At 42.3% G+C, this 282,948-nt stretch overlaps 2 protein-coding genes, 1 long non-coding RNA gene and 79 other non-coding genes across 84 annotated transcripts; all 82 read right to left on the bottom strand.

The window, feature by feature from the left end:
- Positions 1–355: 355 nt before the first annotated feature.
- Positions 356–449, bottom strand: LOC127676414 (small nucleolar RNA SNORD116). The gene has a single exon (XR_007975892.1). It is a non-coding gene; the product is annotated as a small nucleolar RNA SNORD116 (small nucleolar RNA).
- Positions 450–3,001: 2,552 nt separating this feature from the next.
- LOC127676405 (small nucleolar RNA SNORD116) lies at positions 3,002–3,095 on the bottom strand. Its single transcript, XR_007975883.1, has one exon. It is a non-coding gene; the product is annotated as a small nucleolar RNA SNORD116 (small nucleolar RNA).
- Positions 3,096–5,646: 2,551 nt separating this feature from the next.
- LOC127676404 (small nucleolar RNA SNORD116) lies at positions 5,647–5,740 on the bottom strand. The gene has a single exon (XR_007975882.1). It is a non-coding gene; the product is annotated as a small nucleolar RNA SNORD116 (small nucleolar RNA).
- A 2,552-nt stretch (positions 5,741–8,292) lies between these two features.
- On the bottom strand, positions 8,293–8,386 carry LOC127677074 (small nucleolar RNA SNORD116). Its single transcript, XR_007976477.1, has one exon. It is a non-coding gene; the product is annotated as a small nucleolar RNA SNORD116 (small nucleolar RNA).
- A 2,550-nt stretch (positions 8,387–10,936) lies between these two features.
- On the bottom strand, positions 10,937–11,030 carry LOC127676403 (small nucleolar RNA SNORD116). The gene has a single exon (XR_007975881.1). It is a non-coding gene; the product is annotated as a small nucleolar RNA SNORD116 (small nucleolar RNA).
- A 2,552-nt stretch (positions 11,031–13,582) lies between these two features.
- LOC127677073 (small nucleolar RNA SNORD116) lies at positions 13,583–13,676 on the bottom strand. The gene has a single exon (XR_007976476.1). It is a non-coding gene; the product is annotated as a small nucleolar RNA SNORD116 (small nucleolar RNA).
- Positions 13,677–16,226: 2,550 nt separating this feature from the next.
- LOC127677072 (small nucleolar RNA SNORD116) lies at positions 16,227–16,320 on the bottom strand. The gene has a single exon (XR_007976475.1). It is a non-coding gene; the product is annotated as a small nucleolar RNA SNORD116 (small nucleolar RNA).
- A 2,554-nt stretch (positions 16,321–18,874) lies between these two features.
- Positions 18,875–18,968, bottom strand: LOC127677070 (small nucleolar RNA SNORD116). Its single transcript, XR_007976473.1, has one exon. It is a non-coding gene; the product is annotated as a small nucleolar RNA SNORD116 (small nucleolar RNA).
- Positions 18,969–21,518: 2,550 nt separating this feature from the next.
- LOC127677069 (small nucleolar RNA SNORD116) lies at positions 21,519–21,612 on the bottom strand. Its single transcript, XR_007976472.1, has one exon. It is a non-coding gene; the product is annotated as a small nucleolar RNA SNORD116 (small nucleolar RNA).
- Positions 21,613–24,161: 2,549 nt separating this feature from the next.
- On the bottom strand, positions 24,162–24,255 carry LOC127676433 (small nucleolar RNA SNORD116). The gene has a single exon (XR_007975911.1). It is a non-coding gene; the product is annotated as a small nucleolar RNA SNORD116 (small nucleolar RNA).
- A 2,547-nt stretch (positions 24,256–26,802) lies between these two features.
- On the bottom strand, positions 26,803–26,895 carry LOC127676456 (small nucleolar RNA SNORD116). The gene has a single exon (XR_007975934.1). It is a non-coding gene; the product is annotated as a small nucleolar RNA SNORD116 (small nucleolar RNA).
- A 2,552-nt stretch (positions 26,896–29,447) lies between these two features.
- LOC127676464 (small nucleolar RNA SNORD116) lies at positions 29,448–29,541 on the bottom strand. Its single transcript, XR_007975941.1, has one exon. It is a non-coding gene; the product is annotated as a small nucleolar RNA SNORD116 (small nucleolar RNA).
- A 2,550-nt stretch (positions 29,542–32,091) lies between these two features.
- On the bottom strand, positions 32,092–32,185 carry LOC127676411 (small nucleolar RNA SNORD116). The gene has a single exon (XR_007975889.1). It is a non-coding gene; the product is annotated as a small nucleolar RNA SNORD116 (small nucleolar RNA).
- A 2,551-nt stretch (positions 32,186–34,736) lies between these two features.
- LOC127676447 (small nucleolar RNA SNORD116) lies at positions 34,737–34,830 on the bottom strand. The gene has a single exon (XR_007975925.1). It is a non-coding gene; the product is annotated as a small nucleolar RNA SNORD116 (small nucleolar RNA).
- Positions 34,831–37,379: 2,549 nt separating this feature from the next.
- On the bottom strand, positions 37,380–37,473 carry LOC127676426 (small nucleolar RNA SNORD116). Its single transcript, XR_007975904.1, has one exon. It is a non-coding gene; the product is annotated as a small nucleolar RNA SNORD116 (small nucleolar RNA).
- A 2,554-nt stretch (positions 37,474–40,027) lies between these two features.
- Positions 40,028–40,121, bottom strand: LOC127676384 (small nucleolar RNA SNORD116). Its single transcript, XR_007975863.1, has one exon. It is a non-coding gene; the product is annotated as a small nucleolar RNA SNORD116 (small nucleolar RNA).
- Positions 40,122–42,672: 2,551 nt separating this feature from the next.
- Positions 42,673–42,766, bottom strand: LOC127677068 (small nucleolar RNA SNORD116). The gene has a single exon (XR_007976471.1). It is a non-coding gene; the product is annotated as a small nucleolar RNA SNORD116 (small nucleolar RNA).
- A 2,553-nt stretch (positions 42,767–45,319) lies between these two features.
- On the bottom strand, positions 45,320–45,413 carry LOC127676444 (small nucleolar RNA SNORD116). Its single transcript, XR_007975922.1, has one exon. It is a non-coding gene; the product is annotated as a small nucleolar RNA SNORD116 (small nucleolar RNA).
- A 2,552-nt stretch (positions 45,414–47,965) lies between these two features.
- On the bottom strand, positions 47,966–48,059 carry LOC127677067 (small nucleolar RNA SNORD116). Its single transcript, XR_007976470.1, has one exon. It is a non-coding gene; the product is annotated as a small nucleolar RNA SNORD116 (small nucleolar RNA).
- A 2,551-nt stretch (positions 48,060–50,610) lies between these two features.
- Positions 50,611–50,704, bottom strand: LOC127677066 (small nucleolar RNA SNORD116). Its single transcript, XR_007976469.1, has one exon. It is a non-coding gene; the product is annotated as a small nucleolar RNA SNORD116 (small nucleolar RNA).
- A 2,551-nt stretch (positions 50,705–53,255) lies between these two features.
- LOC127676454 (small nucleolar RNA SNORD116) lies at positions 53,256–53,349 on the bottom strand. The gene has a single exon (XR_007975932.1). It is a non-coding gene; the product is annotated as a small nucleolar RNA SNORD116 (small nucleolar RNA).
- Positions 53,350–56,702: 3,353 nt separating this feature from the next.
- Positions 56,703–56,796, bottom strand: LOC127677065 (small nucleolar RNA SNORD116). Its single transcript, XR_007976468.1, has one exon. It is a non-coding gene; the product is annotated as a small nucleolar RNA SNORD116 (small nucleolar RNA).
- Positions 56,797–59,346: 2,550 nt separating this feature from the next.
- LOC127677064 (small nucleolar RNA SNORD116) lies at positions 59,347–59,440 on the bottom strand. Its single transcript, XR_007976467.1, has one exon. It is a non-coding gene; the product is annotated as a small nucleolar RNA SNORD116 (small nucleolar RNA).
- A 2,549-nt stretch (positions 59,441–61,989) lies between these two features.
- Positions 61,990–62,083, bottom strand: LOC127676420 (small nucleolar RNA SNORD116). The gene has a single exon (XR_007975898.1). It is a non-coding gene; the product is annotated as a small nucleolar RNA SNORD116 (small nucleolar RNA).
- Positions 62,084–64,637: 2,554 nt separating this feature from the next.
- On the bottom strand, positions 64,638–64,731 carry LOC127676452 (small nucleolar RNA SNORD116). Its single transcript, XR_007975930.1, has one exon. It is a non-coding gene; the product is annotated as a small nucleolar RNA SNORD116 (small nucleolar RNA).
- Positions 64,732–67,283: 2,552 nt separating this feature from the next.
- On the bottom strand, positions 67,284–67,377 carry LOC127677063 (small nucleolar RNA SNORD116). Its single transcript, XR_007976466.1, has one exon. It is a non-coding gene; the product is annotated as a small nucleolar RNA SNORD116 (small nucleolar RNA).
- A 2,552-nt stretch (positions 67,378–69,929) lies between these two features.
- LOC127676446 (small nucleolar RNA SNORD116) lies at positions 69,930–70,023 on the bottom strand. Its single transcript, XR_007975924.1, has one exon. It is a non-coding gene; the product is annotated as a small nucleolar RNA SNORD116 (small nucleolar RNA).
- A 2,550-nt stretch (positions 70,024–72,573) lies between these two features.
- On the bottom strand, positions 72,574–72,667 carry LOC127677062 (small nucleolar RNA SNORD116). The gene has a single exon (XR_007976465.1). It is a non-coding gene; the product is annotated as a small nucleolar RNA SNORD116 (small nucleolar RNA).
- A 2,550-nt stretch (positions 72,668–75,217) lies between these two features.
- Positions 75,218–75,311, bottom strand: LOC127677061 (small nucleolar RNA SNORD116). Its single transcript, XR_007976464.1, has one exon. It is a non-coding gene; the product is annotated as a small nucleolar RNA SNORD116 (small nucleolar RNA).
- Positions 75,312–77,864: 2,553 nt separating this feature from the next.
- On the bottom strand, positions 77,865–77,958 carry LOC127677059 (small nucleolar RNA SNORD116). Its single transcript, XR_007976462.1, has one exon. It is a non-coding gene; the product is annotated as a small nucleolar RNA SNORD116 (small nucleolar RNA).
- Positions 77,959–80,509: 2,551 nt separating this feature from the next.
- Positions 80,510–80,603, bottom strand: LOC127676402 (small nucleolar RNA SNORD116). Its single transcript, XR_007975880.1, has one exon. It is a non-coding gene; the product is annotated as a small nucleolar RNA SNORD116 (small nucleolar RNA).
- A 2,551-nt stretch (positions 80,604–83,154) lies between these two features.
- Positions 83,155–83,248, bottom strand: LOC127676401 (small nucleolar RNA SNORD116). The gene has a single exon (XR_007975879.1). It is a non-coding gene; the product is annotated as a small nucleolar RNA SNORD116 (small nucleolar RNA).
- A 2,552-nt stretch (positions 83,249–85,800) lies between these two features.
- Positions 85,801–85,894, bottom strand: LOC127677058 (small nucleolar RNA SNORD116). Its single transcript, XR_007976461.1, has one exon. It is a non-coding gene; the product is annotated as a small nucleolar RNA SNORD116 (small nucleolar RNA).
- Positions 85,895–88,446: 2,552 nt separating this feature from the next.
- Positions 88,447–88,540, bottom strand: LOC127677057 (small nucleolar RNA SNORD116). The gene has a single exon (XR_007976460.1). It is a non-coding gene; the product is annotated as a small nucleolar RNA SNORD116 (small nucleolar RNA).
- Positions 88,541–91,092: 2,552 nt separating this feature from the next.
- On the bottom strand, positions 91,093–91,186 carry LOC127677056 (small nucleolar RNA SNORD116). Its single transcript, XR_007976459.1, has one exon. It is a non-coding gene; the product is annotated as a small nucleolar RNA SNORD116 (small nucleolar RNA).
- A 2,551-nt stretch (positions 91,187–93,737) lies between these two features.
- On the bottom strand, positions 93,738–93,831 carry LOC127677055 (small nucleolar RNA SNORD116). The gene has a single exon (XR_007976458.1). It is a non-coding gene; the product is annotated as a small nucleolar RNA SNORD116 (small nucleolar RNA).
- A 2,557-nt stretch (positions 93,832–96,388) lies between these two features.
- On the bottom strand, positions 96,389–96,482 carry LOC127677054 (small nucleolar RNA SNORD116). The gene has a single exon (XR_007976457.1). It is a non-coding gene; the product is annotated as a small nucleolar RNA SNORD116 (small nucleolar RNA).
- A 2,550-nt stretch (positions 96,483–99,032) lies between these two features.
- LOC127677053 (small nucleolar RNA SNORD116) lies at positions 99,033–99,126 on the bottom strand. Its single transcript, XR_007976456.1, has one exon. It is a non-coding gene; the product is annotated as a small nucleolar RNA SNORD116 (small nucleolar RNA).
- Positions 99,127–101,676: 2,550 nt separating this feature from the next.
- Positions 101,677–101,770, bottom strand: LOC127676400 (small nucleolar RNA SNORD116). The gene has a single exon (XR_007975878.1). It is a non-coding gene; the product is annotated as a small nucleolar RNA SNORD116 (small nucleolar RNA).
- Positions 101,771–104,321: 2,551 nt separating this feature from the next.
- On the bottom strand, positions 104,322–104,415 carry LOC127676399 (small nucleolar RNA SNORD116). The gene has a single exon (XR_007975877.1). It is a non-coding gene; the product is annotated as a small nucleolar RNA SNORD116 (small nucleolar RNA).
- A 2,553-nt stretch (positions 104,416–106,968) lies between these two features.
- On the bottom strand, positions 106,969–107,062 carry LOC127676398 (small nucleolar RNA SNORD116). The gene has a single exon (XR_007975876.1). It is a non-coding gene; the product is annotated as a small nucleolar RNA SNORD116 (small nucleolar RNA).
- A 2,553-nt stretch (positions 107,063–109,615) lies between these two features.
- LOC127676397 (small nucleolar RNA SNORD116) lies at positions 109,616–109,709 on the bottom strand. The gene has a single exon (XR_007975875.1). It is a non-coding gene; the product is annotated as a small nucleolar RNA SNORD116 (small nucleolar RNA).
- A 2,552-nt stretch (positions 109,710–112,261) lies between these two features.
- LOC127676416 (small nucleolar RNA SNORD116) lies at positions 112,262–112,355 on the bottom strand. Its single transcript, XR_007975894.1, has one exon. It is a non-coding gene; the product is annotated as a small nucleolar RNA SNORD116 (small nucleolar RNA).
- A 2,552-nt stretch (positions 112,356–114,907) lies between these two features.
- On the bottom strand, positions 114,908–115,001 carry LOC127676380 (small nucleolar RNA SNORD116). The gene has a single exon (XR_007975859.1). It is a non-coding gene; the product is annotated as a small nucleolar RNA SNORD116 (small nucleolar RNA).
- A 2,554-nt stretch (positions 115,002–117,555) lies between these two features.
- On the bottom strand, positions 117,556–117,649 carry LOC127677052 (small nucleolar RNA SNORD116). The gene has a single exon (XR_007976455.1). It is a non-coding gene; the product is annotated as a small nucleolar RNA SNORD116 (small nucleolar RNA).
- A 2,549-nt stretch (positions 117,650–120,198) lies between these two features.
- Positions 120,199–120,292, bottom strand: LOC127677051 (small nucleolar RNA SNORD116). The gene has a single exon (XR_007976454.1). It is a non-coding gene; the product is annotated as a small nucleolar RNA SNORD116 (small nucleolar RNA).
- Positions 120,293–122,844: 2,552 nt separating this feature from the next.
- LOC127676421 (small nucleolar RNA SNORD116) lies at positions 122,845–122,938 on the bottom strand. The gene has a single exon (XR_007975899.1). It is a non-coding gene; the product is annotated as a small nucleolar RNA SNORD116 (small nucleolar RNA).
- A 2,553-nt stretch (positions 122,939–125,491) lies between these two features.
- Positions 125,492–125,585, bottom strand: LOC127677050 (small nucleolar RNA SNORD116). The gene has a single exon (XR_007976453.1). It is a non-coding gene; the product is annotated as a small nucleolar RNA SNORD116 (small nucleolar RNA).
- A 2,553-nt stretch (positions 125,586–128,138) lies between these two features.
- LOC127677048 (small nucleolar RNA SNORD116) lies at positions 128,139–128,232 on the bottom strand. The gene has a single exon (XR_007976451.1). It is a non-coding gene; the product is annotated as a small nucleolar RNA SNORD116 (small nucleolar RNA).
- A 2,552-nt stretch (positions 128,233–130,784) lies between these two features.
- On the bottom strand, positions 130,785–130,878 carry LOC127676396 (small nucleolar RNA SNORD116). Its single transcript, XR_007975874.1, has one exon. It is a non-coding gene; the product is annotated as a small nucleolar RNA SNORD116 (small nucleolar RNA).
- Positions 130,879–133,429: 2,551 nt separating this feature from the next.
- LOC127676393 (small nucleolar RNA SNORD116) lies at positions 133,430–133,523 on the bottom strand. Its single transcript, XR_007975872.1, has one exon. It is a non-coding gene; the product is annotated as a small nucleolar RNA SNORD116 (small nucleolar RNA).
- Positions 133,524–136,075: 2,552 nt separating this feature from the next.
- LOC127676392 (small nucleolar RNA SNORD116) lies at positions 136,076–136,169 on the bottom strand. The gene has a single exon (XR_007975871.1). It is a non-coding gene; the product is annotated as a small nucleolar RNA SNORD116 (small nucleolar RNA).
- A 2,551-nt stretch (positions 136,170–138,720) lies between these two features.
- Positions 138,721–138,814, bottom strand: LOC127676440 (small nucleolar RNA SNORD116). The gene has a single exon (XR_007975918.1). It is a non-coding gene; the product is annotated as a small nucleolar RNA SNORD116 (small nucleolar RNA).
- A 2,552-nt stretch (positions 138,815–141,366) lies between these two features.
- On the bottom strand, positions 141,367–141,460 carry LOC127676377 (small nucleolar RNA SNORD116). The gene has a single exon (XR_007975858.1). It is a non-coding gene; the product is annotated as a small nucleolar RNA SNORD116 (small nucleolar RNA).
- A 2,549-nt stretch (positions 141,461–144,009) lies between these two features.
- Positions 144,010–144,103, bottom strand: LOC127676391 (small nucleolar RNA SNORD116). Its single transcript, XR_007975870.1, has one exon. It is a non-coding gene; the product is annotated as a small nucleolar RNA SNORD116 (small nucleolar RNA).
- Positions 144,104–146,654: 2,551 nt separating this feature from the next.
- LOC127676425 (small nucleolar RNA SNORD116) lies at positions 146,655–146,748 on the bottom strand. Its single transcript, XR_007975903.1, has one exon. It is a non-coding gene; the product is annotated as a small nucleolar RNA SNORD116 (small nucleolar RNA).
- A 2,553-nt stretch (positions 146,749–149,301) lies between these two features.
- On the bottom strand, positions 149,302–149,395 carry LOC127676424 (small nucleolar RNA SNORD116). Its single transcript, XR_007975902.1, has one exon. It is a non-coding gene; the product is annotated as a small nucleolar RNA SNORD116 (small nucleolar RNA).
- Positions 149,396–151,948: 2,553 nt separating this feature from the next.
- Positions 151,949–152,042, bottom strand: LOC127677047 (small nucleolar RNA SNORD116). The gene has a single exon (XR_007976450.1). It is a non-coding gene; the product is annotated as a small nucleolar RNA SNORD116 (small nucleolar RNA).
- A 2,551-nt stretch (positions 152,043–154,593) lies between these two features.
- On the bottom strand, positions 154,594–154,687 carry LOC127677046 (small nucleolar RNA SNORD116). Its single transcript, XR_007976449.1, has one exon. It is a non-coding gene; the product is annotated as a small nucleolar RNA SNORD116 (small nucleolar RNA).
- A 2,556-nt stretch (positions 154,688–157,243) lies between these two features.
- LOC127677045 (small nucleolar RNA SNORD116) lies at positions 157,244–157,337 on the bottom strand. Its single transcript, XR_007976448.1, has one exon. It is a non-coding gene; the product is annotated as a small nucleolar RNA SNORD116 (small nucleolar RNA).
- Positions 157,338–159,886: 2,549 nt separating this feature from the next.
- Positions 159,887–159,980, bottom strand: LOC127677044 (small nucleolar RNA SNORD116). The gene has a single exon (XR_007976447.1). It is a non-coding gene; the product is annotated as a small nucleolar RNA SNORD116 (small nucleolar RNA).
- A 2,550-nt stretch (positions 159,981–162,530) lies between these two features.
- Positions 162,531–162,624, bottom strand: LOC127677043 (small nucleolar RNA SNORD116). Its single transcript, XR_007976446.1, has one exon. It is a non-coding gene; the product is annotated as a small nucleolar RNA SNORD116 (small nucleolar RNA).
- Positions 162,625–165,174: 2,550 nt separating this feature from the next.
- Positions 165,175–165,268, bottom strand: LOC127676376 (small nucleolar RNA SNORD116). The gene has a single exon (XR_007975857.1). It is a non-coding gene; the product is annotated as a small nucleolar RNA SNORD116 (small nucleolar RNA).
- A 2,552-nt stretch (positions 165,269–167,820) lies between these two features.
- Positions 167,821–167,914, bottom strand: LOC127677042 (small nucleolar RNA SNORD116). Its single transcript, XR_007976445.1, has one exon. It is a non-coding gene; the product is annotated as a small nucleolar RNA SNORD116 (small nucleolar RNA).
- A 2,552-nt stretch (positions 167,915–170,466) lies between these two features.
- Positions 170,467–170,560, bottom strand: LOC127676390 (small nucleolar RNA SNORD116). Its single transcript, XR_007975869.1, has one exon. It is a non-coding gene; the product is annotated as a small nucleolar RNA SNORD116 (small nucleolar RNA).
- A 2,553-nt stretch (positions 170,561–173,113) lies between these two features.
- LOC127676413 (small nucleolar RNA SNORD116) lies at positions 173,114–173,207 on the bottom strand. Its single transcript, XR_007975891.1, has one exon. It is a non-coding gene; the product is annotated as a small nucleolar RNA SNORD116 (small nucleolar RNA).
- Positions 173,208–175,760: 2,553 nt separating this feature from the next.
- LOC127677041 (small nucleolar RNA SNORD116) lies at positions 175,761–175,854 on the bottom strand. Its single transcript, XR_007976444.1, has one exon. It is a non-coding gene; the product is annotated as a small nucleolar RNA SNORD116 (small nucleolar RNA).
- Positions 175,855–178,405: 2,551 nt separating this feature from the next.
- On the bottom strand, positions 178,406–178,499 carry LOC127676412 (small nucleolar RNA SNORD116). The gene has a single exon (XR_007975890.1). It is a non-coding gene; the product is annotated as a small nucleolar RNA SNORD116 (small nucleolar RNA).
- A 2,553-nt stretch (positions 178,500–181,052) lies between these two features.
- On the bottom strand, positions 181,053–181,146 carry LOC127676453 (small nucleolar RNA SNORD116). Its single transcript, XR_007975931.1, has one exon. It is a non-coding gene; the product is annotated as a small nucleolar RNA SNORD116 (small nucleolar RNA).
- A 2,553-nt stretch (positions 181,147–183,699) lies between these two features.
- On the bottom strand, positions 183,700–183,793 carry LOC127676407 (small nucleolar RNA SNORD116). Its single transcript, XR_007975885.1, has one exon. It is a non-coding gene; the product is annotated as a small nucleolar RNA SNORD116 (small nucleolar RNA).
- A 2,551-nt stretch (positions 183,794–186,344) lies between these two features.
- On the bottom strand, positions 186,345–186,438 carry LOC127677040 (small nucleolar RNA SNORD116). The gene has a single exon (XR_007976443.1). It is a non-coding gene; the product is annotated as a small nucleolar RNA SNORD116 (small nucleolar RNA).
- Positions 186,439–188,986: 2,548 nt separating this feature from the next.
- LOC127676423 (small nucleolar RNA SNORD116) lies at positions 188,987–189,080 on the bottom strand. The gene has a single exon (XR_007975901.1). It is a non-coding gene; the product is annotated as a small nucleolar RNA SNORD116 (small nucleolar RNA).
- A 2,552-nt stretch (positions 189,081–191,632) lies between these two features.
- Positions 191,633–191,726, bottom strand: LOC127676455 (small nucleolar RNA SNORD116). The gene has a single exon (XR_007975933.1). It is a non-coding gene; the product is annotated as a small nucleolar RNA SNORD116 (small nucleolar RNA).
- A 2,554-nt stretch (positions 191,727–194,280) lies between these two features.
- LOC127677039 (small nucleolar RNA SNORD116) lies at positions 194,281–194,374 on the bottom strand. Its single transcript, XR_007976442.1, has one exon. It is a non-coding gene; the product is annotated as a small nucleolar RNA SNORD116 (small nucleolar RNA).
- A 4,167-nt stretch (positions 194,375–198,541) lies between these two features.
- LOC127676503 (small nucleolar RNA SNORD116) lies at positions 198,542–198,635 on the bottom strand. Its single transcript, XR_007975979.1, has one exon. It is a non-coding gene; the product is annotated as a small nucleolar RNA SNORD116 (small nucleolar RNA).
- Positions 198,636–201,103: 2,468 nt separating this feature from the next.
- Positions 201,104–201,197, bottom strand: LOC127676460 (small nucleolar RNA SNORD116). Its single transcript, XR_007975938.1, has one exon. It is a non-coding gene; the product is annotated as a small nucleolar RNA SNORD116 (small nucleolar RNA).
- A 2,866-nt stretch (positions 201,198–204,063) lies between these two features.
- LOC127676495 (small nucleolar RNA SNORD116) lies at positions 204,064–204,157 on the bottom strand. The gene has a single exon (XR_007975972.1). It is a non-coding gene; the product is annotated as a small nucleolar RNA SNORD116 (small nucleolar RNA).
- A 32,497-nt stretch (positions 204,158–236,654) lies between these two features.
- On the bottom strand, positions 236,655–240,764 carry LOC127682090 (uncharacterized). 2 transcript variants are annotated; one of them, XR_007977345.1, is made up of 5 exons: positions 240,145–240,764; positions 238,904–238,966; positions 238,743–238,811; positions 238,108–238,221; positions 236,655–237,561 (listed from the first exon to the last, which is right to left on the bottom strand). It is a non-coding gene; the product is annotated as an uncharacterized LOC127682090 (long non-coding RNA). The 2 variants fall into 2 exon arrangements; XR_007977347.1 differs by lacking the exon at positions 238,904–238,966.
- Positions 240,765–245,891: 5,127 nt separating this feature from the next.
- LOC127676595 (small nucleolar RNA SNORD64) lies at positions 245,892–245,958 on the bottom strand. Its single transcript, XR_007976051.1, has one exon. It is a non-coding gene; the product is annotated as a small nucleolar RNA SNORD64 (small nucleolar RNA).
- Positions 245,959–247,779: 1,821 nt separating this feature from the next.
- On the bottom strand, positions 247,780–247,851 carry LOC127676604 (small nucleolar RNA SNORD107). Its single transcript, XR_007976060.1, has one exon. It is a non-coding gene; the product is annotated as a small nucleolar RNA SNORD107 (small nucleolar RNA).
- A 2,029-nt stretch (positions 247,852–249,880) lies between these two features.
- On the bottom strand, positions 249,881–254,642 carry Snrpn (small nuclear ribonucleoprotein polypeptide N). The gene is made up of 7 exons (XM_052178485.1): positions 254,554–254,642; positions 253,377–253,528; positions 252,757–252,868; positions 251,778–251,930; positions 250,792–250,930; positions 250,148–250,273; positions 249,881–250,045 (listed from the first exon to the last, which is right to left on the bottom strand). Exons 1-7 carry the CDS (start codon positions 254,554–254,556, stop codon positions 250,008–250,010), a joined length of 723 nt encoding a protein of 240 aa, XP_052034445.1. The 5' UTR covers positions 254,557–254,642; the 3' UTR covers positions 249,881–250,007.
- Positions 254,569–268,272, bottom strand: Snurf (SNRPN upstream open reading frame). Of its 2 annotated transcripts, none has more exons than XM_052178495.1 (4): positions 268,159–268,272; positions 263,394–263,489; positions 261,353–261,501; positions 254,569–254,699 (listed from the first exon to the last, which is right to left on the bottom strand). In XM_052178495.1, the coding sequence occupies exons 1-3, from the start codon at positions 268,170–268,172 to the stop codon at positions 261,396–261,398; spliced, it is 216 nt and encodes a 71-aa protein (XP_052034455.1). In that variant the 5' UTR covers positions 268,173–268,272; the 3' UTR covers positions 254,569–254,699; positions 261,353–261,395. The 2 variants fall into 2 exon arrangements, with proteins under 2 accessions (XP_052034455.1, XP_052034451.1); XM_052178491.1 differs by lacking the exon at positions 268,159–268,272 and adding an exon at positions 267,299–267,356 and having other exon boundaries at positions 254,603–254,699.
- Between the last annotated feature and the right edge of the window lie 14,676 nt (positions 268,273–282,948).

The raw sequence follows: 282,948 nt of genomic DNA, 5'->3' as shown, positions 1-282,948 counted from the left end.
GTGTTATCATTCATGTCAGCATTTCAGAAAAGCCTCAAACCCATATGAAGAGCCAAACTTTGGTGCCAAACCTATTCCTTCTGCTTCAAATTCCAGTGTCCTTTAGGGCTGCACAACACTCCTTGAGCAAGCGGCTCTACCTTCTAAGTCCCTGCCAAGAATGTCATCAAAAGCTACGGGAGGAAGCCACAAGAACAAAAGGGCCTGCCATGGCCTCGGCCATGGTTTCCTGAGGAGTAGGAGAAGCACATACCCATTTTTAGTGTGTCTGGCTAAAGCCCGAGGAAGCAAGGGCAAAGGGGTGCTTGGCCTGCCTGTTTCTGATGCCCATAGGACCTGGAGGACCCCAGGTGCCGGACCTCAGTTTCGATGAGAGTTGCGGTACTGAGTTTTCACTCATTTTGTTCAGCTTTTCCAAGGAATGTTTGACTGGGAATCATCATCAATCCAAGCACTCTGCAGTGCCTTTCACAAAGACCTTGTGGGTACTCTGGAGTGCTTGGGTGTTGGGAGAGCAAGGAACTGCCGGCCATTGCCCATTCATTTTTAGGGATCAAACAATCGGCCTAAGCTCCAAACAAGGGAGAACCAGAGGCCCTAATCCTGCTTCGTGTCCCTAAAGCACAGGGCACAAACCGTACCGTTCCTCACAGCTCAACCAAGACCTGAGCACATTGAGTTCCTGGAGCAAATTCATGTGTTCCTTACCTTTTCTCTAAGGTACCCTTGAGCAAGGCAGCAACAGTTAGCCAGTTCATCGGATGATCAGTGCGGTGCCATGACCAGTCAACCAATGTTGGTGTGTTCTTTTCTTCTGAGTGTCACCACGGGCCCTTGCTGGAAAGGAATGCCACCCTGTGAAGACAGCAAGAGCACATGCCGCCATTTTAGTGGGACCCATGCAAAGCAAGAATTAAGATGAGATTACTGAGTCCTTTGGGCTTGTCAGATTTTACAGACACCCATAACACTCCTGCTCTTGTCAACCTGTAGGCTTCCTCAATACACATATGGGCTATGTGTCCACTCTGACCTCGGCTGGGGACATAGCACGCCCTTTGTTATCAAGTGCTTGCTGTGCCTTCACCTCCATCCAAGGCCTTAAGGATGAAATGTGAGCTGCTCCACTGATGAACCGCAAATTCCAAGATGACCTGAACACCAACCTACTCGACAACAGTTCTCTACTATATTAACAAGAAATTAAGGGCACATGATACAGCATGTAGCAAGAAAATTGCACTAACATGGGCAATCACGCTTCTGCTTCAGTATAAAAGGTGAGAATGTGGAGTCGGCTCTGGGGAAATTCACCACAAATATGTCCTTTCAGGGAAGTCGATCTGGTCCACATAAGTATCTTCCATCATGGCTCTTATCCTACTCTGACTTCTTCAACTGGCTACTGGAATGAGGCAGAAATCAAACAAGTAAACTGATTCTGCTTTCAAGCTCATAAGTAGCAGGCTTTACTGGCCATGGAACAACATATATCTCTGACTCTCTGTATCTCTCTCTCAATATTTTTCTCTAGCTCTCTCTCCATCTTTGTATCTGTCTCTTGGTGTGTGTATGTTATGAGAGTGTGTGTATAGAGGTGCATATGTGGGGGTTTGTGGGGGGGGTGTTTGTCTGTGTTTCTTTGTGTGTGTTTCTGTGTGGCGCTCTCACTTTCCTTGATAAGCTCTCAGTGGTGGTTTCATGCCTCTTTGGTCCATCTTTTGTCTTCTCTTTTGTCTCTTGTGAATAGTTCGTCTTTCATGGGACCACCATAGTTTATCTGCTATGCAATGATTTTTCCTTGCTGAAAAGAATTATCACGACAAACCCCTCAGTAGCACCAACAGAGGCATGCCACATTGGGACTTAGATCCTCTAATCCATGGTGCAAATTGACTCATGGCCATAAATTTAATCAACTATGCCACCTCCATTTAAAAATTCCAGTTTTTCTTTGAAAGTGCCAATGAACATTGGTCTCAAGCTAGGTTTCAAGGATATCCTGAGACCCATTGAGCATTTCCTCCTATGAACAGCTATCAATTGGCTTTAAGGTAGATTTAAATCACTATCTCAGAAAATATAATAGTACCATGATCCATGAGTTTGTAGTTTTGAAGGAAGATCGTTCCGGTATTTTCTCATAAGCCTACCATTGTGAGCAGATCTCAAGGATCTGTAACTTTGACATTGTGAAGGAGGCCTGGAACAATGTGGAAAGATATCAAAGGATATCGCAAACACCCGATTTAACGGATATCTCCACCACACTATTTAAGACAAATGCATTCATTAAATGTGGAGGTTCCTGCCCAATCTCCCTCCACACATCAATTTCAGTCACAGATCTGCAAATCTCATGCTTTGACTTGAGTCTACCAACGGCTCATGAATCTAGGGACATAAGGAATTGTGTCAATCAGGTGGAACCTTACAGGAGACATGTCTAGCATCATCTCTAATTGATCAACCTTGCTCTATTTCTAAGCTATTTGCGTGGGAATCTTGCAGACTTCAGGCCACAAAGTCCCCTCTTGTCCACTTTAATCTTCCACAGTCTATAAAAGTGCCCAAGCTATGCTACTCAATCAGGCTACACTTCTCCTGCAGCCTGCACTCATTGTCTCTCTGCCTGGCAACACAAGTGTGTTATCATTCATGTCAGCATTTCAGAAAAGCCTCAAACCCATATGAAGAGCCAAACTTTGGTGCCAAACCTATTCCTTTTGCTTCAAATTCCAGTGTCCTTTAGGGCTGCACAACACTCCTTGAGCAAGCGGCTCTACCTTCTAAGTCCCTGCCAAGAATGTCATCAAAAGCTACGGGAGGAAGCCACAAGAACAAAAGGGCCTGCCATGGCCTCGGCCATGGTTTCCTGAGGAGTAGGACAAGCACATACCCATTTTTAGTGTGTCTGGCTAAAGCCCGAGGAAGCAAGGGCAAAGGGGTGCTTGGCCTGCCTGTTTCTGATGCCCATAGGACCTGGAGGACCCCAGGTGCCGGACCTCAGTTTCGATGAGAGTTGCGGTACTGAGTTTTCACTCATTTTGTTCAGCTTTTCCAAGGAATGTTTGACTGAGAATCATCATCGATCCAAGCACTCTGCAGTGCCTTTCACAAAGACCTTGTGGGTACTCTGGAGTGCTTGGGTGTTGGGAGAGCAAGGAACTGCCGGCCATTGCCCATTCATTTCTAGGGATCAATCAATCGGCCTAAGCTCCAAACAAGGGAGAACCAGAGGCCCTAATCCTGCTTCGTGTCCCTAAAGCACAGGGCACAAACCGTACCGTTCCTCACAGCTCTACCAAGACCTGAGCACATTGAGTTCCTGGAGCAAATTCATGTGTTCCTTACCTTTTCTCTAAGGTACCCTTGAGCAAGGCAGCAACAGTTAGCCAGTTCATCGGATGATCAGTGCGGTGCCATGACCAGTCAACCAATGTTGGTGTGTTCATTTCTTCTGAGTGTCACCACGGGCCCTTGCTGGAAAGGAATGCCACCCTGTGAAGACAGCAAGAGCACATGCCGCCATTTTAGTGGGACCCATGCAAAGCAAGAATGAAGATGAGCTTACTGAGTCCTTTGGGCTTGTCAGATTTTATAGACACCCATAACACTCCTGCTCTTGTCAACCTGTAGGCTTCCTCCATACACATAGGGGCTATGTGTCCACTCTGACCTCGGCTGGGGACATAGCACGCCCTTTGTTATCAAGTGCTTGCTGGGCCTTCACCTCCATCCAAGGCCTTAAGGATGAAATGTGAGCTGCTCCACTGATGAACCGCAAATTCCAAGATGACCTGAACACCAACCTACTCGACAACAGTTCTCTACTATATTAACAAGAAATTAAGGGCACATGACACAGCATGTAGCAAGAAAATTGCACTAACATGGGCAATCACGCTTCTGCTTCAGTATAAAAGGTGAGAATGTGGAGTCGGCTCTAGGGAAATTCAGCACAAATATGTCCTTTCAGGGATGTCGATCTGGTCCACATAAGTATCTTCCATCATGGCTCTTATCCTACTCTGACTTCTTCAACTGGCTACTGGAATGAGGCAGAAATCACACAAGTAAACTGATTCTGCTTTCAAGCTCATAAGTAGCAGGCTTTACTGGCCCTGGAACAACATATATCTCTGATTCTCTGTATCTCTCTCTCAATATTTTTCTCTAGATCTCTCTCCATCTTTGTATCTGTCTGTTGGTGTGTGTATGTTATGAGTGTATTTGTATAGAGGTGCGTATGTGGGGGTTTGTGGGGGGGTGTTTGTCTGTGTTTCTTTGTGCGTGTTTCTGTGTGGCTCTCTCACTTTCCTTGATAAGCTCTCAGTGGTGGTTTCATGCCTCTTTGGTCCATCTTTTGTCTTCTCTTTTGTCTCTTGTGAATAGTTCGTCTTTCATGGGACCACCATAGTTTATCTGCTATGCAATGATTTTTCCTTGCTGAAAAGAATTATCACGACAAACCCCTCAGTAGCACCAACAGAGGCATGCCACATTGGGACTTAAATCCTCTAATCCATGGTGCAAATTGACTCATGGCCATAAAATTAATCAACTATGCCACCTCCATTTAAAAATTCCAGTTTTTCTTTGAAAGTGCCAATGAACATTGGTCTCAAGCTAGGTTTCAAGGATATCCTGAGACCCATTGAGCATTTCCTCCTATGAACAGCTAGCAATTGGCTTTAAGGTAGATTAAAATCACTATCTCAGAAAATATAATAGTACCATGATCCATGAGTGTGTAGTTTTGAAGGAAGATCGTTCCGGTATTTTCTCATAAGCCTACCATTGTGAGCAGATCTCAAGGATCTGTAACTTTGACATTGTGAAGGAGGCCTGGAACAATGTGGAAAGATATCAAGGGATATCTCAAACACCCGATTTAACGGATATCTCCACCACACTATTTAAGACAAATGCATTCATTAAATGTGGAGGTTCCTGCCCAATCTCCCTCCACACATCAATTTCAGTCACAGATCTGCAAATCTCATGCTTTGACTTGAGTCCACCAACGGCTCATGAATCTAGGGACATAAGGAATTGTGTCAATCAGGTGGAACCTTACAGGAGACATGTCTAGCATCATCTCTAATTGATCAACCTTGCTCTATTTCTAAGCTATTTGCGTGGGAATCTTGCAGACTTCAGGCCACAAAGTCCCCTCTTGTCCACTTTAATCTTCCACAGTCTATAAAAGTGCCCAAGCTATGCTACTCAATCAGGCTACACTTCTCCTGCAGCCTGCACTCATTGTCTCTCTGCCTGGCAACACAAGTGTGTTATCATTCATGTCAGCATTTCAGAAAAGCCTCAAACCCATATGAAGAGCCAAACTTTGGTGCCAAACCTATTCCTTCTGCTTCAAATTCCAGTGTCCTTTAGGGCTGCACAACACTCCTTGAGCAAGCGGCTCTACCTTCTAAGTCCCTGCCAAGAATGTCATCAAAAGCTACGGGAGGAAGCCACAAGAACAAAAGGGCCTGCCATGGCCTCGGCCATGGTTTCCTGAGGAGTAGGACAAGCACATACCCATTTTTAGTGTGTCTGGCTAAAGCCCGAGGAAGCAAGGGCAAAGGGGTGCTTGGCCTGCCTGTTTCTGATGCCCATAGGACCTGGAGGACCCCAGGTGCCGGACCTCAGTTTCGATGAGAGTTGCGGTACTGAGTTTTCACTCATTTTGTTCAGCTTTTCCAAGGAATGTTTGACTGAGAATCATCATCGATCCAAGCACTCTGCAGTGCCTTTCACAAAGACCTTGTGGGTACTCTGGAGTGCTTGGGTGTTGGGAGAGCAAGGAACTGCCGGCCATTGCCCATTCATTTCTAGGGATCAATCAATCGGCCTAAGCTCCAAACAAGGGAGAACCAGAGGCCCTAATCCTGCTTCGTGTCCCTAAAGCACAGGGCACAAACCGTACCGTTCCTCACAGCTCTACCAAGACCTGAGCACATTGAGTTCCTGGAGCAAATTCATGTGTTCTTTACCTTTTCTCTAAGGTACCCTTGAGCAAGGCAGCAACAGTTAGCCAGTTCATCGGATGATCAGTGCGGTGCCATGACCAGTCAACCAATGTTGGTGTGTTCATTTCTTCTGAGTGTCACCACGGGCCCTTGCTGGAAAGGAATGCCACCCTGTGAAGACAGCAAGAGCACATGCCGCCATTTTAGTGGGACCCATGCAAAGCAAGAATGAAGATGAGCTTACTGAGTCCTTTGGGCTTGTCAGATTTTACAGACACCCATAACACTCCTGCTCTTGTCAACCTGTAGGCTTCCTCCATACACATAGGGGCTATGTGTCCACTCTGACCTCGGCTGGGGACATAGCACGCCCTTTGTTATCAAGTGCTTGCTGGGCCTTCACCTCCATCCAAGGCCTTAAGGATGAAATGTGAGCTGCTCCACTGATGAACCACAAATTCCAAGATGACCTGAACACCAACCTACTCGACAACAGTTCTCTACTATATTAACAAGAAATTAAGGGCACATGATACAGCATGTAGCAAGAAAATTGCACTAACATGGGCAATCACACTTCTGCTTCAGGATAAAAGGTGAGAATGTGGAGTCGGCTCTGGGGAAGTTCACCACAAATATGTCCTTTCAGGGATGTCGATCTGGCCCACATAAGTATCTTCCATCATGGCTCTTATCCTACTCTGACTTCTTCAACTGGCTACTGGAATGAGGCAGAAAATAAACAAGTAAACTGATTCTGCTTTCAAGCTCATAAGTAGCAGGCTTTACTGGCCCTGGAACAACATATCTCTCTGACTCTCTGTATCTCTCTCTCAATATTTTTTTCTAGCTCTCTCTCCGTCTTTGTCTCTGTCTCTTGGTGTGTGTATGTTATGAGTGTGTGTGTATAGAGGTGCGTATGTGGGGTTTTGTGGGGGGGTGTTTGTCTGTGTTTCTTTGTGTGTGTTTCTGTGTGGCTCTCTCACTTTCCTTGATAAGCTCTCAGTGGTGGTTTCATGCCTCTTTGGTCCATCTTTTGTCTTCTCTTTTGTCTCTTGTGAATAGTTCGTCTTTCATGTGACCACCATAGTTTATCTGCTATGCAATGATTTTTCCTTGCTGAAAAGAATTATCACGACAAACCCCTCAGTAGCACCAACAGAGGCATGCCACATTGGGACTTAGATCCTCTAATCCATGGTGCAAATTGACTCATGGCCATAAATTTAATCAACTATGCAACCTCCATTTAAAAATTCCAGTTTTTCTTTGAAAGTGCCAATGAACATTGGTCTCAAGCTAGGTTTCAAGGATATCCTCAGACCCATTGAGCATTTCCTCCTATGAACAGCTAGCAATTGGCTTTAAGGTAGATTTAAATCACTATCTCAGAAAATATAATAGTACCATGATCCATGAGTTTGTAGTTTTGAAGGAATATCATTCCGGTATTTTCATATAAGCCTACCATTGTGAGCAGATCTCAAGGATCTGTAACTTTGACATTGTGAAGGAGGCCTGGAACAATGTGGAAAGATATCAAGGGATATCTCAAACACCCAATTTAATGGATATCTCCACCACACAATTTAAGACAAATGCATTCATTAAATGTGGAGGTTCCTGCCCAATCTCCCTCCACACATCAATTTCAGTCACAGGTCTGCAAATCTCATGCTTTGACTTGAGTCCACCAACGGCTCATGAATCCAGGGACATAAGGAATTGTGTCAATCAGGTGGAACCTTCCAGGAGACATGTCTAGCATCATCTCTAATTGATCAATCTTGCCCTATTTCTAAGCTATTTGCGTGGGAATTTTGCAGACTTCAGGCCAAAAAGTCCACTCTTGTCCACTTTAATCTTCCACAGTCTATAAAAGTGCCCAAGCTATGCTACTCCATCAGGCTACACTTCTCCTGCAGCCTGCACTCCATTGTCTCTCTGCCTGGCAACACAAGTGTGTTATCATTCATGTCAGCATTTCAGAAAAGCCTCAAACCCATATGAAGAGCCAAACTTTGGTGCCAAACCTATTCCTTCTGCTTCAAATTCCAGTGTCCTTTAGGGCTGCACAACACTCCTTGAGCAAGCGGATCTACCTTCTAAGTCCCTGCCAAGAATGTCATCAAAAGCTACGGGCGCAAGCCACAAGAACAAAAGGGCCTGCCATGGCCTCGGCCATGGTTTCCTGAGGAGTAGGACAAGCACATACCCATTTTTAGTGTGTCTGGCTAAAGCTCGAGGAAGCAAGGGCAAAGGGGTGCTTGGCCTGCCTGTTTCTGATGCCCATAGGACCTGGAGGACCCCAGGTGCCGGACCTCAGTTTCGATGAGAGTTGCGGTACTGAGTTTTCACTCATTTTGTTCAGCTTTTCCAAGGAATGTTTGACTGGGAATCATCATCGATCCAAGCACTCTGCAGTGCCTTTCACAAAGACCTTGTGGGTACTCTAGAGTGCTTGGGTGTTGGGAGAGCAAGGAACTGCCGGCCATTGCCCATTCATTTCTAGGGATCAATCAATCGGCCTAAGCTCCAAACGAGGGAGAACCAGAGGCCCTAATCCTGCTTCGTGTCCCTAAAGCACAGGGCACAAACCGGACATTTCCTCCCAGCTCTACCAAGACCTGAGCACATTGAGTTCCTGGAGCAAATTCATGTGTTCCTTACCTTTTCTCTAAGGTACCCTTGAGCAAGGCAGCAACAGTTAGCCAGTTCATCGGATGATCAGTGCAGTGCCATGACCAGTCAACCAATGTTGGTGTGTTCATTTCTTCTGAGTGTCACCACGGGCCCTTGCTGGAAAGGAATGCCACCCTGTGAAGACAGCAAGAGCACATGCCGCCATTTTAGTGGGACCAATGCAAAGCAAGAATGAAGATGAGCTTACTGAGTCCTTTGGGCTTGTCAGATTTTACAGACACCCATAACACTCCTGCTCTTGTCAACCTGTAGGCTTCCTCCATACACATAGGGGCTATGTGTCCACTCTGACCTCGGCTGGGGACATAGCACGCCCTTTGTTATCAAGTGGTTGCTGGGCCTTCACCTCCATCCAAGGCCTTAAGGATGAAATGTGAGCTGCTCCACTGATGAACCGCAAATTCCAAGATGACCTGAACACCAACCTACTCGACGACAGTTCTCTACTATATTAACAAGAAATTAAGGGCACATGATACAGCATGTAGCAAGAAAATTGCACTAACATGGGCAATCACACTTCTGCTTCAGTATAAAAGGTGAGAATGTGGAATCGGCTCTGGGGAAGTTCACCACAAATATGTCCATTCAGGGTTGTCGATCTGGTCCACATAAGTATCTTCCATCATGGCTCTTATCCTACTCTGACTTCTTCAACTGGCTACTGGAATGAGGCAGAAATCAAACAAGAAAACTGATTCTGTTTTCAAGCTCATAAGTAGCAGGCTTTACTGGCCCTGGAACACCATATATCTCTGACTCTCTGTATCTCTCTCTCAATATTTTTCTCTAGCTCTCTCTCCGTCTTTGTCTCTGTCTCTTGGTGTGTGTATGTTATGAGTGTGTGTGTAGAGGTGCGTATGTGGAGGTTTGTGGGGGGCAGGGTTGTCTGTGTTTCTTTGTGTGTGTTTCTGTGTGGCTCTCTCACTTTCCTTGATAAGCTCTCAGTGGTGGTTTCATGCCTCTTTGGTCCATCTTTTGTCTTCTCTTTTGTCTCTTGTGAATAGTTCGTCTTTCATGGGACCACCATAGTTTATCTGCTATGCAATGATTTTTCCTTGCTGAAAAGAATTATCACGACCTACCCCTCAGTAGCACCAACAGAGGCATGCCACATTGGGACTTAGATCCTCTAATCCATGGTGCAAATTGACTCATGGCCATAAATTTAATCACCTATGCAACCTCCATTTAAAAATTCCAGTTTTTCTTTGAGAGTGCCAATGAACATTGGTCTCAAGCTAGGTTTCAAGGATATCCTGAGACCCATTGAGCATTTCCTCCTATGAACAGCTAGCAATTGGCTTTAAGGTAGATTTAAATCACTATCTCAGAAAATATAATAGTACCATGATCCATGAGTTTGTAGTTTTGAAGGAAGATCGTTCCGGTATTTTCTCATATGCCTACCATTGTGAGCAGATATCAAGGATCTGTAACTTTGACATTGTGAAGGAGGCCTGGAACAATGTGGGAAGATATCAAGGGATATCTCAAACACACGATTTAACGGATATCTCCACCACACTATTTAAGACAAATGCATTCATTAAATGTGGAGGTTCTTGCCCAATCTCCCTCCACACATCAATTTCAGTCACAGGTCTGCAAATCTCATGCTTTGACTTGAGTCCACCAACGGCTCATGAATCTAGGGACATAAGGAATTGTGTCAATCAGGTGGAACCTTACAGGAGACATGTCTAGCATCATCTCTAATTGATCAACCTTGCTCTATTTCTAAGCTATTTGCGTGGGAATCTTGCAGACTTCAGGCCACAAAGTCCCCTCTTGTCCACTTTAATCTTCCACAGTCTATAAAAGTGCCCAAGCTATGCTACTCAATCAGGCTACACTTCTCCTGCAGCCTGCACTCATTGTCTCTCTGCCTGGCAACACAAGTGTGTTATCATTCATGTCAGCATTTCAGAAAAGCCTCAAACCCATATGAAGAGCCAAACTTTGGTGCCAAACCTATTCCTTCTGCTTCAAATTCCAGTGTCCTTTAGGGCTGCACAACACTCCTTGAGCAAGCGGCTCTACCTTCTAAGTCCCTGCCAAGAATGTCATCAAAAGCTACGGGAGGAAGCCACAAGAACAAAAGGGCCTGCCATGGCCTCGGCCATGGTTTCCTGAGGAGTAGGACAAGCACATACCCATTTTTAGTGTGTCTGGCTAAAGCCCGAGGAAGCAAGGGCAAAGGGGTGCTTGGCCTGCCTGTTTCTGATGCCCATAGGACCTGGAGGACCCCAGGTGCCGGACCTCAGTTTCGATGAGAGTTGCGGTACTGAGTTTTCACTCATTTTGTTCAGCTTTTCCAAGGAATGTTTGACTGAGAATCATCATCGATCCAAGCACTCTGCAGTGCCTTTCACAAAGACCTTGTGGGTACTCTGGAGTGCTTGGGTGTTGGGAGAGCAAGGAACTGCCGGCCATTGCCCATTCATTTCTAGGGATCAATCAATCGGCCTAAGCTCCAAACAAGGGAGAACCAGAGGCCCTAATCCTGCTTCGTGTCCCTAAAGCACAGGGCACAAACCGTACCGTTCCTCACAGCTCTACCAAAACCTGAGCACATTGAGTTCCTGGAGCAAATTCATGTGTTCCTTACCTTTTCTCTAAGGTACCCTTGAGCAAGGCAGCAACAGTTAGCCAGTTCATCGGATGATCAGTGCGGTGCCATGACCAGTCAACCAATGTTGGTGTGTTCATTTCTTCTGAGTGTCACCACGGGCCCTTGCTGGAAAGGAATGCCACCCTGTGAAGACAGCAAGAGCACATGCCGCCATTTTAGTGGGACCCATGCAAAGCAAGAATGAAGATGAGCTTACTGAGTCCTTTGGGCTTGTCAGATTTTATAGACACCCATAACACTCCTGCTCTTGTCAACCTGTAGGCTTCCTCCATACACATAGGGGCTAAGTGTCCACTCTGACCTCGGCTGGGGACATAGCACACCCTTTGTTATCAAGTGCTTGCTGGGCCTTCACCTCCATCCAAGGCCTTAAGGATGAAATGTGAGCTGCTCCACTGCTGAACCGCAAATTCCAAGATGACCTGAACACCAACCTACTCGACAACAGTTCTCTACTATATTAACAAGAAATTAAGGGCATATGATACAGCATGTAGCAAGAAAATTGCACTAACATGGGCAATCACGCTTCTGCTTCAGTATAAAAGGTGAGAATGTGGAGTCGGCTCTAGGGAAATTCAGCACAAATATGTCCTTTCAGGGATGTCGATCTGGTCCACATAAGTATCTTCCATCATGGCTCTTATCCTACTCTGACTTCTTCAACTGGCTACTGGAATGAGGCAGAAATCAAACAAGTAAACTGATTCTGCTTTCAAGCTCATAAGTAGCAGGCTTTACTGGCCCTGGAACAACATATATCTCTGATTCTCTGTATCTCTCTCTCAATATTTTTCTCTAGATCTCTCTCCATCTTTGTATCTGTCTGTTGGTGTGTGTATGTTATGAGTGTGTGTGTATAGAGGTGCGTATGTGGGGGTTTGTGGGGGGGTGTTTGTCTGTGTTTCTTTGTGCGTGTTTCTGTGTGGCTCTCTCACTTTCCTTGATAAGCTCTCAGTGGTGGTTTCATGCCTCTTTGGTCCATCTTTTGTCTTCTCTTTTGTCTCTTGTGAATAGTTCGTCTTTCATGGGACCACCATAGTTTATCTGCTATGCAATGATTTTTCCTTGCTGAAAAGAATTATCACGACAAACCCCTCAGTAGCACCAACAGAGGCATGCCACATTGGGACTTAGATCCTCTAATCCATGGTGCAAATTGACTCATGGCCATAAATTTAATCAACTATGCAACCTCCATTTAAAAATTCCAGTTTTTCTTTGAAAGTGCCAATGAACATTGGTCTCAAGCTAGGTTTCAAGGATATCCTCAGACCCATTGAGCATTTCCTCCTATGAACAGCTAGCAATTGGCTTTAAGGGAGATTTAAATCACTATCTCAGAAAATATAATAGTACCATGATCCATGAGTTTGTAGTTTTGAAGGAATATCATTCCGGTATTTTCTCATAAGCCTACCATTGTGAGCAGATCTCAAGGATCTGTAACTTTGACATTGTGAAGGAGGCCTGGAACAATGTGGAAAGATATCAAGGGATATCTCAAACACCCAATTTAATGGATATCTCCACCACACAATTTAAGACAAATGCATTCATTAAATGTGGAGGTTCCTGCCCAATCTCCCTCCACACATCAATTTCAGTCACAGGTCTGCAAATCTCATGCTTTGACTTGAGTCCACCAACGGCTCATGAATCCAGGGACATAAGGAATTGTGTCAATCAGGTGGAACCTTCCAGGAGACATGTCTAGCATCATCTCTAATTGATCAATCTTGCCCTATTTCTAAGCTATTTGCGTGGGAATTTTGCAGACTTCAGGCCAAAAAGTCCACTCTTGTCCACTTTAATCTTCCACAGTCTATAAAAGTGCCCAAGCTATGCTACTCCATCAGGCTACACTTCTCCTGCAGCCTGCACTCCATTGTCTCTCTGCCTGGCAACACAAGTGTGTTATCATTCATGTCAGCATTTCAGAAAAGCCTCAAACCCATATGAAGAGCCAAACTTTGGTGCCAAACCTATTCCTTCTGCTTCAAATTCCAGTGTCCTTTAGGGCTGCACAACACTCCTTGAGCAAGCGGCTCTACCTTCTAAGTCCCTGCCAAGAATGTCATCAAAAGCTACGGGCGCAAGCCACAAGAACAAAAGGGCCTGCCATGGCCTCGGCCATGGTTTCCTGAGGAGTAGGACAAGCACATACCCATTTTTAGTGTGTCTGGCTAAAGCTCGAGGAAGCAAGGGCAAAGGGGTGCTTGGCCTGCCTGTTTCTGATGCCCATAGGACCTGGAGGACCCAAGGTGCCGGACCTCAGTTTCGATGAGAGTTGCGGTACTGAGTTTTCACTCATTTTGTTCAGCTTTTCCAAGGAATGTTTGACTGGGAATCATCATCGATCCAAGCACTCTGCAGTGCCTTTCACAAAGACCTTGTGGGTACTCTAGAGTGCTTGGGTGTTGGGAGAGCAAGGAACTGCCGGCCATTGCCCATTCATTTCTAGGGATCAATCAGTCGGCCTAAGCTCCAAACGAGGGAGAACCAGAGGCCCTAATCCTGCTTCGTGTCCCTAAAGCACAGGGCACAAACCGGACATTTCCTCCCAGCTCTACCAAGACCTGAGCACATTGAGTTCCTGGAGCAAATTCATGTGTTCCTTCCCTTTTCTCTAAGGTACCCTTGAGCAAGGCAGCAACAGTTAGCCAGTTCATCGGATGATCAGTGCAGTGCCATGACCAGTCAACCAATGTTGGTGTGTTCATTTCTTCTGAGTGTCACCACGGGCCCTTGCTGGAAAGGAATGCCACCCTGTGAAGACAGCAAGAGCACATGCCGCCATTTTAGTGGGACCAATGCAAAGCAAGAATGAAGATGAGCTTACTGAGTCCTTTGGGCTTGTCAGATTTTACAGACACCCATAACACTCCTGCTCTTGTCAACCTGTAAGCTTCCTCCATACACATAGGGGCTATGTGTCCACTCTGACCTCGGCTGGGGACATAGCACGCCCTTTGTTATCAAGTGGTTGCTGGGCCTTCACCTCCATCCAAGGCCTTAAGGATGAAATGTGAGCTGCTCCACTGATGAACCGCAAATTCCAAGATGACCTGAACACCAACCTACTCGACGACAGTTCTCTACTATGTTAACAAGAAATTAAGGGCACATGATACAGCATGTAGCAAGAAAATTGCACTAACATGTGCAATCACACTTCTGCTTCAGTATAAAAGGTGAGAATGTGGAATCGGCTCTGGGGAAGTTCACCACAAATATGTCCATTCAGGGTTGTCGATCTGGTCCACATAAGTATCTTCCATCATGGCTCTTATCCTACTCTGACTTCTTCAACTGGCTACTGGAATGAGGCAGAAATCAAACAAGAAAACTGATTCTGTTTTCAAGCTCATAAGTAGCAGGCTTTACTGGCCCTGGAACACCATATATCTCTGACTCTCTGTATCTCTCTCTCAATATTTTTCTCTAGCTCTCTCTCCGTCTTTGTCTCTGTCTCTTGGTGTGTGTATGTTATGAGTGTGTGTGTAGAGGTGCGTATGTGGAGGTTTGTGGGGGGCAGGGTTGTCTGTGTTTCTTTGTGTGTGTTTCTGTGTGGCTCTCTCACTTTCCTTGATAAGCTCTCAGTGGTGGTTTCATGCCTCTTTGGTCCATCTTTTGTCTTCTCTTTTGTCTCTTGTGAATAGTTCGTCTTTCATGGGACCACCATAGTTTATCTGCTATGCAATGATTTTTCCTTGCTGAAAAGAATTATCACGACAAACCCCTCAGTAGCACCAACAGAGGCATGCCACATTGGGACTTAGATCCTCTAATCCATGGTGCAAATTGACTCATGGCCATATTTTAATCACCTATGCAACCTCCATTTAAAAATTCCAGTTTTTCTTTGAGAGTGCCAATGAACATTGGTCTCAAGCTAGGTTTCAAGGATATCCTGAGACACATTGAGCATTTCCTCCTATGAACAGCTAGCAATTGGCTTTAAGGTAGATTAAAATCACTATCTCAGAAAATATAATAGTACCATGATCCATGAGTTTGTAGTTTTGAAGGAAGATCGTTCCGGTATTTTCTCATATGCCTACCATTGTGAGCAGATCTCAAGGATCTGTAACTTTGACATTGTGAAGGAGGCCTGGAACAATGTGGGAAGATATCAAGGGATATCTCAAACACACGATTTAACGGATATCTCCACCACACTATTTAAGACAAATGCATTCATTAAATGTGGAGGTTCTTGCCCAATCTCCCTCCACACATCAATTTCAGTCACAGGTCTGCAAATCTCATGCTTTGACTTGAGTCCACCAATGGCTCATGAATCCAGGGACATAAGGAATTGTGTCAATCAGGTGGAACCTTACAGGAGACATGTCTAGCATCATCTCTAATTGATCAACCTTGCCCTATTTCTAAGCTATTTGCGTGGGAATCTTGCAGACTTCAGGCCACAAAGTCCCCTCTTGTCCACTTTAATCTTCCACAGTCTATAAAAGTGCCCAAGCTATGCTACTCAATCAGGCTACACTTCTCCTGCAGCCTGCACTCCATTGTCTCTCTACCTGGCAACACAAGTGTGTTATCATTCCTGTCAGCATTTCAGAAAAGCCTCAAACCCATATGAAGAGCCAAACTTTGGTGCCAAACCTATTCCTTCTGCTTCAAATTCCAGTGTCCTTTAGGGCTGCACAACACTCCTTGAGCAAGAGGATCTACCTTCTAAGTCCCTGCCAAGAATGTCATCAAAAGCTATGGGAGGAAGCCACAAGAACAAAAGGGCCTGCCATGGCCTCGGCCACGGTTTCCTGAGGAGTAGGACAAGCACATACCCATTTTTAGTGTGTCTGGCTAAAGCCCGAGGAAGCAAGGGCAAAGGGGTGCTTGGCCTGCCTGTTTCTGATGCCCATAGGACCTGGAGGACCCCAGGTGCCGGACCTCAGTTTCGATGAGAGTTGCGGTACTGAGTTTTCACTCATTTTGTTCAGCTTTTCCAAGGAATGTTTGACTGGGAATCATCATCGATCCAAGCACTCTGCAGTGCCTTTCACAAAGACCTTGTGGGTACTCTGGAGTGCTTGTGTGTTGGGAGAGCAAGGAACTGCCGGCCATTGCCCATTCATTTCTAGGGATCAATCAATCGGCCTAAGTTCCAAACAAGGGAGAACCAGAGGCCCTAATCCTGATTCGTGTCCCTAAAGCACACGGCACAAACCGTACAGTTCCTCACAGCTTACCAAGACCTGAGCACATTGAGTTCCTGGAGCAAATTCATGTGTTCCTTACCTTTTCTCTAAGGTACCCTTGAGCAAGGCAGCAACAGTTAGCCAGTTCATCGGATGATCAGTGCGGTGCCATGACGAGTCAACCAATGTTGGTGTGTTCATTTCTTCTGAGTGTCACCACGGGCCCTTGATGGAAAGGAATGCCACCCTGTGAAGACAGCAAGAGCACATGCCGCCATTTTAGTGGGACCCATGCAAAGCAAGAATGAAGATGAGCTTACTCAGTCCTTTGGGCTTGTCAGATTTTACAGACACCCATAACACTCCTGCTCTTGTCAACCTGTAGGCTTCCTCCATACACATAGGGGCTATGTGTCCACTCTGACCTCGGCTGGGGACATAGCACGCCCTTTGTTATCAAGTGCTTGCTGGGCCTTCACCTCCATCCAAGGCCTTAAGGATGAAATGTGAGCTGCTCCACTGATGAATCGCAAATTCCAAGATGACCTGAACACCAACCTACTCGACAACAGTTCTCTACTATATTAACAAGAAATTAAGGGCACATGATACAGCATGTAGCAAGAAAATTGCACTAACATGGGCAATCACGCTTCTGCTTCAGTATAAAAGGTGAGAATGTGGAGTCGGCTCTGGGGAAATTCACCACAAATATGTCCATTCAGGGATTTCGATCTGGTCCACATAAGTATCTTCCATCATGGCTCTTATCCTACTCTGACTTCTTCAACTGGCTACTGGAATGAGGCAGAAATCAAACAAGTAAACCGATTCTGCTTTCAAGCTCATAAGTAGCAGGCTTTACTGGCCCTGGAACAACATATATCTCTGACTCTCTGTATCTCTCTCTCTCAATATTTTTCTCTAGCTCTCTCTCCATCTTTGTATCTGTCTCTTGGTGTGTGTATGTTATGAGTGTGTGTGTATAGAGGTGCGTATGTGGGGGTTTGTAGGGGGGGTGTTTGTCTGTGTTTCTTTGTGTGTGTTTCTGTGTGGCTCTCTCACTTTCCTTGATAAGCTCTCAGTGGTGTTTTCATGCCTCTTTGGTCAATCTTTTGTCTTCTCTTTTGTCTCTTGTGAATAGTTCGTCTTTCATGGGACCACCATAGTTTATCTGCTATGCAATGATTTTTCCTTGCTGAAAAGAATTATCACGACAAACCCCTCAGTAGCACCAACAGAGGAATGCCACATTGGGACTTAGATCCTCTAATCCATGGTGCCAATTGACTCATGGCCATAAATTTAATCAACTATGCCACCTCCATTTAAAAATTCCAGTTTTTCTTTGAAAGTGCCAATGAACATTGGTCTCAAGCTAGGTTTCAAGGATATCCTGAGACCCATTGAGTATTTCCTCCTATGAACAGCTAGCAATTGGCTTTAAGGTAGATTTAAATCACTATCTCAGAAAATATAATAGTACCATGATCCATGAGTTTGTAGTTTTGGAGGAAGATCGTTCAGGTATTTTCTCATAAGCCTACCATTGTGAGCAGATCTCAAGGATCTGTAACTTTGACATTGTGAAGGAGGCCTGGAAGAATGTGGAAAGATATCAAGGGATATCTCAAACACCCGATTTAACGGATATGTCCACCACACTATTTAAGAAAAATGCATTCATTAAATGTGGAGGTTCCTGCCCAATCTCCCTCCACACATCAATTTCCGTCACAGGACTGCAAATCTCATGCTTTGACTTGAGTCCACCAACGGCTCATGAATCTAGGGACATAAGGAATTGTGTCAATCAGGTGGAACCTTACAGGAGACATGTCTAGCATCATCTCTAATTGATCAACCTTGCTCTATTTCTAAGCTATTTGCGTGGGAATCTTGCAGACTTCAGGCCACAAAGTCCACTCTTGTCCACTTTAATCTTCCACAGTCTATAAAAGTGCCCAAGCTATGCTACTCAATCAGGCTACACTTCTCCTGATGCCTGCACTCCATTGTCTCTCTGCCTGGCAACACAAGTGTGTTATCATTCATGTCAGCATTTCAGAAAAGCCTCAAACCCATATGAAGAGCCAAACTTTGGTGCCAAACCTATTCCTTCTGCTTCAAATTCCAGTGTCCTTTATGGCTGCACAACACTCCTTGAGCAAGCGGCTCTACCTTCTAAGTCCCTGCCAAGAATGTCATCAAAAGCTACCGGAGCAAGCCACAAGAACAAAAGGGCCTGCCATGGCCTCGGCCATGGTTTCCTGAGGAGTAGGACAAGCACATACCCATTTTTAGTGTGTCTGGCTAAAGCCCGAGGAAGCAAGGGCAAAGGGGTGCTTGGCCTGCCTGTTTCTGATGCCCATTGGACCTGGAGGACCCCAGGTGCCGGACCTCAGTTTCGATGAGAGTTGCGGTACTGAGTTTTCACTCATTTTGTTCAGCTTTTCCAAGGAATGTTTGACTGGGAATCATCATCGATCCAAGCACTCTGCAGTGCCTTTCACAAAGACCTTGTGGGTGCTCTGGAGTGCATGGGTGTTGGGAGAGCAAGGAACTGCCGGCCATTGCCCATTCATTTCTAGGGATCAATCAATCGGCCTAAGCTCCAAACAAGGGAGAACCAGAGGCCCTAATCCTGCTTCGTGTCCCTAAAGCACAGGGCACAAACCGTACCGTTCCTCACAGCTCTACCAAGACCTGAGCACATTGAGTTCCTGGAGCAAATTCATGTGTTCTTTACCTTTTCTCTAAGGTACCCTTGAGCAAGGCAGCAACAGTTAGCCAGTTCATCGGATGATCAGTGCGGTGCCATGACCAGTCAACCAATGTTGGTGTGTTCATTTCTTCTGAGTGTCACCACGGGCCCTTGCTGGAAAGGAATGCCACCCTGTGAAGACAGCAAGAGCACATGCCGCCATTTTAGTGGGACCCATGCAAAGCAAGAATGAAGATGAGCTTACTGAGTCCTTTGGGCTTGTCAGATTTTACAGACACCCATAACACTCCTGCTCTTGTCAACCTGTAGGCTTCCTCCATACACATAGGGGCTATGTGTCCACTCTGACCTCGGCTGGGGACATAGCACGCCCTTTGTTATCAAGTGCTTGCTGGGCCTTCACCTCCATCCAAGGCCTTAAGGATGAAATGTGAGCTGCTCCACTGATGAACCGCAAATTCCAAGATGACCTGAACACCAACCTACTCGACAACAGTTCTCTACTATATTAAGAAGAAATTAAAGGCACATGATACAGCATGTAGCAAGAAAATTGCACTAACATGGGCAATCACACCTCTGCTTCAGTATAAAAGGTGAGAATGTGGAATCGGCTCTGGGGAAGTTCACAACAAATATGTCCTTTCAGGGTTGTCGATCTGGTCCACATAAGTATCTTCCATCATGGCTCTTATCCTACTCTGACTTCTTCAACTGGCTACTGGAATGAGGCAGAAATCAAACAAGTAAACTGATTCTGCTTTCAAGCTCATAAGTAGCAGGCTTTACTGGCCCTGGAACAACATATCTCTCTGACCCTCTGTATATCTCTCTCAATATTTTTCTCTAGCTCTCTCTCCGTCTTTGTCTCTGTCTCGTGATGTGTGTATGTTATGAGTGTGTGTCTAGAGGTGCGTATGTGGGGGTTTGTGGGGGGGTGTTTGTCTGTGTTTCTTTGTGTGTGTTTCTGTGTGGCTCTCTCACTTTCCTTGATAAGCTCTCAGTGGTGGTTTCATGCCTCTTTGGTCCATCTTTTGTCTTCTCTTTTGTCTCTTGTGAATAGTTCGTCTTTCATGGGACCACCATAGTTTATCTGCTATGCAATGATTTTTCCTTGCTGAAAAGAAGTATCATGACAAACCCCTCAGTAGCACCAACAGAGGCATGCCACATTGGGACTTAGATCCTCTAATCCATGGTGCAAATTGACTCATGGCCCTAAATTTAATCAACTATGCAACCTCCATTTAAAAATTCCAGTTTTTCTTTGAAAGTGCCAATGAACATTGGTCTCAAGCTAGGTTTCAAGGATATCCTGAGACCCATTGAGCATTTCCTCCTATGAACAGCTAGCAATTGGCTTTAAGGTAGATTTAAATCACTATCTCAGAAAATATAATAGTACCATGATCCATGAGTTTGTAGTTTTGAAGGAAGATCGTTCCGGTATTTTCTCATAAGCCTACCATTGTGAGCAGATCTCAAGGATCTGTAACTTTGACATTGTGAAGGAGGCCTGGAACAATGTGGGAAGATATAAAGGGATATCTCAAACACACGATTTAACGGATATCTCCACCACACTATTTAAGACAAATGCATTCATTAAATGTTGAGGTTCCTGCCCAATCTCCCTCCACACATCAACTTCAGTCACAGGTCTGCAAATCTCATGCTTTGACTTGAGTCCACCAATGGCTCATGAATCTAGGGACATAAGGAATTGTGTCAATCAGGTGGAACCTTACAGGAGACATGTCTAGCATCATCTCTAATTGATCAACCTTGCTCTATTTCTAAGCTATTTGCATGGGAATCTTGCAGACTTCAGGACACAAAGTCCACTCTTGTCCACTTTAATCTTCCACAGTCTATAAAAGTGCCCAAGCTATGCTACTCAATCAGGCTTCACTTCTCCTGCAGCCTGCACTCCATTGTCTCTCTGCCTGGCAACACAAGTGTGTTATCATTCATGTCAGCATTTCAGAAAAGCCTCAAACCCATATGAAGAGCCAAACTTTGGTGCCAAACCTATTCCTTCTGCTTCAAATTCCAGTGTCCTTTAGGGCTGCACAACACTCCTTGAGCAAGCGGCTCTACCTTCTAAGTCCCTGCCAAGAATGTCATGAAAAGCTACGGGAGGAAGCCACAAGAACAAAAGGGCCTGCCATGGCCTCGGCCATGGTTTCCTGAGGAGTAGGACAAGCACATACCCATTTTTAGTGTGTCTGGCTAAAGCCCGAGGAAGCAAGGGCAAAGGGGTGCTTGGCCTGCCTGTTTCTGATGCCCATCGGACCTGGAGGACCCCAGGTGCCGGACCTCAGTTTCGATGAGAGTTGCGGTACTGAGTTTTCACTCATTTTGTTCAGCTTTTCCAAGGAATGTTTGACTGGGAATCATCATCGATCCAAGCACTCTGCAGTGCCTTTCACAAAGACCTTGTGGGTACTCTGGAGTGCTTGGGTGTTGGGAGAGCAAGGAACTGCCGGCCATTGCCCATTCATTTCTAGGCATCAATCAATCGGCATAAGCTCCAAACAAGGGAGAACCAGAGGCCCTAATCCTGCTTCGTGTCCCTAAAGCACAGGGCACAATCCGTACAGTTCCTCACAGCTCTACCAAGACCTGAGCACATTGAGTTCCTGGAGCAAATTCATGTGTTCCTTACCTTTTCTCTAAGGTACCCTTGAGCAAGGCAGCAACAGTTAGCCAGTTCATCGGATGATCAGTGCGGTGCCATGACCAGTCACCCAATGTTGGTGTGTTCATTTCTTCTGAGTGTCACCACGGGCCCTTGCTGGAAAGGAATGCCACCCTGTGAAGACAGCAAGAGCACATGCCGCCATTTTAGTGGGACCCATGCAAAGCAAGAATGGAGATGAGCTTACTGAGTCTTTTGGGCTTGTCAGATTTTACAGACAACCATAACACAACTGCTCTTGTCAACCTGTAGGCTTCCTCCATACACATAGGGGCTATGTGTCCACTCTGACCTCGGCTGGGGACATAGCACGCCCTTTGTTATCAAGTGCTTGCTGGGCCTTCACCTCCATCCAAGGCCTTAAGGATGAAATGTGAGCTGCTCCACTGATGAACCGCAAATTCCAAGATGACCTGAACACCAACCTACTCGACAACAGTTCTCTACTATAGTAACAAGAAATTAAGGGCACATGATACAGCATGTAGCAAGAAAATTGCACTAACATGGGCAATCACACTTCTGCTTCAGTATAAAAGGTGAGAATGTGGAATCGGCTCTGGGGAAGTTCACCACAAATATGTCCTTTCAGGGTTGTCGATCTGGTAAACATAAGTATCTTCCATCATGGCTCATATCCTACTCTGACTTCTTCAACTGGCTACTGGAATGAGGCAGAAATCAAACAAGTAAACTGATTCTGCTTTCAAGCTCATAAGTAGCAGGCTTTACTGGCCCTGGAACAACATATCTCTCTGACTCTCTGAATCTCTCTCTCAATATTTTTCTCTAGCTCTCTCTCCGTCTTTGTCTCTGTCTAGTGGTGTGTGTATGTTATGAGTGTGTGTGTAGAGGTGCGTATGTGGGGGTATGTGGGGGGGTGTTTGTCTGTGTTTCTTTGTGTGTGTTTCTGTGTGGCTCTCTCAATTTCCTAGATAAGCTCTCAGTGGTGGGTTCATGCCTCTTTGGTCCATCTTTTGTCTTCTCTTTTGTCTCTTGTGATTAGTTCGTCTTTCATGGGACCACCATAGTTTATCTGCTATGCAATGTTTTTCCTTGCTGAAAATAATTATCACGACAAACCCCTCAGTAGCACCAACAGAGGCATGCCACATTGGGACTTAGATCCTCTAATCCATGGTGCAAATTGACTCATGGCCATAAATTTAATCAACTATGCAACCTCCATTTAAAAATTCCAGTTTTTCTTTGAAAGTGCCAATGAACATTGGTCTCAAGCTAGGTTTCAAGGATATCCTGAGACCCACTGAGCATTTCCTCCTATGAACAGCTAGCAATTGGCTTTAAGGTAGATTTAAATCACTATCTCAGAAAATATAATAGTACCATGATCCATGAGTTTGTAGTTTTGAAGGTAGATCGTTCCGGTATTTTCTCATATGCCTACCATTGTGAGCAGATCTCAAGGATCTGTAGCTTTGACATTGTGAAGGAGGCCTGGAACAATGTGGGAAGATATCAAGGGATATCTCAAACACACGATTTAACGGATATCTCCACCAAACTATTTAAGACAAATGCATTCATTAAATGTTGAGGTTCCTGCCCAATCTCCCTCCACACATCAATTTCAGTCACAGGTCTGCAAATCTCATGCTTTGACTTGAGTCCACCAACGGCTCATGAATCCAGGGACATAAGGAATTGTGTCAATCAGGTGGAACCTTACAGGAGACATGTCTAGCATCATCTCTAATTGATCAACCTTGCTCTATTTCTAAGCTATTTGCGTGGGAATCTTGCAGACTTCAGGCCACACAGTCCCCTCTTGTCCACTTTAATCTACCACAGTTTATAAAAGTGTCCAAGCTATGCTACTCAATCAGGCTACACTTCTCCTGCAGCCTGCACTCCATTGTTTCTCTGCCTGGCATCACAAGTGTGTTATCATTCATGTCAGCATTTCAGAAAAGCCTCAAACCCATATGAAGAGCCAAACTTTGGTGCCAAACCTATTCCTTCTGCTTCAAATTCCAGTGTCCTTTAGGGCTGCACAACACTCCTTGAGCAAGCGGCTCTACCTTCTAAGTCCCTGCCAAGAATGTCATGAAAAGCTACGGGAGGAAGCCACAAGAACAAAAGGGCCTGCCATGGCCTCGGCCATGGTTTCCTGAGGAGTAGGACAAGCACATACCCATTTTTAGTGTGTCTGGCTAAAGCCCGAGGAAGCAAGGGCAAAGGGGTGCTTGGCCTGCCTGTTTCTGATGCCCATAGGACCTGGAGGACCCCAGGTGCCGGACCTCAGTTTCGATGAGAGTTGCGGTACTGAGTTTGCACTCATTTTGTTCAGCTTTTCCAAGGAATGTTTGACTGGGAATCATCATCGATCCAAGCACTCTGCAGTGCCTTTCACAAAGACCTTGTGGGTACTCTGGAGTGCTTGGGTGTTGGGAGAGCAAGGAACTGCCGGCCATTGCCCATTCATTTCTAGGCATCAATCAATCGGCATAAGCTCCAAACAAGGGAGAACCAGAGGCCCTAATCCTGCTTCATGTCCCTAAAGCACAGGGCACAATCCGTACAGTTCCTCACAGCTCTACCAAGACCTGAGCACATTGAGTTCCTGGAGCAAATTCATGTGTTCCTTACCTTTTCTCTAAGGTACCCTTGAGCAAGGCAGCAACAGTTAGCCAGTTCATCGGATGATCAGTGCGGTGCCATGACCAGTCAACCAATGTTGGTGTGTTCATTTCTTCTGAGTGTCACCACGGGCCCTTGCTGGAAAGGAATGCCACCCTGTGAAGACAGCAAGAGCACATGCCGCCATTTTAGTGGGACCCATGCAAAGCAAGAATGGAGATGAGCTTACTGAGTCTTTTGGGCTTGTCAGATTTTACAGACACCCATAACACTCCTGCTCTTGTCAACCTGTAGGCTTCCTCCATACACATAGGGGCTATGTGTCCACTCTGACCTCGGCTGGGGACATAGCACGCCCTTTGTTATCAAGTGCTTGCTGGGCCTTCACCTCCATCCAAGGCCTTAAGGATGAAATGTGAGCTGCTCCACTGATGAACCGAAAATTCCAAGATGACCTGAACACCAACCTACTCGACAACAGTTCTCTACTATATTAAAAACAAATTAAGGGCACATGATACAGCATGTAGCAAGAAAATTGCACTAACATGGGCAATCACACTACTGCTTCAGTGTAAAAGGTGAGAATGTGGAATCGACTCTGGGGAAGTTCACCACAAATATGTCCTTTCAGGGATGTCGATCTGGTCCACATAAATATCTTCCATCATGGCTCTTATCCTACTCTGACTTCTTCAACTGGCTACTGGAATGACGCAGAAATCAAACAAGTAAACTGATTCTGCTTTCAAGCTCAAAAGTAGCAGGCTTTACTGGCCCTGGAACAACGTATCTCTCTGACTCTCTGTATCTCTCTCTCAATATTTTCTCTAGCTCTCTCTCCGTCTTTGTCTCTGTCTCTTGGTGTGTGTATGTTATGAGTATGTGTGTATAGAGGTACGTATGTGGGGGTATGTGGGGGGGTTGTCTGTGTTTCTTTGTGTGTGTTTCTGTGTGACTCTCTCACTTTCCTTGATAAGCTCACAGTGGTGGTTTCATGACTCTTTGGTCCATCTTTTGTCTTCTCTTTTGTCTCTTGTGAATAGTTCGTCTTTCATGGGACCACCATAGTTTATCTGCTATGCAATGATTTTTCCTTGCTGAAAAGAATTATCACGACAAACCCCTCAGTAGGACCAACAGAGGCATGCCACATTGGGACTTAGATCCTCTAATCCATGGTGCAAATTGACTCATGGCCATAAATTTAATCAACTATGCAACCTCCATTTAAAAATTCCAGTTTTTCTTTGAAAGTGCCAATGAACATTGGTCTCAAGCTAGGTTTCAAGGATATCCTGAGACCCATTGAGCATTTCCTCCTATGAACAGCTAGCAATTGGCTTAAAGGTAGATTTAAATCACTATCTCAGAAAATATAATAGTACCATGATCCATGAGTTTGTAGTTTTGAAGGAAGATCGTTCCGGTATTTTCCCATAAGCCTACCATTGTGAGCAGATCTCAAGGATCTGTAACTTTGACATTGTGAAGGAGGCCTGGAACAATGTGGGAAGATATCAAGGGATATCTCAAACACCCGATTTAACGGATATCTCCACCACACTATTTAAGACAAATGCATTCATTAAATGTGGAGGTTCCTGCCCAATCTCCCTCCACACATCAATTTCAGTCACAGGTCTGCAAATCTCATGCTTTGACTTGAGTCCCCAACGGCTCATGAATCCAGGGACATAAGGAATTGTGTCAATCAGATGGAATCTTACAAGAGACATGTCTAGTATCATCTCTAATTGATCAACCTTGCTCTCTTTCTAAGATATTTGCGTGGGAATCTTGCAGACTTCAGGCCACAAAGTCCCCTCTTGTCCACTTTAATCTTCCACAGTCTATAAAAGTGCCCAAGCTATGCTACTCAATCAGGTTACACTTCTCCTGCAGCCTGCACCCCATTGTCTCTCTGCCTGGCAACACAAGTGTGTTATCATTCATGTCAACATTTCAGAAAAGCCTCAACCCCATATGAAGAGCCAAACTTTGGTGCCAAACCTATACCTTCTGCTTCAAATTCCAGTGTCCTTTAGGGCTGCACAACACTCCTTGAGCAAGCGGCTCTACCTTCTAAGTCCCTGCCAAGAATGTCATCAAAAGCTACGGGAGGAAGCCACAAGAACAAAAGGGCCTGCCATGGCCTCGGCCATGGTTTCCTGAGGAGTAGGACAAGCGCATACCCATTTTTAGTGTGTCTGGATAAAGCCCGAGGAAGCAAGGGCAAAGGGGTGCTTGGCCTGCCTGTTTCTGATGCCCATAGGACCTGGAGGACCCCAGGTGCCGGACCTCAGTTTCGATGAGAGTTGCTGTACTGAGTTTTCACTCATTTTGTTCACCTTTCCAAGGAATATTTGACTGGGAATCATCATCGATCCAAGCACTCTGCAGTGCCTTTCACAAAGACCTTGTGGGTACTCTGGAGTGCTTGGGTGTTGGGAGAGCAAGGAACTGCCGGCCATTGCCCATTCATTTCTAGGGATCAATCAATCGGCCTAAGCTCCAAACAATGGAGAACCAGAGGCCCTAATCCTGCTTCCTGTCCCTAAAGCACAGGGCACAAACCGTAATGTTCCTCACAGCTCTACCAAGACCTGAGTACATTGAGTTCCTGGAGCAAATTCATGTGTTCCTTACCATTTCTCTAAGGTACCCTTGAGCAAGGCAGCAACAGTTAGCCAGTTCATCGGATGATCAGTGCGGTGCCATGACCAGTCAACCAATGTTGGTGTGTTCATTTCTTCTGAGTGTCACCACGGGCCCTTGCTGGAAAGGAATGCCACCCTGTGAAGACAGCAAGAGCACATGCCGCCATTTTAGTGGGACCCATGCAAAGCAAGAATGAAGATGAGCTTACTGAGTCCTTTGGGCTTGTCAGATTTTACAGACACCCATAACACTCCTGCTCTTGTCAACCTGTAGGCTTCCTCCATACACATAGGGGCTATGTGTCCACTCTGACCTCGGCTGGGGACATAGCACGCCCTTTGTTATCAAGTGCTTGCTGGGCCTTCACCTCCATCCAAGGCCTTAAGGATGAAATGTGAGCTGCTCCACTGATGAACCGCAAATTCCAAGATGACCTGAACACCAACCTACTCGACAACAGTTCTCTACTATATTAACAAGAAATTCAGGGCACATGATACAGAATGTAGCAAGAAAATGGCACTAACATGGGCAATCACACTTCTGCTTCAGTATAAAAGGTGAGAATGTGGAATCGGCTCTGGGGAAGTTCACCACAAATATGTCCTTTCAGGGATGTCGATCTGGTCCACATAAGGATCTTCCATCATGGCTCTTATCCTACTCTGACTTCTTCACCTGGCTACTGGAATGAGGCAGAAATCAAACAAGTAAACTGATTCTGCTTTCAAGCTCATAAGTAGCAGGCTTAATGGCCCTGGAACAACATATCTATCTGACTCTCTGTATCTCTCTCTCAATATTGTTCTCTAGCTCTCTCTACGTCTTTGTCTCTGTCTCTTGGTGTGTGTATGTTATGAGTGTGTGTTTATAGAGGTTGGTATGTGGGGGTTTGTTGGGGGGGTGTTTGTCTGTGTTTCTTTGTGTGTGTTTCTGTGTGGCTCTCTCACTTTCATTGATAAGCTCTCAGTGGTGGTTTCATGCCTCTTTGGTCCATCTTTTGTCTTCTCTTTTGTCTCTTGTGAATAGTTTGTCTTTCATGGGACCACCATAGTTTATCTGCTATGCAATGATTTTTCCTGGCTGAAAAGAATTATCACGACAAATCCCTCAGTAGCACCAACTGAGGCATGCCACATTGAGACTTAGATCCTCTAATCCATGGTGCAAATTGACTCATGGCCATAAATTTAATCAACTATGCAACCTCCATTTAAAAATTCCTGTTTTTCTTTGAAAGTGCCAATGAACATTGGTCTCAAGCTAGGTTTCAAGGATAACCTGAGACCCATTGAACATTTCCTCCTATGAACAGCTAGCAATTTGCTTTAAGGTAGATTTAAATCACTATCTCAGAAAATATAATAGTACCATGATCCATGAGTTTGTAGTTTTGAAGAATGATCGTTGCGGTATTTTCTCATAAGCCTACCATTGTGAGCAGATCTCAAGGATCTGTAACTTTGACATTGTGAAGGAGGCCTGGAACAATGTGGAAAGATATCAAGGGATATCTCAAACACACGATTTAACGGATATCTCCACCACACTATTTAAGACACATGCATTCATTAAATGTGGAGGTTCCTGCCCAATCTCCCTCCACACATCAAGTTCAGTCACAGGTCTGCAAATCTCATGCTTTGACTTGAGTCCACCAACGGCTCATGAATCCAGGGACATAAGGAATTGTGTCAATCAGGTGGAACCTTACAGGAGACATGTCTAGCATCATCTCTAATTGATCAACCTTGCTCTATTTCTAAGCTATTTGCGTGGGAATCTTGCAGACTTCAGGCCAAAAAGTCCCCTCTTGTCCACTTTAATCTTACACAGTCTATAAAAGTGCCCAAGCTATGCTACTCAATCAGGCTACACTTCTCCTGCAGCCTGCACTCCATTGTCTCTCTGCCTGGCAACACAAGTGTGTTATCATTCATGTCAGCATTTCAGAAAAGCCTCAAACCCATATGAAGAGCCAAACTTTGGTGCCAAACCTATTCCTTCTGCTTCAAATTCCAGTGTCCTTTAGGGCTGCACAACACTCCTTGAGCAAGCGGCTCTACCTTCTAAGTCCCTGCCAAGAATGTCATCAAAAGCTACGGGCGCAAGCCACAAGAACAAAAGGGCCTGCCATGGCCTCGGCCATGGTTTCCTGAGGAGTAGGACAAGCACATACCCATTTTTAGTGTGTCTGGCTAAAGCCCGAGGAAGCAAGGGCAAAGGGGTGCTTGGCCTGCCTGTTTCTGATGCCCGTAGGACCTGGAGGACCCCAGGTGCCGGAACTCAGTTTCGATGAGAGTTGCGGTACTGAGTTTTCACTCATTTTGTTCAGCTTTTCCAAGAAATGTTTGACTGGTTATCATCATCGATCCAAGCACTCTGCAGTGCCTTTCACAAAGACCTTGTGGGTACTCTGGAGTGCTTGGGTGTTGGGAGAGCAAGGAACTGCCCTCCATTGCCCATTCATTTCTAGGGATCAATCAATCGGCCTAAGCTCCAAACAAGGGAGAACCAGAGGCCCTAATCCTGCTTCGTGTCCCTAAAGCACAGTGCACAAACCGTACAGTTCCTCACAGCTCTACCAAGACCTGACCACATTGAGTTCCTGGAGCAAATTCATGTGTTCCTTACCTTTTCTCTAAGGTACCCTTGAGCAAGGCAGCAACAGTTAGCCAGTTCATCGGATGATCAGTGCGGTGCCATGACCAGTCAACCAATGTTGGTGTGTTCATTTCTTCTGAGTGTCACCACGGGCCCTTGCTGGAAAGGAAGGCCACCCTGTGAAGACAGCAAGAGCACATGCCGCCATTTTAGTGGGACCCATGCAAAGCAAGAATGAAGATGAGCTTACTGAGTCATTTGGGCATGTCAGATTTTACAGACACCCATAACACTCCTGCTCTTGTCAACCTGTAGGCTTCCTCCATACACATAGGGGCTATGTGTCCACTCTGACCTCGGCTGGGGACATAGCACGCCCTTTGTTATCAAGTGCTTGCTGGGCCTTCACCTCCATCCAAGGCCTTAAGGATGAAATGTGAGCTGCTCCACTGATGAACCGCAAATTCCAAGATGACCTGAACACCAACCTACTCGACAACAGTTCTCTACTATATTAACAAGAAATTCAGGGCACATGATACAGCATGTAGCAAGAAAATTGCACTAACATGGGCAATCACACTTCTGCTTCAGTATAAAAGGTGAGAATGAGGAGTCGGCTCTGCGGCAGTTCACCACAAATATGTCCTTTCAGGGATGTCGATCTGGTCCACATAAGTATCCTCCATCATGGCTCTTATCCTACTCTGACTTCTTCAACTGGCTACTGGAATGAGGCAGAAATCAAACAAGTAAACTGATTCTGCTTTCAAGATCATAAGTAGCAGGCTTTACTGGCCCTGGAACAACATATCTCTCTGACTCTATGTATCTCTCTCTCAATATTTTTCTCTAGCTCTCTCTCTGTCTTTGTCTCTGTCTCTTGGTGTGTGTATGTTATGAGTGTGTGTGTATAGAGGTGCGTATGTGGGGGTTTGTGGGGGGGGTGTTTGTCTGTGTTTCTTTGTGTGTGTTTCTGTGTAGCTCTCTCACTTTCCTTGATAAGCTCTCAGTGGTGGTTTCATGCCTCTTTGGTCCATCTTTTGTCTTCTCTTTTGTCTCTTGTGAATAGTTCGTCTTTCATGGGACCACCATAGTTTATCTGCTATGCAATGATTTTTCCTTGCTGAAAAGAATTATCACAACAAATCCCTCAGTAGCACCAACAGAGGCATGCCACATTGGGATTAGATCCTCTAATCCATGGTGCAAATTGACTCATGGCCATAAATTTAATCAACTATGCAACCTCCATTTAAAAATTCCCATTTTTCTTTGAAAGTGCCAATGAACATTGGTCTCAAGGTAGGTTTCAAGGATAACCTGAGACCCATTGAGCATTTCCTCCTATGAACAGCTAACAATTGGCTTTAAGGTAGATTTAAAAAACTAACTCAGAAAATATTATAGTACCATGATCCATGAGTTTGTAATTTTGAAGGAAGATCGTTCCGGTATTTTCTCATAAGCCTACCATTGTGAGCAGATCTCAAGTATCTGTAACTTTGACATTGTGAAGGAGGCCTGGAACAATGTGGAAAGATATCAAGGGATATCTCAAACACACGATTTAACGGATATCTCCACCACACTATTTAAGACAAATGCATTCATTAAATGTGGAGTCCTGCCCAATCTCCTTCCACACATCAATTTCAGTCACAGGTCTGCAAATCTCATGCTTTGACTTGAGTCCACCAACGGCTCATGAATCCAGGGACATAAGGAATTGTGTCAATCAGGTGGAACCTTACAGGAGACATGTCTAGCATCATCTCTAATTGATCAACCTTGCTCTATTTCTAAGCTATTTGCATGGGAATCTTGCAGACTTCAGGCCACAAAGTACCCTCTTGTCCACTTTAATCTTACACAGTCTATAAAAGTGCCCAAGCTATGCTACTCAATCAGGCTACACTTCTCCTGCAGCCTGCACTCCATTGTCTCTCTGCCTGGCAACACAAGTGTGTTATCATTCATGTCAGCATTTCAGAAAAGCCTCAAACCCATATGAAGACCCAAACTTTGGTGCCAAACCTATTCCTTCTGCTTCAAATTCCAGTGTACTTTAGGGCTGCACAACACTCCTTGAGCAAGCGGCTCTACCATCTAAGTCCCTGCCAAGAATGTCATCAAAAGCTACGGGGGGAAGCCACAAGAACAAAAGGGCCTGCCATGGCCTCGGCCATGGTTTCCTGAGGAATAGGACAAGCACATACCCATTTTTAGTGTGTCTGGCTAAAGCCCGAGGAAGCAAGGGCAAAGGGGTGCTTGGCCTGCCTGTTTCTGATGCCCATAGGTCCTGGAGGACCCCAGGTGCCGGACCTCAGTTTCGATGAGAGTTGCGGTACTGAGTTTTCACTCATTTTGTTCAGCTTTTCCAAGGAATGTATGAATGGGAATCACCATCGATCCAAGCACTTTGCAGTGCCTTTCACAAAGACCTTGTGGGTACTCTGGAGTGTTTGGGTGTTGGGAGAGCAAGGAACTGCCGGCCATTGCCCATTCATTTCTAGGGATCAATCAATCGGCCTAAGCTCCAAACAAGGGAGAACCAGAGGCCCTAATCCTGCTTCGTGTCCCTAAAGCTCAGGGCATAAACCGTACAGTTCCTTACAGTTCTACCAAGACCTGAGCACATTGAGTTCCTGGAGCAAATTCATGTGTTCCTTACCTTTTCTCTAAGGTACCCTTGAGCAATGCAGCAACAGTTACCAGTTAATCGGATGATCAGTGCAGTGCCATGACCAGTCAACCAATGTTGGTGTGTTCATTTCTTCTGAGTGTCACCACGGGCCCTTGCTGGAAAGGAATCCCACCCTGTGAAGACAGCAAGAGCACATGCCGCCATTTTAGTGGAACCCATGCAAAGCAAGAATGAAGATGAGCTTACTGAGTCCTTTGGGCTTGTCAGATTTTACAGACACCCATAACACTCCTGCTCTTGTCAACCTGTAGGCTTCCTCGATACACATAGGTGCTATGTGTCCACTCTGACCTCGGCTGGGGACATAGCACGCCCTTTGTTATCAAGTGCTTGCTGGGCCTTCACCTCCATCCAAGGCCTTAAGGATGAAATGTGAGCTGCTCCACTGATGAACCGCAAATTCCAAGATGACCTGAACACCAACCTACTCGACAACAGTTCTCTACTATATTAACAAGAAATTCAGGGCACATGATACAGCATGTAGCAAGAAAATTGCACTAACATGGGCAATCACACTTCTGCTTCAGTATAAAAGGTGAGAATGTGGAGTCGGCTCTGGGGCAGTTCACCACAAATATGTCCTTTCAGGGATGTAAATCTGGTCCACATAAGTATCCTCCATCATGGCTCTTATCCTACTCTGACTTCTTCAACTGGATACTGGAATGAGGCAGAAATCAAACAAGTAAACTGATTCTGCTTTCAAGCTCATAAGTAGCAGGCTTTACTGGCCCTGGAACAACATATCTCTCTGACTCTATGTATCTCTCTCTCAATATTTTTCTCTAGCTCTCTCTCTGTCTTTGTCTCTGTCTCTTGGTGTGTGTATGTTATGAGTGTGTGTGTATAGAGGTGCGTATGTGGGGGTTTGTGGGGGGGGTGTTTGTCTGTGTTTCTTTGTGTGTGTTTCTGTGTAGCTCTCTCACTTTCCTTGATAAGCTCTCAGTGGTGGTTTCATGCCTCTTTGGTCCATCTTTTGTCTTCTCTTTTGTCTCTTGTGAATAGTTCGTCTTTCATGGGACCACCATAGTTTATCTGCTATGCAATGATTTTTCCTTGCTGAAAAGAATTATCACAACAAATCCCTCAGTAGCACCAACAGAGGCATGCCACATTGGGATTAGATCCTCTAATCCATGGTGCAAATTGACTCATGGCCATAAATTTAATCAACTATGCAACCTCCATTTAAAAATTCCCATTTTTCTTTGAAAGTGCCAATGAACATTGGTCTCAAGCTAGGTTTCAAGGATAACCTGAGACCCATTGAGCATTTCCTCCTATGAACAGCTAACAATTGGCTTTAAGGTAGATTTAAAAAACTAACTCAGAAAATATTATAGTACCATGATCCATGAGTTTGTAATTTTGAAGGAAGATCGTTCCGGTATTTTCTCATAAGCCTACCATTGTGAGCAGATCTCAAGTATCTGTAACTTTGACATTGTGAAGGAGGCCTGGAACAATGTGGAAAGATATCAAGGGATATCTCAAACACACGATTTAACGGATATCTCCACCACACTATTTAAGACAAATGCATTCATTAAATGTGGAGGTTCCTGCCCAATCTCCCTCCACACATCAATTTCAGTCACAGGTCTGCAAATCTCATGCTTTGACTTGAGTCCACCAACGGCTCATGAATCCAGGGACATAAGGAATTGTGTCAATCAGGTGGAACCTTACAGGAGACATGTCTAGCATCATCTCTAATTGATCAACCTTGCTCTATTTCTAAGCTATTTGCATGGGAATCTTGCAGACTTCAGGCCACAAAGTACCCTCTTGTCCACTTTAATCTTACACAGTCTATAAAAGTGCCCAAGCTATGCTACTCAATCAGGCTACACTTCTCCTGCAGCCTGCACTCCATTGTCTCTCTGCCTGGCAACACAAGTGTGTTATCATTCATGTCAGCATTTCAGAAAAGCCTCAAACCCATATGAAGACCCAAACTTTGGTGCCAAACCTATTCCTTCTGCTTCAAATTCCAGTGTACTTTAGGGCTGCACAACACTCCTTGAGCAAGCGGCTCTACCATCTAAGTCCCTGCCAAGAATGTCATCAAAAGCTACGGGGGGAAGCCACAAGAACAAAAGGGCCTGCCATGGCCTCGGCCATGGTTTCCTGAGGAATAGGACAAGCACATACCCATTTTTAGTGTGTCTGGCTAAAGCCCGAGGAAGCAAGGGCAAAGGGGTGCTTGGCCTGCCTGTTTCTGATGCCCATAGGTCCTGGAGGACCCCAGGTGCCGGAACTCAGTTTCGATGAGAGTTGCGGTACTGAGTTTTCACTCATTTTGTTCAGCTTTTCCAAGGAATGTATGACTGGGAATCACCATCGATCCAAGCACTTTGCAGTGCCTTTCACAAAGACCTTGTGGGTACTCTGGAGTGCTTGGGTGTTGGGAGAGCAAGGAACTGCCGGCCATTTCCCATTCATTTCTAGGGATCAATCAATCGGCCTAAGCTCCAAACAAGGGAGAACCAGAGGCCCTAATCCTGCTTCGTGTCCCTAAAGCTCAGGGCATAAACCGTACAGTTCCTTACAGTTCTACCAAGACCTGAGCACATTGAGTTCCTGGAGCAAATTCATGTGTTCCTTACCTTTTCTCTAAGGTACCCTTGAGCAATGCAGCAACAGTTACCAGTTAATCGGATGATCAGTGCAGTGCCATGACCAGTCAACCAATGTTGGTGTGTTCATTTCTTCTGAGTGTCACCACGGGCCCTTGCTGGAAAGGAATCCCACCCTGTGAAGACAGCAAGAGCACATGCCGCCATTTTAGTGGAACCCATGCAAAGCAAGAATGAAGATGAGCTTACTGAGTCCTTTGGGCTTGTCAGATTTTACAGACACCCATAACACTCCTGCTCTTGTCAACCTGTAGGCTTCCTCGATACACATAGGTGCTATGTGTCCACTCTGACCTCGGCTGGGGACATAGCACGCCCTTTGTTATCAAGTGCTTGCTGGGCCTTCACCTCCATCCAAGGCCTTAAGGATGAAATGTGAGCTGCTCCACTGATGAAACGCAAATTCCAAGATTACCTGAACACCAACCTACTCGACAACAGTTCTCTACTATATTAACAAGAAATTCAGGGCACATGATACAGCATGTAGCAAGAAAATTGCACTAACATGGGCAATCACACTTCTGCTTCAGTATAAAAGGTGAGAATGTGGAGTCGGCTCTGGGGCAGTTCACCACAAATATGTCCTTTCAGGGATGTAAATCTGGTCCACATAAGTATCCTCCATCATGGCTCTTATCCTACTCTGACTTCTTCAACTGGCTACTGGAATGAGGCAGAAATCAAACAAGTAAACTGATTCTGCTTTCAAGCTCATAAGTAGCAGGCTTTACTGGCCCTGGAACAACATATCTCTCTGAATCTATGTATCTCTCTCTCAATATTTTTCTCTAGCTCTCTCTCTGTCTTTGTCTCTGTCTCTTGGTGTGTATGTTACGAGTGTGTGTGTAGAGAGGTGCGTATGTGGGGGTTTGTGGGGGGGGTGTTTGTCTGTGTTTCTTTGTGTGTGTTTCTGTGTGGCTCATTCACTTTCCTTGATAAGCTCTCAGTGGTGGTTTCATGCCTCTTTGGTCCATCTTTTGTCTTCTCTTTTGTCTCTTGTGAATAGTTCGTCTTTAATGGGACCACCATAGTTTATCTGCTATGCAATGATTTTTCCTTGCTGAAAAGAATTATCACGACAAATCCTTCAGTAGCACCAACAGAGGCATGCCACATTGGGACTTAGATCCTCTAATCCATGGTGCAAATTGACTCATGGCCATAAATTTAATCAACTATGCAACCTCCATTAAAAAATTCCAGTTTTTCTTTGTAAGTGCCAATGAACATTGGTCTCAAGCTTGGTTTCAAGGATAACCTGAGACCCATTGAGCATTTCCTCCTATGAACAGCTAGCAATTGGATTTAAGGTAGATTTAAAAAACTAACTCAGAAAATATAATAGTACCATGATCCATGAGTTTGTAGTTTTGAAGGAAGATCGTTGCGGTATTTTCTCATAAGCCTACCATTGTGAGCAGATCTCAAGGATCTGTAACTTTGACATTGTGAAGGAGGCCTGGAACAATGTGGAAAGATATCAAGGGATATCTCAAACACACGATTTAACGGATATCTCCACCACACTATTTAAGACAAATGCATTCATTAAATGTGGATGTTCCTGCCCAATCTCCCTCCACACATCAATTTCAGTCACAGGTCTGCAAATCTCATGCTTTGACTTGAGTCCACCAATGGCTCATGAATCCAGGGACATAAGGAATTGTGTCAATCAGGTGGAACCTTACAGGAGACATTTCTAGCATCATCTCTAATTGATCAACCTTGCTATATTTCTAAGCTACTTGCGTGGGAATTTGCAGACTTCAGGCCACAAAGTCCCCTCTTGTCCACTTTAATCTTCCACAGTCTATAAAAGTGCCCAAGCTATGCTACACAATCAGGCTACACTTCTCCTGCAGCCTGCACTCCATTGTCTCTCTGCCTGGCAACACAAGTGTGTTATCATTCATGTCAGCATTTCAGAAATGCCTCAAAACCATATGAAGAGCCAAACTTTGGTGCCAAACCTATTCCTTCTGCTTCAAATTCCAGTGTCCTTTAGGGCTGCACAACACTCCTTGAGCAAGCGGCTCTACCTTCTAAGTCCCTGCCAAGAATGTCATCAAAAGCTACGGGAAGAAGCCACAAGAACAAAAGGGCCTGCCATGGCCTCGGACGCGGTTTCCTGAGGAGTAGGACAAGCACATACCCATTTTTAGTGTGTCTGGCTAAAGCCCGAGGAAGCAAGGGCAAAGGGGTGCTTGGCCTGCCTGTTTCTGATGCCCATAGGACCTGGAGGACCCCAGGTGCCGGACCTCAGTTTCGATGAGAGTTGCGGTACTGACTTTTCACTCATTTTGTTCAGCTTTTCCAAGGAATGTTTGACTGAGAATCATCATCGATCCAAGCACTCTGCAGTGCCTTTCACAAAGACCTTGTGGGTACTCTGGAGTGCTTGGGTGTTGGGAGAGCAAGGAACTGCCGGCCATTGCCCATTCATTTCTAGGGATCAATCAATCGGCCTAAGCTCCAAACAAGGGAGAACCAGAGGCCCTAATCCTGCTTCGTGTCCCTAAAGCACAGGGCACAAACCGTACCGTTCCTCACAGCTCTACCAAGACCTGAGCACATTGAGTTCCTGGAGCAAATTCATGTGTTTCTTACCTTTTCTCTAAGGTACCCTTGAGCAAGGCAGCAACAGTTAGCCAGTTCATCGGAAGATCAGTGCGGTACCATGACCAATCAACCAATGTTGGTGTGTTCATTTCCTCTGAGTCTCACCACGGGCCCTTGCTGGAAAGAATGCCACCCTGTGAAGACAGCAAGAGCACATGCCGTCATTTTAGTGGGACCCATGCAAAGCAAAAATGAAGATGAGCTTACTGAGTCCTTTGGGCTTGTCAGATTTTACAGACACCCATAACACTCCTGCTCTTGTCAACCTGTAGGCTTCCTCCATACACATAGGGGCTATGTGTCCACTCTGACCTCGGCTGGGGACATAGCACGCCCTTTGTTATCAAGTGCTTGCTGGGCCTTCACCTCCATCCAAGGCCTTAAGGATGAAATGTGAGCTGCTCCACTGATGAACCGCAAATTCCAAGATGACCTGAACACCAATCTACTCGACAACAGTTCTCTACTATATTAACAAGAAATTCAGGGCACATGATACAGCATGTAGCAAGAAAATTGCACTAACATGGGCAATCACACTTCTGCTTCAGTATAAAAGGTGAGAATGTGGAGTCGGCTCTGGGGAAATTCACCACAAATATGTCCTTTCAGGGATGTCGATCTGGTCCACATAAGTATCTTCCATCATGGCTCTTATCCTACTCTGACTTCTTCAACTGGCTACTGGAATGAGGCAGAAATCAAACAAGTAAACTGATTCTGCTTTCAAGCGCATAAGTAGCAGGCTTTACTGTCCCTGGAACAACATATATCTCTGACTCTCTGTATCTCTCTCTCAATATTTTTCTCTAGCTCTCTCTCCATCATTGTCTCTGTCTCTTGGAGTGTGTATGTTATGAGTGTGTGTGTATAGAGGTGCGTATGTGGGGGTTTGTGGGGGTGGGGTGTTTGTCTCTGTTTCTATGTGTGTGTTTCTGTGTGGCTCTCTCACTTTCCTTGATAAGCTCTCAGTGGTAGATTCATGCCTCTTTGGTCCATCTTTTGTCTTCTCTTTTGTCTCTTGTGAATAGTTCGTCTTTCATGGGAACACCATAGTTTATCTGCTATGCAATGATTTTTCCTTGCTGAAAAGAATTATCACGACAAACACCTCAGTAGGACCAACAGAGGCATGCCAAATTGGGACTTAGATCCTCTAATCCATGGTGCAAATTGACTCATGGCCATAAATTTAATCAACTATGCTACCTCGATTTAAAAATTCCAGTTTTTCTTTGAAAGTGCCAATGAACATTGGTCTCAAGCTAGGTTTCAAGGATATCCTGAGACCCATTGAGCATTTCCTCCTATGAACAGCTAGCAATTGGCTTTAAGGTAGATATAAATCACTATCTCAGAAAATATAATAGTACCATGATCCATGAGTTTGTAGTTTTGAAGGAAGATCGTTCCGGTATTTTCTCATAAGCCTACCATTGTGAGCAGATCTCAAGGATCTGTAACTTTGACATTGTGAAGGAGGCCTGGAACAATGTGGAAAGATATCAAGGGATGTCGCAAACACACGATTTAACGGATATCTCCACCACACAATTTAAGACAAATGCATTCATTAAATGTTGAGGTTCCTGCCCAATCTCCCTCCACACATCAATTTCAGTCACAGGTCTGCAAATCTCATGCTTTGACTTGAGTCCACCAACGGCTCATGAATCTAGTGACATAAGGAATTGTGTCAATCAGGTGGAACCTTACAGGAGACATGTCTAGCATCATCTCTAATTGATCAACCTTGCTCTATTTCTAAGCTATTTGCTTGGGAATCTTGCAGACTTCAGGCCACAAAGTCCACTCTTGTCCACTTTAATCTTCCACAGTCTATAAAAGGGCCCAAGCTATGCTACTCAATCAGGCTACACTTCTCCTGCAGCCTTCACTCCATTGTCTCTCTGCCTGGCAACACAAGTGTGTTATCATTCATGTCAGCATTTCAGAAAAGCCTCAAACCCATATGAAGAGCCAAACTTTGGTGCCAAACCTATTCCTTCTGCTTCAAATTCCAGTGTCCTTTAGGGCTGCACAACACTCCTTGAGCAAGCGGCTCTACCTTCTAAGTCCCTGCCAAGAATGTCATCAAAAGCTACGGGAGGAAGCCACGAGAACAAAAGGGCCTGCCATGGCCTCGGCCATGGTTTCCTGAGGAGTAGGACAAGCACATACCCATTTTTAGTGTGTCTGGCTAAAGCCCGAGGAAGAAAGGGCAAAGGGGTGCTTGGCCTGCCTGTTTCTGATGCCCATAGGACCTGGAGGACCCCAGGTGCCGGATCTCAGTTTCGATGAGAGTTGCGGTACTGAGTTTTCACTCATTTTGTTCAGCTTTTCCAAGGAATGTTTGACTGGGAATCATCATCGATCCAAGCACTCTGCAGTGCCTTTCACAAAGACCTTGTGGGTACTCTGGAGTGCTTGGGTGTTGGGAGAGCAAGGAACTGCCGGCCATTGCCCATTCATTTCTAGGGATCAATCAATCGGCCTAAGCTCCAAACAAGGGAGAACCAGAGGCCCTAATCCTGCTTCGTGTCCTAAAGTACAGGGCACAAACTCTACAGTTCCTCACAGCTCTACCAAGACCTGAGCACATTGAGTTCCTGGAGCAAATTCATGTGTTCCTTACCTTTTCTCTAAGGTACCCTTGAGCAAGGCAGCAACAGTTAGCCAGTTCATCGGATGATCAGTGTGGTGCCATGACCAGTCAACCAATGTTGGTGTGTTCATTTCTTCTGAGTGTCACCACGGGCCCTTGCTGGAAAGGAATGCCACCCTGTGAAGACAGCAAGAGCACATGCCGCCATTTTAGTGGGACCCATGCAAAGCAAGAATGAAGATGAGCTTACTGAGTCCTTTGGGCTTGTCAGATTTTACAGACACCCATAACACTCCTGATCTTGTCAACCTGTAGGCTTCCTCCATACACATAGGGGCTATGTGTCCACTCTGACCTCGGCTGGGAACATAGCACGCTCTTTGTTATCAAGTGCTTGCTGGGCCTTCACCTCCATCCAAGGCCTTAAGGATGAAATGTGAGCTGCTCCACTGGTGAAGTGCAAATTCCAAGATGACCTGAACACCAACCTACTCGACAACAGTTCTCTACTATATTAACAAGAAATTAAGGGCACATGATACAGCATGTAGCAAGAAAATTGCACTAACATGGGCAATCACACTTCTGCTTCAGTATAAAAGGTGAGAATGTGGAGTCGGCTCTGGGGAAGTTCACCACAAATATGTCCCTTGAGGGATATCGATCTGGTCCACGTAAGTATCTTCCATCATGGCTCTTATCCTACTCTGACTTCTTCAACTGGCTACTGGAATGAGGCAGAAATCAAACAAGTAAACTGATTCTGCTTTCAAGCTCATAAGTAGCAGGCTTTACTGGCCCTGGAACAACATATCTCTCTGACTCTCTGTATCTCTCTCTCAATATTTTTCTCTAGCTCTCTCTCCGTCTTTGTCTCTGTCTCTTGGTGTGTGTATGTTATGAGTGTGTGTGTATAGAGGTGCGTATGTGGGGATTTTTGGGGGGGTGTTTGTCTGGGTTTCTTTGTGTGTGTTTCTGTGTGGCTCTCTCACTTTCCTTGATAAGCTCTCAGTGGTGGTTTCATGCCTCTTTGGTCCATCTTTTGTCTTCTCTTTTGTCTCTTGTGAATAGTTCTTCTTTCATGGGACCACCATAGTTTATCTGCTATGCAATGATTTTTCCTTGCTGTAAAGAATTATCACGACAAACCCCTCAGTAGCACCAACAGAGGCATGCCACATTGGGACTTAGATCCTCTAATCCATGGTGCAAATTGACTCATGGCCATAAATTTAATCAACTATGCAACCTCCATTTAAAAATTCCAGTTTTTCTTTGAAAGTGCCAATGAACATTGGTCTCAAGCTAGGTTTCAAGGATATCCTGAGACCCATTGAGCATTTCCTCCTATGAACAGCTAGCAATTGGCTTTAAGGTAGATTTAAATCACTATCTCAGAAAATATAATAGTACCATGATCCATGAGTTTGTAGTTTTGAAGGAAGATCGTTCCGGTATTTTCTCATAAGCCTACCATTGTGAGCAGATCTCAAGGATCTGTAACTTTGACATTTTGAAGGAGGCCTGGAACAATGTGGGAAGATATCAAGGGATATCTCAAACACACGATTTAACGGATATCTCCACCACACTATTTAAGACAAATGCATTCATTAAATGTGGATGTTCCTGCCCAATCTCCCTCCACACATCAATTTCAGTCACAGGTCTGCAAATCTCATGCTTTGACTTGAGTCCACCAATGGCTCATGAATCCAGGGACATAAGGAATTGTGTCAATCAGGTGGAACCTTACAGGAGACATGTCTAGCATCATCTCTAATTGATCAACCTTGCTCTATTTCTAAGCTATTTGCGTGGGAATCTTGCAGACTTCAGGCCACAAAGTCCCCTCTTGTCCACTTTAATCTTCCACAGTCTATAAAAGTGCCCAAGCTATGCTACTCAATCAGGCTACACTTCTCCTGCAGCCTGCACTCCATTGTCTCTCTGCCTGGCAACACAAGTGTGTTATCATTCATGTCAGCATTTCAGAAAAGCCTCAAACCCGTATGAAGAGCCAAACTTTGGTGCCAAACCTATTCCTTCTGCTTCAAATTCCAGTGTCCTTTAGGGCTGCACAACACTCCTTGAGCAAGCGGCTCTACCTTCTATGTCCCTGCCAAGAATGTCATCAGAAGCTACGGGAGGAATCCACAAGAACAAAAGGGCCTGCCATGGCCTCGGCCACAGTTTCCGGAGGAGTAGGACAAGCACATACCCATTTTTAGTGTGTCTGGCTAAAGCCCGAGGAAGCAAGGGCAAAGGGGTGCTTGGCCTGCCTCTTTCTGATGCCCATAGGACCTGGAGGACCCCAGGTGCCGGACCTCAGTTTCGATGAGAGTTGCGGTACTGAGTTTTCACTCATTTTGTTCAGCTTTTCCAAGGAATGTTTGACTGGGAATCATCATCGATCCAAGCACTCTGCAGTGCCTTTCACAAAGACCTTGTGGGTACTCTGGAGTGCTTGGGTGTTGGGAGAGCAAGGAACTGCCGGCCATTGCCCATTCATTTCTAGGGATCAATCAATCGGCCTAAGCTCCAAACAAGGGAGAACCAGAGGCCCTAATCCTGCTTCGTGTCCCTAAAGCACAGGGCACAAACCGTACAGTTCCTCACAGCTCTACCAAGACCTGAGCACATTGAGTTCCTGGAGCAAATTCATGTGTTCCTTACCTTTTCTCTAAGGTACCCTTGAGCAAGGCAGCAACAGTTAGCCAGTTCATCGGATGATCAGTGCGGTACCATGACCAGTCAACCAATGTTGGTGTGTTCATTTCCTCTGAGTGTCACCACGGGCCCTTGCTGGAAAGGAATGCCAACCTGTGAACACAGCAAGAGCATATGCCGCCATTTTAGTGGGACCCATGCAAAGCAAGAATGAAGATGAGCTTACTGAGTCTTTTGGGCTTGTCAGATTTTACACACACCCATAACACTCCTGCTCTTGTCAACCTGTAGGCTTCCTCCATACACATAGGGGCTATGTGTCCACTCTGACCTCGGCTGGGGACATAGCATGCCCTTTGTTATCAAGTGCTTGCTGGGCCTTCCCCTCCATCCAAGGCCTTAAGGATGAAATGTGAGCTGCTCCACTGATGAACCGCAAATTCCAAGATGACCTGAACACCAACCTACTCGACAACAGTTCTCTACTATATTAACAAGAATTTAAGGTCACATGATACAGCATGTAGCAAGAAAATTGCACTAACATGGGCAATCACACTTCTGCTTCAGTATAAAAGGTGAGAATGTGGAGTCGGCTCTGGGGAAATTCACCACAAATATGTCCTTTCAGGGATGTCGATCTGGTCCACATAAGTATCTTCCATCATGGCTCTTATCCTACTCTGACTTCTTCAACTGGCTACTGGAATGAGGCAGAAATCAAACAAGTAAACTGATTCTGCTTTCAAGCTCATAAGTAGCAGGCTTTTCTGGCCCTGGAACAACATATATCTCTGACTCTCTGTATCTCTCTCTCAATATTTTTCTCTAGCTCTCTCTCCATCTTTGTCTCTGTCTCTTGGTGTGTGTATGTTATGAGTGTGTGTGTATAGAGGTGCGTATGTGGGGGTTTGTGGGGGGGGTGTTTGTCTGTGTTTCTCTGTGTGTGTTTCTGTGTGGCTCTCTCACTTTGCTTGATAAGCCCTCAGTGGTAGTTTCATGCCTCTTTGGTCCATCTTTTGTCTTCTCTTTTGTCTCTTGGGAATAGTTCGTCTTTCATGGGACCACCATAGTTTATCTGCTATGCAATGATTTTTCCTTGCTGAAAAGAATTATCATGACAAACACCTCAGTAGGACCAACAGAGGCATGCCACATTGGGTCTTAGATCCTCTAATCCATGGTGCAAATTGACTCATGGCCATAAATTTAATCAACTATGCTACCTCCATTTAAAAATTCCAGTTTTTCTTTGAAAGTGCCAATGAACATTGGTCTCAAGCTAGGTTTCAAGGATATCCTGAGACCCATTGAGCATTTCCTCCTATGAACAGCTAGCAATTGGCTTTAAGGTAGATTTAAATCACTATCTCAGAAAATATAATAGTACCATGATCCATGAGTTTGTAGTTTTGAAGGAAGATCGTTCCGGTATTTTCTCATAAGCCTACCATTGTGAGCAGATCTCAAGGATCTGTAACTTTGACATTGTGAAGGAGGCCTGGAACAATGTGGAAAGATATCAAGGGATGTCGCAAACACACGATTTAACGGATATCTCCACCACACTATTTAAGACAAATGCATTCATTAAATGTGGAGGTTCCTGCCCAATCTCCCTCCACACATCAATTTCAGTCACAGGTCTGCAAATCTCATGCTTTGACTTGAGTCCACCAACGGCTCATGAATCTAGGGACATAAGGAATTGTGTCAATCAGGTGGAACCTTACAGGAGACATGTCTAGCATCATCTCTAATTGATCAACCTTGCTCTATTTCTAAGCTATTTGCTTGGGAATCTTGCAGACTTCAGGCCACAAAGTCCACTCTTGTCCACTTTAATCTTCCACAGTCTATAAAAGTGCCCAAGCTATGCTACTCAATCAGGCTACACTTCTCCTGCAGCCTGCACTCCATTGTCTCTCTGCCTGGCAACACAAGTGTGTTATCATTCATGTCAGCATTTCAGAAAAGCCTCAAACCCATATGAAGAGCCAAACTTTGGTGCCAAACCTATTCCTTCTGCTTCAAATTCCAGTGTCCTTTAGGGCTGCACAACACTCCTTGAGCAAGCGGCTCTACCTTCTAAGTCCCTGCCAAGAATGTCAACAAAAGCTACGGGAGGAAGCCACAAGAACAAAAGGGCCTGCCATGGCCTCCGCCATGGTTTCCTGAGGAGTAGGAAAAGCACATAACCATTTTTAGTGTGTCTGGCTAAAGCCCGAGGAAGCAAGGGCAAAGGGGTGCTTGGCCTGCCTGTTTCTGATGCCCATAGGACCTGGAGGACCCCAGGTGCTGGACCACAGTTTCGATGAGAGTTGCGGTACTGAGATTTCACTCATTTTGTTCAGCATTTCCAAGGAATGTTTGACTGGGAATCATCATCGATCCAAGCACTCTGCAGTGCCTTTCACAAAGACCTTGTGGGTACTCTGGAGTGCTTGGGTGTTGGGAGAGCAAGGAACTGCCGGCCATTGCCCATTCATTTCTAGGGATCAATCAATCGGCCTAAGCTCCAAACAAGGGAGAACCAGAGGCCCTAATCCTGCTTCTTGTCCCTAAAGCACAGGGCACAAACCGTACAGTTCCTCACAGCTCTACCAAGACCTGAGCACATTGAGTTCCTGGAGCAAATTCATGTGTTCCTTACCTTTTCTCTAAGGTACCCTTGAGCAAGGCAGCAACAGTTAGCCAGTTCATCGGATGATCAGTGCGGTGCCATGACCAGTCAACCAATGTTGGTGTGTTCATTTCTTCTGAGTGTCACCACGGGCCCTTGCTGGAAAGAAATGCCACCCTGTGTAGACAGCAAGAGCACATGCCGCCATTTTAGTGGGACCCATGCAAAGCAAGAATGAAGATGAGCTTACTGAGTCCTTTGGGCTTGTCAGATTTTACAGACACCCATAACACTCCTGATCTTGTCAACCTGTAGGCTTCCTCCATACACATAGGGGCTATGTGTCCACTCTGACCTCGGCTGGGGACATAGCACGCTCTTTGTTATCAAGTGCTTGCTGGGCCTTCACCTCCATCCAAGGCCTTAAGGATGAAATGTGAGCTGCTCCACTGATGAACTGCAAATTCCAAGATGACCTGAACACCAACCTACTCGACAACAGTTCTCTACTATATTAACAAGAAATTAAGGGCACATGATACAGCATGTAGCAAGAAAATTGCACTAACATGGGCAATCACACTTCTGCTTCAGTATAAAAGGTGAGAATGTGGAGTCGGCTCTGGGGAAGTTCACCACAAATATGTCCCTTCAGGGATGTCGATCTGGTCCACATAAGTATCTTCCATCATGGCTCTTATCCTACTCTGACTTCTTCAACTGGCTACTGGAATGAGGCAGAAATCAAACAAGTAAACTGATTCTGCTTTCAAGCTCATAAGTAGCAGGCTTTACTGGCCCTGGAACAACATATCTCTCTGACTCTCTGTATCTCTCTCTCAATATTTTTCTCTAGCTCTCTCTCCGTCTTTGTCTCTGTCTCTTGGTGTGTGTATGTTATGAGTGTGTGTGTATAGAGGTGCGTATGTGGGGGTTTGTGGGGGGGTGTTTGTCTGGGTTTCTTTGTGTGTGTTTCTGTGTGGCTCTCTCACTTTCCTTGATAAGCTCTCAGTGGTGGTTTCATGTCTCTTTGGTCCATCTTTTGTCTTCTCTTTTGTCTCTTGTGAATAGTTCGTCTTTCATGGGACCACCATAGTTTATCTGCTATGCAATGATTTTTCCTTGCTGAAAAGAATTATCACGACAAACCCCTCAGTAGCACCAACAGAGGCATGCCACTTTGGGACTTAGATCCTCTAATCCATGGTGCAAATTGACTCATGGCCATAAATTTAATCAACTATGCAACCTCCATTTAAAAATTCCAGTTTTTCTTTGAAAGTGCCAATGAACATTAATCTCCAGCTAGGTTTCAAGGATATCCTCAGACCCATTGAGCATTTCCTCCTATGAACAGCTAGCAATTGGCTTTAAGGTAGATTTAAATCACTATCTCAGAAAATATAATAGTACCATGATCCATGAGTTTGTAGTTTTGAAGGAAGATCGTTCCGGTATTTTCTCATAAGCCTACCATTGTGAGCAGATCTCAAGGATCTGTAACTTTGACATTGTGAAGGAGGCCTGGAACAATGTGGAAAGATATCAAGGGATATCTCAAACACCGGATTTAACGGATATCTCCACCACACTATTTAAGACAAATGCATTCATTAAATGTGGAGGTTCCTGCCCAATCACCCTCCACACATCAATTTCAGTCACAGGTCTGCAAATCTGATGCTTTGACTTGAGTCCACCAACGGCTCATGAATCCAGGGACATAAGGAATGGTGTCAATCAGATGGAACCTTTCAGGAGACATGTCTAGCATCATCTCTAATTGATCAACCTTGCTCTCTTTCTAAGTTATTTGCGTGGGAATCTTGCAGACTTCAGGCCACAAAGTCCCCTCTTGTCCACTTTAATCTTCCACAGTCTATAAAAGTGCCCAAGCTATGCTACTCAATCAGGCTACATTTCTCCTGCAGCCTGCACTCCATTGTCTCTCTGCCTGGCAACACAAGTGTGTTATCATTCATGTCAGCATTTCAGAAAAGCCTCAAACCCATATGAAGAGCCAAACTTTGGTGACAAACCTATTCCTTCTGCTTCAAATTCCAGTGTCCTTTAGGGCTGCACAACACTCCTTGAGCAAGCGGCTCTACCTTCTAAGTCCCTGCCAAGAATGTCATCAAAAGCTACGGGAGGAAGCCAGAAGAACAAAAGGGCCTGCCATGGCCTCGGCCATGGTTTCCTGAGGAGTAGGACAAGCACATACCCATTTTTAGTGTGTCTGGCTAAAGCCCGAGGAAGCAAGGGCAAAGGGGTGCTTGGCCTGCTTGTTTCTGATGCCCATAGGACCTGGAAGACCCCAGGTGCCGGACCTCAGTTTCGATGAGAGTTGCGGTACTGAGTTTTCACTCATTTTGTTCAGCTTTTCCAAGGAATGTTTGACTGGGAATCATCATCGATCCAAGCACTCTGCAGTGCCTTTCACAAAGACCTTGTGGGTACTCTGGAGTGCTTGGGTGTTGGGAGAGCAAAGAACTGCCGGCCATTGCCCATTCATTTCTAGCGTTCAATCAATCGGCCTAAGCTCCAAACAATGGAGAACCAGAGGCCCTAATCCTGCTTCGTGTCCCTAAAGAACAGGGCACAAACCGTAAAGTTCCTCACAGCTCTACAAAGACCTGAGTACATTGAGTTCCTGGAGCAAATTCATGTGTTCCTTACCATTTCTCTAAGGTACCCTTGAGCAAGGCAGCAACAGTTAGCCAGTTCATCGGATGAACAGTGCGGTGCCATGACTAGTCAACCAATGTTGGTGTGTTCATTTCTTCTGAGTGTCACCACGGGCCCTTGCTGGAAAGGAATGCCACCCTGTGAAGACAGCAAGAGCACATGCCGCCATTTTAGTGGGACCCATGCAAAGCAAGAATGAAGATGAGCTTACTGAGTCCTTTGGGCTTGTCAGATTTTACAGACACCCATAACACTCCTGCTCTTGTCAACCTGAAGGCTTCCTCCATACACATAGGGGCTATGTGTCCACTCTGACCTCGGCTGGGGACATAGCACGCCCTTTGTTATCAAGTGCTTGCTGGGCCTTCACCTCCATCCAAGGCCTTAAGGATGAAATGTGAGCTGCTCCACTGATGAACCGCAAATTCCAAGATGACCTGAACACCAACCTACTCGACAACAGTTCTCTACTATATTAACAAGAAATTAAGGGCACATGATACAGCATGTAGCAAGAAAATGGCACTAACATGGGCAATCACACTTCTGCTTCAGTATAAAAGGTGAGAATGTGGAATCGGCTCTGGGGAAGTTCACCACAAATATGTCCTTTCAGGGATGTTGATCTGGTCCACATAAGTATCTTCCATCATGGCTCTTATCCTACTCTGACTTCTTCAACTGGCTACTGGAATGAGGCAGAAATCAAACAAGTAAACTGATTCTGCTTTCAAGCTCATAAGTAGCAGGCTTAATGGCCCTGGAACAACATATCTCTCTGACTCTCTGTATCTCTCCCTCAATATTGTTCTCTAGCTCTCTCTCCGTCTTTGTCTCTGTCTCTTGTTGTGTGTATGTTATGAGTGTGTGTGTATAGAGGTGGGTATGTGGGGGTTTGTTGGGGGGGTGTTCGTCTGTTTTTCTTTGTGTGTGTTTCTGTGTGGCTCTCTCACTTTCCTTGATAAGCTCTCAGTGGTGGTTTCATGACTCTTTGGTCCATCTTTTGTCTTCTCTTTTGTCTCTTGTGAATAGTTTTTCTTTCATGGGACCACCATAGTTTATCTGCTATGCAATGATTTTTCCTTGCTGAAAAGAATTATCACGACAAATCCCTCAGTAGCACCAGCTGAGGCATGCCACATTGAGACTTAGATCCTCTAATCCATGGTGCAAATTGACTCATGGCCATAAATTTAATCAACTATGCAACCTCCATTTAAAAATTCCTGTTTTTCTTTGAAAGTGCCAATGAACATTGGTCTCAAGCTAGGTTTCAAGGATAACCTGAGACCCATTGAACATTTCGTCCTATGAACAGCTAGCAATTGGCTTTAAGGTAGATTTAAATCACTATCTCAGAAAATATAATAGTACCATGATCCATGAGTTTGTAGTTTTGAAGAATGATCGTTGCGGTATTTTCTCATAAGCCTACCATTGTGAGCAGATCTCAAGGATCTGTAACTTTGACATTGTGAAGGAGGCCTGGAACAATAGGAAAGATATCAAGGGATATCTCAAACACACGATTTAACGGATATCTCCACCACACTATTTAAGACAAATGCATTCATTTAATGTGGAGGTTCCTGCCCAATCTCCCTCCACACATCAATTTCAGTCACAGGTCTGCAAATCTCATGCTTTGACTTGAGTCCACCAACGGCTCATGAATCCAGGGACATAAGGAATTGTGTCAATCAGGTGGAACCTTACAGGAGACATGTCTAGCATCATCTCTAATTGATCAACCTTGCTCTATTTCTAAGCTATTTGCGTGGGAATCTTGCAGACTTCAGGCCACAAAGTCCCCTCTTGTCCACTTTAATCTTCCACAGTCTATAAAAGTGCCCAAGCTATGCTACTCAATCAGGCTACACTTCTCCTGCAGCCTGCACTCCATTGTCTCTCTGCCTGGCAACACAAGTGTGTTATCATTCATGTCAGCATTTCAGAAAAGCCTCAAACCCATATGAAGAGCCAAACTTTGGTGCCAAACCTATTCCTTCTGCTTCAAATTCCAGTGTCCTTTAGGGCTGCACAACACTCCTTGAGCAAGCGGCTCTACCTTCTAAGTCCCTGCCAAGAATGTCATCAGAAGCTACGGGAGGAATCCACAAGAACAAAAGGGCCTGCCATGGCCTCGGCCACGGTTTCCTGAGGAGTAGGACAAGCACATACCCATTTTTAGTGTGTCTGGCTAAAGCCCGAGGAAGCAAGGGCAAAGGGGTGCTTGGCCTGCCTCTTTCTGATGCCCATAGGACCTGGAGGACCCCAGGTGCCGGACCTCAGTTTCGATGAGAGTTGCGGTACTGAGTTTTCACTCATTTTGTTCAGCTTTTCCAAGGAATGTTTGACTGGGAATCATCATCGATCCAAGCACTCTGCAGTGCCTTTCACAAAGACCTTGTGGGTACTCTGGAGTGCTTGGGTGTTGGGAGAGCAAGGAACTGTCGACCATTGCCCATTCATTCTAGGGATCAATCAATCGGCCTAAGCTCCAAACAATGGAGAACCAGAGGCCCTTATCCTGCTTCGTGTCCCTAAAGCGCAGTGCACAAACCGTACAGTTCCTCACAGCTCTACCAAGACCTGAGCACATTAAGTTCCTGGAGCAAATTCATGTGTTCCTTACCTTTTCTCAAAGGTACCCTTGAGCAAGGCAGCAACAGTTAGCCAGTTCATCGGATGATCAGTGCGGTGCCATGACCAGTCAACCAATGTTGGTGTGTTCATTTCTTCTGAGTGTCACCACGGGCCCTTGCTGGAAAGGAATGCCACCCTGTGAAGAAAGCAAGAGCACATGCCGCCATTTTAGTGGGACCCATGCAAAGCAAGAATGAAGATGAGCTTACTGAGTCCTTTGGGCTTGTCAGATTTCACAGACACCCATAACACTCCTGCTCTTGTCAACCTGTAGGCTTCCTCCATACACATAGGGGCTATGTGTCCACTCTGACCTCGGCTGAGGACATAGCACGCCCTTTGTTATCAAGTGCTTGCTGGGCCTTCACCTCCATCCAAGGCCTTGAGGATGAAATGGGAGCTGCTCCACTGATGAACCGCAAATTCCAAGATGACCTGAACACCAACCTACTGGACAACAGTTCTCTACTATATTAACAAGAAATTCAGGGCACATGATACAGCATGTAGCAAGAAAATTGCACTAACATGGGCAATCACACTTCTGCTTCAGTATAAAAGGTGAGAATGTGGACTCGGCTCTGGGGAAATTCACCACAAATATGTCCTTTCAGGGATGTCGATCTGGCCCACATAAGTATCTTCCATCATGGCTCTTATCCTACTCTGACTTCTTCAACTGGCTACTGGAATGAGGCAGAAATCAAACAAGCAAACTGATTCTGCTTTCAAGCTCATAAGTAGCAGGCTTTACTGGCCCTGGAACAACATATCTCTCTGACTCTCTGTATCTCTCTCTCAATATTTTTCTCTAGCTCTCTCTCCGTCTTTGTCTCTGACTCTTGGTGTGTGTATGTTATGAGTGTGTGTGTATAGAGGTGCATATTTGGGGGCATGTGGGGGTGTGTTTTTCTGTGTTTCTTTGTGTGTGTTTCTGTGTGGCTCTCTCACTTTCCTTGATAAGCTCTCAGTGGTGGTTTCATGCCTCTTTGGTCCATCTTTTGTCTTCTCTTTTGTCTCTTGTGAATAGTTCGTCTTTCATGGGACCACCATAGTTTATCTGCTATGCAATGATTTTTCCTTGCTGAAAAGAATTATCACGACAAACCCCTCAGTAGCACCAACAGAGGCATGCCACATTGGTACTTAGATCCTCTAATCCATGGTGCAAATTGACTCATGGCCATAAATTTAATCATCTATGCAACCTCCATTTAAAAATTCCAGTTTTTCTTTGAAAGTGCCAATGAACATTGGTCTCAAGCTAGGTTTCAAGGATATCCTGAGACCCATTGAGCATTTCCTCCTATGAACAGCTAGCAATTGGCTTTAAGGTAGATTTAAATCACTATCTCAGAAAATATAATAGTACCATGATCCATGAGTTTGTAGTTTTGAAGGAAGATCGTTCCTGTATTTTCTCATAAGCCTACCATTTTGAGCAGATCTCAAGGATCTGTAACTTTGACATTTTGAAGGAGGCCTGGAACAATGTGGGAAGATATCAAGGGATATCTCAAACACACGATTTAACGGATATCTCCACCACACTATTTAAGACAAATGCATTCATTAAATGTGGAGGTTCCTGCCCAATCTCCCTCCACACATCAATTTCAGTCACAGGTCTGCAAATCTCATGCTTTGACTTGAGTCCACCAACGGCTCATGAATCCAGGGACATAAGGAATTGTGTCAATCAGGTGGAACCTTACAGGAGACATGTCTAGCATCATCTCTAATTGATCAACCTTGCTCTATTTCTAAGCTATTTGCGTGGGAATCTTGCAGACTTCAGGCCACAAAGTCCCCTCTAGTCCACTTTAATCTTCCACAGTCTATAAAAGTGCCCAAGCTATGCTACTCAATCAGGCTACACTTCTCCTGCAGCCTGCACTCCATTGTCTCTCTGCCTGGCAACACAAGTGTGTTATCATTCATGTCAGCATTTCAGAAAAGCCTCAAACCCATATGAAGAGCCAAACTTTGGTGCCAAACCTATTCCTTCTGCTTCAAATTCCAGTGTCCTTTAGGGCTGCACAACACTCCTTGAGCAAGCGGCTCTACCTTCTAAGTCCCTGCCAAGAATGTCATCAAAAGCTTCGGGAGGAAGCCACAAGAACAAAAGGGCCTGCCATGGCCTCGGCCATGGTTTCCTGAGGAGTAGGACAAGCACATACACATTTTTAGTGTGTCTGGCTAAAGCCCGAGGAAGCAAGGGCAAAGGGGTGCTTGGCCTGCCTGTTTCTGATGCCCATAGGGCCTGGAGGACCCCAGGTGCCGGACCTCAGTTTCGATGAGAGTTGCGGTACTGAGTTTTCACTCATTTTAGTCAGCTTTTCCAAGGAATGTTTGACTGGGAATCATCATCGATCCAAGCACTCTGCAGTGCCTTTCACAAAGACCTTGTGGGTACGCTGGAGTGCTTGGGTGTTGGGAGAGCAAGGAACTGCCGGCCATTGCCCATTCATTTCTAGGGATCAATCAATCGGCCTAAGCTCCAAACAAGGGAGAACCAGAGGCCCTAATCCTGCATCGTGTCCCTAAAGCACAGGGCACAAACCATACAGTTCCTCACAGCTCTACCAAGACCTGAGCACATTGAGTTCCTGGAGCAAATTCATGTGTTCCTTACCTTTACTCTAGTGGACCCTTGAGCAAGGCAGCAACGGTTAGCCAGTACATCGGATGATCAGTGCGGTGCCATGACCAGTCAACCAATGTTGGTGTGTTCATTTCCTCTGAGTGTCACCACGGGCCCTTGCTGGAAAGGAATGTCACCCTGTGAAGACAGAAAGAGCACATGCCGCCATTTTAGTGGGACCCATGCAAAGCAAGAATGAAGATGAGCTTACTGAGTCCTTTCGGCTTGTCAGATTTTACCGACACCCATAACACTCCTTCTCTTGTCAACCTGTAGGATTCCTCCATACACATAGCGGCTATGTGTCCACTCTGACCTCGGCTGGGGACATAGCACGCCCTTTGTTATCAAGTGCTTGCTGGGCCTTCACCTCCATCCAAGGCCTTAAGGATGAAATGTGAGCTGCTCCACTGATGAATCGCAAATTCCAAGATGACCTGAACACCAACCTACTCGACAACAGTTCTCTACTATATTAACAAGAAATTCAGGGCACATGATACAGCATGTAGCAAGAAAATTGCACTAACATGGGCAATCACACTTCTGCTTCAGTATAAAAGGTGAGAATGTGGAGTCGGCTCTGGGGAAGTTCACCACAAATATGTCCTTTCAGGGATGTCGATCTGGTCCACATAAGGATCTTCGATCATGGTTCTTATCCTACTCTGACTTCTTCAACTCGCTACTGGAATGAGGCAGAAATCAAACAAGTAAACTGATTCTGCTTTCAAGCTCATAAGTAGCAGGCTTTACTGGCCCTGGAACAACATATCTCTCTGACTCTCTGTATCTCTCTCTCAATATTTTTCTCTAGTTCTCTCTCCGTCTTTGTCTCTGTATCTTGGTGTGTGTATGTTATGAGTGTGTGTGTATAGAGGTGCGTATGTAGGGGTTTGTTGGGGGGTGTTTGTCTGTGTTTCTTTGTGTGTGTTTCTGTGTGGCTCTCTCACTTTCCTTGATTAGCTCTCAGTGGTGGTTTCATGCCTCTTTGGTCCATCTTTTGTCTTCTCTTTTGTCTCTTGTGAATAGTTCGTCTTTCATGGGACCACCATATTTTATCTGCTATGCAATGATTTTTCCTTGCTGAAAAGAATTATCAAGACAAACCCCTCAGTAGCACCAACAGAGGCATGCCACATTGGGACTTATATCCTCTAATCCATGGTGCAAATTGACTCATGGCCATAAATTTAATCAACCATGCAACCTCCATTTAAAAATTCCAGTTTTTCTTTGAAAGTGCCAAAGAACATTGGTCTCAAGCTAGGTTTCAAGGATATCCTGAGACCCATTGAGCATTTACTCCTATGAACACCTAGCAATTGGCTTTAAGGTAGATTTAAATTACTATCTCAGAAAATATAATAGTACCATGATCCATGAGTTTGTAGTTTTGAAGGAAGATCGTTCCGGTATTTTCTCATAAGCCTACCATTGTGAGCAGATATCAAGGATCTGTAACTTTGACATTGTGAAGGAGGCCTGGAACAATGTGGAAAGATATCAAGGGATATCTCAAACACCCGAATTAACGGATATCTCCACCACACTATTTAAGACAAATGCATTCATTAAATGTGGAGGTTCCTGCCCAATCTCCCTCCACACATCAATTTCAGTCACAGGTCTGCAAATCTCATGCATTGACTTGAGTCCACCAACGGCTCATGAATTCAGGGACATAAGGAATTGTGTCAATCAGGTGGAACCTTACAGGAGACATGTCTAGCATCATCTCTAATTGATCAACCTTGCTCTATTTCTAAGCTATTTGCGTGGGAATCTTGCAGACTTCAGGCCACAAAGTCCCCTCTTGTCCACTTTAATCTTCCACAGTCTATAAAAGTGCCCAAGCTATGGTACTCAATCAGGCTACACTTCTCCTGCATCCTGCACTCCATTGTCTCTCTGCCTGTCAACACAAGTGTGTTATCATTCATGTCAGCATTTCAGAAAAGCCTCAAACCCATATGAAGAGCCAAACTTTGGTGCCAAACCTATTCCTTCTGCTTCAAATTCCAGTATCCTTTAGGGCTGCACAACACTCCTTGAGGAAGCGGCTCTACCCTCTAAGTCCCTGCCAAGAATGTCATCAAAAGCTACGGGAGAAAGCCACAAGAACAAAAGGGCCTGCCATGATTTTAATCACTATCTCAGAAAATATAATAGTACCATGATCCATGAGTTTGTAGTTTTGAAGGAAGATCGTTCCGGTATTTTCTCATAAGCCTACCATTGTGAGCAGATCTCAAGGATCTGTAACTTTGATATTGTGAAGGAGGCCTGGAACAATGTGGAAAGATATCAAGGGATATCTCAAACACACGATTTAACGGATATCTCCACCACACGATTTAAGACAAATGCATACATTTAATGTGGAGGTTCCTGCCCAATCTCCCTCCACACATCAATTTCAGTCACAGGTCTGCAAATCTCATGCTTTGACTTGAGTCCACCAACGGCTCATGAATCCAGGGACATAAGGAATTGTGTCAGTCAGGTGGAATCTTACAGGAGACATGTCTAGCATCATCTCTAATTGATCAACCTTGCTCTATTTCTAACCTATTTGCGTGGGAATCTTGCAGACTTCAGGCCACAAAGTCCCCTCTTGTCCACTTTAATCTTCCACAGTCTATAAAAGGGCCCAAGCTATGCTACTCAATCAGGCTACACTTCTCCTGCAGCCTGCACTCCATTGTCTCTCTGCTTGGCAACACAAGTGTGTTATCATTCATGTCAGCATTTCAGAAAAGCCTCAAACCCATATGAAGAGCCAAACTTTGGTGCCAAACCTTTTCCTTCTGCTTCAAATTCCAGTGTCCTTTAGGGCTGCACAACACTCCTTGAGCAAGCGGCTCTACCTTCTAAGTCCCTGCCAAGAATGTCATCAAAAGCTACGGGAGCAAGCCACAAGAACAAAAGGGCCTGCCATGGCCTCGGCCATGGTTTCCTGAGGAGTAGGACAAGCACATACCCATTTTTAGTGTGTCTGGCTAAAGCACGAGGAAGCAAGGGCAAAGGGGTGCATGGCCTGCCTGTTTCTGATGCCCAAAGGACCTGGAGGACCCCAGGTGCCGGACCTCAGTTTCGATGAGAGTTGCGGTACTGAGTTTTCACTCATTTTGTTCAGCTTTTCCAAGGAATGTTTGACTGGGAATCATCATCGATCCAAGCACTCTGCAGTGCCTTTCACAAAGACCTTGTGGGTACTCTGGAGTGCTTGGGTGTTGGGAGAGCAAGGAACTGCCGGCTATTGCCCATTCATTTCTAGGGATCAATCAATCGGCATAAGCTCCAAACAAGGACGAACCAGAGGCCCTAATCCTGCTTCGAGTCCCTAAAGCACAGTGCACAAACCCTACAGTTCCTCACAGCTCTACCAAGACCTGAGCAGATTGAGTTCCTGGAGCAAATTCATGTGTTCCTTACCTTTCTCTAAGGTACCCTTGAGCAAGGCAGCAACAGTTAGCCAGTTCATCGGATGATCAGTGTGGTTCCATGACCAGTCATCCAATGTTGGTGTGTTTATTTCTTCTGAGTGTCACCACGGGCCCTTGCTGGAAAGGAATGCCACCCTGTGAAGACAGCAAGAGCACATGCCGCCATTTTAGTGGGACCCATGCAAAGCAAGAATGAAGATGAGCTTACTGAGTCCTTTGGGCTTGTCAGATTTTACAGACACCCATAACACTCCTGCTCTTGTCAACCTGTAGGCTTCCTCCATACACATAGGGGCTATGTGTCCACTCTGACCTCGGCTGGGGACATAGCACGCCCTTTGTTATCAAGTGCTTGCTGGGCCTTCACCTCCATCCAAGGCCTTAAGGATGAAATGTGAGCTGCTCCACTGATGAACCGCAAATTCCAAGATGACCTGAACACCAACCTACTCGACAACAGTTCTCTACTATATTAACAAGAAATTAAGGGCACATGATACAGCATGTAGCAAGAAAATTGCACTAACATGGGCAATCACACTTCTGCTTCAGTATAAAAGGTGAGAATGTGGAATCGGCTCTGGGGAAGTTCACCACAAATATGTCCTTTCAGGGATGTCGATCTGGTCCACATAAGGATCTTCCATCATGGCTCTTATCCTACTCTGACTTCTTCAACTGGCTACTGGAATGAGGCAGAAATCAAACAAGTAAACTGATTCTGCTTTCAAGCTCATAAGTAGCAGGCTTTACTGGCCCTGGAACAACATATCTCTCTGACTCTCTGTATCTCTCTCTCAATATTTTTCTCTAGCTCTCTCTCCGTCTTTGTCTCTGTCTCTTGGTGTGTGTATGTTATGAGTGTGTGTGTATAGAGGTGCGTATGTGTGGGTTTGTGGGTGGTGTTTGTCTGTGTTTCTTTGTGTGTGTTTCTGTGTGGCTCTCTCACTTTCCTTGATAAGCTCTCAGTGGTGGTTTCATGCCTCTTTGGTCCATCTTTTGTCTTCTCTTTTGTCTCTTGTGAATAGTTCGTCTTTCATGGGACCACCATAGTTTATCTGCTATGCAATGATTTTTCCTTGCTGAAAAGAAGTATCATGACAAACCCCTCAGTAGCACCAACAGAGGCATGCCACATTGGGACTTAGATCCTCTAATCCATGGTGCAAATTGACTCATGGCAATAAATTTAATCACCTATGCAACCTCCATTTAAAAATTCCAGTTTTTCTTTGAAAGTGCCAATGAACATTGGTCTCAAGCTAGGTTTCAAGGATATCCAGAGACACATTGAGCATTTCCTCCTATGAACAGCTAGCAATTGGCTTTAAGGTAGATTTAAATCACTATCTCAGAAAATATAATAGTACCATGATTTATGAGTTTGTAGTTTTGAAGGAAGATCGTTCCGGTATTTTCTCATAAGCCTACCATTGTGAGCAGATCTCAAGGATCTGTAACTTTGACATTGTGAAGGAGGAATGGAACAATGTGGAACGATATCGAGGGATATCTCAAACACACGATTTAACAGATATCTCCACCACACTATTTAAGACAAATGCATTCATTAAATGTGGAGGTTCCTGCCCAATCTCCCTCCACACATCAATTTCAGTCACAGGTCTGCAAATCTCATGCTTTGACTTGAGTCCACCAACGGCTCATGAATCCAGGGACATAAGGAATTGTGTCAGTCAGGTGGAATCTTACAGGAGACATGTCTAGCATCATCTCTAATTGATCAACCTTGCTCTATTTCTAACCTATTTGCGTGGGAATCTTGCAGACTTCAGGCCACAAAGTCCCCTCTTGTCCACTTTAATCTTCCACAGTCTATAAAAGGGCCCAAGCTATGCTACTCAATCAGGCTACACTTCTCCTGCAGCCTGCACTCCATTGTCTCTCTGCTTGGCAACACAAGTGTGTTATCATTCATGTCAGCATTTCAGAAAAGCCTCAAACCCATATGAAGAGCCAAACTTTGGTGCCAAACCTTTTCCTTCTGCTTCAAATTCCAGTGTCCTTTAGGGCTGCACAACACTCCTTGAGCAAGCGGCTCTACCTTCTAAGTCCCTGCCAAGAATGTCATCAAAAGCTACGGGAGCAAGCCACAAGAACAAAAGGGCCTGCCATGGCCTCGGCCATGGTTTCCTGAGGAGTAGGACAAGCACATACCCATTTTTAGTGTGTCTGGCTAAAGCACGAGGAAGCAAGGGCAAAGGGGTGCATGGCCTGCCTGTTTCTGATGCCCAAAGGACCTGGAGGACCCCAGGTGCCGGACCTCAGTTTCGATGAGAGTTGCGGTACTGAGTTTTCACTCATTTTGTTCAGCTTTTCCAAGGAATGTTTGACTGGGAATCATCATCGATCCAAGCACTCTGCAGTGCCTTTCACAAAGACCTTGTGGGTACTCTGGAGTGCTTGGGTGTTGGGAGAGCAAGGAACTGCCGGCTATTGCCCATTCATTTCTAGGGATCAATCAATCGGCATAAGCTCCAAACAAGGGAGAACCAGAGGCCCTAATCCTGCTTCGAGTCCCTAAAGCACAGTGCACAAACCCTACAGTTCCTCACAGCTCTACCAAGACCTGAGCAGATTGAGTTCCTGGAGCAAATTCATGTGTTCCTTACCTTTCTCTAAGGTACCCTTGAGCAAGGCAGCAACAGTTAGCCAGTTCATCGGATGATCAGTGTGGTTCCATGACCAGTCATCCAATGTTGGTGTGTTTATTTCTTCTGAGTGTCACCACGGGCCCTTGCTGGAAAGGAATGCCACCCTGTGAAGACAGCAAGAGCACATGCCGCCATTTTAGTGGGACCCATGCAAAGCAAGAATGAAGATGAGCTTACTGAGTCCTTTGGGCTTGTCAGATTTTACAGACACCCATAACACTCCTGCTCTTGTCAACCTGTAGGCTTCCTCCATACACATAGGGGCTATGTGTCCACTCTGACCTCGGCTGGGGACATAGCACGCCCTTTGTTATCAAGTGCTTGCTGGGCCTTCACCTCCATCCAAGGCCTTAAGGATGAAATGTGAGCTGCTCCACTGATGAACCGCAAATTCCAAGATGACCTGAACACCAACCTACTCGACAACAGTTCTCTACTATATTAACAAGAAATTAAGGGCACATGATACAGCATGTAGCAAGAAAATTGCACTAACATGGGCAATCACACTTCTGCTTCAGTATAAAAGGTGAGAATGTGGAATCGGCTCTGGGGAAGTTCACCACAAATATGTCCTTTCAGGGATGTCGATCTGGTCCACATAAGGATCTTCCATCATGGCTCTTATCCTACTCTGACTTCTTCAACTGGCTACTGGAATGAGGCAGAAATCAAACAAGTAAACTGATTCTGCTTTCAAGCTCATAAGTAGCAGGCTTTACTGGCCCTGGAACAACATATCTCTCTGACTCTCTGTATCTCTCTCTCAATATTTTTCTCTAGCTCTCTCTCCGTCTTTGTCTCTGTCTCTTGGTGTGTGTATGTTATGAGTGTGTGTGTATAGAGGTGCGTATGTGTGGGTTTGTGGGTGGTGTTTGTCTGTGTTTCTTTGTGTGTGTTTCTGTGTGGCTCTCTCACTTTCCTTGATAAGCTCTCAGTGGTGGTTTCATGCCTCTTTGGTCCATCTTTTGTCTTCTCTTTTGTCTCTTGTGAATAGTTCGTCTTTCATGGGACCACCATAGTTTATCTGCTATGCAATGATTTTTCCTTGCTGAAAAGAAGTATCATGACAAACCCCTCAGTAGCACCAACAGAGGCATGCCACATTGGGACTTAGATCCTCTAATCCATGGTGCAAATTGACTCATGGCAATAAATTTAATCACCTATGCAACCTCCATTTAAAAATTCCAGTTTTTCTTTGAAAGTGCCAATGAACATTGGTCTCAAGCTAGGTTTCAAGGATATCCAGAGACACATTGAGCATTTCCTCCTATGAACAGCTAGCAATTGGCTTTAAGGTAGATTTAAATCACTATCTCAGAAAATATAATAGTACCATGATTTATGAGTTTGTAGTTTTGAAGGAAGATCGTTCCGGTATTTTCTCATAAGCCTACCATTGTGAGCAGATCTCAAGGATCTGTAACTTTGACATTGTGAAGGAGGAATGGAACAATGTGGAACGATATCGAGGGATATCTCAAACACACGATTTAACAGATATCTCCACCACACTATTTAAGACAAATGCATTCATTAAATGTGGAGGTTCCTGCCCAATCTCCCTCCACACATCAATTTCAGTCACAGGTCTGCAAATCTCATGCTTTGACTTGAGTCCACCAACGGCTCATGAATCCAGGGACATAAGGAATTGTGTCAATCAGGTGGAACCTTACAGGAGACATGTCTAGCATCATCTCTAATTGATCAACCTTGCTCTATTTCTAAGTTATTTGCGTGGGAATCTTGCAGACTTCAGGCCACAAAGTCCCCTCTTGTCCACTTTAATCTTCGACAGTCTATAAAAGTGCCCAAGCTATGCTACTCAATCAGGCTACACTTCTCCTGCAGCCTGCACTCCATTGTCTCTCTGCCTGGCAACACAAGTGTGTTATCATTCATGTCAGCATTTCAGAAAAGCCTCAAACCCATATGAAGAGCCAAAATTTGGTGCCAAACCTATTCCTTCTGCTTCAAATTCCAGTGTCCTTTAGGGCTGCACAACACTCCTTGAGCAAGCGGCTCTACCTTCTAAGTCCCTGCCAAGAATGTCATCAAAAGCTACGGGAGGACCCACAAGAACAAAAGGGCCTGCCATGGCCTCGGCCATGGTTTCCTGAGGAGTAGGACAAGCACATACCCATTTTTAGTGTGTCTGGCTAAAGCCCGAGGAAGCAAGTGCAAAGGGGTGCTTGGCCTGCCTGTTTCTGATGCCCATAGGACCTGGAGGACCCCAGGTGCCGGACCTCAGTTTCGATGAGAGTTCCGGGACTGAGTTTTCACTCATTTTGTTCAGCTTTTCCAAGGAATGTTTGACTGGGAATCATCATCGATCCAAGCACTCTGCAGTGTTTTTCACAAAGACCTTGTGGGTACTCTGGAGTGCTTGGGTGTTGGGAGAGCAAGGAACTGCCGGCCATTGCCCATTCATTTCTAGGGATCAATCAATCGGCCTAAGCTCCAAACAAGGGAGAACCAGAGGCCCTAATCCTGCTTCGTGTCCCTAAAGCACAGGGCACAAACCGTACAGTTCCTCACAGCTCTACCAAGACCTGAGCACATTGAGTTCCTGGAGCAAATTTATGTGTTCCTTACCTTTTCTCTAAGGTACCCTTGAGCAAGGCAGCAACAGTTAGCCAGTTCATTGGATGATCAGTGCGGTGCCATGACAAGTCAACCAATGTTGGCGTATTCATTTCTTCTGAGTGTCACCACGGGCCTTTGCTGGAAAGGAATGCCACCCTGTGAAGACAGCAAGAGCACATGCCGCCATTTTAGTGGGACCCATGCAAAGCAAGAATGAAGATGAGCTTACTGAGTCCTTTGGGCTTGTCAGATTTTACAGACACCCATAACACTCCTGCTCTTGTCAACCTGTAGGCTTCCTCCATACACATATGGGCTATGTGTCCACTCTGACCTCGGCTGGGGACATAGCACGCCCTTTGTTATCAAGTGCTTGCTGGGCCTTCACCTCCATCCAAGGCCTTAAGGATGAAATGTGAGCTGCTCCACTGATGAACCGCAAATTCCAAGATGACCTGAACACCAACCTACTCGACAACAGTTCTCTACTATATTAACAAGAAATTAAGGGCACATGATACAGCATGTAGCAAGAAAATTGCACTAACATGGGCAATCACACTTCTGCTTCAGTATAAAAGGTGAAAATGTGGAGTCAACGCTGGGGCAGTTCACCACAAATATGTCCTTTCAGGGATGTCGATCTGGTCCACATAAGTATCTTCCATCATGGCTCTTATCCTACTCTGACTTCTTCAACTGGCTACTGGAATGAGGCAGAAATCAAACAAGTAAACTGAATCTGCTTTCAAGCTCATAAGTAGCAGGCTTTACTGGCCCTGGAACAACATATATCTCTGACTCTCTGTATCTCTCTCTCAATATTTTTCTCTAGCTCTCTCTCCGTCTTTGTCTCTGTCTCTTGGTGTGTGTATGTTATGAGTGTGTGTGTATAGAGGTGCGTATGTGTGGGCTTGTGGGGGGGGGTGTTTTTCTGTGTTTCTTTGTGTGTGTTTCTGTGTGGCTCTCTTACTTTCCTTGATAAGCTCTCAGTTGTGGTTTCATGCCTCTTTGGTCCATCTTTTGTCTTCTCTTTTGTCTCTTGTGAATAGTTCGTCTTTCATGGGACCACCATAGTTTATCTGCTATGCAATGATTTTTCCTTGCTGAAAAGAATTATCATGACATACCCCTCAGTAGCACCAACAGAGGCATGCCACATTGGGACTTAGATCCTCTAATCCATGGTGCAAATTGACTCATGGCCATAAATTTAATCAACTATGCAACCTCCATTTAAAAATTCCAGTTTTTCTTTGAAAGTGCCAATGAACATTGGTCTCAAGATAGGTTTCAAGGATATCCTGAGACCCATTGAGCATTTCCTCCTATGAACAGCTAGCAATTGGCTTTAAGGTAGATTTCAATCACTATCTCCGAAAATATAATAGTACCATGATCCATGAGTTTGTAGTTTTGAAGGAAGATCGTTCCGGTATTTTCTCATAAGCCTACCATTGTGAGAAGATCTCAAGGATCTGTAACTTTGACATCGTGAAGGAGGCTTGTAACAATGTGGAAAGATATCAAGGGATATCTCAAACACCCGATTTAACGGATATCTCCACCACACTATTTAAGACAAATGCATTCATTAAATGTGTAGGTTCCTGCCCAATCTCCCTCCACACATCAATTTCAGTCACAGGTCTGCAAATCTCATGCTTTGACTTGAGTCCACCAACGGCTCATGAATCCAGGGACATTAGGAATTGTGTAAATAAGGTGGAACCTTCCAGGAGACATGTCTAGCATCATCTCTAATTGATCAACCTTGCTCTATTTCTAAGGTATTTGCGTGGGAATCTTGCAGACATCAGGCCACAAAGTCCTCTCTTGTCCACTTTAATCTTCCACAGTCTATAAAAGTGCCCAAGCTATGCTACTCAATCAGGCTACACTTCTCCTGCAGCCTGCACTCCATTGTCTCTCTGCCAGGCAACACAAATGTGTTATCATTCATGTCAGCATTTCAGAAAAGCCTCAAACCCATATGAAGAGCCAAACTTTGGTGCCAAACCTATTCCTTCTGCTTCAAATTCCAGTGTCCTTTAGGGCTGCACAACACTCATTGAGCAAGCGGCTCTACCTTCTAAGTCCCTGCCAAGAATGTCATCAAAAGCTACCGGAGCAAGCCACAAGAACAAAAGGGCCTGCCATGGCCTCGGCCATGGTTTCCTGAGGAGTAGGACAAGCACATACCCATTTTTAGTGTGTCTGGCTAAAGCCCGAGGAAGCAAGGGCAAAGGGGTGCTTGGCCTGCCTGATTCTGATGCCCATAGGACCTGGAGGACCCCAGGTGCCGGACCTCAGTTTCGATGAGAGTTGCGGTACTGAGTTTTCACTCATTTTCTTCAGCTTTTCCAAGGAATGTTTGACTGGGAATCATCATCGATCCAAGCACTCTGCAGTGCCTTTCACAAAGACCTTGTGGGTACTCTGGAGTGCTTGGGTGTTGGGAGAGCAAGGAACTGCCGGCCATTGCCCATTCATTTCTAGGGATCAATCAATCGGCCTAAGCTCCAAACAAGGGAGAACCAGAGGCCCTAATCCTGCTTCGTGTCCCTAAAGCACAGTGCACAAACCGTACAGTTCCTCACAGCTCTACCAAGACCTGAGCACATTGAGTTCTGGAGCAAATTCATGTGTTCCTTACCTTTTCTCTAAGGTACCCTTGAGCAAGGCAGCAACAGTTAGCCAGTTCATCGGATGATCAATGCGGTGCCATGACCAGTCAACCAATGTTGGTGTGTTCATTTCTTCTGAGTGTCACCACGGGCCCTTGCTGGAAAGAAATGCCACCCTGTGAAGACAGCAAGAGCACATGCCGCCATTATAGTGGGACCCATGCAAAGTAAGAATGAAGATGAGCTTACTGAGTCCTTTGGGATTGTCAGATTTTACAGACACCCATAACACTCCTGCTCTTGTCAAACTTTAAGCTTCCTCCATACACATAGGGGCTATGTGTCCACTCTGACCTCGGCTGGGGACATAGCACGCCCTTTGTTATCAAGTGCTTGCTGGGCCTTCACCTCCATCCAAGGCCTTAAGGATGAAATGTGAGCTGCTCCACTGATGAACCGCAAATTCCAAGATGACCTGAACACCAACCTACTCGACAACAGTTCTCTACTATATTAACAAGAAATTCAGGGCACATGATACAGCATGTAGCAAGAAAATTGCACTAACATGGGCAATCACACTTCTGGTTCAGTATAAAAGGTGAGAATGTGGAATCGGCTCTGGGGAAGTTCACCACAAATATGTCCTTTCAGGGATGTCGATCTGGTCCACATAAGTATCTTCCATCATGGCTCTTATCCTACTCTGACTTCTTCAACTGGCTACTGGAATGAGGCAGAAATCAAACAAGTAAACTGATTCTGCTTTCATGCTCATAAGTAGCAGGCTTTACTGGCCCTGGAACAACATATCTCTCTGACTCTCTGTATCTCTCTCTCAATATTTTTCTCTAGCTCTCTCTCCGTCTTTGTCTCTGTCTCTTGGTGTGTGTATGTTATGAGTGTGTGTGTATAGAGGTGCGTATGTGGGGGTTTGTGGGGGGGGGTGTTTGTCTGTGTTTCTTTGTGTGTGTTTCTGTTTGGCTCTCTCACTTTCCTTGATAAGCTCTCAGTGGTGGTTTCATGCCTCTTTGGTCCATCTTTTGTCTTCTATTTGTCTCTTGTGAATAGTTCGTCTTTCATGGGACCACGATAGTTTATCTGCTATGCAATGATTTTTCCTTGCTGAAAAGAATTATCATGACAAACCCCTCAGTAGCACCAACAGAGGCATGCCACATTGGGACTTAGATCCTCTAATCCATGGTGCAAATTGACTCATGGCCATAAATTTAATCAACTATGCAACCTCCATTTAAAAATTCCAGTATTTCTTTGAAAGTGCCAATGAACATTGGTTTCAAGCTAGGTTTCAAGGATATCCTGAGACCCATTGAGCATTTCCTCCTATGAACAGCTAGCAATTGGCTTTAAGGTAGATTTAAATCACTATCTCAGAAAATATAATAGTACCATGATCCATGAATTTGTGGTTTTGAAGGAAGATCGTTCCGGTATTTTCTCATAAGCCTACCATTGTGAGCAGATCTCAAGGATCTGTAACTTTGACATTGTGAAGGAGGCCTGGAACAATGTGGAAAGATATCAAGGGATATCTCAAACACACGATTTAAAGGATATCTCCACCACACTATTTAAGACAAATGCATTCATTAAATGTGGAGGTTCCTGCCCAATCTCCCTCCACACATCAAGTTCAGTCACAGGTCTGCAAATCTCATGCTTTGACTTGAGTCCACCAACGGCTCATGAATCCAGGGACATAAGGAATTGTGTCAATCAGGTGGAACCTTCCAGGAGACATGTCTAGCATCATCTCTAATTGATCAACCTTGCTATATTTCTAAGCTATTTGCGTGGGAATCTTGCAGACTTCAGGCCACACAGTCCCCTCTTGTCCACTTTAATCTTCCACAGTCTATAAAAGTGCCCAAGCTATGCTACTCAATCAGGCTACACTTCTCCTGCAGCCTGCACTCCATTGTCTCTCTGCCTGGCAACACAAGTGTGTTATCATTCATGTCAGCATTTCAGAAAAGCCTCAAACCCATATGAAGAGCCAAACTTTGGTGCCAAACCTATTCCTTCTGCTTCAAATTCCAGTGTCCTTTAGGGCTGCACAACACTCCTAGAGCAAGCGGCTCTACCTTCTAAGTCCCTGCCAAGAATGTCATCAAAATCTACGGGAGGAAACCACAAGAACAAAAGGGCCTGCCATGGCCTCGGCCATGGTTTCCTGAGGGGTAGGACAAACACATACCCATTTTTAGTGTGTCTGGCTAAAGCCCGAGGAAGCAAGTGCAAAGGGGTGCTTGGCCTGCCTGTTTCTGATGCCCATAGGACCTGGAGGACCACAGGTGCCGGACCTCAGTTTCGATGAGAGTTGCGGTACTGAGTTTTCACTCATTTTGTTCAGCTTTTCCAAGGAATGTTTGACTGGGAATCATCATCGATCCAAGTACTCTGCAGTGCCTTTCACAAAGACCTTGTGGGTACTCTGGAGTGCTTGGGTGTTGGGAGAGCAAGGAACTGCCGGACATTGCCCATTCATTTCTAGGAATCAATCAATCGGCCTAAGCTCCAAACAAGGGAGAACCAGAGGCCCTAATCCTGCTTCGTGTCCCTAAAGCACAGGGCACAAACCGTACCGTTCCTCACAGCTCTACCAAGACCTGAGCACATTGAGTTCCTGGAGCAAATTCATGTGTTCCTTACCTTTTCTCTAAGGTACCCTTGAGCAAGGCAGCAACAGTTAGCCAGTTCATCGGATGATCAGTGCGGTGCCATGACCAGTCAACCAATGTTGGTGTGTTCATTTCTTCTGAGTGTCACCACAGGCCCTGGCTGGAAAGGAATTCCACCCTGTGAAGACAGCAAGAGCACATGCCGCCATTTTAGTGGGTCCCATGCAAAGCAAGAATGAAGATAAGCTTACTGAGTCCTTTGGGCTTGTCAGATTTTACAGACACCCATAACACTCCTGCTCTTGTCAAACTGTAGGCTTCCTCCATACACATAGGGGCTATGTGTCCACTCTGACCTCGGCTGGGGACATAGCACGCCCTTTGTTATCAAGTGCTTGCTAGGCCTTCACCTCCATCCAAGGCCTTAAGGATGAAATGTGAGCTGCTCCACTGATGAACCGCAAATTCCAAGATGACCTGAACACCAACCTACTGGACAACAGTTCTCTACTATATTAACAAGAAATTCAGGGCACATGATACAGCATGTAGCAAGAAAATTGCACTAACATGGGCAATCACACTTCTGCTTCAGTATAAAAGGTGAGAATGTGGAGTCAGCTCTGGGGCAGTTCACCACAAATATGTCCTTTCAGGGATGTTGATCTGGTCCACATAAGTATCTTCCATCATGGCTCTTATCCTTCTCTGACTTCTTCAACTGGCTACTGGAATGAGGCAGAAATCAAACAAGTAAACTGAATCTGCTTTCAAGCTCATAAGTAGCAGGCTTTACTGGCCCTGGAACAACATATATCTCTGACTCTCTGTATCTCTCTCTCAATATTTTTCTCTAGCTCTCTCTCCGTCTTTGTCTCTGTCTCTTGGTGTGTGTATGTTATGAGTGTGTGTGTATAGAGGTGCGTATGTGGGGGCTTGTGGGGGGGTGTTTTTCTGTGTTTCTTTGTGTGTGTTTCTGTGTGGCTCTCTCACTTTCCTTGATAAGCTCTCAGTGGTGGTTTCATGCCTCTTTGGTCCATCTTTTGTCTTCTCTTTTGTCTCTTGTGAATAGTTCGTCTTTCATGGGACCACCATAGTTTATCTGCTATGCAATGATTTTTCCTTGCTGAAAAGAATTATCATGACAAACCCCTCAGTAGCACCTACAGAGGCATGCCACATTGGGACTTAGATCCTCTAATCCATGGTGCAAATTGACTCATGGCCATAAATTTAATCAACTATGCAACCTCCATTTAAAAATTCCAGTTTTTCTTTGAAAGTGCCAATGAACATTGGTCTCAAGATAGGTTTCAAGGATATCCTGAGACCCATTGAGCATTTCCTCCTATGAACAGCTAGCAATTGGCTTTAAGGTAGATTTAAATCACTATCTCAGAAAATATAATAGTCCCATGATCCATGAGTTTGTAGTTTTGAAGGAAGATGGTTCCGGTATTTTCTCATAAGCCTACCATTGTGAGCAGATCTCAAGGATCTGTAACTTTGCCATTGTGAAGGAGGCCTGGAACAATGTGGAAAGATATCAAGGGATATCTCAAACACCCGATTTAACGGATATCTCCACCACACTATTTAAGACAAATGCATTCATTAAATGTGGAGGTTCCTGCCCAATCTCCCTCCACACATCAATTTCAGTCACAGGTCTGCAAATCTCATGCTTTGACTTGAGTCCACCAACGGCTCATGAATCCAGGGACATAAGGAATTGTGTCAATCAGGTGGAACCTTCCAGGAGACATGTCTAGCATCATCTCTAATTGATCAACCTTGCTATATTTCTAAGCTATTTGCGTGGGAATCTTGCAGACTTCAGGCCACAAAGTCCCCTCTTGTCCACTTTAATCTTCCACAGTCTATAAAAGTGCCCAAGCTATGCTACTCAATCAGGCTACACTTCTCCTGCAGCCTGCACTCCATTGTCTCTCTGCCTGGCAACACAAGTGTGTTATCATTCATGTCAGCATTTCAGAAAAGCCTCAAACCCAAATGAAGAGCCAAACTTTGGTGCCAAACCTATTCCTTCTGCTTCAAATTCCAGTGTCCTTTAGGGCTGCACAACACTCCTTGAGCAAGCGGCTCTACCTTCTAAGTCCCTGCCAAGAATGTCATCAAAATTTACCGGAGCAAGCCACAAGAACAAAAGGGCCTGCCATGGCCTCGGCCATGGTTTCCTGAGGAGTAGGACAAGCACATACCCAATTTTAGTGTGTCTGGCTAAAGCCCGAGGAAGCAAGGGCAAAGGGGTGCTTGGCCTGCCTGTTTCTGGTGCCCATAGGGCCTGGAGGACCCCAGGTGCCAGACCTCAGTTTCGATGAGAGTTGCGGTACTGAGTTTTCACTCATTTTGTTCATCTTTTCCAAGGAATGTTTGACTGGGAATCATCATCGATCCAAACACTCTGCAATGCCTTTCACAAAGACCTTGTGGGTACTCTGGAGTGCTTGGGTGTTGGGAGAGCAAGGAACTGCCGGCCATTGCTCATTCATTTCTAGGGATCAATCAATCGGCCTAAGCTCCAAACAAGGGAGAACCAGAGGCCCTGATCCTGCTTCTTGTCCCTAAAGCACAGGGCACAAACCATACAGTTCCTCACAGCTCTACCAAGACCTGAGCACATTGAGTTCCTGGAGCAAATTCATGTGTTCCATACCTTTTCTCTAAGGTACCCTTGAGCAAGACAGCAACAGTTAGCCAGTTCATCGGATGATCAGTGCGGTGCCATGACCAGTCAACCAATGTTGGTGTGTTCATTTCTTCTGAGTGTCACCACGGGCCCTTGCTGGAAAGGAATGCCACCCTGTGAAGACAGCAAGAGCACATGCCGCCATTTTAGTGGGACCCATGCAAAGCAAGAATGAAGATGAGCTTACTGAGTCCTTTGGGCTTGTCAGATTTTACAGACACCCATAACACTCCTGCTCTTGTCAACCTGTAAGCTTCCTCCATACACATAGGGGCTATGTGTCCACTCTGACCTCGGCTGGGGACATAGCACGCCCTTTGTTGTCAAGTGCTTGCTGGGCCTTCACCTCCATCCAAGGCCTTAAGGATGAAATGTAAGCTGCTCCACTGATGAACCGCAAATTCCAAGATGACCTGAACACCAACCTACTCGACAACAGTTCTCTACTATATTAACAAGAAATTAAGGGCATATGATACAGCATGTAGCAAGAAAATTGCACTAACATGGGCAATCACACTTCTGCTTCAGTATAAAAGGTGAGAATGTGGAGTCGGCTCTGGGGAAATTCACCACAAATATGTCCTTTCAGGGATGTCGATCTGGCCCACATAAGTATCTTCCATCATGGCTCTTATCCTACTCTGACTTCTTCAACTGGCTACTGGAATGAGGCAGAAATCAAACAAGTAAACTGATTCTGCTTTCAAGCTCATAAGTAGCAGGCTTTACTGGCCCTGGAACAACATATATCTCTGACTTTCTGTATCTCTCTCTCAATATTTTTCTCTAGCTCTCTCTCCATCTTTGTCTCTGTCTCTTGGTGTGTGTATGTTATGAGTGTGTGTGTATAGAGGTGCGTATGTGGGGGTTTGTGGGGGGGTGTTTGTCTGTGTTTCTTTGTGTGTGTTTCTGTGTGGCTCTCTCACTTTCCTTGATAAGCTCTCAGTGGTGGTTTCATGCCTCTTTGGTCCATCTTTTGTCTTCTCTTTTGTCTCTTGTGAATAGTTCGTCTTTCATGGGACCACCATAGTTTATCTGCTATGCAATGATTTTTCCTTGCTGAATAGAATTATCACGACAAACCCCTCAGTAGCACCAACAGAGGCATGCCACATTGGGACTTAGATCCTCTAATCCATGGTGCAAATTGACTCATGGCCATAAATTTAATCAACTATGCCACCTCCATTTAAAAATTCCAGTTTTTTTTGAAAGTGCCAATGAACATTGTTCTGAAGCTAGGTTTCAAGGATATCCTGAGACCCATTGAGCATCTCCTCCTATGAACAGCTAGCAATTGGCTTTAAGGTAGATTTAAATCACTATCTCAGAAAATATAATAGTACCATGATCCATGAGTTGTAGTTTTGAAGGAAGATCGTTCCGGTATTTTCTCATAAGCCTATCATTGTGAGCAGATCTCAAGGATCTGTAACTTTGACATTGTGAAGGAGGCCTGGAACAATGTGGAAAGATATCAAGAGATATCGCAAACACACGATTTAACGGATATCTCCACCACACTATTTAAGACAAATGCATTCATTAAATGTGGAGGTTCCTGCCCAATCTCCCTCCACACATCAATTTCAGTCACAGGTCTGCAAATCTCATGCTTTGACTTGAGTCCACCAACGGCTCATGAATCTAGGCACATAAGGAATTGTGTCAATCAGGTGGAACCTTACAGGAGACATGTCTAGCATCATCTCTAATTGATCAACCTTGCTCTATTTCTAAGCTATTTGCGTGGGAATCTTGCAGACTTCAGGCCACAAAGTCCCCTATTGTCCACTTTAATCTTCCACAGTCTATAAAAGTGCCCAAGCTATGCTACTCAATCAGGCTACACTTCTCCTGCAGCCTGCACTCCATTGTCTCTCTGCCTGGCAACACAAGTGTGTTATCATTCATGTCAGCATTTCAGAAAAAACTCAAACCCATATGAAGAGCCAAACTTTGGTGCCAAACCTATTCCTTCTGCTTCAAATTCCAGTGTCCTTTAGGGCTGCAGAACACTCCTTGAGCAAGCAGCTCTACCTTCTAAGTCCCTGCCAAGAATGTCATCAAAAGCTACGGGCGCAAGCCACAAGAACAAAAGGGCCTGCCATGGCCTCGGCCATGGTTTCCTGAGGAGTGGGACAAGCACATACCCATTTTTAGTGTGTCTGGCTAAAGCCTGAGGAAGCAAGGGCAAAGGGGTGCTTGGCCTGCCTGTTTCTGATGCCCATAGGACCTGGAGGACCCCAGGTGCCGGACCTCAGTTTCGATGAGAGTTGCGGTACTGAGTTTTCACTCATTTTGTTCAGCTTTTCCAAGGAATGTTTGACTGGGAATCATCATCGATCCAAGCACTCTGCAGTGCCTTTCACAAAGACCTTGTGGGTACTCTGGAGTGCTTGGGTGTTGGGAGAGCAAGGAACTGCCGGCCATTGCCCATTCATTTCTAGGGATCAATCAATCGGCCTAAGCTCCAAACAAGGGAGAACCAGAGGCCCTGATCCTGCTTCTTGTCCCTAAAGCACAGGGCACAAACCATACAGTTCCTCACAGCTCTACCAAGACCTGAGCACATTGAGTTCCTGGAGCAAATTCATGTGTTCCATACCTTTTCTCTAAGGTACCCTTGAGCAAGGCAGCAACAGTTAGCCAGTTCATCGGATGATCAGTGCGGTGCCATGACCAGTCAACCAATGTTGGTGTGTTCATTTCTTCTGAGTGTCACCACGGGCCCTTGCTGGAAAGGAATGCCACCCTGTGAAGACAGCAAGAGCACATGCCGCCATTTTAGTGGGACCCATGCAAAGCAAGAATGAAGATGAGCTTACTGAGTCCTTTGGGCTTGTCAGATTTTACAGACACCCATAACACTCCTGCTCTTGTCAACCTGTAGGCTTCCTCCATACACATAGGGGCTATGTGTCCACTCTGACCTCGGCTGGGGACATAGCACGCCCTTTGTTATCAAGTGCTTGCTGGGCCTTCACCTCCATCCAAGGCCTTAAGGATGAAATGTGAGCTGCTCCACTGATGAACCACAAATTCCAAGATGACCTGAACACCAACCTACTCGACAACAGTTCTCTACTATATTAACAAGAAATTAAGGGCACATGATACAGCATGTAGCAAGAAAATTGCACTAACATGGGCAATCACACTTCTGCTTCAGTATAAAAGGTGAGAATGTGGAGTCAGCTCTGGGGAAATTCACCACAAATATGTCCTTTCAGGGATGTCGATCTGGTCCACATAAGTATCTTCCATCATGGCTCTTATCCTACTCTGACTTCTTCAACTGGCTACGGGAATGAGGCAGAAATCAAACAAGTAAACTGATTCTGCTTTCAAGCTCATAAGTAGCAGGCTTTACTGGCCCTGGAACAACATATATCTCTGACTTTCTGTATCTCTCTCTCAATATTTTTCTCTAGCTCTCTCTCCATCTTTGTCTCTGTCTCTTGGTGTGTGTATGTTATGAGTGTGTGTGTATAGAGGTGCGTATGTGGGGGTTTGTGGGGGGGTGTTTGTCTGTGTTTCTTTGTGTGTGTTTCTGTGTGGCTCTCTCACTTTCCTTGATAAGCTCTCAGTGGTGGTTTCATGCCTCTTTGGTCCATCTTTTGTCTTCTCTTTTGTCTCTTGTGAATAGTTCGTCTTTCATGGGACCACCATAGTTTATCTTCTATGCAATGATTTTTCCTTGCTGAAAAGAATTATCACGACAAACCCCTCAGTAGCACCAACAGAGGCATGCCACATTGGGACTTAGATCCTCTAATCCATGGTGCAAATTGACTCATGGCCATAAATTTAATCAACTATGCCACCTCCATTTAAAAATTCCAGTTTTTTTTGAAAGTGCCAATGAACATTGGTCTGAAGCTAGGTTTCAAGGATATCCTGAGACCCATTGAGCATCTCCTCCTATGAACAGCTAGCAATTGGCTTTAAGGTAGATTTAAATCACTATCTCAGAAAATATAATAGTACCATGATCCATGAGTTGTAGTTTTGAAGGAAGATCGTTCCGGTATTTTCTCATAAGCCTACCATTGTGAGCAGATCTCAAGGATCTGTAACTTTGACATTGTGAAGGAGGCCTGGAACAATGTGGAAAGATATCAAGGGATATCGCAAACACCCGATTTAACGGATATCTCCACCACACTATTTAAGGCAAATGCATTCATTAAATGTGGAGGTTCCTGCCCAATCTCCCTCCACACATCAATTTCAGTCACAGGTCTGCAAATCTCATGCTTTGACTTGAGTCCACCAACGGCTCATGAATCTAGGGACATAAGGAATTGTGTCAATCAGGTGGAACCTTACAGGAGACATGTCTAGCATCATCTCTAATTGATCAACCTTGCTCTATTTCTAAGCTATTTGCATGGGAATCTTGCAGACTTCAGGCCACAAAGTCCCCTCTTGTCCACTTTAATCTTCCACAGTCTATAAAAGTGCCCAAGCTATGCTACTCAATCAGGCTACACTTCTCCTGCAGCCTGCACTCCATTGTCTCTCTGCCTGGCAACACAAGTGTGTTATCATTCATGTCAGCATTTCAGAAAAGCCTCAAACCCATATGAAGAGCCAAACTTTGGTGCCAAACCTATTCCTTCTGCTTCAAATTCCAGTGTCCTTTAGGGCTGCACAACACTCCTTGAGCAAGCGGCTCTACCTTCTAAGTCCCTGCCAAGAATGTCATCAAAAGCTACGGGAGGAAGCCACAAGAACAAAAGGGCCTGCCATGGCCTCGGCCATGGTTTCCTGAGGAGTAGGAGAAGCACATACCCATTTTTAGTGTGTCTGGCTAAAGCCTGAGGAAGCAAGGGCAAAGGGGTGCTTGGCCTGCCTGTTTCTGATGCCCATAGGACCTGGAGGACCCCAGGTGCCGGACCTCAGTTTCGATGAGAGTTGCGGTACTGAGTTTTCACTCATTTTGTTCAGCTTTTCCAAGGAATGTTTGACTGGGAATCATCATCGATCCAAGCACTCTGCAGTGCCTTTCACAAAGACCTTGTGGGTACTCTGGAGTGCTTGGGTGTTGGGAGAGCAAGGAACTGCCGGCCATTGCCCATTCATTTCTAGGGATCAATCAATCGGCCTAAGCTCCAAACAAGGGAGAACCAGAGGCCCTAATCCTGCTTCGTGTCCCTAAAGCACAGGGCACAAACCGTACCGTTCCTCACAGCTCTACCAAGACCTGAGCACATTGAGTTCCTGGAGCAAATTCATGTGTTCCTTACCTTTTCTCTAAGGTACCCTTGAGCAAGGCAGCAACAGTTAGCCAGTTCATCGGATGATCAGTGCGGTGCCATGACCACTCAACCAATGTTGGTGTGTTCATTTCTTCTGAGTGTCACCACGGGCCCTTGCTGGAAAGGAATGCCACCCTGTGAAGACAGCAAGAGCACATGCCGCCATTTTAGTGGGACCCATGCAAAGCAAGAATGAAGATGAGCTTACTGAGTCCTTTGGGCTTGTCAGATTTTACAGACACCCATAACACTCCTGCTCTTGTCAATCTGTAGGCTTCCTCCATACACATAGGGGCTATGTGTCCACTCTGACCTCGGCTGGGGACATAGCACGCCCTTTGTTATCAAGTGCTTGCTGGGCCTTCACCTCCATCCAAGGCCTTTAGGATGAAATGTGAGCTGCTCCACTGATGAACCGCAAATTCCAAGATGACCTGAACACCAACCTACTCGACAACAGTTCTCTACTATATTAACAAGAAATTAAGGGCACATGACACAGCATGTAGCAAGAAAATTGCACTAACATGGGCAATCACGCTTCTGCTTCAGTATAAAAGGTGAGAATGTGGAGTCGGCTCTGGGGAAATTCACCACAAATATGTCCTTTCAGGGATGTCGATCTGGTCCACATAAGTATCTTTCATCATGGCTCTTATCCTACTCTGACTTCTTCAACTGGCTACTGGAATGAGGCAGAAATCAAACAAGTAAACTGATTCTGATTTCAAGCTCATAAGTAGCAGGCTTTACTGGCCCTGGAACAACATATATCTCTGACTCTCTGTATCTCTTTCTCAATATTTTTCTCTAGCTCTCTCTCCATCTTTGTATCTGTCTCTTGGTGTGTGTATGTTATGAGTGTGTGTGTATAGTGGTGCGTATGTGGGGGTTTGTGGGGGGGGTGTTTGTCTGTGTTTCTTTGTGTGTGTTTCTGTGTGGCTCTCTCACTTTCCTTGATAAGCTCTCAGTGGTGGTTTCATGCCTCTTTGGTCCATCTTTTGTCTTCTCTTTTGTCTCTTGTGAATAGTTCGTCTTTCATTGGACCACCATAGTTTATCTGCTATGCAATGATTTTTCCTTGCTGAAAAGAATTATCACGACAAACCCCTCATTAGCACCAACAGAGGCATGCCACATTGGGACTTAGATCCTCTAATCCATGGTGCAAATTGACTCATGGCCATAAATTTAATCAACTATGCCACCTCCATTTAAAAATTCCAGTTTTTCTTTGAAAGTGCCAATGAACATTGGTCTCAAGCTAGGTTTCAAGGATATCCTGAGACCCATTGAGCATTTCCTCCTATGAACACCTAGCAATTGGCTTTAAGGTAGATTAAAATCACTATCTCAGAAAATATAATAGTACCATGATCCATGAGTTTGTAGTTTTGAAGGAAGATCGTTCCGGTATTTTCTCATAAGCCTACCATTGTGAGCAGATCTCAATGATCTGTAACTTTGACATTGTGAAGGAGGCCTGGAAAAATGTGGAAAGATATCAAGGGATATCTCAAACACCCGATTTAACGGATATCTCCACCACACTATTTAAGACAAATGCATTCACTAAATGTGGAGGTTCCTGCCCAATCTCCCTCCACACATCAATTTCAGTCACAGGTCTGCAAATCTCATGCTTTGACTTGAGTCCACCAAAGGCTCATGAATCCAGGGACATAAGGAATGGTGTCAATCAGATGGAACCTTACAGGAGACATGTCTAGCATCATCTCTAATTGATCAACCTTGCTCTCTTTCTAAGATATTTGCGTGGGAATCTTGCAGACTTCAGGCCACAAAGTCCCCTCTTGTCCACTTTAAACTTCCACAGTCTATAAAAGTGCCCAAGCTATGCTACTCAATCAGGCTACACTTCTCCTGCAGCCTGCACTCCATTGTCTCTCTGCCTGGCAACACAAGTGTGTTATCATTCATGTCAGCATTTCAGAAAAGCCTCAAACCCATATGAAGAGCCAAACTTTGGTGCCAAACCTATTCCTTCTGCTTCAAATTCCAGTGTCCTTTAGGGCTGCACAACACTCCTTGAGCAAGCGGCTCTACCTTCTAAGTCCCTGCCAAGAATGTCATCAAAAGCTACCGGAGCAAGCCACAAGAACAAAAGGGCCTGCCATGGCCTCGGCCATGGTTTCCTGAGGAGTAGGACAAGCACATACCCATTTTTATTGTGTCTGGCTAAAGCCCGAGGAAGCAAGGGCAAAGGGGTGCTTGGCCTGCCTGTTTCTGATGCCAATAGGACCTGGAGGACCCCAGGTGCCGGACCTCAGTTTCGATGAGAGTTGCGGTACTGAGTTTTCACTCATTTTGTTCAGCTTTTCCAAGGAATGTTTGACTGGGAATCATCATCGATCCAAGCACTCTGCAGTGCCTTTCACAAAGACCTTGTGGGTACTCTGGAGTGCTTGGGTGTTGGGAGAGCAAGGAACTGCCGGCCATTGCCCATTCATTTCTAGGGATCAATCAATCGGCCTAAGCTCCAAACAAGGGAGAACCAGAGGCCCTAATCCTGCTTCGTGTCCCTAAAGTACAGGGCACAAACCGTACAGTTCCTCACAGCTCTACCAAGACCTGAGCACATTGAGTTCCTGGAGCAAATTCATGTGTTCCTTACCTTTTCTCTAAGGTACCCTTGAGCAAGGCAGCAACAGTTAGCCAGTTCATCGGATGATCAGTGCGGTGCCATGACCACTCAACCAATGTTGGTGTGTTCATTTCTTCTGAGTGTCACCACGGGCCCTTGCTGGAAAGGAATGCCACCCTGTGAAGACAGCAAGAGAACATGCCGCCATTTTAGTGGGACCCATGCAAAGCAAGAATGAAGATGAGCTTACTGAGTCCTTTGGGCTTGTCAGATTTTACAGACACCCATAACACTCCTGCTCTTGTCAACCTGTAGGCTTCCTCCATACACATAGGGGCTATGTATCCACTCTGACCTCGGCTGGGGACATAGCACGCCCTTTGTTATTAAGTGCTTGCTGGGCCTTCACCTCCATCCAAGGCCTTAAGGATGAAATGTGAGCTGCTCCACTGATGAACCGCAAATTCCAAGATGACCTGAACACCAACCTACTCGACAACAGTTCTCTACTGTATTAACAAGAAATTAAGGGCACATGACACAGCATGTAGCAAGAAAATTGCACTAACATGGGCAATCACGCTTCTGCTTCAGTATAAAAGGTGAGAATGTGGAGTCGGCTCTGCGGAAATTCACCACAAATATGTCCTTTCAGGGATGTCAATCTGGTCCACATAAGTATCTTCCATCATGGCTCTTATCCTACTCTGACTTCTTCAACTGGCTACTGGAATGAGGCAGAAATCAAACAAGTAAACTGACTCTTCTTTTAAGCTCATAAGTAGCAGGCTTTACTGGCCCTGGAACAACATATATCTCTGACTCTCTGTATCTATCTCTCAATATTTTTCTCTAGCTCTCTCTCCATCTTTGTATCTGTCTCTTGGTGTGTGTATGTTATGAGTGTGTGTGTATAGAGGTGCATATGTGGGCGATTGTGGGGGGGGTGTTTGTCTGTGTTTCTTTGTGTGTGTTTCTGTGTGGCTCTCTCACTTTCCTTGATAAGCTCTCAGTGGTGGTTTCATGCCTCTTTGGTTCATCTTTTGTCTTCTCTTTTGTCTCTTGTGAATAGTTCGTCTTTCATGGGACCACCATAGTTTATCTGCTATGCAATGATTTTTCCTTGCTGAAAGAATTATCACGACAAACCCCTCAGTAGCACCAACAGAGGCATGCCACATTGGGACTTAGATCCTCTAATCCATGGTGCAAATTGTCTCATGGCCATAAATTTAATCAACTATGCCACCTCCATTTAAAAATTCCAGTTTTTCTTTGAAAGTACCAATGAACATTGGTCTGAAGCTAGGTTTCAAGGATATCCTGAGACCCATTGAGCATTTCCTCCTATGAACAGCTAGCAATTGGCTTTAAGGTAGATTAAAATCACTATCTCAGAAAATATAATAGTACCATGATCCATGAGTTTGTAGTTTTGAAGGATGATCGTTCCGGTATTTTCTCATAAGCCTACCATTGTGAGCAGATCTCAAGGATCTGTAACTTTGACATTGTGAAGGAGGCCTGGAAAAATGTGGAAAGATATCAAGGGATATCTCAAACACCCGATTTAACGGATATCTCCACCACACTATTTAAGACAAATGCATTCATTAAATGTGGAGGTTCCTGCCCAATCTCCCTCCACACATCAATTTCAGTCACAGGTCTGCAAATCTCATGCTTTGACTTGAGTCCACCAATGGCTCATGAATCTAGGGACATAAGGAATTGTGTCAATCAGGTGGAACCTTACAGGAGACATGTCTAGCATCATCTCTAATTGTTCAACCTTGCTCTATTTCTAAGCTATTTGCGTGGGAATCTTGCAGACTTCAGGCCACAAAGTCCCCTCTTGTCCACTTTAATCTTCCACAGTCTATAAAAGTGCCCAAGCTATGCTACTCAATCAGGCTACACTTCTCCTGCAGCCTGCACTCATTGTCTCTCTGCCTGGCAACACAAGTGTGTTATCATTCATGTCAGCATTTCAGAAAAGCCTCAAACCCATATGAAGAGCCAAACTTTGGTGCCAAACCTATTCCTTCTGCTTCAAATTCCAGTGTCCTTTAGGGCTGCACAACACTCCTTGAGCAAGCAGCTCTACCTTCTAAGTCCCTGCCAAGAATGTCATCAAAAGCTACGGGAGGAAGCCACAAGAACAAAAGGGCCTGCCATGGCCTCGGCCATGGTTTCCTGAGGAGTAGGACAAGCACATACCCATTTTTAGTGTGTCTGGCTAAAGCCCGAGGAAGCAAGGGCAAAGGGGTGCTTGGCCTGCCTGTTTCTGATGCCCATAGGACCTGGAGGACCCCAGGTGCCGGACCTCAGTTTCGATGAGAGTTGCGGTACTGAGTTTTCACTCATTTTGTTCAGCTTTTCCAAGGAATGTTTGACTGAGAATCATCATCGATCCAAGCACTCTGCAGTGCCTTTCACAAAGACCTTGTGGGTACTCTGGAGTGCTTGGGTGTTGGGAGAGCAAGGAACTGCCGGCCATTGCCCATTCATTTCTAGGGATCAATCAATTGGCCTAAGCTCCAAACAAGGGAGAACCAGAGGCCCTAATCCTGCTTCGTGTCCCTAAAGCACAGGGCACAAACCGTACCGTTCCTCACAGCTCTACCAAGACCTGAGCACATTGAGTTCCTGGAGCAAATTCATGTGTTCCTTACCTTTTCTCTAAGGTACCCTTGAGCAAGGCAGCAACAGTTAGCCAGTTCATCGGATGATCAGTGCGGTGCCATGACCAGTCAACCAATGTTGGTGTGTTCATTTCTTCTGAGTGTCACCACGGGCCCTTGCTGGAAAGGAATGCCACCCTGTGAAGACAGCAAGAGCACATGCCGCCATTTTAGTGGGACCCATGCAAAGCAAGAATGAAGATGAGCTTACTGAGTCCTTTGGGCTTGTCAGATTTTACAGACACCCATAACACTCCTGCTCTTGTCAACCTGTAGGCTTCCTCCATACACATAGGGGCTATGTGTCCACTCTGACCTCGGCTGGGGACATAGCACGCCCTTTGTTATCAAGTGCTTGCTGGGCCTTCACCTCCATCCAAGGCCTTAAGGATGAAATGTGAGCTGCTCCACTGCTGAACCGCAAATTCCAAGATGACCTGAACACCAACCTACTCGACAACAGTTCTCTACTATTTTAACAAGAAATTAAGGGCACATGATACAGCATGTAGCAAGAAAATTGCACTAACATGGGCAATCACGCTTATGCTTCAGTATAAAAGGTGAGAATGTGGAGTCGGCTCTAGGGAAATTCAGCACAAATATGTCCTTTCAGGGATGTCGATCTGGTCCACATAAGTATCTTCCATCATGGCTCTTATCCTACTCTGACTTCTTCAACTGGCTACTGGAATGAGGCAGAAATCAAACAAGTAAACTGATTCTGCTTTCAAGCTCATAAGTAGCAGGCTTTACTGGCCCTGGAACAACATATATCTCTGATTCTCTGTATCTCTCTCTCAATATTTTTCTCTAGATCTCTCTCCATCTTTGTATCTGTCTCTTGGTGTGTGTATGTTATGAGTGTGTGTGTATAGAGGTGCGTATGTGGGGGTTTGTGGGGGGGTGTTTGTCTGTGTTTCTTTGTGCGTGTTTCTGTGTGGCTCTCTCACTTTCCTTGATAAGCTCTCAGTGGTGGTTTCATGCCTCTTTGGTCCATCTTTTGTCTTCTCTTTTGTCTCTTGTGAATAGTTCGTCTTTCATGGGACCACCATAGTTTATCTGCTATGCAATGATTTTTCCTTGCTGAAAAGAATTATCACGACAAACCCCTCAGTAGCACCAACAGAGGCATGCCACATTGGGACTTAGATCCTCTAATCCATGGTGCAAATTGACTCATGGCCATAAAATTAATCAACTATGCCACCTCCATTTAAAAATTCCAGTTTTTCTTTGAAAGTGCCAATGAACATTGGTCTCAAGCTAGGTTTCAAGGATATCCTGAGACCCATTGAGCATTTCCTCCTATGAACACCTAGCAATTGGCTTTAAGGTAGATTAAAATCACTATCTCAGAAAATATAATAGTACCATGATCCATGAGTTTGTAGTTTTGAAGGAAGATCGTTCCGGTATTTTCTCATAAGCCTACCATTGTGAGCAGATCTCAAGGATCTGTAACTTTGACATTGTGAAGGAGGCCTGGAACAATGTGGAAAGATATCAAGGGATATCTCAAACACCCGATTTAACGGATATCTCCACCACACTATTTAAGACAAATGCATTCATTAAATGTGGAGGTTCCTGCCCAATCTCCCTCCACACATCAATTTCAGTCACAGATCTGCAAATCTCATGCTTTGACTTGAGTCCACCAACGTCTCATGAATCTAGGGACATAAGGAATTGTGTCAATCAGGTGGAACCTTACAGGAGACATGTCTAGCATCATCTCTAATTGATCAACCTTGCTCTATTTCTAAGCTATTTGCGTGGGAATCTTGCAGACTTCAGGCCACAAAGTCCCCTCTTGTCCACTTTAATCTTCCACAGTCTATAAAAGTGCCCAAGCTATGCTACTCAATCAGGCTACACTTCTCCTGCAGCCTGCACTCATTGTCTCTCTGCCTGGCAACACAAGTGTGTTATCATTCATGTCAGCATTTCAGAAAAGCCTCAAACCCATATGAAGAGCCAAACTTTGGTGCCAAACCTATTCCTTCTGCTTCAAATTCCAGTGTCCTTTAGGGCTGCACAACACTCCTGGAGCAAGCGGCTCTGCCTTCTAATTCCCTGCCAAGAATGTCATCAAAAGCTACGGGAGGAAGCCACAAGAACAAAAGGGCCTGCCATGGCCTCGGCCATGGTTTCCTGAGGAGTAGGACAAGCACATACCCATTTTTAGTGTGTCTGGCTAAAGCCCGAGGAAGCAAGGGCAAAGGGGTGCTTGGCCTGCCTGTTTCTGATGCCCATAGGACCTGGAGGACCCCAGGTGCCGGACCTCAGTTTCGATGAGAGTTGCGGTACTGAGTTTTCACTCATTTTGTTCAGCTTTTCCAAGGAATGTTTGACTGAGAATCATCATCGATCCAAGCACTCTGCAGTGCCTTTCACAAAGACCTTGTGGGTACTCTGGAGTGCTTGGGTGTTGGGAGAGCAAGGAACTGCCGGCCATTGCCCATTCATTTCTAGGGATCAATCAATCGGCCTAAGCTCCAAACAAGGGAGAACCAGAGGCCCTAATCCTGCTTCGTGTCCCTAAAGCACAGGGCACAAACCGTACCGTTCCTCACAGCTCTACCAAGACCTGAGCACATTGAGTTCCTGGAGCAAATTCATGTGTTCCTTACCTTTTCTCTAAGGTACCCTTGAGCAAGGCAGCAACAGTTAGCCAGTTCATCGGATGATCAGTGCGGTGCCATGACCAGTCAACCAATGTTGGTGTGTTCATTTCTTCTGAGTGTCACCACGGGCCCTTGCTGGAAAGGAATGCCACCCTGTGAAGACAGCAAGAGCACATGCCGCCATTTTAGTGGGACCCATGCAAAGCAAGAATGAAGATGAGCTTACTGAGTCCTTTGGGCTTGTCAGATTTTATAGACACCCATAACACTCCTGCTCCTGTCAACCTGTAGGCTTCCTCCATACACATAGGGGCTATGTGTCCACTCTGACCTCGGCTGGGGACATAGCACGCCCTTTGTTATCAAGTGCTTGCTGGGCCTTCACCTCCATCCAAGGCCTTAAGGATGAAATGTGAGCTGCTCCACTGCTGAACCGCAAATTCCAAGATGACCTGAACACCAACCTACTCGACAACAGTTCTCTACTATATTAACAAGAAATTAAGGGCACATGATACAGCATGTAGCAAGAAAATTGCACTAACATGGGCAATCACGCTTCTGCTTCAGTATAAAAGGTGAGAATGTGGAGTCGGCTCTAGGGAAATTCAGCACAAATATGTCCTTTCAGGGATGTCGATCTGGCCCACATAAGTATCTTCCATCATGGCTCTTATCCTACTCTGACTTCTTCAACTGGCTACTGGAATGAGGCAGAAAATAAACAAGTAAACTGATTCTGCTTTCAAGCTCATAAGTAGCAGGCTTTACTGGCCCTGGAACAACATATCTCTCTGACTCTCTGTATCTCTCTCTCAATATTTTTTTCTAGCTCTCTCTCCGTCTTTGTCTCTGTCTCTTGGTGTGTGTATGTTATGAGTGTGTGTGTATAGAGGTGCGTATGTGGGGTTTTGTGGGGGGGTGTTTGTCTGTGTTTCTTTGTGTGTGTTTCTGTGTGGCTCTCTCACTTTCCTTGATAAGCTCTCAGTGGTGGTTTCATGCCTCTTTGGTCCATCTTTTGTCTTCTCTTTTGTTTCTTGTGAATAGTTCGTCTTTCATGGGACCACCATAGTTTATCTGCTATGCAATGATTTTTCCTTGCTGAAAAGAATTATCACGACAAACCCCTCAGTAACACCAACAGAGGCATGCCACATTGGGACTTAGATCCTCTAATCCATGGTGCAAATTGACTCATGGCCATAAATTTAATCAACTATGCAACCTCCATTTAAAAATTCCAGTTTTTCTTTGAAAGTGCCAATGAACATTGGTCTCAAGCTAGGTTTCAAGGATATCCTCAGACCCATTGAGCATTTCCTCCTATGAACAGCTAGCAATTGGCTTTAAGGTAGATTTAAATCACTATCTCAGAAAATATAATAGTACCATGATCCATGAGTTTGTAGTTTTGAAGGAATATCATTCCGGTATTTTCTCATAAGCCTACCATTGTGAGCAGATCTCAAGGATCTGTAACTTTGACATTGTGAAGGAGGCCTGGAACAATGTGGAAAGATATCAAGGGATATCTCAAACACCCAATTTAACGGATATCTCCACCACACAATTTAAGACAAATGCATTCATTAAATGTGGAGGTTCCTGCCCAATCTCCCTCCACACATCAATTTCAGTCACAGGTCTGCAAATCTCATGCTTTGACTTGAGTCCACCAACGGCTCATGAATCCAGGGACATAAGGAATTGTGTCAATCAGGTGGAACCTTCCAGCAGACATGTCTAGCATCATCTCTAATTGATCAATCTTGCCCTATTTCTAAGCTATTTGCGTGGGAATTTTGCAGACTTCAGGCCAAAAAGTCCACTCTTGTCCACTTTAATCTTCCACAGTCTATAAAAGTGCCCAAGCTATGCTACTCCATCAGGCTACACTTCTCCTGCAGCCTGCACTCCATTGTCTCTCTGCCTGGCAACACAAGTGTGTTATCATTCATGTCAGCATTTCAGAAAAGCCTCAAACCCATATGAAGAGCCAAACTTTGGTGCCAAACCTATTCCTTCTGCTTCAAATTCCAGTGTCCTTTAGGGCTGCACAACACTCCTTGAGCAAGCGGCTCTACCTTCTAAGTCCCTGCCAAGAATGTCATCAAAAGCTACGGGCGCAAGCCACAAGAAAAAAAGGGCCTGCCATGGCCTCGGCCATGGTTTCCTGAGGAGTAGGACAAGCACATACCCATTTTTAGTGTGTCTGGCTAAAGCTCGAGGAAGCAAGGGCAAAGGGGTGCTTGGCCTGCCTGTTTCTGATGCCCATAGGACCTGGAGGACCCCAGGTGCCGGACCTCAGTTTCGATGAGAGTTGCGGTACTGAGTTTTCACTCATTTTGTTCAGCTTTTCCAAGGAATGTTTGACTGGGAATCATCATCGATCCAAGCACTCTGCAGTGCCTTTCACAAAGACCTTGTGGGTACTCTAGAGTGCTTGGGTGTTGGGAGAGCAAGGAACTGCCGGCCATTGCCCATTCATTTCTAGGGATCAATCAATCGGCCTAAGCTCCAAACAAGGGAGAACCAGAGGCCCTAATCCTGCTTCGTGTCCCTAAAGCACAGGGCACAAACCGTACCGTTCCTCACCAGTCTACCAAGACCTGAGCACATTGAGTTCCTGGAGCAAATTCATGTGTTCCTTACCTTTTCTCTAAGGTACCCTTGAGCAAGGCAGCAACAGTTAGCCAGTTCATCGGATGATCAGTGCGGTGCCATGACCAGTCAACCAATGTTGGTGTGTTCATTTCTTCTGAGTGTCACCACGGGCCCTTGCTGGAAAGGAATGCCACCCTGTGAAGACAGCAAGAGCACATGCCGCCATTTTAGTGGGACCCATGCAAAGCAAGAATGAAGATGAGCTTACTGAGTCCTTTGGGCTTGTCAGATTTTACAGACACCCATAACACTCCTGCTCTTGTCAACCTGTAGGCTTCCTCCATACACATAGGGGCTATGTGTCCACTCTGACCTCGGCTGGGGACATAGCACGCCCTTTGTTATCAAGTGCTTGCTGGGCCTTCACCTCCATCCAAGGCCTTAAGGATGAAATGTGAGCTGCTCCACTGATGAACCACAAATTCCAAGATGACCTGAACACCAACCTACTCGACAACAGTTCTCTACTATATTAACAAGAAATTAAGGGCACATGATACAGCATGTAGCAAGAAAATTGCACTAACATGGGCAATCACACTTCTGCTTCAGTATAAAAGGTGAGAATGTGGAGTCGGCTCTGGGGAAGTTCACCACAAATATGTCCTTTCAGGGATGTCGATCTGGCCCACATAAGTATCTTCCATCATGGCTCTTATCCTACTCTGACTTCTTCAACTGGCTACTGGAATGAGGCAGAAAATAAACAAGTAAACTGATTCTGCTTTCAAGCTCATAAGTAGCAGGCTTTACTGGCCCTGGAACAACATATCTCTCTGACTCTCTGTATCTCTCTCTCAATATTTTTTTCTAGCTCTCTCTCCGTCTTTGTCTCTGTCTCTTGGTGTGTGTATGTTATGAGTGTGTGTGTATAGAGGTGCGTATGTGGGGTTTTGTGGGGGGGTGTTTGTCTGTGTTTCTTTGTGTGTGTTTCTGTGTGGCTCTCTCACTTTCCTTGATAAGCTCTCAGTGGTGGTTTCATGCCTCTTTGGTCCATCTTTTGTCTTCTCTTTTGTTTCTTGTGAATAGTTCGTCTTTCATGGGACCACCATAGTTTATCTGCTATGCAATGATTTTTCCTTGCTGAAAAGAATTATCACGACAAACCCCTCAGTAACACCAACAGAGGCATGCCACATTGGGACTTAGATCCTCTAATCCATGGTGCAAATTGACTCATGGCCATAAATTTAATCAACTATGCAACCTCCATTTAAAAATTCCAGTTTTTCTTTGCAAGTGCCAATGAACATTGGTCTCAAGCTAGGTTTCAAGGATATCCTCAGACCCATTGAGCATTTCCTCCTATGAACAGCTAGCAATTGGCTTTAAGGTAGATTTAAATCACTATCTCAGAAAATATAATAGTACCATGATCCATGAGTTTGTAGTTTTGAAGGAATATCATTCCGGTATTTTCTCATAAGCCTACCATTGTGAGCAGATCTCAAGGATCTGTAACTTTGACATTGTGAAGGAGGCCTGGAACAATGTGGAAAGATATCAAGGGATATCTCAAACACCCAATTTAACGGATATCTCCACCACACAATTTAAGACAAATGCATTCATTAAATGTGGAGGTTCCTGCCCAATCTCCCTCCACACATCAATTTCAGTCACAGGTCTGCAAATCTCATGCTTTGACTTGAGTCCACCAACGGCTCATGAATCCAGGGACATAAGGAATTGTGTCAATCAGGTGGAACCTTCCAGCAGACATGTCTAGCATCATCTCTAATTGATCAATCTTGCCCTATTTCTAAGCTATTTGCGTGGGAATTTTGCAGACTTCAGGCCAAAAAGTCCACTCTTGTCCACTTTAATCTTCCACAGTCTATAAAAGTGCCCAAGCTATGCTACTCCATCAGGCTACACTTCTCCTGCAGCCTGCACTCCATTGTCTCTCTGCCTGGCAACACAAGTGTGTTATCATTCATGTCAGCATTTCAGAAAAGCCTCAAACCCATATGAAGAGCCAAACTTTGGTGCCAAACCTATTCCTTCTGCTTCAAATTCCAGTGTCCTTTAGGGCTGCACAACACTCCTTGAGCAAGCGGCTCTACCTTCTAAGTCCCTGCCAAGAATGTCATCAAAAGCTACGGGCGCAAGCCACAAGAAAAAAAGGGCCTGCCATGGCCTCGGCCATGGTTTCCTGAGGAGTAGGACAAGCACATACCCATTTTTAGTGTGTCTGGCTAAAGCTCGAGGAAGCAAGGGCAAAGGGGTGCTTGGCCTGCCTGTTTCTGATGCCCATAGGACCTGGAGGACCCCAGGTGCCGGACCTCAGTTTCGATGAGAGTTGCGGTACTGAGTTTTCACTCATTTTGTTCAGCTTTTCCAAGGAATGTTTGACTGGGAATCATCATCGATCCAAGCACTCTGCAGTGCCTTTCACAAAGACCTTGTGGGTACTCTAGAGTGCTTGGGTGTTGGGAGAGCAAGGAACTGCCGGCCATTGCCCATTCATTTCTAGGGATCAATCAATCGGCCTAAGCTCCAAACAAGGGAGAACCAGAGGCCCTAATCCTGCTTCGTGTCCCTAAAGCACAGGGCACAAACCGTACCGTTCCTCACCGCTCTACCAAGACCTGAGCACATTGAGTTCCTGGAGCAAATTCATGTGTTCCTTACCTTTTCTCTAAGGTACCCTTGAGCAAGGCAGCAACAGTTAGCCAGTTCATCGGATGATCAGTGCGGTGCCATGACCAGTCAACCAATGTTGGTGTGTTCATTTCTTCTGAGTGTCACCACGGGCCCTTGCTGGAAAGGAATGCCACCCTGTGAAGACAGCAAGAGCACATGCCGCCATTTTAGTGGGACCCATGCAAAGCAAGAATGAAGATGAGCTTACTGAGTCCTTTGGGCTTGTCAGATTTTACAGACACCCATAACACTCCTGCTCTTGTCAACCTGTAGGCTTCCTCCATACACATAGGGGCTATGTGTCCACTCTGACCTCGGCTGGGGACATAGCACGCCCTTTGTTATCAAGTGCTTGCTGGGCCTTCACCTCCATCCAAGGCCTTAAGGATGAAATGTGAGCTGCTCCACTGATGAACCACAAATTCCAAGATGACCTGAACACCAACCTACTCGACAACAGTTCTCTACTATATTAACAAGAAATTAAGGGCACATGATACAGCATGTAGCAAGAAAATTGCACTAACATGGGCAATCACACTTCTGCTTCAGTATAAAAGGTGAGAATGTGGAGTCGGCTCTGGGGAAGTTCACCACAAATATGTCCTTTCAGGGATGTCGATCTGGCCCACATAAGTATCTTCCATCATGGCTCTTATCCTACTCTGACTTCTTCAACTGGCTACTGGAATGAGGCAGAAAATAAACAAGTAAACTGATTCTGCTTTCAAGCTCATAAGTAGCAGGCTTTACTGGCCCTGGAACAACATATCTCTCTGACTCTCTGTATCTCTCTCTCAATATTTTTTTCTAGCTCTCTCTCCGTCTTTGTCTCTGTCTCTTGGTGTGTGTATGTTATGAGTGTGTGTGTATAGAGGTGCGTATGTGGGGTTTTGTGGGGGGGTGTTTGTCTGTGTTTCTTTGTGTGTGTTTCTGTGTGGCTCTCTCACTTTCCTTGATAAGCTCTCAGTGGTGGTTTCATGCCTCTTTGGTCCATCTTTTGTCTTCTCTTTTGTTTCTTGTGAATAGTTCGTCTTTCATGGGACCACCATAGTTTATCTGCTATGCAATGATTTTTCCTTGCTGAAAAGAATTATCACGACAAACCCCTCAGTAACACCAACAGAGGCATGCCACATTGGGACTTAGATCCTCTAATCCATGGTGCAAATTGACTCATGGCCATAAATTTAATCAACTATGCAACCTCCATTTAAAAATTCCAGTTTTTCTTTGAAAGTGCCAATGAACATTGGTCTCAAGCTAGGTTTCAAGGATATCCTCAGACCCATTGAGCATTTCCTCCTATGAACAGCTAGCAATTGGCTTTAAGGTAGATTTAAATCACTATCTCAGAAAATATAATAGTACCATGATCCATGAGTTTGTAGTTTTGAAGGAATATCATTCCGGTATTTTCTCATAAGCCTACCATTGTGAGCAGATCTCAAGGATCTGTAACTTTGACATTGTGAAGGAGGCCTGGAACAATGTGGAAAGATATCAAGGGATATCTCAAACACCCAATTTAACGGATATCTCCACCACACAATTTAAGACAAATGCATTCATTAAATGTGGAGGTTCCTGCCCAATCTCCCTCCACACATCAATTTCAGTCACAGGTCTGCAAATCTCATGCTTTGACTTGAGTCCACCAACGGCTCATGAATCCAGGGACATAAGGAATTGTGTCAATCAGGTGGAACCTTCCAGCAGACATGTCTAGCATCATCTCTAATTGATCAATCTTGCCCTATTTCTAAGCTATTTGCGTGGGAATTTTGCAGACTTCAGGCCAAAAAGTCCACTCTTGTCCACTTTAATCTTCCACAGTCTATAAAAGTGCCCAAGCTATGCTACTCCATCAGGCTACACTTCTCCTGCAGCCTGCACTCCATTGTCTCTCTGCCTGGCAACACAAGTGTGTTATCATTCATGTCAGCATTTCAGAAAAGCCTCAAACCCATATGAAGAGCCAAACTTTGGTGCCAAACCTATTCCTTCTGCTTCAAATTCCAGTGTCCTTTAGGGCTGCACAACACTCCTTGAGCAAGCGGCTCTACCTTCTAAGTCCCTGCCAAGAATGTCATCAAAAGCTACGGGCGCAAGCCACAAGAAAAAAAGGGCCTGCCATGGCCTCGGCCATGGTTTCCTGAGGAGTAGGACAAGCACATACCCATTTTTAGTGTGTCTGGCTAAAGCTCGAGGAAGCAAGGGCAAAGGGGTGCTTGGCCTGCCTGTTTCTGATGCCCATAGGACCTGGAGGACCCCAGGTGCCGGACCTCAGTTTCGATGAGAGTTGCGGTACTGAGTTTTCACTCATTTTGTTCAGCTTTTCCAAGGAATGTTTGACTGGGAATCATCATCGATCCAAGCACTCTGCAGTGCCTTTCACAAAGACCTTGTGGGTACTCTAGAGTGCTTGGGTGTTGGGAGAGCAAGGAACTGCCGGCCATTGCCCATTCATTTCTAGGGATCAATCAATCGGCCTAAGCTCCAAACGAGGGAGAACCAGAGGCCCTAATCCTGCTTCGTGTCCCTAAAGCACAGGGCACAAACCGGACATTTCCTCCCAGCTTTACCAAGACCTGAGCACATTGAGTTCCTGGAGCAAATTCATGTGTTCCTTACCTTTTCTCTAAGGTACCCTTGAGCAAGGCAGCAACAGTTATCCAGTTCATCGGATGATCAGTGCAGTGCCATGACCAGTCAACCAATGTTGGTGTGTTCATTTCTTCTGAGTATCACCACGGGCCCTTGCTGGAAAGGAATGCCACCCTGTGAAGACAGCAAGAGCACATGCTGCCATTTTAGTGGGACCAATGCAAAGCAAGAATGAAGATGAGCTTACTGAGTCCTTTGGGCTTGTCAGATTTTACAGACACCCATAACACTCCTGCTCTTGTCAACCTGTAGGCTTCCTCCATACACATAGGGTCTATGTGTCCACTCTGACCTCGGCTGGGGACATAGCACGCCCTTTGTTATCAAGTGGTTTCTGGGCCTTCACCTCCATCCAAGGCCTTAAGGATGAAATGTGAGCTGCTCCACTGATGAACCGCAAATTCCAAGATGACCTGAACACCAACCTACTCGACGACAGTTCTCTACTATATTAACAAGAAATTAAGGGCACATGATACAGCATGTAGCAAGAAAATTGCACTAACATGGGCAATCACACTTCTGCTTCAGTATAAAAGGTGAGAATGTGGAATCGGCTCTGGGGAAGTTCACCACAAATATGTCCATTCAGGGTTGTCAATCTGGTCCACATAAGTATCTTCCATCATGGCTCTTATCCTACTCTGACTTCTTCAACTGGCTACTGGAATGAGGCAGAAATCAAACAAGAAAACTGATTCTGTTTTCAAGCTCATAAGTAGCAGGCTTTACTGGCCCTGGAACACCATATATCTCTGACTCTCTGTATCTCTCTCTCAATATTTTTCTCTAGATCTCTCTCCGTCTTTGTCTCTGTCTCTTGGTGTGTGTATGTTATGAGTGTGTGTGTAGAGGTGCGTATGTGGAGGTTTGTGGGGGGCGGGGTTGGCTGTGTTTCTTTGTGTGTGTTTCTGTGTGGCTCTCTCACTTTCCTTGATAAGCTCTCAGTGGTGGTTTCATGCCTCTTTGGTCCATCTTTTGTCTTCTCTTTTGTCTCTTGTGAATAGTTCGTCTTTCATGGGACCACCATAGTTTATCTGCTATGCAATGATTTTTCCTTGCTGAAAAGAATTATCACGACCAACCCCTCAGTAGCACCAACAGAGGCATGCCACATTGGGACTTAGATCCTCTAATCCATGGTGCAAATTGACTCATGGCCATAAATTTAATCACCTATGCAACCTCCATTTAAAAATTCCAGTTTTTCTTTGAGAGTGCCAATGAACATTGGTCTCAAGCTAGGTTTCAAGGATATCCTGAGACCCATTGAGCATTTCCTCCTATGAACAGCTAGCAATTGGCTTTAAGGTAGATTTAAATCACTATCTCAGAAAATATAATAGTACCATGATCCATGAGTTTGTAGTTTTGAAGGAAGATCGTTCCGGTATTTTCTCATATGCCTACCATTGTGAGCAGATCTCAAGGATCTGTAACTTTGACATTGTGAAGGAGGCCTGGAACAATGTGGGAAGATATCAAGGGATATCTCAAACACACGATTTAACGGATATCTCCACCACACTATTTAAGACAAATGCATTCATTAAATGTAGAGGTTCTTGCCCAATCTCCCTCCACACATCAATTTCAGTCACAGGTCTGCAAATCTCATGCTTTGACTTGAGTCCACCAATGGCTCATGAATCCAGGGACATAAGGGATTGTGTCAATCAGGTGGAACCTTACAGGAGACATGTCTAGCATCATCTCTAATTGATCAACCTTGCTCTATTTCTAAGCTATTTGCGTGGGAATCTTGCAGACTTCAGGCCACAAAGTCCCCTCTTGTCCACTTTAATCTTCCACAGTCTATAAAAGTGCCCAAGCTATGCTACTCAATCAGGCTACACTTCTCCTGCAGCCTGCACTCCATTGTCTCTCTACCTGGCAACACAAGTGTGTTATCATTCATGTCAGCATTTCAGAAAAGCCTCAAACCCATATGAAGAGCCAAACTTTGGTGCCAAACCTATTCCTTCTGCTTCAAATTCCAGTGTCCTTTAGGGCTGCACAACACTCCTTGAGCAAGCGGATCTACCTTCTAAGTCCCTGCCAAGAATGTCATCAAAAGCTATGGGAGGAAGCCACAAGAACAAAAGGGCCTGCCATGGCCTCGGCCACGGTTTCCTGAGGAGTAGGACAAGCACATACCCATTTTTAGTGTGCCTGGCTAAAGCCCGAGGAAGCAAGGGCAAAGGGGTGCTTGGCCTGCCTGTTTCTGATGCCCATAGGACCTGGAGGACCCCAGGTGCCGGACCTCAGTTTCGATGAGAGTTGCGGTACTGAGTTTTCACTCATTTTGTTCAGCTTTTCCAAGGAATGTTTGACTGGGAATCATCATCGATCCAAGCACTCTGCAGTGCCTTTCACAAAGACCTTGTGGGTACTCTGGAGTGCTTGTGTGTTGGGAGAGCAAGGAACTGCCGGCCATTGCCCATTCATTTCTAGGGATCAATCAATCGGCCTAAGTTCCAAACAAGGGAGAACCAGAGGCCCTAATCCTGCTTCGTGTCCCTAAAGCACACGGCACAAACCGTACCGTTCCTCACAGCTCTACCAAGACCTGAGCACATTGAGTTCCTGGAGCAAATTCATGTGTTCCTTACCTTTTCTCTAAGGTACCCTTGAGCAAGGCAGCAACAGTTAGCCAGTTCATCGGATGATCAGTGCGGTGCCATGACGAGTCAACCAATGTTGGTGTGTTCATTTCTTCTGAGTGTCACCACGGGCCCTTGCTGGAAAGGAATGCCACCCTGTGAAGACAGCAAGAGCACATGCCGCCATTTTAGTGGGACCCATGCAAAGTAAGAATGAAGATGAGCTTACTGAGTCCTTTGGGCTTGTCAGATTTTACAGACACCCATAACACTCCTGCTCTTGTCAACCTGTAGGCTTCCTCCATACACATAGGGGCTATGTGTCCACTCTGACCTCTGCTGGGGACATAGCACGCCCTTTGTTATCAAGTGCTTGCTGGGCCTTCACCTCCATCCAAGGCCTTAAGGATGAAATGTGAGCTGCTCCACTGATGAAACGCAAATTCCAAGATGACCTGAACACCAACCTACTCGACAACAGTTCTCTACTATACTAACAAGAAATTAAGGGCACATGATACAGCATGTAGCAAGAAAATTGCACTAACATGGGCAATCACGCTTCTGCTTCAGTATAAAAGGTGAGAATGTGGAGTCGACTCTGGGGAAATTCACCACAAATATGTCCATTCAGGGATTTCGATCTGGTCCACATAAGTATCTTCCATCATGGCTCTTATCCTACTCTGACTTCTTCAACTGGCTACTGGAATGAGGCAGAAATCAAACAAGTAAACCGATTCTGCTTTCAAGCTCATAAGTAGCAGGCTTTACTGGCCCTGGAACAACATATATCTCTGACTCTCTGTATCTCTCTCTCTCAATATTTTTCTCTAGCTCTCTCTCCATCTTTGTATCTGTCTCTTGGTGTGTGTATGTTATGAGTGTGTGTGTATAGAAGTGCGTATGTGGGAGTTTGTGGGGGGGGGGTGTTTGTCTGTGTTTCTTTGTGTGTGTTTCTGTGTGGCTCTCTCACTTTCCTTGATAAGCTCTCAGTGGTGTTTTCATGCCTCTTTGGTCCATCTTTTGTCTTCTCTTTTGTCTCTTGTGAATAGTTCGTCTTTCATGGGACCACCATAGTTTATCTGCTATGCAATGATTTTTCCTTGCTGAAAATAATTATCACGACAAACCCCTCAGTAGCACCAACAGAGGCATGCCACATTGGGACTTAGATCCTCTAATCCATGGTGCAAATTGACTCATGGCCATAAATTTAATCAACTATGCCACCTCCATTTAAAAATTCCAGTTTTTCTTTGAAAGTGCCAATGAACATTGGTCTCAAGCTAGGTTTCAAGGATATCCTGAGACCCATTGAGTATTTCCTCCTATGAAAAGCTAGCAATTGGCTTTAAGGTAGATTTAAATCACTATCTCAGAAAATATAATAGTACCATGATCTATGAGTTTGTAGTTTTGGAGGAAGATCGTTCAGGTATTTTCTCATAAGCCTACCATTGTGAGCAGATCTCAAGGATCTGTAACTTTGACATTGTGAAGGAGGCCTGGAAGAATGTGGAAAGATATCAAGGGATATCTCAAACACCCGATTTAACGGATATGTCCACCACACTATTTAAGAAAAATGCATTCATTAAATGAGGAGGTTCCTGCCCAATCTCCCTCCACACATCAATTTCAGTCACAGGACTGCAAATCTCATGCTTTGACTTGAGTCCACCAACGGCTCATGAATCTAGGGACATAAGGAATTGTGTCAATCAGGTGGAACCTTACAGGAGACATGTCTAGCATCATCTCTAATTGATCAACCTTGCTCTATTTCTAAGCTATTTGCGTGGGAATCTTGCAGACTTCAGGCCACAAAGTCCACTCTTGTCCACTTTAATCTTCCACAGTCTATAAAAGTGCCCAACCTATGCTACTCAATCAGGCTACACTTCTCCTGATGCCTGCACTCCATTGTCTCTCTGCCTGGCAACACAAGTGTGTTATCATTCATGTCAGCATTTCAGAAAAGCCTCAAACCCATATGAAGAGCCAAACTTTGGTGCCAAACCTATTCCTTCTGCTTCAAATTCCAGTGTCCTTTATGGCTGCACAACACTCCTTGAGGAAGCGGCTCTACCTTCTAAGTCCCTGCCAAGAATGTCATCAAAATCTACGGGAGGAAGCCACAAGAACAAAAGGGCCTGCCATGGCCTCGGCCATGGTTTCCTGAGGAGTAGGACAAGCACATACCCATTTTTAGTGTGTCTGGCTAAAGCCCGAGGAAGCAAGGGCAAAGGGGTGCTTGGCCTGCCTGTTTCTGATGCCCATAGGACCTGGAGGACCCCAGGTGCCGGACCTCAGTTTCGATGAGAGTTGCGGTACTGAGTTTTCACTCATTTTGTTCAGCTTTTCCAAGGAATGTTTGACTGGGAATCATCATCGATCCAAGCACTCTGCAGTGCCTTTCACAAAGACCTTGTGGGTACTCTGGAGTGCTTGGGTGTTGGGAGAGCAAGGAACTGCCGGCCATTGCCCATTCATTTCTAGGGATCAATCAATCGGCCTAAGCTCCAAACAAGGGAGAACCAGAGGCCCTAATCCTGCTTCGTGTCCCTAAAGCACAGGGCACAAACCGTACCGTTCCTCACAGCTCTACCAAGACCTGAGCACATTGAGTTCCTGGAGCAAATTCATGTGTTCCTTACCTTTTCTCTAAGGTACCCTTGAGCAAGGCAGCAACAGTTAGCCAGTTCATCGGATGATCAGTGCGGTGCCATGACCAGTCAACCAATGTTGGTGTGTTCATTTCTTCTGAGTGTCACCACGGGCCCTTGCTGGAAAGGAATGCCACCCTGTGAAGACAGCAAGAGCACATGCCGCCATTTTAGTGGGACCCATGCAAAGCAAGAATGAAGATGAGCTTACTGAGTCCTTTGGGCTTGTAAGATTTTACAGACACCCATAACACTCCTGCTCTTGTCAACCTGTAGGCTTCCTCCATACACATAGGGGCTATGTGTCCACTCTGACCTCGGCTGGGGACATAGCACGCCCTTTGTTATCAAGTGCTTGCTGGGCCTTCACCTCCATCCAAGGCCTTAAGGATGAAATGTGAGCTGCTCCACTGATGAACCGCAAATTCCAAGATGACCTGAACACCAACCTACTCGACAACAGTTCTCTACTATATTAACAAGAAATTAAAGGCACATGATACAGCATGTAGCAAGAAAATTGCACTAACATGGGCAATCACACTTCTGCTTCAGTATAAAAGGTGAGAATGTGGAATCGGCTCTGGGGAAGTTCACAACAAATATGTCCTTTCAGGGTTGTCGATCTGGTCCACATAAGTATCTTCCATCATGGCTCTTATCCTACTCTGACTTCTTCAACTGGCTACTGGAATGAGGCAGAAATCAAACAAGTAAACTGATTCTGCTTTCAAGCTCATAAGTAGCAGGCTTTACTGGCCCTGGAACAACATATCTCTCTGACTCTCTGTATATCTCTCTCAATATTTTTCTCTAGCTCTCTCTCCGTCTTTGTCTCTGTCTCGTGATGTGTGTATGTTATGAGTGTGTGTGTAGAGGTGCGTATGTGGGGGTTTGTGGGGGGGTGTTTGTCTGTGTTTCTTTGTGTGTGTTTCTGTGTGGCTCTCTCACTTTCCTTGATAAGCTCTCAGTGGTGGTTTCATGCCTCTTTGGTCCATCTTTTGTCTTCTCTTTTGTCCCTTGTGATTAGTTCTTCTTTCATGGGACCACCATAGTTTATCTGCTATGCAATGATTTTTCCTTGCTGAAAAGAATTATCACGACAAACCCCTCAGTAGCACCAACAGAGGCATGCCACATTGGGACTTAGATCCTCTAATCCATGGTGCAAATTGACTCATGGCCCTAAATTTAATCAACTATGCAACCTCCATTTAAAAATTCCAGTTTTTCTTTGAAAGTGCCAATGAACATTGGTCTCAAGCTAGGTTTCAAGGATATCCTGAGACCCATTGAGCATTTCCTCCTATGAACAGCTAGCAATTGGCTTTAAGGTAGATTTAAATCACTATCTCAGAAAATATAATAGTACCATGATCCATGAGTTTGTAGTTTTGAAGGAAGATCGTTCCGGTATTTTCTCATATGCCTACCATTGTGAGCAGATCTCAAGGATCTGTAACTTTGACATTGTGAAGGAGGCCTGGAACAATGTGGGAAGATATAAAGGGATATCTCAAACACACGATTTAACGGATATCTCCACCACACTATTTAAGACAAATGCATTCATTAAATGTTGAGGTTCCTGCCCAATCTCCCTCCACACATCATCTTCAGTCACAGGTCTGCAAATCTCATGCTTTGACTTGAGTCCACCAACGGCTCATGAATCCAGGGACATAAGGAATTGTGTCAATCAGGTGGAACCTTCCAGGAGACATGTCTAGCATCATCTCTAATTGATCAACCTTGCTATATTTCTAAGCTATTTGCGTGGGAATCTTGCAGACTTCAGGCCACACAGTCCCCTCTTGTCCACTTTAATCTTCCACAGTCTATAAAAGTGCCCAAGCTATGCTACTCAATCAGGCTACACTTCTCCTGCAGCCTGCACTCCATTGTCTCTCTGCCTGGCAACACAAGTGTGTTATCATTCATGTCAGCATTTCAGAAAAGCCTCAAACCCATATGAAGAGCCAAACTTTGGTGCCAAACCTATTCCTTCTGCTTCAAATTCCAGTGTCCTTTAGGGCTGCACAACACTCCTTGAGCAAGCGGCTCTACCTTCTAAGTCCCTGCCAAGAATGTCATGAAAAGCTACGGGAGGAAGCCACAAGAACAAAAGGGCCTGCCATGGCCTCGGCCATGGTTTCCTGAGGAGTAGGACAAGCACATACCCATTTTTAGTGTGTCTGGCTAAAGCCCGAGGAAGCAAGGGCAAAGGGGTGCTTGGCCTGCCTGTTTCTGATGCCCATCGGACCTGGAGGACCCCAGGTGCCGGACCTCAGTTTCGATGAGAGTTGCGGTACTGAGTTTTCACTCATTTTGTTCAGCTTTTCCAAGGAATGTTTGACTGGGAATCATCATCGATCCAAGCACTCTGCAGTGCCTTTCACAAAGACCTTGTGGGTACTCTGGAGTGCTTGGGTGTTGGGAGAGCAAGGAACTGCCGGCCATTGCCCATTCATTTCTAGGCATCAATCAATCGGCATAAGCTCCAAACAAGGGAGAACCAGAGGCCCTAATCCTGCTTCGTGTCCCTAAAGCACAGGGCACAATCCGTACCGTTCCTCACAGCTCTACCAAGACCTGAGCACATTGAGTTCCTGGAGCAAATTCATGTGTTCCTTACCTTTTCTCTAAGGTACCCTTGAGCAAGGCAGCAACAGTTAGCCAGTTCATCGGATGATCAGTGCGGTGCCATGACCAGTCACCCAATGTTGGTGTGTTCATTTCTTCTGAGTGTCACCACGGGCCCTTGCTGGAAAGGAATGCCACCCTGTGAAGACAGCAAGAGCACATGCCGCCATTTTAGTGGGACCCATGCAAAGCAAGAATGGAGATGAACTTACTGAGTCTTTTGGGCTTGTCAGATTTTACAGACACCCATAACACTCCTGCTCTTGTCAACCTGTAGGCTTCCTCCATACACATAGGGGCTATGTGTCCACTCTGACCTCGGCTGGGGACATAGCACGCCCTTTGTTATCAAGTGCTTGCTGGGCCTTCACCTCCATCCAAGGCCTTAAGGATGAAATGTGAGCTGCTCCACTGATGAACCGCAAATTCCAAGATGACCTGAACACCAACCTACTCGACAACAGTTCTCTACTATAGTAACAAGAAATTAAGGGCACATGATACAGCATGTAGCAAGAAAATTGCACTAACATGGGCAATCACACTTCTGCTTCAGTATAAAAGGTGAGAATGTGGAATCGGCTCTGGGGAAGTTCACCACAAATATGTCCTTTCAGGGTTGTCGATCTGGTCCACATAAGTATCTTCCATCATGGCTCTTATCCTACTCTGACTTCTTCAACTGGCTACTGGAATGAGGCAGAAATCAAACAAGTAAACTGATTCTGCTTTCAAGCTCATAAGTAGCAGGCTTTACTGGCCCTGGAACAACATATCTTTCTGTCTCTCTGAATCTCTCTCTCAATATTTTTCTCTAGCTCTCTCTCCGTCTTTGTCTCTGTCTAGTGGTGTGTGTATGTTATGAGTGTGTGTGTAGAGGTGCGTATGTGGGGGTATGTGGGGGGGTGTTTGTCTGTGTTTCTTTGTGTGTGTTTCTGTGTGGCTCTCTCAATTTCCTTGATAAGCTCTCAGTGGTGGGTTCATGCCTCTTTGGTCCATCTTTTGTCTTCTCTTTTGTCTCTTGTGATTAGTTCGTCTTTCATGGGACCACCATAGTTTATCTGCTATGCAATGATTTTTCCTTGCTGAAAATAATTATCACGACAAACCCCTCAGTAGCACCAACAGAGGCATGCCACATTGGGACTTAGATCCTCTAATCCATGGTGCAAATTGACTCATGGCCATAAATTTAATCAACTATGCAACCTCCATTTAAAAATTCCAGTTTTTCTTTGAAAGTGCCAATGAACATTGGTCTCAAGCTAGGTTTCAAGGATATCCTGAGACCCACTGAGCATTTCCTCCTATGAACAGCTAGCAATTGGCTTTAAGGTAGATTTAAATCACTATCTCAGAAAATATAATAGTACCATGATCCATGAGTTTGTAGTTTTGAAGGAAGATCGTTCCGGTATTTTCTCATATGCCTACCATTGTGAGCAGATCTCAAGGATCTGTAGCTTTGACATTGTGAAGGAGGCCTGGAACAATGTGGGAAGATATCAAGGGATATCTCAAACACACGATTTAATGGATATCTCCACCAAACTATTTAAGACAAATGCATTCATTAAATGTTGAGGTTCCTGCCCAATCTCCCTCCACACATCAATTTCAGTCACAGGTCTGCAAATCTCATGCTTTGACTTGAGTCCACCAACGGCTCATGAATCCAGGGACATAAGGAATTGTGTCAATCAGGTGGAACCTTACAGGAGACATGTCTAGCATCATCTCTAATTGATCAACCTTGCTCTATTTCTAAGCTATTTGCGTGGGAATCTTGCAGACTTCAGGCCACAAAGTCCCCTCTTGTCCACTTTAATCTTCCACAGTTTATAAAAGTGCCCAAGCTATGCTACTCAATCAGGCTACACTTCTCCTGCAGCCTGCACTCCATTGTCTCTCTGCCTGGCAACACAAGTGTGTTATCATTCATGTCAGCATTTCAGAAAAGCCTCAAACCCATATGAAGAGCCAAACTTTGGTGCCAAACCTATTCCTTCTGCTTCAAATTCCAGTGTCCTTTAGGGCTGCACAACACTCCTTGAGCAAGCAGCTCTACCTTCTAAGTCCCTGCCAAGAATGTCATCAAAAGCTACGGGAGGAAGCCACAAGAACAAAAGGGCCTGCCATGGCCTCGGCCATGGTTTCCTGAGGAGTAGGACAAGCACATACCCATTTTTAGTGTGTCTGGCTAAAGCCCGAGGAAGCAAGGGCAAAGGGGTGCTTGGCCTGCCTGTTTCTGATGCCCATAGGACGTGGAGGACCCCAGGTGCCGGACCTCAGTTTCGATGAGAGTTGCGGTACTGAGTTTTCACTCATTTTGTTCAGCTTTTCCAAGGAATGTTTGACTGAGAATCATCATCGATCCAAGCACTCTGCAGTGCCTTTCACAAAGACCTTGTGGGTACTCTGGAGTGCTTGGGTGTTGGGAGAGCAAGGAACTGCCGGCCATTGCCCATTCATTTCTAGGGATCAATCAATTGGCCTAAGCTCCAAACAAGGGAGAACCAGAGGCCCTAATCCTGCTTCGTGTCCCTAAAGCACAGGGCACAAACCGTACCGTTCCTCACAGCTCTACCAAGACCTGAGCACATTGAGTTCCTGGAGCAAATTCATGTGTTCCTTACCTTTTCTCTAAGGTACCCTTGAGCAAGGCAGCAACAGTTAGCCAGTTCATCGGATGATCAGTGCGGTGCCATGACCAGTCAACCAATGTTGGTGTGTTCATTTCTACTGAGTGTCACCACGGGCCCTTGCTGGAAAGGAATGCCACCCTGTGAAGACAGCAATAGCACATGCCGCCATTTTAGTGGGACCCATGCAAAGCAAGAATGAAGATGAGCTTACTGAGTCCTTTGGGCTTGTCAGATTTTATAGACACCCATAACACTCCTGCTCTTGTCAACCTGTAGGCTTCCTCCATACACATAGGGGCTATGTGTCCACTCTGACCTCGGCTGGGGACATAGCACGCCCTTTGTTATCAAGTGGTTGCTGGGCCTTCACCTCCATCCAAGGCCTTAAGGATGAAATGTGAGCTGCTCCACTGCTGAACCGCAAATTCCAAGATGACCTGAACACCAACCTACTCGACAACAGTTCTCTACTATATTAACAAGAAATTAAGGGCACATGATACAGCATGTAGCAAGAAAATTGCACTAACATGGGCAATCACGCTTCTGCTTCAGTATAAAAGGTGAGAATGTGGAGTCGGCTCTAGGGAAATTCAGCACAAATATGTCCTTTCAGGGATGTCGATCTGGTCCACATAAGTATCTTCCATCATGGCTCTTATCCTACTCTGACTTCTTCAACTGGCTACTGGAATGAGGCAGAAATCAAACAAGTAAACTGATTCTGCTTTCAAGCTCATAAGTAGCAGGCTTTACTGGCCCTGGAACAACATATATCTCTGATTCTCTGTATCTCTCTCTCAATATTTTTCTCTAGATCTCTCTCCATCTTTGTATCTGTCTCTTGGTGTGTGTATGTTATGAGTGTGTGTGTATAGAGGTGCGTATGTGGGGGTTTGTGGGGGGGTGTTTGTCTGTGTTTCTTTGTGCGTGTTTCTGTGTGGCTCTCTCACTTTCCTTGATAAGCTCTCAGTGGTGGTTTCATGCCTCTTTGGTCCATCTTTTGTCTTCTCTTTTGTCTCTTGTGAATAGTTCGTCTTTCATGGGACCACCATAGTTTATCTGCTATGCAATGATTTTTCCTTGCTGAAAAGAATTATCACGACAAACCCCTCAGTAGCACCAACAGAGGCATGCCACATTGGGACTTAGATCCTCTAATCCATGGTGCAAATTGACTCATGGCCATAAAATTAATCAACTATGCCACCTCCATTTAAAAATTCCAGTTTTTCTTTGAAAGTGCCAATGAACATTGGTCTCAAGCTAGGTTTCAAGGATATCCTGAGACCCATTGAGCATTTCCTCCTATGAACACCTAGCAATTGGCTTTAAGGTAGATTAAAATCACTATCTCAGAAAATATAATAGTACCATGATCCATGAGTGTGTAGTTTTGAAGGAAGATCGTTCCGGTATTTTCTCATAAGCCTACCATTGTGAGCAGATCTCAAGGATCTGTAACTTTGACATTGTGAAGGAGGCCTGGAACAATGTGGAAAGATATCAAGGGATATCTCAAACACCCGATTTAACGGATATCTCCACCACAATATTTAAGACAAATGCATTCATTAAATGTGGAGGTTCCTGCCCAATCTCCCTCCACACATCAATTTCAGTCACAGATCTGCAAATCTCATGCTTTGACTTGAGTCCACCAACGGCTCATGAATCTAGGGACATAAGGAATTGTGTCAATCAGGTGGAACCTTACAGGAGACATGTCTAGCATCATCTCTAATTGATCAACCTTGCTCTATTTCTAAGCTATTTGCGTGGGAATCTTGCAGACTTCAGGCCACAAAGTCCCCTCTTGTCCACTTTAATCTTCCACAGTCTATAAAAGTGCCCAAGCTATGCTACTCAATCAGGCTACACTCCTCCTGCAGCCTGCACTCATTGTCTCTCTGCCTGGCAACACAAGTGTGTTATCATTCATGTCAGCATTTCAGAAAAGCCTCAAACCCATATGAAGAGCCAAACTTTGGTGCCAAACCTATTCCTTCTGCTTCAAATTCCAGTGTCCTTTAGGGCTGCACAACACTCCTTGAGCAAGCGGCTCTACCTTCTAAGTCCCTGCCAAGAATGTCATCAAAAGCTACGGGAGGAAGCCACAAGAACAAAAGGGCCTGCCATGGCCTCGGCCATGGTTTCCTGAGGAGTAGGACAAGCACATACCCATTTTTAGTGTGTCTGGCTAAAGCCCGAGGAAGCAAGGGCAAAGGGGTGCTTGGCCTGCCTGTTTCTGATGCCCATAGGACCTGGAGGACCCCAGGTGCCGGACCTCAGTTTCGATGAGAGTTGCGGTACTGAGTTTTCACTCATTTTGTTCAGCTTTTCCAAGGAATGTTTGACTGAGAATCATCATCGATCCAAGCACTCTGCAGTGCCTTTCACAAAGACCTTGTGGGTACTCTGGAGTGCTTGGGTGTTGGGAGAGCAAGGAACTGCCGGCCATTGCCCATTCATTTCTAGGGATCAATCAATCGGCCTAAGCTCCAAACAAGGGAGAACCAGAGGCCCTAATCCTGCTTCGTGTCCCTAAAGCACAGGGCACAAACCGTACCGTTCCTCACAGCTCTACCAAGACCTGAGCACATTGAGTTCCTGGAGCAAATTCATGTGTTCCTTACCTTTTCTCTAAGGTACCCTTGAGCAAGGCAGCAACAGTTAGCCAGTTCATCGGATGATCAGTGCGGTGCCATGACCAGTCAACCAATGTTGGTGTGTTCATTTCTTCTGAGTGTCACCACGGGCCCTTGCTGGAAAGGAATGCCACCCTGTGAAGACAGCAAGAGCACATGCTGCCATTTTAGTGGGACCCATGCAAAGCAAGAATGAAGATGAGCTTACTGAGTCCTTTGGGCTTGTCAGATTTTATAGACACCCATAACACTCCTGCTCTTGTCAACCTGTAGGCTTCCTCCATACACATAGGGGCTATGTGTCCACTCTGACCTCGGCTGGGGACATAGCACGCCCTTTGTTATCAAGTGCTTGCTGGGCCTTCACCTCCATCCAAGGCCTTAAGGATGAAATGTGAGCTGCTCCACTGCTGAACCGCAAATTCCAAGATGACCTGAACACCAACCTACTCGACAACAGTTCTCTACTATATTAACAAGAAATTAAGGGCACATGATACAGCATGTAGCAAGAAAATTGCACTAACATGGGCAATCACGCTTCTGCTTCAGTATAAAAGGTGAGAATGTGGAGTCGGCTCTAGGGAAATTCAGCACAAATATGTCCTTTCAGGGATGTCGATCTGGTCCACATAAGTATCTTCCATCATGGCTCTTATCCTACTCTGACTTCTTCAACTGGCTACTGGAATGAGGCAGAAATCAAACAAGTAAACTGATTCTGCTTTCAAGCTCATAAGTAGCAGGCTTTACTGGCCCTGGAACAACATATATCTCTGATTCTCTGTATCTCTCTCTCTCAATATTTTTCTCTAGATCTCTCTCCATCTTTGTATCTGTCTGTTGGTGTGTGTATGATATGAGTGTGTGTGTATAGAGGTGCGTATGTGGGGGTTTGTGGGGGGGTGTTTGTCTGTGTTTCTTTGTGCGTGTTTCTGTGTGGCTCTCTCACTTTCCTTGATAAGCTCTCAGTGGTGGTTTCATGCCTCTTTGGTCCATCTTTTGTCTTCTCTTTTGTCTCTTGTGAATAGTTCGTCTTTCATGGGACCACCATAGTTTATCTGCTATGCAATGATTTTTCCTTGCTGAAAAGAATTATCACGACAAACCCCTCAGTAGCACCAACAGAGGCATGCCACATTGAGACTTAGATCCTCTAATCCATGGTGCAAATTGACTCATGGCCATAAAATTAATCAACTATGCCACCTCCATTTAAAAATTCCAGTTTTTCTTTGAAAGTGCCAATGAACATTGGTCTCAAGCTAGGTTTCAAGGATATCCTGAGACCCATTGAGCATTTCCTCCTATGAACAGCTAGCAATTGGCTTTAAGGTAGATTAAAATCACTATCTCAGAAAATATAATAGTACCATGATCCATGAGTGTGTAGTTATGAAGGAAGATCGTTCCGGTATTTTCTCATAAGCCTACCATTGTGAGCAGATCTCAAGGATCTGTAACTTTGACATTGTGAAGGAGGCCTGGAACAATGTGGAAAGATATCAAGGGATATCTCAAACACCCGATTTAACGGATATCTCCACCACACTATTTAAGACAAATGCATTCATTAAATGTGGAGGTTCCTGCCCAATCTCCCTCCACACATCAATTTCAGTCACAGATCTGCAAATCTCATGCTTTGACTTGAGTCCACCAACGGCTCATGAATCTAGGGACATAAGGAATTGTGTCAATCAGGTGGAACCTTACAGGAGACATGTCTAGCATCATCTCTAATTGATCAACCTTGCTCTATTTCTAAGCTATTTGCGTGGGAATCTTGCAGACTTCAGGCCACAAAGTCCCCTCTTGTCCACTTTAATCTTCCACAGTCTATAAAAGTGCCCAAGCTATGCTACTCAATCAGGCTACACTTCTCCTGCAGCCTGCACTCATTGTCTCTCTGCCTGGCAACACAAGTGTGTTATCATTCATGTCAGCATTTCAGAAAAGCCTCAAACCCATATGAAGAGCCAAACTTTGGTGCCAAACCTATTCCTTCTGCTTCAAATTCCAGTGTCCTTTAGGGCTGCACAACACTCCTTGAGCAAGCGGCTCTGCCTTCTAAGTCCCTGCCAAGAATGTCATCAAAAGCTACGGGAGGAAGCCACAAGAACAAAAGGGCCTGCCATGGCCTCGGCCATGGTTTCCTGAGGAGTAGGACAAGCACATACCCATTTTTAGTGTGTCTGGCTAAAGCCCGAGGAAGCAAGGGCAAAGGGGTGCTTGGCCTGCCTGTTTCTGATGCCCATAGGACCTGGAGGACCCCAGGTGCCGGACCTCAGTTTCGATGAGAGTTGCGGTACTGAGTTTTCACTCATTTTGTTCAGCTTTTCCAAGGAATGTTTGACTGAGAATCATCATCGATCCAAGCACTCTGCAGTGCCTTTCACAAAGACCTTGTGGGTACTCTGGAGTGCTTGGGTGTTGGGAGAGCAAGGAACTGCCGGCCATTGCCCATTCATTTCTAGGGATCAATCAATCGGCCTAAGCTCCAAACAAGGGAGAACCAGAGGCCCTAATCCTGCTTCGTGTCCCTAAAGCACAGGGCACAAACTGTACCGTTCCTCACAGCTCTACCAAGACCTGAGCACATTGAGTTCCTGGAGCAAATTCATGTGTTCCTTACCTTTTCTCTAAGGTACCCTTGAGCAAGGCAGCAACAGTTAGCCAGTTCATCGGATGATCAGTGCGGTGCCATGACCAGTCAACCAATGTTGGTGTGTTCATTTCTTCTGAGTGTCACCACGGGCCCTTGCTGGAAAGGAATGCCACCCTGTGAAGACAGCAAGAGCACATGCTGCCATTTTAGTGGGACCCATGCAAAGCAAGAATGAAGATGAGCTTACTGAGTCCTTTGGGCTTGTCAGATTTTATAGACACCCATAACACTCCTGCTCTTGTCAACCTGTAGGCTTCCTCCATACACATAGGGGCTATGTGTCCACTCTGACCTCGGCTGGGGACATAGCACGCCCTTTGTTATCAAGTGCTTGCTGGGCCTTCACCTCCATCCAAGGCCTTAAGGATGTAATGTGAGCTGCTCCACTGCTGAACCGCAAATTCCAAGATGACCTGAACACCAACCTACTCGACAACAGTTCTCTACTATATTAACAAGAAATTAAGGGCACATGATACAGCATGTAGCAAGAAAATTGCACTAACATGGGCAATCACGCTTCTGCTTCAGTATAAAAGGTGAGAATGTGGAGTCGGCTCTAGGGAAATTCAGCACAAATATGTCCTTTCAGGGATGTCGATCTGGTCCACATAAGTATCTTCCATCATGGCTCTTATCCTACTCTGACTTCTTCAACTGGCTACTGGAATGAGGCAGAAATCAAACAAGTAAACTGATTCTGCTTTCAAGCTCATAAGTAGCAGGCTTTACTGGCCCTGGAACAACATATATCTCTGATTCTCTGTATCTCTCTCTCTCAATATTTTTCTCTAGATCTCTCTCCATCTTTGTATCTGTCTGTTGGTGTGTGTATGATATGAGTGTGTGTGTATAGAGGTGCGTATGTGGGGGTTTGTGGGGGGGTGTTTGTCTGTGTTTCTTTGTGCGTGTTTCTGTGTGGCTCTCTCACTTTCCTTGATAAGCTCTCAGTGGTGGTTTCATGCCTCTTTGGTCCATCTTTTGTCTTCTCTTTTGTCTCTTGTGAATAGTTCGTCTTTCATGGGACCACCATAGTTTATCTGCTATGCAATGATTTTTCCTTGCTGAAAAGAATTATCACGACAAACCCCTCAGTAGCACCAACAGAGGCATGCCACATTGAGACTTAGATCCTCTAATCCATGGTGCAAATTGACTCATGGCCATAAAATTAATCAACTATGCCACCTCCATTTAAAAATTCCAGTTTTTCTTTGAAAGTGCCAATGAACATTGGTCTCAAGCTAGGTTTCAAGGATATCCTGAGACCCATTGAGCATTTCCTCCTATGAACAGCTAGCAATTGGCTTTAAGGTAGATTAAAATCACTATCTCAGAAAATATAATAGTACCATGATCCATGAGTGTGTAGTTATGAAGGAAGATCGTTCCGGTATTTTCTCATAAGCCTACCATTGTGAGCAGATCTCAAGGATCTGTAACTTTGACATTGTGAAGGAGGCCTGGAACAATGTGGAAAGATATCAAGGGATATCTCAAACACCCGATTTAACGGATATCTCCACCACACTATTTAAGACAAATGCATTCATTAAATGTGGAGGTTCCTGCCCAATCTCCCTCCACACATCAATTTCAGTCACAGATCTGCAAATCTCATGCTTTGACTTGAGTCCACCAACGGCTCATGAATCTAGGGACATAAGGAATTGTGTCAATCAGGTGGAACCTTACAGGAGACATGTCTAGCATCATCTCTAATTGATCAACCTTGCTCTATTTCTAAGCTATTTGCGTGGGAATCTTGCAGACTTCAGGCCACAAAGTCCCCTCTTGTCCACTTTAATCTTCCACAGTCTATAAAAGTGCCCAAGCTATGCTACTCAATCAGGCTACACTTCTCCTGCAGCCTGCACTCATTGTCTCTCTGCCTGGCAACACAAGTGTGTTATCATTCATGTCAGCATTTCAGAAAAGCCTCAAACCCATATGAAGAGCCAAACTTTGGTGCCAAACCTATTCCTTCTGCTTCAAATTCCAGTGTCCTTTAGGGCTGCACAACACTCCTTGAGCAAGCGGCTCTGCCTTCTAAGTCCCTGCCAAGAATGTCATCAAAAGCTACGGGAGGAAGCCACAAGAACAAAAGGGCCTGCCATGGCCTCGACCATGGTTTCCTGAGGAGTAGGACAAGCACATACCCATTTTTAGTGTGTCTGGCTAAAGCCCGAGGAAGCAAGGGCAAAGGGGTGCTTGGCCTGCCTGTTTCTGATGCCCATAGGACCTGGAGGACCCCAGGTGCCGGACCTCAGTTTCGATGAGAGTTGCGGTACTGAGTTTTCACTCATTTTGTTCAGCTTTTCCAAGGAATGTTTGACTGAGAATCATCATCGATCCAAGCACTCTGCAGTGCCTTTCACAAAGACCTTGTGGGTACTCTGGAGTGCTTGGGTGTTGGGAGAGCAAGGAACTGCCGGCCATTGCCCATTCATTTCTAGGGATCAATCAATCGGCCTAAGCTCCAAACAAGGGAGAACCAGAGGCCCTAATCCTGCTTCGTGTCCCTAAAGCACAGGGCACAAACCGTACCGTTCCTCACAGCTCTACCAAGACCTGAGCACATTGAGTTCCTGGAGCAAATTCATGTGTTCCTTACCTTTTCTCTAAGGTACCCTTGAGCAAGGCAGCAACAGTTAGCCAGTTCATCGGATGATCAGTGCGGTGCCATGACCAGTCAACCAATGTTGGTGTGTTCATTTCTTCTGAGTGTCACCACGGGCCCTTGCTGGAAAGGAATGCCACCCTGTGAAGACAGCAAGAGCACATGCCGCCATTTTAGTGGGACCCATGCAAAGCAAGAATGAAGATGAGCTTACTGAGTCCTTTGGGCTTGTCAGATTTTATAGACACCCATAACACTCCTGCTCTTGTCAACCTGTAGGCTTCCTCCATACACATAGGGGCTATGTGTCCACTCTGACCTCGGCTGGGGACATAGCATGCCCTTTGTTATCAAGTGCTTGCTGGGCCTTCACCTCCATCCAAGGCCTTAAGGATGAAATGTGAGCTGCTCCACTGCTGAACCGCAAATTCCAAGATGACCTGAACACCAACCTACTCGACAACAGTTCTCTACTATATTAACAAGAAATTAAGGGCACATGATACAGCATGTAGCAAGAAAATTGCACTAACATGGGCAATCACGCTTCTGCTTCAGTATAAAAGGTGAGAATGTGGAGTCGGCTCTAGGGAAATTCAGCACAAATATGGCCTTTCAGGGATGTCGATCTGGTCCACATAAGTATCTTCCATCATGGCTCTTATCCTACTCTGACTTCTTCAACTGGCTACTGGAATGAGGCAGAAATCAAACAAGTAAACTGATTCTGCTTTCAAGCTCATAAGTAGCAGGCTTTACTGGCCCTGGAACAACATATATCTCTGATTCTCTGTATCTCTCTCTCAATATTTTTCTCTAGATCTCTCTCCATCTTTGTATCTGTCTCTTGGTGTGTGTATGTTATGAGTGTGTGTGTATAGAGGTGCGTATGTGGGGGTTTGTGGGGGGGTGTTTGTCTGTGTTTCTTTGTGCGTGTTTCTGTGTGGCTCTCTCACTTTCCTTGATAAGCTCTCAGTGGTGGTTTCATGCCTCTTTGGTCCATCTTTTGTCTTCTCTTTTGTCTCTTGTGAATAGTTCGTCTTTCATGGGACCACCATAGTTTATCTGCTATGCAATGATTTTTCCTTGCTGAAAAGAATTATCACGACAAACCCCTCAGTAGCACCAACAGAGGCATGCCACATTGGGACTTAGATCCTCTAATCCATGGTGCAAATTGACTCATGGCCATAAAATTAATCAACTATGCCACCTCCATTTAAAAATTCCAGTTTTTCTTTGAAAGTGCCAATGAACATTGGTCTCAAGCTAGGTTTCAAGGATATCCTGAGACCCATTGAGCATTTCCTCCTATGAACACCTAGCAATTGGCTTTAAGGTAGATTAAAATCACTATCTCAGAAAATATAATAGTACCATGATCCATGAGTGTGTAGTTTTGAAGGAAGATCGTTCCGGTATTTTCTCATAAGCCTACCATTGTGAGCAGATCTCAAGGATCTGTAACTTTGACATTGTGAAGGAGGCCTGGAACAATGTGGAAAGATATCAAGGGATATATCAAACACCCGATTTAACGAATATCTCCACCACACTATTTAAGACAAATGCATTCATTAAATGTGGAGGTTCCTGCCCAATCTCCCTCCACACATCAATTTCAGTCACAGATCTGCAAATCTCATGCTTTGACTTGAGTCCACCAACGGCTCATGAATCTAGGGACATAAGGAATTGTGTCAATCAGGTGGAACCTTACAGGAGACATGTCTAGCATCATCTCTAATTGATCAACCTTGCTCTATTTCTAAGCTATTTGCGTGGGAATCTTGCAGACTTCAGGCCACAAAGTCCCCTCTTGTCCACTTTAATCTTCCACAGTCTATAAAAGTGCCCAAGCTATGCTACTCAATCAGGCTACACTTCTCCTGCAGCCTGCACTCCATTGTCTCTCTGCCTGGCAACACAAGTGTGTTATCATTCATGTCAGCATTTCAGAAAAGCCTCAAACCCATATGAAGAGCCAAACTTTGGTGCCAAACCTTTTCCTTCTGCTTCAAATTCCAGTGTCCTTTAGGGCTGCACAACACTCCTTGAGCAAGCGGCTCTACCTTCTAAGTCCCTGCCAAGAATGTCATCAAAAGCTACGGGAGCAAGCCACAAGAACAAAAGGGCCTGCCATGGCCTCGGCCATGGTTTCCTGAGGAGTAGGACAAGCACATACCCATTTTTAGTGTGTCTGGCTAAAGCCCGAGGAAGCAAGGGCAAAGGGGTGCTTGGCCTGCCTGTTTCTGATGCCCATAGGACCTGGAGGACCCCAGGTGCCGGACCTCAGTTTCGATGAGAGTTGCGGTACTGAGTTTTCACTCATTTTGTTCAGCTTTTCCAAGGAATGTTTGACTGGGAATCATCATAGATCCAAGCACTCTGCAGTGCCTTTCACAAAGACCTTGTGGGTACTCTGGAGTGCTTGGGTGTTGGGAGAGCAAGGAACTGCCGGCCATTGCCCATTCATTTCTAGGGATCAATCAATCGGCCTAAGCTCCAAACAAGGGAGAACCAGAGGCCCTAATCCTGCTTCGTGTCCCTAAAGCACAGGGCACAAACCGTACCGTTCCTCACAGCTCTACCAAGACCTGAGCACATTGAGTTCCTGGAGCAAATTCATGTGTTCCTTACCTTTTCTCTAAGGTACCCTTGAGCAAGGCAGCAACAGTTAGCCAGTTCATCGGATGATCAGTGCGGTGCCATGACCAGTCAACCAATGTTGGTGTGTTCATTTCTTCTGAGTGTCACCACGGGCCCTTGCTGGAAAGGAATGCCACCCTGTGAAGACAGCAAGAGCACATGCCGCCATTTTAGTGGGACCCATGCAAAGCAAGAATGAAGATGAGCTTACTGAGTCCTTTGGGCTTGTCAGATTTTACAGACACCCATAACACTCCTGCTCTTGTCAACCTGTAGGCTTCCTCCATACACATAGGGGCTATGTGTCCACTCTGACCTCGGCTGGGGACATAGCACGCCCTTTGTTATCAAGTGCTTGCTGGGCCTTCACCTCCATCCAAGGCCTTAAGGATGAAATGTGAGCTGCTCCACTGATGAACCACAAATTCCAAGATGACCTGAACACCAACCTACTCGACAACAGTTCTCTACTATATTAACAAGAAATTAAGGGCACATGATACAGCATGTAGCAAGAAAATTGCACTAACATGGGCAATCACACTTCTACTTCAGTATAAAAGGTGAGAATGTGGAGTCGGCTCTGGGGAAGTTCACCACAAATATGTCCTTTCAGGGATGTCGATCTGGCCCACATAAGTATCTTCCATCATGGCTCTTATCCTACTCTGACTTCTTCAACTGGCTACTGGAATGAGGCAGAAAATAAACAAGTAAACTGATTCTGCTTTCAAGCTCATAAGTAGCAGGCTTTACTGGCCCTGGAACAACATATCTCTCTGACTCTCTGTATCTCTCTCTCAATATTTTTTTCTAGCTCTCTCTCCGTCTTTGTCTCTGTCTCTTGGTGTGTGTATGTTATGAGTGTGTGTGTATAGAGGTGCGTATGTGGGGTTTTGTGGGGGGGTGTTTGTCTGTGTTTCTTTGTGTGTGTTTCTGTGTGGCTCTCTCACTTTCCTTGATAAGCTCTCAGTGGTGGTTTCATGCCTCTTTGGTCCATCTTTTGTCTTCTCTTTTGTCTCTTGTGAATAGTTCGTCTTTCATGGGACCACCATAGTTTTTCTGCTATGCAATGATTTTTCCTTGCTGAAAAGAATTATCACGACAAACCCCTCAGTAGCACCAACAGAGGCATGCCACATTGGGACTTAGATCCTCTAATCCATGGTGCAAATTGACTCATGGCCATAAATTTAATCAACTATGCAACCTCCATTTAAAAATTCCAGTTTTTCTTTGAAAGTGCCAATGAACATTGGTCTCAAGCTAGGTTTCAAGGATATCCTCAGACCCATTGAGCATTTCCTCCTATGAACAGCTAGCAATTGGCTTTAAGGTAGATTTAAATCACTATCTCAGAAAATATAATAGTACCATGATCCATGAGTTTGTAGTTTTGAAGGAATATCATTCCGGTATTTTCTCATAAGCCTACCATTGTGAGCAGATCTCAAGGATCTGTAACTTTGACATTGTGAAGGAGGCCTGGAACAATGTGGAAAGATATCAAGGGATATCTCAAACACCCAATTTAACGGATATCTCCACCACACAATTTAAGACAAATGCATTCATTAAATGTGGAGGTTCCTGCCCAATCTCCCTCCACACATCAATTTCAGTAACAGGTCTGCAAATCTCATGCTTTGACTTGAGTCCACCAACGGCTCATGAATCCAGGGACATAAGGAATTGTGTCAATCAGGTGGAACCTTCCAGGAGACATGTCTAGCATCATCTCTAATTGATCAATCTTGCCCTATTTCTAAGCTATTTGCGTGGGAATCTTGCAGACTTCAGGCCAAAAAGTCCACTCTTGTCCACTTTAATCTTCCACAGTCTATAAAAGTGCCCAAGCTATGCTACTCCATCAGGCTACACTTCTCCTGCAGCCTGCACTCCATTGTCTCTCTGCCTGGCAACACAAGTGTGTTATCATTCATGTCAGCATTTCAGAAAAGCCTCAAACCCATATGAAGAGCCAAACTTTGGTGCCAAACCTATTCCTTCTGCTTCAAATTCCAGTGTCCTTTAGGGCTGCACAACACTCCTTGAGCAAGCGGCTCTACCTTCTAAGTCCCTGCCAAGAATGTCATCAAAAGCTACGGGCGCAAGCCACAAGAAAAAAAGGGCCTGCCATGGCCTCGGCCATGGTTTCCTGAGGAGTAGGACAAGCACATACCCATTTTTAGTGTGTCTGGCTAAAGCTCGAGGAAGCAAGGGCAAAGGGGTGCTTGGCCTGCCTGTTTCTGATGCCCATAGGACCTGGAGGACCCCAGGTGCCGGACCTCAGTTTCGATGAGAGTTGCAGTACTGAGTTTTCACTCATTTTGTTCAGCTTTTCCAAGGAATGTTTGACTGGGAATCATCATCGATCCAAGCACTCTGCAGTGCCTTTCACAAAGACCTTGTGGGTACTCTAGAGTGCTTGGGTGTTGGGAGAGCAAGGAACTGCCGGCCATTGCCCATTCATTTCTAGGGATCAATCAATTGGCCTAAGCTCCAAACGAGGGAGAACCAGAGGCCCTAATGCTGCTTCGTGTCCCTAAAGCACAGGGCACAAACCGGACATTTCCTCCCAGCTTTACCAAGACCTGAGCACATTGAGTTCCTGGAGCAAATTCATGTGTTCCTTACCTTTTCTCTAAGGTACCCTTGAGCAAGGCAGCAACAGTTAGCCAGTTCATCGGATGATCAGTGCAGTGCCATGACCAGTCAACCAATGTTGGTGTGTTCATTTCTTCTGAGTGTCACCACGGGCCCTTGCTGGAAAGGAATGCCACCCTGTGAAGACAGCAAGAGCACATGCCGCCATTTTAGTGGGACCAATGCAAAGCAAGAATGAAGATGAGCTTACTGAGTCCTTTGGGCTTGTCAGATTTTACAGACACCCATAACACTCCTGCTCTTGTCAACCTGTAGGCTTCCTCCATACACATAGGGGCTATGTGTCCACTCTGACCTCGGCTGGGGACATAGCACGCCCTTTGTTATCAAGTGCTTGCTGGGCCTTCACCTCCATCCAAGGCCTTTAGGATGAAATGTGAGCTGCTCCACTGATGAACCGCAAATTCCAAGATGACCTGAACACCAACCTACTCGACAACAGTTCTCTACTATATTAACAAGAAATTAAGGGCACATGATACAGCATGTAGCAAGAAAATTGCACTAACATGGGCAATCACGCTTCTGCTTCAGTATAAAAGGTGAGAATGTGGAGTCGGCTCTGGGGAAATTCACCACAAATATGTCCTTTCAGGGATGTCGATCTGGTCCACATAAGTATCTTTCATCATGGCTCTTATCCTACTCTGACTTCTTCAACTGGCTACTGGAATGAGGCAGAAATCAAACAAGTAAACTGATTCTGCTTTCAAGCTCATAAGTAGCAGGCTTTACTGGCCCTGGAACAACATATATCTCTGACTCTCTGTATCTCTCTCTCAATATTTTTCTCTAGCTCTCTCTCCATCTTTGTATCTGTCTCTTGGTGTGTGTATGTTATGAGTGTGTGTGTATAGTGGTGCGTATGTGGGGGTTTGTGGGGGGGGGTGTTTGTCTGTGTTTCTTTGTGTGTGTTTCTGTGTGGCTCTCTCACTTTCCTTGATAAGCTCTCAGTGGTGGTTTCATGCCTCTTTGGTCCATCTTTTGTCTTCTCTTTTGTCTCTTGTGAATAGTACATCTTTCATTGGACCACCATAGTTTATCTGCTATGCAATGATTTTTCCTTGCTGAAAAGAATTATCACGACAAACCCCTCAGTAGCACCAACAGAGGCATGCCACATTGGGACTTAGAGCCTCTAATCCATGGTGCAAATTGACTCATGGCCATAAATTTAATCAACTATGCCACCTCCATTTAAAAATTCCAGTTTTTCTTTGAAAGTGCCAATGAACATTGGTCTCAAGCTAGGTTTCAAGGATATCCTGAGACCCATTGTGCATTTCCTCCTATGAACACCTAGCAATTGGCTTTAAGGTAGATTAAAATCACTATCTCAGAAAATATAATAGTACCATGATCCATGAGTTTGTAGTTTTGAAGGAAGATCGTTCCGGTATTTTCTCATAAGCCTACCATTGTGAGCAGATCTCAATGATCTGTAACTTTGACATTGTGAAGGAGGCCTGGAACAATGTGGAAAGATATCAAGGGATATATCAAACACCCGATTTAACGGATATCTCCACCACACTATTTAAGACAAATGCATTCACTAAATGTGGAGGTTCCTGCCCAATCTCCCTCCACACATCAATTTCAGTCACTGGTCTGCAAATCTCATGCTTTGACTTGAGTCCACCAACGGCTCATGAATCTAGGGACATAAGGAATTGTGTCAATCAGGTGGAACCTTACAGGAGACATGTCTAGCATCATCTCTAATTGATCAACCTTGCTCTATTTCTAAGCTATTTGCGTGGGAATCTTACAGACTTCAGGCCACAAAGTCCCCTCTTGTCCACTTTAAACTTCCACAGTCTATAAAAGTGCCCAAGCTATGCTACTCAATCAGGCTACACTTCTCCTGCAGCCTCCACTCCATTGTCTCTCTGCCTGGCAACACAAGTGTGTTATCATTCATGTCAGCATTTCAGAAAAGCCTCAAACCCATATGAAGAGCCAAACTTTGGTGCCAAACCTATTCCTTCTGCTTCAAATTCCAGTGTCCTTTAGGGCTGCACAACACTCCTTGAGCAAGCGGCTCTACCTTCTAAGTCCCTGCCAAGAATGTCATCAAAAGCTACCGGAGCAAGCCACAAGAACAAAAGGGCCTGCCATGGCCTCGGCCATGGTTTCCTGAGGAGTAGGACAAGCACATACCCATTTTTATTGTGTCTGGCTAAAGCCCGAGGAAGCAAGGGCAAAGGGGTGCTTGGCCTGCCTGTTTCTGATGCCCATAGGACCTGGAGGACCCCAGGTGCCGGACCTCAGTTTCGATGAGAGTTGCGGTACTGAGTTTTCACTCATTTTGTTCAGCTTTTCCAAGGAATGTTTGACTGGGAATCATCATCGATCCAAGCACTCTGCAGTGCCTTTCACAAAGACCTTGTGGGTACTCTGGAGTGCTTGGGTGTTGGGAGAGCAAGGAACTGCCGGCCATTGCCCATTCATTTCTAGGTATCAATCAATCGGCCTAAGCTCCAAACAAGGGAGAACCAGAGGCCCTAATCCTGCTTCGTGTCCCTAAAGTACAGGGCACAAACCGTACAGTTCCTCACAGCTCTACCAAGACCTGAGCACATTGAGTTCCTGGAGCAAATTCATGTGTTCCTTACCTTTTCTCTAAGGTACCCTTGAGCAAGGCCGCAACAGTTAGCCAGTTCATCGGATGATCAGTGGTGCCATGACCACTCAACCAATGTTGGTGTGTTCATTTCTTCTGAGTGTCACCACGGGCCCTTGCTGGAAAGGAATGCCACCCTGTGAAGACAGCAAGAGCACATGCCGCCATTTTAGTGGGACCCATGCAAAGCAAGAATGAAGATGAGCTTACTGAGTCCTTTGGGCTTGTCAGATTTTACAGACACCCATAACACTCCTGCTCTTGTCAACCTGTAGGCTTCCTCCATACACATAGGGGCTATGTATCCACTCTGACCTCGGCTGGGGACATAGCACGCCCTTTGTTATCAAGTGCTTGCTGGGCCTTCACCTCCATCCAAGGCCTTAAGGATGAAATGTGAGCTGCTCCACTGATGAACCGCAAATTCCAAGATGACCTGAACACCAACCTACTCGACAACAGTTCTCTACTATATTAACAAGAAATTAAGGGCACATGACACAGCATGTAGCAAGAAAATTGCACTAACATGGGCAATCACGCTTCTGCTTCAGTATAAAAGGTGAGAATGTGGAGTCGGCTCTGGGGAAATTCACCACAAATATGTCCTTTCAGGGATGTCGATCTGGTCCACATAAGTATCTTCCATCATGGCTCTTATCCTACTCTGACTTCTTCAACTGGCTACTGGAATGAGGCAGAAATCAAACAAGTAAACTGATTCTTCTTTTAAGCTCATAAGTAGCAGGCTTTACTGGCCCTGGAACAACATATATCTCTGACTCTCTGTATCTATCTCTCAATATTTTTCTCTAGCTCTCTCTCCATCTTTGTCTCTGTCTCTTGGTGTGTGTATGTTATGAGTGTGTGTGTATAGAGGTGCATATGTGGGGGTTTGTGGGGGGGTGTTTGTCTGTGTTTCTTTGTGTGTGTTTCTGTGTGGCTCTCTCACTTTCCTTGATAAGCTCTCAGTGGTGGTTTCATGCCTCTTTGGTTCATCTTTTGTCTTCTCTTTTGTCTCTTGTGAATAGTTCGTCTTTCATGGGACCACCATAGTTTATCTGCTATGCAATGATTTTTCCTTGCTGAAAGAATTATCACGACAAACCCCTCAGTAGCACCAACAGAGGCATGCCACATTGGGACTTAGATCCTCTAATCCATGGTGCAAATTGACTCATGGCCATAAATTTAATCAACTATGCCACCTCCATTTAAAAATTCCAGTTTTTCTTTGAAAGTACCAATGAACATTGGTCTGAAGCTAGGTTTCAAGGATATCCTGAGACCCATTGAGCATTTCCTCCTATGAACAGCTAGCAATTGGCTTTAAGGTAGATTAAAATCACTATCTCAAAAAATATAATAGTACCATGATCCATGAGTTTGTAGTTTTGAAGGAAGATCGTTCCGGTATTTTCTCATAAGCCTACCATTGTGAGCAGATCTCAAGGATCTGTAACTTTGACATTGTGAAGGAGGCCTGGAAAAATGTGGAAAGATATCAAGGGATATCTCAAACACCCGATTTAACGGATATCTCCACCACACTATTTAAGACAAATGCATTCATTAAATGTGGAGGTTCCTGCCCAATCTCCCTCCACACATCAATTTCAGTCACAGGTCTGCAAATCTCATGCTTTGACTTGAGTCCACCAATGGCTCATGAATCTAGGGACATAAGGAATTGTGTCAATCAGGTGGAACCTTACAGGAGACATGTCTAGCATCATCTCTAATTGATCAACCTTGCTCTATTTCTAAGCTATTTGCGTGGGAATCTTGCAGACTTCAGGCCACAAAGTCCCCTCTTGTCCACTTTAATCTTCCACAGTCTATAAAAGTGCCCAAGCTATGCTACTCAATCAGGCTACACTTCTCCTGCAGCCTGCACTCCATTGTCTCTCTGCCTGGCAACACAAGTGTGTTATCATTCATGTCAGCATTTCAGAAAAGCCTCAAACCCATATGAAGAGCCAAACTTTGGTGCCAAACCTATTCCTTCTGCTTCAAATTCCAGTGTCCTTTAGGGCTGCACAACACTCCTTGAGCAAGCGGCTCTACCTTCTAAGTCCCTGCCAAGAATGTCATCAAAAGCTACGGGAGGAAGCCACAAGAACAAAAGGGCCTGCCATGGCCTCGGCCATGGTTTCCTGAGGAGTGGGACAAGCACATACCCATTTTTAGTGTGTCTGGCTAAAGCCTGAGGAAGCAAGGGCAAAGGGGTGCTTGGCCTGCCTGTTTCTGATGCCCATAGGACCTGGAGGACCCCAGGTGCCGGACCTCAGTTTCGATGAGAGTTGCGGTACTGAGTTTTCACTCATTTTGTTCAGCTTTTCCAAGGAATGTTTGACTGGGAATCATCATCGATCCAAGCACTCTGCAGTGCCTTTCACAAAGACCTTGTGGGTACTCTGGAGTGCTTGGGTGTTGGGAGAGCAAGGAACTGCCGGCCATTGCCCATTCATTTCTAGGTATCAATCAATCGGCCTAAGCTCCAAACAAGGGAGAACCAGAGGCCCTAATCCTGCTTCGTGTCCCTAAAGTACAGGGCACAAACCGTACCGTTCCTCACAGCTCTACCAAGACCTGAGCACATTGAGTTCCTGGAGCAAATTCATGTGTTCCTTACCTTTTCTGTAAGGTACCCTTGAGCAAGGCAGCAACAGTTAGCCAGTTCATCGGATGATCAGTGCGGTGCCATGACCAGTCAACCAATGTTGGTGTGTTCATTTCTTCTGAGTGTCACCACGGGCCCTTGCTGGAAAGGAATGCCACCCTGTGAAGACAGCAAGAGCACATGCCGCCATTTTAGTGGGACCCATGCAAAGCAAGAATGAAGATGAGCTTACTGAGTCCTTTGGGCTTGTCAGATTTTACAGACACCCATAACACTCCTGCTCTTGTCAACCTGTAGGCTTCCTCCATACACATAGGGGCTATGTGTCCACTCTGACCTCGGCTGGGGACATAGCACGCCCTTTGTTATCAAGTGCTTGCTGGGCCTTCACCTCCATCCAAGGCCTTAAGGATGAAATGTGAGCTGCTCCACTGATGAACCACAAATTCCAAGATGACCTGAACACCAACCTACTCGACAACAGTTCTCTACTATATTAACAAGAAATTAAGGGCACATGATACAGCATGTAGCAAGAAAATTGCACTAACATGGGCAATCACACTTCTGCTTCAGTATAAAAGGTGAGAATGTGGAGTCGGCTCTGGGGAAGTTCACCACAAATATGTCCTTTCAGGGATGTCGATCTGGCCCACATAAGTATCTTCCATCATGGCTCTTATCCTACTCTGACTTCTTCAACTGGCTACTGGAATGAGGCAGAAAATAAACAAGTAAACTGATTCTGCTTTCAAGCTCATAAGTAGCAGGCTTTACTGGCCCTGGAACAACATATCTCTCTGACTCTCTGTATCTCTCTCTCAATATTTTTTTCTAGCTCTCTCTCCGTCTTTGTCTCTGTCTCTTGGTGTGTGTATGTTATGAGTGTGTGTGTATAGAGGTGCGTATGTGGGGTTTTGTGGGGGGGTGTTTGTCTGTGTTTCTTTGTGTGTGTTTCTGTGTGGCTCTCTCACTTTCCTTGATAAGCTCTCAGTGGTGGTTTCATGCCTCTTTGGTCCATCTTTTGTCTTCTCTTTTGTCTCTTGTGAATAGTTCGTCTTTCATGGGACCACCATAGTTTTTCTGCTATGCAATGATTTTTCCTTGCTGAAAAGAATTATCACGACAAACCCCTCAGTAGCACCAACAGAGGCATGCCACATTGGGACTTAGATCCTCTAATCCATGGTGCAAATTGACTCATGGCCATAAATTTAATCAACTATGCAACCTCCATTTAAAAATTCCAGTTTTTCTTTGAAAGTGCCAATGAACATTGGTCTCAAGCTAGGTTTCAAGGATATCCTCAGACCCATTGAGCATTTCCTCCTATGAACAGCTAGCAATTGGCTTTAAGGTAGATTTAAATCACTATCTCAGAAAATATAATAGTACCATGATCCATGAGTTTGTAGTTTTGAAGGAATATCATTCCGGTATTTTCTCATAAGCCTACCATTGTGAGCAGATCTCAAGGATCTGTAACTTTGACATTGTGAAGGAGGCCTGGAACAATGTGGAAAGATATCAAGGGATATCTCAAACACCCAATTTAACGGATATCTCCACCACACAATTTAAGACAAATGCATTCATTAAATGTGGAGGTTCCTGCCCAATCTCCCTCCACACATGAATTTCAGTAACAGGTCTGCAAATCTCATGCTTTGACTTGAGTCCACCAACGGCTCATGAATCCAGGGACATAAGGAATTGTGTCAATCAGGTGGAACCTTCCAGGAGACATGTCTAGCATCATCTCTAATTGATCAATCTTGCCCTATTTCTAAGCTATTTGCGTGGGAATCTTGCAGACTTTAGGCCAAAAAGTCCACTCTTGTCCACTTTAATCTTCCACAGTCTATAAAAGTGCCCAAGCTATGCTACTCCATCAGGCTACACTTCTCCTGCAGCCTGCACTCCATTGTCTCTCTGCCTGGCAACACAAGTGTGTTATCATTCATGTCAGCATTTCAGAAAAGCCTCAAACCCATATGAAGAGCCAAACTTTGGTGCCAAACCTATTCCTTCTGCTTCAAATTCCAGTGTCCTTTAGGGCTGCACAACACTCCTTGAGCAAGCGGCTCTACCTTCTAAGTCCCTGCCAAGAATGTCATCAAAAGCTACGGGCGCAAGCCACAAGAAAAAAAGGGCCTGCCATGGCCTCGGCCATGGTTTCCTGAGGAGTAGGACAAGCACATACCCATTTTTAGTGTGTCTGGCTAAAGCTCGAGGAAGCAAGGGCAAAGGGGTGCTTGGCCTGCCTGTTTCTGATGCCCATAGGACCTGGAGGACCCCAGGTGCCAGACCTCAGTTTCGATGAGAGTTGCGGTACTGAGTTTTCACTCATTTTGTTCAGCTTTTCCAAGGAATGTTTGACTGGGAATCATCATCGATCCAAGCACTCTGCAGTGCCTTTCACAAAGACCTTGTGGGTACTCTAGAGTGCTTGGGTGTTGGGAGAGCAAGGAACTGCCGGCCATTGCCCATTCATTTCTAGGGATCAATCAATCGGCCTAAGCTCCAAACGAGGGAGAACCAGAGGCCCTAATCCTGCTTCGTGTCCCTAAAGCACAGGGCACAAACCGGACATTTCCTCCCAGCTTTACCAAGACCTGAGCACATTGAGTTCCTGGAGCAAATTCATGTGTTCCTTACCTTTTCTCTAAGGTACCCTTGAGCAAGGCAGCAACAGTTAGCCAGTTCATCGGATGATCAGTGCAGTGCCATGACCAGTCAACCAATGTTGGTGTGTTCATTTCTTCTGAGTGTCACCACGGGCCCTTGCTGGAAAGGAATGCCACCCTGTGAAGACAGCAAGAGCACATGCCGCCATTTTAGTGGGACCAATGCAAAGCAAGAATGAAGATGAGCTTACTGAGTCCTTTGGGCTTGTCAGATTTTACAGACACCCATAACACTCCTGCTCTTGTCAACCTGTAGGCTTCCTCCATACACATAGGGGCTATGTGTCCACTCTGACCTCGGCTGGGGACATAGCACGCCCTTTGTTATCAAGTGCTTGCTGGGCCTTCACCTCCATCCAAGGCCTTTAGGATGAAATGTGAGCTGCTCCACTGATGAACCGCAAATTCCAAGATGACCTGAACACCAACCTACTCGACAACAGTTCTCTACTATATTAACAAGAAATTAAGGGCACATGATACAGCATGTAGCAAGAAAATTGCACTAACATGGGCAATCACGCTTCTGCTTCAGTATAAAAGGTGAGAATGTGGAGTCGGCTCTGGGGAAATTCACCACAAATATGTCCTTTCAGGGATGTCGATCTGGTCCACATAAGTATCTTTCATCATGGCTCTTATCCTACTCTGACTTCTTCAACTGGCTACTGGAATGAGGCAGAAATCAAACAAGTAAACTGATTCTGCTTTCAAGCTCATAAGTAGCAGGCTTTACTGGCCCTGGAACAACATATATCTCTGACTCTCTGTATCTCTCTCTCAATATTTTTCTCTAGCTCTCTCTCCATCTTTGTATCTGTCTCTTGGTGTGTGTATGTTATGAGTGTGTGTGTATAGTGGTGCGTACGTGGGGGTTTGTGGGGGGGGTGTTTGTCTGTGTTTCTTTGTGTGTGTTTCTGTGTGGCTCTCTCACTTTCCTTGATAAGCTCTCAGTGGTGGTTTCATGCCTCTTTGGTCCATCTTTTGTCTTCTCTTTTGTCTCTTGTGAATAGTTCATCTTTCATTGGACCACCATAGTTTATCTGCTATGCAATGATTTTTCCTTGCTGAAAAGAATTATCACGACAAACCCCTCAGTAGCACCAACAGAGGCATGCCACATTGGGACTTAGAGCCTCTAATCCATGGTGCAAATTGACTCATGGCCATAAATTTAATCAACTATGCCACCTCCATTTAAAAATTCCAGTTTTTCTTTGAAAGTGCCAATGAACATTGGTCTCAAGCTAGGTTTCAAGGATATCCTGAGACCCATTGAGCATTTCCTCCTATGAACACCTAGCAATTGGCTTTAAGGTAGATTAAAATCACTATCTCAGAAAATATAATAGTACCATGATCCATGAGTTTGTAGTTTTGAAGGAAGATCGTTCCGGTATTTTCTCATAAGCCTACCATTGTGAGCAGATCTCAATGATCTGTAACTTTGACATTGTGAAGGAGGCCTGGAACAATGTGGAAAGATATCAAGGGATATATCAAACACCCGATTTAACGGATATCTCCACCACACTATTTAAGACAAATGCATTCACTAAATGTGGAGGTTCCTGCCCAATCTCCCTCCACACATCAATTTCAGTCACTGGTCTGCAAATCTCATGCTTTGACTTGAGTCCACCAACGGCTCATGAATCTAGGGACATAAGGAATTGTGTCAATCATGTGGAACCTTACAGGAGACATGTCTAGCATCATCTCTAATTGATCAACCTTGCTCTATTTCTAAGCTATTTGCGTGGGAATCTTGCAGACTTCAGGCCACAAAGTCCCCTCTTGTCCACTTTAAACTTCCACAGTCTATAAAAGTGCCCAAGCTATGCTACTCAATCAGGCTACACTTCTCCTGCAGCCTGCACTCCATTGTCTCTCTGCCTGGCAACACAAGTGTGTTATCATTCATGTCAGCATTTCAGAAAAGCCTCAAACCCATATGAAGAGCCAAACTTTGGTGCCAAACCTATTCCTTCTGCTTCAAATTCCAGTGTCCTTTAGGGCTGCACAACACTCCTTGAGCAAGCGGCTCTACCTTCTAAGTCCCTGCCAAGAATGTCATCAAAAGCTACCGGAGCAAGCCACAAGAACAAAAGGGCCTGCCATGGCCTCGGCCATGGTTTCCTGAGGAGTAGGACAAGCACATACCCATTTTTATTGTGTCTGGCTAAAGCCCGAGGAAGCAAGGGCAAAGGGGTGCTTGGCCTGCCTGTTTCTGATGCCCATAGGACCTGGAGGACCCCAGGTGCCGGACCTCAGTTTCGATGAGAGTTGCGGTACTGAGTTTTCACTCATTTTGTTCAGCTTTTCCAAGGAATGTTTGACTGGGAATCATCATCGATCCAAGCACTCTGCAGTGCCTTTCACAAAGACCTTGTGGGTACTCTGGAGTGCTTGGGTGTTGGGAGAGCAAGGAACTGCCGGCCATTGCCCATTCATTTCTAGGTATCAATCAATCGGCCTAAGCTCCAAACAAGGGAGAACCAGAGGCCCTAATCCTGCTTCGTGTCCCTAAAGTACAGGGCACAAACCGTACAGTTCCTCACAGCTCTACCAAGACCTGAGCACATTGAGTTCCTGGAGCAAATTCATGTGTTCCTTACCTTTTCTCTAAGGTACCCTTGAGCAAGGCAGCAACAGTTAGCCAGTTCATCGGATGATCAGTGCGGTGCCATGACCAGTCAACCAATGTTGGTGTGTTCATTTCTTCTGAGTGTCACCACGGGCCCTTGCTGGAAAGGAATGCCACCCTGTGAAGACAGCAAGAGCACATGCCGCCATTTTAGTGGGACCCATGCAAAGCAAGAATGAAGATGAGCTTACTGAGTCCTTTGGGCTTGTCAGATTTTACAGACACCCATAACACTCCTGCTCTTGTCAATCTGTAGGCTTCCTCCATACACATAGGGGCTATGTGTCCACTCTGACCTCGGCTGGGGACATAGCACGCCCTTTGTTATCAAGTGCTTGCTGGGCCTTCACCTCCATCCAAGGCCTTTAGGATGAAATGTGAGCTGCTCCACTGATGAACCGCAAATTCCAAGATGACCTGAACACCAACCTACTCGACAACAGTTCTCTACTATATTAACAAGAAATTAAGGGCACATGACACAGCATGTAGCAAGAAAATTGCACTAACATGGGCAATCACGCTTCTGCTTCAGTATAAAAGGTGAGAATGTGGAGTCGGCTCTGGGGAAATTCACCACAAATATGTCCTTTCAGGGATGTCGATCTGGTCCACATAAGTATCTTTCATCATGGCTCTTATCCTACTCTGACTTCTTCAACTGGCTACTGGAATGAGGCAGAAATCAAACAAGTAAACTGATTCTGCTTTCAAGCTCATAAGTAGCAGGCTTTACTGGCCCTGGAACAACATATATCTCTGACTCTCTGTATCTCTTTCTCAATATTTTTCTCTAGCTCTCTCTCCATCTTTGTATCTGTCTCTTGGTGTGTGTATGTTATGAGTGTGTGTGTATAGTGGTGCGTATGTGGGGGTTTGTGGGGGGGGTGTTTGTCTGTGTTTCTTTGTGTGTGTTTCTGTGTGGCTCTCTCACTTTCCTTGATAAGCTCTCAGTGGTGGTTTCATGCCTCTTTGGTCCATCTTTTGTCTTCTCTTTTGTCTCTTGTGAATAGTTCATCTTTCATTGGACCACCATAGTTTATCTGCTATGCAATGATTTTTCCTTGCTGAAAAGAATTATCACGACAAACCCCTCAGTAGCACCAACAGAGGCATGCCACATTGGGACTTAGATCCTCTAATCCATGGTGCAAATTGACTCATGGCCATAAATTTAATCAACTATGCCACCTCCATTTAAAAATTCCAGTTTTTCTTTGAAAGTGCCAATGAACATTGGTCTCAAGCTAGGTTTCAAGGATATCCTGAGACCCATTGAGCATTTCCTCCTATGAACACCTAGCAATTGGCTTTAAGGTAGATTAAAATCACTATCTCAGAAAATATAATAGTACCATGATCCATGAGTTTGTAGTTTTGAAGGAAGATCGTTCCGGTATTTTCTCATAAGCCTACCATTGTGAGCAGATCTCAATGATCTGTAACTTTGACATTGTGAAGGAGGCCTGGAACAATGTGGAAAGATATCAAGGGATATCTCAAACACCCGATTTAACGGATATCTCCACCACACTATTTAAGACAAATGCATTCACTAAATGTGGAGGTTCCTGCCCAATCTCCCTCCACACATCAATTTCAGTCACAGGTCTGCAAATCTCATGCTTTGACTTGAGTCCACCAACGGCTCATGAATCCAGGGACATAAGGAATGGTGTCAATCAGATGGAACCTTACAGGAGACATGTCTAGCATCATCTCTAATTGATCAACCTTGCTCTCTTTCTAAGATATTTGCGTGGGAATCTTGCAGACTTCAGGCCACAAAGTCCCCTCTTGTCCACTTTAAACTTCCACAGTCTATAAAAGTGCCCAAGCTATGCTACTCAATCAGGCTACACTTCTCCTGCAGCCTGCACTCCATTGTCTCTCTGCCGGGCAACACAAGTGTGTTATCATTCATGTCAGCATTTCAGAAAAGCCTCAAACCCATATGAAGAGCCAAACTTTGGTGCCAAACCTATTCCTTCTGCTTCAAATTCCAGTGTCCTTTAGGGCTGCACAACACTCCTTGAGCAAGCGGCTCTACCTTCTAAGTCCCTGCCAAGAATGTCATCAAAAGCTACCGGAGCAAGCCACAAGAACAAAAGGGCCTGCCATGGCCTCGGCCATGGTTTCCTGAGGAGTAGGACAAGCACATACCCATTTTTATTGTGTCTGGCTAAAGCCCGAGGAAGCAAGGGCAAAGGGGTGCTTGGCCTGCCTGTTTCTGATGCCAATAGGACCTGGAGGACCCCAGGTGCCGGACCTCAGTTTCGATGAGAGTTGCGGTACTGAGTTTTCACTCATTTTGTTCAGCTTTTCCAAGGAATGTTTGACTGGGAATCATCATCGATCCAAGCACTCTGCAGTGCCTTTCACAAAGACCTTGTGGGTACTCTGGAGTGCTTGGGTGTTGGGAGAGCAAGGAACTGCCGGCCATTGCCCATTCATTTCTAGGGATCAATCAATCGGCCTAAGCTCCAAACAAGGGAGAACCAGAGGCCCTAATCCTGCTTCGTGTCCCTAAAGTACAGGGCACAAACCGTACAGTTCCTCACAGCTCTACCAAGACCTGAGCACATTGAGTTCCTGGAGCAAATTCATGTGTTCCTTACCTTTTCTCTAAGGTACCCTTGAGCAAGGCAGCAACAGTTAGCCAGTTCATCGGATGATCAGTGCGGTGCCATGACCACTCAACCAATGTTGGTGTGTTCATTTCTTCTGAGTGTCACCACGGGCCCTTGCTGGAAAGGAATGCCACCCTGTGAAGACAGCAAGAGAACATGCCGCCATTTTAGTGGGACCCATGCAAAGCAAGAATGAAGATGAGCTTACTGAGTCCTTTGGGCTTGTCAGATTTTACAGACACCCATAACACTCCTGCTCTTGTCAACCTGTAGGCTTCCTCCATACACATAGGGGCTATGTATCCACTCTGACCTCGGCTGGGGACATAGCACGCCCTTTGTTATTAAGTGCTTGCTGGGCCTTCACCTCCATCCAAGGCCTTAAGGATGAAATGTGAGCTGCTCCACTGATGAACCGCAAATTCCAAGATGACCTGAACACCAACCTACTCGACAACAGTTCTCTACTATATTAACAAGAAATTAAGGGCACATGACACAGCATGTAGCAAGAAAATTGCACTAACATGGGCAATCACGCTTCTGCTTCAGTATAAAAGGTGAGAATGTGGAGTCGGCTCTGCGGAAATTCACCACAAATATGTCCTTTCAGGGATGTCGATCTGGTCCACATAAGTATCTTCCATCATGGCTCTTATCCTACTCTGACTTCTTCAACTGGCTACTGGAATGAGGCAGAAATCAAACAAGTAAACTGATTCTTCTTTTAAGCTCATAAGTAGCAGGCTTTACTGGCCCTGGAACAACATATATCTCTGACTCTCTGTATCTTTCTCTCAATATTATTCTCTAGCTCTCTCTCCATCTTTGTATCTGTCTCTTGGTGTGTGTATGTTATGAGTGTGTGTGTATAGAGGTGCATATGTGGGCGATTGTGGGGGGGGTGTTTGTCTGTGTTTCTTTGTGTGTGTTTCTGTGTGGCTCTCTCACTTTCCTTGATAAGCTCTCAGTGGTGGTTTCATGCCTCTTTGGTTCATCTTTTGTCTTCTCTTTTGTCTCTTGTGAATAGTTCGTCTTTCATGGGACCACCATAGTTTATCTGCTATGCAATGATTTTTCCTTGCTGAAAAGAATTATCACGACAAACCCCTCAGTAGCACCAACAGAGGCATGCCACATTGGGACTTAGATCCTCTAATCCATGGTGCAAATTGACTCATGGCCATAAATTTAATCAACTATGCCACCTCCATTTAAAAATTCCAGTTTTTCTTTGAAAGTGCCAATGAACATTGGTCTCAAGCTAGGTTTCAAGGATATCCTGAGACCCATTGAGCATTTCCTCCTATGAACAGCTAGCAATTGGCTTTAAGGTAGATTTAAATCACTATCTCAGAAAATATAATAGTACCATGATCCATGAGTTTGTAGTTTTGAAGAAAGATCGTTCCGGTATTTTCTCATAAGCCTACCATTGTGAGCAGATCTCAAGGATCTGTAACTTTGACATTGTGAAGGAGGCCTGGAACAATGTGGAAAGATATCAAGGGATATCTCAAACACCCGATTTAACGGATATCTCCACCACACTATTTAAGACAAATGCATTCATTAAATGTGGAGGTTCCTGCCCAATCTCCCTCCACACATCAATTTCAGTCACAGATCTGCAAATCTCATGCTTTGACTTGAGTCTACCAACGGCTCATGAATCTAGGGACATAAGGAATTGTGTCAATCAGGTGGAACCTTACAGGAGACATGTCTAGCATCATCTCTAATTGATCAACCTTGCTCTATTTCTAAGCTATTTGCGTGGGAATCTTGCAGACTTCAGGCCACAAAGTCCCCTCTTGTCCACTTTAATCTTCCACAGTCTATAAAAGTGCCCAAGCTATGCTACTCAATCAGGCTACACTTCTCCTGCAGCCTGCACTCATTGTCTCTCTGCCTGGCAACACAAGTGTGTTATCATTCATGTCAGCATTTCAGAAAAGCCTCAAACCCATATGAAGAGCCAAACTTTGGTGCCAAACCTATTCCTTCTGCTTCAAATTCCAGTGTCCTTTAGGGCTGCACAACACTCCTTGAGCAAGCGGCTCTACCTTCTAAGTCCCTGCCAAGAATGTCATCAAAAGCTACGGGAGGAAGCCACAAGAACAAAAGGGCCTGCCATGGCCTCGGCCATGGTTTCCTGAGGAGTAGGACAAGCACATACCCATTTTTAGTGTGTCTGGCTAAAGCCCGAGGAAGCAAGGGCAAAGGGGTGCTTGGCCTGCCTGTTTCTGATGCCCATAGGACCTGGAGGACCCCAGGTGCCGGACCTCAGTTTCGATGAGAGTTGCGGTACTGAGTTTTCACTCATTTTGTTCAGCTTTTCCAAGGAATGTTTGACTGAGAATCATCATCGATCCAAGCACTCTGCAGTGCCTTTCACAAAGACCTTGTGGGTACTCTGGAGTGCTTGGGTGTTGGGAGAGCAAGGAACTGCCGGCCATTGCCCATTCATTTCTAGGGATCAATCAATCGGCCTAAGCTCCAAACAAGGGAGAACCAGAGGCCCTAATCCTGCTTCGTGTCCCTAAAGCACAGGGCACAAACCGTACCGTTCCTCACAGCTCTACCAAGACCTGAGCACATTGAGTTCCTGGAGCAAATTCATGTGTTCCTTACCTTTTCTCTAAGGTACCCTTGAGCAAGGCAGCAACAGTTAGCCAGTTCATCGGATGATCAGTGCGGTGCCATGACCAGTCAACCAATGTTGGTGTGTTCATTTCTTCTGAGTGTCACCACGGGCCCTTGCTGGAAAGGAATGCCACCCTGTGAAGACAGCAAGAGCACATGCCGCCATTTTAGTGGGACCCATGCAAAGCAAGAATGAAGATGAGCTTACTGAGTCCTTTGGGCTTGTCAGATTTTATAGACACCCATAACACTCCTGCTCTTGTCAACCTGTAGGCTTCCTTTATACACATAGGGGCTATGTGTCCACTCTGACCTCGGCTGGGGACATAGCACGCCCTTTGTTATCAAGTGCTTGCTGGGCCTTCACCTCCATCCAAGGCCTTAAGGATAAAATGTGAGCTGCTCCACTGCTGAACCGCAAATTCCAAGATGACCTGAACACCAACCTACTCGACAACAGTTCTCTACTATATTAACAAGAAATTAAGGGCACATGATACAGCATGTAGCAAGAAAATTGCACTAACATGGGCAATCACGCTTCTGCTTCAGTATAAAAGGTGAGAATGTGGAGTCGGCTCTAGGGAAATTCAACACAAATATGTCCTTTCAGGGATGTCGATCTGGTCCACATAAGTATCTTCCATCATGGCTCTTATCCTACTCTGACTTCTTCAACTGGCTACTGGAATGAGGCAGAAATCAAACAAGTAAACTGATTCTGCTTTCAAGCTCATAAGTAGCAGGCTTTACTGGCCCTGGAACAACATATATCTCTGATTCTCTGTATCTCTCTCTCAATATTTTTCTCTAGATCTCTCTCCATCTTTGTATCTGTCTCTTGGTGTGTGTATGTTATGAGTGTGTGTGTATAGAGGTGCGTATGTGGGGGTTTGTGGGGGGGTGTTTGTCTGTGTTTCTTTGTGCGTGTTTCTGTGTGGCTCTCTCACTTTCCTTGATAAGCTCTCAGTGGTGGTTTCATGCCTCTTTGGTCCATCTTTTGTCTTCTCTTTTGTCTCTTGTGAATAGTTCGTCTTTCATGGGACCACCATAGTTTATCTGCTATGCAATGATTTTTCCTTGCTGAAAAGAATTATCACAACAAACCCCTCAGTAGCACCAACAGAGGCATGCCACATTGGGACTTAGATCCTCTAATCCATGGTGCAAATTGACTCATGGCCATAAAATTAATCAACTATGCCACCTCCATTTAAAAATTCCAGTTTTTCTTTGAAAGTGCCAATGAACATTGGTCTCAAGCTAGGTTTCAAGGATATCCTGAGACCCATTGAGCATTTCCTCCTATGAACACCTAGCAATTGGCTTTAAGGTAGATTAAAATCACTATCTCAGAAAATATAATAGTACCATGATCCATGAGTTTGTAGTTTTGAAGGAAGATCGTTCCGGTATTTTCTCATAAGCCTACCATTGTGAGCAGATCTCAAGGATCTGTAACTTTGACATTGTGAAGGAGGCCTGGAACAATGTGGAAAGATATCAAGGGATATCTCAAACACCCGATTTAACGGATATCTCCACCACACTATTTAAGACAAATGCATTCATTAAATGTGGAGGTTCCTGCCCAATCTCCCTCCACACATCAATTTCAGTCACAGATCTGCAAATCTCATGCTTTGACTTGAGTCCACCAACGGCTCATGAATCTAGGGACATAAGGAATTGTGTCAATCAGGTGGAACCTTACAGGAGACATGTCTAGCATCATCTCTAATTGATCAACCTTGCTCTATTTCTAAGCTATTTGCGTGGGAATCTTGCAGACTTCAGGCCACAAAGTCCCCTCTTGTCCACTTTAATCTTCCACAGTCTATAAAAGTGCCCAAGCTATGCTACTCAATCAGGCTACACTTCTCCTGCAGCCTGCACTCATTGTCTCTCTGCCTGGCAACACAAGTGTGTTATCATTCATGTCAGCATTTCAGAAAAGCCTCAAACCCATATGAAGAGCCAAACTTTGGTGCCAAACCTATTCCTTCTGCTTCAAATTCCAGTGTCCTTTAGGGCTGCACAACACTCCTTGAGCAAGCGGCTCTACCTTCTAAGTCCCTGCCAAGAATGTCATCAAAAGCTACGGGAGGAAGCCACAAGAACAAAAGGGCCTGCCATGGCCTCGGCCATGGTTTCCTGAGGAGTAGGACAAGCACATACCCATTTTTAGTGTGTCTGGCTAAAGCCCGAGGAAGCAAGGGCAAAGGGGTGCTTGGCCTGCCTGTTTCTGATGCCCATAGGACCTGGAGGACCCCAGGTGCCGGACCTCAGTTTCGATGAGAGTTGCGGTACTGAGTTTTCACTCATTTTGTTCAGCTTTTCCAAGGAATGTTTGACTGAGAATCATCATCGATCCAAGCACTCTGCAGTGCCTTTCACAAAGACCTTGTGGGTACTCTGGAGTGCTTGGGTGTTGGGAGAGCAAGGAACTGCCGGCCATTGCCCATTCATTTCTAGGGATCAATCAATCGGCCTAAGCTCCAAACAAGGGAGAACCAGAGGCCCTAATCCTGCTTCGTGTCCCTAAAGCACAGGGCACAAACCGTACCGTTCCTCACAGCTCTACCAAGACCTGAGCACATTGAGTTCCTGGAGCAAATTCATGTGTTCCTTACCTTTTCTCTAAGGTACCCTTGAGCAAGGCAGCAACAGTTAGCCAGTTCATCGGATGATCAGTGCGGTGCCATGACCAGTCAACCAATGTTGGTGTGTTCATTTCTTCTGAGTGTCACCACGGGCCCTTGCTGGAAAGGAATGCCACCCTGTGAAGACAGCAAGAGCACATGCCGCCATTTTAGTGGGACCCATGCAAAGCAAGAATGAAGATGAGCTTACTGAGTCCTTTGGGCTTGTCAGATTTTACAGAAACCCATAACACTCCTGCTCTTGTCAACCTGTAGGCTTCCTCCATACACATAGGGGCTATGTGTCCACTCTGACCTCGGCTGGGGACATAGCACGCCCTTTGTTATCAAGTGCTTGCTGGGCCTTCACCTCCATCCAAGGCCTTAAGGATGAAATGTGAGCTGCTCCACTGATGAACCACAAATTCCAAGATGACCTGAACACCAACCTACTCGACAACAGTTCTCTACTATATTAACAAGAAATTAAGGGCACATGATACAGCATGTAGCAAGAAAATTGCACTAACATGGGCAATCACACTTCTGCTTCAGTATAAAAGGTGAGAATGTGGAGTCGGCTCTGGGGAAGTTCACCACAAATATGTCCTTTCAGGGATGTCGATCTGGCCCACATAAGTATCTTCCATCATGGCTCTTATCCTACTCTGACTTCTTCAACTGGCTACTGGAATGAGGCAGAAAATAAACAAGTAAACTGATTCTGCTTTCAAGCTCATAAGTAGCAGGCTTTACTGGCCCTGGAACAACATATCTCTCTGACTCTCTGTATCTCTCTCTCAATATTTTTTTCTAGCTCTCTCTCCGTCTTTGTCTCTGTCTCTTGGTGTGTGTATGTTATGAGTGTGTGTGTATAGAGGTGCGTATGTGGGGTTTTGTGGGGGGGTGTTTGTCTTTGTTTCTTTGTGTGTGTTTCTGTGTGGCTCTCTCACTTTCCTTGATAAGCTCTCAGTGGTGGTTTCATGCCTCTTTGGTCCATCTTTTGTCTTCTCTTTTGTCTCTTGTGAATAGTTCGTCTTTCATGGGACCACCATAGTTTATCTGCTATGCAATGATTTTTCCTTGCTGAAAAGAATTATCACGACAAACCCCTCAGTAGCACCAACAGAGGCATGCCACATTGGGACTTAGATCCTCTAATCCATGGTGCAAATTGACTCATGGCCATAAATTTAATCAACTATGCAACCTCCATTTAAAAATTCCAGTTTTTCTTTGAAAGTGCCAATGAACATTGGTCTCAAGCTAGGTTTCAAGGATATCCTCAGACCCATTGAGCATTTCCTCCTATGAACAGCTAGCAATTGGCTTTAAGGTAGATTTAAATCACTATCTCAGAAAATATAATAGTACCATGATCCATGAGTTTGTAGTTTTGAAGGAATATCATTCCGGTATTTTCTCATAAGCCTACCATTGTGAGCAGATCTCAAGGATCTGTAACTTTGACATTGTGAAGGAGGCCTGGAACAATGTGGAAAGATATCAAGGGATATCTCAAACACCCAATTTAATGGATATCTCCACCACACAATTTAAGACAAATGCATTCATTAAATGTGGAGGTTCCTGCCCAATCTCCCTCCACACATCAATTTCAGTCACAGGTCTGCAAATCTCATGCTTTGACTTGAGTCCACCAACGGCTCATGAATCCAGGGACATAAGGAATTGTGTCAATCAGGTGGAACCTTCCAGGAGACATGTCTAGCATCATCTCTAATTGATCAATCTTGCCCTATTTCTAAGCTATTTGCGTGGGAATTTTGCAGACTTCAGGCCAAAAAGTCCACTCTTGTCCACTTTAATCTTCCACAGTCTATAAAAGTGCCCAAGCTATGCTACTCCATCAGGCTACACTTCTCCTGCAGCCTGCACTCCATTGTCTCTCTGCCTGGCAACACAAGTGTGTTATCATTCATGTCAGCATTTCAGAAAAGCCTCAAACCCATATGAAGAGCCAAACTTTGGTGCCAAACCTATTCCTTCTGCTTCAAATTCCAGTGTCCTTTAGGGCTGCACAACACTCCTTGAGCAAGCGGCTCTACCTTCTAAGTCCCTGCCAAGAATGTCATCAAAAGCAACGGGAGGAAGCCACAAGAACAAAAGGGCCTGCCATGTCCTCGGCCATGGTTTCCTGAGGAGTAGGACAAGCACATACCCATTTTTAGTGTGTCTGGCTAAAGCCCGAGGAAGCAAGGGCAAAGGGGTGCTTGGCCTGCCTGTTTCTGATGCCCATAGGACCTGGAGGACCCCAGGTGCCGGACCTCAGTTTCGATGAGAGTTGCGGTACTGAGTTTTCACTCATTTTGTTCAGCTTTTCCAAGGAATGTTTGACTGAGAATCATCATCGATCCAAGCACTCTGCAGTGCCTTTCACAAAGACCTTGTGGGTACTCTGGAGTGCTTGGGTGTTGGGAGAGCAAGGAACTGCCGGCCATTGCCCATTCATTTCTAGGGATCAATCAATCGGCCTAAGCTCCAAACAAGGGAGAACCAGAGGCCCTAATCCTGCTTCGTGTCCCTAAAGCACAGGGCACAAACCGTACCGTTCCTCACAGCTCTACCAAGACCTGAGCACATTGAGTTCCTGGAGCAAATTCATGTGTTCCTTACCTTTTCTCTAAGGTACCCTTGAGCAAGGCAGCAACAGTTAGCCAGTTCATCGGATGATCAGTGCGGTGCCATGACCAGTCAACCAATGTTGGTGTGTTCATTTCTTCTGAGTGTCACCACGGGCCCTTGCTGGAAAGGAATGCCACCCTGTGAAGACAGCAAGAGCACATGCCGCCATTTTAGTGGGACCCATGCAAAGCAAGAATGAAGATGAGCTTACTGAGTCCTTTGGGCTTGTCAGATTTTATAGACACCCATAACACTCCTGCTCTTGTCAACCTGTAGGCTTCCTCCATACACATAGGGGCTAAGTGTCCACTCTGACCTCGGCTGGGGACATAGCACACCCTTTTTTATCAAGTGCTTGCTGGGCCTTCACCTCCATCCAAGGCCTTAAGGATGAAATGTGAGCTGCTCCACTGCTGAACCGCAAATTCCAAGATGACCTGAACACCAACCTACTCGACAACAGTTCTCTACTATATTAACAAGAAATTAAGGGCACATGATACAGCATGTAGCAAGAAAATTGCACTAACATGGGCAATCACGCTTCTGCTTCAGTATAAAAGGTGAGAATGTGGAGTCGGCTCTAGGGAAATTCAGCACAAATATGTCCTTTCAGGGATGTCGATCTGGTCCACATAAGTATCTTCCATCATGGCTCTTATCCTACTCTGACTTCTTCAACTGGCTACTGGAATGAGGCAGAAATCAAACAAGTAAACTGATTCTGCTTTCAAGCTCATAAGTAGCAGGCTTTACTGGCCCTGGAACAACATATATCTCTGATTCTCTGTATCTCTCTCTCAATATTTTTCTCTAGATCTCTCTCCATCTTTGTATCTGTCTGTTGGTGTGTGTATGTTATGAGTGTGTGTGTATAGAGGTGCGTATGTGGGGGTTTGTGGGGAGGTGTTTGTCTGTGTTTCTTTGTGCGTGTTTCTGTGTGGCTCTCTCACTTTCCTTGATAAGCTCTCAGTGGTGGTTTCATGCCTCTTTGGTCCATCTTTTGTCTTCTCTTTTGTCTCTTGGGAATAGTTCGTCTTTCATGGGACCACCATAGTTTATCTGCTATGCAATGATTTTTCCTTGCTGAAAAGAATTATCACGACAAACCCCTCAGTAGCACCAACAGAGGCATGCCACATTGGGACTTAGATCCTCTAATCCATGGTGCAAATTGACTCATGGCCATAAAATTAATCAACTATGCCACCTCCATTTAAAAATTCCAGTTTTTCTTTGAAAGTGCCAATGAACATTGGTCTCAAGCTAGGTTTCAAGGATATCCTGAGACCCATTTAGCATTTCCTCCTATGAACAGCTAGCAATTGGCTTTAAGGTAGATTAAAATCACTATCTCAGAAAATATAATAGTACCATGATCCATGAGTGTGTAGTTTTGAAGGAAGATCGTTCCGGTATTTTCTCATAAGCCTACCATTGTGAGCAGATCTCAAGGATCTGTAACTTTGACATTGTGAGGAGGCCTGGAACAATGTGGAAAGATATCAAGGGATATCTCAAACACCCGATTTAACGGATATCTCCACCACACTATATAAGACAAATGCATTCATTAAATGTGGAGGTTCCTGCCCAATCTCCCTCCACACATCAATTTCAGTCACAGATCTGCAAATCTCATGCTTTGACTTGAGTCCACCAACGGCTCATGAATCTAGGGACATAAGGAATTGTGTCAATCAGGTGGAACCTTACAGGAGACATGTCTAGCATCATCTCTAATTGATCAACCTTGCTCTATTTCTAAGCTATTTGCATGGGAATCTTGCAGACTTCAGGCCACAAAGTCCCCTCTTGTCCACTTTAATCTTCCACAGTCTATAAAAGTGCCCAAGCTATGCTACTCAATCAGGCTACACTTCTCCTGCAGTCTGCACTCCATTGTCTCTCTGCCTGGCAACACAAGTGTGTTATCATTCATGTCAGCATTTCAGAAAAGCCTCAAACCCATATGAAGAGCCAAACTTTGGTGCCAAACCTTTTCCTTATGCTTCAAATTCCAGTGTCCTTTAGGGTTGCACAACACTCCTTGAGCAAGCGGCTCTACCTTCTAAGTCCCTGCCAAGAATGTCATCAAAAGATACGGGAGCAAGCCACAAGAACAAAAGGGCCTGCCATGGCCTCGGCCATGGTTTCCTGAGGAGTAGGACAAGCACATACCCATTTTTAGTGTGTCTGGCTAAAGCCCGAGGAAGCAAGGGCAAAGGGGTGCTTGGCCTGCCTGTTTCTGATGCCCATAGGACCTGGAGGACCCCAGGTGCCGTACCTCAGTTTCGATGAGAGTTGCGGTACTGAGTTTTCACTCATTTTGTTCAGCTTTTCCAAGGAATGTTTGACTGGGAATCATCATCGATCCAAGCACTCTGCAGTGCCTTTCACAAAGACCTTGTGGGTACTCTGGAGTGCTTGGGTGTTGGGAGAGCAAGGAACTGCCGGCCATTGCCCATTCATTTCTAGGGATCAATCAATCGGCCTAAGCTCCAAACAAGGGAGAACCAGAGGCCCTAATCCTGCTTCGTGTCCCTAAAGCACAGGGCACAAACCGTACCGTTCCTCACAGCTCTACCAAGACCTGAGCACATTGAGTTCCTGGAGCAAATTCATGTGTTCCTTACCTTTTCTCTAAGGTACCCTTGAGCAAGGCAGCAACAGTTAGCCAGTTCATCGGATGATCAGTGCGGTGCCATGACCAGTCAACCAATGTTGGTGTGTTCATTTCTTCTGAGTGTCACCACGGGCCCTTGCTGGAAAGGAATGCCACCCTGTGAAGACAGCAAGAGCACATGCCGCCATTTTAGTGGGACCCATGCAAAGCAAGAATGAAGATGAGCTTACTGAGTCCTTTGGGCTTGTCAGATTTTACAGACACCCATAACACTCCTGCTCTTGTCAACCTGTAGGCTTCCTCCATACACATAGGGGCTATGTGTCCACTCTGACCTCGGCTGGGGACATAGCACGCCCTTTGTTATCAAGTGCTTGCTGGGCCTTCACCTCCCTCCAAGGCCTTAAGGATGAAATGTGAGCTGCTCCACTGATGAACCACAAATTCCAAGATGACCTGAACACCAACCTACTCGACAACAGTTCTCTACTATATTAACAAGAAATTAAGGGCACATGATACAGCATATAGCAAGAAAATTGCACTAACATGGGCAATCACACTTCTGCTTCAGTATAAAAGGTGAGAATGTGGAGTCGGCTCTGGGGAAGTTCACTACAAATATGTCCTTTCAGGGATGTCGATCTGGCCCACATAAGTATCTTCCATCATGGCTCTTATCCTACTCTGACTTCTTCAACTGGCTACTGGAATGAGGCAGAAAATAAACAAGTAAACTGATTCTGCTTTCAAGCTCATAAGTAGCAGGCTTTACTGGCCCTGGAACAACATATCTCTCTGACTCTCTGTATCTCTCTCTCAATATTTTTTTCTAGCTCTCTCTCCGTCTTTGTCTCTGTCTCTTGGTGTGTGTATGTTATCAGTGTGTGTGTATAGAGGTGCGTATGTGGGGTTTTGTGGGGGGGTGTTTGTCTGTGTTTTTTTGTGTGTGTTTCTGTGTGGCTCTCTCACTTTCCTTGATAAGCTCTCAGTGGTGGTTTCATGCCTCTTTGGTCCATCTTTTGTCTTCTCTTTTGTCTCTTGTGAATAGTTCGTCTTTCATGGGACCACCATAGTTTATCTGCTATGCAATGATTTTTCCTTGCTGAAAAGAATTATCACGACAAACCCCTCAGTAGCACCAACAGAGGCATGCCACATTGGGACTTAGATCCTCTAATCCATGGTGCAAATTGACTCATGGCCATAAATTTAATCAACTATGCCACCTCCATTTAAAAATTCCAGTTTTTCTTTGAGAGTGCCAATGAACATTGGTCTCAAGCTAGGTTTCAAGGATATCCTCAGACCCATTGAGCATTTCCTCCTATGAACAGCTAGCAATTGGCTTTAAGGGAGATTTAAATCACTATCTCAGAAAATATAATAGTACCATGATCCATGAGTTTGTAGTTTTGAAGGAATATCATTCCGGTATTTTGTCATAAGCCTACCATTGTGAGCAGATCTCAAGGATCTGTAACTTTGACATTGTGAAGGAGGCCTGGAACAATGTGGAAAGATATCAAGGGATATCTCAAACACCCAATTTAATGGATATCTCCACCACACAATTTAAGACAAATGCATTCATTAAATGTGGAGGTTCCTGCCCAATCTCCCTCCACACATCAATTTCAGTCACAGGTCTGCAAATCTCATGCTTTGACTTGAGTCCACCAACGGCTCATGAATCCAGGGACATAAGGAATTGTGTCAATCAGGTGGAACCTTCCAGGAGACATGTCTAGCATCATCTCTAATTGATCAATCTTGCCCTATTTCTAAGCTATTTGCGTGGGAATTTTGCAGACTTCAGGCCAAAAAGTCCACTCTTGTCCACTTTAATCTTCCACAGTCTATAAAAGTGCCCAAGCTATGCTACTCCATCAGGCTACACTTCTCCTGCAGCCTGCACTCCATTGTCTCTCTGCCTGGCAACACAAGTGTGTTATCATTCATGTCAGCATTTCAGAAAAGCCTCAAACCCATATGAAGAGCCAAACTTTGGTGCCAAACCTATTCCTTCTGCTTCAAATTCCAGTGTCCTTTAGGGCTGCACAACACTCCTTGAGCAAGCGGCTCTACCTTCTAAGTCCCTGCCAAGAATGTCATCAAAAGCTACGGGCGCAAGCCACAAGAACAAAAGGGCCTCCCATGGCCTCGGCCATGGTTTCCTGAGGAGTAGGACAAGCACATACCCATTTTTAGTGTGTCTGGCTAAAGCTCGAGGAAGCAAGGGCAAAGGGGTGCTTGGCCTGCCTGTTTCTGATGCCCATAGGACCTGGAGGACCCAAGGTGCCGGACCTCAGTTTCGATGAGTGTTGCGGTACTGAGTTTTCACTCATTTTGTTCAGCTTTTCCAAGGAATGTTTGACTGGGAATCATCATCGATCCAAGCACTCTGCAGTGCCTTTCACAAAGACCTTGTGGGTACTCTAGAGTGCTTGGGTGTTGGGAGAGCAAGGAACTGCCGGCCATTGCCCATTCATTTCTAGGGATCAATCAGTCGGCCTAAGCTCCAAACGAGGGAGAACCAGAGGCCCTAATCCTGCTTCGTGTCCCTAAAGCACAGGGCACAAACCGGACATTTCCTCCCAGCTCTACCAAGACCTGAGCACATTGAGTTCCTGGAGCAAATTCATGTGTTCCTTACCTTTTCTCTAAGGTACCCTTGAGCAAGGCAGCAACAGTTAGCCAGTTCATCGGATGATCAGTGCAGTGCCATGACCAATCAACCAATGTTGGTGTGTTCATTTCTTCTGAGTGTCACCACGGGCCCTTGCTGGAAAGGAATGCCACCCTGTGAAGACAGCAAGAGCACATGCCGCCATTTTAGTGGGACCAATGCAAAGCAAGAATGAAGATGAGCTTACTGAGTCCTTTGGGCTTGTCAGATTTTACAGACACCCATAACACTCCTGCTCTTGTCAACCTGTAAGCTTCCTCCATACACATAGGGGCTATGTGTCCACTCTGACCTCGGCTGGGGACATAGCACGCCCTTTGTTATCAAGTGGTTGCTGGGCCTTCACCTCCATCCAAGGCCTTAAGGATGAAATGTGAGCTGCTCCACTGATGAACCGCAAATTCCAAGATGACCTGAACACCAACCTACTCGACGACAGTTCTCTACTATGTTAACAAGAAATTAAGGGCACATGATACAGCATGTAGCAAGAAAATTGCACTAACATGTGCAATCACACTTCTGCTTCAGTATAAAAGGTGAGAATGTGGAATCGGCTCTGGGGAAGTTCACCACAAATATGTCCATTCAGGGTTGTCGATCTGGTCCACATAAGTATCTTCCATCATGGCTCTTATCCTACTCTGACTTCTTCAACTGGCTACTGGAATGAGGCAGAAATCAAACAAGAAAACTGATTCTGTTTTCAAGCTCATAAGTAGCAGGCTTTACTGGCCCTGGAACACCATATATCTCTGACTCTCTGTATCTCTCTCTCAATATTTTTCTCTAGCTCTCTCTCCGTCTTTGTCTCTGTCTCTTGGTGTGTGTATGTTATGAGTGTGTGTGTAGAGGTGCGTATGTGGAGGTTTGTGGGGGGCGGGGTTGTCTGTGTTTCTTTGTGTGTGTTTCTGTGTGGCTCTCTCACTTTCCTTGATAAGCTCTCAGTGGTGGTTTCATGCCTCTTTGGTCCATCTTTTGTCTTCTCTTTTGTCTCTTGTGAATAGTTCGTCTTTCATGGGACCACCATAGTTTATCTGCTATGCAATGATTTTTCCTTGCTGAAAAGAATTATCACGACCAACCCCTCAGTAGCACCAACAGAGGCATGCCACATTGGGACTTAGATCCTCTAATCCATGGTGCAAATTGACTCATGGCCATAAATTTAATCACCTATGCAACCTCCATTTAAAAATTCCAGTTTTTCTTTGAGAGTGCCAATGAACATTGGTCTCAAGCTAGGTTTCAAGGATATCCTGAGACCCATTGAGCATTTCCTCCTATGAACAGCTAGCAATTGGCTTTAAGGTAGATTTAAATCACTATCTCAGAAAATATAATAGTACCATGATCCATGAGTTTGTAGTTTTGAAGGAAGATCGTTCCGGTATTTTCTCATATGCCTACCATTGTGAGCAGATCTCAAGGATCTGTAACTTTGACATTGTGAAGGAGGCCTGGAACAATGTGGGAAGATATCAAGGGATATCTCAAACACACGATTTAACGGATATCTCCACCACACTATTTAAGACAAATGCATTCATTAAATGTGGAGGTTCTTGCCCAATCTCCCTCCACACATCAATTTCAGTCACAGGTCTGCAAATCTCATGCTTTGACTTGAGTCCACCAATGGCTCATGAATCCAGGGACATAAGGAATTGTGTCAATCAGGTGGAACCTTCAGGAGACATGTCTAGCATCATCTCTAATTGATCAACCTTGCTCTATTTCTAAGCTATTTGCGTGGGAATCTTGCAGACTTCAGGCCACAAAGTCCCCTCTTGTCCACTTTAATCTTCCACAGTCTATAAAAGTGCCCAAGCTATGCTACTCAATCAGGCTACACTTCTCCTGCAGCCTGCACTCATTGTCTCTCTGCCTGGCAACACAAGTGTGTTATCATTCATGTCAGCATTTCAGAAAAGCCTCAAACCCATATGAAGAGCCAAACTTTGGTGCCAAACCTATTCCTTCTGCTTCAAATTCCAGTGTCCTTTAGGGCTGCACAACACTCCTTGAGCAAGCGGCTCTACCTTCTAAGTCCCTGCCAAGAATGTCATCAAAAGCTACGGGAGGAAGCCACAAGAACAAAAGGGCCTGCCATGGCCTCGGCCATGGTTTCCTGAGGAGTAGGACAAGCACATACCCATTTTTAGTGTGTCTGGCTAAAGCCCGAGGAAGCAAGGGCAAAGGGGTGCTTGGCCTGCCTGTTTCTGATGCCCATAGGACCTGGAGGACCCCAGGTGCCGGACCTCAGTTTCGATGAGAGTTGCGGTACTGAGTTTTCACTCATTTTGTTCAGCTTTTCCAAGGAATGTTTGACTGAGAATCATCATCGATCCAAGCACTCTGCAGTGCCTTTCACAAAGACCTTGTGGGTACTCTGGAGTGCTTGGGTGTTGGGAGAGCAAGGAACTGCCGGCCATTGCCCATTCATTTCTAGGGATCAATCAATCGGCCTAAGCTCCAAACAAGGGAGAACCAGAGGCCCTAATCCTGCTTCGTGTCCCTAAAGCACAGGGCACAAACCGTACCGTTCCTCACAGCTCTACCAAGACCTGAGCACATTGAGTTCCTGGAGCAAATTCATGTGTTCCTTACCTTTTCTCTAAGGTACCCTTGAGCAAGGCAGCAACAGTTAGCCAGTTCATCGGATGATCAGTGCGGTGCCATGACCAGTCAACCAATGTTGGTGTGTTCATTTCTTCTGAGTGTCACCACGGGCCCTTGCTGGAAAGGAATGCCACCCTGTGAAGACAGCAAGAGCACATGCCGCCATTTTAGTGGGACCCATGCAAAGCAAGAATGAAGATGAGCTTACTGAGTCCTTTGGGCTTGTCAGATTTTATAGACACCCATAACACTCCTGCTCTTGTCAACCTGTAGGCTTCCTTTATACACATAGGGGCTATGTGTCCACTCTGACCTCGGCTGGGGACATAGCACGCCCTTTGTTATCAAGTGCTTGCTGGGCCTTCACCTCCATCCAAGGCCTTAAGGATAAAATGTGAGCTGCTCCACTGCTGAACCGCAAATTCCAAGATGACCTGAACACCAACCTACTCGACAACAGTTCTCTACTATATTAACAAGAAATTAAGGGCACATGATACAGCATGTAGCAAGAAAATTGCACTAACATGGGCAATCACGCTTCTGCTTCAGTATAAAAGGTGAGAATGTGGAGTCGGCTCTAGGGAAATTCAGCACAAATATGTCCTTTCAGGGATGTCGATCTGGTCCACATAAGTATCTTCCATCATGGCTCTTATCCTACTCTGACTTCTTCAACTGGCTACTGGAATGAGGCAGAAATCAAACAAGTAAACTGATTCTGCTTTCAAGCTCATAAGTAGCAGGCTTTACTGGCCCTGGAACAACATATATCTCTGATTCTCTGTATCTCTCTCTCAATATTTTTCTCTAGATCTCTCTCCATCTTTGTATCTGTCTCTTGGTGTGTGTATGTTATGAGTGTGTGTGTATAGAGGTGCGTATGTGGGGGTTTGTGGGGGGGTGTTTGTCTGTGTTTCTTTGTGCGTGTTTCTGTGTGGCTCTCTCACTTTCCTTGATAAGCTCTCAGTGGTGGTTTCATGCCTCTTTGGTCCATCTTTTGTCTTCTCTTTTGTCTCTTGTGAATAGTTCGTCTTTCATGGGACCACCATAGTTTATCTGCTATGCAATGATTTTTCCTTGCTGAAAAGAATTATCACAACAAACCCCTCAGTAGCACCAACAGAGGCATGCCACATTGGGACTTAGATCCTCTAATCCATGGTGCAAATTGACTCATGGCCATAAAATTAATCAACTATGCCACCTCCATTTAAAAATTCCAGTTTTTCTTTGAAAGTGCCAATGAACATTGGTCTCAAGCTAGGTTTCAAGGATATCCTGAGACCCATTGAGCATTTCCTCCTATGAACACCTAGCAATTGGCTTTAAGGTAGATTAAAATCACTATCTCAGAAAATATAATAGTACCATGATCCATGAGTTTGTAGTTTTGAAGGAAGATCGTTCCGGTATTTTCTCATAAGCCTACCATTGTGAGCAGATCTCAAGGATCTGTAACTTTGACATTGTGAAGGAGGCCTGGAACAATGTGGAAAGATATCAAGGGATATCTCAAACACCCGATTTAACGGATATCTCCACCACACTATTTAAGACAAATGCATTCATTAAATGTGGAGGTTCCTGCCCAATCTCCCTCCACACATCAATTTCAGTCACAGATCTGCAAATCTCATGCTTTGACTTGAGTCCACCAACGGCTCATGAATCTAGGGACATAAGGAATTGTGTCAATCAGGTGGAACCTTACAGGAGACATGTCTAGCATCATCTCTAATTGATCAACCTTGCTCTATTTCTAAGCTATTTGCGTGGGAATCTTGCAGACTTCAGGCCACAAAGTCCCCTCTTGTCCACTTTAATCTTCCACAGTCTATAAAAGTGCCCAAGCTATGCTACTCAATCAGGCTACACTTCTCCTGCAGCCTGCACTCATTGTCTCTCTGCCTGGCAACACAAGTGTGTTATCATTCATGTCAGCATTTCAGAAAAGCCTCAAACCCATATGAAGAGCCAAACTTTGGTGCCAAACCTATTCCTTCTGCTTCAAATTCCAGTGTCCTTTAGGGCTGCACAACACTCCTTGAGCAAGCGGCTCTACCTTCTAAGTCCCTGCCAAGAATGTCATCAAAAGCTACGGGAGGAAGCCACAAGAACAAAAGGGCCTGCCATGGCCTCGGCCATGGTTTCCTGAGGAGTAGGACAAGCACATACCCATTTTTAGTGTGTCTGGCTAAAGCCCGAGGAAGCAAGGGCAAAGGGGTGCTTGGCCTGCCTGTTTCTGATGCCCATAGGACCTGGAGGACCCCAGGTGCCGGACCTCAGTTTCGATGAGAGTTGCGGTACTGACTTTTCACTCATTTTGTTCAGCTTTTCCAAGGAATGTTTGACTGAGAATCATCATCGATCCAAGCACTCTGCAGTGCCTTTCACAAAGACCTTGTGGGTACTCTGGAGTGCTTGGGTGTTGGGAGAGCAAGGAACTGCCGGCCATTGCCCATTCATATCTAGGGATCAATCAATCGGCCTAAGCTCCAAACAAGGGAGAACCAGAGGCCCTAATCCTGCTTCGTGTCCCTAAAGCACAGGGCACAAACCGTACCGTTCCTCACAGCTCTACCAAGACCTGAGCACATTGAGTTCCTGGAGCAAATTCATGTGTTCCTTACCTTTTCTCTAAGGTACCCTTGAGCAAGGCAGCAACAGTTAGCCAGTTCATCGGATGATCAGTGCGGTGCCATGACCAGTCAACCAATGTTGGTGTGTTCATTTCTTCTGAGTGTCACCACGGGCCCTTGCTGGAAAGGAATGCCACCCTGTGAAGACAGCAAGAGCACATGCCGCCATTTTAGTGGGACCCATGCAAAGCAAGAATGAAGATGAGCTTACTGAGTCCTTTGGGCTTGTCAGATTTTATAGACACCCATAACACTCCTGCTCTTGTCAACCTGTAGGCTTCCTCCATACACATAGGGGCTATGTGTCCACTCTGACCTCGGCTGGGGACATAGCACGCCCTTTGTTATCAAGTGCTTGCTGGGCCTTCACCTCCATCCAAGGCCTTAAGGATGAAATGTGAGCTGCTCCACTGCTGAACCGCAAATTCCAAGATGACCTGAACACCAACCTACTCGACAACAGTTCTCTACTATATTAACAAGAAATTAAGGGCACATGATACAGCATGTAGCAAGAAAATTGCACTAACATGGGCAATCACGCTTCTGCTTCAGTATAAAAGGTGAGAATGTGGAGTCGGCTCTAGGGAAATTCAGCACAAATATGTCCTTTCAGGGATGTCGATCTGGTCCACATAAGTATCTTCCATCATGGCTCTTATCCTACTCTGACTTCTTCAACTGGCTACTGGAATGAGGCAGAAATCAAACAAGTAAACTGATTCTGCTTTCAAGCTCATAAGTAGCAGGCTTTACTGGCCCTGGAACAACATATATCTCTGATTCTCTGTATCTCTCTCTCTCAATATTTTTCTCTAGATCTCTCTCCATCTTTGTATCTGTCTGTTGGTGTGTGTATGTTATGAGTGTGTGTGTATAGAGGTGCGTATGTGGGGGTTTGTGGGGGGGTGTTTGTCTGTGTTTCTTTGTCCGTGTTTCTGTGTGGCTCTCTCACTTTCCTTGATAAGCTCTCAGTGGTGGTTTCATGCCTCTTTGGTCCATCTTTTGTCTTCTCTTTTGTCTCTTGTGAATAGTTCGTCTTTCATGGGACCACCATAGTTTATCTGCTATGCAATGATTTTTCCTTGCTGAAAAGAATTATCACGACAAACCCCTCAGTAGCACCAACAGAGGCATGCCACATTGAGACTTAGATCCTCTAATCCATGGTGCAAATTGACTCATGGCCATAAAATTAATCAACTATGCCACCTCCATTTAAAAATTCCAGTTTTTCTTTGAAAGTGCCAATGAACATTGGTCTCAAGCTAGGTTTCAAGGATATCCTGAGACCCATTGAGCATTTCCTCCTATGAACAGCTAGCAATTGGCTTTAAGGTAGATTAAAATCACTATCTCAGAAAATATAATAGTACCATGATCCATGAGTGTGTAGTTTTGAAGGAAGATCGTTCCGGTATTTTCTCATAAGCCTACCATTGTGAGCAGATCTCAAGGATCTGTAACTTTGACATTGTGAAGGAGGCCTGGAACAATGTGGAAAGATATCAAGGGATATCTCAAACACCCGATTTAACGGATATCTCCACCACACTATTTAAGACAAATGCATTCATTAAATGTGGAGGTTCCTGCCCAATCTCCCTCCACACATCAATTTCAGTCACAGATCTGCAAATCTCATGCTTTGACTTGAGTCCACCAACGGCTCATGAATCTAGGGACATAAGGAATCGTGTCAATCAGGTGGAACCTTACAGAAGACATGTCTAGCATCATCTCTAATTGATCAACCTTGCTCTATTTCTAAGCTATTTGCGTGGGAATCTTGCAGACTTCAGGCCACAAAGTCCCCTCTTGTCCACTTTAATCTTCCACAGTCTATAAAAGTGCCCAAGCTATGCTACTCAATCAGGCTACACTTCTCCTGCAGCCTGCACTCATTGTCTCTCTGCCTGGCAACACAAGTGTGTTATCATTCATGTCAGCATTTCAGAAAAGCCTCAAACCCATATGAAGAGCCAAACTTTGGTGCCAAACCTATTCCTTCTGCTTCAAATTCCAGTGTCCTTTAGGGCTGCACAACACTCCTTGAGCAAGCGGCTCTGCCTTCTAAGTCCCTGCCAAGAATGTCATCAAAAGCTACGGGAGGAAGCCACAAGAACAAAAGGGCCTGCCATGGCCTCGGCCATGGTTTCCTGAGGAGTAGGACAAGCACATACCCATTTTTAGTGTGTCTGGCTAAAGCCCGAGGAAGCAAGGGCAAAGGGGTGCTTGGCCTGCCTGTTTCTGATGCCCATAGGACCTGGAGGACACCAGGTGCCGGACCTCAGTTTCGATGAGAGTTGCGGTACTGACTTTTCACTCATTTTGTTCAGCTTTTCCAAGGAATGTTTGACTGAGAATCATCATCGATCCAAGCACTCTGCAGTGCCTTTCACAAAGACCTTGTGGGTACTCTGGAGTGCTTGGGTGTTGGGAGAGCAAGGAACTGCCGGCCATTGCCCATTCATTTCTAGGGATCAATCAATCGGCCTAAGCTCCAAACAAGGGAGAACCAGAGGCCCTAATCCTGCTTCGTGTCCCTAAAGCACAGGGCACAAACCGTACCGTTCCTCACAGCTCTACCAAGACCTGAGCACATTGAGTTCCTGGAGCAAATTCATGTGTTCCTTACCTTTTCTCTAAGGTACCCTTGAGCAAGGCAGCAACAGTTAGCCAGTTCATCGGATGATCAGTGCGGTGCCATGACCAGTCAACCAATGTTGGTGTGTTCATTTCTTCTGAGTGTCACCACGGGCCCTTGCTGGAAAGGAATGCCACCCTGTGAAGACAGCAAGAGCACATGCCGCCATTTTAGTGGGACCCATGCAAAGCAAGAATGAAGATGAGCTTACTGAGTCCTTTGGGCTTGTCAGATTTTATAGACACCCATAACACTCCTGCTCTTGTCAACCTGTAGGCTTCCTCCATACACATAGGGGCTATGTGTCCACTCTGACCTCGGCTGGGGACATAGCACGCCCTTTGTTATCAAGTGCTTGCTGGGCCTTCACCTCCATCCAAGGCCTTAAGGATGAAATGTGAGCTGCTCCACTGCTGAACCGCAAATTCCAAGATGACCTGAACACCAACCTACTCGACAACAGTTCTCTACTATATTAACAAGAAATTAAGGGCACATGATACAGCATGTAGCAAGAAAATTGCACTAACATGGGCAATCACGCTTCTGCTTCAGTATAAAAGGTGAGAATGTGGAGTCGGCTCAAGGGAAATTCAGCACAAATATGTCCTTTCAGGGATGTCGATCTGGTCCACATAATTATCTTCCATCATGGCTCTTATCCTACTCTGACTTCTTCAACTGGCTACTGGAATGAGGCAGAAATCAAACAAGTAAACTGATTCTGCTTTCAAGCTCATAAGTAGCAGGCTTTACTGGCCCTGGAACAACATATATCTCTGATTCTCTGTATCTCTCTCTCAATATTTTTCTCTAGATCTCTCTCCATCTTTGTATCTGTCTGTTGGTGTGTGTATGTTATGAGTGTGTGTGTATAGAGGTGCGTATGTGGGGGTTTGTGGGAGGGGTGTTTGTCTGTGTTTCTTTGTGCGTGTTTCTATGTGGCTCTCTCACTTTCCTTGATAAGCTCTCAGTGGTGGTTTCATGCCTCTTTGGTCCATCTTTTGTCTTCTCTTTTGTCTCTTGTGAATAGTTCGTCTTTCATGGGACCACCATAGTTTATCTGCTATGCAATGATTTTTCCTTGCTGAAAAGAATTATCACGACAAACCCCTCAGTAGCACCAACAGAGGCATGCCACATTGGGACTTAGATCCTCTAATCCATGGTGCAAATTGACTCATGGCCATAAAATTAATCAACTATGCCACCTCCATTTAAAAATTCCAGTTTTTCTTTGAAAGTGCCAATGAACATTGGTCTCAAGCTAGGTTTCAAGGATATCCTGAGACCCATTGAGCATTTCCTCCTATGAACAGCTAGCAATTGGCTTTAAGGTAGATTAAAATCACTATCTCAGAAAATATAATAGTACCATGATCCATGAGTGTGTAGTTTTGAAGGAATATCATTCCGGTATTTTCTCATAAGCCTACCATTGTGAGCAGATCTCAAGGATCTGTAACTTTGACATTGTGAAGGAGGCCTGGAACAATGTGGAAAGATATCAAGGGATATCTCAAACACCCAATTTAACGGATATCTCCACCACACAATTTAAGACAAATGCATTCATTAAATGTGGAGGTTCCTGCCCAATCTCCCTCCACACATCAATTTCAGTCACAGGTCTGCAAATCTCATGCTTTGACTTGAGTCCACCAACGGCTCATGAATCCAGGGACATAAGGAATTGTGTCAATCAGGTGGAACCTTCCAGGAGACATGTCTAGCATCATCTCTAATTGATCAATCTTGCCCTATTTCTAAGCTATTTGCGTGGGAATTTTGCAGACTTCAGACCAAAAAGTCCACTCTTGTCCACTTTAATCTTCCACAGTCTATAAAAGTGCCCAAGCTATGATACTCCATCAGGCTACACTTCTCCTGCAGCCTGCACTCCATTGTCTCTCTGCCTGGCAACACAAGTGTGTTATCATTCATGTCAGCATTTCAGAAAAGCCTCAAACCCATATGAAGAGCCAAACTTTGGTGCCAAAACTATTCCTTCTGCTTCAAATTCCAGTGTCCTTTAGGGCTGCACAACACTCCTTGAGCAAGCGGCTCTACCTTCTAAGTCCCTGCCAAGAATGTCATCAAAAGCTATGGGAGCAAGCCACAAGAAAAAAAGGGCCTGCCATGGCCTCGGCCATGGTTTCCTGAGGAGTAGGACAAGCACATACCCATTTTTAGTGTGTCTGGCTAAAGCTCGAGGAAGCAAGGGCAAAGGGGTGCTTGGCCTGCCTGTTTCTGATGCCCATAGGACCTGGAGGACCCCAGGTGCCGGACCTCAGTTTCGATGAGAGTTGCGGTACTGAGTTTTCACTCATTTTGTTCAGCTTTTCCAAGGAATGTTTGACTGGGAATCATCATCGATCCAAGCACTCTGCAGTGCCTTTCACAAAGACCTTGTGGGTACTCTAGAGTGCTTGGGTGTTGGGAGAGCAAGGAACTGCCGGCCATTGCCCATTCATTTTTAGGGATCAATCAATCGGCCTAAGCTCCAAACGAGGGAGAACCAGAGGCCCTAATCCTGCTTCGTGTCCCTAAAGCACAGGGCACAAACCGGACATTTCCTCCCAGCTTTACCAAGACCTGAGCACATTGAGTTCCTGGAGCAAATTCATGTGTTCCTTACCTTTTCTCTAAGGTACCCTTGAGCAAGGCAGCAACAGTTAGCCAGTTCATCGGATGATCAGTGCAGTGCCATGACCAGTCAACCAATGTTGGTGTGTTCATTTCTTCTAAGTGTCACCACGGGCCCTTGCTGGAAAGGAATGCCACCCTGTGAAGACAGCAAGAGCACATGCCGCCAATTTAGTGGGACCAATGCAAAGCAAGAATGAAGATGAGCTTACTGAGTCCTTTGGGCTTGTCAGATTTTACAGACACCCATAACACTCCTGCTCTTGTCAACCTGTAGGCTTCCTCCATACACATAGGGGCTATGTGTCCACTCTGACCTCGGCTGGGGACATAGCACGCCCTTTGTTATCAAGTGGTTGCTGGGCCTTCACCTCCATCCAAGGCCTTAAGGATGAAATGTGAGCTGCTCCACTGCTGAACCGCAAATTCCAAGATGACCTGAACACCAACCTACTCGACGACAGTTCTCTACTATATTAACAAGAAATTAAGGGCACATGATACAGCATGTAGCAAGAAAATTGCACTAACATGGGCAATCACACTTCTGCTTCAGTATAAAAGGTGAGAATGTGGAATCGGCTCTGGGGAAGTTCACCACAAATATGTCCATTCAGGGTTGTCGATCTGGTCCACATAAGTATCTTCCATCATGGCTCTTATCCTACTCTGACTTCTTCAACTGGCTACTGGAATGAGGTAGAAATCAAACAAGAAAACTGATTCTGTTTTCAAGCTCATAAGTAGCAGGCTTTACTGGCCCTGGAACACCATATATCTCTGACTCTCTGTATCTCTCTCTCAATATTTTTCTCTAGATCTCTCTCCGTCTTTGTCTCTGTCTCTTGGTGTGTGTATGTTATGAGTGTGTGTGTAGAGGTGCGTATGTGGAGGTTTGTGGGGGGCGGGGTTGTCTGTGTTTCTTTGTGTGTGTTTCTGTGTGGCTCTCTCACTTTCCTTGATAAGCTCTCAGTGGTGGTTTCATGCCTCTTTGGTCCATCTTTTGTCTTCTCTTTTGTCTCTTGTGAATAGTTCGTCTTTCATGGGACCACCATAGTTTATCTGCTATGCAATGATTTTTCCTTGCTGAAAATAATTATCACGACAAACCCCTCAGTAGCACCAACAGAGGCATGCCACATTGGGACTTAGATCCTCTAATCCATGGTGCAAATTGACTCATGGCCATAAATTTAATCAACTATGCCACCTCCATTTAAAAATCCCAGTTTTTCTTTGAAAGTGCCAATGAACATTGGTCTCAAGCTAGGTTTCAAGGATATCCTGAGACCCATTGAGTATTTCCTCCTATGAAAAGCTAGCAATTGGCTTTAAGGTAGATTTAAATCACTATCTCAGAAAATATAATAGTACCATGATCCATGAGTTTGTAGTTTTGGAGGAAGATCGTTCAAGTATTTTCTCATAAGCCTACCATTGTGAGCAGATCTCAAGGATCTGTAACTTTGACATTGTGAAGGAGGCCTGGAAGAATGTGGAAAGATATCAAGGGATATCTCAAACACCCGATTTAACGGATATGTCCACCACACTATTTAAGAAAAATGCATTCATTAAATGTGGAGGTTCCTGCCCAATCTCCCTCCACACATCAATTTCAGTCACAGGACTGCAAATCTCATGCTTTGACTTGAGTCCACCAACGGCTCATTAATCTAGGGACATAAGGAATTGTGTCAATCAGGTGGAACCTTACAGGAGACATGTCTAGCATCATCTCTAATTGATCAACCTTGCTCTATTTCTAAGCTATTTGCGTGGGAATCTTGCAGACTTCAGGCCACAAAGTCCACTCTTGTCCACTTTAATCTTCCACAGTCTATAAAAGTGCCCAAGCTATGCTACTCAATCAGGCTACACTTCTCCTGATGCCTGCACTCCATTGTCTCTCTGCCTGGCAACACAAGTGTGTTATCATTCATGTCAGCATTTCAGAAAAGCCTCAAACCCATATGAAGAGCCAAACTTTGGTGCCAAACCTATTCCTTCTGCTTCAAATTCCAGTGTCCTTTATGGCTGCACAACACTCCTTGAGCAAGCGGCTCTACCTTCTAAGTCCCTGCCAAAAATGTCATCAAAATCTACGGGAGGAAGCCACAAGAACAAAAGGGCCTGCCATGGCCTCGGCCATGGTTTCCTGAGGAGTAGGACAAGCACATACCCATTTTTAGTGTGTCTGGCTAAAACCCGAGGAAGCAAGGGCAAAGGGGTGCTTGGCCTGCCTGTTTCTGATGCCCATAGGACCTGGAGGACCCCAGGTGCCGGACCTCAGTTTCGATGAGAGTTGCGGTACTGAGTTTTCACTCATTTTGTTCAGCTTTTCCAAGGAATGTTTGACTGGGAATCATCATCGATCCAAGCACTCTGCAGTGCCTTTCACAAAGACCTTGTGGGTACTCTGGAGTGCTTGGGTTTTGGGAGAGCAAGGAACTGCCGGCCATTGCCCATTCATTTCTAGGGATCAATCAATCGGCCTAAGTTCCAAACAAGGGAGAACCAGAGGCCCTAATCCTGATTCGTGTCCCTAAAGCACACGGCACAAACCGTACAGTTCCTCACAGCTCTACCAAAACCTGAGCACATTGAGTTCCTGGAGCAAATTCATGTGTTCCTTACCTTTTCTCTAAGGTACCCTTGAGCAAGGCAGCAACAGTTAGCCAGTTCATCGGATGATCAGTGCGGTGCCATGACGAGTCAACCAATGTTGGTGTGTTCATTTCTTCTGAGTGTCACCACGGGCCCTTGCTGGAAAGGAATGCCACCCTGTGAAGACAGCAAGAGCACATGCCGCCATTTTAGTGGGACCCATGCAAAGCAAGAATGAAGATGAGCTTACTGAGTCCTTTGGGCTTGTCAGATTTTACAGACACCCATAACACGCCTGCTCTTGTCAACCTGTAGGCTTCCTCCATACACATAGGGGCTATGTGTCCACTCTGACCTCGGCTGGGGACATAGCACGCCCTTTGTTATCAAGTGCTTGCTGGGCCTTCACCTCCATCCAAGGCCTTAAGGATGAAATGTGAGCTGCTCCACTGATGAACCGCAAATTCCAAGATGACCTGAACACCAACCTACTCGACAACAGTTCTCTACTATATTAACAAGAAATTAAGGGCACATGATACAGCATGTAGCAAGAAAATTGCACTAACATGGGCAATCACGCTTCTGCTTCAGTATAAAAGGTGAGAATGTGGAGTCGGCTCTGGGGAAATTCACCACAAATATGTCCATTCAGGGATTTCGATCTGGTCCACATAAGTATCTTCCATCATGGCTCTTATCCTACTCTGACTTCTTCAACTGGCTACTGGAATGAGGCAGAAATCAAACAAGTAAACCGATTCTGCTTTCAAGCTCATAAGTAGCAGGCTTTACTGGCCCTGGAACAACATATATCTCTGACTCTCTGTATCTCTCTCTCTCAATATTTTTCTCTAGCTCTCTCTCCATCTTTGTATCTGTCTCTTGGTGTGTGTATGTTATGAGTGTGTGTGTATAGAGGTGCGTATGTGGGAGTTTGTGGGGGGGGGTGTTTGTCTGTGTTTCTTTGTGTGTGTTTCTGTGTGGCTCTCTCACTTTCCTTGATAAGCTCTCAGTGGTGTTTTCATGCCTCTTTGGTCCATCTTTTGTCTTCTCTTTTGTCTCTTGTGAATAGTTCGTCTTTCATGGGACCACCATAGTTTATCTGCTATGCAATGATTTTTCCTTGCTGAAAATAATTATCACGACAAACCCCTCAGTAGCACCAACAGAGGCATGCCACATTGGGACTTAGATCCTCTAATCCATGGTGCAAATTGACTCATGGCCATAAATTTAATCAACTATGCCACCTCCATTTAAAAATTCCAGTTTTTCTTTGAAAGTGCCAATGAACATTGGTCTCAAGCTAGGTTTCAAGGATATCCTGAGACCCATTGAGTATTTCCTCCTATGAAAAGCTAGCAATTGGCTTTAAGGTAGATTTAAATCACTATCTCAGAAAATATAATAGTACCATGATCCATGAGTTTGTAGTTTTGGAGGAAGATCGTTCAGGTATTTTCTCATAAGCCTACCATTGTGAGCAGATCTCAAGGATCTGTAACTTTGACATTGTGAAGGAGGCCTGGAAGAATGTGGAAAGATATCAAGGGATATCTCAAACACCCGATTTAACGGATATGTCCACCACACTATTTAAGAAAAATGCATTCATTAAATGTGGAGGTTCCTGCCCAATCTCCCTCCACACATCAATTTCAGTCACAGGACTGCAAATCTCATGCTTTGACTTGAGTCCACCAACGGCTCATGAATCTAGGGACATAAGGAATTGTGTCAATCAGGTGGAACCTTACAGGAGACATGTCTAGCATCATCTCTAATTGATCAACCTTGCTCTATTTCTAAGCTATTTGCGTGGGAATCTTGCAGACTTCAGGCCACAAAGTCCACTCTTGTCCACTGTAATCTTCCACAGTCTATAAAAGTGCCCAAGCTATGCTACTCAATCAGGCTACACTTCTCCTGATGCCTGCACTCCATTGTCTCTCTGCCTGGCAACACAAGTGTGTTATCATTCATGTCAGCATTTCAGAAAAGCCTCAAACCCATATGAAGAGCCAAACTTTGGTGCCAAACCTATTCCTTCTGCTTCAAATTCCAGTGTCCTTTATGGCTGCACAACACTCCTTGAGCAAGCGGCTCTACCTTCTAAGTCCCTGCCAAGAATGTCATCAAAATCTACGGGAGGAAGCCACAAGAACAAAAGGGCCTGCCATGGCCTCGGCCATGGTTTCCTGAGGAGTAGGACAAGCACATACCCATTTTTAGTGTGTCTGGCTAAAGCCCGAGGAAGCAAGGGCAAAGGGGTGCTTGGCCTGCCTGTTTCTGATGCCCATAGGACCTGGAGGACCCCAGGTGCCGGACCTCAGTTTCGATGAGAGTTGCGGTACTGAGTTTTCACTCATTTTGTTCAGCTTTTCCAAGGAATGTTTGACTGGGAATCATCATCGATCCAAGCACTCTGCAGTGCCTTTCACAAAGACCTTGTGGGTACTCTGGAGTGCTTGGGTGTTGGGAGAGCAAGGAACTGCCGGCCATTGCCCATTCATTTCTAGGGATCAATCAATCGGCCTAAGTTCCAAACAAGGGAGAACCAGAGGCCCTAATCCTGCTTCGTGTCCCTAAAGCACAGGGCACAAACCGTACCGTTCCTCACAGCTCTACCAAGACCTGAGCACATTGAGTTCCTGGAGCAAATTCATGTGTTCCTTACCTTTTCTCTAAGGTACCCTTGAGCAAGGCAGCAACAGTTAGCCAGTTCATCGGATGATCAGTGCGGTGCCATGACCAGTCAACCAATGTTGGTGTGTTCATTTCTTCTGAGTGTCACCACGGGCCCTTGCTGGAAAGGAATGCCACCCTGTGAAGACAGCAAGAGCACATGCCGCCATTTTAGTGGGACCCATGCAAAGCAAGAATGAAGATGAGCTTACTGAGTCCTTTGGGCTTGTCAGATTTTACAGACACCCATAACACTCCTGCTCTTGTCAACCTGTAGGCTTCCTCCATACACATAGGGGCTATGTGTCCACTCTGACCTCGGCTGGGGACATAGCACGCCCTTTGTTATCCAGTGCTTGCTGGGCCTTCACCTCCATCCAAGGCCTTAAGGATGAAATGTGAGCTGCTCCACTGATGAACCGCAAATTCCAAGATGACCTGAACACCAACCTACTCGACAACAGTTCTCTACTATATTAACAAGAAATTAAGGGCACATGATACAGCATGTAGCAAGAAAATTGCACTAACATGGGCAATCACGCTTCTGCTTCAGTATAAAAGGTGAGAATGTGGAGTCGGCTCTGGGGAAATTCACCACAAATATGTCCATTCAGGGATTTCGATCTGGTCCACATAAGTATCTTCCATCATGGCTCTTATCCTACTCTGACTTCTTCAACTGGCTACTGGAATGAGGCAGAAATCAAACAAGTAAACTGATTCTGCTTTCAAGCTCATAAGTAGCAGGCTTTACTGGCCCTGGAACAACATATCTCTCTGACTCTCTGTATATCTCTCTCAATATTTTTCTCTAGCTCTCTCTCCGTCTTTGTCTCTGTCTCGTGATGTGTGTATGTTATGAGTGTGTGTGTAGAGGTGCGTATGTGGGGGTTTGTGGGGGGGTGTTTGTCTGTGTTTCTTTGTGTGTGTTTCTGTGTGGCTCTCTCACTTTCCTTGATAAGCTCTCAGTGGTGGTTTCATGCCTCTTTGGTCCATCTTTTGTCTTCTCTTTTGTCTCTTGTGATTAGTTCTTCTTTCATGGGACCACCATAGTTTATCTGCTATGCAATGATTTTTCCTTGCTGAAAAGAATTATCACGACAAACCCCTCAGTAGCACCAACAGAGGCATGCCACATTGGGACTTAGATCCTCTAATCCATGGTGCAAATTGACTCATGGCCCTAAATTTAATCAACTATGCAACCTCCATTTAAAAATTCCAGTTTTTCTTTGAAAGTGCCAATGAACATTGGTCTCAAGCTAGGTTTCAAGGATATCCTGAGACCCATTGAGCATTTCCTCCTATGAACAGCTAGCAATTGGCTTTAAGGTAGATTTAAATCACTATCTCAGAAAATATAATAGTACCATGATCCATGAGTTTGTAGTTTTGAAGGAAGATCGTTCCGGTATTTTCTCATATGCCTACCATTGTGAGCAGATCTCAAGGATCTGTAACTTTGACATTGTGAAGGAGGCCTGGAACAATGTGGGAAGATATAAAGGGATATCTCAAACACACGATTTAACGGATATCTCCACCACACTATTTAAGACAAATGCATTCATTAAATGTTGAGGTTCCTGCCCAATCTCCCTCCACACATCAACTTCAGTCACAGGTCTGCAAATCTCATGCTTTGACTTGAGTCCACCAACGGCTCATGAATCTAGGGACATAAGGAATTGTGTCAATCAGGTGGAACCTTACAGGAGACATGTCTAGCATCATCTCTAATTGATCAACCTTGCTCTTTTCTAAGCTATTTGCATGGGAATCTTGCAGACTTCAGGCCACAAAGACCACTCTTGTCCACTTTAATCTTCCACAGTCTATAAAATTGCCCAAGCTATGCTACTCAATCAGGCTACACTTCTCCTGCAGCCTGCACTCCATTGTCTCTCTGCCTGGCAACACAAGTGTGTTATCATTCATGTCAGCATTTCAGAAAAGCCTCAAACCCATATGAAGAGCCAAACTTTGGTGCCAAACCTATTCCTTCTGCTTCAAATTCCAGTGTCCTTTAGGGCTGCACAACACTCCTTGAGCAAGCGGCTCTACCTTCTAAGTCCCTGCCAAGAATGTCATGAAAAGCTACGGGAGGAAGCCACAAGAACAAAAGGGCCTGCCATGGCCTCGGCCATGGTTTCCTGAGGAGTAGGACAAGCACATACCCATTTTTAGTGTGTCTGGCTAAAGCCCGAGGAAGCAAGGGCAAAGGGGTGCTTGGCCTGCCTGTTTCTGATGCCCATCGGACCTGGAGGACCCCAGGTGCCGGACCTCAGTTTCGATGAGAGTTGCGGTACTGAGTTTTCACTCATTTTGTTCAGCTTTTCCAAGGAATGTTTGACTGGGAATCATCATCGATCCAAGCACTCTGCAGTGCCTTTCACAAAGACCTTGTGGGTACTCTGGAGTGCTTGGGTGTTGGGAGAGCAAGGAACTGCCGGCCATTGCCCATTCATTTCTAGGCATCAATCAATCGGCATAAGCTCCAAACAAGGGAGAACCAGAGGCCCTAATCCTGCTTCGTGTCCCTAAAGCACAGGGCACAATCCGTACAGTTCCTCACAGCTCTACCAAGACCTGAGCACATTGAGTTCCTGGAGCAAATTCATGTGTTCCTTACCTTTTCTCTAAGGTACCCTTGAGCAAGGCAGCAACAGTTAGCCAGTTCATCGGATGATCAGTGCGGTACCATGACCAGTCACCCAATGTTGGTGTGTTCATTTCTTCTGAGTGTCACCACGGGCCCTTGCTGGAAAGGAATGCCACCCTGTGAAGACAGCAAGAGCACATGCCGCCATTTTAGTGGGACCCATGCAAAGCAAGAATGGAGATGAGCTTACTGAGTCTTTTGGGCTTGTCAGATTTTACAAACACCCATAACACTCCTGCTCTTGTCAACCTGTAGGCTTCCTCCATACACATAGGGGCTATGTGTCCACTCTGACCTCGGCTGGGGACATAGCACGCCCTTTGTTATCAAGTGCTTGCTGGGCCTTCACCTCCATCCAAGGCCTTAAGGATGAAATGTGAGCTGCTCCACTGCTGAACCGCAAATTCCAAGATGACCTGAACACCAACCTACTCGACAACAGTTCTCTACTATAGTAACAAGAAATTAAGGGCACATGATACAGCATGTAGCAAGAAAATTGCACTAACATGGGCAATCACACTTCTGCTTCAGTATAAAAGGTGAGAATGTGGAATCGGCTCTGGGGAAGTTCACCACAAATATGTCCTTTCAGGGTTGTCGATCTGGTCCACATAAGTATCTTCCATCATGGCTCTTATCCTACTCTGACTTCTTCAACTGGCTACTGGAATGAGGCAGAAATCAAACAAGTAAACTGATTCTGCTTTCAAGCTCATAAGTAGCAGGCTTTACTGGCCCTGGAACAACATATCTTTCTGTCTCTCTGAATCTCTCTCTCAATATTTTTCTCTAGCTCTCTCTCCGTCTTTGTCTCTGTCTAGTGGTGTGTGTATGTTATGAGTGTGTGTGTAGAGGTGCGTATGTGGGGGTATGTGGGGGGGTGTTTGTCTGTGTTTCTTTGTGTGTGTTTCTGTGTGGCTCTCTCAATTTCCTTGATAAGCTCTCAGTGGTGGGTTCATGCCTCTTTGGTCCATCTTTTGTCTTCTCTCTTGTCTCTTGTGATTAGTTCATCTTTCATGGGACCACCATAGTTTATCTGCTATGCAATGATTTTTCCTTGCTGAAAATAATTATCACGACAAACCCCTCAGTAGCACCAACAGAGGCATGACACATTGGGACTTAGATCCTCTAATCCATGGTGCAAATTGACTCATGGCCATAAATTTAATCAACTATGCAACCTCCATTTAAAAATTCCAGTTTTTCTTTGAAAGTGCCAATGAACATTGGTCTCAAGCTAGGTTTCAAGGATATCCTGAGACCCACTGAGCATTTCCTCCTATGAACAGCTAGCAATTGGCTTTAAGGTAGATTTAAATCACTATCTCAGAAAATATAATAGTACCATGATCCATGAGTTTGTAGTTTTGAAGGAAGATCGTTCCGGTATTTTCTCATATGCCTACCATTGTGAGCAGATCTCAAGGATCTGTAGCTTTGACATTGTGAAGGAGGCCTGGAACAATGTGGGAAGATATCAAGGGATATCTCAAACACACGATTTAACGGATATCTCCACCAAACTATTTAAGACAAATGCATTCATTAAATGTTGAGGTTCCTGCCCAATCTCCCTCCACACATCAATTTCAGTCACAGGTATGCAAATCTCATGCTTTGACTTGAGTCCACCAACGGCTCATGAATCCAGGGACATAAGGAATTGTGTCAATCAGGTGGAACCTTACAGGAGACATGTCTAGCATCATCTCTAATTGATCAACCTTGCTCTATTTCTAAGCTATTTGCATGGGAATCTTGCAGACTTCAGGCCACAAAGACCACTCTTGTCCACTTTAATCTTCCACAGTCTATAAAAGTGCCCAAGCTATGCTACTCAATCAGGCTACACTTCTCCTGCAGCCTGCACTCCATTGTCTCTCTGCCTGGCAACACAAGTGTGTTATCATTCATGTCAGCATTTCAGAAAAGCCTCAAACCCATATGAAGAGCCAAACTTTGGTGCCAAACCTATTCCTTCTGCTTCAAATTCCAGTGTCCTTTAGGGCTGCACAACACTCCTTGAGCAAGCGGCTCTACCTTCTAAGTCCCTGCCAAGAATGTCATGAAAAGCTACGGGAGGAAGCCACAAGAACAAAAGGGCCTGCCATGGCCTCGGCCATGGTTTCCTGAGGAGTAGGACAAGCACATACCCATTTTTAGTGTGTCTGGCTAAAGCCCGAGGAAGCAAGGGCAAAGGGGTGCTTGGCCTGCCTGTTTTTGATGCCCATCGGACCTGGAGGACCCCAGGTGCCGGACCTCAGTTTCGATGAGAGTTGCGGTACTGAGTTTTCACTCATTTTGTTCAGCTTTTCCAAGGAATGTTTGACTGGGAATCATCATCGATCCAAGCACTCTGCAGTGCCTTTCACAAAGACCTTGTGGGTACTCTGGAGTGCTTGGGTGTTGGGAGAGCAAGGAACTGCCGGCCATTGCCCATTCATTTCTAGGCATCAATCAATCGGCATAGGCTCCAAACAAGGGAGAACCAGAGGCCCTAATCCTGCTTCGTGTCCCTAAAGCACAGGGCACAATCCGTACAGTTCCTCACAGCTCTACCAAGACCTGAGCACATTGAGTTCCTGGAGCAAATTCATGTGTTCCTTACCTTTTCTCTAAGGTACCCTTGAGCAAGGCAGCAACAGTTAGCCAGTTCATCGGATGATCAGTGCGGTGCCATGACCAGTCACCCAATGTTGGTGTGTTCATTTCTTCTGAGTGTCACCACGGGCCCTTGCTGGAAAGGAATGCCACCCTGTGAAGACAGCAAGAGCACATGCCGCCATTTTAGTGGGACCCATGCAAAGCAAGAATGGAGATGAGCTTACTGAGTCTTTTGGGCTTGTCAGATTTTACAGACACCCATAACACTCCTGCTCTTGTCAACCTGTAGGCTTCCTCCATACACATAGGGGCTATGTGTCCACTCTGACCTCGGCTGGGGACATAGCACGCCCTTTGTTATCAAGTGCTTGCTGGGCCTTCACCTCCATCCAAGGCCTTAAGGATGAAATGTGAGCTGCTCCACTGATGAACCGCAAATTCCAAGATGACCTGAACACCAACCTACTCGACAACAGTTCTCTACTATAGTAACAAGAAATTAAGGGCACATGATACAGCATGTAGCAAGAAAATTGCACTAACATGGGCAATCACACTTCTGCTTCAGTATAAAAGGTGAGAATGTGGAATCGGCTCTGGGGAAGTTCACCACAAATATGTCCTTTCAGGGTTGTCGATCTGGTCCACATAAGTATCTTCCATCATGGCTCTTATCCTACTCTGACTTCTTCAACTGGCTACTGGAATGAGGCAGAAATCAAACAAGTAAACTGATTCTGCTTTCAAGCTCATAAGTAGCAGGCTTTACTGGCCCTGGAACAACATATCTTTCTGTCTCTCTGAATCTCTCTCTCAATATTTTTCTCTAGCTCTCTCTCCGTCTTTGTCGCTGTCTAGTGGTGTGTGTATGTTATGAGTGTGTGTGTAGAGGTGCGTATGTGGGGGTATGTGGGGGGGTGTTTGTCTGTGTTTCTTTGTGTGTGTTTCTGTGTGGCTCTCTCAATTTCCTTAATAAGCTCTCAGTGGTGGGTTCATGCCTCTTTGGTCCATCTTTTGTCTTCTCTTTTGTCTCTTGTGATTAGTTCATCTTTCATGGGACCACCATAGTTTATCTGCTATGCAATGATTTTTCCTTGCTGAAAATAATTATCACGACAAACCCCTCAGTAGCACCAACAGAGGCATGCCACATTGGGACTTAGATCCTCTAATCCATGGTGCAAATTGACTCATGGCCATAAATTTAATCAACTATGCAACCTCCATTTAAAAATTCCAGTTTTTCTTTGAAAGTGCCAATGAACATTGGTCTCAAGCTAGGTTTCAAGGATATCCTGAGACCCACTGAGCATTTCCTCCTATGAACAGCTAGCAATTGGCTTTAAGGTAGATTTAAATCACTATCTCAGAAAATATAATAGTACCATGATCCATGAGTTTGTAGTTTTGAAGGAAGATCGTTCCGGTATTTTCTCATATGCCTACCATTGTGAGCAGATCTCAAGCATCTGTAGCTTTGACATTGTGAAGGAGGCCTGGAACAATGAGGGAAGATATCAAGGGATATCTCAAACACACGATTTAACGGATATCTCCACCAAACTATTTAAGACAAATGCATTCATTAAATGTTGAGGTTCCTGCCCAATCTCCCTCCACACATCAATTTCATTCACAGGTCTGCAAATCTCATGCTTTGACTTGAGTCCACCAACGGCTCATGAATCCAGGGACATAAGGAATTGTGTCAATCAGGTGGAACCTTACAGGAGACATGTCTAGCATCATCTCTAATTGATCAACCTTGCTCTATTTCTAAGCTATTTGCGTGGGAATCTTGCAGACTTCAGGCCACAAAGTCCCCTCTTGTCCACTTTAATCTTCCACAGTTTATAAAAGTGCCCAAGCTATGCTACTCAATCAGGCTACACTTCTCCTGCAGCCTGCACTCCATTGTCTCTCTGCCTGGAAACACAAGTGTGTTATCATTCATGTCAGCATTTCAGAAAAGCCTCAAACCCATATGAAGAGCCAAACTTTGGTGCCAAACCTATTCCTTCTGCTTCAAATTCCAGTGTCCTTTAGGGCTGCACAACACTCCTTGAGCAAGCGGCTCTACCTTCTAAGTCCCTGCCAAGAATGTCATGAAAAGCTACGGGAGGAAGCCACAAGAACAAAAGGGCCTGCCATGGCCTCGGCCATGGTTTCCTGAGGAGTAGGACAAGCACATACCCATTTTTAGTGTGTCTGGCTAAAGCCCGAGGAAGCAAGGGCAAAGGGGTGCTTGGCCTGCCTGTTTCTGATGCCCATAGGACCTGGAGGACCCCAGGTGCCGGACCTCAGTTTTGATGAGAGTTGCGGTACTGAGTTTTCACTCATTTTGTTCAGCTTTTCCAAGGAATGTTTGACTGGGAATCATCATCGATCCAAGCACTCTGCAGTGCCTTTCACAAAGACCTTGTGGGTACTCTGGAGTGCTTGGGTGTTGGGAGAGCAAGGAACTGCCGGCCATTGCCCATTCATTTCTAGGCATCAATCAATCGGCATAAGCTCCAAACAAGGGAGAACCAGAGGCCCTAATCCTGCTTCGTGTCCCTAAAGCACAGGGCACAATCCGTACAGTTCCTCACAGCTCTACCAAGACCTGAGCACATTGAGTTCCTGGAGCAAATTCATGTGTTCCTTACCTTTTCTCTAAGGTACCCTTGAGCAAGGCAGCAACAGTTAGCCAGTTCATCGGATGATCAGTGCGGTGCCATGACCAGTCAACCAATGTTGGTGTGTTCATTTCTTCTGAGTGTCACCACGGGCCCTTGCTGGAAAGGAATGCCACCCTGTGAAGACAGCAAGAGCACATGCCGCCATTTTAGTGGGACCCATGCAAAGCAAGAATGAAGATGAGCTTACTGAGTCCTTTGGGCTTGTCAGATTTTACAGACACCCATAACACTCCTGCTCTTGTCAACCTGTAGGCTTCCTCCATACACATAGGGGCTATGTGTCCACTCTGACCTCGGCTGGGGACATAGCACGCCCTTTGTTATCAAGTGCTTGCTGGGCCTTGACCTCCATCCAAGGCCTTAAGGATGAAATGTGAGCTGCTCCACTGATGAACCGCAAATTCCAAGATGACCTGAACACCAACCTACTCGACAACAGTTCTCTACTATATTAACAAGAAATTAAGGGCACATGATACAGCATGTAGCAAGAAAATGGCACTAACATGGGCAATCACACTTCTGCTTCAGTATAAAAGGTGAGAATGTGGAATCGGCTCTGGGGAAGTTCACCACAAATATGTCCTTTCAGGGTTGTCGATCTGGTCCACATAAGGATCTTCCATCATGGCTCTTATCCTACTCTGACTTCTTCATCTGGCTACTGGAATGAGGCAGAAATCAAACAAGTAAACTGATTCTGCTTTCAAGCTCATAAGTAGCAGGCTTAATGGCCCTGGAACAACATATCTATCTGACTCTCTGTATCTCTCTCTCAATATTGTTCTCTAGCTCTCTCTCCGTCTTTGTCTCTGTCTCTTGGTGTGTGTATGTTATGAGTGTGTGTTTATAGAGGTTGGTATGTGGGGGTTTGTTGGGGGGGTGTTTGTCTGTGTTTCTTTGTGTGTGTTTCTGTGTGGCTCTCTCACTTTCCTTGATAAGCTCTCAGTGGTGGTTTCATGCCTCTTTGGTCCATCTTTTGTCTTCTCTTTTGTCTCTTGTGAATAGTTTGTCTTTCATGGGACCACCATAGTTTATCTGCTATGCAATGATTTTTCCTGGCTGAAAAGAATTATCACGACAAATCCCTCAGTAGCACCAACTGAGGCATGCCACATTGAGACTTAGATCCTCTAATCCATGGTGCAAATTGACTCATGGCCATAAATTTAATCAACTATGCAACCTCCATTTAAAAATTCCTGTTTTTCTTTGAAAGTGCCAATGAACATTGGTCTCAAGCTAGGTTTCAAGGATAACCTGAGACCCATTGAACATTTCCTCCTATGAACAGCTAGCAATTGGCTTTAAGGTAGATTTAAATCACTATCTCAGAAAATATAATAGTACCATGATCCATGAGTTTGTAGTTTTGAAGAATGATCGTTGCGGTATTTTCTCATAAGCCTACCATTGTGAGCAGATCTCAAGGATCTGTAACTTTGACATTGTGAAGGAGGCCTGGAACAATGTGGAAAGATATCAAGGGATATCTCAAACACACGATTTAACGGATATCTCCACCACACTATTTAAGACAAATGCATTCATTAAATGTGGAGGTTCCTGCCCAATCTCCCTCCACACATCAAGTTCAGTCACAGGTCTGAAAATCTCATGCTTTGACTTGAGTCCACCAACGGCTCATGAATCCAGGGACATAAGGAATTGTGTCAATCAGGTGGAACCTTACAGGAGACATGTCTAGCATCATCTCTAATTGATCAACCTTGCTCTATTTCTAAGCTATTTGCGTGGGAATCTTGCAGACTTCAGGCCAAAAAGTCCCCTCTTGTCCACTTTAATCTTACACAGTCTATAAAAGTGCCCAAGCTATGCTACTCAATCAGGCTACACTTCTCCTGCAGCCTGCACTCCATTGTCTCTCTGCCTGGCAACACAAGTGTGTTATCATTCATGTCAGCATTTCAGAAAAGCCTCAAACCCATATGAAGAGCCAAACTTTGGTGCCAAACCTATTCCTTCTGCTTCAAATTCCAGTGTCCTTTAGGGCTGCACAACACTCCTTGAGCAAGCGGCTCTACCTTCTAAGTCCCTGCCAAGAATGTCATCAAAAGCTACGGGCGCAAGCCACAAGAACAAAAGGGCCTGCCATGGCCTCGGCCATGGTTTCCTGAGGAGTAGGACAAGCACATACCCATTTTTAGTGTGTCTGGCTAAAGCCCGAGGAAGCAAGGGCAAAGGGGTGCTTGGCCTGCCTGTTTCTGATGCCCGTAGGACCTGGAGGACCCCAGGTGCCGGACCTCAGTTTCGATGAGAGTTGCGGTACTGAGTTTTCACTCATTTTGTTCAGCTTTTCCAAGGAATGTTTGACTGGGAATCATCATCGATCCAAGCACTCTGCAGTGCCTTTCACAAAGACCTTGTGGGTACTCTGGAGTGCTTGGGTGTTGGGAGAGCAAGGAACTGCCCTCCATTGCCCATTCATTTCTAGGGATCAATCAATCGGCCTAAGCTCCAAACAAGGGAGAACCAGAGGCCCTAATCCTGCTTCGTGTCCCTAAAGCACAGTGCACAAACCGTACAGTTCCTCACAGCTCTACCAAGACCTGAGCACATTGAGTTCCTGGAGCAAATTCATGTGTTCCTTACCTTTTCTCTAAGGTACCCTTGAGCAAGGCAGCAACAGTTAGCCAGTTCATCGGATGATCAGTGCGGTGCCATGACCAGTCAATCACTGTTGGTGTGTTCATTTCTTCTGAGTGTCACCACGGGCCCTTGCTGGAAAGGAAGGCCACCCTGTGAAGACAGCAAGAGCACATGCCGCCATTTTAGTGGGACCCATGCAAAGCAAGAATGAAGATGAGCTTACTGAGTCCTTTGGGCATGTCAGATTTTACAGACACCCATAACACTCCTGCTCTTGTCAACCTGTAGGCTTCCTCCATACACATAGGGGCTATGTGTCCACTCTGACCTCGGCTGGGGACATAGCACGCCCTTTGTTATCAAGTGCTTGCTGGGCCTTCACCTCCATCCAAGGCCTTAAGGATGAAATGTGAGCTGCTCCACTGATGAACCGCAAATTCCAAGATGACCTGAACACCAACCTACTCGACAACAGTTCTCTACTATATTAACAAGAAATTCAGGGCACATGATACAGCATGTAGCAAGAAAATTGCACTAACATGGGCAATCACACTTCTGCTTCAGTATAAAAGGTGAGAATGAGGAGTCGGCTCTGCGGCAGTTCACCACAAATATGTCCTTTCAGGGATGTCGATCTGGTCCACATAAGTATCCTCCATCATGGCTCTTATCCTACTCTGACTTCTTCAACTGGCTACTGGAATGAGGCAGAAATCAAACAAGTAAACTGATTCTGCTTTCAAGATCATAAGTAGCAGGCTTTACTGGCCCTGGAACAACATATCTCTCTGACTCTATGTATCTCTCTCTCAATATTTTTCTCTAGCTCTCTCTCTGTCTTTTTCTCTGTCTCTTGGTGTGTGTATGTTATGAGTGTGTGTGTATAGAGGTGCGTATGTGGGGGTTTGTGGGGGGGGTGTTTGTCTGTGTTTCTTTGTGTGTGTTTCTGTGTAGCTCTCTCACTTTCCTTGATAAGCTCTCAGTGGTGGTTTCATGCCTCTTTGGTCCATCTTTTGTCTTCTCTTTTGTCTCTTTTGAATAGTTCGTCTTTCATGGGACCACCATAGTTTATCTGCTATGCAATGATTTTTCCTTGCTGAAAAGAATTATCACAACAAATCCCTCAGTAGCACCAACAGAGGCATGCCACATTGGGATTAGATCCTCTAATCCATGGTGCAAATTGACTCATGGCCATAAATTTAATCAACTATGCAACCTCCATTTAAAAATTCCCATTTTTCTTTGAAAGTGCCAATGAACATTGGTCTCAAGCTAGGTTTCAAGGATAACCTGTGACCCATTGAGCATTTCCTCCTATGAACAGCTAACAATTGGCTTTAAGGTAGATTTAAAAAACTAACTCAGAAAATATTATAGTACCATGATCCATGAGTTTGTAATTTTGAAGGAAGATCGTTCCGGTATTTTCTCATAAGCCTACCATTGTGAGCAGATCTCAAGTATCTGTAACTTTGACATTGTGAAGGAGGCCTGGAACAATGTGGAAAGATATCAAGGGATATCTCAAACACACGATTTAACGGATATCTCCACCACACTATTTAAGACAAATGCATTCATTAAATGTGGAGGTTCCTGCCCAATCTCCCTCCACACATCAATTTCAGTCACAGGTCTGCAAATCTCATGCTTTGACTTGAGTCCACCAACGGCTCATGAATCCAGGGACATAAGGAATTGTGTCAATCAGGTGGAACCTTACAGGAGACATGTCTAGCATCATCTCTAATTGATCAACCTTGCTCTATTTCTAAGCTATTTGCATGGGAATCTTGCAGACTTCAGGCCACAAAGTCCCCTCTTGTCCACTTTAATCTTCCACAGTCTATAAAAGTGCCCAAGCTATGCTACTCAATCAGGCTACACTTCTCCTGCAGCCTGCACTCCATTGTCTCTCTGCCTGGCAACACAAGTGTGTTATCATTCATGTCAGCATTTCAGAAAAGCCTCAAACCCATATGAAGAGCCAAACTTTGGTGCCAAACCTATTCCTTCTGCTTCAAATTCCAGTGTACTTTAGGGCTGCACAACACTCCTTGAGCAAGCGGCTCTACCATCTACGTCCCTGCCAAGAATGTCATCAAAAGCTACGGGAGGAAGCCACAAGAACAAAAGGGCCTGCCATGGCCTCGGCCATGGTTTCCTGAGGAATAGGACAAGCACATACCCATTTTTAGTGTGTCTGGCTAAAGCCCGAGGAAGCAAGGGCAAAGGGGTGCTTGGCCTGCCTGTTTCTGATGCCCATAGGGCCTGGAGGACCCCAGGTGCCGGACCTCAGTTTCGATGAGAATTGCGGTACTGAGTTTTCACTCATTTTGTTCAGCTTTTCCAAGGAATGTATGACTGGGAATCACCATCGATCCAAGCACTTTGCAGTGCCTTTCACAAAGACCTTGTGGGTACTCTGGAGTGCTTGGGTGTTGGGAGAGCAAGGAACTGCCGGCCATTGCCCATTCATTTCTAGGGATCAATCAATCGGCCTAAGCTCCAAACAAGGGAGAACCAGAGGCCCTAATCCTGCTTCGTGTCCCTAAAGCTCAGGGCATAAACCGTACAGTTCCTTACAGTTCTACCAAGACCTGAGCACATTGAGTTCCTGGAGCAAATTCATGTGTTCCTTACCTTTTCTCTAAGGTACCCTTGAGCAATGCAGCAACAGTTACCAGTTCATCGGATGATCAGTGCAGTGCCATGACCAGTCAACCAATGTTGGTGTGTTCATTTCTTCTGAGTGTCACCACGGGCCCTTGCTGGAAAGGAATCCCACCCTGTGAAGACAGCAAGAGCACATGCCGCCATTTTAGTGGAACCCATGCAAAGCAAGAATGAAGATGAGCTTACTGAGTCCTTTGGGCTTGTCAGATTTTACAGACACCCATAACACTCCTGCTCTTGTCAACCTGTAGGCTTCCTCGATACACATAGGGGCTATGTGTCCACTCTGACCTCGGCTGGGGACATAGCACGCCCTTTGTTATCAAGTGCTTGCTGGGCCTTCACCTCCATCCAAGGCCTTAAGGATGAAATGTGAGCTGCTCCACTGATGAAACGCAAATTCCAAGATTACCTGAACACCAACCTACTCGACAACAGTTCTCTACTATATTAACAAGAAATTCAGGGCACATGATGCAGCATGTAGCAAGAAAATTGCACTAACATGGGCAATCACACTTCTGTTTCAGTATAAAAGGTGAGAATGTGGAGTCGGCTCTGGGGCAGTTCACCACAAATATGTCCTTTCAGGGATGTAAATCTGGTCCACATAAGTATCCTCCATCATGGCTCTTATCCTACTCTGACTTCTTCAACTGGCTACTGGAATGAGGCAGAAATCAAACAAGTAAACTGATTCTGCTTTCAAGCTCATAAGTAGCAGGCTTTACTGGCCCTGGAACAACATATCTCTCTGACACTATGTATCTCTTTCTCAATATTTTTCTCTAGCTCTCTCTCTGTCTTTGTCTCTGTCTCTTGGTGTGTGTATGTTACGAGTGTGTGTGTATAGAGGTGCGTATGTGGGGGTTTGTGGGGGGGGGGTGTTTGCCTGTGTTTCTTTGTGTGTGTTTCTGTGTGGCTCATTCACTTTCCTTGATAAGCTCTCAGTGGTGGTTTCATGCCTCTTTGGTCCATCTTTTGTCTTCTCTTTTGTCTCTTGTGAATAGTTCGTCTTTAATGGGACCACCATAGTTTATCTGCTATGCAATGATTTTTCCTTGCTGAAAAGAATTATCACGACAAATCCTTCAGTAGCACCAACAGAGGCATGCCACATTGGGACTTAGATCCTCTAATCCATGGTGCAAATTGACTCATGGCCATAAATTTAAACAACTATGCAACCTACATTAAAAAATTCCAGTTTTTCTTTGAAAGTGCCAATGAACATTGGTCTCAAGCTAGGTTTCAAGGATAACCTGAGACCCATTGAGCATTTCCTCCTATGAACAGCTAGCAATTGGCTTTAAGGTAGATTTAAAAAACTAACTCAGAAAATATAATAGTACCATGATCCATGAGTTTGTAGTTTTGAAGGAAGATCGTTCCGGTATTTTCTCATAAGCCTACCATTGTGAGCAGATCTCAAGGATCTGTAACTTTGACATTGCGAAGGAGGCCTGGAACAATGTGGAAAGATATCAAGGGATATCTCAAACACACGATTTAACGGATATCTCCACCACACTATTTAAGACAAATGCATTCATTAAATGTGGAGGTTCCTGCCCAATCTCCCTCCACACATCAATTTCAGTCACAGGTCTGCAAATCTCATGCTTTGACTTGAGTCCACCAATGGCTCATGAATCCAGGGACATAAGGAATTGTGTCAATCAGGTGGAACCTTACAGGAGACATTTCTAGCATCATCTCTAATTGATCAACCTTGCTATATTTCTAAGCTACTTGCTTGGGAATTTGCAGACTTCAGGCCACAAAGTCCCCTCTTGTCCACTTTAATCTTCCACAGTCTATAAAAGTGCCCAAGCTATGCTACTCAATCAGGCTACACTTCTCCTGCAGCCTGCACTCCATTGTCTCTCTGCCTGGCAACACAAGTGTGTTATCATTCATGTCAGCATTTCAGAAATGCCTCAAACCCATATGAAGAGCCAAACTTTGGTGCCAAACCTATTCCTTCTGCTTCAAATTCCAGTGTCCTTTAGGGCTGCACAACACTCCTTGAGCAAGCGGCTCTACCTTCTAAGTCCCTGCCAAGAATGTCATCAAAAGCTACGGGAAGAAGCCACAAGAACAAAAGGGCCTGCCATGGCCTCGGCCACGGTTTCCTGAGGAGTAGGACAAGCACATACCCATTTTTAGTGTGTCTGGCTAAAGCCCGAGGAAGCAAGTGCAAAGGGGTGCTTGGCCTGCCTGTTTCTGATGCCCATAGGACCTGGAGGACCCCAGGTGCCGGACCTCAGTTTCGATGAGAGTTGCGGTACTGACTTTTCACTCATTTTGTTCAGCTTTTCCAAGGAATGTTTGACTGGGAATCATCATCGATCCAAGCACTCTGCAGTGCCTTTCACAAAGACCTTGTGGGTACTCTGGAGTGCTTGGGTGTTGGGAGAGCAAGGAACTGCCGGCCATTGCCCATTCATTTCTAGGGATCAATCAATCGGCCTAAGCTCCAAACAAGGGAGAACCAGAGGCCCTAATCCTGCTTCGTGTCCCTAAAGCACAGGGCACAAACCGTACCGTTCCTCACAGCTCTACCAAGACCTGAGCACATTGAGTTCCTGGAGCAAATTCATGTGTTTCTTACCTTTTCTCTAAGGTACCCTTGAGCAAGGCAGCAACAGTTAGCCAGTTCATCGGAAGATCAGTGCGGTACCATGACCAATCAACCAATGTTGGTGTGTTCATTTCCTCTGAGTGTCACCACGGGCCCTTGCTGGAAAGGAATGCCACCCTGTGAAGACAGCAAGAGCACATGCCGTCATTTTAGTGGGACCCATGCAAAGCAAAAATGAAGATGAGCTTACTGAGTCCTTTGGGCTTGTCAGATTTTACAGACACCCATAAGACTCCTGCTCTTGTCAACCTGTAGGCTTCCTCCATACACATAGGGGCTATGTGTCCACTCTGACCTCGGCTGGGGACATAGCACGCCCTTTGTTATCAAGTGCTTGCTGGGCCTTCACCTCCATCCAAGGCCTTAAGGATGAAATGTGAGCTGCTCCACTGATGAACCGCAAATTCCAAGATGACCTGAACACCAACCTACTCGACAACAGTTCTCTACTATATTAACAAGAAATTAAGGGCACATGATACAGCATGTAGCAAGAAAATTGCACTAACATGGGCAATCACACTTCTGCTTCAGTATAAAAGGTGAGAATGTGGAGTCGGCTCTGGGGAAATTCACCACAAATATGTCCTTTCAGGGATGTCGATCTGGTCCACATAAGTATCTTCCATCATGGCTCTTATCCTACTCTGACTTCTTCAACTGGCTACTGGAATGAGGCAGAAATCAAACAAGTAAACTGATTCTGCTTTCAAGCGCATAAGTAGCAGGCTTTACTGTCCCTGGCACAACATATATCTCTGACTCTCTGTATCTCTCTCTCAATATTTTTCTCTAGCTCTCTCTCCATCTTTGTCTCTGTCTCTTGGAGTGTGTATGTTATGAGTGTGTGTGTATAGAGATGCGTATGTGGGGGTTTGTGGGAGGGGTGTTTGTCTGTGTTTCTCTGTGTGTGTTTCTGTGTGGCTCTCTCACTTTCCTTGATAAGCTCTCAGTGGTAGATTCATGCCTCTTTGGTCCATCTTTTGTCTTCTCTTTTGTCTCTTGTGAATAGTTCGTCTTTCATGGGAACACCATAGTTTATCTGCTATGCAATGATTTTTCCTTGCTGAAAAGAATTATCACGACAAACACCTCAGTAGGACCAACAGAGGCATGCCAAATTGGGACTTAGATCCTCTAATCTATGGTGCAAATTGACTCATGGCCATAAATTTAATCAACTATGCTACCTCGATTTAAAAATTCCAGTTTTTCTTTGAAAGTGCCAATGAACATTGGTCTCAAGCTAGGTTTCAAGGATATCCTGAGACCCATTGAGCATTTCCTCCTATGAACAGCTAGCAATTGGCTTTAAGGTAGATATAAATCACTATCTCAGAAAATATAATAGTACCATGATCCATGAGTTTGTAGTTTTGAAGGAAGATCGTTCCGGTATTTTCTCATAAACCTACCATTGTGAGCAGATCTCAAGGATCTGTAACTTTGACATTGTGAAGGAGGCCTGGAACAATGTGGAAAGATATCAAGGGATGTCGCAAACACACGATTTAACGGATATCTCCACCACACTATTTAAGACAAATGCATTCATTAAATGTGGAGATTCCTGCCCAATCTCCCTCCACACATCAATTTCAGTCACAGGCCTGCAAATCTCATGCTTTGACTTGAGTCCACCAACGGTTCATGAATCTAGTGACATAAGGAATTGTGTCAATCAGGTGGAACCTTACAGGAGACATGTCTAGCATCATCTCTAATTGATCAACCTTGCTCTATTTCTAAGCTATTTGCTTGGGAATCTTGCAGACTTCAGGCCACAAAATCCACTCTTGTCCACTTTAATCTTCCACAGTCTATAAAAGGGCCCAAGCTATGCTACTCAATCAGGCTACACTTCTCCTGCAGCCTTCACTCCATTGTCTCTCTGCCTGGCAACACAAGTGTGTTATCATTCATGTCAGCATTTCAGAAAAGCCTCAAACCCATATGAAGAGCCAAACTTTGGTGCCAAACCTATTCCTTCTGCTTCAAATTCCAGTGTCCTTTAGGGCTACACAACACTCCTTGAGCAAGCGGCTCTACCTTCTAAGTCCCTGCCAAGAATGTCATCAAAAGCTACGGGAGGAAGCCACGAGAACAAAAGGGCCTGCCATGGCCTCGGCCATGGTTTCCTGAGGAGTAGGACAAGCACATACCCATTTTTAGTGTGTCTGGCTAAAGCCCGAGGAAGCAAGGGCAAAGGGGTGCTTGGCCTGCCTGTTTCTGATGCCCATAGGGCCTGGAGGACCCCAGGTGCCGGACCTCAGTTTCGATGAGAGTTGCGGTACTGAGTTTTCACTCATTTTGTTCAGCTTTTCCAAGGAATGTTTGACTGGGAATCATCATCGATCCAAGCACTCTGCAGTGCCTTTCACAAAGACCTTGTGGGTACTCTGGAGTGCTTGGGTGTTGGGAGAGCAAGGAACTGCCGGCCATTGCCCATTCATTTCTAGGGATCAATCAATCGGCCTAAGCTCCAAACAAGGGAGAACCAGAGGCCCTAATCCTACTTCGTGTCCTAAAGTACAGGGCACAAACTCTACAGTTCCTCACAGCTCTACCAAGACCTGAGCACATTGAGTTCTTGGAGCAAATTCATGTGTTCCTTACCTTTTCTCTAAGGTACCCTTGAGCAAGGCAGCAACAGTTAGCCAGTTCATCGGATGATCAGTGCGGTGCCATGACCAGTCAACCAATGTTGGTGTGTTCATTTCTTCTGAGTGTCACCACGGGCCCTTGCTGGAAAGGAATGCCACCCTGTGAAGACAGCAAGAGCACATGCCGCCATTTTAGTGGGACCCATGCAAAGCAAGAATGAAGATGAGCTTACTGAGTCCTTTGGGCTTGTCAGATTTTACAGACACCCATAACACTCCTGATCTTGTCAACCTGTAGGCTTCCTCCATACACATAGGGGCTATGTGTCCACTCTGACCTCGGCTGGGAACATAGCACGCTCTTTGTTATCAAGTGCTTGCTGGGCCTTCACCTCCATCCAAGGCCTTAAGGATGAAATGTGAGCTGCTCCACTGGTGAAGTGCAAATTCCAAGATGACCTGAACACCAACCTACTCGACAACAGTTCTCTACTATATTAACAAGAAATTAAGGGCACATGATACAGCATGTAGCAAGAAAATTGCACTAACATGGGCAATCACACTTCTGCTTCAGTATAAAAGGTGAGAATGTGGAGTCGGCTCTGGGGAAGTTCACCACAAATATGTCCCTTCAGGGATGTCGATCTGGTCCACGTAAGTATCTTCCATCATGGCTCTTATCCTACTCTGACTTCTTCAACTGGCTACTGGAATGAGGCAGAAATCAAACAAGTAAACTGAATCTGCTTTCAAGCTCATAAGTAGCAGGCTTTACTGGCCCGGGAACAACATATCTCTCTGACTCTCTGTATCTCTCTCTCAATATTTTTCTCTAGCTCTCTCTCCGTCTTTGTCTCTGTCTCTCTGTGTGTGTATGTTATGAGTGTGTGTGTATAGAGGTGCGTATGTGGGGATTTTTGGGGGGGTGTTTGTCTGGGTTTCTTTGTGTGTGTTTCTGTGTGGCTCTCTCACTTTCCTTGATAAGCTCTCAGTGGTGGTTTCATGCCACTTTGGTCCATCTTTTGTCTTCTCTTTTGTCTCTTGTGAATACTTCGTCTTTCATGGGACCACCATAGTTTATCTGCTATGCAATGATTTTTCCTTGCTGAAAAGAATTATCACGACAAACCCCTCAGTAGCACCAACAGAGGCATGCCACATTGGGACTTAGATCCTCTAATCCATGGTGCAAATTGACTCATGGCCATAAATTTAATCAACTATGCAACCTCCATTTAAAAATTCCAGTTTTTCATTGAAAGTGCCAATGAACATTGGTCTCAAGCTAGGTTTCAAGGATATCCTGAGACCCATTGAGCATTTCCTCCTATGAACAGCTAGCAATTGGCTTTAAGGTAGATTTAAATCACTATCTCAGAAAATATAATAGTACCATGATCCATGAGTTTGTAGTTTTGAAGGAAGATCGTTCCGGTATTTTCTCATAAGCCTACCATTGTGAGCAGATCTCAAGGATCTGTAACTTTGACATTTTGAAGGAGGCCTGGAACAATGTGGGAAGATATCAAGGGATATCTCAAACACACGATTTAACGGATATCTCCACCACACTATTTAAGACAAATGCATTCATTAAATGTGGATGTTCCTGCCCAATCTCCCTCCACACATCAATTTCAGTCACAGGTCTGCAAATCTCATGCTTTGACTTGAGTCCACCAATGGCTCATGAATCCAGGGACATAAGGAATTGTGTCAATCAGGTGGAACCTTACAGGAGACATGTCTAGCATCATCTCTAATTGATCAACCTTGCTCTATTTCTAAGCTATTTGCGTGGGAATCTTGCAGACTTCAGGCCACAAAGTCCCCTCTTGTCCACTTTAATCTTCCACAGTCTATAAAAGGGCCCAAGCTATGCTACTCAATCAGGCTACACTTCTCCTGCAGCCTGCACTCCATTGTCTCTCTGCCTGGCAACACAAGTGTGTTATCATTCATGTCAGCATTTCAGAAAAGCCTCAAACCCATATGAAGAGCCAAACTTTGGTGCCAAACCTATTCCTTCTGCTTCAAATTCCAGTGTCCTTTAGGGCTGCACAACACTCCTTGAGCAAGCGGCTCTACCTTCTAAGTCCCTGCCAAGAATGTCATCAGAAGCTACGGGAGGAATCCACAAGAACAAAAGGGCCTGCCATGGCCTCGGCCACAGTTTCCTGAGGAGTAGGACAAGCACATACCCATTTTTAGTGTGTCTGGCTAAAGCCCGAGGAAGCAAGGGCAAAGGGGTGCTTGGCCTGCCTCTTTCTGATGCCCATAGGACCTGGAGGACCCCAGGTGCCGGACCTCAGTTTCGATGAGAGTTGCGGTACTGACTTTTCACTCATTTTGTTCAGCTTTTCCAAGGAATGTTTGACTGGGAATCATCATCGATCCAAGCACTCTGCAGTGCCTTTCACAAAGACCTTGTGGGTACTCTGGAGTGCTTGGGTGTTGGGAGAGCAAGGAACTGCCGGCCATTGCCCATTCATTTCTAGGGATCAATCAATCGGCCTAAGCTCCAAACAAGGGAGAACCAGAGGCCCTAATCCTGCTTCGTGTCCCTAAAGCACAGGGCACAAACCGTACAGTTCCTCACAGCTCTACCAAGACCTGAGCACATTGAGTTCCTGGAGCAAATTCATGTGTTCCTTACCTTTTCTCTAAGGTACCCTTGAGCAAGGCAGCAACAGTTAGCCAGTTCATCGGATGATCAGTGCGGTACCATGACCAGTCAACCAATGTTGGTGTGTTCATTTCCTCTGAGTGTCACCACGGGCCCTTGCTGGAAAGGAATGCCAACCTGTGAACACAGCAAGAGCACATGCCGCCATTTTAGTGGGACCCATGCAAAGCAAGAATGAAGATGAGCTTACTGAGTCTTTTTGGCTTGTCAGATTTTACACACACCCATAACACTCCTGCTCTTGTCAACCTGTAGGCTTCCTCCATACACATAGGGGCTATTTGTCCACTCTGACCTCGGCTGGGGACATAGCATGCCCTTTGTTATCAAGTGCTTGCTGGGCCTTCACCTCCATCCAAGGCCTTAAGGATGAAATGTGAGCTGCTCCACTGATGAACCGCAAATTCCAAGATGACCTGAACACCAACCTACTCGACAACAGTTCTCTACTATATTAACAAGAAATTAAGGTCACATGATACAGCATGTAGCAAGAAAATTGCACTAACATGGGCAATCACACTTCTGCTTCAGTATAAAAGGTGAGAATGTGGAGTCGGCTCTGGGGAAATTCACCACAAATATGTCCTTTCAGGGATGTCGATCTGGTCCACATAAGTATCTTCCATCATGGCTCTTATCCTACTCTGACTTCTTCAACTGGCTACTGGAATGAGGCAGAAATCAAACAAGTAAACTGATTCTGCTTTCAAGCTCATAAGTAGCAGGCTTTTCTGGCCCTGGAACAACATATATCTCTGACTCTCTGTATCTCTCTCTCAATATTTTTCTCTAGCTCTCTCTCCATCTTTGTCTCTGTCTCTTGGTGTGTGTATGTTATGAGTGTGTGTGTATAGAGGTGCGTATGTGGGGGTTTGTGGGGGGGGTGTTTGTCTGTGTTTCTCTGTGTGTGTTTCTGTGTGGCTCTCTCACTTTCCTTGATAAGCTCTCAGTGGTAGTTTCATGCCTCTTTGGTCCATCTTTTGTCTTCTCTTTTGTCTCTTGGGAATAGTTCGTCTTTCATGGGACCACCATAGTTTATCTGCTATGCAATGATTTTTCCTTGCTGAAAAGAATTATCATGACAAACACCTCAGTAGGACCAACAGAGGCATGCCACATTGGGTCTTAGATCCTCTAATCCATGGTGCAAATTGACTCATGGCCATAAATTTAATCAACTATGCTACCTCCATTTAAAAATTCCAGTTTTTCTTTGAAAGTGCCAATGAACATTGGTCTCAAGCTAGATTTCAAGGATATCCTGAGACCCATTGAGCATTTCCTCCTATGAACAGCTAGCAATTGGCTTTAAGGTAGATTTAAATCACTATCTCAGAAAATATAATAGTACCATGATCCATGAGTTTGTAGTTTTGAAGGAAGATAGTTCCGGTATTTTCTCATAAGCCTACCATTGTGAGCAGATCTCAAGGATCTGTAACTTTGACATTGTGAAGGAGGCCTGGAACAATGTGGAAAGATATCAAGGGATGTCGCAAACACACGATTTAACGGATATCTCCACCACACTATTTAAGACAAATGCATTCATTAAATGTGGAGGTTCCTGCCCAATCTCCCTCCACACATCAATTTCAGTCACAGGTCTGCAAATCTCATGCTTTGACTTGAGTCCACCAACGGCTCATGAATCTAGGGACATAAGGAATTGTGTCAATCAGGTGGAACCTTACAGGAGACATGTCTAGCATCATCTCTAATTGATCAACCTTGCTCTATTTCTAAGCTATTTGCTTGGGAATCTTGCAGACTTCAGGCCACAAAGTCCACTCTTGTCCACTTTAATCTTCCACAGTCTATAAAAGGGCCCAAGCTATGCTACTCAATCAGGCTACACTTCTCCTGCAGCCTGCACTCCATTGTCTCTCTGCCTGGCAACACAAGTGTGTTATCATTCATGTCAGCATTTCAGAAAAGCCTCAAACCCATATGAAGAGCCAAACTTTGGTGCCAAACCTATTCCTTCTGCTTCAAATTCCAGTGTCCTTTAGGGCTGCACAACACTCCTTGAGCAAGCGGCTCTACCTTCTAAGTCCCTGCCAAGAATGTCAACAAAAGCTACAGGAGGAAGCCACAAGAACAAAAGGGCCTGCCATGGCCTCGGCCATGGTTTCCTGAGGAGTAGGACAAGCACATAACCATTTTTAGTGTGTCTGGCTAAAGCCCGAGGAAGCAAGGGCAAAGGGGTGCTTGGCCTGCCTGTTTCTGATGCCCATAGGACCTGGAGGACCCCAGGTGCTGGACCACAGTTTCGATGAGAGTTGCGGTACTGAGATTTCACTCATTTTGTTCAGCATTTCCAAGGAATGTTTGACTGGCAATCATCATCGATCCAAGCACTCTGCAGTGCCTTTCACAAAGACCTTGTGGGTACTCTGGAGTGCTTGGGTGTTGGGAGAGCAAGGAACTGCCGGCCATTGCCCATTCATTTCTAGGGATCAATCAATCGGCCTAAGCTCCAAACAAGGGAGAACCAGAGGCCCTAATCCTGCTTCGTGTCCCTAAAGCACAGGGCACAAACCGTACAGTTTCTCACAGCTCTACCAAGACCTGAGCACATTGAGTTCCTGGAGCAAATTCATGTGTTCCTTACCTTTTCTCTAAGGTACCCTTGAGCAAGGCAGCAACAGTTAGCCAGTTCATCGGATGATCAGTGAGGTGCCATGACCAGTCAACCAATGTTGGTGTGTTCATTTCTTCTGAGTGTCACCACGGGCCCTTGCTGGAAAGAAATGCCACCCTGTGAAGACAGCAAGAGCACATGCCGCCATTTTAGTGGGACCCATGCAAAGCAAGAATGAAGATGAGCTTACTGAGTCCTTTGGGCTTGTCAGAATTTACAGACACCCATAACACTCCTGATCTTGTCAACCTGTAGGCTTCCTCCATACACATAGGGGCTATGTGTCCACTCTGACCTCGGCTGGGGACATAGCACGCTCTTTGTTATCAAGTGCTTGCTGGGCCTTCACCTCCATCCAAGGCCTTAAGGATGAAATGTGAGCTGCTCCACTGATGAACTGCAAATTCCAAGATGACCTGAACACCAACCTACTCGACAACAGTTCTCTACTATATTAACAAGAAATTAAGGGCACATGATACAGCATGTAGGAAGAAAATTGCACTAACATGGGCAATCACACTTCTGCTTCAGTATAAAAGGTGAGAATGTGGAGTCGGCTCTGGGGAAGTTCACCACAAATATGTCCCTTCAGGGATGTCGATCTGGTCCACATAAGTATCTTCCATCATGGCTCTTATCCTACTCTGACTTCTTCAACTGGCTACTGGAATGAGGCAGAAATCAAACAAGTAAACTGATTCTGCTTTCAAGCTCATAAGTAGCAGGCTTTACTGGCCCTGGAACAACATATCTCTCTGACTCTCTGTATCTCTCTCTCAATATTTTTCTCTAGCTCTCTCTCCGTCTTTGTCTCTGTCTCTTGGTGTGTGTATGTTATGAGTGTGTGTGTATAGAGGTGCGTATGTGGGGGTTTGTGGGGGGGTGTTTGTCTGGGTTTCTTTGTGTGTGTTTCTGTGTGGCTCTCTCACTTTCCTTGATAAGCTCTCAGTGGTGGTTTCATGCAATCTTTGGTCCATCTTTTGTCTTCTCTTTTGTCTCTTGTGAATAGTTCGTCTTTCATGGGACCACCATAGTTTATCTGCTATGCAATGATTTTTCCTTGCTGAAAAGAATTATCACGACAAACCCCTCAGTAGCACCAACAGAGGCATGCCACTTTGGGACTTAGATCCTCTAATCCATGGTGCAAATTGACTCATGGCCATAAATTTAATCAACTATGCAACCTCCATTTAAAAATTCCAGTTTTTCTTTGAAAGTGCCAATGAACATTGGTCTCCAGCTAGGTTTCAAGGATATCCTCAGACCCATTGAGCATTTCCTCCTATGAACAGCTAGCAATTGGCTTTAAGGTAGATTTAAATCACTATCTCAGAAAATATAATAGTACCATGATCCATGAGTTTGTAGTTTTGAAGGAAGATCGTTCCGGTATTTTCTCATAAGCCTACCATTGTGAGCAGATCTCAAGGATCTGTAACTTTGACATTGTGAAGGAGGCCTGGAACAATGTGGAAAGATATCAAGGGATATCTCAAACACCGGATTTAACGGATATCTCCACCACACTATTTAAGACAAATGCATTCATTAAATGTGGAGGTTCCTGCCCAATCACCCTCCACACATCAATTTCAGTCACAGGTCTGCAAATCTCATGCTTTGACTTGAGTCCACCAACGGCTCATGAATCCAGGGACATAAGGAATGGTGTCAATCAGATGGAACCTTACAGGAGACATGTCTAGCATCATCTCTAATTGATCAACCTTGCTCTCTTTCTAAGATATTTGCGTGGGAATCTTGCAGACTTCAGGCCACAAAGTCCCCTCTTGTCCACTTGAATCTTCCACAGTCTATAAAAGTGCCCAAGCTATGCTACTCAATCAGGCTACATTTCTCCTGCAGCCTGCACCCCATTGTCTCTCTGCCTGGCAACACAAGTGTGTTATCATTCATGTCAGCATTTTAGAAAAGCCTCAAACCCATATGAAGAGCCAAACTTTGGTGACAAACCTATTCCTTCTTCTTCAAATTCCAGTGTCCTTTAGGGCTGCACAACACTCCTTGAGCAAGCGGCTCTACCTTCTAAGTCCCTGCCAAGAATGTCATCAAAAGCTACGGGAGGAAGCCACAAGAACAAAAGGGCCTGCCATGGCCTCGGCCATGGTTTCCTGAGGAGTAGGACAAGCACATACCCATTTTTAGTGTGTCTGGCTAAAGCCCGAGGAAGCAAGGGCAAAGGGGTGCTTGGCCTGCTTGTTTCTGATGCCCATAGGACCTGGAAGACCCCAGGTGCCGGACCTCAGTTTCGATGAGAGTTGCTGTACTGAGTTTTCACTCATTTTGTTCAGCTTTTCCAAGGAATGTTTGACTGGGAATCATCATCGATCCAAGCACTCTGCAGTGCCTTTCACAAAGACCTTGTGGGTACTCTGGAGTGCTTGGGTGTTGGGAGAGCAAAGAACTGCCGGCCATTGCCCATTCATTTCTAGCGTTCAATCAATCGGCCTAAGCTCCAAACAATGGAGAACCAGAGGCCCTAATCCTGCTTCGTGTCCCTAAAGAACAGGGCACAAACCGTAAAGTTCCTCACAGCTCTACAAAGACCTGAGTACATTGAGTTCCTGGAGTAAATTCATGTGTTCCTTACCATTTCTCTAAGGTACCCTTGAGCAAGGCAGCAACAGTTAGCCAGTTCATCGGATGATCAGTGCGGTGCCATGACTAGTCAACCAATGTTGGTGTGTTCATTTCTTCTGAGTGTCACCACGGGCCCTTGCTGGAAAGGAATGCCACCCTGTGAAGACAGCAAGAGCACATGCCGCCATTTTAGTGGGACCCATGCAAAGCAAGAATGAAGATGAGCTTACTGAGTCCTTTGGGCTTGTCAGATTTTACAGACACCCATAACACTCCTGCTCTTGTCAAACTGAAGGCTTCCTCCATACACATAGGGGCTATGTGTCCACTCTGACCTCGGCTGGGGACATAGCACGCCCTTTGTTATCAAGTGCTTGCTGGGCCTTCACCTCCATCCAAGGCCTTAAGGATGAAATGTGAGCTGCTCCACTGATGAACCGCAAATTCCAAGATGACCTGAACACCAACCTACTCGACAACAGTTCTCTACTATATTAACAAGAAATTAAGGGCACATGATACAGCATGTAGCAAGAAAATGGCACTAACATGGGCAATCACACTTCTGCTTCAGTATAAAAGGTGAGAATGTGGAATCGGTTCTGGGGAAGTTCACCACAAATATGTCCTTTCAGGGATGTCGATCTGGTCCACATAAGTATCTTCCATCATGGCTCTTATCCTACTCTGACTTCTTCAACTGGCTACTGGAATGAGGCAGAAATCAAACAAGTAAACTGATTCTGCTTTCAAGCTCATAAGTAGCAGGCTTAATGGCCCTGGAACAACATATCTCTCTGACTCTCTGTATCTCTCCCTCAATATTGTTCTCTAGCTCTCTCTCCGTCTTTGTCTCTGTCTCTTGTTGTGTGTATGTTATGAGTGTGTGTGTATAGAGGTGGGTATGTGGGGGTTTGTTGGGGGGGTGTTTGTCTGTTTTTCTTTGTGTGTGTTTCTGTGTGGCTCTCTCACTTTCCTTGATAAGCTCTCAGTGGTGGTTTCATGACTCTTTGGTCCATCTTTTGTCTTCTCTTTTGTCTCTTGTGAATAGTTTTTCTTTCATGGGACCACCATAGTTTATCTGCTATGCAATGATTTTTCCTTGCTGAAAAGAATTATCACGACAAATCCCTCAGTAGCACCAGCTGAGGCATGCCACATTGAGACTTAGATCCTCTAATCCATGGTGCAAATTGACTCATGGCCATAAATTTAATCAACTATGCAACCTCCATTTAAAAATTCCTGTTTTTCTTTGAAAGTGCCAATGAACATTGGTCTCAAGCTAGGTTTCAAGGATAACCTGAGACCCATTGAACATTTCGTCCTATGAACAGCTAGCAATTGGCTTTAAGGTAGATTTAAATCACTATCTCAGAAAATATAATAGTACCATGATCCATGAGTTTGTAGTTTTGAAGAATGATCGTTGCGCTATTTTCTCATAAGCCTACCATTGTGAGCAGATCTCAAGGATCTGTAACTTTGACATTGTGAAGGAGGCCTGGAACAATAGGAAAGATATCAAGGGATATCTCAAACACACGATTTAACGGATATCTCCACCACACTATTTAAGACAAATGCATTCATTAAATGTGGAGGTTCCTGCCCAATCTCCCTCCACACATCAATTTCAGTCACAGGTCTGCAAATCTCATGCTTTGACTTGAGTCCACCAACGGCTCATGAATCCAGGGACATAAGGAATTGTGTCAATCAGGTGGAACCTTACAGGAGACATGTCTAGCATCATCTCTAATTGATCAACCTTGCTCTATTTCTAAGCTATTTGCGTGGGAATCTTGCAGACTTCAGGCCACAAAGTCCCCTCTTGTCCACTTTAATCTTCCACAGTCTATAAAAGTGCCCAAGCTATTCTACTCAATCAGGCTACACTTCTCCTGCAGCCTGCACTCCATTGTCTCTCTGCCTGGCAACACATGTGTGTTATCATTCATGTCAGCATTTCAGAAAAGCCTCAAACCCATATGAAGAGCCAAACATTGGTGCAAAACCTATTCCTTCTGCTTCAAATTCCAGTGTCCTTTAGGGCTGCACAACACTCCTTGAGCAAGCGGCTCTACCTTCTAAGTCCCTGCCAAGAATGTCATCAGAAGCTACGGGAGGAATCCACAAGAACAAAAGGGCCTGCCATGGCCTCGGCCACGGTTTCCTGAGGAGTAGGACAAGCACATACCCATTTTTAGTGTGTCTGGCTAAAGCCCGAGGAAGCAAGGGCAAAGGGGTCCTTTGCCTGCCTATTTCTGATGCCCATAGGACCTGGAGGACCCCAGGTGCCGGACCTCAGTTTCGATGAGAGTTGCGGTACTGAGTTTTCACTCATTTTGTTCAGCTTTTCCAAGGAATGTTTGACTGGGAATCATCATCGATCCAAGCACTCTGCAGTGCCTTTCACAAAGACCTTGTGGGTACTCTGGAGTGCTTGGGTGTTGGGAGAGCAAGGAACTGCCGGCCATTGCCCATTCATTTCTAGGGATCAATCAATCGGCCTAAGCTCCAAACAAGGGAGAACCAGAGGCCCTAATCCTGCTTCGTGTCCCTAAAGCACAGGGCACAATCCGTACAGTTCCTCACAGCTCTACCAAGACCTGAGCACATTGAGTTCCTGGAGCAAATTCATGTGTTCCTTACCTTTTCTCTAAGGTACCCTTGAGCAAGGCAGCAACAGTTAGCCAGTTCATCGGATGATCAGTGCGGTGCCATGACCAGTCAACCAATGTTGGTGTGTTCATTTCTTCTGAGTGTCACCACGGGCCCTTGCTGGAAAGGAATGCCACCCTGTAAAGACAGCAAGAGCACATGCCGCCATTTTAGTGGGACCCATGCAAAGCAAGAATGAAGATGAGCTTACTGAGTCCTTTGGGCTTGTCAGATTTTACAGACACCCATAACACTCCTGCTCTTGTCAACCTGTAGGCTTCCTCCATACACATAGGGGCTATTTGTCCACTCTGACCTCGGCTGGGGACATAGCACGCCCTTTGTTATCAAGTGCTTGCTGGGCCTTCACCTCCATCCAAGGCCTTAAGGATGAAATGTGAGCTGCTCCACTGATGAACCGCAAATTCCAAGATGACGTGAACACCAATCTACTCGACAACAGTTCTCTACTATATTAACAAGAAATTCAGGGCACATGATACAGCATGTAGCAAGAAAATTGCACTAACATGGGCAATCACACTTCTGCTTCAGTATAAAAGGTGAGAATGTGGAATCGGCTCTGGGGAAGTTCACCACAAATATGTCCTTTCAGGGATGTCGATCTGGTCCACATAAGTATCTTCCATCATGGCTCTTATCCTACTCTGACTTCTTCAACTGGCTACTGGAATGAGGCAGAAAACAAGTAAACTGATTCTGCTTTCAAGCTCATAAGTAGCAGGCTTTACTGACCCTGGAACAACATATCTCTCTGACTCTCTGTATCTCTCTCTCAATATTTTTCTCTAGCTCTCTCTCCGTCTTTGTCTCTGTCTCTTGGTGTGTGTATGTTATGAGTGTGTGTGTATAGAGGTGGGTATGTGGGGGTTTGTGGGGGGGTGTTTGTCTGGGTTTCTTTGTGTGTGTTTCTGTGTGGCTCTCTCACTTTCCTTGATAAGCTCTCAGTGGTGGTTTCATGCAATCTTTGGTCCATCTTTTGTCTTCTCTTTTGTCTCTTGTGAATAGTTCGTCTTTCATGGGACCACCATAGTTTATCTGCTATGCAATGATTTTTCCTTGCTGAAAGAATTATCACGACAAACCCCTCAGTAGCACCAACAGAGGCATGCCACATTGGTACTTAGATCCTCTAATCCATGGTGCAAATTGACTCATGGCCATAAATTTAATCAACTATGTAACCTCCATTTAAAAATTCCAGTTTTTCTTTGAAAGTGCCAATGAACATTGGTCTCAAGCTAGGTTTCAAGGATATCCTGAGACCCATTGAGCATTTCCTCCTATGAACAGCTAGCAATTGGCTTTAAGGTAGATTTAAATCTCTATCTCAGAAAATATAATAGTACCATGATCCATGAGTTTGTAGTTTTGAAGGAAGATCGTTCCTGTATTTTCTCATAAGCCTACCATTGTGAGCAGATCTCAAGGATCTGTAACTTTGACATTTTGAAGGAGGCCTGGAACAATGTGGGAAGATATCAAGGGATATCTCAAACACACGATTTAACGGATATCTCCACCACACTATTTAAGACAAATGCATTCATTAAATGTGGAGGTTCCTGCCCAATCTCCCTCCACACATCAATTTCAGTCACAGGTCTGCAAATCTCATGCTTTGACTTGAGTCCACCAACGGCTCATGAATCCAGGGACATAAGGAATTGTGTCAATCAGGTGGAACCTTACAGGAGACATGTCTAGCATCATCTCTAATTGATCAACCTTGCTCTATTTCTAAGCTATTTGCGTGGGAATCTTGCAGACTTCAGGCCACAAAGTCCCCTCTTGTCCACTTTAATCTTCCACAGTCTATAAAAGTGCCCAAGCTATGCTACTCAATCAGGCTACACTTCTCCTGCAGCCTGCACTCCATTGTCTCTCTGCCTGGCAACACAAGTGTGTTATCATTCATGTCAGCATTTTAGAAAAGCCTCAAACCCATATGAAGAGCCAAACTTTGGTGCCAAACCTATTCCTTCTGCTTCAAATTCCAGTGTCCTTTAGGGCTGCACAACACTCCTTGAGCAAGCGGCTCTACCTTCTAAGTCCCTGCCAAGAATGTCATCAAAAGCTTCAGGAGGAAGCCACAAGAACAAAAGGGCCTGCCATGGCCTCGGCCATGGTTTCCTGAGGAGTAGGACAAGCACATACACATTTTTAGTGTGTCTGGCTAAAGCCCGAGGAAGCAAGGGCAAAGGGGTGCTTGGCCTGCCTGTTTCTGATGCCCATAGGGCCTGGAGGACCCCAGGTGCCGGACCTCAGTTTCGATGAGAGTTGCGGTACTGAGTTTTCACTCATTTTATTCAGCTTTTCCAAGGAATGTTTGACTGGGAATCATCATCGATCCAAGCACTCTGCAGTGCCTTTCACAAAGACCTTGTGGGTACTCTGGAGTGCTTGGGTGTTGGGAGAGCAAGGAACTGCCGGCCATTGCCCATTCATTTCTAGGGATCAATCAATCGGCCTAAGCTCCAAACAAGGGAGAACCAGAGGCCCTAATCCTGCATCGTGTCCCTAAAGCACAGGGCACAAACCATACAGTTCCTCACAGCTCTACCAAGACCTGAGCACATTGAGTTCCTGGAGCAAATTCATGTGTTCCTTACCTTTACTCTAGTGGACCCTTGAGCAAGGCAGCAACGGTTAGCCAGTACATCGGATGATCAGTGCGGTGCCATGACCAGTCAACCAATGTTGGTGTGTTCATTTCCTCTGAGTGTCACCACGGGCCCTTGCTGAAAAGGAATGTCACCCTGTGAAGACAGCAAGAGCACATGCCGCCATTTTAGTGGGACCCATGCAAAGCAAGAATGAAGATGAGCTTACTGAGTCCTTTGGGCTTGTAAGATTTTACCGACACCCATAACACTCCTTCTCTTGTCAACCTGTAGGCTTCCTCCATACACATAGGGGCTATGTGTCCACTCTGACCTCGGCTGGGGACATAGCACGCCCTTTGTTATCAAGTGCTTGCTGGGCCTTCACCTCCATCCAAGGCCTTAAGGATGAAATGTGAGCTGCTCCACTGATGAATCGCAAATTCCAAGATGACCTGAACACCAACCTACTCGACAACAGTTCTCTACTATATTAACAAGAAATTCAGGGCACATGATACAGCATGTAGCAAGAAAATTGCACTAACATGGGCAATCACACTTCTGCTTCAGTATAAAAGGTAAGAATGTGGAGTCGGCTCTGGGGAAGTTCACCACAAATATGTCCTTTCAGGGATGTCGATCTGGTCCACATAAGTATCTTCGATCATGGTTCTTATCCTACTCTGACTTCTTCAACTCGCTACTGGAATGAGGCAGAAATCAAACAAGTAAACTGATTCTGCTTTCAAGCTCATAAGTAGCAGTCTTTACTGGCCCTGGAACAACATATCTCTCTGACTCTCTGTATCTCTCTCTCAATATTTTTCTCTAGTTCTCTCTCCGTCTTTGTCTCTGTATCTTGGTGTGTGTATGTTATGAGTGTGTGTATATAGAGGTGCGTATGTAGGGGTTTGTTGGGGGGTGTTTGTCTGTGTTTCTTTGTGTGTGTTTCTGTGTGGCTCTCTCACTTTCCTTGATAAGCTCTCAGTGGTGGTTTCATGCCTCTTTGGTCCATCTTTTGTCTTCTCTTTTGTCTCTTGTGAATAGTTCGTCTTTCATGGGACCACCATATTTTATCTGCTATGCAATGATTTTTCCTTGCTGAAAAGAATTATCAAGACAAACCCCTCAGTAGCACCAACAGAGGCATGCCACATTGGGACTTAGATCCTCTAATCCATGGTGCAAATTGACTCATGGCCATAAATTTAATCAACCATGCAACCTCCATTTAAAAATTCCAGTTTTTCTTTGAAAGTGCCAATGAACATTGGTCTCAAGCTAGGTTTCAAGGATATCCTGAGACCCATTGAGCATTTACTCCTATGAACACCTAGCAATTGGCTTTAAGGTAGATTTAAATTACTATCTCAGAAAATATAATAGTACCATGATCCATGAGTTTGTAGTTTTGAAGGAAGATCGTTCCGGTATTTTCTCATAAGCCTACCATTGTGAGCAGATCTCAAGGATCTGTAACTTTGACATTGTGAAGGAGGCCTGGAACAATGTGGAAAGATATCAAGGGATATCTCAAACACCCGAATTAACGGATATCTCCACCACACTATTTAAGACAAATGCATTCATTAAATGTGGAGGTTCCTGCCCAATCTCCCTCCACACATCAATTTCAGTCACAGGTCTGCAAATCTCATGCATTGACTTGAGTCCACCAACGGCTCATGAATTCAGGGACATAAGGAATTGTGTCAATCAGGTGGAACCTTACAGGAGACATTTCTAGCATCATCTCTAATTGATCAACCTTGCTCTATTTCTAAGCTATTTGCGTGGGAATCTTGCAGACTTCAGGCCACAAAGTCCCCTCTTGTCCACTTTAATCTTCCACAGTCTATAAAAGTGCCCAAGCTATGCTACTCAATCAGGCTACACTTCTCCTGCATCCTGCACTCCATTGTCTCTCTGCCTGTCAACACAAGTGTGTTATCATTCATGTCAGCATTTCAGAAAAGCCTCAAACCCATATGAAGAGCCAAACTTTGGTGCCAAACCTATTCCTTCTGCTTCAAATTCCAGTATCCTTTAGGGCTGCACAACACTCCTTGAGCAAGCGGCTCTACCCTCTAAGTCCCTGCCAAGAATGTCATCAAAAGCTACGGGAGAAAGCCACAAGAACAAAAGGGCCTGCCATGGCCTCGGCCATGGTTTCCTGAGGAGTAGGACAAGCACATAACCATATTTAGTGTGTCTGGCTAAAGCCCGAGGAAGCAAGGGCAAAGGGGTGTTTGGCCTGCCTGTTTCTGATGCCCATAGGACCTGGAGGACCCCAGGTGCCGGACCTCAGTTTCGATGAGAGTTGCGGTACTGAGTTTTCACTCATTTTGTTCAGCTTTTCCAAGTAATGTTTGACTGGGAATCATCATCGATCCAAGCACTCTGCAGTGCCTTTCACAAAGACCTTGTGGGTACTCTGGAGTGCTTGGGTGTTGGGAGAGCAAGGAACTGCCGGCCATTGCCCATTCATTTCTAGGGATCAATCAATCGGCATAAGCTCCAAACAAGGGAGAACCAGAGGCCCTAATCCTGCTTCGTGTCCCTAAAGCACAGGGCACAAACCATACAGTTCCTCACAGCTCTACCAAGACCTGAGCACATTGAGTTCCTGGAGCAAATTCATGAGTTCCTTACGTTTTCTCAAAGGTACCCTTGAGCAAGGCAGCAACAGTTAGCCAGTTCATCGGATGATCAGTGCGGTGCCATGACCAGTCAACCAATGTTGGTGTGTTCATTTCTTCTGAGTGTCACCACGGGCCCTTGCTGGAAAGGAATGCCACCCTGTGAAGACAGCAAGAGCACATGCCGCCATTTTAGTGGGACACATTCAAAGAAAGAATGAAGATGAGCTTACTGAGTCCTTTGGGCTTGTCAGATTTTACAGACACCCATAACACTCCTGCTCTTGTCAACCTGTAGGCTTCCTCCATACACATAGGGGCTATGTGTCCACTCTGACCTCGGCTGGGGACATAGCACGCCCTTTGTTATCAAGTGCTTGCTGGGCCTTCACCTCCATCCAAGGCCTTAAGGATGAAATGTGAGCAGCTCCACTGATGAACCGCAAATTCCAAGATGACCTGAACACCAATCTACTCGACAACAGTTCTCTACTATATTAACAAGAAATTCAGGGCACATGATACAGCATGTAGCAAGAAAATTGCACTAACATGGGCAATCATACTTCTGCTTCAGTATAAAAGGTGAGAATGTGGAATCGGCTCTGGGGAAGTTCACCACAAATATGTCCTTTCAGGGATGTCGATCTGGTCCACATAAGTATCTTCCATCATGGCTCTTATCCTACTCTGACTTCTTCAACTGGCTACTGGAATGAGGCAGAAATCAAACAAGTAAACTGATTCTGCTTTCAAGCTCATAAGTAGCAGGCTTAACTGGCCCTGGAACAACATATCTCTCTGACTCTCTGTATCTCTCTCTCAATATTTTTCTCTAGCTCTCTCTCCGTCTTTGTCTCTGTCTCTTGGTGTGTGTATGTTATGAGTGTGTGTGTATAGAGGTGGGTATGTGGGGGTTTGTTGGGGGGGTGTTTGTCTGTGTTTCTTTGTGTGTGTTTCTGTGTGGCTCTCTCACTTTCCTTGATAAGCTCTCAGTGGTGGTTTCATGCAATCTTTGGTCCATCTTTTGTCTTCTCTTTTGTCTCTTGTGAATAGTTCGTCTTTCATGGGACCACCATATTTTATCTGCTATGCAATGATTTTTCCTTGCTGAAAAGAATTATCAAGACAAACCCCTCAGTAGCACCAACAGAGGCATGCCACATTGGGACTTAGATCCTCTAATCCATGGTGCAAATTGACTCATGGCCATAAATTTAATCAACCATGCAACCTCCATTTAAAAATTCCAGTTTTTCTTTGAAAGTGCCAATGAACATTGGTCTCAAGCTAGGTTTCAAGGATATCCTGAGACCCATTGAGCATTTACTCCTATGAACACCTAGCAATTGGCTTTAAGGTAGATTTAAATTACTATCTCAGAAAATATAATAGTACCATGATCCATGAGTTTGTAGTTTTGAAGGAAGATCGTTCCGGTATTTTCTCATAAGCCTACCATTGTGAGCAGATCTCAAGGATCTGTAACTTTGACATTGTGAAGGAGGCCTGGAACAATGTGGAAAGATATCAAGGGATATCTCAAACACCCGAATTAACGGATATCTCCACCACACTATTTAAGACAAATGCATTCATTAAATGTGGAGGTTCCTGCCCAATCTCCCTCCACACATCAATTTCAGTCACAGGTCTGCAAATCTCATGCATTGACTTGAGTCCACCAACGGCTCATGAATTCAGGGACATAAGGAATTGTGTCAATCAGGTGGAACCTTACAGGAGACATTTCTAGCATCATCTCTAATTGATCAACCTTGCTCTATTTCTAAGCTATTTGCGTGGGAATCTTGCAGACTTCAGGCCACAAAGTCCCCTCTTGTCCACTTTAATCTTCCACAGTCTATAAAAGTGCCCAAGCTATGCTACTCAATCAGGCTACACTTCTCCTGCATCCTGCACTCCATTGTCTCTCTGCCTGTCAACACAAGTGTGTTATCATTCATGTCAGCATTTCAGAAAAGCCTCAAACCCATATGAAGAGCCAAACTTTGGTGCCAAACCTATTCCTTCTGCTTCAAATTCCAGTATCCTTTAGGGCTGCACAACACTCCTTGAGCAAGCGGCTCTACCCTCTAAGTCCCTGCCAAGAATGTCATCAAAAGCTACGGGAGAAAGCCACAAGAACAAAAGGGCCTGCCATGGCCTCGGCCATGGTTTCCTGAGGAGTAGGACAAGCACATAACCATATTTAGTGTGTCTGGCTAAAGCCCGAGGAAGCAAGGGCAAAGGGGTGTTTGGCCTGCCTGTTTCTGATGCCCATAGGACCTGGAGGACCCCAGGTGCCGGACCTCAGTTTCGATGAGAGTTGCGGTACTGAGTTTTCACTCATTTTGTTCAGCTTTTCCAAGGAATGTTTGACTGGGAATCATCATCGATCCAAGCACTCTGCAGTGCCTTTCACAAAGACCTTGTGGGTACTCTGGAGTGCTTGGGTGTTGGGAGAGCAAGGAACTGCCGGCCATTGCCCATTCATTTCTAGGGATCAATCAATCGGCATAAGCTCCAAACAAGGGAGAACCAGAGGCCCTAATCCTGCTTCGTGTCCCTAAAGCACAGGGCACAAACCATACAGTTCCTCACAGCTCTACCAAGACCTGAGCACATTGAGTTCCTGGAGCAAATTCATGAGTTCCTTACGTTTTCTCAAAGGTACCCTTGAGCAAGGCAGCAACAGTTAGCCAGTTCATCGGATGATCAGTGCGGTGCCATGACCAGTCAACCAATGTTGGTGTGTTCATTTCTTCTGAGTGTCACCACGGGCCCTTGCTGGAAAGGAATGCCACCCTGTGAAGACAGCAAGAGCACATGCCGCCATTTTAGTGGGACACATTCAAAGAAAGAATGAAGATGAGCTTACTGAGTCCTTTGGGCTTGTCAGATTTTACAGACACCCATAACACTCCTGCTCTTGTCAACCTGTAGGCTTCCTCCATACACATAGGGGCTATGTGTCCACTCTGACCTCGGCTGGGGACATAGCACGCCCTTTGTTATCAAGTGCTTGCTGGGCCTTCACCTCCATCCAAGGCCTTAAGGATGAAATGTGAGCAGCTCCACTGATGAACCGCAAATTCCAAGATGACCTGAACACCAATCTACTCGACAACAGTTCTCTACTATATTAACAAGAAATTCAGGGCACATGATACAGCATGTAGCAAGAAAATTGCACTAACATGGGCAATCATACTTCTGCTTCAGTATAAAAGGTGAGAATGTGGAATCGGCTCTGGGGAAGTTCACCACAAATATGTCCTTTCAGGGATGTCGATCTGGTCCACATAAGTATCTTCCATCATGGCTCTTATCCTACTCTGACTTCTTCAACTGGCTACTGGAATGAGGCAGAAATCAAACAAGTAAACTGATTCTGCTTTCAAGCTCATAAGTAGCAGGCTTAACTGGCCCTGGAACAACATATCTCTCTGACTCTCTGTATCTCTCTCTCAATATTTTTCTCTAGCTCTCTCTCCGTCTTTGTCTCTGTCTCTTGGTGTGTGTATGTTATGAGTGTGTGTGTATAGAGGTGGGTATGTGGGGGTTTGTTGGGGGGGTGTTTGTCTGTGTTTCTTTGTGTGTGTTTCTGTGTGGCTCTCTCACTTTCCTTGATAAGCTCTCAGTGGTGGTTTCATGCAATCTTTGGTCCATCTTTTGTCTTCTCTTTTGTCTCTTGTGAATAGTTCGTCTTTCATGGGAGCACCATAGTTTATCTGCTATGCAATGATTTTTCCTTGCTGAAAAGAATTATCATGACAAACCCCTCAGTAGCACCAACAGAGGCATGCCACATTGGGACTTAGATCCTCTAATCCATGGTGCAAATTGACTCATGGCCATAAATTTAATCAACTATGCAACCTCCATTTAAAAATTCCAGTTTTTCTTTGAAAGTGCCAATGAACATTGGTCTCAAGCTAGGTTTCAAGGATATCCTGAGACCCATTGAGCATTTCCTCCTATGAACAGCTAGCAATTGGCTTTAAGGTAGATTTAAATCACTATCTCAGAAAATATAATTGTACCATGATCCATGAGTTTGTAGTTTTGAAGGAAGATCGTTCCTGTATTTTCTCATAAGCCTACCATTGTGAGCAGATCTCAAGGATCTGTAACTTTGACATTTTGAAGGAGGCCTGGAACAATGTGGGAAGATATCAAGGGATATCTCAAACACACGATTTAACGGATATCTCCACCACACTATTTAAGACAAATGCATTCATTAAATGTGGAGGTTCCTGCCCAATCTCCCTCCACACATCAATTTCAGTCACAGGTCTGCAAATCTCAATCTTTGACTTGAGTCCACCAACGGCTCATGAATCCAGGGACATAAGGAATTGTGTCAATCAGGTGGAACCTTACAGGAGACATGTCTAGCATCATCTCTAATTGATCAACCTTGCTCTATATCTAAGCTATTTGTGTGGGAATCTTGCAGACTTCAGGCCACAAAGTCCCCTCTTGTCCACTTTAATCTTCCACAGTCTATAAAAGTGCCCAAGCTATGCTACTCAATCATGCTACACTTTTCCTGCAGCCTGCACTCCATTGTCTCTCTGCCTGGCAACACAAGTGTGTTATCATTCATGTCAGCATTTCAGAAAAGCCTCAAACCCATATGAAGAGCCAAACTTTGGTGCCAAACCTATTCCTTCTGCTTCAAATTCCAGTGTCCTTTAGGGCTGCACAACACTCCTTGAGCAAGCGGCTCTACCTTCTAAGTCCCTGCCAAGAATGTCATCAAAAGCTACGGGAGGAAGCCACAAGAACAAAAGGGCCTGCCAAGCTCTAAACAAGGGAGCAACCAGAGGCCCTAAGCCTGCTCCTTTTCCCTAAAGTACAGTGCACAATTCATGTGTTCCTTACCTTTTATCTAAGTTACCCTTGAACAAGGCAGCAACAGTTAGCCAGTTCATCGGATCATCAGTTCGGGTCCACGACCAGTCAACCAATGTTAGTGGGTGCATTTCTTCTGAGTGTCACCACGGGCCCTTGCTGGAAAGGAATGCCACCCTGTGAAGACAGCAAGAGCACATGCTGCCATTTTAGTGGGATCCTTGCAAACCAAGATTGATGATGAGCTTACTGAGTCCTTGGGATTGTCTGATCTTATAGCACCTATAACACTCCTGCTCTTGTCAACCTGTATGCTTCCTCCATCCACATAGGGGATATTTGTCCTCTCAGACCTTGGCTGGGGACATAGCACACCCTTTGTTATCAAGTGCTTGCTGGGCATTCACCTCCATCCAAGGCCTTAATGATGATATGTGAGCTGCTCCACTGTAAAACAGCAAATTCCAAGATGACCCGAAAGCAAACATACTCGACAACACTTCTCTACTATATTCACAAGAAATTAAGGGCACATGATACAGCATGTAGCAAGAAAAAGGCACTAACAAGGCAATCACTCTTCTGCTTCATTATACAAGGTGAGAATGTGGAATCAGTTCTGGGGAAGTTCACCAGAAATAGGTCCTTCCAGGAATGTCTATGTGCACCAGATAAGTATCTTCCATCATGGCTCTTATCCTACTCTGACTTCATCAACTGGGTACTGGAATGTTGCAGAAATCAAACAAGTATTCAGATTCTGATTACAAGCTCATAAGTAGCAGGCTTTATTGGACCTGGAACAACACATTTCTCTGTCTCTCTGTATCTCTGTGTCTCTATTTTTCTCTGGCTCTCTCTCTGTCTTTCTCTCTCTCTCTTCGTGTTTGTATGTTACCAGTGTATGTGTATACAGGTGTTCTCTCTCTCTCTCTCTCTCTCTCTCTCTCTCTCTCTCTCTCTCTCTCTCTCTCTCTCTCTCTCTGTGTGTGTGTGTGTGTGTGTGTGTGTGTGTGTTTGTGTGTGCGTGTGTGTGTGTGTGTTTGTGTGTGTGTATTCATTAAATGTGGAGGTTCCTGCCCAAACTCCCTACACCCATCAATTTCAGTCACAGGTCAGTAAATCAGGCGGAATCTTAAAGGAGACATGTCCAACATCATGTCTAATTGAGGAACTTTGCTCTATTCCTAAACCATTCGCTTGGGAATGTTGCAGACTTCAGTCCACAAAGTCCCCTCTTATCCACCTTAATCTTCCACAATCTATAAAAGTGCCCGAGCTATGCTACTCAATCAGGCTACACTACCCCTGCAGCCTGCACTTCATTGTCTCTCTGTCTGGCAACACAAGTGGGTTGTCATTCATGTCAGAACTTTGGAGAAGCCTCAAAACCACATGCAGAGCCAACTTTTTGTGCCACATCTATTCCTTCTGCCTCATATTCCAGTGTCCATTAGGGCTGCACACCACTCCTTGAGCAAGCAGCTCTACCTTCTGAGTCCCTGCCAAGAATGTCCTCAAAAGCTAAGGGAGCAAGCCACAAGAACAAAAGTGTCTGAGATGCCCTAGGCCATGGTTTCTGGCAGAGTAGGACAAGCACAGGCCCATTTTTAGTGTGTCTGGTTAGAACCCGAGGAAGCAAGGGCAAAGGAGTGCTTGGCCTGCCTGTTTCTGATGCCCATAAGACCTGGGGGATCCCTGGTTCTGGACGTCACTTTTGATGATAGTGGCAGTACTGTGTTTTAACTCATTTTTTTCAGCTTTTCCAAGGAATGTTTGACTGGGAATCATCATGGACCCAAGCACACTGCAGTGCCTTGCACAAAGACATTGTGGGTACTCCGGAGTGCATGGGTATTGGGAGAGCAAGGAACTGCCAGCCATTGCCCATCCATTTTCAGGGATAAATGGGCCTAAGCTCTAAACAAGGGAGAAACCAGAGGCCCTAACCCTGCTCTGTGTCCGTAAAGCACAGGGCACAAAGAATAAAGTTCCTCCCTGCTCCACCAAGACCTGAACACTTTGAGTTCCTGGAGCAAATTCACGTGTTCCTTACCTTTTCTCTATGGTACCCTTGAGCAAGGAAGAAACTGGAAGCCAGTTCATCGGATCTTAATTTGGATGCCATGTCCACACAGTCAATGTTTTGGGTGCCATTTCTTCTGCATGTCACCCCGGGCCCTTGAAGGAAAGGGAATGCGATCCTGTGAAGACAGCACAGATTACAAGCCAGCATTACAGTGGAACCCATGCAAACCAAGATGGATGATGTGCTTACTGAATTTTTGGGCTTGTCTGATCCTAGAGGCTCCTACATCACTCCTGTTCTTGCCAACCTCTAGGCTTTGCCCTTCCATATAAGTGATGCTTATCCTCTCAGATCATGGCTGGGGATATAGTATACCCTTTGTTTTCATGAGCTTCCTGGTCCTTCACCTAACTTCAAGGCCTTAAGGATGATATGTGAGCTGCCCCACTGAAGAATAACAACTTCCAAGAGGACTTGAACATCAATCTGTTTGACTAAAGTTCTCTACAATGTTCTCAAATTATTGTGGGTACATCTTACAGCATCTAGCCTGAAAAAAGCACTAACAAGGGCCATCACTGTTCTGTTTTATTATACCAAGAAAAAATGTGGAGACAGTTCTTGAATAGTTCTCCAGAAAACTGTGCTTCCTGGCATATCTAAGTCCACCAGATAAGTATCTTCCATCATGACTCTAATCCTCCTCTATAATCTTCTCCTAGTTACTGTCATGATGCATAAATCACACTTGTATGCATGTTTTGCTTACAAGGTCATGGATAGCAGTCTTAAATGTGTGCTGGATCAACATATATGTCTCTCTGTCTCTGTCTCTCTCTGTCTCTCTCTCTCTGTCTCTCTGTCTGTCTTTGTCTCTCTCTCTCTCTCTCTCTCTCTCTCTCTCTCTCTCTCTCTCTCTCTCTCTCTCTCTCTCTGTACCTCTCTCTCTCCTTGCCACATTTTCATTTGTGACTTTTCCCCTATGATGTCCATTCTTTGTGTTTACTTTTGTCTCTTTTGAACAGCTCCTTTCCCATGGAAACACCATTGTTCGTCTGCCCTGCAATAATCTCTCTGTGCTGAAAAGATTTATCATTCTAAACCCATCAGCTGCACACACAGAGACATGATGCATTCAGACTGAAATCTCCTAAGCCATGGTTCAAATTGACTCCAGGGATCTAAGTGCCCATACCTATGTGGACTGCCTTCAAAAGCCCAGTTTCTCCTTGACAATGCCCATGAATATGTATCTCAAACTAGTTTTGCAAGATATCCTGAGACTCTTTGAACACTCCTCCAATGAACAGCTAGCAAATGACCTTTATAGCCGACTGAAATCAAAATTTCAGAAAGAAAAACTGTTTCTTGATTCCTGTGTTTCTAGCTTGAAGACATTTCCAGCCAGGTGTGGGTATGAGCAGAACTCGAGGACATTCACTTTCATATTACCAAGGTTGCCTGGAACAATGTCCAAACATACCAAGGGATATCTTAAGTACAATATTTAAGACAAGTTTATTTATACAAGGTGGGGAGTTCCTACCAAACATTCCTCCACACATACATTTCAGACAGAGATCTACAAATCTCATGTTTCCACCAGAGTTCGCCAAAGTCTCATGAAACCTGGGACACATGTAAGTGTGTAATTCAGGTGGATGTGTCAGGAGAGTTTTGTACCATCATGTCCAATTCATGGCCCTTGCTCAATTTCCAAGCCAGTTTCCTGTGAATCTTGCAGGCTGCAAGCCATATACTCTCCCTGTTTACTTCTTGAATAGTCCACAGTCACATTAGCAGACATGTTATTGAATCAGGCTACATTCCACCTGTAGCCTACACTCCATTGTCTCTCTACATTCCAACACAAGAGGGTTATAATTCATGTCACCACTTCTGAGAAGCCTGAACTCAATGCTAGGGTATTCCAATGTGTAGAGTCAAGCTTTGGTGCCACTGCTATACTTTTTTTCTGCCTCAAACACAAGTGTGTACTAGGGCTACCAGACAATCCTTTTAGCTAGCAGGTCTACCATCTGAGTCCCTGCCAAGCATTTCCACAATAGCAAAGGGAGGAAGCCACAAGAACAAAAGGGTCTGCCTTGCCCTAGGCCATGGTTGCTGGCAGAGTAAGACAAGCACAGGCCTATCACTATTTTGTCTGGCTAGAACCATAGGAAGGCAAATGCAAAGGAGTGATTGGCCAGCCCATAGTACCTGGAGGACCCATAATGCCAGACCTCAGTTTTGATGAGATTGGCGGTACTGAGTTTTCACTCATTTTGTTCAGCTTTTTCAAGGAATGTTTGACTGGGTATTATCATTGATCTAAGCACACTGCAATGCCTCGCACAAAGAGGATTTGGGTATTCTTCAGTACTTGGTTGTTGTGGAGAGCAAGGGACTGCAAGCCATTTCCCATCCATAACCAGGGATCAACTGGCCATACCTCCAAACCAGGGAGCATCAAGAGACCCTAAGCCTGTTCCATGTTCCAAAGAGATAGGGCACAAAGAATACAGATCTTCCCAGCTCCACCAAGACTGGACCACATTGAGTTCCTGGAGCAATTCATATCTTCTTTACCTTTTACCTCAGGTGTCCTTGAGCAAATCAGCTACAGGAAACCAGCTCACAGGAAACTCAGTTGGGCACCATCACCACACAGACAATGTTGTGGGGCAATTTCCTTTGATTCTGAGTACTCTGGAGTTTTAGGGCATTGGTTAGAGCAAGGCATTGCAAGACATTCCCCATCTATTACCTAGGATCAATGGTTCTAAGCTCCAAATCTGGGATCACCCTTAGACCCTAAGCCTGCTCCATGTACCAAAGGGATGGCACAAAAATGCAATTACTCCCAGCTCCACCAAGACCTGAATACATTAAGTTTGTTGAGTAATTAATGTATTACTTGCCTTTAAATCACTTGCCATTGTACAAGGCAGCAACATGAAATCACTTCACTGGAAACTCAATTTGGTGCCATAAACACTCAGCCAATGTGTTAGGGCCATTTTCTCTGGATTTCACCCATGGCCCATGCTGAAAAGGGAATGCAACCATGTGAAGACAGCACAGAGCACATGCTGCTATTACAGTAGGACCCATGCAAGCCAGGATGGACGATGGGCTTACTGTGTTCTTTGGACTTGTCAGAACTCCCAGGCAACCTCAATTCTCCTATTCTTGCCAACCTGTAAGTCTTACCATTCCAAATCAGGGAAGCTTTTCCTCTCATACCTTGATAGGGGACATAGCATGACCTTTGCTATCAGGTGCTTGCTGGGCATTCATTAACCTTGGTTCTAGGCCTTCAGTATATGTGAGCTGTTCTATGGACGCACAACACATCCAGAAGGATCAGCATATAATCCTGTCCCACTAGATGCGACTACAAAGATCTAAAGAAAATGAGGGCACTTCTCAGAGCATCAAGCCAGAAAAAGGCACTAATAAGAGCAATCACAGGTCCCCATTGCTATCCCAAGAGATTATGAATAGTTAGCTCTGACCAAGTTCACCAAAAATTGTGCATCCATGGATAACTAAGTTCACCAGTTGAGTATCTTCCATCATGTATCCATTCCTTCTCTGATCTCTACTAGTGGGTCATTGCATGAGGCATAAATCACATAGTTCTACAGGTTCTGCTTACAAGTTCATGGGTAGCAGGCTTATTTGAGGTCTTGAGCAACACATCTCTCTCTCTCTCTCTCTCTCTCTCTCTCTCTCTCTCTCTCTCTCTGTGTGTGTGTGTGTGTGTGTGTGTGTGCGTGTGTGTGTGTGTCCATCTCTCTCTCTCACTGTCTCTCTCTCTGTCTCTGTCTTTGTCTCTCTCTCTCTCTCTCTCTCTCTCTCTCTCTCTCTCTCTCTCTGATAACCACTTTTTTGTTAACCACTTTTTTTGTCTGTGGTTTGTCCCCTATTCTGTCCATAATTTGTCTTCTACTTTGCCTTTTGTGAGCATTCCCTCTCTCATGGGAACACCATTGTTCTTCCGCCATGCAATGATCTCTCCTTTCTGAAAAGACTTATCAGGCCAAATCCCTCATCTGAAAACACAGAGGCATGATCCATTGGGGCTGAGATCCCAAATTGTGGTCCAATTTGACTCTCAGAATCTAAATTCCACCTATGCAGCCTGCATTCAAAAGCCCAGTTTCTACTTGAAAATGCTCAAACTAGGTTTTCAAGACATCATGTGATGCATTGAAAACTCTCTCCAAACAATAGCTAGCAACTAGCCTTTGTGGTAGACTCAATTCGAAATTAAAGAAAGGAAAACTCTTCCATGATCCTTGTGTCTCTAGTTTTGAGGGACTCTCTTGCCAGGAGGATCCTCCTAGGTCCGTGGATATGAGCAGAACTCAAGCATGTTCACCTTGACATTGCCAAGGGGGACGGGCAGAATGTCCAAACATACCAAGGAGCATCCCAAATTTGTTTAAGGCAAGTGCATTTATACAAGGGAAGGTTCCTACCCAAACATCCCTCTACACATCTATTTCAGACACAGGCCTGCAAATCTCATGTTTCCAGATGAGTCCACCAACCTCTCATGAATCTTGGAACACAGGGAAGTGTGTAAATCTGATGTAAATTGACAGTGCACTTGTCCACCACCACGTCCAATTCATGGCCCTTGCTCTATTTCCAAGCCTGTTGCCTGGGAATCTTGCAGGCGACAAAGCCACAAAGATTCTCCCTTTTGACCACCTGACTTGTCCACAATCAAACAGTCCCACAGAAATGCTACTGCATCAGGTTGTATTCTTCATGCAGCCTGAAGCTCATTGTTTCTCTGGATAGCAACACAACAGGGTTATCATTCATAGTGGTGCTTCTGGGAAGCCTGTACCCACTGCCGGGCATTCCAGTTTACAGAGGTAAGCTTTGGTGCCACATCTACTCCGTCTTCTGCTCAAATTCATAGCTGCTCTAGGGCTACAGGCAACTCCTTGGAGCTAGCAGGTATCTGTGTGGAATCCTTGCCAAGCATATACACAATAGGAAACGGAGTAAGCCACAAGAGCAAAAGGTGCTATCTTTCCCTAGGCCATGGTTTCTGGTACAGCAAATGAAGCACAAGCCCTTCTCTAACATGTCAGACTAGAACTTGAAGAAGGCAAGGGCAAAGGAGTGGTTTTCCAGGCAGTATGTGATGCCTAAAGGACCTGGGGGACCCAACGTGCTAGAACTCAGTTTCAATTAGAGTTGCAGTTCTGATATTTCATTCATTTTGTTCAGCTTTTCTAAGGAATGTTTGAGTGGGAATCATCATAGATCCAGCCATGCAGTGCCTTGCACAAAGAGGATCTGGGTATTCTCAAGTGCTTGGGCATTGGGGAGAGAAAGGAACTTCATTACTTTGCCCATACATTACCAGGTATCAATGGGCCTAAGCTCCAAACCTGGGAGCAACCAGAGACCCTAAGACTGCTCAATGTCCCAAAGGGACATGATACTAGGAAGTCAGCTCCTCCCAGATCCACTAAGACCTGAGCACATTGAACTGAAAATATGCAGAATTTGTATTTTCCTGCTAATAATCTGCTTGCCAGGTGCTCAGCACAATTAAGGGGCTCTGTATTCCAGGCCTTCACCTTCAGATCTAGCTTATGACCTTCAGTGTTCTGCCTAATCAGGTTTTGGGACTGACAATGCCATGGAGGATGCAAAACTGTATACAAGGCCTACAATGAAAGAAACAGAGAACTGTACCAGTTACAGAGATCTATGTTAAAGGGGTCCATTCAAAAGGGCAGCTGTGTGCACCCATGAGATATGCACAAAGCAAAGATAGATTTCAGTTAGTATCTGTGAATTCTACAGTGACTGTATATATAAGACAAAAAGTATAGTTGGGAAGGTTGTAAAATAATTATTTCTATAATAACTGTATTAATTTACAATACTATCATCAGTATTTAACATCCTTTTCAATATTTTTTAATATTGCTTCATGACAATCATCTGGACTGATGCACTCCAGTATCCCAAAGTACTTCTAGTTTTCACTCCCCTCATGGGGATGGAAATTGAATACTTTAAATATAGGTTTTGACTCTTCATATTTCTTTTATAAACTGTCCTATATGCAATGGTCCAATTTTAACACTCTGCAAAAGAAAACTGAACATGTAAGTAACAGATGTTCCAACTATTTATCTCCTAGAGAATGTCACATGCTATCATAGAGAATGGGGTTGACCAAGGAAATGGAGCAAACCTAGCAGATGAATCAATAATGAACATAGGGTAAATATGTTAAGGCTCATAAGAGAAGATAACCATTCAGGTCTTAAGAAAAATTAATTCGCCGGGTGGTGGTAGTGCAGGCCTGTAAGCCCAGCACTCTGGGAGGCAGAGGCAGGTGGATTTCTGAGTTTGAGGCCAGCCTGGTCTACAGAGTGAGTTCCAGGACAGCCAGGGCTACACAGAGAAACCCTGTCTCAAAAAAACCAAATGCAAAAAAAAAAAAAAAAAAAAAAAAAAAAAAAAAAAAAAAAAAAAGAAAAAGAAAAAAAAGAAAAAGAAAAAAAAAGAAAATTAACTCAGAAAATTTATAGAAAATATATGTAAAATATACAATATTAAGTGAAGTCACAGATCTCAGGAGGAAAAGTCCTTAAGAACTGTAGAAGTATATTATCTAAATGTTCTTTACAATTAAGTTTTAGCTTAAAAATTGAAAAGGGTTTGAGTGAAAAAGAAATAAGAGGTGAACATTATCATAAAACATATATGTTCAGTGAGGAGCTCATATAAAATCTGAGCATGAGATAATGTCTTACAACTGGAAAAATACCATGTTCCAATATGTGTTTATGACATTTTCATCTTGTCAGCTAAGTCTTCAAATATTCCGGAACTACCTAATAAGAGACTTAATCTCAAAAAAAGTAACACAAGTGGAGGAAGAAAATGTGATAGATAAAAGGGAAAAAAGAGCAATAGGGTGAAGTAGTGAAGTCACTACTAATTCATTTTTAAAATGCTATTCTATTTGTGAGTGGGTGTGGGTGTGAGTATGGGTAGATATGGGTGTGTAGGTAAAACATAGGTAGGCAATCTCGGTAACAAGTGGTGTTACCTACTGAGCCATTATATTGGTGATCCAAATTCTTTTCATGCAAAGGAAATTACAACCACACACAAATACAAATATAAGAGAAAATAATGACAAGAAATCATTATGAATATTTTAAAATATCCATTCAATAAAATTTGTTTATTGACCATATACAGAAGTATATGCATATAACATTTGATATGAATAAATACATCAATGCTTCAGACATAAATGATTCTCAGCAAAAAAATGAATGAACTTTTCAAACTGGTATCTTTGTAAACTAATTTGAACACACACTATCATAATAGCTGAACATAAACCAATTAGATAATTAAAATTATGATTAATATGTTTATTAATAATTGCAAGCATAATTATTCACTATGCTGAATACTTTTAATGCTACATATATTTTAAACTTCTAATTACATACTATAAGTGATTTTCTAAAAGTGAAATCAGTGATAAAATATGCTAATTTTCATCATATATGTCTATCTTAATTAGGTTTTCAAAATTATCTGGAATTAAATGGTTTCAAATTTTGTTTGTAAATATTTCATCAAATCTCATAGGTGAAAAAAGGAAAACTCATTTCTTAATATATGTTTTATGCTTTAGAACTTATTTTACATGACAGTCAATTCCTTAATAAAAAATGGACATAATTGAATATATTTTTATGTTTGTGGCCATATGTAACACTTTTATGAATCATTCATGTATGTACATTTTCTCTTTGTCCTATCATGCTTACTTTTCCAATTGATTTAAATAAGCCTTTTACAAAATGTGCTAAGTATATTTTGAAAAAAATGATGGCAAAAAAGACATAGTTACAATTAAATTTTAAGTTAATAATTCTAGATTCTTTGTTTCTCTCTAGTTTTAAAATTTAGATCCGGACAACATAGAAATGAGGAAAGTTGAAAAATAAAATATATTTAGTATACATATGAAACATTAATTACATTGTTTTCTCTAAATTTAGTAGGTTTAATATCCTTTTCATTAATAATTGTGTTATAATCAAAGTGTGTTAGTCACTATTCAAGGGATACAGATCAAAACAATGTTGCTAAGAAACAAGACCTATATAGAAATGTAATGAATAGAAAAATATAAAAGAAGATAATGCCAACTAAATTAGGAACTTAAAAGAGCAAATGTGGTTGGCCAACCCATAACTGGCACAACTTTTGTTCTATCACTTAGGCAAAAATTTCCCTAACACTGTTAATGATAGTCTGTTAAGCTTATGGAGAGGTGCCCAGCAAAACTGTACTCTCAGAGTCTCCTCAAGCAGCTTATAGGAACAAATACAGAAACCCACAGCCAAAGATTAGGTGGAGATCACAAAGTCTTGTGGAAAAGTTGGTAGGATTGACAACCCAGAGTGGGTAGGGTGTCCACAATGTTTACCAGCAGATTTAACTAACCTGGAATATTTAGTGCTCCAAGAGACTGAAACACCAACCAAAGAGTGTACAGTGGCAGAACTTAGTGCCTCCCACACACACATGCTACAGATATGTAGCTTGTTCTTCCTGTGGGTCTCCTGACAACTAGAGTGGGTAGATTGTCTTGACTCTGTTTGACTTCATATCCAGGGTGGGGGAATGGTGGGGAGCAAAACCAGGGTGAGGTACTACCACTTCTTTGAGAAGAAGGGGCAGTGTAATGGGTAAAGATATTTGTGCACGTGGGTTGTGAGGAGAACTACAGATTTGGGGTAAAAGAGAGAGGGGGGAAGGGAGGGAGGAATAAAAAAGAATGAAAGAAAGAAAGAAAGAAAGAAAGAAAGAAAGAAAGAAAGAAAGAAAGAAAGAAAGAAAGAAAGAAAGAAAGAAAGAAAGAAAGAAAGAAAGAAAGAAAGAAAGAGAAGGAAGGAAGGAAGGAAGGAAGGAAGGAAGGAAGGAAGGAAGGAAGGAAGGAAGGAAGGAAGGAAGGAAGAAAGGAAGAAAAGGATTTCTTGAAATATGTTTTCAAAATAAGTCTCCACAAAGCTAATTCCCTGTCAATGGAGCTCATTTTTCTAAAATCATAATGGAAATAAAAAACAATCACAGAAACTAGTTAATGGATTTTGTAGTTAAATAATAACTCATTTGTTTTTGCTAAGAGCTCATATTTTGTTTTAAAATTTAAAACTTCACTTACTACTATTTCCTAAGCCAAATAGGCAAACATAGAAATTATTACATTTTACCTTTAGTATTTCACAAAAGCCACATAATCATAGACTAAATTCCAAAGATTCATGGTCATTCTATACTATACTGATATTCATCATTCAAAGGATGAGAAGAATATCACATGAAGGAATATGATATGAATAAGCATTTTGCAATAACTAACTAGCTATGAAAGCCTTAAGTTGGAGGAGAATGTTATGATGAACAGAAATGTTGGAAATGATGGAGTTGTAAACAAATAAGAATTAGATACCAATTCACTGAACAACTTACAAATAAAACTACAGAGGAAAAAATACTATGATTTACATGTTCTCATAAGAACTGTCAAATATGCATTTACTAAATGATTAAAATTATATTTTTTCATAATTGCATTTCTATCAAAACATAAGTCTCTCTTTTACAGAAGTATTATAGCATAATTCACAACATTTTTGTTCAGTCCTTCTTTCAACAATTTATTTATTAAACTTTAAACAAAATGTCTCATTTGGAAATTATAGTGTTAGACAATTGAAAGAAAGTAATTCCTGTCAAATTGGAGCTCATTATATCTCTTTTGAGAAAAGGTTACAAAATACTACATATAAACACTAATATTTAAAAACTTGAAGTAAGGACTAAAAATGTAAGATGACTAAATATCTACAATTATTTATGTTAAAGCATCTTGATCTTTTCTGTATTTTGTCACTGCTGTTCAATAAATCAGAAAAAGATGTGTCCTTTTTGGAGTGGGTGTGGAATTGTTGGAAAGTATGTCACTATGTGTGCAGGCTTAAAAGTCTCCTATGCTCAACATTCAGTGTAGCACACAATCTCCTTCTGATACCTTCAGATCAAGATATAGAACTCTTGACTCCTCCAGCACATTTAACTGCATGTTGCTATTCTTCATAACATGATGACAATGAATTAAACGTCTGAAATTTCTAAGTCAGGCCCAATTAAATGTTTTCTTTTTTGTAAGGGTTGCCTCATTCATGGTGTCTCTTCATGGCAATAAAATAAAAACTAAGACAAATGGACAAATGGTATCTAATTTATAACACAATATTTCCTGTTTTTGTTTTTGTTTTTTTATTGGTTGGGTTTTTCATTTGTTTGTTTGTTTTGAGATAGACGGGAATGCATTATGTTAACTAGATTGTCCTCAAACTCAAGAGATCATCCTGGCTCTGGATTGTTGGAATTAAAAGCATGTGCCATGATGACATGCTAATTATATTCTCATCTATCATAAATCAGTAGATATGTCTTTAGTAATGCTTGAATTCCAATAGTAAATACATGAATTGGCTCACAAAATGAAAATAATGTAGTTTCAGGAATGCATACCATGTAATATAAAATATTGAGATGAATAAACCTAAAAACTTAGGTCAGGGTTAGACAAGTGTGTCAGTAGATAAGAGCTTTCCTTTTATAGAAGACATGACATCAGTTCCCGGCACACTTGTTGGCCAGCTCATGGCTACCTGTACTACCAGTACTCCAGATTCAAGTGTCCTGATATCCTCTCCTGGTCTCTAGAAGCACCTTTATTTACAAACACATACTCACACATAAACACAAATACATAAATATAATTAAGAATCAAGTAATTTTTAAAAAAAGCTTAGGTCAAAAATAGCAATAAACACATATCATTAAGTGCTACATGAATGATGTACCTGAAGTTAGACAATAAATGTTGAACTTCAGTGCTTGCTTTAAAAGCACTATTTAAAAAGCAGTATTCTTGATGACATTCTGTCCTGCACTGTCTTACCAATGACATATTTACAGCCTTTCTGCAATAACTCTTTCCAAAAAGAAAATATTTAAAATACAAGAGTATAAATAGGGCTATAATAAGTCCTTTGGCAGGGACCAAATATCAAATATGAGAAAGGATAATAAGCAGAATATGTGACTTATATATCCAGAGTTAAATGTCTCTCACATCTGTAATTAGGAGTTCAAAATCTTTAGTCTTCGAAAAATAAAATAAATTAATGAAAGATAAAAATGAATGAAAATAAAATTCTGAGACACAAATCATTATATTGCAAGGTATAAATCTTGATACATTGAAAATACTCATTTATATGCCACTAAATAGAAATTAATTTGTTATGCATTTCTGGAAATATGGTTCACAATTCTCCTAACTCATTTGACAAGAATATCTTCCACACATGTACTTGCTCCTAACTCTACTTATGGTATTGTCATTTACTGTTTTTCAGCAATAATATTCTAAACTAATATGGACAAAATTCACCTTGCCTTACTACAATTTCTATCAAATTCTTCCTCATGTACATTCTTTCCTGCTCTCTTCCTTGATTTCTAGCATCGTATGTTCTTGACTCCTTCATTCACTTATTAAATTTGGTAGTTTTCATTTGGCTTGGCCTTTCATTCATTCTATAACTCAATTAAACTTCTTAAACTTTTCAAAATAACACATTTCTAAGCAGAGCACAAACTATGACTCAAAAATATTATTCAATGCATGTAAGAAATAAAAGAAACCTTGCAACTGTGAACTAAATGATATTAGACTTGTTTTGAAATATTTAAAGATTATTATTGGAATTCTGTGATGTAAAATAAACTTAGTGAAGTATTTAAGTAACCAACATGGAATGCTAAAGGAAATGTCAAATAATACACATGCAGTATTCAGTTATTTTCATACATACTCAGAGATGAATGTGATAATGTTTGTTGGATAAGGGTAGGAACTATCTGGGATAAGTAATGTGAGGAAAAACATGATCAAAGTTTTTTTTTTAATTTTGTTTGTTTGTTAAGCTGGTTGATTTGGTATTTGAGACATGGCTTCTCTATGTAATCCTAGCCAGACTGGAAGTTATTCTGTAGTCTACGTTGGCCTTGAACTAGAAAAAAAAATCAGCAGGCCTTTGTCTACTGAATACTCAGATTAAAAGCATGTGCCACCACTACTACCTAGCTCCAAAAGGTTCTACATGGAGAAACTAAGTAACTTTATTTTTGTCTCTCTTTTGTTGATTGTGGTGTTTTTTTTAATATTAGATATTTTCTTTATTTACATTTCAAATGCTATTCACTTTCCTTGTTTCCCTCTGATAACCCCCATCCCATCCGCCGTCCCCCTGCTCACTATCCCACCCCACTTTTGCTTCCCTGACTTAGCATTACCCTATATTGGGTCATTGAGGCTTCACGGGACCAAGGGCCTCTCCTCTCTTGATGATCAACAAGGCCATTCTTGGTTACATATGTGGTTGGAGTTATAGGTCCCTCCATGAGTACTCTTTGGTTGGTGGTTAAGTCACTGGGGATGCTGAGGTTACTGGTTGATTCATATTTTGGTTCCTCCTATGAGGCTGTAAACTCCTTCAGCTCCTTGGGTCCTTGGGTCCTTTCTCTAACTCCTCCATGGTGGGCCCTGTGCTCAGTTCAATAGTTGGCTGAGAGCATCCTCCTATGTATTTTTTCAGGCACTGGTGGGCCTTTTCTGAAAACAGCTATATCAGGCTTCTGTAAGCAAGTATTTGTTTGCATGCACAATACTGTTTGGGCTTCATGCCCAGTTTTCTGAGGAATCACCAGACAGATTTCCAGAGTGGTATAACCACTCTAGAAATTATAGAATATTAGAATATATCTAATTAAAAAACTCAGGAGGCAGCAGGTGCTGGTGAGGATTTGAAGAAAGAGGAAAACTCCACTGTTGGTGGAATTGCAAGCTGGTACAACCACTCTGGAAATCAATCTGGCAGTTCCTCAGAAAACTGTGCATGATACTATCAGAGGACCCCGCTATACCACTCCTGGGCATATACCCAGAGGATTCCCCAGCATGTAATAAGGACACATGCTCCACTATGTTCATAGCAGCCCTATTTATGATAGCCAGAATCTGGAAATAACCCAGATGTTCCTCAATGGAGGAATGGATACAAAAAAATGTGGTATATTTACACTATGGATATTACTCAGCATTACAATCAATGAATTTATGAAATTCTTAGGCAATGGGTGCAACTGGAAAGTATCATCCTAAGTGAGGTAACCCAATCACAAAAGAACACACATGGTAATACTCACTGATAGGTGGATATTAGCCCAGAATCTGGAATACCCAAGACACAATTCACATATCATATGATGCCTAAGAAGAAGGAAGGAGAGGCCCCTGGTCCTGGAAAGGCTCGATGCAGCAGTGTCAGGGAAGATTATTACAGGGAAGCTGGAGGGGTTTGATTGAGGAACAGGGGGAGGGGAGAGGTCTTAGGGGACTTTCAGGGAAGGGGGAACCAGGAAAGGGGAAATCATTTGAAATATAAATAAAGAATATATCTAATAAAGAAAAAAGAAAGGGACTATAAAGAAAGATTTATATAATCACGAGAGAAAAAACTGTCCTTCATTGAAATCATAACACAGATGCAACACTAAACTGACTCATCAGGTTGTATGTATATATTTATGAATTTATATATAACTATGTGTGTTAATATGTGTATGTTTATGTATCTGTAACAATAATTATCAAGGAAACATAAGGCTAAAATAGTGTCTAGGTTTGGTAACTGCTTTTGGAATTGATCCGCAGGTGGGACACTTTCTGGATAGTCTTTCCTTCAGTCTCTGCTCTACACCTAAGTAACATTTTAAAAGAATCTCACAAGGTGTGAACATATTTCTAGGCTAAGATGGTATAGATGACATCATCAAAGGACACTATATCTATTCAAATGTATACTCAGATTTAAACTTGACTACTTTCTCCCTTCTCTACATAACACTTTTACATAAAACAGTGATGTAAACTATATTTGTAAAGTATGTCTTTCATTGCCATACAAAATCCAATTACTATTCCATTCCTTTTGAATTTTATCCTTAATATACCGCCAAATATACCAGATTTTCTGTTTTCATTGAGTAGATCTGAAAAATCAAAGTCTGAACATTCACATTCATTAATGCAGACATAAACAATACAATGGGGAACTGAAATGAAGAAGATACAGAGGAATGACTGATTTCTCAACACTTTAATTCTAAAGCATCGATGGTCATGTTTCAAGCAGCATCTCCTCTTCTTACATTAACTGTCACTAGAACTTGTAATTGCCCATGATCACAAGGAAATCATACACTGGTTAATGCCAACTATTATTTCTTTCTATAAACTATCAGGAACTCTAATTTCTTACTTCAAGAGTTTTTGTTAACGGATTACTATAATAGCAAACTCTCAAAAATTTTTTTCTTCTCTCCCTCATCCCCCTCTCTCACTCTGTCTGTCTCTCTCATACACACACACACACACACACACACACACACACACACACACCATATGAGTAAATGAGGAATAAACTAATCGTATCCAATATAGTGATAAGAATAAATGGTGTCAAATTTCCCAGTTTTTAATATTTTGCTTTTTGTTATTTCTTAATACATAGTATGGCTATATAGCCCAGGTACATATAAAACTAATGATATTCCTGTCTTTGCCTCCACAAATTAGGATGATAAGTATGGGCTAACCTGTCTGGCTGTTCATTCAGTTTTGAAAAACTTTGCAACATCTAGCAACATGGTAAGGTCATATCTCAAAAAAAAAAAAAACCTAAAAAGAGCACTGACAAATGACTAGCAGATACAGTGCAAGAATCTGAAAAAAACAAAAATAAGCTACAGTAGGCTGTAAGAAAAAGAAAAGGAAAAATAATATTTTCAAAATATAAATATTTAATTTTACAGTATAAAAATAAAGCAGAAATTCATGAAATGAGAAAATATAACAGATCAATGAATTATTATGTGGAATCTTTGAAATTATGAACAAATTTATTGGACCCAATTAACAAAAAGAAGACAATGATGGCTCAAATAACTGGATTCACAAATGATCAAGGAAAATACCAAACCTCAAAAAATAAATAATAATATAAGGGAACACTTTAAAAATACATGCTCCATTATGTCAGACCCTAAAATCTAGATCTAAAAAAACTGGGTGAATTTACAATATTTTCCAAATAACCAGAGTTAAACCAAGAGATTATCTTTTTAACAAACTGGAAACAAACAATGAGAGAAACAGTATAATTAAGCCTTCTTATTTTTTTCAAAAAGAGCTCTGCCAGTTATAGTGAGTGATATTTACATCTAAATCCAGCACTACAGAGACAGAGGAAGTTCTGTAGAGCATATCATACAGAGCCAACACTAAGACAGCTAAGGTTACATAATGAATCCTTGTCTAAAACAATTAAAAAGCTACAAAGAAAAACAAGTAATCCCTCCTCCAAAACTACAATAATTTTTGTGGCATTTGTTTTAGTTTGTTTTGTTTAGACATGATTTCTTCTATCTAATTTTTTGTTATGATTTTTGGTCTGTGAGAGAGAGAAACAACCTCAATTTGATAGCAGGAGATATGGGAGGATATAGGAGAGAGAAAACTTATATCAAAATGTATTACATAAAAATAGATGGAGACGGAAAGATAAAGATAAATGATAAGTGAAAGGAATGCAGAGAGTAAATTAGACTATATAAAAAGCAAATGGCTCTATAATTACATCAAAATAAAATAGAAAGCAAAACTTACTACCATAGTGTATAATCAAGCAATTTATGAAGAAATGCAAACATTGAGCTAAGGTATCACTATGTAACCTTCGCTTTATCACTATGTAAACTTGGCAAAATTTGGGAAATTTAAGTAGTTTCCAACTAAAAATGCACTTCATTTTATAATACCATGGCCATTAAGCATTTAAATTAGTGTTAGTTTAGGCTTTAAAAATATTATTTCACCTATTAGATTGGCTGTTATTTACAAAGACATTGAAACTTAGTAAAGAGAAATCTATGAAAATTAGCACTATATTTCACCACTGCACTGGCGTAACCTTAAAAACATTTGCAGGCAACTTCACCATATTGATAGAAAATAAATGGCATACACAGATAATGACCTAATATTACCATACCTAGAAAACTATTATATAAGCAGGAACTTAAAAAATATTATCATAGGTATATAATCACACATAGCAGCAAACACATTTTTGTAAACTCCATAAACAACTCTGATATATTAAATGGAGAATTCATTAATACAAAGATCTTACATTTAAAATCTGGATGTACATTCATATAAATATATGAAAGTTATCCACTAGTATATACACCATGAAAGTTTATCTCTTATTGTAAGCTCCTATGGAAGTGGCATTGCAGAATAGTAATGAATGACCACAGAATTCTTTAAGCACAGTAGATGTTGATAATATAATGAACTAAAACATCTAACTTTAAAATGGTTAATACAGCAATCCTTTAATATACCTCTTTAAATAGTAGGGACCTCCTACCATCAAATAATTTTCCATGCTACTTAATAACTATAATTTTGCTACTGTTATGAATTGTAATGTACAATATCTGTATTTACCAATGGTCTTAAGTGACCCCTGTGAAAGGTATGTTTGACCCACATAGGGGTTGGTACCCAAAGATTGAGAACCACTGCTATAGAGCATTCAGAAACTGGTACTAGAAAAGATATTCTTTGTGTACCTTCTACTTTTAAAATGTACCAAAGATCGTCTTGATGAAACTAGACCTATACCGTTGGCTATGAGTTATACAACTATGTTATAAAATCCGAATATAGCCAAAGATTGTGTATTGAAACTATTTAAGGGAGCATAGATTAATGATTAGACTTAAGTGTCCTTGTACTATAAGAACAGATTCCTAGTTTCAAAAATATGGTCTGTGAGTTTTACAAAGTTTTGTGGCCCTTCACAAAAACTGACAAGTTGTAGCAGTGTTTGATTAGAGTCACAATCAATCTGGCCTCAGAAAATGTTAATATGAAAGACTAATTGAAATTGTAAGGTTTAATTTAACCTTACAATTAAAACAAGGAAAAAAAAACACTGTATGTAAAATAAATAAGCATTATAAAATGAACCCAGGATCTACCTCAGTATATAGCTAAACTGTAATAATAATATAATGAGTAAGTAGATATGGGTTGTACTACAAATTTATGAGATAAAAAATAATCCATGAAGTGTCCTGTTCTCAGTTCACTACCTCACATATCACCTGGATTCCAGTGATCAAACTGGAGTTAACAGTTGGCTTTTCCATTGAGCGTTCTTACTGGCACCTATTAAATAACGTATTAGGAAACAATGCAAACATTCAAAGAAATAATTATTATATAATCCTGACTTTTACTTCTGACTTCTACGGATATGTGTCATGCACATACACACATGCAGACATATATACTCACATACTTTAGAAACTCGTACCAATTATTTTCACTCTTATAATTAGTAAAACAGGTTGATAAATGCATATAATAATTTTCAAATTATCTGGTGACTTACTGTCTAGAAACAGACAAATAATACTGAAAATAAGCATTACTTCACATTACTTATTTTAAGGAGAAAAACATAAAAAATCACATTACAGAGTGAATAAAATCACTTTGAAACAGTGAGATTTTACTTAAACCCAAGAAATGGTATCAACAAAAGTATAATGCCACACATTCTACAAGATACCATCACTACAGCTATCCTTATCTATACAAGGACATTTCTCAATGCACTCAATTATAAGTGCACCAAAGTCTCCAGGAGGAGTATTGGGAAAAAAGCAAAACACTGAGATTCATATTCCAGCCCTAGACGAAGACCAGAAATATCAGCAAAAATAGTATCAGAGAATCTTCTCTAGAGAACACCACTTTGCCAAACAATCTTCTTTGGAGCCTGACTAAAATCTGAGTTTCTTTTTCAAAGGAGGAGGAAGCCATCTCATAAATGATAACAAACTGGTATAGAAGGAGATTCAACTAGTCAGAAAATTTTGTTATAATCTAAAGTATCATAAAAGTGTTTATATATGTTAGCTATACAATCCACTTAGAAAACTTTTGTCCATTTGCAAATGAAAATATGAATAAAAGGTAATAAGCAACAAACAATATGGGAGTCCAAGATATACTGAAAACAGAAGTACTGAACATTTCAGGCAATTACTTGCCAAGAGCAGGTCATTTCTATTCCTTGGAAATCTTCTATGCAAGGTGTGAGATAATAAAGGTAAAATAATACTCCAGAAACAATAATATATAACGTTATTTGGGAGATACTGTAGATAAAATCTCTTCATAAAGGCATATTTGATGTGTATGTGAAGATGTTCACCACCTAGGAGAGTATATAAAAGTAGAATATAAGTGAAAAAAGTAACATGTTACCAGCTTTCCAATAAATAGAAATCACCATTAAGATTTTAAAAGAATTCCACTGAAGCAACTTCTAGTTCCAAAAGCAATATAAAATAATATATAAAATGACTGATATAATATTCCTCATTTGTTTCTTTTATTAGTTATTTAATTAATCAAGTGTATATGAGTACATTGTAGCTGTGTTCAGACACAAGAGAAGGGTATCCACCACTCCCATTAAAGATGGTTGTAAACAACCATGTGGTTGCTAAGAATTGAACTCATGACCTCTGGAAGAGTACTCTGTGTTCTTACCCTATGAGCCATATCTCTAGTCCCCCATTTATTTCTTATTAAACATTGTTTATATGCTATATAATCACTTTAATTTTTGAACCTAATATTTTCAATATACTGTCTAAGCTAGCAACTAATACATTAAAATATGCAGTATATTCAATAATATTTTATGGAAATATTTTTCAAAAATCGAATCCCAACATCAGAAAACCAACAGGAGAAGGATTTTTTCAAAACCTCTTTTTTATTAGATATCTTCTTTATTTACATCTCAAATATTATCCCCTTTCCTCATTTCCCCTCTGAAAAACCCTTATCCTTTCCCCCTGCTCCTGCTCACCAACCCACCCACTCCTACTTCCCTGTCTTGGCATTACTCTACACTGGGTCATTAAGCCCACACAGGGCCAAGGGCCTCTCCTCTCATTGATGATCAACAAGGCCAACCTTTGCTACATATGTGAGTAGAGCCATGGGTCCGTCCATATGTACTCTTGGTTAGTGGTTTAGTCCTTGGAAGCTCTGGGGATACTAATTGGTACATTTTATTATTCCTCCTATGGGGCTGCTCCTATGGGGCTGCTCCTATGGGGCTCCTCTCTAGCTCCTCCATTGGGGACTCTGTGCTCAGTCCTTATTGATTGTACCCTAGTATGTATACTGAACTCCCTCACTCTAAAAGTAAATACTTATCTATTATATATGAAATCCTAAAAGTTTCTTGCACAACTTCTGCAGTGGCTTGAAGAAGAATATCTCCAACCTGCTGCCATGCTTCTCACCATGTAAGACCCTAATGAATGGTTTCTTTTAAAGTGGCCTTTCTCATATTTTTTCGTGGAAATTAAAATGTAACTAAGACAAAAGTTGGTACCAAAAGATAAGTATTGCTCTAATAGGCCTTATCATACCATGTTTTGAAAGAATATGTACAAATTTGAGACTTCATAATTGGAAAGTAGTTTGATGCTGTAGGCAGGGTTTAAGAAGTCATTCTGTTAGAAATTTGGAAGACAGTATTGCTGAAGGCAATGTGAGCTATGGAGCCCTATCAAAAGTATTTATTTTGTTGGGGGGGGGGGTGAGACGGGGTTTCTCTATGTAGTCCTGACTGTCCTGGAACTCACTCTGTACACCAGGTGTGTAGTCGTGGTGTGCCACCACACCTGGCTCAAAAGTTTTCACAGGGGAAAATGTTAGCAACTAGGATAGAAATCATTTCATGTTATTTTGGCAAACATTTTGCTATTTTTCCCTTTCTCCTACGAATAAAACTGTAGCTAAGTTAAAACAAAATTAGATTAATTTGTTTGGTAGAAATATTTTCAGGACAGCCTGATATAGGTTTTGTCACTTGGTTATTAGTCATTACTCTAATACAGGACTATAATGAGAAAGAACAAGCCAGGTGTGGTGGCACACACCTGTAATCCCAGCTCTTGGGAGGCAGAGGCAGGCGGATTTCTGCGTTCTAGTCCAGCCTGGTCTACGAGGGAGTTCCAGGACAGCCAGCACTACACAAAGAAACCCTGTCTTGAAAAACCAAAATAAATAAATAAATAAATAAATAAATAAATAAATAAATAAATAAAAAAAATAAAATAAAATAAAAAAAGAGAAAGAACAAGCAAGACAAAAAATTAAAATGAAAACATAGTTTGAAGAGAAAAAGATCACCAAAAATTTAATATTGGAGCTAAGGCTTGTACTAAAAGATAAGGAGAGTCCTGGAGGGAATGCAATAAACGATGTCATACCCCAGGTCAAGAATCTACCAAGCTAATCCTGCAACTTGTGAAATAAAAAGGCCAAGAAATTTTCTACTCCTAAGAAGCAGAAACAAATTAAAATTATGCATATATAATTCAAAGAAGGAGCCAGGCTCTATATCAAGGAATTAGCTGAGCTAAGGAATGTAGGACATATAGTGTCAGAGATACTTCTCTGCCATTTGCTTAAGAATGATGGAGAATACAAGAGTAAATTGGTCATAGAATCTTCCTCCTTTGTTATGGAAAGCAGCTGATGCCAAGCTCAGGACACTGGAGACCCTGCTTTTTGAAAGGCCATAGCATTAAGCTGTGAAAGTGAGACCACAGGATGTTAAAGTTGCCATAGCCATGGGCTGTCTGCCAAGCAGGGCTGCAAGCTGGGAGTGATACTAATCCAAGAGAAAGAAGTATACTTTCTTCAACAAAACTAGGAAGAGAAAGGCATTTAAACATTGTGGTATAAAACAAGGAATTATAGGATTTGTACTTTGCTGGGTTTCACTCTTACTTTGCCACAGTATTTTCTTACTATGTCCTCATTCCTCTACTTCTGGAAAGAATATACATTTTGTGGAACTGTGTAAAGGAAGCATATAACTTACTTTTTGACTTTATAAACCTTATAATTAAAAGAATACCTTGAGTTTCATAAGAAACTTTGGACTTTTAATCTGTTAACACTATCAAAGTCTATGAAGTTATTTAAAGTACGAGTAAATTTTGAATGTTCATATAACCAGAGCTATTGTAGGCTAGGGACAGGAATGCAGAAGTTTGAGTAAGAATGGCACCCGTGGGCTCGTATATTTGAATTCTTGGCAAGAATAAGACCTTTACCACATTTTTTTTTGAGATAAATCTTAAAAAATCTTTATTAAATAGTTTCCAGGAGCAAATTACATTCTAGAGAAATTTTAAACGTAAAAACCTCAAAAGACTGTTTACTTCCTGCCTTTATCCAATTAGGGGAAAATATGCATCTTGATATACTTTCTGCCTCAGTATCTTCTGCCTATATGTGATCAAGTATATGTTATGCACTTGGGAAAACCAATATTGTTTACAGAAGCAAAAAGATATGGATTATTATAATATATAAACAACAACCATAAGCATACCAGCAATTTATCTGTCCTTAGACAAATAGGGCTTACATGTTAGAAACATATTATAAATTTCTAACGCAGAGTAATTTAAACTTAAAATAGAACGTTAGCCATTTTAGGCTCAGTTGGTGGAACTGATTAGAAAATACTGGGATGTTTGCCTTTTTTGGAGGCAGTGTGTCACAGGTGGTAAGCTTCTATGTTTCAAAATTGTCAGCCATTCTGAGATACTTCTCTGCCTTTTGCTAATGCACCAAGATATCAGATCGCAGCTACTGCCCCAGTACCATGCCTGCCTGCTTGCTGATAAGTTCCATTCCAAAATGATCATGCTAACACTCTGTATTGTAAAATCCTCAATAAATTATTGCCATTATAACTTTATTTGTTCATGGAAGTTTATTCAAAGCAACTAAAAAGTAACTAAAATCCTTAAGAGTAAGAAAACACTTTTAGTTCATGTATCAAATTCATGACATGCTATCCTATAATACCAAAATTACTTTGACTAAAATATAGTGGATAAATATATTGGCCACAGTGTATATTTATAAAGAAAAAATTGAACATCTGAGGCACAGCTATTTTGTTTGTTTTATTTTATTGAGACAAGGTTGCTTTGGCAGTCCTGGAGCTCTATAGCACAGACTGGCCTTGAACTCAGTGATACTCCTGTCTATGCTGCATGAGTGTTGAGATTAAAAACATGTACCTACCATTTATGCTAAATAATTACTTAAAATGTAGATAAATAAATATCATAATATATGCTTTCATCATCTTTCCTATAGTAGATGTTTATTTGGTGTTTGCTTTTAAAAGAGGTGAGTAAAAAGAAATTAGAGCATGTTTCAAAATACTTGAAGAATTTATCCATTCATCAAATAAAAAAGGTATTAGCAATCTATTTTCACCTCAAGCTCTGTATGCTACCCAATATGACTAGCAGCATATAGAAACATGTACATGAAATTAATATTCAAACTTCAAATGCCTCATACATATAGCAAATATAATATCCAAGCACAATTTTGACATATATAGATAATCCTTTCAGCTCTTCCTTTCAGTTCTGCCTTCTAACTTTCCTCTATTCATTTCCAATAGGTTCATTCTTTAACATTTATTGATAATTAAAATTTTTAAATTTACTGAGTATTCAGATAAAGGTCTCTAGGCCCTATGCAGATACTATCACCTTTTACAGTTGAGATGGAGAGACAAGGTTTCAGTGTTATCAAGGTGACCTCAAATGTGCAGGCCGCCTGTATTGTCTCTGAAGTAGATAGGAATAGAGTTGGACAACACTACCCCTGTATTAGAGAAAAACACAGTCTATAGAAATTACAGACAAATATAGGGAATCAAAAGTTATATAATGCTTGTGTAGAAACTGAACCAAACTTGTGAAGTACTCCTTTCGTCTATTACGACTAACAATCATTTCACAATCTGATATATAGTATATTTAATGAAATTCAATTAGGGTATATTTAATCATCAAATATTATAAACATATTAGATTTAAAATAATACTAGACAAATATTTACAAGTAGTACAACTTAAACATTGATGCATGCCAGATTTTTTAAGAATCCTGTCTACTCATGGTAAACACTCTGACATGGAAGTGACAGACTATAATCATCTAAGAGTCTAACTTATTTTATGAGAGAAGCTTTCTAGGTGCATCTGAGACCATTCTTGAATCAAAAATGTAACTGTATAAACTTCCATGTATCTAAATTTCCAGGCAGACATGAGCATACTGAACTTACTTCTTATATTGAAAACCATTTGGCTTGGAGACTGAGGTGTGTTTCCTGTATGCAGCAAAATGTAGGTTCCTGTTCACGTATCCAGTCTGTTAGACTATATCTTTGTATTGGGGAATTGAGTCCATTGATGTTAACATATATTAAGGACTATTACGTCCTCTCATTTCTGATGTTATTTTTATATTTGAGTTGTTATCTAGGACTTGAAGTCCTAGCTAGAGCAATTAGACAACATATGGATGTCAAAGAGATACAAATTGGAAAGGAAGAAGTCAAACTATCACTATTTGCAGATGATATGAGAGTATACTTAAGTGACCCAAAAAACTCTACCAGAGAACTCCTACAGCTGATAAACAACTTCAGCAAAGTGGCTGGTTACAAAATCAACTCAACAAATCAGTAGCTTTTCTATACTCAAAGGACAAGCAGACTGAGAAAGAAATTAGGGAAATAACACCTTTCACAATAGCCACAAACAGCATAAAGTATCTTGGGGTGACTCTAACCTAACAAGTGAAAGACCTATATATGACAAGAACTTCAGGTCTCTGAAGAAGGAAATCGGAGAAGACCTCAGAAAATGGAAAAATCTTCCATGCTTGTGGATTGCAAAGATTAATATAGTTCAATTAATTGCCAAAATCAATATACAGATTCAATCCAATCACCATCAAAATCCCAACTCAGTTCTTCATAGAGGTAGAAAGAGCAATTCTCAAATTCATCTGGAATGACAAAAAACCCAGGATAGCTAAAACTATTCTCAACGGTAAAAGAACTTCTGAGGGAATCAGTATCCCAGACTTCAAACATTACTATAGGGCAACAGTGATAAAAACTGCATGGTATTGGTACAATGACAGGCAAATGGATCAATGGAATAGGATTGAAGACCCAGAAATGAACCCACACAACTATGGTCACTTGATCTTCGACAAAGGAGCTGAAAACCTCCAGTGGAAAAAAGATAGCCTTTTCAACAAATGGTGCTGGTTCAATTGGAGGTCAGCATGCAGAAGAATGCGAATTGATCTATTCTTATCTCCTCGTACAAAGCTCAACTCCAAGTGGATCAAGAACCTCCACATAAAACATGACACAGTGAAACTAATAGAAAAGAAACTGGGGAAGACCCTTTAGGACATGGGCACAGGGGAAAAGCTCCTGAACAGAACATCAATAGCTTATGCTCTAAGATCAAGAATTGACAAATGGGACCTCATAAAATTACAAAGTTTAAGGCAAAGGACACTGTCAAAAGGACAAAACGGCAACCAACAGATAGGGAAAGGATCTTCACCAACTCTAAATCTGAAAGGGGGCTAATATCCAGTATATACAAAGAACTCAAGAAGTTAGACACCAGAGAACCAAATAACACTATTTAAAAATGGGGTACATAGCTAAACAAAAATTTTCACCTGAATAACTTCGGATGGCTAAAAAGCACCATAAGAAATGTTCAATGTCATTAATCATTAGGGAAATGCAAATCAAAACAACCCTGAGATTTCACCTCACACCAGTCAGAATGGCTAAGGTTAAAAACTCAGGAGACAGCAGGTGTTGGTGAATATGTGGAGAAAGAGGAACACTTCTCCACTGCTGGTGGGATTGTAAGATGGTACAAACATTTTGGAAATCAGTCTGGGGGTTCCTCAGAAAAATGGACATGACACTTTCGGAGCACCCTGTTGTACCTCTCCTGGGCATATACCCAGAGGATTTCCGAACATGCAATAAGGACACATGCTCCACTATGTTCATAGCAGCCAGAAGCTGGAAAGAATGAACCCAGATGCCCCTCAGTGGAGGAATGGATACAGAAAATGTGGTATATTTATACAATGGAGTACTACTCAGCAATTAAAAACAACGTATTCATGAAATTCTTAGGTAAATGGTTGGAACTAAAAAACATCATTCTAAGTGAGGTAATCCAATCACAAAAGAATATACATGGAATGCAATCACTGATAAGTGGATATTAATTATCCACTGATTAGTGGATATTAAGAAGCTCTGAATTCTCAAGACACAGTTACCATATCAAATGATACCCAAGAAGAGGGAAAGATAGGGCCCTGGTTCTGAAAAGAGTTGATCCAGAATTATAGGAGAATACCAGGACAGGGAAATGGGAGGGGGTGATTAGGATATGGGAGGAAGGAAGAGGGCCTATGAGACTGATGGGGAGGGGAGAACCAGGAAAAGGGAAAGCATTCAGAATGTAAACAAAGACAATAGAAAAGAAAAAAAGAAAAAGAAAAGAAAAAAGAAAAAAAAAAGAAAACCATTTGGGAAATTAGAAAAGAAAGAAAATTGGGACATGCTACACCGAGAATGTAGCCAGAAAGTTGTTGACTGACATATACAATATCTAAATCAGTACTCAAATTGTTGTGTTTTTATATATTTATTACTTATTTACTATTGCTACTTTATACATACAACAACTCTATATCCAAGCCTAATCTGGAAATCCATTCCCCAGATGGTCCTAAATTCTCAGTGCTCCTTCAACCTCAGCATCCTGTGCATTGGGGTTAAAGGTGGAAGCCTCTATGCCATGTGGTAACATAGGTTAAAATGGCCTGGAATTCTTGTGATCTTTCTACATTAACTTCTCGAATACTGGGAATAAGGGGATCAGCTCTGATCTCAAGCTCCAAAATATAAAAGTTTACCTTTAGCTGAGTAGTTCAGTTGATACAGCAGTTTCCAGACTGAGGGAATCTCTGAATATGAATGTAAGAACCACATAAACCTGGTGGTGTGACTGTAATCCCAGAATCCTCCTAAAGTAGGGTTAGGGGTATCAAAAGTTAAAAGGTTATTCTATACTACACAATCCATTAAAGTTCAGCCTGAGACATATAAGAATATCATCTAAAATAAGCAATTATAGCTTTGATCAGAAAAAAATTAGTTTGTGAACTAGCTAGCAATATTTCTATTATAACTAACTTTTTACTATCAAAACACTTTGTTTAATTAACACTACAATGATTTCACCTTTTAAAATATTTATTTTATATATGTGAATACACAGTTTCTATATTCAGACACATGAGGAAAGGGCATCAGATCTCATTACAGATGGTTGTGAGCTACCATGTGGTTGCTGGAAATTGAACTCAAAACTTCTGGAGAAGCAGTCAGTGCCCTTAATTTCTAAGCCATCCTGACAGCCCATGATTTTACTAAATAACTGATTGTTTTTTTTCCTTTGGCTTTACATGATTTGCAATATTAATTTGTCCTTATATGGGTTATCTTTCTGTAGCATTGCTAATGTTTTTTATCAAGCCATAAATATCATATATCTATCAAGGCATACAAAACCTGATCATGTAGTAGGATTGTCCATATACACATCACTACATTTATTTAAAAGTTTTGAATTTGGTCTGATCCTCTAAGACCTCACAGTCTGAAGGTCTCCCAGCAGTTCTGCTGCATGTAGGTAACAGACCTTCCCGAACAACTTCAGCTGCTGGGAACCCCAAGAAGCCTAGCAGTCAAGGAACACATCCCTCCCCACTCCTCAATTTGCATACCTCCCTTCCAGCCTTCATCTTCCTTTGGGGAATATCACCAACTTATTTGCTCCTCAAAGACCCAATTAAACAAAGTGTTTTGATAGTAACAGACTAAAGCCATCCCAGGAGTCTTGTTGTACACAGGCCAACAGACTCTATAATCTGAAGACCTCCCAAGGGAACAGCTACACTCAGGGCAATAGCTTGACTACTCCTCTAAAGACCCAATAGTCTGAATATTTTCCAGGAGATCTGATGCACACAGGGTAACAGATCATCAGCTGGTCTGCTACTCTGAAGACCCCACACTGTGAAGGCCTCACAGGAGGACTGCTGTGAACTTTGTCCTAGGGCTCTCAGGAGACCCACAGCAACTCAAAAATGCAGGAAGCTGGTTGCAGGCAGAGACACCCAGGCCATCTAACATCAGAGATAACCAGATGATTAAAGGTAAACACAAGACCATAAGGAACAGAAATCAATATACTTTGGCTTCATGAGAACCTAGTTCTCCCCTGAGAGCAAGCCCTGGATATAGGAACACACCTGGAAACCAGGATGCTGGCCTACAATCATAATCATGAAAACAATAGGGACCTTTAAGAAGGATATAAATAAATCACTGAAAGAAATACAGGAAAACACAGATAAAAAGTGAAGGTATCACAATGTGCAAATAATATGAGAGTTTATATAAGCAACCCCAAAAATTCTACAAGAAAACTTCTACAACTATTAACCAACTTCAGCAAAGTGACTGGTTATAATATTAACTCAAATAAGTCAGTAGCTTTCCTTTATACAAATGATTAATGGTTTGAGAAAGAAATTAAGGAAACAACACACTTCATATTACTCACAAATAATGTAAAATATCTTGGGGCAACTCTAATCAAACAAATAAAAGTTCTTTATGACAAGAACTTCAAGTCTCTCCAAAAAGAAATTGAAGACATCAGAAAATGGAGAAACTGCCCCATACGCATGGATTGGTAGAATTCTCACAGTATAAATGGCCATCCTACCAGAAGCAATCTACAGATTTAACACAATCCCCTCAAAATTCCAACAAAATTCTTCAAAGACATGAAAAGAGCAATTCTCATTACATGTGCTGGTCTAACTGGCAATCAGTATGTAGAAAAATGAAAATAGGTTCATACTTGTCAACTTGCATAAAGCTCAAGTCCAAGTTTAACAAGGACTGCAACATAAAACCAGATACACAGAACCTAATAGAAGATCAAAAAAAGACTCAAACTCATTGGCCCAGGGGTAAATTTCCTAAACAGAACTCCAATGGCTATGATTCTAAGCTCAAGAACTGATAAATAGGAGCTCATGACACTGTAAAGCTTATGTAAATCAAAGGACACTATTAATAGGACAAAATGGTAACCTACAGATTAGGAAAAGATCTTTTAAAACCCCACATCTGTTAGATGGCTAGTATCCAAAATATATATATAACTCAAGAAATCAGACTCCAGCAAACAAAAAAAAACCCTATTAAAAATAGGGTATAGAACTAAACAGAGATTCCACAACAGAGGAATCTCAAATGGCTGAGAAGCACTTAGCAAAATGTTTGAAGTACTTAGTGATCAGGGAAATGAAAATCAAAATGACTTTGAAATTCCACCTTACACCATTCAGACTAGCTAAGCACAAAAACTCAGGTGACAGCACATGCTGGCAAGAATGTGGAGAAAGAACACTCCTCCAGTAGGATTGGAAGATTTTACAAACACTCTGGAAATCAATATGGAAGTTCCTCAGAAAACTGGAAATTGACTTATGCAGCTATATCACTTGATCCTATATCCCGAAGATGTCCCACCATGCCAAATGGGTGTGTGCTCCACTATGTTCAAATTGGCCATATTTGGAATAGCCAGAAGCAGGAAACAACCCAGATGTCACAATAGAAGAAAGGATACAGAAAGTGTGGTTCATTTACACAATGAAATACTATTCAGCTATTAAGAATGTGGACATTGGCCAGGTGGTGGTGGCATACACATTTAATCCCAGCGTTTGGGAGGCAGAGGCAGGCAAATTTCTAAGTTTGTGGCCACCCTGGTCTACAGAGTGAGTTCCAGGACAGCCAGGGCTATAGAGAAACTCTGTCTCAGAAAAAAAAAAAGAGTGGGGACATCATGACTTTTGCAGGTAAATTAATGAATCTAGAAAATATTATTCTGTGTGTGGTAACTCATACTCAAAAGTACATGCATGGTATGTATGCCCTAAAAAATGAGTATTAGCCAAAAATTACAGAATACCTATGGTACAATCCACAGAACTCAAGAAGGTTAACAAGCTAAAGGCCCCCAAGTGAGGATACTTCAATCCCATATTGGGAGGAAGAAGAAAACAATCAAGGGGGGCAGAGGGAAGAGAGTGGACAGAGAGGAGTAAAGTGGAAAATGACCATGTATTAGAGGGGGAATGAAGAGTGAATCCCTGAGGGCCAACAGAAAGAACGGAATGGAAACAGGCTACCTCAGGAGGTAGAAGTTGTGGGGGTAGCTTCTAGAATATACCAGATACGCAGGTGGTGAGAGATACTTAGGACTCAAAGAGAGTCCTAAGATGAAATGATCAACATCGGGAGAGGGAACATGTAATGTCCATTTCTAGTACAAAGACCTGGCATCAAGTGCAGGGATGGGGTTGCCATCTCACAGTCAAAATTACTGACCCAGAATTTTCTGTCTAAAAAAAAAGCAGGGACAAAAATGGAGAAGAGACTGAGGAAAAGGAGGTCCAGTGACCATCCCTAATTGGGATCCTGTTCAAGGGGAGTCTCCAAGGTGTGACACTATTACTGATGCTATGGTGTGTTTACAGACAGGAGCCTAGAACTGCAGCTCTCTGAGAAACCCAACAAGATGCTGAAAGAGTCAGGTGCAGATACTTAACATGCAACTAATGGACATATGTTGAGTACCCCTGTAGTTGAATTAAAGAAAGGCTGGATAAAGCTAAAGGAGAGAAAACCTTTAGGAAGATCAGAAGTCTCAACTAAACTGGACACACAATATCCCTCAGAAATTGAGTCACCAACCAGATACCATACTGTAGCTGATACGAGGCCCAAAGCATATGTACAGTACCCGACTGCCTGGTATGGCCTCAGTGATAGAAGATGCACCTAACCCTAGAGACTTGAGGCCCCAGGCAGTGGGGACGTCTGGTGGGATGGATATGGGGGGGCATCCTCTTGGAGATGGGGTAAGAGGAATGTGATGAGGAACTATCCCGGCGGGTATACCAGACCATATATACATATGTCCATATTTATATGTCCTTCTGTATGTTTCTGCTCATGATTGTAGTACCCATGGAAACCAGAAAACAGCACATGCTCTTGTCTGCTAAAGCATCTCTCATTCTTGTATTTTATGTCTATTTTATGTCTATGACTGCTTTTCTTGCAAGCATGTGTATGCCTATATCAGAAGACATAAGACAGCATCAAGTTATCCTGAAATTGGTGTTTCAAGTAATTGTAAACTATCATGTAGGTGCTGGAAACCAAACCTAGAGCCTGTGCTCTTAATAGGTATTTCACATCTCCAACCTCACCTTATCAATTATTCTTAAAATGTCAATGGAAACATATCATTTTGGTTTCTTTGTTTCCTTGTGTAAACAGAGACACCCTCTTTAAACAGCCATGGTGTACTTGTTCTCACCTTGCAGATTTAGCCTTCTAAGTGTAGGGATTCCAAATACAAAATATTGTCCTCTACAAATCTTCAATTACTATAGCATTCAATTTGAATTCTATAAAGCATCCATTCTAGACACCTTGAAGTCAAAGAAATCTTTTGTGTCTTCATATAATAAAATTAGATTATAATTCTAGAGATTATCCATTGACTCTCATGGCATCTTTATTCCATGCGGTGATTCATTATTCTATACCAATACCCTTTGTAGTCCTTTTATCAGTTATCCAATTAAAATGGCTTACCTATTTGTAACACCTATGGTAGTCACCAAAATGACAAGATATTAATAAATATAAAATAAAGGACAATTACAAGTTAGCGTTAACAACCAGCTGACTAGTTGAATTTAAGACAGAGTGAAGATTGGGGAAATTATAGGTACTGGAAAATTTGTGAAGCAAATGAGGTTATTGTGCTCAGAAAAGAACATTTCTACTACTACTACTACTACTATTTCTACTACCTATGTGTAGACGTGTGTATGTATATTACATGCATATATGTACAAATATGTACATAAATGCATAATATGCATGTATATATGCACTTATATTACTATTTAATATATATATATATACACACACATATATATCTGTGTATATATGTGCATATATGAGATCGGATATATCTATAAAATTTCAGGATAGCCTGGGCTACACAGAGATAATCTGTCTTGAAAAATAAAAAGTAATTAATAATTGACATATGACTCAGTTATACTACTCCTGGACTAATACCCACATATATATATATCTATATATGTATTTTGTGAATAATGTTGAGGGTGCAGATTGCGCGTGTGTATAGATAGAAAGATTACATTTCACAATACAAAAAAAAGACAACAAATATTGTGTCAAACATACATACTGTTGGTATAAAATATGAACTATCCCAGATACTTTCAAAAGCAATCTGGTTACAAGACATACAACTATCAGCAGGGTAGTGGTAATGAACACCTTAATCATAGCAGTCAGAAGTCAAAGACAAGAAGATCTGAGTAAAATACATCCATTACTACAGAGTTCCTGGAGAGCCAGAACTACAAAGAGAAAATGTACAACTGCCATATGGTTCAGTTATATTACTCCTGAGTATATACCCAAAGGATTCTATATACTACTGCAAGGAATATTTAGACATCTCTTTTCATTGCTGCTCTATCCACAATAACTAGAAAATGGAACATAGATGTTCATAAACAGATGAATGTCAAGAGATAATTATTATGCATATACCATGGAATATTACTAAAGAAAATTGAAATTTTGTAATCGATAAATAAATGGGAAGGATTAAACAAAACTAAGTAAGGTAATCAGGGTCTTCTTCGACATTAATCCTAGCTTCAGATCTCATTTCTAGCTTTGTGTGTTTAACATGGAACACAATTATGTCTGAAAAAGCATTTGAAAGGCTATATGTAAAGAGCTATGGTGTAATATGAAGTAATAACAACAAATTCTGAAGTATAATCCTATTGAGGAAAGGCTTCATCAGAAGAGACTGTTCAAGTCTAGAAAAGTCCTAGCTGAAGATGGCACATAAAGCCACACAGAGCCCAACTTTCTTGTAACACACACAAAAGTCATGGGATACCCAATATTAATTATTGTACTAAAATAAAATCATGTGATACCCCACTATTAATTATTTGTCAGAATGTCTCCAGAACTCTAAAACATATCAAATATAAGACCTGATGGAAATCAATCTGAAAACAAGGATAATTTCTTCATGATGTGTGCCCTCCATGGTGTTGCAATGTTCTGCTGTAACGTGCTAGGGGAGAAAACACATCAACTATCTCACCCAATGGTAGACCCGGTATGATATAGTCCTGATATTCAACAGCAGCATGACAATTAAAAGCATCTGGATGAAGCCTGTTATACTAGAGATAACTTAATGCCTTGCAGTGTAATCTTCTTCAAAAGACAACAAAAGAGGAGGTCTTAAGTGCTAGGATACAAATGCTATTTTTGTTTTGCTAAATAATCATTATGCCAAATTCCCTTTTCAATATTTATGATTATGCCTACAAATTCGGGTCAATATCAGCTAAGGTCTGGGGAGGTTCTATTCACAGTAGCCAGATGTTAATGGAAATATATTCAATTTGTTTACATGCTGAGGATAAAAAAGGCTGGATGCTCAGTTCTACATAGGACTATTATCACCCCTACCACCAAGGTTTATGTATAGGAGGAAACAAAAGGACAAGGTTGTTTTAAGTGACAAAGTTGTGGAAGAGTGCTGTGTAGTAATTGTCTTGATGTAGGGGAAAAACAAAGGCAAAAAATTGATACTTAATAATTCAAAGCATCTGTGATTATCTGCAAAAGATTAAACGAGGCAAAATGTCACAAAAGATGGAGTATATAGATTATCTTCAAGCCCCAGTGCGTCCTTGGGTATTATTGATGGTGGATAGTTGTTGGAAGAGAATAAAGATTTATGGAGTAACACTAGTCCATTTCCCATGTTCTCCTGGATGGTTAGACACACAATCACATCTCAGTTTTTGTATCCTATATATCCATCTATTTTTTCTCATGTATCTATCCTATTTTTAATAACCATATTAATTGACCTTGCCATGATTTTAAGCTATACTGTTTTTTATTTGCTTTTCTTTCTTCTCTCCGTTTATTCTTTATTTTGCTTTCCTTCCCTTCCAATCTTTGTCCTGTTTCCCTATAATTGTAGTAAATTACATACTCTGGCCCTGGTTTTCAGGGTCCTTGTGCCTGAGGCACTCAGAACAGGGGAGTTATTCATTAAATGATTGTAAAGATTTACCTCAAACTGTGAGCAACTCTCTATAGTTACCTCTATTTTCACTCCTTCTCCCATAGTTTCTTCATTTCCCTACTATTCCTTTCTTAAATATTTTTATTTTAAACTAATATTGAGTTAATATACCTTTACACCTCGGATTAGTGACTAAGAGATGGCCTTTGTATATTCAACTATTGTTGGGTTTTCTTATTAAGCAGAGACTTTTGGCAGTCTTGCAAGGGACTGTTTTAGTGGAGACCTGGGGAGATTATTTCCCTGAATAAATAAAAGTGAGTAAATATTGGAATTCCAAAAAGGAAGCAACAAAGCAGATATGATTAAGTAAGTTAAGGATATACTTTTTTATTAAATAAAGACAAATGATACAAATACTACAGAAAATTTAAATTATCCTAGAAATGATGTACTAAGCAAATCAAATATAGAGTGCAGTGATAATTGGGATACAAAATGAAGACAATAAATCAAGGCATGAAAACAAGGCAGAAATTTGATACATTTAGTCAAGGACGAACTTAAGTTTTAAAAAATAGATCTATAAAACTCTTGAATGAGGTAACCCAGACTCAAAAGGTGAATCATGGTATGCACTCACTAATAAGTGGATATTAACCAAGAAAACTGGAATACCTAAAACATAATCCACACATCAAATGAGGTACAAGAAGAAAGGAGGAGTGGCCCCTTGTTCTGGAAAGACTCAGTGAAGCAGTATTCGGCAAAGCCAGAACGGGAAGTGGGAAGGGGTGGGTGGGAGGACAGGGGAAGAGAAAGGGGCTTATGGGACTTTCGGGGAGTGGGGTGCTAGAAAAGGGGAAATCATTTGAAATGTAAATAAAAAATTATATCAAATAAAAAAAAGAAAAAGATGCCTTTCAAGCAATAAATAAATAAATAAATAAATAAATAAATAAATAAATAAATAAATAAAACTCTTGAATGTATGAATTATGGACATAGAAGAATGGGGAAAACTGCATGCAAGAAGAAATAGAAAATATTTACAGTACTATCATAGTAAAAAAAAAATACTCCACTTGAAGGAACGGACTGTTATTCTGAGACAAGATACATGTAGAACACCAAATAGATATGTGACATATTTTTCATGTCACAAAACATACAGAAAATGGTATATTGAGAAATGAAACAGGGAAACACAAGTACACATAAATCATACCCTTCAGAACAAAAAAAAACAGAAAACCAGAAGTGCACTGAAAACTGTAATTCAAATCCTAAAATGACACATCTGTGAACTGCAACAAAATAACTATGACATTGGAAGGATAATTAAAACATTCTGACAAAAGAAGGCTAATGGGTTATATGATCACAAAGTTGACTCTGTATAGGGCAGTAGAAGTAATACTTATCCTAAAATGAGAGTTAAAACTACCAAAGAAAGCACAAAGAAGAAAGTAAATTATACTACAAAATGAGAACTAAGAAAGTATCACAAACCACAAAATTATAGGAATTAATACATGATACATAATAAACATAATAATGGTCAATTTTATCCCATGTGACAGGAGCACACAGTACCCATCCGATTGTAAAGGGAGCCTTAATTGAACTTAGTATGTTACAAAACGACAAAGGGGACAAAATGATGGAAGGATTTCATGAGACTAATATATGAATATAATGAACATACTTCGTATTTATTCATTAATTATTATATTCATCAACACATTTCATCGAGTTGCAGACACCAAGAAATATATCTTGCCCTAAAAGACTGGCACTATCCCAGTGTATAATGTTGAATATCATTACCAAAACAAATAGAACTAGCCGAATTAACTAGAATCAGAATTCAACAATGTGAAAAAATGCTGTTAAGCCATTTTTAATTAGGAGAGATAAATAATCCCTTCATACTGATTAACCTCATTAATGTATCATAAGTCAAACCAAGAAATTAATAATCTCACAGCAAGAAACAAAAGGAGAGAATCACATAAAAATGACACTACCTACAACAACAAACATAACAGGAACTAACCATTAACTGTATTTAATATCTATCAATATCAACTGACTAAATTTACCAATAAAATGATGAAAGCTAATAGGTTCAATGCATAAGCAGGAGTGAGCCAGCATGTTGCTGCATACATAAAACACACCTAAAGTAAAAGGCTAGAAAGTCTTCCAAGCAAATGATTCCAAGAAACAAACAGCAGTTGTCTTTTTAATATTCAATAAAATAGATTTTCAACCAAAAGTTATCAAACAAGATGGGGAAGGACACTTTCTCAAAGGAAAAATATCCACCAACAGAGAGATCCAGAGTTCAACTCCTGGCAACCAAACAGTGGCTCACAACAATCATTGGCCTTAAACTTCCAGAAATACTTGACTTGAGATTTTTTTCAATTTTATTTTTTGGGCTAGATATAGATCTAACAACTCAGTGTACCTATTACTTGTATAGACTAAGTAATGGGGTCTGGTGCCCTCTTCTAGAGTGTCTGATGAGAGCTGAGAGCAATGGTGATGTACTATATGTATAAAATAAGTAAATCTTTAAAAAAGTTAAGAATGACACAATTGTTTTACTTTTCTTACACATGTGTGTCAAATATGATTATATTGGTAATAAAAAACTGAATAAAGCTCACAAATATGAATAAGGCTTGTGTATTATCTAATACTGATATATCAATATTATCTTCTGAACGTAAACACTCTCAAGCATATGATGAAAATCAAAACAAAATTCTGTGTACAATTTATCATTTAAGTTTACTGCTCAATTTCAGGATAGGTCTTCATCCAGTGTGGAATCAAAATACTAATTGTCCTACATATTGATCCAATAGAGAACACAAGTATATATCAATACACTTTAACATGCTACAATCTAGTTAACTAACTAAGCCATTTAAATGGTCTCAAGAAAAAACATACAGAAATATATTGCTTCTATGTGCCTGTGTGGCCAAATGTGAGCATGTGTCTAAGTTCCCAAAGAGGAGAGGTATTGCTGTAACGTGCAACTGTAGCTGTAGTTTCAGGGAAGTGCAGAGCCTAAAATTAAGTACCATTCAAGGAATGGAATTTGGTCTGTACCAGTAGTAGGTACTCTAAATTACTTAGATCTATAGCTAGCAAAAAAAAAAAAAATTAACTAAAAAAAATTTCTACTCTTGGAAATCTTAACTTTTATTTGAGGGAGATCCTGAGGAGAAATATTCCTGGACATTCGAGTCCAACCTGAACTTGATCATAATATGACCCAGGCTATATTATAAATATGATAGTTTAAATCCAAATATATGTAAACAAATACAGACTTTGTAGAAAAAAATAGTATGGAATCTAGTCGGGCGGTGGTGGTGCATGCCTATAATCCCAACATTCTGGGAGACAGAGGCAGGTGTATTTCTGAGTTCCAGGTTAGCCTGGTTTACAGAGTGAGTTCCAGGACAGCCAGGGCTATACAGAGAAACACTGTCTCGAAAAAACAAAATCTAAAATATAAACAAATAGAAAAAAAGAGAGAATCTAACAGTACTTAATGCTTGTATAGTCTAGAAATAATTCCAAATCCATTTATTTAAGAACAATGACAGTAGACAATTTTAGCATCTTAGAAATTCAATGGAGATTATTGGATAATGATCTGCAAGTGAATTTCAATTACCAACTTATTGGCTTGATATTACCAGACAGTATACTAGTTAAATTTATGGAATGCATGTGTAAGAAAAAAATTAGTTACAAACAGAAAGACGTACCTTGAGGTTGTATATGAAGACCCACTTTAAAGCAATCTAGTCTCTAATCTAGTTAAGTGTGATGCAAATAAAAGTGAAAGTGTATTGTTCCAACTTGATAAGTATTTGTAAGCATCAACTCTGGGGAAAAATTTACTACATAAGAGTGAATATTCTGAAAAATAAGAGAAAAGAGTCTGATCTAAAAGAGAAAATAGAACAAGAAAAATATTATAAATCATCAGTAATTAACAAGTAATAGAAGAAAAAGAAAACAGTCATAAAGGAAAATGTTTGTTTTCTAATATACTAGTTCAAGAATTAACAGTATTATTTAATTTATGCATTATTAAATAACCTAGCACATTAATAATGAGGAAAAAGAGGGCAAAAATTTTGATGAAAAACTAAGTAGATAACACAGATAAATATGATAAGAACAAAAAGATGTTTAAAGAAAAACACAAAACTATGGCATAAAAGAGAACATTTTGTATTTAATACATAAATTATGTACAACTTAGTAACAAAAGAGTGAGTAGAGAACACAGTATTTCACTTGACATACATGATGACCTGCTTACAGACTTATTTACAAATGCACTTTTGAGTAACAGATACTCAGCATGGAAACTCAAACAAACAATGAACAGAAATTAGTAGCATGATGATTTAATAAATAAATAAATAAAACATACATACATACATACATACATACATACATACATACATACATACATACATAGGACTGAGGACTGTTGACTAAAATTCCTGCCATTTTAGTGGTCAAATATATTAACCCTACTAAGGCATTCAATCAAATGTAGACTTGATATACCTTGCCAATATAATTCAAAGTAATAGAATTGTGACACATATCTGTAAAATTATTATCTCAACCCATAAACAGCTGTACTTATAACACATTTATATCCAATAAAATGTACCAGGAATCCCCACAACTTTGGGATTCACTATAAAAGTAAAACTTCATACAATATTGTTATAACATTACTTGGTTAATGTTATAACATAACTAGGACTAACCTACACATTACTTAAACCCTTTAAAAAATAGTAAAATCTCTATAACTTCAAAAATATCATGAAATACACTTCATACTTATGAAAACACTGGATGATGGCAATATCAATTCAATCATAAAAGTCTTATCCATGTAGTAGTGTCTCTACTTCTTGGGTTAATGCAACAGCAGCAATGAAAAAAATTTTATAATGTAATTGTCTTCAAATCAGCAATCCAGTCTCTATCCATTATCTGATTTCTATTATAATGATCCCCAAAAGTGTTCAGGCAACACATTTAATTTTTCATATCATCATAACGGCTGTAGAACCAATGGCTATCCAATTCGGTAACCACCTGAGAGGACACAGGAAGAAAACCAGAACTATTAGTTCATTATCAAAGAGTACTGTTATTCATTTTTATTAAAAAAAACATTTCTTATTTTTAAATGAAGACATTTTTATCTAATTTGTTCAAAAGAATTTTATTTATACAGGTAATTTGTAATATGAATATTTTAGGGGGTTTTTTGGCTGTAAGTTTTCTGGTTTTAGTTATTTTAATTTTCATTCCATATGGTCATTATCCTTGCTACTTTGAAAAACACTTTAAAAATATAACTATAGATTGTATCTTGAACCTATTTTGCCCCATTCATTATTGCTATGATCATTCCCTTACTTCTGGCTAAGTATATAATAAAGTGACCACCAGAATCAATGTTTTTACTGCCATGCTCTCCCTAAAATGATGGAAAAGCTTATTATTAAACTTTGAACCCAAATAATTACTTACATTGCTTGGGTCAATTTTTTAAATACTTATATGTATGATGCTCAAGAGTTACCATGCATGGATATTAGGAACTAAACTTGGGGACATTAAACAAGCAGTACTCACCAACTCTCTAGAACTAGTACACTATGGATAGCTCTTGACACATCAGAAGAGTATCAGATCCCATTACATATTGTTGTGAGCCACCCTGTGGCTACTGTGAATTGAACTCAGGACCTTTGGAAGAGCAGTAAATGATCTTAATCACTGAGCCATCTCAAGCCCTGCTACTGCCTTTTTACTAAGAAATAAGCAATGTAACTATTGGAATATGTAAGTCAATTAACTAAAGGGTAACATAATTACATGTATTGAATCATTATTTTATTATGATTAACGGTCTGAAAATATTGTTAACTGAAAGGAATGAAGAAATACTTCAATTCCTGCAACTGCACAATTCAGGAATGAGGATGTACATCTCTCTTCCCAATGTACGAGATTGGGAGACAATGGTATCAGGAACTCATGTCTATCCTCTACTATAACACTCAAAAAATGATAAAATAAACTGATTCAAACTACAGTTGTCATTTCTTTATACAATACTTGGCTTAGTATATGGGAGTCCTGGGTTCCATACCCATCACTGAAAAAATTATTTTATTTAACTCAGAAAATTAGAGTGTATGGAAATAATGTTTCAAATAGTATTACCTTCTTTGACCTAAGGGGGAAAATGTCAAATCCTTTCTTACCTCTAGTTTTCAGAAATGAACATTTTCTCAGCTGCTCTCAGGTTAGGGCTACTAAGTCATCATCAGCACCTGAAAAATAAAGTACCAAATATAGAATAGGATGTATATGAAACAAATGAGAATTAGCCTAGTCTTGAAAAAAAATAATATTTAATACCAACATTTCTAACCATTTTCCATTTGTTATGTGTATGCGAGCTCTCATAAAGCAGAAGGTTCAGATCCTACAAAGAAAGATAAATGTCTTTAGGTGACTGTAACTTAAGTACTCTGAAAATACAGTGCATGTTGTTAATTTAGCATTGAACCTATCATCTTACTTTCCATTCATGTGTATGTACCTGTTATGTGGGGCAGGTGCCTAACGCAAGATGTACCCTGGTGCTGGGGTTGTTGGCAGCAACTGGTAGATGGGAACAGACCTCAGGTCATAAATAAAATACAGTTAGTGTGCTTAAAAGCTAAATTATCTTCTTGAAAACTCTGAGTTTCTATTTATGTTGTCATTATTTAAAGTGTCCATGGGTACATTTTAAGGATCTATTTATAATCTACTGGAAATCCCCGAGGAAAGTCAAAAACATAAAGTAAGCACAATCATATTACTTACTTGTATAAAAAGTAATTGGGATGAAGGAAAAGGTGGTTCAGCCTGTTTCTGATGCTCAGTTATATTCTAAGTAGAGAAATGTAATAGAAAACACTTCATCCTAAATGTGACATTTTGATACAGCATGCTATATTTATAAGCGTAACTGCCATTACCAAGATTTATTCTTGAAGACTTTTTTTAGTTACTATGTGAGGTAGTTTGAACAAGAATTGTTCTATTATTTGGAAGTGTGGCCTGTTTGGGGGGAAGGTTTTTGAGGTATTCTATACTGAAGCTATGCCCAGCATGGCACATGGTCTCTCCTTGGTGCCTATTGATAAAGATGTAGAATTCTCAACGCCTTGAATACCATATCTGCCAGTACACTGCCACGGTTCCTGCTATAACAATGAACTAATTCTCTGAAACTGTAAGACAACACTAATGAGTTATGTCCTTTTAGAAGAATTGCCATGTTCAGCAGGGAGGTGGTGGTGCACACCTTTAATCCCAGAACTTGGGAGGCAGAGGCAGACATATTTCTGAGTTCGAGGCCAGCCTGGTCTACAGAGTGAGTTCCAGGACAGCCAGAGCTACACAGAGAAACCCTGTCTTGAAAAAAACTAAAAAGAGAAAAAAATAAGAAAAGGAACAAAAAAGAAAAAAGGGAAAAAAAAAAGAAAAAAAGGGGAAAAAAGAAAAAAAAAAAAAAGAATTGCCATGTTCATGTTATCGTCACAGCATTAATCTCTAGCTAAAACACGATTTCACTAAAACATACATCACTTAAAATACAAATTAAATACTTACAAGAAATTATTTCTTCTCTTTTCCATTAGTAAATTCACTTTGCTGATTTATAAGACTCTGGAGATTCTAACATTCTTCAAAAATTGTGTGAAAAACCATAAAGGCTGCCAAGAATACAGAGCTGGATAGGCAATTCAGCACTACCATGGTGCTGAAAAAGGTACTGGCACAAATTGTCTTTTTAATATTATCTTCTTGTTTTGATGCTCATTTGCAAGTGCTCCCATAACATAAAAAGGCAGGTAACTTTCTTCTTTCTATTTACAAATATTAAAATTTTAACATTGTTCCTGAATGTTTTCTGTTTGCATAATCTGTTCATTTTTGATGGTCTCATGTGGCAATTTCCAAGCAAGTATTGTTTAATTGACTTGCACAAATCTTCAATTATTACTGTAAAATAACACATATTATGATACAAAAGTATTAACGTCCTGAATGACACAACGTATACATAATCAGGAGTTTCTTAACTATTTATTTTAGTATGAATTAAAATACATCTCCAAGAAGCCATTTGTTCCTTTTTTGACTCTATTATATAACATAGAATATTTCACTGCTAAATTGCATTCACCTTAAGCTACAATCCTTATTTTCATAGATCAGATATTTACTATCCAACAAAAATCAAATTACATTTCACAAATGGTAAAATTTTAGGAGATAACTCTAAAATTGAATATATATATATATATATATATATATATACACACACATACACACACACATATATATACATATACATATATATATATATATATATATGTATTTTTTCTTACAATTTCTTTTGTGTTGTAGGGAAGTGTTCAATTTTTCTTTCTGTTCATGCTTTCTTTTGACAAAAAGCCTAATGAGCCCAGGCTGTCTTAAAAAATTATGGAGCTGTGTATAATATTGGCAGGTGCTAGGATAAATGTTACTCATTAATCCTAATTCTGATTTTTTAATTTCTATTGATTGCCTTTAATATGATACAGGATTTTTCTGACAGTACACCTTTATCTTTTGTAATACTAGAAAAAAATATACAAAATTTTAAAATTGCATAAAGATGTATAAACTCATAAAAACATTTAGAAATGTATAGGATAGATGATGACCACAAATTTTCTCAAAACATTGAGATTGCAGAATTACCTGAATTATAATTAAAATATTATCTTTATACTATGTAAAGCAGGAATACAAATCAAAATCCACAATTTAAACATAATTAAAGAGTACATAATATATATTCTGTTATAACTTAAATATGTGATGCAATCATTACAGGCAAATTTAAATAAATGTGGCAATGGTAAATCATCGAGTAACAATTCTTTTTTTAAATTTTTCTAATTTTCAATTTATAAACACTTTTTCACAGTTCACCTATCTTGGAGGAAAAAACACCTCATGCAAACACTATACAAAATCTGGCTTATTCTCTACAGTAGAAACTATACATATATTTTTATATTTAATATTTTAATAGTAGTTATCTATTCCATTGTAAAAAAAATTTACTGTTAGGTTTCAATTAAATATTTACAGGCTTATATTTTGTTAAGAATGCATCTGTAAAAATGGACATTTCAAGCTGACCAAAATGTATGTAGATTTACAATGTCTTGAGTGCTATCACAGAAAGAAAATATAATACAGTATTTACTCACAAATGTAGAACTCTTCCAAGAGATATTTCCTATAATGTCTAAAGAGAAATATTTAGATAATGGCCTTTATTACTACAATCATATAACTATAATTTATGCCATTAGGAATGCTCATTGCCCAGTTAGCCTTACATTGAGGTTAATGAAAAATTTCCAGATGGTTAGTCAAATATGAACTTAAAATACTTTCTCATTCATCTATGTTATTTATTAAAATAGTAGAAAACAAGATCAATTTTAAAGCATGAAAGTTTATAATGATGCATTTACATTATACCCTGTGACACTCAACACATCTAGAAAGACTAGATGCTAAAATTTTAAATTTGACTATTATTTACAAAGTTGTCTTGAATATTGTCATGCAACAAGGGAACACATACAAAACTTTGTATGTGTTCCTAGAGGTAGTACAAAATCTTCATGAATGTTGATTAAAAAATTGTTTTGAAAAAGGTTTGACTCAATAGCCTCACTAATTCTCAGAAAGCAACTGAAAACTGACCGTGTCATTTTTTTTTTGAAATGTGCAAGTCAAATGACAATTGTCAACTATTCTACGAATAGATTAAAACTGTTTATAAATTACTCCTCTGGGCTTCAAACAAATATGAAAAATTCTGAGCTCCATGATCCCCTTTATAATCTCTCAATGTGTCATCTTCATTGTCAAAGACAATAGTATTTGTAATCTATAAATTTTAAAAATTATGAGTCTCAATAACTATAGTTACTAGATGCTTGGTATAAAAGTCATACTAATTAGAAAGTCTCATTTTTGCCATGTATCAGATGACTACAAAGCATGTTATTATGATATATCTTGATAATTTGAAAAAATAAATTACATTACACATTTTAGTGATTAAAAAATTAAAATGAAATTTCATGCCATTTATACAGTGTACATATTTTTCAGAAAATAGTGACACTATTGTACTTGAATGCTACTCAGAAATAAGTATCTTGATTCCATAATAGAATATAGAGTTTCTCTCTCTTTTATATATATATAGATATGTAAAAGATGACATTTAACACAATGCTCAGATAATAATTTACCTTTTACTTTCACACTAATAAGATGAGCCTTACATAAAAGCCAAGTAATATTTAACAGCAAAAATAAACTTGTCTTTTCATACAGAACACTTAAAAACCTGAATTACTACTGGCCACACAGCTATACATAAACAAAGAAATAAAATGTATTAACAAAGTCTCTACATCCAGTTGAAACATTGTACTTAGGCTTAGTATAACCTTCAACACACAAAAGCACTTATCTTAAATTTCTAAATAAAATATATTCAGAAAGTATTATCAGGAATTCTGCCTATAGGCAGAAGTAGCTGTATTAAAACAAAACAAAGGCCAAATAAACCTCATCAAATAATTAAATGCAAAATACATTTTGATACTTCCAATATTAAAGAGTCATTACTCATAAAGAATAATTCCATGAGGTTATGGTAGTTGAAGTTACTTTTGTCTCTACAAAGATAGTACTCTCTTTTTTTAAGTGGCCAAATGCTGTCAGATCAGATTTAAAAAGATAAATACAGGCAGAAACAAACTGAGAGACTGATGAATGGGCTTGAATAAATTTGCAGTTGCAAAGTATGATCTACCAATTCCAATTCAATAGGTAAGTCTTTTCTTAGCAGTTCACCATTAGCCATTAACAACAGGAAAATATTGTTTTATCATACTACTGAAGAATCCATATAATATATTCTGTTGTCAACCAAAGTTCTAATCTTTTATCTCATTGCTCAAATATAATTCAAAATATGAATTTTTCTGTATTACAAGTATTTGTTTATTTCTATATAAAATAAATCTGGAAACAAAGTGTGATCAGAAATTTCTTATTCAATTTCTTATTAAATTAAGATAAGAAATTTCTTATTCTGTTGTATCTTTTAGATTTGTATTAGCATAGTAAGGGTATGGCATATTAATTTTGAATTGTCCATAATATTTAATAACTTCTCATTGGCATAAAACAATGTGAAGTTGTCACATTGGTCATCTCTTAAAAATGGTCTTATGTCATAAATTCTCTTCAAAACTTGCTATATTAGCAAGTTCAAAATATTAGTCCAGAAATTCCTGAGTAAGCATTCTACTAATTTTGTAATTTGTTTTTCTAGAAATGTCATTATCCTCAAATATCTTGCATAACATAATTCATTATTATCCTTACAAGATTAAATTAACATGATGCACTATTGGCTATATGTCAATGTTACAATAATCTTCTCTTACATAAATGAACGTAAGATTATATGAAGAACCAAGAGTGCTATATATAAAACACCATATGAACCATGGTAAAAGAAAACAGTTCCTTGAAAGAAAAGCCACATTAGATTATAATCTATAATCTATATTAAAATAAGATTATAATCTTATTGTAGGTTAATCTATACACAAATAATCATATAATTCATAGATTATAATCTATACTTCAAGAATTCTACTTTTATTTCTTTTATTTCATCATATCAAGAAAAGGCCAAAGCGCTCTCTGGACCTCTTGAGATTTTGCTCCCTTCCTTCTTCCTCACTCTCTCCCCACACACCCACTCCATGTCCAGGCTGGCCTCTACTTCCCTCCTCACCCTCTCTCTCTCTGCCTTACTACCCTTGCCTTTCCACCTATGTCCAGAATAAATTATTGTATGCTAAAAAGAAAATGAGAAACCATAAAACTGGAATGACTTCTCAAATGTACTTAAAAATAACGACTCTTTCTTTTTATATTTAATGCACATTATAGCTCCTTCTTTAATACTATCCTTAACTACTCAAACATGAAAATCACATTGATGTGTCTTTTATAATTTTTTTTAAAAATCATTTTACAATGTGTATTATAGAAATTTTCCTTGAGATTAGTTATTTTATTAGAGCATTAAATTGAAAACACTTTAACAGAACACATAGGTCAAAATCTTACTTATTTTCACCAATTAACCAAACAGTCCAATAAGATTATCTTTCTATTTTATCGCTGAACCATGCAAGATATTATAATCATCATTTCACATGTTAACTAAATTATGCCAATAAAGTTTCCATATATTTAACATGAAGTTATATCACAGCAATAAATTTGCCATAACCCATAAATTTAGAATTATTTTATAATTATATAGGAAAATAAAACTATCTATTGCATATGCATGTAGATATGCAAAGATCTAACAATAATACAAAGGCAGAAGTATACTTTACCTAAAAATAAGCAATTAGCTACAGTAGCAGCTAATAGACAAAATTCAGGGAAACTCATACTTCAGAGGAACCAAAAAAAAAATCAAATTGGCATGCAGATGACTATCCTGACCTGGCCAAACCAAGTGCTTGAAAATAGGAATAGTTTCTGGGTGTTGGTGGTATACCCCTTTAATCCCAGCACTTGGGAGGCAGAGGCAGGCATATTTCTGAGTTCAAGGCCAGCCTGGTTTACAAAGAGAGTTCCAGGACAACTAAAGCTACACATAGAAACCCTGTCTCAAAAACAAAACAAAACAAAACAAAACAAAAAAACAAAAAAACAAAAAGAAAATAGGAATAGTAAGTGATCTCACTGGCAAAAGTTAAATATTTCCCATATATTTCCAATAATCATTATTGGAAATCACAGAGTCACTATTCCATCAATGCTTTATGATCATAAATAGAGATTAACCTTAATCTGTATTATCTTCAGCATTTGGGAAAAAACAGAAAATTCCTATCTTATACAAAAAAAGAAAGTCAATGAATATATTAGAAACAACACAGTCAAAATGACCAGGAACATGCTCAGTGAACTATCACACAGGGTACATTTTAGGTAATTGAGAGATACACTATCTTCCAAGTTCTTTATTTCTAGAATTTATTATATGGAAAGGAAGGTGAAAGATATGACGTTAGAAACACAGAGGCACCTTACAAAAATAAAATTAAATAGGTTTAAAACCCATTTTGTTCTATTGGAAAAATCTACAGCTCCAGTCTCCTTGAAAAAAATCTTGATTCATAGTCCAAGAACTTAAGTTTTGTTGCCTAAGTCCTTAAACTGACACTTTGGCTAGACTTCAGAGTAATCATTTTGAGCGTCATTTCATCATGCTCAGTAAACAAAACTCATCATAAATCCAGCCAAAGTCCTCCAGAAGGTTCTTTTAAAAACTGTAAAAAATGGAAAATGTTATGTGTTTATATGGTACTGATACCAAAGGAAAATGAGTTTGCAAGGCCTGTGTTAGAAAAAGGAAAAACCTCAAAATGTAGGGTAACATTTCCAAGAGAGAGCTATTGCTTCACATAAAACTCTCGGCTAGATTGACAGCCTCCAAACCAATATAGCCTGACCTGGTTGTTTAGTGAGGTTTGGCATAGGGCTAGCATGCACACAGACACACATTAATGAGTGAGTGAATGAATGAATGAATAGAAGCTGTGTGGTGAGCCTAGAAAATGAGTACTTGCATTGCCAAGGCAGGAATATTGTGAACTGGATACCAGTGTGGCTGAATTACATGAGACCCAATCTCAAAAGGCAAAACAAACAAACAAACAAAAATACAAGCAAAAACACACAATGAGAAAACAAAAAGATCCACACAGCCTGCCTGGTCAGTTTAATCATAAGAAACTACACTCAATGCCCTATGGTTCAATCCTCAGTATAAAAATATAGCTAAGGTAACAAAGCAAACGATTTACCCTGTAGTATTTTTACCCACCTTGAAAGTGATTCATTGCCCACCCTTATGTCTAACTGAACATTTTGATGATTATAAAAACTTTTAAAATGTGTTCTTAACAAATCACTATTTTTAAAAAAAATGTGGATGTCATTAATTATGCAGCAGTGTTGCATGCCCTTAATCCCACCTCTCTGTAATTTTCACTGTCATTTTAAAACAGATGTCTTAACACCAACAATCTACTACTATAGTGTCTGTATGACTGTTCTACAGTTTAATCAGAAGAATCATTCCTCTTTTTGCTTAACTACCTTCTTAAACATCTTAGCATGTGGTTCTCAAACACACCCTAATTAACTTTCTTTGCTTATCAGATGGATCCTTGAGCAATAAAGGGTGGATACTAGTTCCCACCATTTTTATCCTGTATAGACTCTCTACTCCTATAAAACTGATGGCATTTGTGTTTAACCTTTTAAGCAAAGATAACTAAAACATTCCAGTAATACATGTCAATGACAAGTTTAAAAAAAATCACAGCACAAAGACAAGTATTTAAGCACTGTAGGGATTGCCAGCTAATTAATCAGAATATGGGTACAGCTTCCAAATAGTCATAGGTTCATAATATTCTATACCAAGAATGTACATAATACCACAAACTTATTTTCTGAAATAAAAGTTTCTAAAATATTGAAGAAATGCTACATTTATTCAGTTAATATTTCTATAGTGACACTGTAATCAAATTGTTAATCAAATGTAGCCACCAAAAGAAACAGACTCTTGATATACTCACCACATTACAGTGTATATGTTCCATAAACATTATCCTTTTCTTATGATTGATATAACTTACAGATCTAGATAGGTGCTTTCCATTTTCTTCATGAGTGTCCACGTTACCAGGTCATTTGTGATCCAAGGCCATGTCATTTTTGCTTTCAACAAAAACAAAATGCAAAAACAAAACCCCACAAATTACTTTAAAATATTTGTATAAAAGATATTACAAAAAATAGGAAACACTCCATTTTCCAGCTCTTGAGCAAACAATATTCTCACTTCTTTTTTTTAACTTTTTTGCAGTGTTCTCACTTCTCACATGATTCTTTGCTTTCATTTTCTAAGTTGGCCTGGAAACTAACAATCTTCTAATCATAGCATCCCAAGTGCTGTTATTACAAGTATGTACCGCTATATACATCTAAGAAAATTTCCTATTGTGAACAATAGGCAATGTAATATATGGTGAGGCACATTGACTAGATTTCAGAGTTACTCTAAGCTCAATTTCTGAAATCATTATATTCAGACAAGGTCCTATGTCATCATAAATCTAGTCAAGGTCTCCATAAAATGTTCACATTTTTCAACAAGTTTACCTTGAATGGGTTATGTTTCTGCGGCTATTAGGATCTTCAGTCATGAACTACATTAATAGAAGGATATCACATGAGACTAATATAACATGAATACAGATATAGCATATTTCAGAATCAGATACTATGCCCCCAAACCATACTTTAATACATTTTTAAAAGCACATATTCTGAGATGACACATATAAAGACAAAGAATAAAAGCTTCTTTGAAAGGTGATTAAATAACTAAGAAGCAATTTCAAATTTTTAATTGTATAAATCTGTTTAAAACAGAAGGAATTTTGTATTTCATTGTATAACGTTTGTAATTCACTTTCTACCAATATTCTACTATACATAATAGTCTCTAGGAAGCCAGTTTCCAGTACATAAACAGATAATCTTTCAAAAATTAAGCTATAATAATAATGAATAAAAAGTTGAAAATATGTATTTTCTAATAAATTTTCAAAATTCATGTGTTCAAACAGGATTTCATTGTATAGCCCCGAAGCTGAACTATTGATCTCCTTGCCTCCATTTCCAGTATGCACCAATATAATTGCTTGTTTCTTTGGAATCAATCTTTCATACATGCTAGGCTGAACTACCTCCTACATAATCAAACTCGTTCTTTTCAATCTATGTGTGTGTCTTTCTATTTTTATAATAAACCTCTTCATGCTCTGCTAAAGAAACATAAATGATGTCAGTCAAGATATTTAAGTATTCAGAATACATAACTATGCATATTAAAAATTCAGAGAAATAATATAATTGTTTAAAGTAACATGTGCTCATCTACATATTCAAATTAAGATAAAGTAGGGCATGATAAAAATATATGTGAATTAGCATGTTGAAGCAGAAGGAGGAGAGTGCACAGTCATCTTTGCCCATAATGGAAATTTGACATCAGTCTAGGTTATATCAGACATAGTGTCAAATTCCCCTAAAGCAGGGACTGAAAGATGTCTACATGGTCAGGAGAATTTTATGTATCAAAATTTCTTCTATGGATATTTATACACTGGCATGTTAATGCATAATTCTAACCTGTAAATCGTCTAAAGAAAAATGTTTTAATAATCTATAACACATAGTCAGAATGGTATTTACACCAGTAAAATAAAAGTTCATCTTAAAACTCACCTCTGAGGGGTCATTTTTAGTTCAGGAGTAATCCCATAGATTTTCTTCCTAGTCATCACTCACATCCAAGTATCAGTGCTTCCTGTTTACCAACTTCCAGAACATGGTAGGGGGATTAATTAGCAACTCCTAGACATGACAGAAGCTGCATAATACCATCAACATACATATTGACATGGATACTGAAAATTTCATAAGGCCCCACAAAAATGAACTATAATTAACTTCTGAGAAGAGTCTTCTTCAGGGAAAACATTTTATAATTTAATAACAAGTAATGAACCTAAACAAATGTACAAAGAAGAAACAAAATGGACCTAGTACATGGTGAATGTCTCTGTGTGTATTTGTGTGTGTGTGTACAGATATATGCATGTGCATTTAATGCACGTGTAAGTGTATGTATGTATGTATATTTGTAAGCTAAATTATAGACTATTAAGTAATAGAATGTTTTGAGGATTGAAAAATACCTTGTATTCCATGTTTTAATTCATCAGAAATAATGAAATACTAGTGCCATAACTGACATAAATTTAAATATCTGATTAAATATCTCTACATACCTTTAAGTGAAACAAGTTTAAGTGAGCAGAATGCCTTGTAAATCTTATCAAATCCATCTTGATTTTCCTTACCTGTAAGGTTTTGTACCAATGCTTGAAGTGAATATCAGAATTCTGGAAAGTTTTCAACCATCTGATCCTAAGAAATTAGCTTGAGCAAACTTCATTGTCTTTGTTTACTTAATATAAACTTAATATAGTAATCTTTAACATTAATTTCACGAACAATCCACATTTGGATTTACTCTAACTTTAACAAAATCACAGACAAAGAAAAACCCCACCAATTGAATTGCTCTATGTATTTATTATCTATAGTTAATGCAGTAAGAGGGGTCAAAAAGCTTGCAGGCGACACAATTTCACAAGAAGCATTATAGGGAAAGAGAAGGGCTGAAATTTATCAACTGTGTCTTAGGGTCTTGGTGGACGCATTCCTGGGGGAGGTGGGCCTAGAAAGGAAAAATTTAAAAAAAAATCCCATTAATTTTATCAAGAGTATGAAATACCAAAGGATCTGGATGTCAATACCAGGTACTAACATAACAACTAACCTCTAATTCCTGGTGGAGGGGGTCTCATTCCAGGAGGGGGCATGCCTATCGGTGTCCCTCGAGCAGGGGGAAGGCCAATGGGTGGGCCCATGGGTGGTCTCATACCAGGTGGAGGAGCCATAATGCCTGAAAATTTGACAAAAATAAGTAAACACTTAAAGTCAGTTCAGTAAAGCGGTTACAATTTAGCACAAAACAGTGGTTAAAGAAATGAGCCAACAATGGGGATGAGAAATGAAGTTTCTTATAGTATAAAACCTGAGTGTCACATTAATACCAAAGGACCTATAACTTTTTGTTTACAAATATGTCAACCAATCAACAACCATATGATCTAAAAATGTGACATGGCTGAAAGAGGCACTGGTGTGATTGTGGCAAAACTTGTGGAGTGTTATCTGACTTGGTTACTTGGTTTAACTTCCTCTCCTTGAAATGAAACCAATCACAGATAGCTCCTTAAATGGCCAGGAATCTTAAAAAAGGAGAAATTAAAGGTAGTCCTGAAATTCAATAGTCCTAAATTCTTACCAAGACAAGAAGGTGATGCCTTATTCATCTCTAACAGAGTACTTAAGATGGTAGTTCCTCGAGATTATAGAATCACATAGAAACCAAATTATTATTTATCATAAACCCCTTACCTGGAGGTGGGGTTGCTCTGCCTACAGGTGGAGGTGGAGTTCCCCGTCCTGGTGGGTACTGGGTTGGGGCTCCTGCAATACTGGCAGTAGCAGCAACAGCAGCAGCTGCAACAGTGCCTCTTCCCTGTGGTGTCATGACCTGTGACATTACACCAAGAAGATAAAAGGTAAGGGAGAGTCTCCTTTTCCTAAAAAAAGAAAATTGATACAAAATATGTTCTAACCAGGCGGAACTGGTGCAGGCCTTTAATCCCAACACTTGGGAGGCAGAGGCAGGCAGATTTCTGAGTTCGAGGCCAGCCTGGTCTACAAAGTGAGTGCAGGACAGACAGGACTATACAGAGAATCCCTGTATCAAAAAAACAAAAAATCAAAACAAAATACATTCTATTCCTACTACAAATTTAATGACTGGTTCTTACTCATCTTATTCAATTTCTTTAAGTTAACACAGAATACATCCAGGGACTTATGAATAATAAGCAAATACTCCTGAGCTGTTGAAACAACAGTCTGGATCTTTTCCTTTTTTGTGTGTGTATGGGGGTTATGTTTGTTGGTTTGTTGGTATGTTTGTTATTGTTTATTCTTTCTTTGAGACAATGGTCTCTCCATCTAGTATTCTCAGATATGATAAAAATCCTTGAGATGTATCTGCCTCAGCCTTCATACTGCTGGTAGTAAAGGCATGCACTACTACATCCATCTTTAGTCTAATTTTTTAAATCTTAGCATATTAACATTTTCTAAGCTTATGAATATTTCAAAATCAGGCATATGTAACTGAATCTTTAATTAATTACATCAAATTAAATTTTTTAAGCTAGCAATTATTAGTCACTTCCTTTTACACAGTTGAGTATCAGAACTTTTTAGAACATATGCAACTTAAATAGTATAGACAAAGCTTCATGTTTCCACATTTCATCATTCCAAGGCTCTATTCCTATTTTCCCATTAAGAGAAAACTTTTTTCTGATTCATACCTGCTGGGATGGGCCTCCAACTCCTCGGACAGGGCCTGCTAATCCAGCAGGAGCTTGGGGAATAGGTACACCTGCTGGTACTCCTCTGCCAGCTGCTCTTCCAACCCCAGGGCCACCTGCCGCACCAGCAAGAGGCACACGAGCAATGCCAGTCTAAAACAAAAATATATAGCTTTAGACAACAGGATGAATATGCTCAAAACTAATTTCATTGAGAGACTAATTCTATTAACTAATGTTTACAATCCAACTATCTCCATCACTTTATATACAAATAAATAAGTGATGGTATAACACAACAAAAATCCTTCAGCAATCTGCAGATTTTCAATATATACACCATGACCATATAATCTTACATAACCATAAACAGAGCAAATCCTGAACAACTTCTTCCCAATAAAAATTCATTTATACTTCTGTCCTTCATATACACTGTATTTACTTTACCTTCAAATTAAAGTACCATGTTTCTATCAGAGTACAAGCATTGCTTTGGTCAAATCAAAATACATGTCCTTTTTTACTACACCAGAAAAAATAAAATATACAAGTTCAAGGCTAAACTTTAGTGCTTTTCCATAAAGATATATGCAAATGTGAGTGGGTGTCCAGTTTTTCCAGTGACTGGACAAATATAGTTTATAATTATGTGTTTGATTATTATTGATGGCCATCCACAAAACCTTGCGAAAACAGATTAACACTAATAAATAAAATAGAAGTTAATTCCTTACCATAACTGAGGGAGTATCCAGTACATAGGTGCATATGTCGAATCATAAATAAATCCTTAATTCCTAAAGATACAGCTGAACCATGTACTGGAATCAAGTGCTAGCTATATTAATGTTCGTCTACTGTATACTGATAAGACATCCAAATAACAAAATGTCCTCTGAATTATAAATCAACCCTTTGTATATAAATTAAAACTGAAAGACAAATACATGCATGTCCTGTCCTATATCTTTCTTACATCTTTAGGAGGTGGACCTTCCACAGTCATGGAAACTAAATTCTCCCCACGTAGCAAGACCAGGCCCAAAACCCGTTTTTCTTCACGTTCTGGTTGTTTTGCATTCTTTGGCCTATAAATAAGAAGTAAATAAACATTAATAAATTCATTTTCTGATTCTTAAAGGTTTTATTTAAAACTCAATGCAACATTTCCCATTAAATAATGTTCTATTTGCCTGTTTACTCTGAGTACGTAGTCCTGTAAAAATAAAAAAAAAAAATTCTGTGAATGCTTGCTGGATATTATAAAAATGTGAAATGATGGGATTTTTTGCAAAATTTAAATACAGATGACAAGAGGCATAATTGAAGCCTCTATTATAATAAAATAATAAATCTATTATAAACTAAAACCAAATAATATTGACATATTTTTATTTTTGTCAGCTGGTATTTATGCACTGGCAAGATACAATGTAAGGATTTGACCAAATCCTGAGAAAGGGTTAACAGGTATGATAGCAAAATTTACATGTTAAAGTGTCTGTAGTCACTGCAGTCATTCTATGCAATATTGCTTTAGCTCAAATCATCCTTCTAGCTCCTACCTCCCACATCCATGACCCCAAAAAGCCTTACTTGATCTTCCTGAACTCATCACAATCACAGAGGATCAAATTCATATGCTTGTCAAAAGCCTTAAAGGTGCCAATGAAGATTCTTCCATCTTGCAGGATACATCTCATTCTATAGTCAATGTGCTGCAGCATCTTGCTACTCTTACCCACAGTCTGCCAATTAGAAAAGAACCATGTTAAGTGCATCTGTAGCCCAGTTTTCTAACATTAGCTTATTCATTACATACATTTATAATCATGTTTCTTCAATAGTTTATTTTTCAAATGTCTTCTAATTACTGAAATATCAAATTTAATTAGATCACTAAAAATATCGACACTTCTCAGAACCGTAAAGTATTATCTTATTATCTAACAAGATTAATAGAATTTACTCATAAATTGGGAGCCTTTCAACCTAATTGCACCTTAGAGTTGTTTATTTCAATGGTCAAGAATTCCTTCTACAAGAGTACATGAACTTTAACAGAGAACCTGGTCCTCTGAATTATTTTGTAAACGTAAAAAATTACCTCAACAAAAAACTATGAATAACAACTCAGTGAATTTATAATCAATCCATTAGCACCACAAAAGGCATCCAGACCCACCAAACCCATATCACTATTATGAATAAAGTTTAAATAGGATCAGGGTTACAAAATTGATATTGGACTTCATACACACGTGATTACCATGTGCCCCTATTCTTCCTGTCTCCAACACCAAAATGCTGGTTTTAGGCATGAAGTCACAATACGTAAATCTGAGAATAGCCTCTTCTCTGTAAATCTGTGTCCTTGATTTTCAGAATCACAGTAACCTATAGGATAATCTCTCTTTATCATTTGTATTTCTCTGTTAATTAAAAGCTGTCCTTTCCCAGTAGTCTGTGCTTGTGATCTGTAATTTGACTTAAGAGTCATCTATCTACAAGTTGGTCCCTTAAAAGATTTAGTCACTGAATAAAAGTGACCTAAGGCATGAATTCCTTGGTACCCTTTCTAAAGTTTTGATCACTCTATACAGAATGAGCATCAGTCATCTCTTAGTAGTTGAGCAGTCAAATGAGCATACTTCTCTATGGATGTATCTTTATTTCTAATATTTCTACTAAAAATTCATACACTTAGGAACTATGATGTGGGGTCATTAAATCGGCTATCCAACCCTTTACTTAACTTAAATATACAACTTACCATGATTGCTGTTCCACAATAGCCGTTGTCAACACTAAAATTTCAAGATCCTTAATACTTGGAGGAGGGCTATAAATAAAGGTTTGATTCACACTATTAACACACAATGTAAGCTTGACCAAAGTTTCACAAACAGTGGACGGGTCCTGCAATGGAAAACATACTACATTTGTACCTTAATCCATGGATTAAAAAAAATTAACAATTTTCAAACAGTATAACTTCATAAATATCCATGCTCTCTCTCATGTCCAGCTATGAATAGTCCCAGTCCTGTATCTTAACACTACTATTATCCACCAGCTCTATGAATCCCATTGGCCACCAGTATTGGGAAGATTCCTGGGTATGTTTCTGGATGCAATTATAGGCCAGATAGCAGTGCTGCCTTCCTTTGTGACTAACATGTGATCACAGTATATATCTTAAGCTTGAGAAATCTACCAGTCTCTGGCAATTCAGCAGTGGTTTACAGATGAAACCTACAATTCCCAGCGTTTATTTAATTTTTTTTTAATTTTATATGTTTTGTCTGCACACACACATATCTTTGTTTCGTGCATGTACCTGGTGCACAAAGGTAAAATGGTATAAGTTACAGGGAGTTATGAGCCTCCATGTGAATGCTATAAACCAAAAGGGTATCTTCTGAAGAACCCACTGAGACATCTCAAAATATTATTACCAGGTTTTTATACAAGTGCTTATAAAATTACATCCTCTTGCTTGGAAGGCAAGCACTTATACTATCTTCACATTAAATATTTAATTTTATAATATTAAAATATTCTAAAACACTATATTTCAAAAACAACATATTTCAAAAACACCCACATTTTTCAGTTCCCAAAATTTATCAGTATCTCATTTACTCCTCAGTTCAAAATCCACTTCTCCCCTCCTTAAAACCATGATAGAAAATCTTCCTCCTCTAACCAATGACGATGCCATTGAACAGCATAAAATACAGAAGCTGAAAACTGACATATGGTTAAAATAAAAGTATACATAATGCTGAGGAAGAACTCAGTGGTTGTTTGGCAGGAACAGTTTTACAGAAAATTTTTGAACTTTTTAAATATTAAAAAAGTAAATGTAAACTACAATAAAGGCCTAGGCATACCATTTGTTAGAAAATGATTGCAATTTAAAGCCTAAAATTTTCACAAATATTTGGCTATTTATTTCAGCCTAGCATAAAATTTTCAATGCTTTTCCTTAGCTGCCTATATCTTAGGATTACAACGGCACCCTGCCCATATTTAATCAGGAGTTTAAATGAGAATCTGAAGTTAGAGAAAAGGTATTACAAAGCCCAATCTGTCCTTAAATCTACTATTATCTATTTTATTTCAGTTCCTACACTGTTCTATTAAGTTTAGCCTTGAATTTGTAATCTTTAATGAATTTGTAAACTTTAAACTTACAATCTTGAGTAACTTGACTGACTACAGAAGGTAATAAAGTATTGATTTAAATTAAAATCATGTCCTGTCTTGTCCTCCCTCATATCTCTGTAACTCTGAATGGGTAAGACCAATAAAGCCTTTATTTACCTTCCCTACCAAAAAAAAAAAAACACCAACAACAAAAACTTCTATGCTTAAATATCTATGACAACTTAGGAGAGGTTAAGGAAGGATGGGATGATGCCTAGAATTAAGGGCTAACCTAGATTACACAGGAAAACTTCTGGGTATCTCCAAACAAAACAAACAGAAAAGCTGTCACATAAGATAGTAGTTACATGTATCAAAACAAATGTTTAAGAACAGAATCCTTCATATTATTATGTTCTGCAGTATTTGCAGAATGTTTGGACATATAAAATTATCGCATTTAAAATTTGTCACATTTTGCCCCAGGAAGTGATGGCAGATACCTTTAATCTCAAAACTCAGGAGGCAAGGTATGAGGATCTAAGAGTTCAAGGCCATCATTGTCTACAGAGCAAGTTCCAGGGCAGTCAAGGTTACATACAAAAATCCTCTCTCAAAATAAATAAGCAAACAAATGAACAAGAAAAAGAAATCTGCCTGTCCCTGAACTGCTAGGATTAAAGGCATTTGTTACTATACACAGCTATGCCAAACTCCCAAAACTAATTCTGAAATGTATGTAGATCTTATTCTATGATGAATACTCTTAATTCTTCTTATAGCCTTTTCCTTCCTATCTTTAAATATCACAAGTAACTCAAAAAACAAATCCTTGTTTTGGTATATATTTCATCAACAAAAGCTAGCACACTGTCCTTTAAGGTGGCATTATTTGGTTTTTGAGATACTCTACATAGTACAGGCTATTCTGAAACTCAAAGAGGTAAACATGGCTGTCTTTTTTGACAGAAATCTAACTGCCTCTGCCTTCTTTGTGCAGGCATTGCTGGAAAGTATTATCAGACTCAGCATGATCCTGCTATTTCATAATTGATCAGCCACAATGTTTAGAGCTGACAATGTTAATTCAAGTGAAGTCAAACTCATGGATAATGTTATGTAAATGAATATTTCTAATCTAAAAAATTTATTAAAAATTGTTACTTGGACAGCGGTGGCACTCACCTTACTCCTAGCACTCAGGAGGCAGTCTGACCTAAATTTAAACTAGCCTAGACTTAAGAGAAAGTTCCAAGAGAGTCAGGATTGTATAAAGAATCCCTGATTAAGAATAATATTATATATTTAAAAATGTAGTTACTATAGATAATATATGCATATAATATAAATGTAGTTATTATAGATAATACATTCAAATATATATATATTTGAGTGTATACAAATATCACAAAATAATGGCTATAACAATTTGACAGTGAATGATATCCTAAATAGAGAAAATCTCAAAGCAACCTCAATAAATAAGAATCAAGACAGGGTGACCCACTGTCTTCATTCTTATTTTACATGGTTAATTAAGATAGTAAAACAGAAAGAAATAAGAAGAAACGAAGGGGAAATAGTCATAAACAAATAAGTCAATAACTGTTTACACATGTTGTAATACTGTAGAATATATTACAATGTTTCTACCAAAATGCTAGAGCTAATCATTTTAGCAAACTTCTACAACTCAAAGCCAATATACAAATGACATTAGCTATCTATGTTGCTACCAAACACACTAAGGAATCTGGAAACCTGATTGAAAATTTTTGCAATATGGCCCCAGGTAAGGATTCTCTTTTTAGGATTAGCAAAAAGGATTCTGTTTGCTCAGGAAGTAGTGACAACTGATATATACTACAGATCATGGGAATCTAATGGCCTTTTCTGGTATTCACAATCACTAAATGCATATAGTATGTATATAAACATGTAGGTAAAACACTTATATACATTTAAAAAGAATAAACAACCCAGTTATTAATAGGCTTTAGATATTAATAGAGTCCTCAAAAGAAGCATAAATATCTTCAAAAATCTTTAAAAGTGTTTAGCAGGTCTAGCAAGATGGTTCAGAAGTTAACAGCACTGGGTGTACTTCCAGAGGTCCTGAGTTCAGTTCCCAGTAAACACATGGTAACTCACAACCATTTATGACATGAGATCTGGTGCCCTCTTCTGGCCTGTAGGCATACATGCCAAATAGGATTGAATTTCCTTTTTAATATACAAGTACATAAACCTTATTGACCCTGCTATTCCACTCTAGGACATATATGTATACAATATCCTACTACCCTCATTTGTTCAAGCATGTTAATTGCTGGTGATTCCTATTCATCTATAAAGTAAATGAAATCATGAAATTCACAGGGAAGATCTGCAAATTGCAAAGAATTGTAAAACATAAGTAGTGCTCTGGTAATGCAGAAAACAAATCCAACAATCAAAAATGCAATTTCCTTTTTTAAGAGATTTATTTATCTATAATATGTAAGTATACTGTAGCTTTCCTCAGACACACTATAAGAAGAGGATGTCAGATCTCAATAAGGATGTTTGTGAGCTGGGATTTGAATTCAGGATCTTCGGAAGAATTGTCAGTGCTCTTAACCACTGAGCCATCTCACCAGCTTCAAAAATGCAATTTCACAAAACTAAATAGCTTCTGCACAGAAAAGGACACTTAGTAGAATACATAGATACCACTCATAATTGCAGAATACCTTTGCTTTTCATATCTGACAGAAGAAAACTGTCTAGAATATGTAAAGACATCAGAGGCTTGAAATCAATAAAATAAATGGTCTGAAGAGATGATTCGGTAACCTTAAAGTACCTGTTTTGGGTCTAGGCACCAAAATAATGGTTTACAACTTTCTATCAGTACAGAAATCTGATCAAACTTTCCAAATATATATATTGCATGAAAAAAACATTTTGAGTTACATTTTGTATGAAGACATTCCTTACCAAACCCATAATTTATCAAACAAAACACCCACTGTCAGGTGTGAAATACCTCCCTTGAGTTGGTACAGTGTGGTGCAGACTATCCCCTTCCTCTGGATAATATACATTAATGTAATTGTTTTACATATCCAACTAAAACCTGATAAGAACCTTTGCTTAAGATAACTACATAATTTATTTGCAGAGAATGGAAATATCTAACTGGATTGTGCCAGAATCTTCCTAACTGCTTGCTAGTTTTCAGTGTCAGAAGATGCTATACAGGATGCTGGAGAAAATCATTCCTATTTTGTTGTGATCTCTGTGAGCTACAATTAACAATCAGCCTGTTAGGATATGACCATTGATATAAGGATGTCATATATGTTATGGGAGTAGACAACAACTTTCTAATTTAATTGTTATTTTTTAATTATTTATTTTATTAGCTTTCTGAGACAAAAATCTCTCTACATAGCACTGACTGGCCTGAAAATCATAATTTGGTCTGGCTGGCCTGGAACTCACATAGATCTACCTGATTGGTAAAATTAAAGGCAGGCACCACCATGCCTAGTTTCAATGATAGTTTTAAAAACTAAATAAAGGAAGTGAGCTAGCTCTGTCTATTATATGCTATTATGCTTTTGTAGATAATCATATAGTTCAGTTCTCCCAAAACACAAGTTCTCTTGGATTTTTTTGATTTTGTTTTGTTTTGTTTTTGAGACAGGGTTTCTCTGTGTAGCCCTGGCTGTCCTGGAACTCACTATGTAGACCAGGCTGGCCTCAAACTCAGAAATCCACCTGCCTCTGCCTCCCAAGTGCTAGGATTTAAAGCGTTCACCACCACTCACCCACACTAGTTCTCTTAAAACACTGTCTACACTTTTAGATCTATAAACTAAAATTTATAGATTCTGATACCTTCTGAGGCCACTGTAGATTCCTGTAAAAACATATAATGTTTATTTTTTTAAAGTGATAAAATAGGTGAAGCTAACACACTCCATACAGCTGAAAAGAATTCAGGCACTATAGGGGAAGCTACAACTATTATTGTTAAACTGGCATAGCATAAAAACGTAATACCCTCTAAAACTTTATGCCTTCTAAAAACTTTATACCCATATTAGTAAATATTTCACCTCATATCAAAAGCTTCTCTTTGCAATGGATGGTGCTTTATTTATAGACTTTCAGTTGGCCAAAAGTACAGAAGATAAATGGAGGGCTCAGTCATAAATTATATCATACCTCTACCACCAATGTCTAAGAAGCCATGACAGAATGGGTAGAAAAATTATGAACCAGACATCAGAGAACTTCTGGAAAATAGTGTCTTCTTGATTTGGCAAAGTTATACTTATTAACTCTCACAGTAAGCACGTATAGATGCCTGCACAAAACTTAAGTCAATCACTAGTCCAACATGGATGGGATGGGCTTTTTAGGCTCCCTCCTCACATTAAAGTAACAATGAGAGATAATCCTGTAAAAACACATCTAGTATAGAAGTACACACATATAATTTCAACAGTTAAGTCAGAGAAGCTGAGAAATAAGAAATCCAGGCTTTCTGGGCCAAAGTATGAAACAGTCTCATTTTGGAGTGGTTTATCACTCACTACATAAATTCAAACTGCCATGCTGCTGCTGCTGCCGCTTCTGCTGCTTTAAACATCTTGGGTATAAGTGAAGCGTATAGCAACAGCATAATATTTATAAATGAGGCATCTGTTAACATTTCATACCATGACCAAGAAAGCCTTGTACTCTGTGAGCACTATATGGCCATGGTAGACAGACATTCAGGTAAAACACCACACACACATAAATTTTCTAAATTAAATAATTTAATTGGCTTAAAAAAATGATCTGCAAAAGAAAACCAAAGTACTACACTGTAAAATAGAATCTAAGTAAAGTAAACCTAAATCGGAAGTATTGCAGTAACATTATAGATGATGTTTTTATTACATGATATAGTGATTAAAAAATAAATAATTATGGTGAAATACTTTCTGTAGAATTTTAGGCCCACTGAATCATAATTAAAATAATTCGGTATATTCATAAACAGAACATTTCTTGAAAGTAATAAAAGGTAATACAATACTGTGTAAAATATCAACAGGGGAAAAATCTCACAAGAGGGCATTATATAAATTCACTAACGAGTAAAATTTTTGTAAAATAAAAAAAATTCAATGAAAAAGAAAATTAAATTTCCTTAATGCATTCAAATAGGATATGGAAACACGACATGTATATTAAGATTGTAATTACACCGGCTTCAATGTTATTTAACATGTAAATTTTAGAAACTTTCTAAAGTTTCTGTGTGCCTCATGCTGGGTATGTGTATATATATATTTTTTCTGAAAAGTAATTGTATCAATTAATCCTTAGATAACTTATTCTTTTTTTGTATTTTTCTTAAGTTTGTAATTAATTCTAACCTGTTTTCCTTGACTTCCACCACCTTGAATTTGCAATACTGCTTTAACCACCTCTTGGTGTCTCAGCTAAGAAAGCCTGTCTCAGCTCTGCCTGGAAATCCACCACAGGAACTTGCTGTTGCTGAGAACGTCGTGGGTACAAGTGACACCTACAACAAGAGTACAATATTTTTAAATGATGGATGGCATCTGTCTATGTGGATAGCAACAAACAGGAAAATATAAACACCATTACTCTGAGAGCCTCCTTTAAAAAGTCTAACATAGTTTAAAATATTGTCATTTAGATACGAACATGACACTAAACAATTAATTAAAAGGGGATTTCTGCCAACAAGAATGGATAAACTACCAAATATTTGTTCAGTATGGGGATGCATTGTAATAACTAAAAAGCCAAATGAGTACATTTGTTACTGATAGATTTGGAAGCTATCAGTAACAAATGTACTCATTTTCCAATTACATTATGTGAATACAATAATTTCAAATCTGTGATGGACAATGGATTTTAAACGATTTACAAATCATTAATGAGGGCATTTCTCCCAGAGGCTACCGAAAATGTTTATACTCAATAGGAAGAGAGGCAAATGGTAAAATTAGGCCATTTCAAACTTACTTTTTTTTTGTTCATTCCACCATGTAATATTTATACATAATAGAAATCTGAGGAAAACAATTTTGTCTTCCTTAACATGAAAGTGTTAAGCATGGTCATATATGCCTATAATTCCAATATGCAGGAAGAACAGACAAATAGTTTGGCACAAGTTCATGGGTAATTTAAGTTTATATAGAGAGTTACAAACAAACTATATTAAACTAGACCATAAGACCCCATCTACTGGTGCCTTGTGGCACATGCCATTAATGTCAACATGTGGGAGGCAGATGCACACAGATCTTTAAGAGTTTAAGGATAGACTAGTCTACAGAGCTAGTTCCAAGACAGAGCTACATGGTGAAACCCTGTCAGGAACACTGCCTCCCACCACCCAAGAAAAGGAAAAAAAGAGAAAGGGAAAAATGCTCTATTAAAAGAATCATCAAAATGAACAGACATTAAAATAGCACCTAGACATTAGTAATCTCAGCACCTAGAATGTAGAAACAATAGAATTTGTAAAAGGCCAATTTCTACTTAAGAAACTTGCTCTTTTCTAAGATTTATTTATTTTATATAAATAAATTTATTTATTTTATATAAAAATGTTCTGTTCCAAATATCCACATGGCAGTTCAAAAGCTTCTGGGAAATGTTATCTCCAGTCCCAGGAGACTCAAATGCCAAATGTCCTCTTCTGGCCTTGGATACTAAGTACAACTATGGTACACACACACACCACACACACACACACCACACACACACACACATGCATACATGTACGCACACAGGTACGCACACACATATATATGCAGGAAAACCATGCATATATACATACATATGATTAAAAATAAACATTTAAAAATATATGCCCATATTATTTTACACCTAAAAAGAGTTAAGCTCATTGTAACAAATGAAAAGATTGAGTCATGTATGTTATTGCTCTACAGAAAAATGCTTTAGCAAAACACAACAGCCATATCCTGTCACATAACAATAATGCAAGTACTCGGAAGGTAGGGACAATTGGATTGCCATAAATTTGAAGTCAATCTCGTATACAAAGTGAAAAGTAAGACTACCAGGACTACCTGGTGAAACCTCCAAGAAAAAAGAAACAAAATCAGAAGAAATAAACAAGCAAATGCCAAGAGATATATATTCTAGTGGAACATAAGCCATGATTTTAAAGAAGCCAGGTGTGCTGATGTGTGCTTTTAATACCAGCACTCCAAATGTGGAGGCAGAAAAATATCATTTCAACCAGGGATGGCTCAAATGGCAAAAGCTGACTTCTGTTAAAACAATACAATGACAGATTTAATTATTTTGTTACATCTCATATATTAGGTATTTAACTAATGTCATTGTAATCTCTTTTTTTGTATGATAGTTTTCTGCTATTTGATTCTTAACTCATAATTCACATACTCTCGGTTGCTCAGTGAGGCTGTCCTTCTGCGTTTGACCTGGACCTCAACTTCTGGCACGTGCTGTTCAGTAGTTCTTCTCAAGTGTAAGCGATCCCTGAAAGAGAAAAATATAGCAAATGCATGAATTTATTAAAAAACATATTTAAATGCATTATAAGGATTTAAGAGCTCTTGCCTAGGAAGCAAGAAGCCCTGAACTCCATTCCCAGCTCTGTGTAAGTAAGAGATTTTAGTACATACCATTAATATAAGCACTAATGAGATAAAGACAGGGACCGCTAAATTACAAGTTCAAGGATACTCTCAGCTACCTAGCAAATTTGGCATCAGTATAGGCTAAATGAGTCCTTACATTGAAACATAAATATAGGATAAAATGATTCAGTAGCTTAAGAATTGTCAGCCATGAATACAAACCAGACAATCTAAGACTAATCCCTGGACACTTGAAAAGGTGGAAAGAACCTTCTCCACAGAATTATGTTTATTTGTATATGTATGTGCCATTCATGCAAGCTTACTCTCCCTACTGCAACACACTTAAAAATTAAAATTTGAAGGAAAAATAAAGGCTTTGCTTATAGTCTTTTTCATTAGTATAGTTGATATTAAAAGGTATTAATAATCTAATTTAAAAAAGGTAAAATTATGAGAAAGTATGCCTTTGTTTCCAGTACTTAAAAGAAAAAGAAGGAACAAAGGCAAAAACAGGCAGATCCCTCTAAATTAAGAGCAATGTGGTCTAGAGGTCAATTCCCAGGAACGACATGGTGGCTCACAGGCAACTATTTATACTGAGAACTGATGCCTTCTTCTGGTATGCAAGTATACATGCAAATACAGCATTCATATTTGTAGATTAAATAAACATTTTAAAAAATATTAGGACCTATGATTTAAACATGGTTTAGTTAGGGAAGAAAATTACATAAGAAAAATCTGGATGAAGATCAGGAAATGATGTAAAATATATTATTTGCAATTTAATTTATAATTATATTATAGTTTATAATTTATATTATTTGCAAATGTATATCTCAAAAATATGTGTGTAGATGTAAAGCACACATACCCCATATGTATCAGTCCACCAAAAAGCCAAGATTACTCCAAACTATTTAGGAAAATATTTTTAGATTATAACCCATTTATATAGCAGACTATCAAAATCATAAAATCCAAATTGGAAAAATTTTAACTAAAATATACATTTGTACATATAGCTATCTTCATGATGGACAAAGAAGTAATAGGGTTGCTTAGGTAAAATGGTATAAATAGGCTGAGAAAATGCACTATCATTTTAAGATCTGGGAACACCTCACAAAATGGCCGTTCTGTCAAATTGAAAATAAGAGTAAGAGCCTCAGTGTGGCCATGTTAGGAACTGCAGAAATTACTCCTAATACTGAAATTAGAAAACCAAATGCAGAAAAGACAAATGAAAGGCCTTTGACAAGTCATAAAAGAAATGTGGAATGTAGAATCCAAATGCTAACTCTAAATAAATTCTACCTAACTGCAAAACTAACAGTAACTGAACCAAGACTATTTGAGACATCTTGTTACTAGAGTCTAAAGACTGTATTATATTATATACAACATCTTAAAGGTATGTTTTTGAAGTCACACTACAATGTGAAGATTACAAGTTTAAGGTTAACCTTGGCTAACCTTGGATCAGACTGCCATGTCAGAAAGACACAAACATCCAAAGCAAATTTTTTTTTCTAAAATTTACCAGTTTTAAGACTACAACATAAATACTACCTACCCATAAATGTGAAGGCAAACAAGATATATACTTTAAAAAAAGCAAGCACATTAAAAAAAAAACACTAAAATGTTGAAAGTATAAACTCCACACAGGAGTATACCATACCTGTGGTTTCAAGGGCTGCAGAAGGGAGAATGAAGGGTGGGTCACCAGCTCCACCTCCAGTGAGATACATACCATGTCTGACATTAAGGTAAATTATTTCAGAATCCTGTTTTAAATTTTTAAGTGTTTGATAAAGAAATAGAAATTGCAGTCATTTTGCCCATTATTCATTCAAATATAGAGTAGTTTCTATTTCAAAAACAAAAGTCATTCATCAATAAAACTGTCCATTCTTATAGCATGCGTAGCTGTTTTTTTAATCATTGCCTTCTCTTTAAGAAATTAAAACGTTTATTTTCACTGCTACAAAGAGATTAGAATTTTAAATTTGGCAATAAAATATAAATATAAATTTCTTACCTGGTAGGAAATACTACCAATAGGTCCTGACCTGGCTACATCGCTGTTGTAAATTCTCACCCACCTATTCTTCTACCGAAAAATAATATTAGGGTATCACCTGCTCTGACACACAGGAACAGGTTGTACACACTTCTAATCTCTATATTCTGTCTCTTCTTACCCCATCTTTCAATATCAGAAGTCACAGAAAAATTCAACCCTCCCCCAAACTCACACCTTCTATTATCAAAGGTCTTGGAAGACAGGTCTACGCTTGTGAAAAGGAGCCCATACAAGTCTCCTTTCTTTACTGCGACACTGCAAGAAGGGGGGGGGGGGTAAATATTTGTCAATGCTATAGCACCAGGTTAAGGAAATGGTAGTCATCCCCTTAATGCCAATACTGCACAATTCTTTAATTCCCTTCTTTTGTCAATGCAGGGAGAGAGTAGTGTCACCTCTACTGCACCAGGTTCCTGTAAGGTGCAAACCAGTCCTCAGTAGGTTCAGTTCTCAATGTCCTTAAGAAGGGGTGTGGCTGAAATTCCAACACCACATAAATGACAAGTGCTGTTACTTCCTTCGATTTGCAGCATAAAGGGGAGGGGTCTACTGCCCAGTAAACACCGTGCTGCGCCTGCGCACTTCAGCACCTCTGCAGCAGCGGCCATCTTTACAGATCCTCACAATGGCGTTTGACATAGGACACGACCCCTTAATAATACCAAGATGACTTTGAAGGATAAAATTCAGGATGCCGTGAAAAAAAATAAAACAAGACACATTGTCTTATTACCTCTACTCAGTGATTGGGTAAAAGCAAGTATTGCATAGACTTCATAAACTATTCCCCACTGTGAGGGGTGATTGACAGTGACAAAACAAGAAAATGGAACACTGACACATTCAGCCCTATCTTGTAAACAGGGAACAATTCTACAAAATGAAACAAGACGAACAAAATCTACAACCCGATTAGAAGAGAAGATCGCAAGAAAAAAATTCCTTAAGCTGAGGCCAGGTCATCCCTCACAGGTTCTGTTCTCAACAACCCCCCTTCAATATTGGTACATTCCTTCTATCTACTTCTAGATCCCACCCTGGAAAAGCCCTGACGCAGACTACTAAGCTGCTGGGCTAAAAATGACAACCTCCTGCCTCAGTTCTATAAGACTTCCCATACAGCAATTTCCTCCATCCACTCCCATCAGAGTTCTAAGGCCCCGAACAAGTGATTCAGAAGCACTGTGGCTACCTGCAACCTGGACAAACAATCGCTTCTCTGAGTTGCAAGTATCTTCTTGCCGCAAAACCACATGACCTTGAAGTGGTTACAGAGGTCTCAGAGTAAGTCACGTACTAGCACTAGCCTCAGACTGCACGCACCTTCCTCCAAAGCAGCCGTGCCACCTCAACTCAGCTCCGACATGCTTGAAGCCACATGAAGCACTGACAGAGCTCCAGGAGCCGAGAGACCGTGACAACACAGGCCGCGGCAACAGAGTTCCAACTCCCCCCACCCCGAGTGCACAGGCCACGGCAGCAGAGCTCCCACCCCGCCCATAGTCTACAGGTTGGGGCAGCCGAATTCTCACGCTCCGCAGCCCCCAGGCTGCGGCAACAGCCCACCGGCCATGGCACAGAGCTCCTGCTCCCAGGACCCCTGACGGAGCTCCTACCTCCGGAGCACACAGACTGCGGCAGCCCAGTTCCCATGCCCCATAGCCCACAGGCTGCGGCGGCAACAGAGCTCCCGCCCCGCCCCCGCCCCCCGCTCCCGCCCCCACCCCCCACCCCTGGAGCACGCAGGCTGTGGCTGCAGAGTTCCCACGCCCTGTAGCACACAGGCTACGTCAATAGAATCACAGGCTAGGGCTACAAAACCCCCTACCCAGCCCAGGAGCCCACACGCTACACCAACAGCGCTCCAGCATCCCACAGCCCACAGGCCTCACAGTAACAGTTCCAAAATGTCTGAATCTACAGGTTGCGGACGCGAGAGTTCCCACTCACTCTCAATCCAGAGTCCACAGGCTGCCGCAACGAAGCTCTGGCATTCCGGAGCCCTTAGGCCGCACAGTAACAGTTCCAAAAGCCCCGAATCTACAAGTCATGGAAGCCAGAGCTCCCACCCCTCCCCCACCACCGAGCACTTAGGCTGTAGCGACAGAGCTTCGCCATCCTGGATCGCAAAGGCCGCTCAGTAACAGTTCCAAAAATCCCTGAATCTACAGGTCGCGGCAACATAGCTCTGACTTCCAGGAGTACAGAGGCCGCGACAAAAGAGCTCCCGCATCCCGGAGCCCACATGCTGCGGCAACACAGCTCCTACATCCTGGATCCCAGTCACAACCTCAGACCACCATAATAAAGGCAATGTATCACACGCAGGTGCCGCACTAACACACCCAAGGACTCCGTCTAACGGATTGCTCGCTGATTCTCGAAAATAAAGCTATCTGGTTTATCAAAAACGTCAAGAACACTAAATCTAGAATATTTTGGTCAAATAGGGAGTACTTTCACAAGTCCAGCTGACCTTCCTCGCTCCATTGCGTTGCAAATCACTCCTCAGAAGCAAGCGTCTGGCATCTCCAGCTCCCTCTCCGCTCTGCGCTAGACTTGCCGCAATGGCTCAGGTTTATCACGCTGTTCCCTACGCATGCGTCCCAGGCAATGGCTGCACATGCGCACAGTTTTTGCCGCAATGCAGGGTCCATGTCCTTCTGACCGCAATGTCCTGCCAAAAGGCAGCTACCTGAGAAATACTATAGAAATTCCTATAGAAATTCCAGCAAGTATTTTCAAAAAAAGCTGTCAAGCTGGGCTAATGAATATAATTACCTATTTCTAAATACATGTCATTAAAAAATAGTTCTCAAGTGGTTGCAAGCATCACGGATCTAAACGTGATTTTAAAATACAGGTTTTTTTTTTTTTTTTTTTTTTTTACCATATGGGAGGGGTTTAAAGGTTTTATCTCCAGTATTAAGAAGACTGTAGTTTCAAGGCTATTTAATATTACAGAGTGTCACAAAAATGATTTATATATATATATATATAAACATGAAGCCCAGCCAAATTGTCAGATGCCTAAAATTCTGTACAGAAGGAAGTTATACTTAGTCGTAATTCAACATTTTTTAATGTATTAGTATCTGTATTTCCCTTTTCTGTTAGAACATATGATTGGAAAGAAAAATATTTCCTCCAAATCACGGTGTAATTAAATTTTAATAGAAAAAGCATTTAGCTATGAAACTTTTGTAGCTGCTTTTTGTTGTTAGTTTTGGAGACAGGACTTAGTAAATTTTGTTAGATTTAAACTATTACCAACAATGAATAATGTCTGGGAGGTGGAAAGTAGACACTATTCACTAATAAATATATGACCTCATAGAAATGGCAATCCAGTAATTCCAGCTCTAAGGAAATTTATTCTAAGAAAGCAGTATTTTTGCATACTCAAGGCCACCTTGGATTCAGTGTGTTAAAATATCTCAATTACCATTCTGTAGATAGTGGATACATATGACGGCATTTGTTCTGTAACTTTTAGCCTATTAATTTCCTGTCTGCCTAGTTAATATGTTGTTGTGATGGTAACTTCAACATGCAGGTATCTGTAGATTAGGAAAACAAAATCGCAAGTACAGAAAAATAAGGAAGCTAAATTTACATGGGTTTAACATACCTTTACCCTTTCTTATTGACAGTCTCCAAGAACCCTTAATGAGGTATTCTAATGGGTATTAAAGAATTTCTGTTCTCTACTTCCCTTCTCCCCCTACTGAGCTAAAACCCAGTTCCCAAACATCCATTCAACTTCAATGAAGATACATTCAGTTCTAACTAGAACCAAAATCTGAACTTTAGAAAACAGGTGAAAAAATGTCTTTACATAGAAATAAAAAAGTAGTTGCCTCTGTCAGTCACCATGGAAATGCAAATGAGAATCACAGGAGAGACTACTCGTGGAAAACTGAAAAGACAATAGAATAAGGGCTAGGAATGTAGGAATGTAGCTCAGCTCTGTTGGGGGTGAATTTTGTTGTTGATTTTCTGAAGCTGATTCTTAATCTTCCCCAGGTGTTCTTGGAAATTCCTCTGTAGCACTAACTGGCTTAAAATTCAGAATAAGCCTCAGTCTCCCAACTGCTGACATTATAGCTCTGAATCACCATGCCTAATTTTGTTCATTTGTTTTTGGTTTTTTTTTTCCAGAGTGGAGGGGGTTGGGTGGGGGTGAAGGAGGGGATTATTTTGTTTTCCCAAGTTGGGGAGATTCTGAGACAGGATCTGTCCTGGTGGGGTTGGAATTTAAATTGAAGGAATTATGTGGTGTTAGAAATCAGACTGAGAGGGCACTTTGCAAGCCAGGGCTTCCTCGTAAACCCTTTCCTGTTGTTTTGCAGAGTTGTTTTTGTTTCTCAGTCTCATTATGTCCTTCTCACAGTCCCGGGTTTTGCTCTGTGGATTAGGCTGCCTCCCTACTACTGCTGGGCTTCCTGGCCCTGCCATTACAGATCTGTTAACCCTAAACGGCCCTGGTGAATAGATAATTAATTTACTTGGGTATGACAGAGACAACGGACTTAAAAAAATGTTCTACATGCTGCTAAGAATATAAACAAATGCAGCCATCTAGATCTAAAATACACAGTGATTTGTCCTTGTTATCCCAGGAAATCTGAGGCAGGAAAATTGCCATGAATTCAAGGGTTGCCTCCCTCGAAGTAAGCAAGCAGTATTTTCCAGTTTAGACTGGACAACAGAGTCTGTCTTAAAACAAAACAAGGCAGGCAACGGTAGACCACACCTTTAATCCCAGCAATCAGGAGGCCGATACAGACAGATCTATGTGATTTCACTCCAGTCTGGCCTACAAAGTGAGTTCCCAGATAGCCAGGACTGTTACACAGAGAAACTTTGTCTCAGAAAAAGCAAAGACAAAGAAGGAAAACAAACAAAGAACAAAACTGAATAATAATTGAACTAAGTTTGTTAGAAGATTTAGGAAGATTACAGGTAAATTCTTACCTCTTGGCTAGTAATATTACAGGGCAGAGTGATTATATATGAAGATGAAGTAGAAAACATCAGCTGTCTCGCAACTACCTTTCCATTAGACACGTTCCTGCATGGCTCCCACACTATTAGAGAGAACCATTCACCCATAGGCCAAGATTATCCTATTCCTGCAGGGAAGCACAATTGTCAGAAGATGCTTTATCCTCAAATTCTGTAACCCAAAAACAAAACTAAGAAGAGATTGAGATTCTGTGTGAGTTGGTAATAAGGATGGCCATCTAGGGAACCATTCCTAAGAACTAAAAATAATACTTTCATGCTAACATATGCATAAACTTCCTTAAGGACTGTTCTGTAAAGCTCTTCCTGTTATTACTTGCCAGTGTACACCATTCATATGATAGAGTACAGGCCTTGGCTAAAATAGGCCAGAGAATAATGTTCATTGCAGCTAAAATATGACATATTACATTTGTCCCATACAAATCAGTTTTCTTTTCCTGAAATTGAAAGCAAACAAGTAGTCACTAGGGTTCTATTTGTAGGAAAGGTAGACTATAAGAACTAGCTGTATTGTTCTATATGGTTATCTAACATGCATCAAATGCATGGAATGAGTATTTAAGGACTCAAAAAGGAAGAAGAAGTGTAAGCAAATAAGAATGGTCTCTGCTTCCCAAGTCCTAGGACTAAGGTTTGTGTCACCATGCCTGTTTCTTCTGTTTCATTACAGAGATTCATGTCTGTCTGAGGACCCCCATCAATTTTACATTGTTTTCACTTTGAAAAAAATGTTTATTTTTTAAATCCTGTTGTATATTTTTTTTCATGGACTCCACTACTTTTTCAAAACTTTTTTTTTAAAGCTTACTTGTGTTATCAATACTCTCATGCAATTTCAGCAACAATTTTGTTGGATGATAGGTGTCGCTGTGGTTACATCTTCGAAAGATTCCCAAAAAATACGGTGAGGCATTTCTTTTGTTTTTTTGTTTTTCTCTTCTCTTTTTTGAGATTATAATGGAGAATTACCATTTAGCCTTCCATTTCCTCCTTCTGAGACCTCCCGTGTGCTTCCTGCTCTCTTTCAAATTCATGACCTATTTTTCCTTAATTGTTGTTTGGAAAGTTAAGGATCCTAAGATTGGAGCTCATTTCCCTCCTTTTGAATTTAATGACCTGATGCAGCATCTTCCCTTTAGAACAAAAGGTGTTTATATCCGGATAACATTTGTGGGGAAAGTCTATGTCTGTCTTTCTGTATGTTTCTCTCTCTCTCTCTCTCTCTCTCTCACACACACACACACACACACACACACACATACACACACACACACACACACACACTACAGTTTATTTTATTATTTTATAAATGTTTGCCTGTGTACAGGATATGCCTGGTGTCCTTAGAGGCTAGACAAGGTTGTCAGATCCTCTATTATAGACAATTGTGATACTTCCATGCCAGTGAACCTAGGTTTTCTGAAAAATTAGTCACTGTTTTTAACCAGTGCTCCAGACTTTTTTTCTTTTTTTCTTAATTGAAAGAAATATTGTTATATTCCTAACAATATATTCTGATCATATGTTTCCCTCCCCCAATTCCTCCCAGGTTCTCCCTACTTCCCTTACTGACCTTCATATCTCTCAGATACATGTAAAATCAGAAAAAAATGAAAAAAAAGATCATAAGCAAAATATCCAAGCAAAGACCAATAAGACAAAAAATATGCAAATAAAACTATATGAGATAAATCATCCATAAAAGTACCAACAATTACGTTTTGTGTTGTCCACCTACTCCTGGGCATGTGGGCTAGCCTTAACTATGATTAAAATATACACACGGCTACACAGGTTCAAATCAAATTGGTTCCCAGTACTTACATGAAAAAATGTACAGTGGCTCCTACTCAAAACCAACAAGTTACAGTTATGCAATAAGTCACTTGCAAAGGGAAATTAGTTTTCTCCAAAATAATGTCTATGCTTATTTTTCTTGTACTTTAGACATTCTGTTTTTTCACATCATATTTTTTTCTTTCCTTGTACATTAAATAAAGAATCAGTATAGATGGAGAAAGTGAGTTAGAAGTAATAAAAATTGTTCTATACAGTTTCAACTGTTAATGTGATTAAGAGGAAAGTTATGATTCTTATACAGCCAGGGGCCAAAATGGTTACCCAGGAAAGGAAACTAAGATAATTACTGAAAATTCTGTATCAGAATTGCTTTTGTCTGAGATGTGCTGTTTTTTTTATTGCTGCTCCTTGTAGGGATGTTGTTTTTGATGCTGCTATTTTGAGACTAGAAGTTACTATGTAGCTCTGGATTGTCTGGAATTTGGTATATAGACCAGAATGACCTTTAAATCAGAGATCCACCCATCTCTGCCTTGCAAGGGATAGGATTAAAGGTGTGTACTACCTTACTCCCAAGGTGAGGATTTTGAGAAATCCACACATGGAATGAGAGACTTCCTTAAAGTTTGGAGGGTGATATGTGGAACTGTTTATTTTGAGTGCTGTAGAAATGAAGAAACTATGTAATATAGTATGTATTTCTCTTTGAGACATGCAAAAACATGGTAAAAGAAATTATGTATGGGGGACAATGCTGTACTAGTGAGCTTCTGAAAGATTTTAAAGCCCAGGCAGCACTTTACAGAAAATATGAATGCAAAATAATGCAGATGATAAAGATTAACTTTGAGGCTGGGTGTGGTAGTACATGCCTTTAATCCCAGGTGCTAAGAACAGATGATAATCTTTATGACTTAAAGCATATCCTGGTCTACATATTGTGTTCCAGGTCAACAAGGACTTCATAATGAGATATTTTAAAGATTTTCTAAAAAAATTTATTTTTAAAGGTCAAGTATTATAGATCTCTTTGAGGCCAGCCTGATCTACAGAGTGAGTTCCAGGAAAATCATGACTGTTTTACAGAGAAACTCTATGTCAAAAGAAAACAAAAGCAAACACACAAACAGAATGATTGTCATACTTCATTTTTAGCCAGGCATTTGTGTCTCATGCCTTTAATACCAGCACTCAGAAGGCAGATGCTGTTGTGAATATCTGTGTTTGAGGACAACTTGGTCTACAGAGTGAGTTCCAGATTATCCAGGGCTACACAAAGAAACCCTGTCTACAGACAAAACCAAACAATATATACCCTACCCCCAAATACCTTTTAAGAATGAGATTACATTTGTCTGTGGATAAACAATTATTTACCCTGGAGTGCTGTGTACCTTTCTTCCCTGCACCAAGACAGACAGGGGTAGATGTCATTTTCCAGTCCTAAAACTTTTATCAATCTGTGTGCAGTCTGTTTAATCAATGGAACAGCAAGGGTTACAGTCCTGCTCTGGAGGGTATAAGAACTCCAGACCTTGCTTGGCAGGCTTGGCTGTCTAGAGAGCAGCTGTGATAGTTTAAAGGAGAAATGTTTCCCACATATTCTAGTATTTGAATACTTGGTTCCCAGGGGATGGTTCTATTTGGTGACATTTAAATGGTTTAGACTTTCTATCGGTATAAGCTCATATACAAGCAGTTTTCTCTGGTGAAAACCCTAAAACATTTCTGGAGGTTCCACCAAAATCTTGAGACCAGACTTCAAGATACTGGAGGTCTCAGAGCCACTTACTTGGAGGGAGGAAAAGTATGATGGTCAAGGGTCTTCTAGTGTAGAGCCTGAGATGTCCCAGGTCTATAGGGCTGTGTTTGATCAAATGCTGTCTAATTCCTTAGAGGTGTCTGATACCTCTACAGTTTCTAAATTGGTCATCTGGTCATTATACTCCAGAGGTAAGTATAGTTATGATACATCCTGCTTGAACATACTGGAGAACTCAGACAAGGGTCCTGATCCAATGTGCAGCACCTATATGAACATCACTAGATTCTTCTGTCTTCTGTGGCAGACACTTCCTGGATGCCTTTTTTTCTGTCTATGTGTTTTCCCTGTATTAACCAGTGGCTTTCTTTGGTATAAGAAACCTCTGGTTTAAGATCTGTGTCCCATCCTGTTGGGGACCTGTATCATTTGCCCCCTCTCCCCAATCCCATGTCACCCAGAGAAACCTTAAAAATATCCGTTTGTCCAACTCCTGGAGCAGGAGCACTTACTTCTTTAGTTGCTTGAATCATGATCACAGGGTTGATTCCAGTGTAGAGGAAGGGAGAAGCCAGGTGTCTCATTCAGGGCCCCTTGCCTTTGAGGCAGAATGCACACAGGATGGGGAAAATAATTTCACCAGGTGAGCATTCCTTCTGTTTCAGTCATGCCAGGTCTAAGTAGCCCCAGGGAAAGGGAAATTCCTAGGGGCTGAGTTTAAAAGGAAGGAGAAAGTTCCACACCTTTTATTTTTTATGATTGTTGTCATTCTTTTAATCAATGATCCATAAAACACAAACACTGAAAAAAGGAACAAAACTGCCCCTAGTCTGGGCAGCAGAATCATTGCCAGACAACACAGCCTGGGCAAAAGAGACTTTCACTTTTGTACAACCGTGACTAAGGAGACCTTATCTAATTCTCCGTGGTACTTTTCAGAAAGACAGCTGCAATACCAGTTTCCTTTGCCACCCACTTGGCCATCAATATTATAAAAATGTTATAAAAAGTTAAAAAATAAATAAAAGTATTAGCAGGCCCCAGTTGGAAGTAGTTCAAAGGGTTTTTAAAAACAGCAAACTGATTGGGACAAGACTATTGCCATAGACTGAAGCTCACTGTCACTTTTTCTGATGACAGTTAAACTTATAGATAAGCAGAGAGTATCTCACTGTCAGGAGAAATTAATACCTAAGGACTGGACCAACATGAAGATCTTATAATTGTTCAATTAACCAGTTCTAATACCTCTGCCCAGATAGAATAATACCCACTGTCCCTGGAAACAAAAGGGGGAAATTGCAGTCTATATTGCCTGGATTCAAGAGTTAGGAATCCTGGTGCCCTGCCAGTTACCAAGAAAAATGATTTTCCTGCCTGTGAAGAAACCTAAGACCCCCCAATTGACATGAAACTGACTATTTCGCAAAAAAGAGAACACTGTCTTGAACCTGAAAGATATGTTCTTTACCTCTCCCATTGGCAGAAGTAAGTCAACCCATGTTTTATTATAAAAGGACAGACTCACTGAGATGCTGAGATGTGAGAATGGGAACACACCTTGACTAGATTGCTCCAGGATTTAAATACACTAAATGCAGAATTTCTGCCCTTCCATGAGAGGTTTCTTGGGAACTATATTTTAAAAGGATCACTGAGGGACTTCTGCAAGTGTTAAGAGATCTGTTTTGGGCCACAAGCTGAAGAGGCAAAAGGAACCTGCCTCATAGTAGCATTGAGGCCATCCTTCAGATCCAAACTCCAGAGACTAAAAAGTTTGAGAGTTTGAGATTTGAGAGACAGATGCATCAGGATAATGCTGACTCCGAATACCAGAGTTTGATAAAGTAGCTTAGCCTTTATACATCAGCACAGGGTAGCACAGCACTAAGCTTTAAGTTTGGACTGAGACTAAATAAAACAAGAAAGGATTTTTATCTAAACTTTGAAGCTATGTGACAAAGCTTCAAAATCATTGAACCCTGTAGTCACGGGATTGTCCCACCTGTCTAAGAGCTGTGAAAATTACAGCATTTTTTTTTTTTTTTTTTTTTTTTTTTTTTTTTTTTTGGTTTTTGGAGACGGGGTTTCTCTGTGTAGTCCTGGCTGTCCTGCAACTCACTCTGTACACCAGGCTGGCCTTGAACTCAGAAATCCACCTGCCTCTGCCTTCCAAGTGTTGGGATTAAAGGCATGTGCCACTACTGCCCGGCTCTAGCAAATTTAATAAAAGAAAGCAAATAAGTTCTGAGTAACTTACACTCACAGCACCCTCCTCTGAAAAGTACTAGAATGCTGGCTGTCTAATGACTATGTGACTCAGTACCAAGCTCTACTCCTGGTTCATCCTTGAGTTTGAGAAACATGCCATTATCAATCCCAATACCCTCTCACTTGATGACAAACCCATAGGTGCTCATCCTTAACTCTCACAAGATAAAAGACAAAATCAGGTATATGGGAATCTGAGTAGTTGCTTCAACTAAAATAAATTATTTGGGCCCAAGATAGGTAACTCATGCAGAGTCCACAAAATTTCTGTGTTTCCCAAACCAAGGTACGTTATGCACAGACTGAACTGTCTAGCATAGGATGTCTCAGCCAGATGCCAGTTTGTGCTCAAGTGAATTCAAAATATAAAGCTCTTATGCAGGAAGTGGTTTAAATGGGAGACCAACACACCAATAATGTCTAGAAAATATCAACTTCATCAAAACTCAGCTTACTGTGGGAAGATAAAAGTGTTTATAGATACCTTTTCCCGTTGTGTAGAAGTGTTCCTCACCTGGACTGAAACTACTCAAACAGTAGCTAAGAAGCTTCTCCAAGAACTGGTCCCCTTATTTGACTTCCCTTTAGCAATAGATTTTCATAGTCAAAAGCTCTTGAATTTTTTTTTTTTTTTTTTTTGGATTTGTTTTTTTTTCGAGACAGGGTTTTTTTTTTTTTTTTTTTTTTTTTTTTTTTTATAGCTCTGGCTGTCCTGGAACTCACTCTGTAGACCAGGCTTGCCTCGAACTCAGAAATCCGCTTGCCTCTGCCTCCCAGAGTGCTGGGATTACAGGCGTGTACCACCACCACCCAGCTCAAAAGCTCTTGATTAATAGTTATGTTTTAGACATAGAATGAAAACTCTATTGTCCATATAGACCTCAGAGTTCTGATCAGAATAAAAAGAACAAGACATCAAAAGAAACTTTAACAAACCTATCATTATAGACTAGTAAAAGATGGATAGGCCTCCTTCCATTGCTTTGCTTCAGTCCACTGTACCCATATAGACAGGGATTTACCTGTCCATGAAATTATGTTTGTGAGACCTCCCCTATTGCTTCCTATGCTCTACCAGCAATTGGCAGAACTCTCTATTAATTTAAGTCCCTAAAGGGACTCCAGTCCTCCATAAATACTTTGTCTATCAAAGAGACCCAGCTGACCTCTGAGAATCTAGCATCAGTTTTCCCTTGTCCAGTCTAATAATCCTGACTGTGTTGGGAAGGTAGTCAAAGCTGCACAAAAATCAACATTAAAGGATTCTCTACAGTAATTCTATCCATTCTTATGTTTGCAAAAATAACTGGCATTAAACCATGGATCCACATTATCCAAGTCAAGAAAGCAGAAGACACAGATGCTGTTACCAAATAAACTGTTTCTAGACTCTGGACCCATTTAAATTAAGGTCCTACTAGGCCCCAGGCCCTTTAATTCTCTGTTCCTCTACCTCCTCCTGAAACATGTGTTTTATATGAATACAGATTTAGAACATGGGAATTTCCATTACACAAAATATGGGTTTGTAAAACTAATACTTACTAAAGAAAAATCCTTTAAATGATACTGGCCTTTGGAAAACAGAAAAAAAAAAACCTGGGAATCAGACTCTATGCCACAGAAAGGATCCCTGGGAATGGACTAAATCATTCTTAGCCAAAAATAATCGAGGAGTGCTGATTATGCTGTGACACCCTGCTCCTGTACTAAATAAGTATGGGAACTAACCAGATTGTCATTCTATTGACCAATAAAAGTCAGTGTTATTGGAGACATTCCAAAGTAATGTTAGAGGACTTATAAGAAAGAAAAAACTTGCATTATATATAAAACATTTAGTCTAGGCAGTTTTTTTTTCTTTTGATGACTGCCGTTCTGCCTTTCGGTTAATTAATTTGGAAAACCACAGTATTGCTGTACTTCTGGTACTATTTACTGTTTATATGTATTAATGGTTTTACTAATTCTCTCCAAATGCAATAGGTATATTAATCAGCATCTAGAAGTATTAAAAGTTTCAATTTATAAATTAAAACATTAGCTAAATCACCTGGCAGAGATAATTCTAAAAAATTGGACAGACTTAGACTTCTCAAGAGATAAAAGAAAGATTAGATTAACAGTGAAGTTCTGCAGTTTAAGCTAAAACAGGATGAGTCTATAATTTGACTCATTCACTAAGACCACTGGGGAATATTACAGAGATCCAGACATTAGTAGGCCCCCAGAATATAGCACAATTGACTCCATGATGAAAATAACATTCAGTGTGTAAAACTCAGCATGTAGATAGCATCTATCAAAATGAAAGCAAGGCCATCATCCATTAAAAGTCTCAAAACGCACGAACTTTGTGTTTTAGCTTTCGTAGTTCTGCTTCTGGCTAATTGTTTTTGTTAACTGAAATATGTTAACCCAGAACATTTTTTTTCTGCTTAAATGTTCACTCTGGGTAGCACACGGATCCACACGACCCAGTGTAGTCACTGGCTGGCTAATAAAGACATTCTATTGGGTCAAACCCACATGCAGAGTTTGAAGTTTGCCTATCTGGTTTTCAGCCTTGTTTTGGTTCAGTATTTTTTCATAATGCTCCTCTTCCTTCCTTTTGAAATAGTAATGTATACCTTGTAACATTCTATTTGGGAAGTATGTAGTATGCTTTCTTCATGGTAATGAGATAGAGGTACTTGTTTATTTGTACATATAAAATTAAATTAAATCTTAGCTTACTATTTGAAACTATAGGATTCTGACATCGTCAATGCTTTTCAGTGTTAATCTATATTTTGATTTTGTAATCCTCAATACTTAAAATGCTCTCATACTTTAATCCATAGTAGTAAATACAGAAGAATTGGACCCATTTCAGAAATTATTGAAAATTCTATTCTGAATTGATGTCAGTGTTATTTAATTTTAAGTGATAGTCTTTATCTATTAACGTATTTATCTACATTTCAGATGTTTTCTCCTTTCCTATTCTCTCCTCCATAAGGAAAATGCTTGGTGGGTGAGGCAAGAGTAGGTAATCTGATTTTTCAGGGGATTTCAGTTAACAGATAGCTGTAAGAAACTTTGAACTTTTAAATCTTGTTGAGACTTGATAGACTGTGTGAAAATTTGAAGTTGTATAGAATGTAGATTTGCATGATATGGCTCTAAGCCTGTGGGACTAAAGAGTAGAGTGTGGTAGTTTGAATAAAATGTATTTCTAGGTCATAGGGAATGGCACTATTAAAAGGTATGGTGCTGTTGGAGTATATGTGGCTCTGTTGGATGACTTGTATCCCTGGGGGAGGGCTTTGAAGTTTCAAATGCATAAGCCAGGACCACTGTCACTTTTTCTTCCTGCTGCCTACCTCTCTGGATGTAAAACTCTCAGCTACCCCTCCAGCACCATGTTTCTCTAGGTGCCATGATGCTTTCTGCCATGATGATAATAGACTAAACCTATGAAGTCAACCCTAATAATTGTTTTTCTTTATAAGAGTTACCATTGTTTTTGTGTCTATTCCATGCAGTAGAAGGCCTAACTAACATACCAACCAAATATTGGTCATCTAATAAAAAATAAATCATGACATTTATAGGTTAACATATGAAAAGGGAAATTAAAATATGGGGTGAATAGCTATCTGCCAAAAGACAAATGTTGTATATATAATCCTATATGTGTGTATGTGTATGTGTGTGTGTGTGTGTGTGTGTGCTTGTGCTTTTGTGTGTGTGTGTGTGTGTGCGTGTGTATAAAAGCTACAGTGAAAATTAAAGAAACTGGAAAGACAAATTTATGAAACCGGAGGCTGATATGCCTTACATGGTCATGGATTAGCAGGGATATTAATATGAAAATGGCCAACATACCCAAAGAAACTAACAAATTCTATATAATCCTCAGCACAAGTCCTTCCTATATGTTGTACGATAGAAATAATTGCAGGTGGAAACCCAAAGGACTTACTGTAGCAAAAATGATATCCTGAATAATAAATGAGCAGTAAGTATCCACCATCCCATATTTCAAGTTATGCTCTAGAGCTAAAGTAAGAAAAAATGGTATGTTACTGACAAAACCACACTGATGAATGGAACAAAACTGAGAATTCACATATAAGCCTACACTAATGCAATCATGTCAGTGTTCACAAAATAAACAAAGAAAAATAAATAAATAATGCTGACCAAACAGTACAGCAAAATATAGAAGTATAAGACTAGATCCTTACCTCTGACTCTGCACAAACTCCACTACAAATGAAATGAGGACTGCAACTTAAGACCTGGTGAATCTGAGAGAGCAGAAAATATGGGCTGCACATGAACTCACTGACACAGGAAATGACCTTCTTAACAGGAAACTTCTATAAGTAATAAATGTGACTTCATAAAACTGAAAAGTGTTTGTACAGCTAAGGACACCATCATTAAAACAAAGGAACAACGTTGGGCAGTGGTGGCACATGCCTGTAATCTCAGCACTCTGGGAGGCAGAGTCAGGCGGATTTCTGAGTTCAAGGCCAGCCTGGTCTACAGAGTGAGCTCCAGGACAGCCAAGGCTATACAGAGAAACCCTTTCTCGAAAAGACCAAATTCAAAAAAACCATAAAAAAACAATAACAAAAACAAACAACAAGAACAAAAAAAAAATCCCCAAAGAAACATCCTTTGGATTGGGAAAAAAGTCACATATACATTTAAAAGAGAGGTTTTGGTATACACAAGTAATTTATATAATGTAACAGTAAGAAAAACAATCTACTTAAAGAGGGTCTTGAGTATATAAGTATACACATATATTCATTCAATAACAATTAATGGTGAAAGAGCACATGGAATTGAAAGAATTCAGGGAAGTAGGAAAATTGGAAGGTTTGGAAAGAGAGAGAAAATGAAGAAATATAAACTATAATCTCAAAAATTATAGAAATTTCAAATGTGGGCCATTAAACTAAATACAAAATTCTGACAAGAGGAAATACAAATAGCTGAGAAATATGTTTAATTGCATTCAACATTTTTAATTCTCATTAACAAAGCTTAAAAGTACTTAAGAGATTTTATCTTATACCAATAAGAATGGCTAAGATAAATATAAAAACTAAACCAATGCTGTCACAGATACACAGAAAGAGGAACTCTGATAGGAAAGCAAACTTGTGCATCCACTATGTAAATCAGTGTTTAAGTTATGAAATAAGCTAAAAAGATGTTAACCACATGATCTAGCCATAACATTCTTGGTCATATACCAAAAAAAAAAAATCCTATATAAAACTACTGACATACCTGCTCATCCATGTTCATTAGATTTATATTTATAGTACCTGAGAAGAGGAAACAGCTTAGATATCTGTCATTCAAATAATATATAATAAACATATATTATAATTTTACATAATGTACTGTTATTAACCCATGATAAATTGAAAATATAAAGCTCATAGGCAAATGAATGGAGCTGAAAACAATTATTCTGAAGTAGGTAACCGAGACCCAGAGAGATAAACCTTGTAGATAGACTTATATGTGGGGATTGACTTTCAATTTTCTGAGACATATGTTCCATTTTGAAAATCCATTAAGTATGTTAATTAGTAAAGGGCAATGAAATTCAATAGAGGAATGAAATTGAAATGCAGTTGGGCTTTCGTTGGCACAACTGACTTTAGAGGGTGCTTGACAGCAAATTTTCTATTTTTTAAAGGCAGGATTTCCCACATCAGCTGTGCCTGGCCCAGAACTTGCTCCAGAGACTAGGTTGGCCTCACAGACTTCCTTCTGCTTCTCCTTCATAGCACTTGGATTAAAGCTTTCTGTATCATGGCTTAGCCTAATTTCCAAAATTTGTACATCCCCAAATTCAAGGATTATATAGGGGTTAACTAAACAGGAATACCAAAGCATGATTTTTGCAATTGCTAATTTATATGGCAAGGTGCATTATAAAATATAAGAAATAAAGCACACTCATGAAATGCACACCCAACTACTGAGTAAGTTCACAGAAAAATTACAATTGACATAAATTAAAAGATGCAACTTCCATACACTATGGTAGGAATTGCACACATCTTTCTTCACAGGTTTTAAATATATATGAAGCACTATAACCATATCAGAACAAAGTACATGTTGCCTTAAATGGTACCTATTACATAGATTTAGAACACTTCATACACTGTACTTGCTCAAGACAGTCATCCAAACATATGTCAGTGACCTTGCTCCTCTGATCTGACCTCTGAACTGCTAATCGTGCCATGGACTAGAACCTTCCACAAGGATTGCACCAAACCTCATCTCAGTGTACTATTCCCAAACCCAGACCATCTTTCATCTCTTCTTGTAATCTGCTTTGTAGTCACTCTTTCTTCTTAACCCATTCATCTCCAACAA

Source organism: Apodemus sylvaticus, chromosome 1, assembly GCF_947179515.1.
Source record: "Apodemus sylvaticus chromosome 1, mApoSyl1.1, whole genome shotgun sequence".
NCBI classification, from domain to species: Eukaryota; Metazoa; Chordata; class Mammalia; order Rodentia; family Muridae; genus Apodemus; species Apodemus sylvaticus.
The sequence above is the reverse complement of the archived record's forward strand: the minus strand, read 5'-3'. Positions and strand labels throughout refer to the sequence as shown.

Excerpts from the sequence above, each read along its gene's own strand:
- Snurf (XM_052178491.1), bottom strand. The coding sequence starts at position 267,342 with ATGGGGCATGGGAACTGGGCTGCCGCAGTCTGTGTGCTCCGGAG. Across the intron at positions 263,490-267,298 it reads GCAGTCTGTGTGCTCCGGAG|GGATCGCTTACACTTGAGAA; the intron begins GTAGGAGCTCCG and ends TTTCTCTTTCAG. Across the intron at positions 261,502-263,393 it reads GCCTCACTGAGCAACCGAGA|GTGTCACTTGTACCCACGAC; the intron begins GTATGTGAATTA and ends CTCTTGTTGTAG.
- Snrpn (XM_052178485.1), bottom strand. Across the intron at positions 251,931-252,756 it reads AAGGTCCACCTCCTAAAGAT|ACTGGCATTGCTCGTGTGCC; the intron begins GTAAGAAAGATA and ends TTTTTGTTTTAG. Across the intron at positions 250,046-250,147 it reads CCCTCCACCAGGAATTAGAG|GCCCACCTCCCCCAGGAATG; the intron begins GTTAGTTGTTAT and ends TTTCCTTTCTAG.